At 46.2% G+C, this 243,793-nt stretch overlaps 2 protein-coding genes across 3 annotated transcripts; both read left to right on the forward strand.

Moving 5' to 3' along the window:
* The first annotated feature begins 7,532 nt into the window (after nt 1–7,532).
* LOC119973361 (coiled-coil domain-containing protein 71L-like) lies at nt 7,533–8,618 on the forward strand. Its single transcript, XM_038811335.1, has one exon. The coding sequence runs from the start codon at nt 8,044–8,046 to the stop codon at nt 8,605–8,607; it is 564 nt and encodes a 187-aa protein (XP_038667263.1). The 5' UTR covers nt 7,533–8,043; the 3' UTR covers nt 8,608–8,618.
* Nucleotides 8,619–100,108: 91,490 nt separating this feature from the next.
* LOC119973365 (cAMP-dependent protein kinase type II-beta regulatory subunit-like) lies at nt 100,109–243,567 on the forward strand. 2 transcript variants are annotated; one of them, XM_038811346.1, is made up of 12 exons: nt 100,672–100,790; nt 125,680–125,728; nt 133,488–133,523; nt 186,403–186,455; nt 187,349–187,432; nt 200,801–200,907; nt 211,650–211,803; nt 216,117–216,218; nt 217,557–217,631; nt 235,037–235,102; nt 237,943–238,075; nt 240,813–243,567. In XM_038811346.1, exons 1-12 carry the CDS (start codon nt 100,713–100,715, stop codon nt 240,944–240,946), a joined length of 1,071 nt encoding a protein of 356 aa, XP_038667274.1. In that variant the 5' UTR covers nt 100,672–100,712; the 3' UTR covers nt 240,947–243,567. The 2 variants fall into 2 exon arrangements, with proteins under 2 accessions (XP_038667272.1, XP_038667274.1); XM_038811344.1 differs by lacking the exon at nt 125,680–125,728 and having other exon boundaries at nt 100,109–100,790.
* Nucleotides 243,568–243,793: the final 226 nt, after the last annotated feature.

Consider the following 243,793-nt stretch of genomic DNA (forward strand, 5'->3'; position numbering starts at 1 on the left):
AGTCCCCAGCCAATGGTAAGCAGATGGGTTATAACATCCCTCCCTCCCAAAGTCCAAGGAATCCACCGAAGACCCTGGCGAAGGAGGGCGTCAGACCCGTTTTGCCGCAGGCCGGACACCATTTGCACGAGGCGCTGGATCGGGCGGCGTGTAACAAGATGGAGAATGGCGCTACCATGATGAACAGCGTAACGGTTGTACATCCATGACCCGGGGGCCCGAGGACTCCCCCTCTGAGGCGTCCTGTGTCTCCATCTCAGAGTCGGAGTCCACTGCCTCCGTCATCTTGACGTCCCTATCTCCACGCGGTTATGCAACGACCTGCGCAGGCTTTGAGTACGGCACCAAAGGAAGATTGTGAGGAATACTCTCCACTGTGTCTGGTCTCTGTGGCTGTAGAAGTGAGCTCCGGGGGCGGGGAATCATTGGAAGAAATGGCCTTCTGGACCGAACGTGGTCTACATGCAGGCAGGTAGAGACGACCCTGGGCTTGCACCTGGTAGGAGATAGGGCCCGTTCGGCAAAAGATAATGCCAGGGACCCACTGGGCACCACCAGCAAAATTTCAAACGAACACTGGGTCACCGGGCGCAAACTGCCGAATCAGCTGGTGCCGAGAAAGACCATGTCCCTACCGTTCTTGAGTGCGGCGTACTTTTGCGCCAATGTCCGGGAAAACCATGCTAAGGCGGGTGCAAAGTCTTCGGCCCATTAGGAGTTCCGCGGGAGCTACCCCAGTCACTGCATGTGGAGTGGTCCTGTATGAAAACAAAAAACGAGCCAGTCTCGTGTCCATAGACCCGGAAGACTGTTTATTTTGGCCCCGTTTGAATGTCTGCACTGCGCGCTCCGCTAACCCATTGGAAGCCGGGTGGTGCGGTGTGCATGCTGTTCATCTTCATGAACCTCGTAAACTCCTCACTTGTGAATGGAGTGCCGTTGTCCGTGACCAGCATCTTGGGGGGGCCATGCGTACTGAAAGACAAACGCATCTTCGATTGTTGCGCAGGACGTTGTGCCCACCATCTTATGCACCTCTAACCATTTAGACTGGACATCGATTAATAGAAGGAACATGGATTCTTGAAAAGGACCGACAAAATCCGCATGCAAGCGTGCCCGAGGCCACGCTGGCCATTCCCAGTGATGTAGGGGCTCGGCTGGCAGAAGCTTCTGATGCTCCTGGCAAATCGAGCAGTTTTGGGCCACCTTCTCAATGTCGGTGTCGAGGCCTGGCTACCAGACATAACTTCGGGCCAACATTTTTATTTTGATCAGACCCGGATGCCCATTGTGCAAGTCCCTTAGTATCAGCTCCAGTCCATTTTCCGGGACAATCACACGCGTCCCCCACAAGAGGGTACCGTCTTCCACGCTAAATTCTGACAGCTTGGAGGAAAATGCCCGCAATTCGCCTGGGAGCTGTCTATGCTGCCCACCATACAGGACTATGTGCCGAACCTTTGACAGGACTGGCTCCGTCTGGGTCCACTCACGGATCTGTGATGGCGTGACAGGCAAGGAGTCCATAAAATTTAGGGTTGCAACCTTCCCACAGGTCGTGGAGGTCGACATGGGGTGGTCCCAGCAGAGGCTTATGATCAGTCACGATAGTGCAGTGGCGGCCATACACATACTGTTGGAAGCGTTTCACCGCAAAGACCACCGCAGGCCCTCCTTCTTGATCTGCGCGCACTTCTTTTCCGCTGCAGTCAATGTGCGGGAGGCGAAAGCTATTGACCACTGTGCTCTGTTCTCCATCTTGTGGGACAGGGCAGCCCAAATACCATACGGGGTGCATCACACGTGATGAGCAAAGGCTTTGCAGGATCATAGTAGGTTAGTAACCCAGACGACAATTGTTGTTTCACCCGCCGGAAAGCGGTTTCTTGCGGCTGACCCCAAACCCAGATGTGATTCTTCTGTAGCAGAAGGTGCAACGGGGCCAGCGTAGTTGCCAGATTGGGGAGGAACTTCCCACAATAGGCCGAGAAAAGAACGAAGATATGAAGTGTCAGTCGAGGCGGGGGCCTGTTGAATTGGGCGTACCTTCTCTGCGACTGGGTGCAAACCTTCTTGGTCCACCCGATAACCCAGGTAGACTACTTCCTTCGCCTGAAAGACGCACTTTGTGTGACGTAAACGGACTCCAGCCTCTGAATAGTGTCTAAGGACAGCCTCCAAATTTTCCAAATGTTCCTGCTCCGGCGTCCCTGTAATCAAAACGTCGTCTAAGTAGACAGCGACACGCGGTAAACCTCAGGGAGTGATAGTAGAGGCCCCGGTAGTCTTGGTAAATATATACACCCAAAACTGGGACGACACAGAATTCATCAAATGATGGCTGGAATCCCAGACCTGGACACCCACTGACTTATCATGGGGTGGACTTTAACTGTGTACAGGACCCGACATAGGACAGATCCAATCCCAGAACACATAACATATCAGATATGACACAGGAATTGAAGTGGAGCAGTTGAGGGGGTAAACCCGTGGAGGTTCCATCATCTGAGAGAAAAGAATTCTCCTTCTTCTTCCATGTGCACAAGGCCTACTCATTTAAAAAAAAATCTTTTTAGTCTCCTCATTTTCAACATTTTCATCAATGAACAACCAAAGAAAGAACAAACAAATACAATAACAATCCACACGGACTTCCGATGGCGGCATGTAGGAGCAGGTCGCACGTTGTGTGGCTCCTGCTCAAGGCTTGATTTTTTAGAATTTAATGCCCATTCCCAGGGGAGATTTTTGGTTCAATAAGTGCAGGAAGACATAAGGAAGAAGGATGTCCAAAACCCAAAGGAAAGCTGTCGTCAAGAAGGGGGCGAATGAAGGTTCACCGTTGAGTGGAAGGGTCGACTCGGCAACTGGAAGGATGGCGGAGGCTGGGTCACTGGGTGGGGCCGCACTGTTCGTGGCAGAAAGGATGACTAAGGTGATGGTTGTGGAACTTGAAAAACAGTTTGCAAAGCACATGGAGGTGATGAGAAAGGAAATGATGGCAGTATTGAAGGTGCTGGTGGAGGAGGCGATTGCTCCGGTGAAGGCAGCAGTGTCGAGGGCATCGGCTGAGGTGCGGGAGGAGGGTGGGAAATTGAAGGGAGTGGAAAAGGCCTTGTCGCAACACAGTGATCAACTCACCTCAATGGGTGAGGAGCTGCAGAGGGTGGTGGAGGCCAACATGGGGCTGAGAGACCGACGGAGTATTTTTCTAGGATATTGGCGGAGCTGTTGGGGGAGGGGGGAAATCCTTCTCGGAATGAACTAGATCTCTGGATGCTGAGAAAGCCTTTGATCAAGTAGAATGGAGGTATCTCATGGAGGTTCTTGAACGGTTTGGGTTCGGAGCAGGGGTGACCACGTGAGTGAAGCTCCTGTACAGCACTCCTACGACGAGCGTGCAGACGAGCGCCACCAGCTCCGAATACTTACAGCTGCACAGGGGAACAAGGCAGGGGTTCCTGCTATCCCCGCTCCTGTTTGCACTGGCAATCAAACCGCTGGTTATGACCCTTAGATCGGCATGTTGGAAGATGGGAATTCAGAGAGAAGGCAGAGATCTTAGTGTCTTGCTCAGTGTGGATGACCTGCTCCTCTACATGTTCAACCATGTAGCCAGCATGGGAAAGATAACTGGACTCCTTTGGGAATTTGGCACCTTCTCAGGTTACAAATTCAACCTGTACAAGAGCGAATTCTCCCTGGTGAACCCCAGAGAGGGAGGAGCGGAGCTGGAGGAACTAGCGTTGAAAGTGACCCAAGCTGATTTCAGATACCTGGGGATCCAGCGTCCCACACCTGGAAGAGGCTCCAGAAATGGAACCTCTCCAGCCTGATGGAGAAGATAAAGAGGGACCTGCAAGCGGGAAGAGTACAGAAGGTTAAAATGAACATGCTGCCTAGGTTCCTCTTCGTATTCCGATTACTTGCAATCTTCAACACCAAATCCTTCTTCACCAGGGAAGACAGGTTATTCATGGCCTTCGTCTGGAGGGGAAGAGTTCCTACAATACGTAAGACCAAGGGTGACATGTGGGAGGCCTGGCTCTACCGAACTTCCTATTCTACCACTGAGCAGCAAACATGGAGAGGGTGAGGGGTGACTAAGGGAACCTGAGGCGGGCTGGGTCTGGATGGAGGAGACCTCCTGCACGGGGCATCTCTCCGAATGCTGCCCACCGCACCACTTCCGGTCCCCTCCTATACAACTCCTGGAGTTCAGTAGTAGTAGCCACCCTAAGGACATGGAACTAGTTCAGGCGCCACTTCAAACTTGCTGAGATGTCCATAGAGGCCCCCATCTGCAGCAACCACAGGTTCACACTGGCTAGGATAGGCGCCACATTTGAGATATGGAGGAAGGACAGAGAGTAGAGTACATGTACATGGACAATAGACTGATGACCCCTGGGGGAACTCAGAGAGAAGCTCCAACTCTCAGAAGGGAACAAGCTCAGGTACCTGAAACTATGTGACTTTCTCTGTAATGAGACAAAATAGTTCCCCAGAGACCTGAACTCACATTTCTGCACACAATGGTACTGCTGGACTGGTTAGGGGATGACAAGTGTGGTGACTACACACAACTCATAGAAAAGGTCAGGACCCCATTGGATGAGACCAGATGGAAATGGGGGAAGGAGACTGGCATGGAGATAGGGGGAAGACTCTGGATCGAGGCACTGCACAGGATCAACTCCACCTCCTTCTGAGAGGGCGCTAAGCCTGATGTAACTCATGGTGGTGAACAGAGCACACCTCACCAAGTCACGCATTAGCGGGTTCTTTCTGGAGGTGGAAGTGAAGTGCGAGTGGTGTCAGGGGGCCCGGCCAACCACAATGACATGTTCTGCTCCTGCCCCAAACTCAGGGAGTTCTGGACGGCCTTCTTTGGGACTATGTCCAGGGTGGTGGGGTTTGAGATGGCGGTCTTTGGGGTGTCAGAGCTTCCAGAGTTCTGGACAGGGAAGGGTGCGGATGCCCTGGCTTTCACGTCACTGATCACCAGGTGGAGAATTCTGCTAGGTTGGAGGTCGGCAGCGCCACCCAGGACCTTGTAATGGCTGTCTGATCTGGCCGGGTTCCTGAATCTGGAAAAAATAAAGTTCGTAATAAGGGATCTGAGAAGAGATTGGAAAAAGTTCACAAGCGTCTTCACAGACCTGTTTGCAACCAGCAGCTGGCCTCACGGTAGCATGGTGGTTAGCATCAATGCTTCACAGCTCCAGGGTCCCAGGTTCGATTCCCGGCTGGGTCACTGTCTGTGTGGAGTCTGCACGTCCTCCCCCTGTGTGCGTGGGTTTCCTCCGGGTGCTCCGGTTTCCTCCCACAGTCCAAAGATGTGCAGGTTAGGTGGATTGGCCATGCTAAATTGCCCGTAGTGTAAGGTTAATGGGGGGATTGTTGGGATACGGGTTACGTGGGTTTAAGTAGGGTGATCATTGCTCGGCACAACATCGAGGGCCGAAGGGCCTGTTCTGTGCTGTACTGTTCTATGTTCTAAAAAACTAGGAGGGGGCGGGAAGGGAGGAACAGCTGGGAAGGGGGGTATAGGAAGGGGGCAGAAAGGGGGGGACAGGAAACGCCACCCTGGATGAAAGGGAGCTCGCAAACAGCAATGAAGGAGAGGGGAGGAGGGCCATCCACTGGAGGGAACACAAACCCTTCCCACACAGGCCAAACCAGAAATACGGACCGACCTATCCTCCCTCAAAAACTCAAGGTGGGAACAGGACTTAACCCCACCACCAGCAAAACAAAGACAATCTGCAAACGAGGGGCAGGGTCCCAGCAACAAATATAAATACTGTATATGGATAAAGCTGAGTATAACTCTAGCCGCTAAGCAGTAAGAACCCCAGTAAGAACCCTTAAAAAAAAGTATAATATACACAAACACTTTTATAAATAATGTCTGGGTCTGGGCGGCATGGTGGCTCAGTGGTTAGCACTGCTGCCTCAGGGCGGAGGACCCAGGTTCGATCCCTGCCCCGCGTCACTATCTGTGTGGAGTTTGCACATTCTCCCAGTGTCTGCATGGGATTCACGTCCACAACCCAAAGATGTGCAGGTAAGTGGATTGGCCACGCTAAAATTGTCCCTTAATTGGAAAAAAAGAATTGGGTACTTTGAATTTATTTTGAAAACTATTGCAAATAATGTAAGAGAGAACTGAAACCTCAGTCATGGACACAATGACAGCTTGGGGCTCATGTGTTGTCTTTTCTATTACGTTGACTATTACTAGTGTTGTTCCTGTATCTTTTTTGTCTGCAAAGTTCTGTTTTTTAATGCAAAATGGCCAAAATTGGAGATAATCGTATCATTGGACCCGGAGAAGGCGTTCGATTGGGTTGAGTGGGGCTATTTCTTTGTAGGATCGGAGAAGTTTGGGTTTGGTGCTGGGTTTGTTTTCTCCCCGTGTGTGCGTGGGTTTCCTCCAGTGCTCCGGTTTCCTCCCACAGTCCAAAGACGTGCAGGTTAGGTGGATTGGCCATGCTATATTGTCCTTAGTGTTCAAAATTGTCCTCAGTGTTGGGTGGGGTAACTGGATTATGGGGATAGGGTGGAGGTGTGGGCTTGGGTAGGGTGCTCTTTCCAAGAGCCGGTGCGGACTCGATGGGCTGAATGGCCTCCTTCTGTACTGTAAATTCTATGATTCTATGAAAATAATGTATTTTCTCTCTCCAGTTGCTGCCTGCACCAGTATTTTCTGTTTTTATTTCAGATTTCCAGCATCCAGTTTTTTTGTTGCAGTTGTGTGGGTCTGGATAACAACAGCAGAATCACTATCTCAAAGCAGATATGTTATTAAACCCAAATGAGTGACACAAATTTGTTGCAAATGCGAAATTTGGCATATGTTCTTTCCAAATGGGTGAGCAGTGTTGAGATAGCTGGAGGGTAGAATGTGTCGATGTAAACTGTTGTGCAGGTTGTTAAATTGATAAGTAAATAGACCAAGTTATAAATCTGGTATTCACTGAAATTAAATATTGGATCATTGAATATTTCCAATCTACTCAGCTTCTTTCAGTTGTTGTTGCAGCGTCCCACGATGCCTTGCGAAAACAGGCGCTGCAGTCAATCGCGCAAAACAAAACCCCCATTGGTTAAACGGAAAGGATTTAAAACACGGATCAAATCCCAAGCACCTGTTTATAGAGGATCAACCATTTGGAAGAGATAAACCTGCCAAGTCTCATTCTGGAGCGAGCAGAAAATACACATATACGACTGAGCACACTTCCACATGATTACACGAGGATTCAGTGTTTGATCACAACCTCCACTGTTCCTTCATGCTGCCATCAATCAGAATCACGCTGCGGCTTTTAAAACTAAAATGCCCTTGGGGTTTGATGTACCCGAGCTCCTGGAAAAGCAAAACCCAGCTCCACCATTGGAAATAAAGCAGTTGAAGCTTGAGGAAGGGATTTAGAACTTCTTGAAAACGTCGGCTGGGCTGCTGGGGCTTCAGTTACCCCCCCCCCCCCCCCCCCCTTTACCACCTCCTCCCTCCTCCTCACAGATGTTCCCTGAACAGAGCGTGTCCAGCCCCTTCTCTATATCCTGAAAGCTGGTTCCCACGTGTTTGTCTGCTCCTGGCCATGCCAGTGTTTAGGACATTGGACGCCGGTGAGTGAGTGAGTTGGCCGCTCCTGTTCAGGGCACTCTGTGTGTGTGTGTGTGTGTGCAGAGTGTGTGTGTCTCTCTCTGGATTAGGGGCTGGGTGGAGTCATTGGGCTGACGTATTGGAAGGGCTCCTGGTTTATAAGCGGGCGGCGGATGGGGCTGTTCCTCATTTCCCAAGGAAATCTTGAGAGAAATGTGAGTGGCTTTTGTTGTTGTTGAAGATCTGCCCATGCTCAGGGGGGTATGTGTGTAGGCGGAGTGAGAGAGAACTAACCAACCCCCCCCCCCCCCCCCCCCAAAATCCTCCTCTTTATCCTTTCTCTCACTGGTGGCGAAGTCCCTGTCCTGCCCTCGCCCACACCCTCAGCCGGGAGAGCAATTGGAAAGAGTTGAAGGTTGGCCATGGCGTTTTTCGCTGCCGAGGAGAGGGTGGTCTACTCCAGGTCGCAGATGGTGTTCGCGGGAACAAAGGCGCTGGAGGATGCGCTCAAGATCTTCATGCCCAAGTGCAGCGACTTTCACAACTCGGAGGTGGAGCTGTGGGACTTCCTGTGCAGCATGCGGGAGGAGGGCTTCTCGCCGGTCATCCTCCGCAGCAAGGACGTGTACGGGTACTCTTCGTGCCGCTCCGCGGTGCCTGAGGCCAAGCCCGCGCCTCACATCAAAGCTGCCGCCGGCAGGGCGCCCGGCGCTCAGCGGAGGAGACAAAGGAAGGCGGGGGAGCCGGCGCCCGCGGAGCGCGGAGGCGGCCTCACAAAGCCCTCGCCTTCCCAGCTTGTGAGCAGGGTCTTGCGGGGAACCCTGTCCAGGAAGACCGTGGCCTTCCGGCTCACCACTTTCCCCATCATAAAAGTCGAGGATTCGTCTTCGGATGAAAGCGTTTCCAAAGCACGTCGAAGGGCTCAAAAAATCCTGAAAGTCAACTTGTCCCCCGTGATCAGATTAAGACCCGTGAGAGTGCCGTGATCACGTTTTTTTTTAAATGATGGGACATTTGATAATTCAACAACATGGGACACAGATATGATGGAATTTTTTTTCTTCCACCCCCCCATAAACCTTTTATATCGTCTTAACACGTCAATTGATTTCAACATCTGTAAGCTTCAGGGAACTGTTTTAACTTATTTTTGGACTGCCTGCGTATTCTCGAACCCACTGTGCTTCTAATTTACTTGTTGAACTTGCGTTTTATTGTCTTTTTCTTGTCCCGCCTCACTACCTCCTTTTTCTACCACTGGCATCGTCCACGCAGGCATCCCAAATGGGGAATGCCAATGTTTTAACTGGTGATTCAAAGGTGTATTCGCCAGTTCGCAAGAGTATTGAATGCAGTTAAAGCTGATATGTCAACGATGAGTATGACTGCTGAGCGGTTGCCACACATATTCAAGCAACTGGGGACCTCCAAGCAATTGCGACACCTGTTTCTTTGTTTTGCACCTTCTTGCTGCTTTTTGGAATGTTTGTTAATAAACTCCCTAGTTGCTGCAACTTGGCAGCTTAGAGATCATTACATTTACAGGGTTTGTGATCGCATGAGTTGGGAATATTTTGAGGGTATTCCACCTTTCTCGTGTATTTGTTGATGAAAACATGTGGCTTCAAGGTTTTTTTAAAAAACTGGTGAGACAAGATGAATTACCTGAGAGTCTTGTCTAGCCTACAATATCCAGTCTAACTTCAATAGATCAATTGCTAATTAGATGGTCTGTTTTGAATCACTGGAGAAAGCTGAACTCATTGCTCATCCTTTATCCTCCAGTGTACAAGAAAACTACCAGTTGTGAATAGCTGTATGTATCTTCTGATCTCTGGCTGTCATAGTACAGTCTTTGCAGCACCTAATTGGAATGGAACAATGTCTCCAAGCTTCTGAGCCTTGGGGTTTAATATACTGTTGGAATAAATCTTTTGGCTGAAGAATCTTCACTGAAAGGAAACCAACTTGTAGAAACTGTGCTCCCAACACAACTGCTGATGTTTAACATGGACCAGTGAAGGTGGTACTGCATTTTCCCCAGTGTTACCAAATAGAAATCAGTACCACAAGTGACCCTTTTGGGAGAGTACCACTGAGGACCTGAAAAAGGCTTTTTTGAGCCTGAGTCAACATGAATGATTTGTGGAAAATTCAAATGTCAGCCTTGTTCTGTTTTTAGGCGGTTGGGATGCTGATACAGCTTGAGCTCGAATACAGGAAATTCTGGCTACACCATTATCTAAAATGGGGGTAATAAAGGCCAATCATTTGGAAGGAGTTGAGAGGGAAATGCGCAAGAGTTCTAGTTTAATCATGTGTTGCTTCCCAAAAGAAATCTAGTGTACAAACAAAAATATCTTGCCCCGATCTTGTGAAAGCATTTGCTTTCTTTTCAGCTTGCCATAAATTATTGGTTGCTTAATATGTGGTTTTGTACGCCTGTATTTGAATGATCAAAATGACAAATCAATCTTCGAGCCACAGAAATGAGAGCGATTGCATAACGGTTGTTTATTTTTGACTACATCTCTTCAGCAAATATTTATGAATTGTTTTCAGTCCATAGATTGAGTGCAAAAGCATGAATTGGAATTACTTGGCCAGCACTTAAGTCATAGTGAAGGTGGACATGCACAAGTACATTTTTCAATTCATCACATTACTTGCACTTGCCAAAAAGTGAGTTATTTAAGAGGGGGCGTGGAGGGGGGGTTGCAGGGTTACATTTTAAAGAAACAATTAAAATAAGCTTTCCATAGTTGCCTTTCTTCACGTTTAAAAAATACATTGAAACCTCAATTTTGAGACTTGTATTTTCAACAGATATTACCTTCAAAGTTGTAGAAATGAACAGCAGAAGGGGTCATATACAACTATTGCCTGGCGCTACTGAAAAGGAAACTGGTGCCAAAATTTTCTCATCTCTAAGGAAGACGTGGATCTAGAATGTCTAGATAAAATTCTAATATAAGCTGCCCCCACTGAACGACCTTGTATAGTTTTAAGGATTTGCAAGCAACTTTCACATTCCATTAACGGAGCACAACTCTGGCAGCATTATATGGATTTTGTTTGTGGTCATAGATTTTGGAATATTTTCTATGTACTGAAATGGATAGTATTAGAATGTGCAGTGATTGTTTCAAAGATTAGTATGCTATTATGGTAGATGGGGTGAATGGGGTTTCTATTTATTAATACTTGTTCTTTGAAAGAAAATTTACAAATCTAACATATTTCCTCTTCTATCCTACATTGCCCCCCCAAAAAAAAAATGTCAGGGATATCACTGTCACTATTCAGTGTTACCATGGTAAAAGTTATGGCAAGATATGATGTGAGAAACTAGTCAATTTAAAAACATTTAGTTTATAGTTGTAACCTGTTCACTCACAGTACAATGACAGCATGGTAGCATTGTGGATAGCACAATCGCTTCACAGCTCCAGGGTCCCAGGTTCGATTCCGGCTTGGGTCACTGTCTGTGCGGAGACTGCACATCCTCCCCGTGTGTGCGTGGGTTTCCTCCGGGTGCTCCGGTTTCCTCCCACAGTCCAAAGATGTGCAGGTTAGGTGGATTGGCCGCGATAAATTGCCCTTAGTGTCCAAAATTGCCCTTAGTGTTGGGTGGGGTTACTGGGTTATGGGGATAGGGCGGAGGTGTTAACCTTGGGTAGGGTGCTCTTTCCAGGAGCCGGTGCAGACTCGATGGGCCGAATGGCCTCCTTCTGCACTGTAAATTCTATATGTAATTGTATTACACCTGTAGCATTGGTGTGAAGTCATACTCGTGTTGCAGTTACATTGTGAATACAGTCCAAGTCCAAATCTGGTATCGAGACAAGATCTGACTTGGTACTGGGTGGACCAAAAGTCCCACAATGATTTTGGGTGTGCTCATCTTGGAGGTCAAGTTTAACCTTACATCTGATTCCCATTCCAGAGTTAGTACTAAGTGATTTTTGCTATCGACTGATACTAAACTTTTATGATGTGGCGATGCCGGCGTTGGACTGGGGTGGGCACAGTAATAAGTCTTATAACACCAGGTTAAAGCCCAACAGATTTGTTTGGACTCACCTGAGGAAGGAGCTGCGCTCCAAAAGCTCTTGATTCCAAACAAACCTGTTGGACTTTAACCTGGTGTTGTAAGACATCTTACTAAACTTTAAGAATTTGAACAATTAGCAGTTTAGATGCTATAATAACTAATACTTTGGTTGTGTTAACCATTCTCGCTCTGTATCCAGGATTTTACTTCAATTTATATTCTCCTGTTACATGTTCCTATGCCAATACCTCAATCTAAATAATTTCTTTGTAAATTCTTGTATCATTTTTGTAAATTGTGTAATTTTTAATGTTGAATAAAAAGGACAGTTATTTTAACTGAAACTCTTAACTGTTTTCATGATTTGAGCATCCACATTTTGCTTTTCCGTGAGTAATTAATCTCTTCTTGAAGAACTTGAAGAGTAAGCTAATTGTCAGACCATTGCCTTGATTTTCATATTAATATTCAATAATTAGCATTGTAATACTGAAGCTGATAACTACAGGAACCACCACTATTTGAATACATGAGTTAATTAAGGATATCTGAATTGGGTTCAATTGTAATTCCAATGCAGCGATGATAGATTTGTGATGTCATTTTCATTGATTCATTCATGGAATGTGGGTGTAGCCGATGAGGTAGTATTTACTGTCCGTCCCAACTTATCCCCTCAGAAGGCAGTGAGCTACTGCTGCAAGATCGTGTGGTGAAAGTACTTCCACAGTACAATGCTGACCCAGCAACAGTAAAGATTATGTCCAAGTCAGGATTGTGTGCGAGTTAGAATTGGTGGTGTTCCCATTGCACCTGCTGCACTTGTCCTTCAAGATGGTAGAGTTCATGAGCATGGGGGGCGCATTCGAAGAAGTCCAGGTGAGTTGCTGCAGTGCATTTTGTAGATGGTATACAATGCAGTCATGGTGCATCAGGGGGGAAGAAATGAATGTTTAAGATGATGTTGTCACCTCTACTGGCTTCAACTGATGAAACTGACAAAGCAGTCATACTTTGGATTATACTCAATACAAACTTTATTTAATATAACTTTATGTGACTCAATAAGACTTTAGTTATGCGCTAATTTGAACAGTTACACAAGTCTCAAGACTCTCAACTTAAATTCAAAATACTGGCCAAGCCCATTCAGGAGGGTTTGTTATTCTTCTCTGAGTTACAAACCCCAGTCTCCGCGAATGTTGATCCCCACTGTTGAAATCTCGGAAACTTATTTTTGTAAGATTTTATTTCTTCTAAACAATCCTTTCCCACGCAGGCATCAGTTGTGCTATGAGAGTCTTACTTTTGCTGTTTCAACACAAAGTGTTATCAGTGAAGAGTCCAGATGTACAATTGGTGTTCCTCCTTTTCCCATGAAACTAATTTTGCTGAGCTGCAGCTTTTCACACACAGGTCTGTTAGCCTCATTTACCATCATGCCTCATGGCACAATGTTAGCCATTTCCCTGCCTCAGCAATGAGACATCAGTCAAGTGGACTGTTTTGCCCTGGATCGTGTTGAGCTTCTTCAATGTTTTAGAAGCTGCACTTGTCCCAAGAAAGCAGAGTGTATTCCATCACGATCTTAACTTGTGTTTTTCAGATGGTGGAAGGATGATGAATAGTTTTAGGGTGTTGGGGGTTGAGTTATGCAATGCAGAATGTTTAGCCTCTGGCCTGCGCTTGTAGCCACATAATCGTGTGGCTGATTGAGTTAAGTTTCTAGTTAATGGTGGCCTAATTTCTTCCCCCCCACCCCCCCATCGCCATAAAGGATGTTGATAGTCAAATAATTCAATAATGGTTGGTCATAGATACTAGGAACAGGAGAGGATCATTCGACCCTTCGAGCCTGCTCCACTGTTCAATATGATCATGGCCGATACTCTTATCTCAATCCCATAACCCTTGATGTCATATTTTTAAAAATTCTCTATCCTTCTTGAACAGATTCGGTGACTTGGCCTCCACAGCTTTTAGTGGTAGAGAAATCCACAGGTTCATTACCCTTTGAGTGAAGAAATCATTCCTCATCTCAGCCGTAAATGATCTACCCCATATATTGAAACCATGTCCTCTGGTTCTAGATTCCACAACCAGAGAAAGCATCCTTCTTGTATCTAGTCTGCCTGGCTATGTTGTAATTTTAGATGCTTCATTAACTGTCAAGGAGAGATGGTTTAATGCTTTCTTACTGAAGATGGTCATTACCTGGCTATTAAGTGGCATGTTATCAGCCCAAGGTTGGATATCACCATCGATGCAGACATTGATTTATTTGCTACATGAGAAACATTAAATGGAAAAGAACATTGCAATTATTGAACACTGCTGTTTCTTGACCCTTTTAAGATGAAAGGAAGGTCATTGACTAAGCAGTTGAAAATATTTGTGCTGAGGACACTGCTCTGAGGAACTCCTGCAGTGATGTCCTGGGCCCAATCTGATTTTCCTCCAACAATCACCATCAACTTCCTTTTTTGCTGGGTATGACTCAAAAGTGGAGTTCTGCATCAACTTCTATTTTACTAGAACTCCTTACTGCCACACGCTGTGCTTGACATCAAGGCAGCATGTCTCCTCACATCTCTGGAATGTTTTCTACAAAAGTTAATCACATTGAGGTTAGGGGCAGAGTGGTCCTGACAGAACCCAAACTGAACAAAAAGAGCAGATTATTGGTGAATAAGTGCTGCTTGATGGCATTGATGAAATGCCCTTTCCCACATTGCTGATTGAGAGTAGAGTGAGTAACTTGGAAGATTTGACACCAGAATTAGTTTACAATAATTCACATCTGGCAAATCTGTGTCATGATGCTAACTCCATTTCACTCCCAACAAGAAATATACAATTCTTCATACTTGGAGCAGCATAGAGCTTTATTATTGATCATGTAAGCCAGTTATACATGTGAGGGTGCTGAGTGTCCTGTCAGATTTTCCCTAAAGAAGTTGAAAATGAATATTATTTTGTTCCCCGAAATGTCCTCCGAGGTAATGGTGGTCTCACACTCGTCCCACAAACCAGCGTGATTGCGTAAATTAAGCAAATATCAGAAAAATAATCTATAAGGCCTCAAATCCAGAGTTTAAAAATGTGTGATACATGAAACAAAAATGTGGAATAATTGTTTCCACGGTATTGCTGAGCTCCAATTAAAGCAAATAAATTGTTCATTGATCTCTAATGAAAATTAAATGAAAATGAAAATCGCTTATTGTCACGAGTTGGCTTCAATGAAGTTACTGTGAAAAGCCCCTAGTCGCCACATTTCGGCGCGTGTCCGGGGAGGCTGGTACGGGAATCAAACCGTGCTGCTGGCCTGCTTGGTCTGCTTTAAAAGCCGGCGATTTAGCCCAGTGAGCTAAACCAGCTGCATTTGCCACTATAAGAACAGTGGCTGTGTAATGTTATTCATTCTGTATGATGCATTTTGGGAATAATATTTTGTTTGTCTTAAGAAAAATGCCAATTCGAGGTGCTGGGGTCCTGGAAGCCAACTACAAGTGAAGAAGAATATTCTAGGTGACTGGAGACTTGCTCAAAAGATGTTGCAGAGCATCTGATATATTTGTATTTGGAAGTTGAAGGTAGTCTGTGGAAGGTTTGAAGTTTGTTTGGCAGAATGGTCCTTTCCAATTCCATACTCGTTCCCCATGCATGCAACATTCCTTTAGAAGGAGCCTTTATATCTCACCTGGTGTGCCATTTTACTATCTTTAAGTATTTTTCTTGGACTTAACTGCTCCGTACAATAACAAATTTCTTTCCTCAGCATTATTTCACCTTTATAATAACAGAAAATGTACTATTTTGGTTACTGAATCAAAACCATATAAAATATATTAAGATTAAAGTGACTGTTCATTTTTGTAAATTATAAATTTTCTGGTTTATTATGAATTAGCCAAATCTCTGGTCTTGGTTTTAAAAAAGACAATCAATATAGAGAATCTTAGCTTTCTGCAGTGAAAAAGAGGAAGTGAGAGCACTTAACTGCCTTTGAAATGGTCCAAGAGCTGTCAGGCATAGCTAGATTTATAAACATTGTTGTTAGTTTCACAGCCGGCTATTTAAAATCCATTCATGCTTGAATGGAAATTATATTAAACAATCCAGACAGCTGGGGTTGCAAGCTGTCAATCACAGCCTAGTAAAATCAATTTCACATTGCTGTAAATGAAAGCCTTGCAGATTCAAAGATTTGAGAATTTACAGGTGCTGCTTTCTCTGCCTGAGTTTTAGAGCTGTGATTTTCTTTTTCACAGTCTGCCTGAACTGCTCCCTAGCTTCCAGCAGGGGTCTCTATAACGGGGGGCTTCCAGGTGAAGGGCTCTTTTTTTGGGAAGCTCTCTCATGGGGGCGTCTCTGTAATGGGAGGGGTTTCTAGTGGATGTCTTTGTACTGGGTGGTTTCTGGTTGGCTTCTCTAATGGTTTTCGTTCGGTGGGGGTCTCTGTAATGGAGGGTATCTGGTGGGGCATCTCCTATGGGGGGGATTCTGTGGGGGGTGGGGTGTCTGATGGTGGGCAGGCTTTGCATTGTGGGAGGAAGGGTGGCCCTCCAATAGACTTGGAGGGAAACTTCCTAAAAGTTACCTCCTTGGCCAAACGGGAGGCCGAACGCGCCAGGGCCTCACTGGGAATAACCTGCACCAATTATTGCCCACGTGAATCCCAGCCCAGAGACCAGATATTCACTCAGGCTTGGAGCCCGTTAACAGGATGGGTTAATATTTTTTTTAAAAATGAGATGACCCTATTAAAGGGTAATTTAGCGTGGCCAATCTACTTACTCGGCACATCTTTGGGTTGTGGGGGCGAAACCCACACCAACAATGGGAGAATGTGCAAACTCCACACTGACAGTGGCCCAGAGCTGGGATCGAACCTGGGACCTCGGCGCCGTGAGGCAGCAATGTTAACGACTGTGCCACCGTGCCGCCCCTAGGATGGGTTAATATGATCCATTTGCATCCTCCCACTGGTTGCGGGGTGCAAATCTCGATGCCGCTGCCTCCCGTGGCCCAGAGCATCCCAACCGGCCGTCAATCTCGTTTTTGGCCGTTGGATTCTCTCTTGAATCAGGAACTCTGCCAGCATTTAACCTTGCATCCAAACACCCTCCTCCCTCAAAAAATAACAAAGTTAATACTATATGTCACTATCAAAATATAACCTAAACAACCTAGCAACAAACTCACTACAAACAGTGCAAATAATCTTGCCCTTCTGACATCATTAAACTGAGTGTCTTGGCAACATTATACAGCTTGCCCCATACAACCAACTGTATTTTTTCCTTAAGATATTAAACTTCAGTTTGCATGAATTCCTTGAATTGCAACTTTTGTAAATGAAAGTTTGCTACCAGTAGTACAAGTACAAAAAGTAGTTTACTTTCTTTAGTAGGCCACAAATGAATCCGAATCGAGTTAGTGAAAAGAAAACTTGTTTTTTTTGCAAAGCAATTATTTTTACAGTATACATCAGATGCCAGCCGGGTCTGCTCCATTGGCTCCACATCTGGCTGTCTTTTTATATAGAGTTCAATCATTAATGTCCTTGGATTTCTTGCCCCCTTAGCGGGGCAGCTTGTATTTGGTGAGACTCTGAGGTAGACTGATTGCTCCAACCCAGTAGGTCTCGTGTGGGTTATGGCATCCTCTCCCCGCCCCCAAAGTCTGAAGTCACCTCTGATGACTGCGGAGTAGGAGGGCACCGGACTCTCTTCATCATTAGCTGTGCTTCCTGCACTTGTGGGGTTGGATCAGGTAGTGTTTATCTGTACAGCGAGTGCCACTATGGTTCGGAACTGCGTGGTGGATGCAATGTCTGAGGCTGCTGTATTGCTCGCTCCCTGTCTGAGACGTCTGACGCCTGCGTCTCCACGTTGGAATCCATATCTACTCATCTTGGCGTCTTGGTGCTCTTCGGGTGATGCCCTAGCCTCTACTGGTATTGAATTTGGTTTGACTGATCTTCCTCTCCTGAAGAATGTTTCATAAGACTGGTCTCCTGGACCTTATGTGATCGGCTTGCTTTTTCATGACCCGACCTTGTGCTTGAGCTTGATCCTTAGTTGGAAAAAATGAATTGGGTACTCTAAATTTAAAAAAAGGAAAAAAAAAATACCATCCCTATCTAGTGGACAATTGTTCCTGAGATCCACTGGTCACACCGTCTGCAAAGCTGCGAACATAGACTGTGTTACCTGGTACAAACAGTCAGGGCGGCTTTTGTCTAACAGGGCAGCACCTGGCTATGTTGTGTTTTCCCGCCAATATCTGGGAAAACCAGTCCATTAGCATTTCAGCCAGTGCTATCCCAGTCACAGAATAAGAATCTGGCCAGTCTCATGTCCATTGACCCCGAAGTCTGCTTTTTCAGCCCTCGTTTGAGTGTCTGTACTGCCCTTTCCTCCAGCCCATTGGAAGCCCGGTGATTCGGAGCCGTATCCCATTTGTCTTCAGGAATACCATGAATTCTTCACTTATTAAAGGCCTTCCATTGTCGGTAACCAACACCTCTGGAATATCGTGAGCGCTGAAGAACAGGTGCAATTTCTCAATGGTCACCTTTTGAAGTGACATTCTATGGACTTCCAACAACTTAAAGTGGGATCTATCAGGAGTAAGAACATCAAGTCTTGAAAGGGGCCGGAAAGGTCAGCATGTAACCACACCTACGGTTACGGCGGCGATTCCTATGGGCGAGGGGTGCGGCTGGCAGACACGTCTATTGTTCCTGACAAACACCACATTGCTGGGTGACCCTCTCTATCTCTGCATCCGAGCTTGCCACCAACCATAGCTGCAGGCGAGCATTTCCATTTTGGACACTCCCGGATGGCAGTTGTGGAGATCCGGCAAGATCAGGTCTTTGCCCTTACCCGTGCGATGCATGTATCTCACAAAAGGATGCCGTCTTTCAAACTGAACTGGGGCATTTTCGTCGGGAATACCCATAAATAGTTTGGCAGTCTTCCATGCTGACCCCAATACAGGACTGTGTCGAACTTTCGAAAGGACTGGGTTGAGCTGTGTCCACTCTAGGATTTGGGAAGGTGTAACAGGCAACGGATCTATAAAGTTGAACACAGCCATGACCTCGTCAGTGCTGGGAAGAGAAGGAGGGCGCGTCGGCAAAGACAGCCGACTTAACGTATTCACACTCGCGATCCGGGTACCTGGGCTATGCTCAAATGAGTATTCATAGATGGCCAGCAGCAGGGCCCACTGATGTATCCTGACGTAGGCGATGGGTGGAATCGCTTTGCCTTCTTTGAGAAGATCTAGCAGCGGCTTGTGGTCTGTGATGATCGTGAACTGTTGATTGTACACATACACACATTGATGGAATTTCTTCATGGCGAAGACAACTGCGACAGCCTCTTTCTCAATTTGCATACAATTGTGCTCGGTCATGGCCAGCAAAACTGATCAGCCTATCTGCCACCTTTCACGCGATGTGTTAAATCTGGGCCAATGCCATATGGTGACATGTCACATGTGATTATTAGTTGTTTGGCAGGATCATAATGTGCTAACAAGCCTGAAGAAATCAATTGGGTTTTCACTTGTGTGAATGCTTCTTCCTGTTTCTTTCTCCACGCCCATTGTGGTTATTTTTCAAGAGGAAGTGTAGGGGGCTTATATGGCCACAAGGCTGGGGATGAACTTTTCAAAAGAGTTTACCTAACCCAAAAAAGACCTCAACTCTGTTGTTTTCAGGTGTAGGAGCTTGCTGAATTGCCTATACTTGCTCTCCGACTGGGTGTAACCCCTTACAGTCCATTCGGTAGCCCGGGTACACCACTTCCCTCATGTGGAACATGAATGTTTCTCTCCACAGGTGAATGACCTTCTCTGAGAAATGACAGAGAACCGCGTCCAAATTCAAATGAAATGTTCTTGTTTAATTGCCCCTGTGACTAACACGCCGTCCATCTACACTGCCACTTGCGGCAAACCTCTCAATATGTTTTCCATTACCCTCTGGAAAATGGCAAAGGCTGACGACAGTCCAAAAAATAGTCTGGTGTACTCATATAGCCTCTTTTTGTGACCTATTTATGTGAGACAGGGTCCAGTTCTAACTGCAAGTACGCATGGCTCAGAGTTTCGTAAATGAGTGTCCACCAGCCAGTTTTGTGTATAGGTCCTCAATGCGCAGCAACGGGTAACGATCCAGCCGGGAGGGCCCTGTTGACTGTCATCTAATAGTCCTCCCAGAGTCTGACCATTTTATCTGTTTTGAGCACTGGGTCCACTGGCGCCACCCAGTTGGAAATGCATACTGGTCTGATGATCCCAAGGCTCTCGAGCCAGCTGAGTTTGGCCTCAACTTTTGCTAACAAAGTGTAAGGGACCGAGTGAGTCCTGAAGTACCTTGGTTGTGCCCCCGAGTCTACCTGAATTTTAACCATTGTCCCTTTTATTTTCCCCAGTCCAGGTTGGAAAACCTCAAGGTATTTCCCAAGAACTTCGTATAGGTTCCCGGATTCCATTCGGAAAATTTGATGCTCGTCCAGGTGTAGGTGTTTTATCCAATTGCAGCCTAGCAGGCGGGGGCTGTGTCTCTTTACCAAGATTAACGGGAGTCGCACTGACTGTTGTCTGTAATCTACCGGGGTCATTGTGGTTCCTGCAATGGCGACCGGTTTGTGTATGTCGCTAATCTTGCCCCAGTGTTCTACAGACCAAAATGTTGCACCCAGTTTTTATACTGTTGACAGTCTGCTTTCCAATAACTGAAACCACAGCTCCTGTGACTAGTTCCAAGTCAAGTGGATGTCCATTAACTTGCATGGTTTTCTTGATGGGGGCCACTTGGGCTGCTGCAATGTCATTCAGCTGCATGCACTCCCCCTCAGGCTGGTCCAGGTAGAGAGTGCACCTCCCTCTAATGGGCCGCCAAGGTTGCTGGCTGACTTGTGCCTTGTGCTCCTTGCGTCTCCTGCATCCACAGCCTTGGAGCAGGGGAGCGCTCACCAGGAAGGGCTGCATCCATTCCCTGAATCTCTTGGACTCCTCAGCAGTTTCACTGGAAAGCAAAATTTGCACAGCCTGTTGAAGGTCTTGGGGCAATTTGGCCAGCAACTTCCTTTGAGTAGCCATGTTATATATGCCGCAGATCAAGTGATCATGCAGCATTTCGGAAAGGGAAGTTCCAATTTATGGCAGACAACAGTGAACAAATGGGATGAAATTCCCATTGTATTATGGTGGTCTCCACCATTCAAACTAGACTGGATGAATCTAAAAGCTGTTGAGCAGCAACACAAGATGTTGAAATTAACACACACCACCACCTTTTTTTGGGGGGACTTTGAACTTGTAAAAGTCAAATGACGAGGGAGCCGTGATGTTGCCTGTTTTTAAAGACATCCAGAAGATGTTTGCAGACAATTCCACCAAAGCCATCAAAGTGGCTGCAAGTAATTGAAACATCAGAATAAGTAACAGCAATACCTCGTACGGGTGTTAAACACAATGGAAAGGATTACTTCCCCCTGACCTGTTCCCAACTTCATGTTCACCGGAGAACCAACCTCCTGAAAACCTATTACAGGAAACCTCGCAGCCTGCTGAGCGTTTTTCACTTTACAAGACCCCTGCTTCAACTTTAAAGCATCAAAACCACCCAAGAAACGGCAGGCCTTCCATGTGGAAACCGGAGATCATAACCAGAGAGGTAAACTGTAACAGCACAATATCTTTGCCTGTATCTGATCTTTGTACGTGTGAGAGTGTGTGAGATGTTGCATTTTATTCGGGTTAAGTGTGTGAGAATAAATAACCCTCTTTATTTTAAATATAATTCACAAAGGTTTGTTGCTGGAATTATTTAATTGGGATGCACAGTCTGAGGATTAGAAAACGCAGGCCTCATTTGTTACAAAACATACTGATCACGGACAGGAAAGAAAGATGAACATTTTGTCTGTGGCAATGAGGTTTGTCCAATTCTTTTCTGGCAGGTGCAATAGCTTCATCATTCCAAAGTTTTATTTTAGGTTCAAGAACACGTATCCTTCCTCGCAACTCCATTGTATCATTATTGGTTGTAGCTGAGTCTTTTGGTTTCACATAAATGCTTTTCTTTGTTCCATCACCAGCTGGAATATTGCTGTTATCTACTTTGATACCTCTTGCCCCAGCTTTGCCTGCCTGCACACTTAATTCACAAAGCTTCAATTCCTCTCCAACTGCCACTAAACATTTGTTGTCAGCCTGATGTCTCAATATCCTTTTTTTTTAAACTAAAGTCTGTGCTTCTAATTCATTGGACACATCCTAGTTGAAATAGTAATTTTCATCACATGATTGCAGAAAGTGATGGATGTTTGTACATCACTTGATTTCTTTTGTACATTTGCAGTTTCAACAACTGCACGGCAACACCTCATCACAGCTCGGTCATTTCCTAATAGAAAATCAACAACTTTACTAAAGTTAGGATACTCCACCCTTGAAACAAAACTTTAAAAAATATCCTGGCATTTGATCTATTCCAAGAGTAAATAGATCTGAAGCTATCAATTTTGTTCAAATCTCCACCTACTATTACAGTAGCTTCTGAAAATACACTATGCAATCCCATAAATGTTAACGGTACCTGAGTGTCACAGAAAATAAAGACATGTCAAAGCTTTTTGTCTTGCAATAATCAAGAAATGCGCAATAATCCCAAATGTGAAGGGAAAAACAGTGTGTACCCCGAGAAGAGAGTGCTGATTGATTGATTGGCAAGTGGACTCTACCAATACAAGTGATGTTTGGCACTAACAGAATACTGTCGTCGGAAAGACATTCTGCCGATCATACAAATGAGTGATGTAATATGCTAATTTTAATGCCGGTGTGATGTCAGATATTTAGGCTGTACATCCCAATGACTGGCTGGTCATAACAAACAGCATGTTCCTTTGGTTGTTTGCAATAGGCAAGGTACCAGCTGCTCCCAACAACAGCCTGTGCTTGCAAAATTCAAAAGCAGTGTCCAACATTGGATGTGATTCTGCAATTGGAAAATATTTGATAAACAATCCTGAGTGTTCTTTCTGTCCGCAAAGAACAGGGCTCTGAGTATTAATATGTGTAGCTTCTAGAAAGCATTAAGTGATCACTTAATGCTTGCTAGAAGCTACACATATTAATACTCAGAGTCCTGTTCTTTGCGGACAGAAAGAACATGCAGATACACAGCCCGTTTCAACTGAACAAAATAAGTGACAGCCATTTTCTGATTCATACCCCAGAGCATTGCCTTGACCAATTGGTGCCAACTTGCCTGGTTTGAATTTAAACAAAGCTTGGAGGTTAAGTCTGAGTCATCAGTTAACTTGGGCATTCTCTATGACTGTGCCTCGACCACTTGCCACAGTCCACTTGTCAATCAATCAGCACTCTCTTCTCATGAAGTATAAATTGTTGTTCCCTTTACCCCTTTGGTATTCTTGCGATTGTCTTGATCCATGCAAGACAAAAAGTTTTGACATGCCTCTCTTTGCTGCGATACTCCAGTTCTAGATATGACTAAATACTAGTCTTGCTTTTCAATTTTTAACATTCAGCTTTCACGTGCCCACACGACAAATAACACATTGTTCCCTTTGAATCACACTTATTCTCCATACTCCGAGTAGTAAAAAAGTCAAGTATTTGTCTTTTCAGTTTTTAATCTGCCTCACTGTAACTAGTGTTCTATTCATAACCAAACCACTTATCTTTCCAGTTTCTGTACGGGTTTGCAGATAATGGTCTGCTGCTACTCACACGTTTGTGAAACAGTTCTTAAACATCAGCCACGACTATGATTTTTATAACCAAAGAGAAAATGCTGGAAAATTTCGGCAGGTCTGGCAGCATCTGTAGGGAGAGAAAAGAGCTAATGTTTCGAGTCCAGATGGTCCTTTGTCAAAGCTTTTATCCACACTTTTTTATAATCTTTAGTGTCACAAGTAGGCTTACATTACATTAATACTACAATGAAGTTATTGTGAAAATCCCCTAGTCGTCACATTCCACCGCCTGTTCGGGTACACGGAGGGAGAATTCAGAATGTCCAAATTACCGAACAGCACGTCTTTCGGGACTTGTGGGAGGAAATCTCAGAAGCTTTAGTCGTCCACATGAGACCTTATTCCCAAAATAATGCTTGTGGTGATATGACTAGGAGGTTTACGGTACCTATCTGCCATTGGTGCAGAACACTCACTGCCCATTGGCTCAGGCCGGTCATGAGCCTCTTGGCTGGTTGGTTGAGACTAGTCATGTGACTGCAAGTAGTCCCGCCTATGAGGCGGGGTATAAGAACCCATAGGACCCGGCAATCGGCCTTTCTCTGTAAGTCGACTGCCGGGCACACAACTGGTCGATTAAAGCCTAATGTTTGGATCTTCATCTCGACTCGTGTCCAATTGATGGTACATCAATGCTATTTTAAATTTCTTCCATGAGTATTGCCTCGCCAAAGTTATCAAAATTTTATGTAATCTTTATAGACCTATACCACTTATCAAATACAATTTGCTTTGCTCTTGCAAAATCAACCACAGTCTGATTCTGTTTCTTCCATAATTTTTTTAATTTTTGGCTATAAGATTACGGCACTGATTCCTATCCATTGAGAACAGCAGATTTCACCATCATAATCACTCAACTGTATATCTGAAATAAATGAGCACACTTCTGCGCATTCTTCTAAGCTCTATCAAAGCCCTTCGTGATTTTGAATGCCTCTATCTTCTTTTATCCTCCTCTGTGCTAAGCAGAATAACCCTAGCTCCTCTAGTCTCTCGAATAACTGAAGTCTTGCATCCCTGGTACCATTTTCATAAAATTGCTCAGAATTGAATTTTACAGCTGGAGCCTTAACCAGTGCTTTTAAATGGTTTATCATAACTTGTTTGATTTGTTTAACAGTCGACTGAACTTGTGCTGTCCCCTTTAGGGGTTTGTGTACATATACTCTCTGATATCACTATTCCTTCATCCCTTTTAAAATTGTATCATTTAGTCTATGTTGCTTCTCCTCATTCATCCTGCAAAATGCTTAATTTCACACTTCTTTTCCATTAAATTATATCTTGTCATTTAACACCAGTCTTCTGTGTCCTTCTGAGGTCTATATTATGTTCTTTATGTATTTATGGCATTCATAAAGGCCCACCTTCACAACCTTGACCCTCACCTGAGGTGTGGTGATCCTCAGGTTAAATCACCACCAGTCGCCTCTTCCCCCTCAAAGGGCAAGCAACCTATGGTCATCTGGGACTATGGCAACTTTACCGTACTTTTTATATGTTCCTCACAAATGACTATTTTTGAGGCGGGAGAATAAAACATACCAAAGGAAACATACCCAAGGAAGTATGAACCAGTCAGCTTAACAAGAGTAGTAGTAAAAATTGGAAATCTTTTTGTTTTTTATTTTTCCAATTAAGGGGCAATTTTAGTGTGGCCAATCCACCTACCCTGCACATCTTTGGGTTGTGGGGGTGAGACCCATGCAGACATGGGGAGAATGTGCAAACTCCTCATGGACAGTGACCAGGGCTGGGATTGAACCTGGATCCTAGGCACCGTGAGGCAGCAGTGCTAGCCGCCATGCCACCCCCGGAAATGCTTATTAAAGAAGAGAATAGAAGAACATCTTGAAATGAGAAATATAATAACGAATAGTCAGCATTGTTTTCAAAAGTAAAAGAAAATTTTTCTTGACCAACCTTATTGAATATTTTGAGCATTTGACACCCAAAAGTAGACAATGGTGATGCAATAGATATAATTTATCTGTATTTTCAAAGCGCTTTCGATATGGTGCTTCATATTAGGCTAATGAACCAGGCCAGAGTGCATGGAGTCGGGGAACAATTGGCAGAATGGATTCATAGAATCATAGATTTTACAGTGCAGAAGGAGGCCATTCAGCCCGTCCAGTCTGCACCAGCTCTTGGAAAGAGCACCCTACTTAAGCCCACGCCTCGACCCTATTCCCATAACCCAGTAACCCCACCTAACCTTTTTGGACACAAATGGCAATTTATCACGGTCACTCCGCCTAACCTACACCTCTTTGGACTGTGGGAGGAAACCCACACAGACACGGGGAGAACGTGCAGACTCCACACAGACAGTGACCCAATCCGGAATTCGAACCTGGAACCCTCGAGCTGTGAAGCACGTGTGCTAACCACTGTGCTACTGTGCTGCCCTGAAAGCACGGTAGAACAGTTGCGAGCTGACTGCAAGATTGAAAGCATAGAGTGGGAGTGAAGGGTTGTTATTCAGAGGGGCAGAGAGTATTGGGAGTGATGTTCAACAAAGATATGTGCTGGGACCACTGCTGTTCACAACTTCTAAATATGCAGATGACACCAAATTGGGGCTATAGTCAGCACTGAGCAGCACTCCCATAAATTACAGGAGAACATTAATGAACTTACATAATGGGCAAATAATCGTTCAAAATAGATAAATGTGAGTGCTGCATTTTAGTTGGAAGGATAGGGACGTTGCTTGTTACTTGGAGGTGCAAGTCTCGATGGGGTAGAGGAACAAAAGGATCTCGGAACACCATAACGACCATAAGACATACAAGCAGAATTAGGCAACTCGGCTCATCAAATCTGCTCCGCCATTCAATCATGACTGATATTTTCTCATCCCATTCCCCAGCCTTCTCCCCATTACCCCTGATCCCCTTATTAATCAAGATTTTGTTTTTTGCCCAGCCCTTTCACTCTAGGCCTTCGCCTCTGGTCGGGTCACCCGCTGGCCACTGCTCCCCAAAAACCTGACACCTAGAGCGATTAAGTTTCGGAGCCATGAGGGCATGTTGCAGCTGTACAAAACTCTGGTGCGGCCGCATTGTGTGAAATTCTGGTTGCCACATTATAGGAAGGATGTGGAAGCATTGGAAAGGGTGCAGAGGGATTTACCAGAATGTTGCCTGGTATGGAGGGAAGATCTTATGAAGGAAGGCTGAGGGACTTGAGGCTGTTTTCGTCAGAGAGAAGAAGATTAAGAGGTGACTTAATTGAGGCATACAAGATGATCAGGGGATTAGATAGGGTGGACAGTGAGAGCCTTTTTCCTCGGATGGTGATGTCTAGCACAAAGGGAAATAGCTTTAAATTGAGGGGAGATATATATAGGACAGATGTCAAGGTAGGTTCTTTACTCAGAGAGTAGTAAGGGCGTGGAATGCCCTGCCTGTAACAGTAGTGGACTCTCCAACGCTAAGGGCATTCAAATGGTCATTGGATAGACATATGGATGATAAGGGAATAGTGTAGATGGGCTTTAGAGTGGTTTCACAGGTCAGCGCAACATCGAGGGCTGAAGGGCCTGTACTGCGCTGTAATGTTCTATGTTCACATCTCCAGACAACTCACCTCTCGCTTGGGTGGCCAGGCTCCCCTCAATGACTGTTGACCAGCGCCTCCTCCCCGCCTCGCTCTACACAAGTACAGCAGTCACTAAATGTTGCGCCACAGGCTATCAAGGTCATTAAAAAACCCACTATAAGACGGATAGAAGAGAAGAAAGAAGCTAACGTGAAACCTATATTGAATATTGACTTATGGCGATGGTCACCATATCATAAAAAGTTATGGGACACAAGAGAAGGTATAGAGAAGAGTTATAAGGATGAAGGAGCATAAGTGCATTGAAGCCAAATTTGCAGATCATTCAAAGATAAGTAGGAAAGCAAGTTAGGAGGAGAATGCCAAGAATCTGGGAAAGAATATAGATAGGTTAAGTGAGTGAGAAAAAATTGGCAGATGAAGTATAATGTGGCACAATGTGAGGTTGCCCACTTTGGTAGGAAGAATAGAAAATCAGAATATTATTTACATTGAAAGAGACTGCAGAATATTGTGGCACAGAAGGACCTGCTTGGCCTTGTACGTGAATCACAAAAAGTGAATATGCAGGTACAGCAAGTAATTAGGAAGGCAAATGGCATGTTGAACTTTATTGTAAAGGGATGTGCATCCAAAGATGTGCAGGTTAGGTGGATTGAGCATGATCAATGCGCGGGGTTATGGGGATAGGGAGGCTAAGTGGACCTGGGTAGAGTGCTCTTTCGAAGGGTTGTATAGACTTAATGGGCCGATTGGCCTCCTTCTGCACTGTTGGGATTCTACAGATTGGAGGACAAGAATAAAGAAGTCTTGCTACAATTGTATAGGGCATTGCTAACCCTGGAATACAACACACAGCTAATGGTCTCCACATTTAAGAATGGATATATTTGCATTGGAAGTTTCACTGGAAAGGTTCCCAAATCAGATTTTTGTCCTATGATGAGAGGCTGAGTAAATTGGGCCTCTGTTCTCTGGAGTCTCAAAGAATCAGAGATGATCTCCTTAAAACCAAGAAGAGCCTGAAGGGTAAACGTAAGAAGTTGTTTCTTCTGGCTTGGGGAATCTAGATCATGGGGCACAGTCTCAGAATAAGGGTGTGTGCATTTGGAACTGAGATGAGGGGAAATTCATTTACTCATATGGTTGTGAATCTTTGAAATTTTAACGCCGCTGTGTGAGAATCATTGGTTTGAGCCGGGGGGATGGATAGTGTATACACAAGGTGGAGGGAAGTGGGGCTGGTTAAGGTGAGGGACCTGTATTTGGAGGAAGGGTTCGCTGGTCTGGAGGAGCTAAGGAAGAGGATAGAGCTGCCGAGGGGGAGTGCGTTCAGGTATCTGCAGGTTACGGATTTTGTGCGAAAGGTCACGAGGGGGTTGCCTAGTTTGCCAAGATACACCCTGCTGGAGGGTCTGTTGCTTCCAGATGTGGAAGGGGAGGGAAGAATTGGGGATATATATAAGTGGCTGGGGGAGCAGGGAGGTGAGCGGGTGCTGCAGATCAAGGCGAAATCGGAAGAGGAGTTGGGAGGGGAGATCAATTGGGGAGTATGGAGTGAGGCACTGTGGAGATTAAACCGGATGTCCTCTTGTGCAAGGATGAGCCTGATGCAGTTTAAGGTGGTGCGCAGGGTGCATATGACTCGGACGAGAATGAGTGGGTTCTTTCAGTAGGGAGCAGATGAGTGTGAGAGGTGTGGACTGGGGTCAGCAAATCACGCGCACGTGTTTTGGGGTTGTGAAAAATTGGGAAGATTCTGGGCGATAGTGTTTATGGTCTTAGCCAGGATAGTGAAGGAGGAGGTGGATGCAGACCCTTTGGTGGTGATATTTGGGATTTCAGAGAAGTCGGAGCTCATGGAGAGCACGGCGGCAAATTTTACTGGAGTGGTGGTCGGCATCGCCACCGGGGGTAGTGGCTCGGTTGGGTGACCTGTGCCAATTCCTGCAGTTGGAGAAGATAAAGTACGAGTTAAGGGGCTCTTCAGGGGGGTTTGAGAAAAGGTGGGGGATGTTGTGACCGTGTTTGAGGAGCTGTCCGTTGTAGGGGAGAGGAGGGGGGGGTGTGAAAAGGGGAAAACATCTATACAGACTGTATAGTTGATTGCTGGGAGGTATGTTTCCGGGGTGTTTATTTGCTGTAACCTGTTTTGATACATGTTTGTAATAAAATACGTTGTTTTAAAAAGTTAGTCTTTAGAATTCTCTATCCCAGAGACTTGTGGATATGCCATCAACGATTATATTTAAGGCTGAGAGATGGAGGGTATGGGCAAGTGAAGTTGAAGTTAAGGATGGTCGTGTTGTGTTGAATGGTGGAGAAGGCTCAAGGGACATGTGGTCTACTCATATTTCTTGCGTTCCTATCAACTCACTGCTGTGACCCTACCAGCATACAGGTTTAATGACTTAACCCCTTTAATTCCCAAATGCTGTACAAAATATACAAATTATAATACACAGATATACAACTTAAACAATGGCTTGACTTCAATGGTAGCACCGTGGTTAGTATTGTTGCTTCACAGCGCCAGGAACCTAGGTTCAATTCCCGGCTTGGATCACTGTCTGTGCGGAATCTGCACATACTCTCCGTGTCTGCATGTGATTCCTCCAGGAGCTCCGGTTTCCTCCCACAAATCCCAAAAGACGTGCTTGTTAGGTGAATTGGACATTCTGAATTCTCCTTCCATGTACCCGAACAGGCGCTGGAGTGTGGCGACTAGGGGTTTTCACAGTAACTTCATTACAGTGTTATTGTCAGCCTACTTGTGACACTATGAAAGATTATTATTGTTATTATTATGTGACAACATTTTTTGTTCGAGTGTAGGCACATAGGGTGGAATTTGACATATTTTTGGTTGGTTTTACTGCCGTATTTTCAAACACTGAGCAAATAAATAGAAGGGGCGGATCTCACAAAGTCATGCTGGCCCCGCCCTGCCAGAAACCTTGGCTGCTGAGAGATCAGGACACCCTAAAAATGGAGAAAGGAATTCGCCCCTCCACAGACACGGGACCTCCCACCCCCCCCCCCCCTCCCCCCACGGACCTCCCCAGCAGGACCTAAGCACCCCCCCCCCCCCACCACCATCCCCGGCACAGGCCACTGCCAGAGGCACAGTCAGGGTGTTTCCTGGGCATGACCCTCTTGCCCCCCTGGGGTTTGTACCTACATGTGTGTCCCTGGCTGGTTCTTTTCACCAGGACCCCATTTGTCAAGACCTATTGTAAACCCGGTCATCATGACGTAACTTCGGCCGGTGGAGGGGGAGTGGATTCCGAATGTGGGAGGATGATACAATGGAGAAGCCCGCTAATAATATTTTAATATTTTTAAAAATATTTTTTAAATTCTCCTCCTTTTCACATTTTCTCCCAGAATTTACACCCAACAATAAACAATAATCAGTAACAAACGTAATGTCAATCCCCATATCAATAACAATGATCCCATCTTCCCACCAAACCCCCAAACATTAGCCCGCATGTTCATATAAACAAATGACAAAAAGGAATCAGGAATCACCCATAGTCACCATTAACACATACAGTCCCCCTCCCCTCCAACCCTCCCCGCTCCCCTCCCCGAATGTTCAATGTGATCTCATTCTCAAAAGTGCATAACGAATAACGGCCATGAATCGTAGAACCCCTCCATCATTTCCTTCAGTTCAAATCTGACCTTTTCATGCGTCAAGAATTCCAGCAGGTCCCCCTGCCACGCCAGGGCACAGGGTGGAGAGGTTCATCTCCACCCTAACAGGATCCGCCTTTGGGCGATCAACGATCCCGCTAATAATATTTAAATATATGGGTAATGGGGTTCCCAGCCTTTCATGGTGTGAACCCCATTACATCAAACATCATTGGCGGGGGACGAGGCGATGTAAATGGGAAATTCTGCCTGCATAAAGGCAGTTTGGGGACACGTTGGATTCTCCAATACCCCTCCCCACATGGCTTTCCCACCCACCGAAAACGAGGGCGGAAAACTCCCCCTATAATGGTTGGTGCAATGGGTGATAGTTTGAGACATAATTGATTTGCACACAGACACCAGTGATATTTTGATTTAATTCTAGTGAGTGATCCACCCAGGTAAGTTCTGGCAAACAATATCAAAACCTTCACAGCTTTGTCTGTCAGTTCATCAAGACCCTTTTGCATTTGGACTCAAAAGTTCAGTTAACTGCTTGTGTTGGAACTCGGTCATCAGTTGAGGTGTCCACAAGGTTCTCTTGCTCTTTAATTGTCTGGTTCTGCCACATGGACCCTGCAGAAAAAAATTGTCAAAGGGAAGGGGACTCGGCTGTTTATGTTTCCCGTGAATGGTAAAATATTAAGAGAATTGTCTGGCCAGTTCAGAGAGATGGTACGTGGTTCATTTGTAATCAGGAATTCAACACATTTGTGAAAACATTGGTGTGGAGAATTCAAGCTTTGTTGCCTAGGACTGCTTAAAACATTGAAGGTGTTCCCTCTCAGACCTTGAAGTCCCAGATATGGCCCATTCGAGTGAGAGAATATACCTGACAAGTAGCCCAGCCATGATCACCAGGCCATGTCATGCACACAATGAGAGAGGGGAGGGGTCGGCTAGCGGCTGGCTGGCTGGCTGGTTCGTGATGCGGAGTGACGCCAACAGCGCCGGTTCAATTCCTGCACTGGCTGCAGTTACTCATGAGGTTGCCTTGTCAACCTTGCTCCCTCTCCTGAAGTGTGATGGCCCTTGGCTTAAATCACCACTGGCCAGCTCTCAAAGCAGAGTAGCCTATTGTCCTCTGGGACTGTGGCGACATTTACAGTGAGGGTGGGGATAGGTAGTCGTCAGCACATATGCAACTGTTCCTGACACATTTCCAGCTGGTGGGCTGCAGGGGTTACATTGATTTTGAAATATTTAAGAGAGATCACCTTTCCTGCTTTATTAAAGGCTCTGTATTCGAACAAGTTGGACAAATGCATGGATTACCTACTCAGTTTGGCAAACCCAGATAATGGTAGATTATGGGTTTCTTAATCCCAGGGTCATGCTGTTGCGCTCACACTGGGCGATGATTATTTTCTTAATTATTTGAAGAAGATTCTTTTTTTTTTCTTTGCTTTTCAGCAAGTTGCTGTGGAAAACTATCTCCCTTTCACTCCGAGGCATCTTGTATTGAAATAACTATTTGAAAATCAGTATTGCTTTATTTAATAATTTGCAAGTCTTTACCTTAAAAAGCCTCTCCATTATAAATAAAGCACAACATATACTGTAAAGGAGACAGTTTTAAGACACTGAATTAATCTAATTCAGTGACAGAAAGCAGTGCTGCATTTAAAAGCATCTCTCATTTTAAACAGTCAGGCTGCCATGTATGTATGTAGGAAGTCCTCCCCCTAGTGTTGTGGTACAGAAACGCAGCCAAAGAATAACTTGATGTCAGAGTAAAATTCAAAGAAACATGTCAAAATCATGCCACCTGAGAGCCACTGAATCTCCACCTGGAGGAATAAATTAATTTGTTTATTTCCTATCTCATATATGGAGCAGAATACAGCCTGGAGTTCAAGAATCTAGCTTTTATGAAGTTTACCACCTTCATAGCATTTCCTTTCAAGCTGGTAAACATACTGATGGCAGCGAGTCCTTCCCTAATGTAGGATGTGCTTTTTAAAAAAAAAACTTTCTAATTCTTCTTTTTCTGTCTGGATTTTAAAAACCAACGAACTATAATCCTATTAAGACAGTGGGGAACTAACTGCCAGGCACCTACAATATACAACTTACATTCTCCAACAGTGGATGAAAAGGGAACAGACATCCAAAATCCCCTGATGAGCAGGAAATACGCCATCTATTACTGACTTGCAAACTATCCTGGAAGTCTTTAAAGGTTTCTGAGATAAGACATCAAAATGCAATTACCCATTCCAGAAATAAACAATGACTACAGAGAACATGGTAACCAAATCCCTCTAGAATACAGAGCCAGCTGGACTTTACCAAGCGAGAGATCTGGTGGGAGATCTGAACGCTGTATTGAAATGCTACAAAGAAGCTGTATCTCTCTCTTTCTCTCTTTCTAAAGTATAATGCCAGAGTTTGCAAAGTAACCACCCTGAGAAGAGAAATATACTACAAACCAAGATCTATTGGGAATAAAGTGTGGAAACGTGCTCCAGACAACTACACTCAGAAAGACAACTGAACAAAATGGTTGCAATGTGGAATCACTGCACTGAGACCCACCAAAGAACAGTTAACCCTATATTCCTCTGTTTACCTTTACAAACTGGGAAAGAAAATTAAGCCTGGCCTCTTACTCTATCCTCTGTACTCATATGTGTGTGGGCCCAGAGGATGTTGAGTGGCCTATAGATGGTGATTGCAATTTATCTAGCTTTTTAAAAAATTTGTGTAAGTTAAAGAGTAGGTTACACAGGCTATGCAAAGACTTTGGCAAGTGATGCCAGTATTACAATAATGTACACCCAATTAACCATACTGGCACGATGGAGAAGTGCAGAGGCAGCAACCATCAGAATTCGTAACATCAAAGCTGTACGTTACAAGGATAAATTCAACCCATCGTTCTAGAAGCTCCAAACATGTCCCCTTATGATTGTGCTCCTTTAAGACAAGCAGTCCCAACTCCTGGGAATTTATCCTTGTAACTTACAGCTTTGATGTTACGAATTCTGATGGTTGTTGCCTCTGCACTTCTCCATCGTGCCAGTATGGTTAATTGGGTGTACATTATTGTAATACTGACATCACTTGCCAAAGTCTTTGCATAGCCTGTGTAACCTACTCTTTAACTTATACTCTAGTTCCAGCTATCAAATGTGGCAGGGTGAGACAGTGTTTAGCACTGCTGCCTCACAGAGCCAGGGGCCCGGGTTCAATTCCGGCCTTGTGTGATTCTGCATGGCATTTGCCTCTTCTCCCTGTGTCTGCGTGAGTTTCCTCCGGGTGCTCCAGTTTCCTCCCACAGTCCAAAGATGTGCAGGTTAGGTGGATTGGCCATTCTAAATTGCCCCTTAGTGTCCAAAAGGTTAGGTAGGTTACAGGTATACGGTGTGGGCCTAATAGGGTGCTCCTTTGGTGCAGACTTAATGGGCCGAATGGCCTCCTTCTGCACTGTAGGGATTCGATGATAAAACCTTGCGATCATTTAGAGGTTGCAACACTCCACTCAACTGTTCACTTTAATAAGTCCACTTTAATCTCTAAAGAAGCAAAGAAAGCCTCTTTTTAAAACATATCTTGAATAGATTTTTATAATTTCCTCTACTTCCCATACAGGACAGCTTATATGACAGGAAGAATTCCTCTTCACAAAAAAACACATACCAGGCAGCCCCAAAAAATAACCGCAGTGGAAGTGATCTGCTTTGAAACCTTTTGTTAATGTTTCCATCTTGTCAATCTGATCGGAGATGTGAAAAGCTGCTTCTGATACGGTTTAAGTGCTAAGCTATTGCCATTGGCCCCTGATTCTTGAGTCTTGCACAACCAGTGGTAACCCTTGCTGGTATAACCAACCCAAGTGGTACACTTGCTGGATTCACTAAGGCCAGCAGTTGACAAGGCCGTTTTTTTGTTCCAACAAGTTCTTCGCAACAACTGATGCGAGCAACTCTGGTAATTTTACCTTTGGGGCTGCCGTCCGCGATGTGAAACCTGCACATTGTGGCCTGGCAGGTTTACTATGGCACTGCACTCATTTGAATACAGCTGATCGCACGCACACTGTGAGCTGGAAAAGTGCTGAAGAATGTGTCATAATATACACAAAAGTATATAATGGTGCACAGACAGGCAGTGATTGACACACAGGATGACCAATGAACACACAAAACACAGCAGCCAATCACCAGACAGGACACGGCCACTATAAAGCTAGAGGGCACTAGTTTTCCCGCTTTCTTGGGATCCAGCCTCTGAGACAATCAGAGCCCGTGAGCAACAACTAGAACATACACCATGTGGTAGTAAGACAGTCTGGTCAGGTTAGCCTCAGGTCTCCAGTCAACTCAGCATAGTGTCAACCCACAGTTAAAGTATGTATGATAGTTAAGAGTTCAATAAAATAGAGTTTCCCCAGGGAACATTGATGGCGGGTTCCTGGGGTGGCACAGGGCGGGCATAAGGAAGTTGTGAGACCTGTTCATTGACGGGAGGTTTGCGAGCCTGGGTGAGCTGGAGGAGAAGTTTGAGCTCCCCCGGGGAATATGTTCAGGTACCTTCAGGTCAAGGCGTTTGCTAGGCGGCAGGTGGAGGGGTTCCCTTTGCTGCCCCCACGGGGGGTAAGGGATAGGGTGCTTTCGGGGGTGTGGGTCGGGGATGGGAAGGTGTCTGACATCTACCAGGTGATGCAGGAGGTGGAGGAGGCATCGGTAGAGGAGCTGAAGGCTAAGTGGGAAGTGGAGCTGGGGGAGCAGATTGAGGAGGGGACATGGGCGAACGCCTTGGAGAGGGTGAACTCTTCCTCTTCATGTGCGAGGCTTAGCCTAATCCAGTTCAAAATACTGCACAGGGCTCATATGTCCGGGACGAGGATGAGCAGGTTTTTTGGGGGTGAGGACAGGTGCATTAGGTGTTCGGGGAGCCCAGCGAACCATGCCCATATGTTCTGGGCATGCCCGGCACTGGGGGAATTCTGGAAGGGGGTAGCAAGTATGGTGTCGAGGGTGGTAGGATCCAGGGTCAAACCAGGCTGGGGACTCGCGATTTTTGGGGTTGGGGTGGAGCCGGGAGTGCAGGAGGCGAAAGAGGCCGGTGTTCTGGCCTTTGCGTCCCTAGTAGCCCGGCGGAGGATTTTGTTGCAATGGAAAGATGCGAGACCCCCAAGCGTGGAGACCTGGATCAATGACATGGCGGGATTCATTAAGCTGGAGAAGGTCAAATTCGCATTGAGGGGGTCGGTACAAGGGTTCTTTAGGCGGTGGCAGCCTTTCCTTGACTTTCTGGCTCAACGATAGGGAACTAGGTCAGCAGCAGCGGCAACCCCGGGGGGGAGGGGGGGAAAGGGGGGGGGGGATTTCAGGGGGGCATTGTTTATGTTAATTTAATTTATTGTTAATTTATTTTGTTTTTTATTGGGTTGGGGGGGGGTGGGGGGGTTCGTTATATGCGTTGTTATGGGAGCCGGGGGGTGTTTATTATTATTATTATTGTTCTGTTGTTATACATTTTTCAAAAATTTCAATAAAAATTATTTTAAAAAAATAAAAAATAAAATAGAGTTGCATTTCTTCAAGTGTTGGAAGCCTGTCTCTCTCACTGCTACAGTAAACGCAGTCCTCGCAGACCCAGCTTACCCAACACATCATGGTACCAGTGAGTCATGTTAGAGTTTGACGGACCTACCTTGAGATAATCTGCCTTTGACCAGCAATCAGCCATCCGGTAACATGGACAGCGTCCGCCCTCCCCCGCCGCTCTGCATCGCCGGCAACCTCGATGCAAACTGGAAGATTTTCAAGCAAACGTTTCAGCTGTATCTTGAAGCCACTGACCTCGAAGCCTCATCGGATGCCAGGAAGATTGCTCTCTTCCTCTCTACAGCCGGGGACCACGCTATCCACATTTTTAACTCCCTCACCTTTTCTGAAGGTGAGGACAAGACCAAGTTCAAAACAGTCCTGCTGAAGTTCGACAGCCACTGTGACATCAAAGTCAACGAGAGCTTTGAACGCTTTGTGTTCCAGGAGAGGCTTCAGGGTAAGGATGAACCTTTTCAGTCCTTCTTAACCCATCTCCGTATCCTCGCGCAATCTTGCAACTACGGCTCCACTTCCGACTCCATGATCCGCAACCAGATCGTTTTCGGGATCCAATCCAATCCCCTTCGCCAGCAGCTCCTTAAAGTAAAGCAGCTCACCCTCACCATCGCCATCGAGACCTGCGTCCGACATGAGCACGCTAATAACCGGTACTCCCATATCAAGGCAGCAGAGACGACGCGGCAAGGCCCCCACGATACGGAGCAGGCGCAGGCCGTAAAACAGCTCCAGGGCCTGAGTCTGGATGAGGGCGGCCATTTTGCGCGCTTTTCCCGGGCTCCTGCACATGCGCGCAACGACCAAGGGGACGGCGAGGCCAACGACCGAACTGTGCAGGTGCGCACATCGTTCGACCACACCGCGCATGCGCGGTGGCGCAAAGAGCGTCTTGACGTAGGTACCATGACATGCAACAACTGTGGCCCCGCCCACTTAAAGTGGCAATGTGGCAACTCTGACAAATTCTCGACGCTGTCTCCAGTATGGCAAGCTTGGCCACTACGCAGCCCTGTGCAGATCTGCTCAACTGCCCACCACACATCGATCCCAGCAGCAGCACAGAAATGTCCGGTCAGTACAGCAACACGTTGCAGACTCCGACTCCGACATGGTTCCAGATCCCGACACCGAGGATCTCACATTCCCATTCTGGGTGGGCATCATCACCAAGCATACGATGCTTTCCGCAAAAAAGGTTAAACAACTCCCAGTGATGAGCATTGATCCGGACGACGAGTGGTGTGCCACCCTTACGGTCAACAAATCTCGCATAAGCTTCAGGCTGGACACCGGCGCTTCAGCTAACCTCATTTCAAAGTCTGACCTGGATACCATCTGTGTCAAGCCGAACATTCTTCCACCGGCCTGCCAGCTTCTCGACTACAATGGCAATGCCATTGCTGCCAGTGGCTCATGCCAGCTTGCGGTATCCCATCGTTCTTCATAAGCCACCCTACGTTTTGAAATTGCAGGGTCCAACAGAGCTTCCTTGCTCGGTGCTCAGGCCTGCAAAATGTTTAATCTTGTGCAGCGGGTTCACACCATGTCACCCGCTGAGGCAACGGCTTCGCCAGATGCCAACTTCCAAACCCAATTAGATGACATCATAGCACAATACCACAGCGTCTTCGAAGGTATGGGCACACTCCCCTACAGATACAAGATACTTCTGAAACCAAATGCCACACCTGTGTTCATGCACTGCGTCGGGTGCTGGCACCCCTTAAGGTCCTTAAGGCAAGGTCCTTGAGGCGGTCCGCCTCAAGAAGCAACTGCAAGACCTCCAGGACCAGGGCATGATTTCTAAGGGGGGGGAGATGTAATAATATACACACAAGTATATGATGGTGCACAGACAGGCACCAGACAGACACAGAACACAGCAGCCAATCACCAGACAGGACACGACCACTATAAAGCCAGCGGGCACTAGTTTTCCCGCTCTCTGGGGATGCAGCCTCTGAGACAGTCAGAGTCAGTGAGCAACAACTAGAACATCCACCATGTGGTAGTAAGATAGTCTGGTAAGGTTAGCCTCAGGTCTCCAGTCAACTCAGCATAGTGTCAACCCACAGTTAAAGTATGTTTAATAGATAAGAGTTCAATAAAATAGAGTTGCATTTCTTCAAGTGTTGGAAGCCTGTCTCTCTCACTGCTACAGTAAACGCAGTCCTCGCAGACCCAGCTTACCCAACACATCAGAATGGGGATCATCATCCCGCCCCCCCCCCCCCCCCCCAGCCGCGCCCACCCCCCTCCTCTCCAACACCACAACACTGATTTTTCCTCCACTATGAGGAGCAGAAACCAAGTACCACATTCTCCCAAGTGTTAGTTCATTACTACATGCTTTCTGTAAGATTCAAAAGTGACCTGTGTGGTGTTTATTTTAAGGGCAATTGAATAACCTTGCCTGCTATTTTCTGAGCAAAATGAAAGCCATTTGAACAAATGAACAATGTAAAAGAAAAAGCAACATTAAGCATACAATTAGAACATAGAACAGTACAGCACAGAACAGGCCCTTCGGCCCTCAATGTTGTGCCGAGCCATGATCACCCTACTCAAACCCACATATCCACCCTATACCCGTAACCCAACAACCCCCCCCCCCCCCCTTAACCTTACTTTTATTAGGACACTACGGGCAATTTAGCATGGCCAATCCACCTAACCCGCACATCTTTGGACTGTGGGAGGAAACCGGAGCACCCAGAGGAAACCCACGCACACAGGGGGAGGACGTGCAGACTCCACACAGACAGTGACCCAGCCGGGAATCGAACCTGGGACCTGGAGCTGTGAAGCATTTATGCTAACCACCATGCTACCCTGCTGCCCAATACATGTTGACTCTGAATGCAACTTGGTGATTTTAGTAGGGACTTGGGATCCAAACCTAAAGCGGTACACTGTCATCAGTTGTGGCACTGTGATCGAGAAATCATCCAATTGTAGCCGAAGGGGGAAAGTGACCATTTGTGCCGGGTGCTGAACAGTGCTGGTCCACACAAACGTGGACCAGGTAGAACGGCATCTGTGGGGGGCTCCCGGCCATCGGAGACCCCAGGGTGGTCAGGGTAAGTGCAGGGTGGCTCCCTGGCCCTCCCCTGGAATGTGGGCACCTTGGCACTACCAACCTGGCACTACCAAGGTGCTTGGATAGCACTACCAAGCTAGCAGGACACTACCTGAAGTGCAAGGGTGACTGCCAAGGACCAGGGGGTGAAAGGGGCCATGTCCACAATAGGGTGGAGGGTGGTTTGAGGGATGGCGGAATGCAGGGCAGGTAAGTAGGGGTCTCTGGGAGCTTGGAGGGGTGATGGGTGGCGATCCTATAAGTGAGGGGATGCTATAAGGGGGTTTGCGGGGGCTGAAGAGGGGGGGGGTCCCCCAGGGGGTGTGGGTTAGTGTCCATGTGTGTGCGGGGTGACATTGCTCATGGGTGGGTGGGGGGGGGGGGGGGGGGGTGTGACCCACAAACTCGGCTTCCCTATCCCTATCTCCCAGGACACCCTTTCAAAATGATGGCTTGATCTCTGAGTTCAGTTCCCCAGTGCTAAAAATAATTCTAAGTGTGGGCTAAACCAGAGAGAAACTCCCCATGGCCCGCAAAAGTGACTACCTACCATTGAATGGTGGGGAACTCCCTGAAAAACCCGCCACAAATTAACTGAGAATTGTTTTGGGAGAATCGTGCCCATTGTAATTAGGCACCTGTGAGTTACTGAACTGAGACAACTCCACATCACCTATTGCAATCCCCATCCACTGGGGATATCACAGCTTCACTAAGCTTTTTCCGATGGAGGAGTGGACCAGGATGTCATGGAGGGAGAGATTCATAGAAGATACAACGCCTGCCCCTTTACCTCCTCCCTCCTCACCATTCAAGGCCCCAAACATTCCTTTTAGGTTAAGCAGTGTTTCACTTGCACCTCCTTCAATTTGGTTTATTGTATTTGCTACTCCCAAAGCGGCCTCCTCCACATAGGGGAAACTAAATGCAGACTGGGTCACTGCTTTGCGGAACACTATCGCACAGTCTGAAAATATAACCCCAACCTTCCTATTGCTTGTCATTTTAACAGTAATTTGCTCTCATGCCCAAATGTCTGTTCTTGACCTGCTGCAATGCTCCAGGGAAGCCTGGTGCAAACTTGCATCTTCCATTTAGTCATGTTACTGTCCTCAAGACTCAACATTGAATTCAACAACTTTAGATTGTGACCTTTCTCCTACATCCTAACCGTTTAAAAAAATAACCATACAATTTTGTCTCAATGCAACCAACCAACCCCCCCCCCCCCCCCCCCCCACCCGCATTGCTCATCTATCTCTTGTTCTGAAGTTTGCTACAAATTTTTATTGCTATCTCTTGCAGGTGCAGTAGAGTATAAGAGATTTTGCAGCTCTCAGTTCTGATGAAGAGCAAAATGGACTCTAAATGTTAACTGTTCTTTCTCCCTGCAGATGCTGCCAGATCTGCTGAGTTTTTCCAACATACTGTTTGCCTTTGGTTTGTTCGCTACAGTAAAAGTTTTAACCTGTCATGTGGTCCTTTCCGTCAGCTACTGGAAATTAAAATATCTTTTTAAAAATCTAGTAATCATTACGGGGATCATAAATTTCAAATCTAGCTGCAGAGGATTAGTTAGGACAATAATCTGCTCTTTTACCCCAACTTAATTGTTATCTATCCCTATCTCCCAGGAGGACCACACAAAAGATAAGTCTGCTGCTAATTTAAGAAGTCTCTTGGAAATTTTTCTCTGATTCCCTAAAACTATTAGCAAGCACCAGGAGTCTGTGATAGTTGACACACCCACTGTGTAATAATATATTATCACTTGTGCACATGAGAAACGCTGGGGGCAGAATTCTCCGGCTGTGCATACCTGCCAACAATTCCTCCCGAGGTCAATGGGCCTTTACATGGTACTCGTCCTGCCCATGGCTATCGTGCCTACTTTTCACTGATATACATAAATAAAAACAAGTTATGCATGTTTAAATACATGCTGAGAAGAAAGAATTTGAAGGTAACCATCTCAGAATGTCCCAAAGCACTTTCTAGCTAATGGAAGGTAGTCATCAGTATCATTCAGGAAACAAAACAGCCAATTTGTGCTCAGAAAGCCCCCCATAAAAAAAATACATGAGCCCATTGTGGCAAAAAAAGAATCAATTTGTTTTTAATTAAGGGTAGGCAATAGGAACAGAAGGGGGCAAGCCAGTGCCGGAAAATTTAGTGAGTTGTCCACTTGATATTTGATAGTGCAAGTCATTATTAACATAATATCTCGCAGTCATTTTTACTGCTACTAGCAATGCTGTGCCAGCTAAAGACTGTGATTAAAACTCCTTGTGAAACTAATTACAGATATCTGTGCTGTCCGATTGTACCAAAAACAGCTGAGGCATACTTAACCAAGAGAGCAGTCAGATAATTAAAGCAATTCAAACAAATATCACGGTTGTTATTTTGATAGTTTTAACTGTTTAAAAAATAATTTCAACCAATTGCATATAAATTGGCCCATGAGATCCACATATGCACGGGGGTCTGCCAGTTTGTCGTGGAAAGATCGAATGGGCACAATGGAGCATTTCTCCGGTTGGAGGAAGGAGCTGTATTCATTCCTTTTTTGTACGCTTTTCAATAAACCAGAAAAATTTAACCAATCCAGGTACTAAATTTAACACAGAACAAAATCTAGAATGGCTCGAGTTTAAAAACCCAAGATTTTGTTATGATCTTCAGTTTTCCCCTTAGTGGGTAAAATATGATTCTAATAATACTGAATTTTGTAACAACATGAAAATGTTGCTTAGAATCACTAACCTGTGAAACTAAATAAAAAATTATGAACTGTGCACATTTATTCTTTCAAATGGCTTTCCCATCTGTCTTGGAACAATGAATTATGTTCGAATTACAGCTGGCTCTGCCTTTTGCTGCCAACAGCTTTTGTCTGTGTTCCTGCTTCTATCGCCTTTGTTGCAGAGCCTTCATAGTTAAAAGCAGGTGGAATCAAACCAGAAAGCACCATTAGAATCATGCATTTATCATATTACTAAAGTATCCAGACATTCCTTTGACACGTGCAATGTGGAAGTGTTTTTGGGTGCCGTCAGCATCAAAGAAATGGAAAGATATGATTGTCATTAACATTGTTTTTTAGGGAAGACAGCACGGTGGCGCAGTGGTCACCCAGATCCCAGGTTCGATCCCGGCTCTGGATCACTGTCCATGTGGAGTTTTCACATTCTTCTGTGTTTGCGTGGGTTTCGCCCCCACAACCCAAAGATGTGCAGAGTAGGTGGATTGGGCATGCTAAATTGCCCCTTAATTGGAAAAAATGAATTGGGTACTCTTAAATTTATTTTTTTAAAACATTATTTTTTAGGAGTATGTACAACCAATGGGAAGAAAAATGGTAAATGGTATGCTACTGTCTTTTACTTCTGATGTACTGGCATAATTTTTATAATAATCCTTATTTTTATCACAAGAAGGCTTACATTAACATTGCAATGTTATCAATAGATCTGCTTAAGACTATACAAAACCGCAGGCTTACATTTTAGTCACTTTGCAAATATACTTCCTAAAATGTTTCTGAACTTTATCTTGAATTGTGTTGATGCAAGTCAGACTGCTGTGGATCTTTATACAATAACCTGGAAATTTATGTGAGCAATTTTTTTCACGCACGCATTTTCGTGTTTTTTTAATCAAATTCTTCCATCTGATTTTATAAAGCTATAAGCGGTTTAAGATAAGCCCGAGAGTAGTAGAGAGAGTAATGTGATATGACGATGGTAAGATTAATAACGTTACATAGCTAACAGTAATCTCAAAGTCGGCTGGGTTAAAATTAGTTCCTTATGTAAACCCACTGTGTGCAATTATTTGTTTGGCTGCACCTTAACTAGAGCAGATTAATCTTACTTTCTCGCCCCTTCCCTCCTCACTTTCATTAGAATTTAGGGCAGAACTTGCAGAGGCAACATATCCTCCTTCCATACTTTCCAAATTCTGATCCCATGGCCCATTTAGATCTGCTGGGTTTACACTCTACCACACTTTAGCCTTTAAAAACAAAAGCTTACTTTCAATGCTGTCAAACATATATTGCAGCTTCAAACTGACCCAGATTTGCCATATGGCTTCTCTATTCGCTAACAGCTAATGTAATGAGCAGAACATCCAACAGTAAACTGCCCACTCACATAAAATCAGACCCAATATATCATTGCATATATTGAAATATAACATATTCCAAAACAAAAGGAAATGAATGACTGTACCCTTCATAACCTCTAATTATCAGTTATAGTTGATCACCAAATGCTTCCAATTAAGTATGGGAAAAATGTTGTCACCCCCCACCCCCATCCCCCCCATCCCCCCACCCCCATCCCACCCCACCTCACCCCCCATACCCCCCACCTCTATACCCCCCACCCCCCATAACCCCCAACTGTCTCACCAAAAGCTGTTCTTCCAATCCAAGTCCTAACCATATCCCTTTTGCGCACCATCCGCATCTTTATCCACTTTGAGTCATCAAAGTGCCTCATTTTTGTTCTTTAAAGCATTTGTTATGTTACTTTCACATTTATTGTACTATAACTGGGGTGCAGCAGCTGGTTGAGGGGCAAGTGGTGAAGCAATGGGGGGGGGCGGGGGAAGGAGAATTTGGAGTGAGGGCAGAGGGGCATGTGAGGTAAGGAATGAGGGGTATGGTATTTCGGGTCATCTTATTTTAGTATAGCTCACAGGTTGGCGAAGGAAATAGGTTAAGTGGGGGTGGGAAATCCTGGATGAATGTAGAGGACATGAGAAAAGGGAGATGTTAGAACGCGTGGGTGGGTGATGGAGCAAATAGGAAAGCAAAGCTCGGAGCTGGTTTTTTAAAAAAAATGAAAGGGGTATGTGCAGTATTGGAAGAGGATGGTGAAATTGGTTAGAGGTGGTGAAGATAAATGCATTGATCTAGTATGTTGGAAGTAAGAAAGACAGCAACAGGGGTAAATGAATACCGGGGATCAGACAGCAATGGAGAGTGGGTGAAGGAAAAGAAAGTGACGGATGTGTTTGAAAAGCTGAATGAGTGTGCAGCTGCTGCCATACAAATGCTGGGAGGTGCCAGAACGAGGCCATTGGATAGTATCTGCATGTCCTATAATGTCACTACCGATCCTGTAATGTCACTTATGCATCACCCTATTAGAATCAAAATCCCTACATGCAGAAGGAGGTCATTCAGCCCATTGGGTCTGCACCGACCCTCTGACCCTACCTCTGCCCTATCCCCATAACCTGCACATCATTTTGACATGGAGGCAAATTAGCATGGCCAATTCACCTAACCTGCGTATCTTTGGACAGTGGGAGGAAACCAGAGCATCTGGAGGAAACTCATGCAGACACCGGGACAACGTGCAAACTCCACAGTCACACAAGGTCAGAAATTAACCTGGGTCGCTGGTGCTTATATGAGCCGCCACCACCATCATACAACCCACCTTTTAGCGGAAAACTACCCCTCCCCAGAATCTTTCCCTGTGACTCCCTGTATTCCCCATTAACCAGTGTTGTACCTCGCAACAGAAAAAAAAACAACGGTTAAAGAGAACAAAACGGGCAGCACGGTGGCGCAGTGGGTTAGCCCTGCAGCCTCAAGGCGCTGAGGTCCCAGGTTCGATCCCGGCTCTGGGTCACTGTCCGTGTGGAGTTTGCACATTCTCCCCGTGTTTGCGTGGGTTTCGCCCCCACAACCCAAAGATGTGCAGGCTAGGTGAATTGGCCACGCTAAATTGCCCCTTAAGTGGAAAAAATGAATTGGGTACTCTAAATTTATTTTAAAAAAGAGAACAAAACAACGAAAGGAAGAACAGGACACCCATTGCAAAGAAAGAGTGGGGCGCAGGTGGGCATATCCAAGCAGGAAGAGGAAGACAGAACCACATGGAAACAAACATTCTAACTTGCTGTTAGCAGTATTAAAGCAGAGCACCTGTATTTGGGGAAACACCTGTTCCATTATGTCTAACAATTAGTCTTAAAGCAGCCCCCCCCCCCCCCCCCCCCCCCAACATTTTAATTTTATTTTTCCTCAGCTGAAACCTGGAATCCTTCCCCTACCCACATCTTTAAACATTTCTATCTCCCCCCGCCCTTCCCCACCCCCAGTCTGTCTCCCAATTTACCCTGAGTAACACAATAGTAGATCCACCAGTGTACATTGATTCAGAAACTGCTTTGTCCCTGCATTTGGGCATGAATGCAGCAGCAAATAGGAACCTGATGGCATTGGAGCAACAGGCCCAGGAACAGAACAGATTTGGGAGGAAAGACATCCTTATCACTATGACATGAAATGCACATCTGGTATAGAATAAACATGCCTATAACATGCCATATTGGGTCCTTCGGGTGGAAGAGAGAGAGAGTTGGTGCCGTAGTGGTCACTGCACTAACAATCCAGATGCCCAGGCCAATGTTCTGGGTGCTAGCGTTTAAATCCTGTTGCTACTTCTGTGTGAGTGTGCTGAACACTCAATTTGGCTCTGTTTCTTGTCTAAGCTCTGGAGTCGCCAGGTGTCGTTAAGACACCACCAGAAGCTTCAAGGTGAAGTTCAAAGCAATAAAACCATACACCAATTAGTAAGTCCAAACAACTAGAGTTTATTATAATACAATTATAATAACTACCCATGCACACGCTAAAAGGATTAAACTTATTCCTACCGCTAAACAACTAATACTTATCTCGAAGGAACTGCTGGGTCAGAGAACAAGGCCTCTTGCTCTGCTCTGGTCTGCAGACTTCAGGTTGGTATCAATTAAAAAGAGAATCAGGAGTGCCTATAGAACATAGAACATAGAACGATACAGTGCAGTACAGGCCCTTCGGCCCTCGATGTTGCACCGACATGGAAAAAAACTAAAGGCCATCTAACCTACATTATGCCCTTATCATCCATATGCTTATCCAATAAACTTTTAAATGCCCTCAATGTTGGCGAGTTCACTACTGTTGCAGGTAGGGCATTCCACGGCCTCACCACTCTTTGCGTAAAAAACCTACCTCTGACCTCTGTCCTATATCTATTACCCCTCAATTTAAGGCTATGTCCCCTCGTGCTAGCCACCTCCATCCGCAGGAGAAGGCTCTCGCTGTCCACCCTATCTAACCCTCTGATCATTTTGTATGCCTCTATTAAGTCACCTCTTAACCTTCTTCTCTCTAACGAAAACAACCTCAAGCCCATCAGCCTTTCCTCATAAGATTTTCCCTCCATACCAGGCAACATCCTGGTAAATCTCCTCTGCACCGGTTCCAAAGCTTCCACGTCCTTCCTATAATGAGGTGACCAGAACTGTACGCAATACTCCAAATGCGGCCGTACTAGAGTTTTGTACAACTGCAAAATGACCTCATGGCTCCGGAACTCAATCCCTCTACCAATAAAGGCCAACACGCCATAGGCCTTCTTCACAACCCTATCAACCTGGGTGGCAACTTTCAGGGATCTATGTACATGGACACCGAGATCCCTCTGCTCATCCACACTACCAAAAATGTTACCATTAGCCAAATATTCCGCATTCCTGTTATTCTTTCCAAAGTGAATCACCTCACACTTCTCCACATTAAACTCCATTTGCCACCGCTCAGCCCAGCTCTGCAGCTTATCTATGTCCCTCTGTAACCTGCAACATCCTTCCGCACTGTCTACAACTCCACCGACTTTAGTGTCGTCTGCAAATTTACTCACCCATCCTTCTGCGCCCTCCTCTAGGTCATTTATAAAAATGACAAACAGCAACGGCCCCAGAACAGATCCTTGTGGTACGCCACTCGTAACTGAACTCCATTCTGAACATTTCCCATCAACTACCACTCTCTGTCTTCTTTCAACTAGCCAATTTCTGATCCACATCTCTAAATCACCCTCAATCCCCAGCCTCCGTATTTTCTGCAATAGCCGACTGTGGGGAACCTTATCAAACGCTTTACTGAAATCCATATACACCACATCAACTGCTCTACCCTCGTCTATCTGTTCAGTCACCTTCTCAAAGAACTCGATAAGGTTTGTGAGGCATGATCTACCCTTCACAAAACCATGCTGACTATCCCTAATCATATTATTCCTATCTAGATGATTATAAATCGTATCTTTTATAATCCTCTCCAAGACTTTACCCACCACAGACGTTAGGCTCACCGGCCTATAGTTACCGGGGTTATCTCTACTCCCCTTCTTGAACAAAGGGACCACATTTGCTATCCTCCAGTCCTCTGGCACAATTCCTGTAGCCAATGATGACCTAAAAATCAAAGCCAAAGGCTCAGCAATCTCTTCCCTGGCTTCCCAGAGAATCCTAGGATAAATCCCATCAGGCCCCGGGGACTTATCTATTTTCACCTTGTCCAGAATTGCCGACACTTCCTCCCTACGCACCTCAATGCCATCTATTCTAATAGCCTGGGTCTCAGCATTCTCCTCCACAATATTATCTTTTTCCTGAGTGAATACTGACAAAACGTATTCATTTAGTATCTCGCTTATCTCCTCAGCCTCCACACACAACTTCCCACCACTGTCCTTGACTGGCCCTACTCTTACCCTAGTCATTCTTTTATTCCTGACATACCTATAGAAAGCTTTTGGGTTTTCCTTGATCCTACATGCCAAAGACTTCTCATGTCCCCTCCTTGCTCGTCTCAGCTCTCTCTTTAGATCCTTCCTCGCTTCCTTGTAACTATCAAGCGCCCCAACTGAAACTTCACGCCTCATCTTCACATAGGCCTCCTTCTTCCTCTTAACAAGAGATTCCACTTCTTTGGTAAACCACGGTTCCCTCGCTCGACCCTTTCCTCCCTGCCTGACTGGTACGTACTTATCAAGAACATGCAATAGCTGTTCCTTGAACAAGCTCCACATATCCAGTGTGCCCAACCCTTGCAGCCTACTTCTCCAACCTACACATCCTAAGTCATGTCTAATGGCATCATAATTGCCCTTCCCCCAGCTATAACTCTTGCCCTGCGGGGTATACTTATCCCTTTCCATCACTAACGTAAAGGTCACCGAATTGTGGTCACTGTTTCCAAAGTGCTCACCTACCTCCAGATCTAACACCTGGCCTGGTTCATTACCCAAAACCAAATCCAATGTGGCCTCGCCTCTTGTTGGCCTGTCAACATATTGTGTCAGGAAACCCTCCTGCACACATTGTACAAAGAACGACCCATCTAATGTACTCGAACTATATCTTTTCCAGTCAATATTTGGAAAGTTAAAGTCTCCCATAACAACTAACCTGTTACTTTCGCTCTTTTCCAGAATCATCTTCACCATCCTTTCCTCTACATCCCTAGAACTATTAGGTAGCCTATAGAAAACTCCCAACAGGGTGACCTCTCCTTTCCTGTTTCTAACCTCAGCCCATACTACCTCGGAAGAAGAGTCCCCATCAAGCATCCTTTCTGCCACCGTAATACTGTCCTTGACTAGCAGCGCCACACCTCCCCCTCTTTTGCCCCCTTTTCTGAGCTTACTAAAACACCTAAACCCCGGAACCTGCAACAACCATTCCTGTCCCTGCTCTATCCATGTCTCTGAAATGGCCACAACATCGAAGTCCCAGGTACCAACCCATGCTGCCAGTTCCCCTACCTTATTTCGTATACTCCTGGCATTGAAGTAGACACACTTCAAACCACCTACCTGAACACTGGCACCCTCCTGCAAAGTCAAATCTGTGCTCCTGACCTCTATACTCTCAATCTCCCGTACCCCAAAACTACAATCCAGGTTCCCATGCCCCTGCTGAATTAGTTTAAACCCCCCCAAAGAGCACTAACAAATCTCCCCCCCAGGATATTGGTACCCCTCAGTTTCAGATGTAGACCATCCTGTCTATAGAGGTCCCACCTTCCCCAGAAAGAGCCCCAGTTATCCAGAAATCTGAATCCCTCCCGCCTGCACCATCCCTGTAGCCACGTGTTTAATTGCTCTCTCTCCCTATTCCTCATCCCACTATCACGTGGCACGGGCAACAACCCAGAGATAACAACTCTGTTTGTTCTCGCTCTGAGCTTCCATCCTAGCTCCCTAAAGGCCTGCCTGACATCCTTGTCCCCTTTCCTACCTATGTCGTTAGTGCCAATGTGGACTACGACTTGGGCTGCTCCCCCTCCCCCTTAAGGACCCGGAAAACACGATCCGAGACATCACGTACCCTTGCACCTGGGAGGCAACATACCAAACGTGAGTCTCTCTCGCTCCCACAAAATCTCCTATCTGTGCCCCTGACTATTGAGTCCCCAATTACTAATGTTCTACTCCTTTCCCCCCTTCCCTTCTGAGCAACAGGGACAGACTCCGTGCCAGAGGCCCGTACCCCATGGCTTATCTCTGGTAGCGGTCGTTGGGAGGCACTTACTTGTTGGTGGCTGCTGTCCGAAGGCTGGAACTGGAGACAGGAGCCAGGAGACAGGAGACTGAACCATGTGTGGGACCTTTCTTTTATAGGTCCCAGGGGATCTGCGCCCCTTTGGGCAGACTCCTTTACCTGCTTGAAATCGATTGGGTCTCTTCCCAATCGATATGTTTGAACCCCCCAATAATGGGGCAGTTCCTTGGTCACTGGGGCGGTTCTTGGGACTTATTGTTTTGGGCTTCTCTGGCGCCGAAAGTCTGGCCTTCCATTGAATGTATCGATCTGTGTTTAACTTGTTTCCATTGTATCTGGGGATCGCCCGGTATCGCCTCATTAGTATGTTAACTGGTTTCTTTTCACAGTGCTGTCTGGTTTCTGCAACAGTCAAAACTGGTTTCTGCAATCGTCCCAATATACAATCGCTTTGCAAGCTCCTTGCTTTACAACATGTCCATTTTCCCTGCATTCCTTGCAATCTTCCATTTTGTGTTGGGCAGTGGCCACCCCAGGTGGCTACAATCCTATCACGGCAGCTGATGCTATTTGAATACAATTAATAATCTAGAATTGCAAAGCTAGTCTCGCTAATGGTGACCATGAAACCCAAAAAGAAAAACCCAACGGGTTCACTAAAGCCCTGCAGGGAAGAAAATCTTCCAACCATGAAATAATAAAGAAATAAAATCTTATTTAAAAACCATTTCTTTCAGTTGCCACTGTTCAATGGTTTTCAATATTCACTTATCCAGGCGCACATTCTTTATAACTGCATTTAAATGCCAACCAGCTCCTAGATGCAAATTGTATTCTTAAAGTTTAGTATCATCAACAAGTTTTGCAGTTCCGTGTCCAATTCAGATTATTAATAAAGTTAACTGAAGGATGTGGGATTGCTTTTGTTACTGCAACCAAATTTGTATAATTATTACATAACCAGCCTCTTTTCTATTATCATGCCAATTTTGTGTTCAACTTTTAGCTTCGTCCTTGACCTCTTCAACTTTCAATCAAGCTGAAAGTCTTTTGAAAATAATCTTGTCAAATTCTTCTTCCAAAGCTACAATACTTACTTAACATGCACATTTTCATCTGGAGCTTTGAATTATTTTTTTATTTAAAATTTTTTTTTCATTTAGAGTACCCAATTATTATTATTTTTTACAATTCAGGGGCAATTTAGCATGACCAATTCACCTAACATGCACATCTTTGGGCTGTGGGGGTGAAACCCACGCAGATATGGGGAGAATGTGCAAACTCCACACAGACAATGACCCAGGGCTGGGATTCGAACCCGGGTCTTCAGCGCCGTAGTCCCAGTGCTAACCACTGCGCCACGTGCCACCCTTGGAGCTATGAATTGTGATGGTAAAGGCACCAATGTTCTTTCTACCACATAGCTCACCAGGAATCTTGTGCTCTTTTGTCCTACCCTTGGCATATGCTGGAAATGTTTTAATGTTGATAACCAGTTTGGTCACATTCTGAATGCACCTTCCTTGGCCATCAAGTTCTGCTATGGGATGTGAAAACAGAGCTTCTGGCTCAGAGGCAAGGACGCTATCCACTGTGCCAGAAGACCTCCATCAATTCCTGTAAGCAAACTGCATGAGTCATTCACCTGTGTCACGACCATACCTGCATCCCTTGGGATATGCTTCGTTAATTGAATAAATATGCCCTATTCAACCCAACAATATTCTCAGCTGAGAGCTGATATGAGTTCTGTTCAGGGTATCATAAAGGCCCCAAAAGGTTCTGCAGGAAAAGGGAATCAGTTCAGAATCCATTAGCTTTGCAAACCATTGTGTCTGTGACCCCTTAATATCATTTGACCAACTTCACAGTCTTTTGCTTTTGGCCTGGCTTGACTGGGCTTCTGGCAGATGATGGACCAACAAGAGAGAAACGCATACTTGACTTCATTCTCACCAACGTGCCTGCCACTGATGCATTTGTCCATGGCAGTATCGGTAGGAGTGACCACACAGTTCTTACAGAGACAATGTCCCATCTGCACTTTGAGAACACCTACCATCATGTCCTAATTAGGATAGATTTTGAACAGATTTAGCAACTCTAAGACTGGACAACCATGAGGGAGTGTGGGCCATCAGCAGCAGCAGAAATGTATTCAACCACAATCTGTAACTTTATGGCTTGGCTTATCCCCCACTCGATCGTTACTACTAAGCCAGGGGATTAACCCAGGTTCAATGAAGAGAATAGAAGGGCATGTCAGGAGCAGCACCAAGCATACCTTAAAATGAGGTATCAACCTGATGAAGCTACGCACAGGACTATCTGCGTAGCAAACAACATAAGCAGCAAGTGATAGAGCTAAGCAATTCCACAGCCAATGGATCAGATCTGCAGTCCTGCCATTTTCAGTCATAAATCATGGTGAACAATTAAACAACTCACTGGAGGAGGAGGCTCCACAAATATGCCCATCCTCAATGATGGAGGAGCCCAGCACAACAGTGCCAAAGATAAGACTGAAACATTTCCTACAATCTTTAGCCAGAAGTGCCAAGTGGATGATCCGTTTTGGCCTCCTCCAGAATCCCCAGCATCACGGATGCCAGTCTTCAGGCAATAAAATTAATTCCATGTGATATCAAGAAATCACTGAAGGCACTGGACACAGCAAAGGCCATGGGCCCTGGCAATATTCCACGAATAGTATTGAAAACTTATGCTCTAGAACTGGCCATGCCCCCCTAGACAAGCTATTCCAGTAAAGCTACAACATTGGAATCTACCCAGCAATGTGGAAAATTGCCCAGGTATGCCCTGTACACAAGATCCAGGCTTGGGCTGATAAATGGCAAGTGACATTTGTGCCACAGAAGTCAGGCAATGACCATCTCCAACAAGAGAGAATGCCCCTTAACATTCAATGGCATTTCTACTGCTGAATCCCCCACTATTAACATTCTTACCTTTCACTAGAAATCTTAACTGGACTCATCATAAAAACACTAAGACTGCAAGAGCAGGTCAGAAGTTAGGAATCCTGTAGCAAGTAACTCACCTCCTGACTCCCAAAGCTTGTCCACAATCTACAAGGCACAAGTCAGGAGAGTGACAGAATATTCTCTTCTTGCCTGGTTGAATGCAACTCCAACACTCAAAGCTTGACAACATCCAAGACAAAGCAGCCTGCTTGAATGGCACCCAATCCCACAAACTTTCACTCCCGCCACCACCAACGCACAGTGTTACAATCCTAGTTGATGTTATAGCTGGACGGGAAGATCCCTGAATGGAACCCTGGCTCAAAAAACTGTGAGTACGATCTAACCAAATTATAACAGAGTCTCGTGACAAGCGTGTTCAGCTGGGTGTTTCCTCTGCTTGCAGCGCTGAGAAACACCACGCTATAGGGTCTTTGTTGCAATTCGGGACCTTGGCGGGGAATGCCCAGCCGAGGCCGCACTTCATCCCATTTCTTGCACTGAGGAGCTCCGCTTGCTGCAGGAGTTTAGTGTCCCGATCTGGCGACCCCCCACACAACCCACAACTCAGCTATAAAGGGGTCCTCGGGGATGGAGGGGCAACCCAGACGTAATTCCCAGTGTGGGCAAAATGCCAGTCTGGCACCCTGGCAGTGCTACTTGCAACCTTGGCAGTGCCAGGCTGAAGGTGCCCAGGTGACATCAGCAGTGTCAGGGTGCCACCCTCCCCTTATAGCAACTACTTGGGGCTGGTTTAGCTCACTGAGCTAAATCGCTGGCTTTTAAAGCAGACCAAGCAGGCCAGCAGCACGGTTCGATTCCCTTACCAGCCTCCCGGACAGGCGCCGGAATGTGGCGACTAGGGGCTTTTCACAGTAACTTCATTGAAGCCTACTCGTGACAATAAGCGATTTTCATTTTCATTTCATACTTCCGGGACTCCGAACACCGTTTGTGGAGACCAGCACTCACCTGAGGTCTCTGAGGGGCAAAGGTAGATAAGGCAAGTGCATATAAGAGTGAGACTAGCAGAATAATCGATGCAGAACCTGTTGAAAATTTCAGGATCCTTAACATAAATAGTATGATGACCCAAACCTAGAAGATAATTCTGATGAAAATGCCCCTTTCTGCTCCTCAACAGCCAACAGTAATAAAAGTTTGATGTTTTTTTAAATTCATTCAAGGGATGTGGACCTTTCTGGCTAGACCAGCATTTATTACTCATTCTTAATTGTCCTTGAGAAGGTGCTGGTGAGGTGTAGATACACCCACATTGCTGTTTGGGAAGAGATTCCAGGATTTTGGCCCAAAGACAATGAAGGAATGGTGATATATTTCCAAGTTGGATGATGCGTGGCTTGGAGGGGAACATCCAGATGGTGATGTTCCCATGTGTCTGCTGCCCTTGTCTTTCTAGATGATAGTGGCTGTGGTTTAGACGTTGCTGCCTAAGGAGCCTTGGTGAGTTCCTGCAGTGCATCTTGTAGATGGTACACACGGCTGCCACCCTGTGTCGTGTGTGAAGGGAGTGTATATTTAAGGCAATGGATTGGGTGCTGATCAAGTGGCCTGCTTTGTTCTGTAATAAAAATAAATATCCTCCTTCCGTAAAAAAAGCTGCGCACAAATTAATATTTACGTGTCGCAAAGAAGGATACATCTTCAATCTTCAACCAAATGAGTACAGCAGCTCAATTTTTAGGATTGGTGAAACACACATGCCAATCATGAACAATATTCACAGCACATTTGTTAAAATGGAAACAGCACTTTGTAATTGTTTATTCTGCTTGATGGAACCATCAATTCACCAGACACGTGTTTCCGATATGAATATAGGCTTTAATCTACTTACTACAGAGCCAGCCTGTTACCCGTTGATGAACTCTCAGTGAACTGCAGGCTGACTCTGGACAAGGGTATTTATACAGCAGCACTGGGGGGGGAGGAGTCATGGGCAGAGCCAAGGGTGGAGCCCTGTACAAGCTCCTGAGCATTCCCAGAGCTACTCCCCCTAGTGGTCGGATAACGCTACTGCGCTTACAAAGATATAGTGTGAATTATCATGTTACATTCATCACACTGCTAATATGTCAATTTGGAGGGTCTAGATGAACTAGACTTCAAAGCAATTATTGATGAGCAGTCGTGTGTCTCTGTCCAGGGAAAGAACCATCTGAACAGGGTTATTACTTTCAGCAATTTCTTATGCTGGAATTTTACCCTCCAAACAGTGATGTCACTGCAACACCTCCACTGGCAGAAAAATAAGAGGCCATTTGTAATATTCAACCCAAGTTAATAAAAAAAAGAAGTTACAGGCCCAGATCTCCACTCCAGAGTTAAATGTGCAGTTGTGAGAATTATTCAGTGAGTGAACTAACTTTTAAAAATGGCTGCCAAATTTCCTCAGCTGGATTCTCCATTGGCGGCATCCTCTGTTTTGCCGGTCGCACATTCACGCCCATGTGGGTGTACCCACGATGGGAAACTCCACTGGCCGGATGCCGGGACGGAGAATCCCGCTGCCGGTGGGAGCACGCCACACCAGAAAAGGGGTGCAGCGGGACAGAGAATCCTGCTCCCTATTTTTGGTTTGAGGGGGCCAGCTTTATGAAAATTCAGGCAGGTGATGCTTGAAGAAATGAGGAGTCCACCAGGTATGGAGGTGGGCTGGGTAGAAGGCTTCTTTGGGAATCCGGTATTGTGTCCAAAAATAAAAAGAAGAAAACGCACCTCCAGCCCTTACCCCTCACAATCTGTTAACTCCCCACATGATATCAATGCCACCCCATGCCTCAGCGTATCCTCATGGCCCTTTATAGACCCTATGCCAACTTACTGCCAATTTATGCAAACTCATGCTCATCACCCTTTGCCTTTATATTTACAATGGCAACTCACCCATTATCCACCATGGACCTCAGGACACAGCCAGAGATTAAATAAAATAAGGTCCTATCTATTTCAGATGTCTCTTTCTTGATAAAACACTAATTCATAAAAACAAATTAATATTCCTTCAATTACTTAAAAAAAATTAGAACAACAAGTATTCAATTCAAGTGCACAATCCCTTATATCAAACAAGCATTGGATTTCATGGTCTCATTACCACTTGTAGCTGCCAATCAAACTGTAGAATGGCATGAACCCTACTGTGATAATCGATGGTTGTGAAATCAGTAATTCAGGCTTATCAGTGGTTAGCACTGTTGCTTCACAGCGCTAGGCCCCGGTTTCGATTCCTGGCTTGGGTCACTGTCTGTGCGGAGTCTGCACGTTCTCCCCGGGGGACGTCCTCTGTCCCCTCATAATCACCTGCCACTCTGCCGAGCCCCTGAGAGCCATTGGCTATGACTCTATGGCCAGCTCATACCCCTGTGTAAGTCAAAGCTCCACAAACTCATATTATTTGTCCTGGTACTCACAGGTCGACATCAGTGTCAACACTAGAAGACAGCAAGGCTTCTCGAGCTCACTCCAGCTGCCCCTCCATCCCAAGGAAAAGGCCAATGGGGAGGAGGCAGAGGTGGATTTACAGTTTGTTCGGCCCTGTGTTCAGCTTCATTTTCAGGCCACCGGCCCTGCGATGTGAAGTCTGAAGCCCACTCCTTGCAAACACTCCCTCTTCCTCCCAACCCCTTGCACACATTCTTTGTCTCCACCCTTCTCACACACCCTCTCTTCCTCCCCACAACTTACACACACTCTCTCTACCCCCTACTTCTCACGCACACTCTCTTTACCCCCACCCCTTGCATACCCTCTTTTTAACCCCCCCCCCCCCGCGAACACCATCCGTGCTGCAGCAGGAAATGTGAGGTAGAGGAGCTCTAAGAAAATGTGTTGCCAATATAATTTTCAATCTTCATTGATGTAGTTTTCCAATGTATAAATCATTTGAATACTGAAAAATCAGAAAAGACCTTAAGACATAGAAGCTGAATTCGGCCATTCGGCCCATCGGGTCTGCTCCATCGTTCAATCATGGCTGATACGTTTCTCATCCAAATTCCTCTGCCTTCTTCCCATAACCCTTGATCCCTCCATCAATCAAGAACCTATCTATCTCTCTCTTAAAGACACTCAGCGATTTGGCCTCCATAGCCTTCTGCGGCAAAAAGTTCACAGATTCACCACCTTCTGGCTCAAGAAATTCCTCCTCATCTCGCTTTTAAAGGATCGCCCTTCAGCCTGAGGCTGTGCCCTCAGGTTCTATTATTTCCTGCAAGTGGAAACATCCTCTCCATGTCCACTCTATCCAGGCCTCTCAGTGTCCTGTAAGTTTCAATAAGATCCCCACTCATCCTTCTAAACTCCAATGAGTACAGACCAGAGTCCTCAACCGCTCCTCATATGACAAGTTCTTCATTCCAGGGATCACTCTTGTGAACCTCCTCTGGACCCTCTCCAAGGCCAGCACATCCTTCCTTAGATATGGAGCACAAAACTGCTCACAATACTCCAAATGGGTTCTGACCAGAGCCATATACAGCCTCAGATATACATTCTTGTCTTGTATTCTAGCTCTCTCGACACGAATGGTGCAAGAGGGAGGGATTCAAATTCCTGGGGCATTGGGACCGGTTCTGGGGGAGGTGGGACCAGTACAAACCGGACGGTCTGCACCTGGGCAGGACTGGAACCGATGTCCTAGGGGGGGTGTTTTCTAGAGCTGTTGGGGAGGGTTTAAACTAATGTGGCAGGGGGATGGGAACCGATGCAGGAAGTTGGAAGGTAGTAAAACAGGGACAGAAGCAAAAGGAAGTAAGGGGAAAAGTGCAAGGCAGAGAAGACATAGTCAAAAATCTAAAAGGGCGACAGTACAAGGTACAGTGACTGAGGGGAGCTCAGTGAATAGGCCCAGTAATAACAAAAAGAATAAAACTGGAGATGTTAAGATTCAAAACAGAGGTAAAAAAACCAACATAAGTGTACTTTACCTGAATGCTCGTAGTATTCGGAATAAAGTAAATGAGTTGATGGCACAAATCATCGTAAAATGACTATGATTTAGTGGCCATTACTGAAACATGGTTAAAGGATGGTCACGACTGGGAGTTAAATATCCGAGGGTATCAAACTATTCGGAAGGACAGAGTGGATGGTAAGGGAGGTGGTGTTGCTCTGTTATTTAAGGATGACATCCGGGCAATAGTAAGGGATGACATCGGTGCTATGGAGGATAAGGTTGAATCCATTTGGGTGGAAATCAGGAATAGTAAGGCGAAAAAGTCACTGATAGGAGTAGTCTATCGGCCACCAAATAGTAACGTTATGGTGGGGCAGGCAATAAACAAAGAAATAACTGATGCATGTAGAAATGCTACAGCAGTTATCATGGGGGATTTTAATCTACATGTCGATTGGTTTAACCAGGTCGGTCAAGGCAACCTTGAGGAGGAGTTTATAGAATGTATCCGCGATAGTTTCCTAGAACAGTATGTAATGGAACCTACGAGGGAACAAGCGGTCCTTGATCTTGTCCTGTGTAATGAGACAGGATTGATTCATGATCTCATAGTTAGGGATCCTCTCGGAAGGAGCGATCACAATATGGTGGAATTTAAAATACAGATGGAGGGTGAGAAAGTAAAATCAAATACTAGTGTTTTGTGTTTAAACAAAGGAGATTACAAGGGGATGAGAGAAGAACTAGCTAAGGTAGACTGGGAGCTAAGACTTTATGGTGGAACAGTTGAGGAACAGTGGAGAACCTTCCAAGCGATTTTTCACAGTGCTCAGCAAAGGTTTATACCAACAAAAAGGAAGGACGGTAGAAAGAGGGAAAATCGACCGTGGATATCTAAGGAAATAAGGGAGAGTATCAAATTGAAGGAAAAAGCATATAAAGTGGCAAAGATTGCTGGGAGATTAGAGGACTGGGAAATCTTTAGGGGGCAACAGAAAGCTACTAAAAAAGCTATAAAGAAGAGTAAGATAGAGTATGAGAGTAAACTTGCTCAGAATATAAAAACAGACAGTAAAAGTTTTTACAAATATATAAAACAAAAAAGAGTGGCTAAGGTAAATATTGGTCCTTTAGAGGATGAGAAGGGAGTTTTAATAATGGGAAATGAGGAAATGGCTGAGGAACTGAACAGGTTTTTTGGGTCGGTCTTCACAGTGGAAGACACAAATAACATGCCGGCGACTGATAGAAATGAGGCTATGACAGGTGAGGACCTTGAGAGGATTGTTATCACTAAGGAGGTAGTGATGGGCAAGCTAATGGGGCTAAAGGTAGACAAGTCTCCTGGCCCTGATGGAATGCATCCCAGAGTGCTAAAAGAGATGGCTAGGGAAATTGCAGATGCACTAGTGATAATTTACCGAAATTCACTAGACTCTGGGGTGGTCCCGGTGGATTGGAAATTAGCAAACGTGACGCCACTGTTTAAAAAAGGAGGTAGGCAGAAAGCAGGAAATTATAGGCCAGTGAGCTTAACTTCGGTAGTAGGGAAGATGCTGGAATCTATCATCAAGGAAGAAATAGCAAGGCATCTGGATAGAAATTGTCCCATTGGGCAGACGCAGCATGGGTTCATAAAGGGCAGGTCTTGCCTAACTAATTTAGTGGAATTTTTTGAGGACATTACCAGTGCAGTAGATAACGGGGAGCCGATGGATGTGGTATATCTGGATTTCCAGAAAGCCTTTGACAAGGTGCCACACAAAAGGTTGCTGCATAAGATAAAGATGCATGGCATTAAGGGTAAAGTAGTAGCATTGATAGAGGATTGGTTAATTAATAGAAAGCAAAGAGTGGGGATTAATGGGTGTTTCTCTGGTTGGCAATCAGTAGCTAGTGGTGTCCCTCAGGGATCTGTGTTGGGCCCACAATTGTTCACAATTTACATAGATGATTTGGAGTTGGGGACCAAGGGCAATGTGTCCAAGTTTGCAGATGACACTAAGATGAGTGGTAAAGCGAAAAGTGCAGAGGATACTGGAAGTCTGCAGAGGGATTTGGATAGGCTAAGTGAATGGGCTAGGGTCTGGCAGATGGAATACAATGTTGACAAATGTGAGGTTATCCATTTTGGTAGGAATAACAGCAAACGGGATTATTATTTAAACGATAAAATATTAAAGCATGCCGCTGTGCAGAGAAACTTGGGTGTGCTAGTGCATGAGTCACAGAAGGTTGGTTTACAGGTGATTAAGAAGGCAAATAGAATTTTGTCCTTCATTGCTAGAGGGATGGAGTTTAAGACTAGGGAGGTTATCTTGCAATTGTATAAGGTGTTAGTGAGGCCACACCTGGAGTATTGTGTTCAGTTTTGGTCTCCTTACTTGAGAAAGGACGTACTAGCACTGGAGGGTGTGCAGAGGAGATTCACTAGGTTAATCCCAGAGCTGAAGGGGTTGGATTATGAGGAGAGGTTGAGTAGACTGGGACTGTACTCATTGGAATTTAGAAGGATGAGGGGGATCTTATAGAAACATTTAAAATTATGAAGGGAATAGATAGGATAGATGCGGGCAGGTTGTTTCCACTGGCGGATGAAAGCAGAACTAGGGGACATAGCCTCAAAATAAGGGGAAGTAGATTTAGGACTGAGTTTAGGAGGAACTTCTTCACCCAAAGGGTTATGAATCTATGGAATTCCTTGCCCAGTGAAGCAGTTGAGGCTCCTTCATTACATGTTTTTAAGGTAAAGATAGATAGTTTTTTGAAGAATAAAGGGATTAAGGGTTATGGTGTTCGGGCCGGAAAGTGGAGCTGAGTCCACAAAAGATCAGCCATGATCTCATTGAATGGCGGAGCAGGCTCGAGGGGCCAGATGGCCTACTCCTGCTCCTAGTTCTTATGTTCTTATGTTCTTATGTTCTTATGAATGCTAACATTACATTTGCCTTCCTAACTGCCGACTGAACCTGCACGTTAACCTTAAGAGAATCTTGAACTCCGGACTTCTAAGTCCCTTTGTGCTTCTGATTTCCTGAGCTTTTTCCCATTTAGAAAAAGTCTGTGCCTCCATTCTTCCTTCCAAAGTGCAAAACCTCACACTTTTCCACATTGTATTCCTTCTGCTACTTCCTTGCCAACTCTCCTAGTCTGTCCAATTCCTTCTACAGCCCCCCTGCTTTCTCAATACTACCTGACCCTCTGCATATCTTTGTATCATCTGCAAACTTAGCAACAGTGTCCTCAGTTCCTTCTTCCAGATCGTTAATGTATATTGTGAAAAGTTGTGGTCCCAACACCGACCCCTGAGGCACACCACTAGTCACCAGCTGCCATTCTGAAAAGACCCCTTTATCCCCATTCTCTGCCTTCTGCCAGTCAGCCAATCCTCTATCCATGCCAGTATCTTACCCTTAACACCATGGGCTCTGAATAGCCTCCTACACAGCACCTTGCCAAAGGCTTTCTGGAAATCTAAATAGATCACATCCACTGGTTCTCCTTTGTCTAACTTCCTTGTTAGCTCCTCAAAGAATTGATTTGTCAGACTTGACCTCCCCCTGACAAAGCCATGCTGACTCAATCCTATTTTATCATGCACTTTGAAATACTCTGCAATTTCATCATTAATGATAGCTCTAAAATCTAACCAATGGCTTATAATATCCTGTTTTCTGCCTCCCTTCCTTCTTAAACAGTGGTGTTACATTAGCCACTTGCCAGTCCTCTGGGACCCTGCCTGCCTCCAGTAATTCCTGAAAGATCACCTCCAATGCCTCCACAATCTCCTCAGCTATCTCCTTTAGAACCCTGGGGTGTAGTCCATCTGGTCCAGGTGATTTGTCCACCTTTAGACCTTTCAGTTTCCCCGAAACCTTCTCCTTAGTCATGGCCACTACACTCGCCTCTGTCTCTTGATTCTTCTGAAGTTCTGGTATCCCACTGGTGTCTTCCACCGTTAAGACTGATGCAAAGTAACTATTTAGTTCTTCGGCCGTTTCTTTGTTTCCTATTACTACTTCTCTAGTCTCATTTTCCAGTGGTCCAATATCTATTCTTGCCTCTCTCTTACCTTAGAATCATAGAATGTAGAAGGAGGCCATGCATCCCATCGAGTCTGCAGCGACCCTTCGAATGAGCACGCTACCCATTTACACTTCCCCGTCCACCCCACCCTAACCCCGCAACCCCGAACCTGGACATTAAGGGGCTATTTTGCACAGCCAATCCACCTAACCTGCATATCTTTTGACTGTGGAAGGAAACCGGTGCCCCGGAGGAAATCCACGCAGACACAAGGAGAACGTACAAGCTCCACACAGAGACCGGGTTTGAACCTGGGACCCTGACGATGTGAGGCAGCAGTGCTAACCACTATCCACTGTGCCACCCATAACTTTTATATATTGAAAAAAACTTGCTATCTTCTTTTATATTACTAGCTAGCTTACACTTATATTTCATCTTCTCTTCCTGTTTTTAGTTGTCCTCTGCGTGCTTTTAAAGGCTTCCCAATCCTCTGGCTTCTCACTAATCCTCACCACTTTGAATGCTTTTTCTTTTGCTTTTATGCTGTCTTTGACATCTCTCATCAGCCATGGATTCCTCCCTTAGCATGTTTCCTCCTCCTTGGGATTCCAAATAACCCCCAAAAACTCCTGCCATTGCTATTCCACTGTCATCCCTACTGGGCTTCCCTTCCAATCAATTCTGGCCATCTCCTCCATCATGTCTTTGTAGTTACCTTTATTCAGTTGTAATATTGTTACATTTGATTCCAGCTTCTCCCTCTCAAACATCAGGGTAAACGCTATCATATTATTGTCACTGCCCCCTAAGGGTTCCTTCACCTTAAGTTCCCTAATCAAGTCTGCCTCATTACAGATCACCAAATCCAGAATTGCCTGTTCCCTAGTGAGCTCTGTTACTTTTTCTGAGTTACAAAGTCAGGGCTCAGAGTGTGGACAGGGGCAAACCCCTAATTTAGCTCCTTGCCTGCTCTTTTTTAAAAAATTTAGATTACCCAATTATTTTTTCTATTAAGGGGCAATTTAGCCAATCCACCTACCCCGCACATTTTTGGGTTGTGGGGGTGAAACCCACGCAGACACGGGGAGAATGTGCAAACTCCACACGGACAGTGACCCAGAGCAGGGATCGAACCTGGGACCTCAGCGCCGTGAGGCGGTTGTGCTAACCACTAGGCCACCGTGCTGCCCTCTTGCCTGCTCTAAAAACCAATTCAAATTGAATTCAATTTATGGTCCCCACAAGAGAGACATACCAGATCTGAACCAAAAGGCAGAGCAGATACTGCACTTGATCTTAGCCAAAGCTGTTCCAAAAAAACATCTCTTAGACATTCCACAAATTCACTTTCTTGGGATCCACTACCAACCTTTCATGGGAACCGCAACTCAGCAGGGTCTGATTTTCCACTATCAAACTGATTTTCACAGTCCACCTGCACATTGAAGTCCCCCATGATTATTGCAATATTGCCTTTCTTATCTGCCTTTTCTATCTCCTGATTTATTTTCTGCCTCACATCCTGACTACTGCTAGGGGGCCTGTATATAACTCCCATCAGGGTCTTTTTTCCTTTGTGATTCCTCAACTCTACACACACAGATTCTATGCCCTCTGATCCTATATCGTTCATTGCTATTGATTTAATTTCATTCCTCACTAACAATGCAACCCCGTCCCCTCTGCCCATCTGCCTGTCTTTTCGATAGGATAAAGATCCTTGGATATTTGGATCCCAGTCCTGATCCCCTTGCAGCCAGGTCTCTGTGTTGCCGACAACCTCGTACCGGCCAATTTCAATGTGTGCAGCCAGCTCATTTACCTTGTTCCGTAATCTATGCGTATTTAGGTACAACACCCTCAGTCCTGCATTGACCACCTCTCCTCATATTTTTTGCATTTTTTGATCTACATGAAGTTTCTGCCACCTTCTATACTCTCTGTTCTTTTTTTTAAAGTAATTTATTAAGGTTTTGCAGAATTTTTCATAATAAAACAGTAGTAACAATAATAACAAAACAAACTAGAGTGAACATTAACATAGTGCAAAAAGAGAATATACAATAACAATTAAATAGACATTACCCCACGTGACCCAGTTGTCCCACACCATCCCAATGAAGCACTCACCACCCCCACCCCCTCACCACTCCACTCCCCCCCCCCGCCACGGATTGCTGCTGCTGCTGACATTTTACTAGGGAGGCAAAGGCCAAGACGTCGGCCTCTTTCGCCCCCTGAACTCCCGGGTCTTCTGACACTCCAAAGATCGCTATCTCTGGACTCGGCACCACCCGTGTGTTAAGCACCTTGGACATTGCCCTCGCGAACACTTGCCAGAACTCTCTACGCTCCGGGCATGTCCAAAACATGTGGACATGGTTTGCAGGTCTGCCCTTGCACCTTGTACAACTGTCTTCCACCCCAAAAAACTTGCTCATTCTCGCTGCTGTCATGTGTGCCCGGTGGACCACCTTAAATTGAATTAGACTGAGCCTGGCACACGATGAGGAGGAATTAACCCTGCCCAGGATCACTGCCCACAGACCCGCTTCCAACTCCTCACCTAGTTCCTCCTCCCACTTGTCCTTGAGCTCCTCCACCTGGTTTTCCTCCACCTCCTGTAGTTCCTGGTAGATATCTGACACCTTCACCTCCACCACCCAGGTGCTGGAGACCACCCTGTTCTGTATCCTCAGTGGCGGCAGCATCGGAAAGGCCACTACCTGTTTTTTCAGGAAGGCTCGTACGTACAGATATTTAAAGGCGTTTCCTGGCGGCAGATTAAGTTTGTCCTCTAGCGCGTTCAAACTGGGAAAGATTCCGCCTATGAACAGATCTCCCATCCTTCTGATGCCTACCCTCTGTAGCCACCTGGGTTGGCCACTTCCCAATTCCAAAATGGAGGTCCGCTAAGAATGCAGGGAAATTCAGCCAGATACAGGGAAACAAGCAGGTACAAAGTTTCCTGTGTATTAGGACTTGCAGAAACCCAGACAGAACTGAAACCAGCAACTATCTGCATATTAATGGGTGATCCCCGGGAACAATTGGAAACATTAAGAGTAATCGAGATCAAACCAGACTCCCCGGTGCCAACGGGAGCCAGGACAAAGGAAGGCCAATGGACACCGAGGAACCACCCAGCGATCAGGGAACAGCTCCAGTATTGGAGAAATCGATTCAAATGATTGGAACTTAGTCCAATCAATTAGAACCAAGTCCGGGGTCCACCCAAAAGGGCGCAAAACCCCTGGGGACTATAAATAGAGTCCCCAAGTTCAATTCGTGCTTCTTGGCAGGTCTTCTTGGCAGGGTCTCTCAGCAGCTCAAAACAACTCTTGACCGTGACCCTCAACAACGAGAGATCTGCCTAGCAGCTGCACCAACCAAGTAAGTCTCTAGTCAACGCACACTACGAGATAGACGCTTCTAGCTACTAGTCCATACCAGCTTGAAGCCTGCAGACTCAGAATCGAACAAAAGGCCATTGTTCCCTGACCTGGTGGGCCATTTCCAAAGCTAAGTATAGGCCTTTTAGTGTTAGAGATAGTCTAGTAAGTAGAGTTTTATGCATGAGTAGTGATTGACTGTGTATATAATAAATGTGTTTTGATTTGAAACTTACTAACTGGTGTATTGAGTTATTGATCAGCACTTGGCTTTGAACCTCATGGTGGTATCATAAAGATACCTGGCGACTCTAGAGCAAGGTGATTAAACAGAGCAAATTAAGTAAAACACAATTAGCAACACCTCTGCCAGCTCTGAAACCCACCATCCATCCTACCCGGGACAAACCTGTGGTTGTTTCATATCGGGGTCCAGACCGACGCTCCCTCCACCTTCTTGTACCTCCTCCACTGTCCCCAGATTTGCAATGTTGCCACCACCACCGGACTTGTGGAGTAACAGGTCGGCGAGAACGGCAAAGGAGCTGTTTCCTCTCTGTTCTGTTACGTGTTGTGGAAACCTTACTAACCTCTCCTGAGCCCTCGGCCCCTTTAACTAATTTAAAGTCCTCCTCATTAATCTACACTTCAACTTTCTCCTTTAACTTTGATTTTACACTTCTTCATACAAATGAACCCTACCCCCCACGATTTAGTTTAAAACTCTAAAACTATGCTTTTAAGTGAAAAATATTAGTTCTATTTTAAACCATGAATCATTCAATTATTGGTCTTTAGCAGAGCTAGAAATTAATTTTGCCACAGTTTAATTATGTAACTCAAACCTTTAAAAAAACATGAATTACCGCTTTTACTTACTAGATATGGAATAAAATTGAGTAAACAGAGTTAAGATAAAGATCAGTCATAATGGCAGAACAAGTTCAAGGGGTTACTGTGTTCCCACATAGATTTTTAAAAAAATTTAGAGTACCCAATTATTTTTTTCCAATTAAGGGGCAATTTAGCGTGGCCAATCCACCTAACCTGCACATCTTTGGGTTGTGAGGGTGAAACCCACACAAACACGGGGACAATGTGCAAACTCCACACAGACAGTCACCCAGGACCGGGATCGAACCTGGCACCTCAGCGCCGTGAGGCAGCAGGGCTAACCCACTGTGCCACCATGCTGCCCATTCCCACATAGATATTAATGAATGGGGCTTGGCACATGTTTGCAAGCAATCATGAATCAAGTTTTTTCCCCCAATCAATTCAAACCAGTCCTGATCTCAGAACTATTAATCAGCTAAATTAATGACTTGTAAACTACCTCTGCGACTTTCTACAGCAATGGAGACTAAAAGTTATCAGGTCCAGCAAGCTGATAAATCTTCAGTGTCCCAAACCAAGCTAAGGCCATCAATTAATTTAAATTGAAGGTGTCAATATCTAGAGCATTTGTACCTATTGCTGTATTATCTTTGATAATGAAAACGAATACAAAACATGTATATTTACACTTCAGCCACATCCAACTCCTCAACCCTAACCACCATGCTAATTTTTCCAAAGGACCTATGTAGCTTTTCTGACCACTAACAGAACTTCTAAAGTTTTACCATGGGAATGCCACCTGATCAGTTTTATTTTCAATGCATTTTTGGCATTCAATTTTGGCTTTCGTTCCCTTCCGTTGTATCTGATGCCTATACATGCAATCTTGCCAATGCTTTATGCTTTGAAAAATATTTGTTTTCAAGGCTACTTTCTGATGATTTATGTCAATAACTTTATTTTTCTTTTCTGTAACTTATTTCCAGCAACTAGCATACCCATTTTTGAAGCCTTTCTTTAGACCTGAAAATTGAACCCGTTCTTACAGCCTGTACAGCATGATTTTGCTTTAATAGTTTTATCAGCCAAATGAACTATGATACAATGATTATTGATATGAATTGAGGGGTTCATATGTTCATGAAATGTTCCGACCAGAAACCAGGGCAGACAGCCCAGGTGCTGTGATTCTATCATAGAGGCCATAGCCTTGGTTCGTTCCTGCTTGCGATAACACAAAGTCAAGCCTGGTACCCTCCCCAGACAGACCCTGGTAAGATTTTGGTACCCCCTCCCCGAGCCAGAGCCCCATACCACCGAGTCAAACCTCAGTCACCCGCACCAGGCCAGAAACCGTTGTGTCAAACCCCTGAATACGCAGATCCACTCAGCAAGCATTATGCTCACCAAGCTCCCCTCAGAGGTCTGTTTGCCAGGTGTATGTCCTTTGAATCCAGTCATAATTTGCGCAATTATGATAACATGCCATCATGGATGGATTTTTCTGATGCGGTATGATTCCAGCGTATGGACTTGATAATGAGGTGCAAATGTATTCAAATGTGGGGCTGGATTCTCCCCTACACAGCGGGGCGGGGGGGGGGGGGGGGGGGGGGGGGGGGGGTCCCGGGGGATGGAGTGGCGTGACCCACTCCGGCGTCAGGCCGCCCCAAAAGTGCGGAATCCTCCACACCTTTAGGGGCCAAGCCCTCACCTTTAGGGGCTAGGCCCACGCCTGAGTGGTTGGCGCACCGCCGGCCAGCGGGAAAGGCCTTTGGCGCCGCACCAGCCGGGGCCGAAGGGATTCCCCCGGCCGGCGGATGTCCGCGCATGCGCGGGAGCGTCAACGCTGCTGACATCATCCCGCTGCATCCGCAGGGGGTGGTCACCTCCACGTCGGCCATCGCGGAGGCTGATGCCCGACGCGGAAGGAAAAAAGTGCCCCCACGGCACAGGCCCGCCCGCGGATTGGTGGGCCCCAATCGTGGGCCAGGCCACCATGGGGGCACCCCCCCCGGGGCCAGATCGCCCCACACCCCCCCCCCCCCCCCCAGGACCCCGGAGCCCACCCTGCCGCCTGGTCCTGCCAGTAAATAGCTTGTTTAATTCCCGCCTGCGGGACCGGCATAACAGCAGCGGGACTTTGGCCCATCGCGGGCCGGAGAATCGCCGGGCAGGGGCCCACCGACAGACGCGGCGCGATTCCTGCCCCTGCCAAATATCCGGTGCCGGAGAATTCGGCGGCCGGCGGGAGCGGGATTCATGCCGCCCCCCGGCGATTCTCTGACCGGTGGGGGGGTCGGAGAATCCAGCCCATGGTTCCCGACACTGAATGGCACTAAACGCAGCAGGAGATGATTGCGGCAAGCTTTCATGCCGGTGTAAAATGCGACTTTGGGCTTGTCGCACGATGTTGTCCACTCACTGTCCATCGTAAACAGGAACAGAAAATCCAGGCCTGTGTTGTGCTCATTCACGATTATGAAGCTTTACTTTTGTGGAATCTACGACAGCAAATGATCTTACTTTGTACTCAAAAATTCTCCTCAGTAAATCAGGAGTCAAAATTGAAAAAGATTATCTTTTCACTTATCCCTTAAAACCTCTTTCGTTTTCCAAAAATGTAGCTCAAATCAAAGTAGGTAAGATTGTTTAAAAGACCAACAATCTGTTGGTATAAATTGTGATACAGCAGTAGAGAAAAAAAATAATTAAACTGAGAGCTGATTCATGAAATATTTGGTGATACAAGAATGAAACTACCCAACTACATGGAGATTGTGTTGAACAATGGTTAATATCTAACACACATTATAAGCAAATATCCACAATGATTCTATGACAGGACTTGGGGACTGTTACCACTAGATGACACTATAAGATTCAATATAACATAATGCATAACTTCAGGATGAGAAAAGATAATTTAGTTTAAAATGAGACTTTAAAACCCACGGTAATTGGGGAAAATATATTGAAGCATTTGTTAAAGTTTAAATGTCAACCTTTAGCCTTAAAAAAATAATCCTAAGGAATCCTTAAAAAAACATTTTCTGCATCTTAATTTTGAAATACCATGCACAGTATTTTTGTCAATGGTGAAACATTTCCCCTTTCCTCAAACAAATGTTCCCCTCAGATAAAATCCTCAAAGCGTATGGTTCAGATTGTCTTCAAATCAGAATGAAGAATTCAAAGATCGTTTGACTGTGAAATTTACCTGATTTATCTTCATCTTCCGTTTGGTTGTAAATAATTCAGAAAAGCAAAAGGAACTCAAAAATCCTTGTACAGCACGAGAAGAAAGTGTTCAGGTCAGACATATGGATAGATTCTGTGCTCCGCACTATTCAGACTGCAGCATCCAGGGTACCACAGTGTCCCTTGTGGGAAAATATCATCTGCAAGGTTCGACTATTGCAAGAGGTTGGACCTAAACGTAAAAAAATCTTGAAGCCAGAAAAGGTAGGTGTAGTCATGTTCTTGTGAAACAGAAAACATTTTAACGTACATTCCAAAGTTGGTGGAGTATGGGAAGAGGAGGGGAAATGGCTATGGAAATTAATCTCAAATAATACCCTGTATAGTTTGCAAATCAGCCATACAGGTGCAAGAACTTTGAATTGAGACAGAATTAATTTGGTAAATCTAGCACAGAAAATTGCATTGTACGGTTATGATGGCAGCATGAAGTCACTGAAGATACATATATGCACACCTTTTTGCTTTAGTGTGTGCCAGGTACAGTGCTTTTAAATTGTTATAGTTACAGAAATTTAAAGCTGAAAGATTTGTATGAAAAGTTACTGCAAGTGACTGATTCAAAACCATTCTTAAAAATGTTCATAACTACCAAGACTAGGATAACTCAAGATTAGGATGCAGGAATTAAGACTCGAATTTATCGGAGAAATCAAAATTTCTAATCGACAGTTCCACTTACATTGGTATTTATAATGGAATAACCTTGTAAAAAAGTAGTCAATCTCTGGAGCAGCCGCGAGCCTCAATTTGCAGTTACTTCCACTCCTTCCATAATACTCCAGGTTCAGCATTCTGCCATTCAATTTAAATTCAAATTCGCTATTAAAGCTGGGTTACAACAACAACTTGCATTTCTACAGCACCTTTAAAACAGTGAAATGTTTTGACAGGAGCATAATCAAGCAAAAATTGACACTGAATCAAAGAAGAAGACACTGTAATCCAAAATCCCCTGAGCTTTGGGCATGTCCAAAACATGTGGACATGGTTCGCTGGGCCCCCCGCACACCTGTCTTCTACACCAAAGAACCTGCTCATCCGGGCCACTGTCATGAGAGCCCGGTGAACGACCTTGAACTGTATCAGGCTGTGTCTTGCGCATGTTGTGGATGCGTTGACTTTACTCAACGCATCCGCCCAGAGACAATCCTCTATCTCTCCTAACTCCTCTTCCCACTTGCGTTTCAGCTCCTCAGTCTGCGGGTCTTCTGATCCCATTATAGATGTCAGAGACCTTCCCTTCTCCCACCAACAATCTGGAAACTACGCTATCCTGAATCCCCCTTAGTGGTAGGTGCGGGAAGATTGAGACCTGTCTACGTAGGAAGTCCCGCACCTGCAGGTCCCTAAATTTGTTTCCCTTCGCCAATCCAAATTTCTCCTCCAGCTCCCTCAAACTAGGAAGCTCCTTTCTATAAACATATCCCCCATCCTCTCAATTCCTACCCTCTGCTATCTCCGAAACCCCCCGTCCAGCCTCCCCGGGGCAAACTGATGATTATTGCAGATTGGAGCCAGACCAATGCTCCCTCCAATCCCACGAGACTCTCAGGGCTGCCACCACCACGGGGCTGGTGGAGTACCGTGCCGGCGGGAACGGCAGAGGCGCCGTTATCAATGCCCCCAGACTGGTGCCCTGACATGAGGCCGCCTCATACGCTCCCATGCCGACCCTCCCCCCACCACCCACTTCCTGATCATGTCTATATTCGCCGCCCAATAATAGTTACTGAAGTTTGGCAGCGCCAGCCCTCCCTCTCCCCGGCTCCGCTCAATCATCCCCTTTTTTACTCGCGGGGTCTTGCCCGCCCATACAAAGCCTGTGATAACTTTGTTAATCCATTTAAAAAAGGTCCACGGAATAAAGATGGGGAGACAGTGGAAAACAAACAGGAATCTCAGAAGGATCGTCATCTTCACCGTCTGGGCCCTCCCAGCTGGTGACAACGGGAGCGCGTCCCTCCTCCGAAAATCGACTTTCATTTGGTCCAGCAGACAGGCCAGATTAAATTTGTGCAGCTGGTCACATTCCCTCGCAACCTGCATGCCTATTTACCTAAAACCTCCCCCTACCACTCTAAACGGCAGTTCCCCCAGTCGCCTCTCCTGTCCCCTTGCCCGGATCGTAAACATCTCACTTTTCCCCATATTTAGTTTGTCCCCCAAAAACCGGCCAAATACTCCCAGAATCCTCATGATTTCTTCCATCCCCTCCACTAGGTCCGATACATATCGGAGCAGGTCGCCTGCGTAAATCAAGATTCTGTGTTCCGCTCCCCCCCGGATCAACCCCTCCCAGCCCCTCGAGGCTCTCAGCGCAATTGCCAGCGGCTCTATAGCTAGCGCGAAAACAGCGGGGAGAGGGGGCACCCCTGTCTCATCCCCCGATGTAGCGTAAAATAGTTCGATGTCATCCTATTCGTCCGTACGCTCGCCACAGGAGCCTGATATAGCAACCTGACCCAGTCAATAAAGCCCCGCCCAAATCTGAACCGTCCCAGTACCTCGCACAGATTTTCCCATTCTACTCGAACAAAAGCCTTCTCTGCGTCCATTGCAACCACTACCTCCACCTCCCTACCTTCTGGGGGCACCATGATCACATTTAGCAACCTTCTTACATTGGACACCAACTTCCTTCCGTTAACAAACCCCATCTGGTCCTCCCCGATCATGTCCGGAATACAGTCTTCAATCCTAGAGGACAACATTTTGGCCAGCAGTTTGGCGTCCATATTCAATAGGGATATTGGCCTGTAGGACCCACACAGCCCCGGATCCTTATCCCGCTTCAGAATCAGCGAGATTGTGGCCTGTGACATCGTCGGGGGAAGCCCCCCTCTCTCCCTTGCCTCATTAAATGTCCTCATCAACAGCAGCCCCAATATCCAGCAAACATTTTATAGAACTCCGCTGGGTACCCATCCGGCCCCGGGGCTTTACCCGACTGCATGGCCTTCAGCCCCTCCATTATCTCTTCAATCCCGATCGGAACCCCCAGCCCTTCTACCAGCTCCCCGTCCACCTTCGGGAAATTCAGCCCCCCTAGGAAGTGCCTCATCCCCTCTGGCCCCAGTCGGGGTTCCGACCCATACAGCCTACTATAAAACTCCTTAAACACCTTTTTTACCCTTGCTGAGTCTGCAGCCAGGCTCCCGTCCCCATCCTTTACTTTCCCTATCTTCCTGGCTGCCTCCCTCTTTCTAAGCTGCTGTGCAAGCATTTTGCTGGCCTTCTCTCCATGCTCATAAATCGCCCTCCTCGCCTTTCTCAGCTGCTCCACCCCCCTCCCTGTGGTTAACAAGCCGAACTCCGCCTGTAGCCTCCGCCGTTCCCTTAAAAGCCCTGCCTCAGGGGTCTCCGCATACCTCCTGTAGTCTCTCCTTTACCAGTCGGTCCGTCTCTGTCCTGACTACCTTCTCCCTGTGGGCCCGTATCGAGATCAGCTCCCCTCTATCCACCACCTTCAATGCCTCCCAGACCACCGCTGCCAAAATTTCCCCCGTGTCATTGACCTCCAGATAATTCTGAATAAATTTCCTCAACCGCCTGCACACCTCCACGTCCGCTAAAAGCCCCACGTCTAACCTCCAGTGCGGGCGCTGGTTACTGTCTTTACTAACCTGTAGGTCAACCCAGTGCGGGGCATGGTCTGAGATTGTGATCGCCAAGAACCCCGTGTCCACCATCTCCGTCAGTAAAGCCCTGCTCAGAATAAAGAAATCAATCCGGGAGTATACTTTATGCACGTGTGAGTAGAAGGAGAACTTCACCCTTGGCTGCCCAAATCTCCATGGATCCACTCCGCCCCCCCCCCCCCCCCCCCCCCCCCCCCCCCACTCCCCCCCCCAACTGCTCCATGAACCCTCTTAGCTCCTTAGCCATTGCTGGCACCCTGCCCGTTTTTGAGCTTGACCGGTCTAAATAACTGTATTGAAATCCTCTCCCATGACCAGCTTATGCGAATCCAGGTCCAGTATCTTCCCCAGCATCCTCTTTACGAACTCCGCATCGTCCCAGTTTGGCGCGTATACATTTACTAGTAACACCTGCACCCCCTCTAATTTCCCATTGACCATAATGTACCGGCCTCCCCCATCCGAAACTATTATTCCCGCCTCAAACACCACTCGCTTGTTGATCAGGATCGCGACCCCTCTGGTCTTCGAGTACAGTCCCGAGTGAAAAACCTGTCTGACCCAACCTTTCCTTAACCTAATCTGATCAGCTACTCTAAGGTGCATCTCCTGCAGCATTACCACGTCCGCGTTCAGTCCTCTCAAATGCGCGAACACACGTGCCCTCTTGACCGGTGCACTGAGTCCTCTTACATTCCAGGTGATCAGTCTAGTTGGGGGGTTCATCGTCCCCCCCCCTTCGCCGATCAGCCATCCCCTCTCTTGAGCCAGTCGCCAGCCCGTGCCCCACGCCTCCACCGGCCCGCCCCCAGGCAGCCTCGGCCCCTGACCTCCTCTCTGTCCCTCAGCAAAAGTCCCTCCCTCGTCAGCAAAACAATTTCCCCCCCTCTCTCCCCCCAGTAACAGCACAAAATAAATCAAGTCCTTTGATAAGCCTAACATCTGCTCACCCCCCACTACGCTTCCGTAAGCTAACCCACTCAGCTAGCTTGGTGGCCCTCGCCCCTCGCGCCAGACATTCTCCTATCTATTGTTCCCTCCCCACCCTCCTCCCCGCTCATTCATAGATATTCAAATGAAAAACAATCCCAACACACTTGTTTGACAGTGATTAAAAAAAACAAGTTGAACACAAAAAAGAAAAGATCAAGCAAAAGATCCAGGGCGGGATTCTCCGCTGGCTCCAAAAATCGCTGAGGCCGTCGTGAACGTGGCCGAGGTTCACGACGACCTCGGGGCCCGCTCCCCGCACCCCCGCAGGAACCCGCGCATGCGCGGATGACATCAGCGCGCAGACGACGCGAAACCGCGCATGCGCGGTGCCGTCTTTCTCCACCACCGCCCGGCAAGACGTGGCGGCTTGATCTTGCCGGGTGGCGGAGGGGAAAGAGTGCGTCCGTTTTGGACGTAGGCCCGACGATCGTTGGGCACCGATCGCGGGCCTGTCCCCTCCGGAGCACAGTCGCGGTGCTCCCGTCCCAAACGGGCCCCTGGATGCCCCAAACGGGCATCTGGCGCCCGTTTCACGAATGCAGCGACCAGGTGTGGTTGTTGCCGTGGTGAAACGGACGTGAAGGGCCGGCCGCTCGGCCCATCGGGCTCGGAGAACGGCCATTTTTCCGAGAGGGGGGTAGAATCGCGGGGGCGCCAGGGGGGGCGTAAAAAATGTCGGGAGGCCCTCCCACGATTCTCCCATGCTGTGTGGGGAGCGGAGAATTCCGCCCCCAGCATCTGAACAAACACACCTCCATCCCCCAACAGTGCAAATGCAAACTTTACCTCATTCAGCTCTGCAGCTGGCCTCAGATCCATACAGCAGGCATTATAAATAATGTCCGAAAAAACAAGAAACAAGAAACTTTTTTTGAAAAACATAACCGCTACAGCAAAATTCAAAGTTCTCAGTCCGACACCAGTCCTTTCCTTTTTGCGAAGTCCAGCGCTTCCTCAGGCAACTCGAAATAGAATTGTTGCTCCTCGTATGTGACCCAGAGGCGGGACAGATACAACAGTCCGAACTTCACCTTTTTCTTGAAAAGGGCCGACCTGATCTGGTTAAACCCCGCACTTCTCCTGGCCACCTCCGCACTCAGGTCTTGATAGATCCGCAGGATACTGTTGTCCCATTTGCAGCTCCGTGTCTGCTTAGCCCACTGTAAAACGCGCTCCTTATTCAGATATCTGTGGAATCTCACCACCATTGCCCTCGGGGGGGTCTCCCATTCGCGGCTTCCTCGCAAGCGCTCTGTGAGCCCTGTCCACCTCCAAGGGTCGGGAGAATGCCCCATTTTCCAGCAGCTTCTCGAACATGGCCTCTATATATGCCCCAGCATCCGCTCCTTCGGATCCCTCCGGGAGCCCAACGATCCTCAAGCTCTGCCGACGGGACCTGTTCTCTAGGTCCTTCACCTTCTCCAGGAGTCTTTTCTGCTGGTCTCTTAGCATCCCCACCTCCAACTCCACCTCCGTTTGATGCTCCTCCTGGTCAGCCAGCGCCTTCTCTACTTTCTGGATCACCCGACCTTGGGCAGCCAATCTAAGTTCCAGCCGCGAAATTGCCCCTTTAATCGGGTCCAAGAAGTCCTGCTTCTGCTTGGCAAAGCCCTCCTGGATAACTTGCATCAACTGCTCCGTTGACCGCTGGGTCGACAAGCCAGAGGTCCGGTCCTCCGCCATGCTTCCTCCCGTGGCAGCTTCAGCCCACACCTTCTCCGGTCTTCTGTTTCTGCCTTTGTGAGTACTCCTAGTCCTCCTCTCCATGCACCGATGTGGGAATTCAGTTCACAATTGCCTCTGTCATCAATTTTTCAAATTAAGCTCGGTAAAAAATCGGGGGAAAAGGTCCAAAAGTCCGACCCGAGTGGGAGCCACCAAATGTGTGACTTACTCCTTCATAGCCGCCATCGGAAGTCCCGTCAATTGTTGTCTTGATGTGACTCTCATTTATCTCTGAAATTCATCACTTTGTCCACGTTTGGACCAAAACTGTAATAAGATATGTGCCGAGTGGAATTGCCGGAATTTATGTTGTTACATTTTGATATGAAAGCAAGCGCACCTATTGGTGAAAGGTTATTGACTCAAAACTTTAATTCTGTTTCGCTTTCCACAGGTGAGAGTGACTGCGCTTGACATCAAGGCAGCATTTGACAGATTGTGACATCAAGGAGCCCTCACAAAACTGGAGTCAATGAGAATCATGAGGTCAGAAGTGGGGATGCTCGAGGAGGGGCTGGGAGGGGAGGTGGGGTCGAGGCGTGGGCAGAAGATTAAAGCATCCTCGTCATGTGCGAGGTGAAGGCTCATCCAGTTTAAAGTGGTACATAGGGCTCATATGACGGTGGAGAGTATATGTATGTTCTTTGAGGGGGTAGAGAATAGGTGTGGGTGGTGTGTGGGGGGGGGGGGCTCGTGAATCATGTAAACATGCTCTGGGTATGTCCAAGATTGAGGGGGTTCTGTCAGGGATTCTCGGACATGGTGACTGAGGTGCTGGGTGTGGAGGTGTTTCCGAGCCCAGGGGTGGCGGGATTTGGGGTGTCGGAAGACCCGAGGGTCCAGGGGATGAGAGAGGCTGATGTTTTGGCCTTTGCTTCCCTAATAGCCCGAAGACAGTTTTGCTCGGGTGGCAGTACTCGGAGCCGCTGAATGCGGGAGTGTGGGTGAGCGACCTGGCAGAATTCCTGGGGCTTGAAAAGGTCAAGTTCATCTTGAGGGGATCAGCAGAGGGGTTCATCTGGAGGTGGAAGCCATTTACTGATTTCTTTAAGGAGGATTTAAGGGTCAGCAAAGAGGGGGGGAGTTAGAGGGAGGTAAAGGGGTTAAAAAGCAGAAGGTGGAAAGTGAGGTGGGGTGGCGTCAGGGGAGCAGGGAGGGTGTGGTTGGTTTACTGTTCACTGAATTGTCTTGTTGTTCTTCTGATTATTTTCGTGTGTATATGTGAAAATGCTATGAATAGAATATTTTCTAAAAAAAGAGAAGTGGGGATGCTCACTGATGGTTTCTAAATGTTCAGTACCATTTGTGTCTCCTTGGATACTGAAAGAGTCAATGTCCAAATGGAGCAAGACTTGGACAATATCCAGGCTTTGGCTAACAAATAGCAAGTATCATTCGTTCCACACAGATGCCAGGTAATGGCCATCTCCAACAAGAGAGAATCTACCCATCGCCCCATGACATATAATGGCATTACCATGGCTGCGTCTCCCAATATCATCATCCTGGAGGTTACCATTGACCAGAAACTGAATTGGACAAGCGATATAAATACCGTGGCTAAGAGGCTAGGAATCCTGCAGCGCGTAACTCACCTCCTGACTCCCTAAAGTCTAGCCACAATCTTCAAGGCACAAGTCAAGAGTGTGATGGAATATTCTCCACTTGCCTGGATGAGTGTGTCTCCAACAACTTTCACAAAGCTTGACATCCACCAGGACAAAGCAGCCTGCTTGAATGGCACCCCATCCACAAACATTCACTCTCCACCACTGCTAAACAGTGGCAGAATCCACCAGGACTCCTTAAACAGCACCTTCCAAACCCTACTACCAACTACCGCTACCAACTAGAAGGATAAGGTGTGAATGAATGTAAGGAATTGAGATATATATAGTAACTTAAATCTGTTACAGTAAGGCTTCTTATAAAAGCCTGGGTTAAGGTATATATTTGTTGCAGTAATATGATTAACAAACTCAGGTGTTTCGGCTAAATCTGTAATTAACAGGTCATAAAAGGTGAGTTAATTATTAATTCTAACCATTTACTTGTTTACGCAAATATGCCTAATGGAGCCTTATGATTGTTGGAGATTCCCTGGAGAGTAGATCATTTCTAATAAATTGACAGCTAGTGCAAAAGGTATTGTAGCAGGGATTGTATGTAGTCCTAGCTAAACAGGTGATGGAGAATGACACTGAAATACAGATGATGTAATTAATGGGAGGAGCCATGCCTGTCTGTAGTTTTGCAGTCTGATAGTAGTTTTAAGTTGAACAGCAGTTGTGACAAATGTTGCCAGGTTGAGCAGAAGAGTCTGGCAAGACATAAGCATTTTCAGGTTGCTCCTGAAAGGGTCTCTCTCTCCAAACGTCGGCACAGATAAGCACTTCTGTTAACTTTATTTATAAATGACATTTGAACTATATGAATGAAATGAAAAGAAAATCGCTTATTGTCACGAGTAGGCTTCAAATGAAGTTACTGTGAAAAGCCCCTAGTCACCACATTCCGGCATCTGTTCGGGGAGGCTGTTACAGGAATTGAACCGTGCTGCTGGCTTGCCTTGGTCTGCTTTCAAAGCCAGCGATTTAGCTCAGTGAGCTAAATTGCTTAACTGGAGTTAGTAGGAGTTATAGACTGTAAGTAAATTTTCCCTTGTGTTTAAGAACGGTTTAACTGATAATTGTAAAGATATTTTCTTTTATGTTAATGTGGTTAATTCTGTGTTTAATTTAAAGTTTGTTTTCAGATAAAAGATACCTATTGATCAGAGTCATCAGGGTGAGGTATCCTTTCCTCACAGCTTTATGAATTTTAAAAAAGTGTTTGGGGTCCTTGTCTGGTATGCTAATAAACGTTGAGGTCATGACTGGAATCTTAACAAAGGGCAGCAGATACATGGGAACACCACCACTGGAAGTTTCCTTCCAAGCCACACATCACCGTGACTTGGAAACATATTGCCATTCTTTCACTGTCACTGGGGTCAAAATTCTGGAACTCATGCGGCACAGTTCCGGAGTGGTTTGCATTGCTGTCGCACGGCGCTGAGGACCTGGGTTCGATCCTGGCCCCGGGTCACTATCCATGTGGAGGTTGCACATTCTCCCTGTATCTGCGTGGGTCTCACCCCCACAACCCAAAGATGTGCAGGGCACTTTAATTTTCTTTTTTGAATTCTGGGACTCACTCCCTAACAGCACTATGGGTGTAACTACACCACAGGACTGTAGCGGTTAAACAAGGCAGGTCACCAACACCTTCTCAAGGGAAATTAGTGATGGTCAAAAAATGCTCGCTCAGCCAACAATGCCCATATCTCATAACTGAATTTAAAAAAAAGATTCTGCCTGATCTGCTGTGTACTTGCAACATTTTCTGTTTTTAGTTCAGATTTGCAGAATCTGCAGTATTTTGCTTTTGCGCTTGCTGTGGAGCCGAGGGTTTAGTGCTTGTTTTCTACTGGTTATCAATTGCAGAACTGTTAGCAACTGGAAGTTCCATTATTGATTTACAAAAACCATATTTTAACATCCTGCACCCCATCCTCTTAACCAATCTCAATGGAGCAGTCATGTGCTGCTCAGAATAAACTAATTTGTGGTGCAAAAGAGAGTTTGCTGAAATTTTTGGATTCTAGCTCCACTGGTGTGGGGCAAGATTGGTGTCAGCTAACAGTTTGCCCCATCCTTGATCCCATCTTAAACCCATTTTAAATCCCAGGAATGGAATCATTCCATTAAGGGGACATTGTTTTTTCTTTTTCTGTTATACTGAAGATAGTTGTAAGTTGGGGATGCTGAAGAGTGAATAGATAGCCCAGTGGGTAGGGGTAGCATTGTTGCTTCACAGCTCCAGGGTCCCAGGTTCAATTCCCGGCTTGGGAACATGAGTCTGCACATTCTCCCTGTGTCTGTGTGGGTTTCCTGCAGGTGCTCTGGTTTCCTCCCACAAGTCCTGAAAGACATGTTGTTAGGTGAATTGGACATTCTGAATTCTCCCTCTGTGTACCTGAACAGGTGCCAGAGCGTGGTGACTAGGGGCTTTTCACAGTAACTTCATTGCAGTGTTAATGTAAGCTGACTTGTGATAATAATAATAATGTGTGAAGAGGGAGTAGTAAGGAGAAGATTGTCTTGATTTTCTCACAAGGCGGAAGTTGGTTTCAGGCTAATAAGACGCCCAACAACAATATTGTACATCAGCAGATTTAAGGGTGATAAGAGGGTGGAACTGAATGAACAGAGCATTACCATCTCAGCGAGAGATAGATGAGAGAAACCAAGATGCATGATGTGTTTTTTGAGCCTTTTTTGAGAAATTTTCCAATTAGCACAACTGAATTACCATCACCATGGTGCAATATTAGAATCAAGAGGGTCATTTCCGTTGCAGCATGGTGGCACGGTGGCACAGTGGGTTAGCCCTGCTGCCTCACAGCGCCGAGGTCCCAGGTTCAATCCCAACTCTGGGTCACAGTCTGTGTGGAGTTTGCACATTCTCCCTGTGTTTGCATGGGTTTTGCCCCCATGACCCAAAGATTTGGGCAGCACGGTAGCATAGTGGTTAGCACAATTGCTTCACAGCTCCAGGGTCCCAGGTTCGATTCCCGGCTTGGGTCACTGTCTGTGCGGAGTCTGCACGTTCTCCCCTGTGTGTGCGTGGGTTTCCTCCGGGTGCTCCGGTTTCCTCCCACAGTCCAAAGATGTGCAGGTTAGGTGGATTGGCGTTTCCTCCCACAGTCCAAAGATGTGCAGGTTAGGTGGATTGGCCATGCTAAATTGCCCTTAGTGTCCAAAATTGCCCTTAGTGTTGGGTGGGGTTACTGGGTTATGGGGATAGGGTGGGGGTGTGGGCTTGGGTAGGGTGCTCTTTCCAAGAGCCGGTGCAGACTCGATGGGCCGAATGGCCTCCTTCTGCACTGTAACTTCTATGTGCAGGCTGGATGGATTGGCCACGCTAAATTGGCCCTTAATTGGAAAAAATTAATTGGGTACACTAAATTTAGCAAAAAAAAAGAGGGTAATTTCCTGCTTACTAAAATGCCAAGTTGTGGTTCTCGCTGTTGAATCTTGATTGGATACCTTAACTTTGCAGCAAGCCTAAATCGTGCTGCCACTGATTGGAGCATGTGATACATTCCAAGCGGGGGAGGGGCTGTCCAGCTGTTCATATGCCAACTAACTGCATGAAGGATTCTCATGCCTGAATTTGGAAAATCGTCCTGTGTACTCTGTTATCATCCCAACAAGCACCAGAATGGCAATCATCCTAAAAGGTTAATTATGGCAGTGAAAATCGTACCACTGTCATGGTGCTTGTATGACAGAAGAATTCATGAATGATTTTTGAAGAACTCTGTTGTGCCAGGTTTACCTTATTTTTAACCTTTATTCGGTCCTTTGGTGGAAAATCAAAGTAAACTTTCAGGACACCACATCTTGGTGCTAAAATAAATCTGGTGCCATTAGAATGTTTGTGAATGGGTTGAATAGGTTCTGTGTTTGTTCTAGTGACGTGTGCATGGAAACCATCTTAAATGCTATCGATTTTTCTAGTGAACCAAGTAGTGGAATGTGTGGGGCCTCAAAAGGGGATCTCTCAGGGGGTTGGGAGTTAGGGACTTGATACCGTGGAAACCACTTAACAAATTAGATGCTGATGTATATGTTCTTGTGTAACAGGGGCTGTTTAGCACAGGGCTAAATCGCTGGCTTTGAAAGCAGACCAAGCAGGCCAGCAGTACGGTTCGATTCCCGTAACAGCCTCCCCAAACAGGCGTCGGAATGTGGCGACTAGGGGCTTTTCACAGTAACTTCATTTGAAGCCTACTCGTGACAATAAGCGATTTTCATTTCATTTCAGGCAGTTACTTAATGAGTACTACCTGGGGAGAGGGGTGGTGGAAGTAAGTATGTGGAGTGAGCTTATTAGGAAGAAAAATCTTATTTGGCATAAATGCTCAAAATTATTTCTTAAATACTGAGAGTTATAATTATTATAGCATTTGGATGGATTTAAAATGCTAAGATCCTGATTAAAAAGCTACATAAATTTCCCCTGGACTGTTTAATGTCATTTTGTGACAGTGTTGTCTTTCAGAATTTTATTTGAGTATTCTAACATTAGCACAGCATACATTTTTGACTGTATTTGGTAACTAAATGTTGTGTGGCTTAATTCAAGGGGATATAGGGAAGAAATCTTAAATTGGTAAAACAGAATATACAGTGACAAATCCCAAAAACTTTATGTCAGCACCAAATGTTTGAATAAAATGTCTGAGAGGCAGGAAAATGATGCATCTCTGATTTTAAGTTTTGGGGCATGAATGTTGGATGTCACTGCCAGGTCAAGTAGGAAACTTGCATGATGCTGTCACACCAGGCCAAATTAGCAATGGGATGAACAAGTGTGGACATCAGCCGCCCCACTGCAAAACTGGTGTATAATTGTCCCAAAAAGGCAAATACAAACCTCACGATTTTCTAGCCAGTGGAGTGGGGAATTGACACTATTTGACATGATCCCCCTACAGCTCAAATACAGCAACATTTTTGTTACCACTATACGTAGCATAAGCATATATATTGGAGCAACATAGCACAGGACAGTGTCAAGGTAAGGCTATTATTTATCTTGTAGCCATCTGGGATGGCCACTTTCAGAACACAAAATAGATGCTCACAGAGCATCTAGGGAAATGTGGACAATACAAAACAACAAGCAGGCACAGAGCCCGAATGTATATTTGGGAAGCAGTTACCAGACGGAATCGAAACCCTGGATCGATTAGCATATTGATGGCTCATCTCCGAGGAACAAAGGACTAACACTCAGGTAGCCGATACTGTTGCAAACATCCCGGCGCCAGTACCCCAACCGAAAGACACAAACAAAGCAAGACCAATGGCCACCTAAGACACGCCCAGCCATCAGGGCACCCACCCCTTTATTGGTTTAGATCGATGACAATGATCGAGAAGCTGCCCAATTAATTGGGACCAAGTTTAAGGCCCCCCTAAAAGCGCGCGAAGCCCCTCCAAGTATAAGAAGGAACCCGCTCTCTTGGATCTGGCTCTCATTCGGAGAGACCTATCCACCAGCATCACCAGAAGCAAGTAAGTTCAAGGTCAACGCTCGCTACCAGATGGACAGCCTTAGCAGTTTTCCTGTATCTCTTCGAATCCTGCAGCCTCAGATCTTCCCAGAAGTTAAGTGTAGGATTTAGCGTTAGGGATAGTTTAGTTTGTAGTACTGTTGTGCATAAGTAGATCTTACTGTGTGTGTAAATAAATAGTATTGACTTTGAACTAACTAACTGGTGTATTGGCTCTTTGATCAGTATTCGGTTTGAACCTTGTGGCGGTATCGAGAGATACCTGGCGACTCTGAAAGTATACACATAATTAGGATTAAGAAAGGCGACCATATTGACTGCTAGATTTATAGCAGGTAAACAGAGCAACAATCTTACAGACATCAAACTTTATAAATTTCCATACCACTTTGTAAATTTAGGTAAGACTTTGTTTACTCCTCCTAAAAGTTATTTTAAAAATTCTACATCCCAGTCAATGGGCGGCATGGTGGCACAGTGGTTGGCACTGCTGCTGCACAGCGTGAGGGTTCCGGGTTCAATTCTGACCTTGCCTGTGTTGAGTTTGCACATTCTCCCCATGTCTGCGTGGGTTTCCTCCGGGTGCCCTGGTTTCCTCCCACAGTCCAAAGATGTGCAGGTTAGGTGGATTGGCCATGAAAAATTGCCCTTTAGTGTCCAGGGATGTGTAGGTTAGATTTTTTTTTTTTAAATAATTTTTATTGAAAGAGTTTTTCCATACAGACATTTACCCCTACTAATTTTTAAATTATTTACAACACAATCCCTCTAGGCAAATGTCCCTCCCTCGCCCGCCCACTCGCGCGCACCAGTCCTCTCCCCCCCCCCCCCCCCCCCCCCCCCCAGGCAACCTTAACAACCAAGGCAGCCTACAGTTTCAGACATGAGCAGTGAGCAGGCTTGCCCGCGTTACAGTCGTGCGTGTCCCCCCACGACCCTTGCTGCCCCCCCCCCCTCCCTCCCCCCCCCGGGTTGCTGCTGCCACGACCCCGAACGTCTATCTCTGATCTAAAAAGTCAAGGAAAGGTTGCCACCGCCTGGCGAATCCCTGTACCGACCCTCTCAGGGCAAATTTGATCCTTTCTAGCTGAATATAGCTAGCCATATCGTTAATCCAAGTTTCAACGCTTGGAGGCCTCGCGTCCCTCCATTGAATTAATATCCTTCGTCGAGCCACTAGGGACGCAAAGGCCAGTATTCCGGCCTCCCTAGCCTCCTGTACCCCCGGTTCTACCCCGACCCCAAAGATCGCAAGCCCCCATCCTGGTTTGACCCTGGACCCCACCACCTTCGACACCGTCCTTGCCACCCCCTTCCAGAACCCTTCCAGCACCGGACATGCCCAGAACATATGCACATGGTTCGCTGGGCTTCCCAGACATCTGACACACCTGTCCTCACCCCCAAAGAACCGGCTCATCCTTGTCCCCGTCATGTGAGCTCTATGCAGCACCTTAAATTGAATGAGGCTCAGTCTCGCACACGAGGAGGAAGAGTTGACCTTCTCCAGTGCATCCGCCCACGTCCCGTCTTCTATCTGCTCTCCCAGCTCCCCTTCCCACTTGGCTTTCAGCTCCTCCCCCGATGCTGCTTCCGCCTCCTGCATTATCTTGTAGATGTCTGATATCTTCCCCCCTCCGACCCAGACCCCCGAGAGCACCCTATCACTCGCCCCCTTACTGGGGAGCAGGGGAAACCCCTCCACCTGCCGCCTAGCAAATGCCTTCACTTGTAAATATCTGAACATGTTTCCCGGGGGGAGCTCAAACTTCTCCTCCAGCCCTCCCAGGCTCGCAAACCTCCCCTCTATAAACAGGTCCTTCAGCTGCCGTATGCCCACCCTGTACCAGCTCTGAAATCCCCCGTCGATGTTCCCCGGGATGAATCTATGGTTCCCTCTTATTGGCGCCGCCAACAGACCTCCCATTTCACCCCTATGTCGCCTCCACTGCCCCCATATCTTGAGGGTGGCCGCCACCACCGGGCTCGTGGTGTACCTCGTGGGGGGGAGCGGCCATGGTGCCGTTACTAGGGCCCCCAGGCTTGTGTTGCCACAGGACGCCCTCTCCATTCGTTTCCAAGCTGCCCCCTCCCCTTCCATCATCCACTTGCGCACCATTGACACATTTGCCGCCCAGTAGTACCCCGAGAGATTGGGCAGTGCCAGCCCTCCACTGTCCCTACTCCGCTCCAAAAAGACCCTCCTCACCCTTGGGGTGCCATGCGCCCACACGTAGCTCATGATGCTACTCGTCACCTTTTTGAAGAAGGCCCTAGGGAGGAAGATGGGCAAGCACTGAAATAAAAACAAGAACCTTGGGAGGACCGTCATTTTGATTGACTGCACCCTCCCCGCCAGCGACAACGGTACCATGTCCCACCTCTTAAACTCCTCCTCCATCTGTTCCACCAGCCTGGAAAAGTTCAACTTGTGGAGGGTCCCCCAGTTCCTTGCCACCTGCACCCCTAAGTACCTAAAGCTCTTTCCTGCTCGCTTGAAGGGGAGTCTCCCAATACCCTCTCCCTGGTCCCCCGGGTGTATCACAAAAACCTCGCTTTTGCCCAAATTTAATTTGTACCCCGAAAAGTCCCCAAACTCTGCTAATAGTTCCATTATCTCCGGCATTCCCCCTTCTGGGTCTGCCACGTACAGCAGTAGATCATCCGCATACAGCGATACTCGATGTTCCTCCCCTCCCCTAGTCAGTCCTCTCCACCCCCCTGAACCCCTCAGTGCCATCGCCAACGGTTCAATCGCCAGTGCGAAAAGTAGGGGGGATAGGGGACATCCCTGCCTGGTCCCTCGGTGGAGCCCGAAATACTCCGACCTCCTCCCGTTTGTCACTACACTCGCCGTCGGGGCCGAGTAGAGCAACTTCACCCACTTAATAAACCCTTCCCCAAACCCAAACCGTTTCAACGTCTCCCACAGGTACTCCCACTCCACCCTATCGAATGCCTTCTCCGCGTCCAGCGCTACCACTATCTCAGCCTCCCCCTCCACTGCCGGCATCATAATTACATTCAGCAATCTCCGCACGTTCGTGTTGAGCTGCCGCCCCTTCACGAACCCCGTCTGGTCCTCATGGATTACCCCTGGCACACAATCCTCTATTCTAGCTGCCAGGATCTTTGCCAGCAACTTGGCATCCACGTTCAGAAGCGAGATAGGCCTGTAGGACCCGCACTGCACGGGGTCTTTATCCCGCTTCAATATCAGGGAGATCAGAGCCTGCGACATTGTCGGGGGCAGAACCCCCCCCTCTCGCGCCTCATTAAAGGCTCGTACCAGTACCGGTCCCACCAAGTCCACATTTTTCTTATAGAATTCCACCGGGAACCCATCTGGCCCCGGCGCCTTCCCCGCTTGCATCTGACCTATTCCCTTGACTAGCTCCTCTAGCCCTATTGGCGCCCCCAGCCCTTCTACCAGCCCCTCCTGGACCCTTGGGAACCTCAATTTGTTTAGGAAGTCCTCCATTCCCCCTCTCCTTGTCGGCGGCTCAGACCGATACAACTCCTTGTAAAAATCCCTGAAGACCCCGTTCACTTCTTGCCCCTTCTGCACTACCTTCCCGCCCCTCTCCTTCACTCCCCCAATCTCCCTAGCCGCATCTCGTTTGCGAAGCTGGTGTGCCAGCATCCTGCTCGCCTTTTCCCCATACTCATAGACCGCGCCCTGTGCCCTTCTCCACTGCGTCTCTGCCTTCCTGGTGGTCAGCAGGTCAAACTTGACCTGCAGGCTGCGCCGTTCTTCCAGCAGCCCCTCCTCTGGTGCCTCCGCATATCTCCTATCCACTTCCAATAGCTCCCCCACCAGCCTCTCCCTCTCCTGCCTCTCCTTTCTTTCTCTATGCGCCCTTATGGAGATCAGCTCTCCCCTGATCACTGCCTTCAGGGCCTCCCAGACCATCCCCACCTGCACCTCACCCGTGTCATTCAAGTCCAGATAGCTCTCAATGCTCTTCCGGACCCTTTTACACACCTCGTCGTCCGCTAACAGCCCCACATCCAGCCGCCACAGCGGGCGCTGGTCCCGCGCCTCCCCCATTTCCACATCCACCCAATGCGGTGCATGATCAGAGATCGCAATGGCCGAGTACTCAGCTTCCCGTACCCTCGGGATCAGCCCCCTGCTCAACACGAAGAAATCGATTCTGGAGTACACTCTATGGACGTGGGAGAAAAAGGAATACTCCCTCGCCCTCGGCCTACCAAACCTCCATGGGTCTACTCCTCCCATCTGCTCCATGTACCCCCTCAGCACTTCTGCCGCTGCCGGCCTCCTATTGGTCCTTGCGCTCGATCTGTCTAGCCCGGGGTCCAGCACTGTGTTAAAGTCCCCCCCCATGATCAAGCCCCCTGCCTCCAGTCCCGGAATGAGGCCCAATAGGCGCCTCATAAAACCCGCGTCATCCCAGTTCGGGGCATATACGTTGACCATCACCACTTTCTCCCCCTGCAGCTTACCCTTCACCATCACATACCTACCCTCCTTATCCGCCACCACCTCCTCCGCCACGAACGACACCCTCTTTCCCACCAGAATCGCCACCCCCCGGTTCTTTGCGTCCAATCCAGAGTGGAACACCTGTCCCACCCACCCCCTTCTCAGGCGAACCTGGTCCACTACCTTCAAATGGGTCTCCTGTAACATTGCTACATCAGCCTTCAGTCCCTTCAGGTGTGAGAATACCCTTGATCTCTTGACCGGCCCATTCAACCCCCTCACGTTCCAAGTGATCAGCCGGGTCGCGGGACGACCCGCCCCCTTCCCCTGCCGATTAGCCATGTCCTGTTCCCTGCTCGCCCCGGGTCGACCCTCCCCTTCTGACCCGCTCCCCATGGCGATGTCCCCCTCCCCCCACCTCTCCAGTCCTCCACTTCCCGTTTCTGGTCTTTTCAGCAGCAACCCGGTGTCCCTCCCTAACCCCCCTCCCCCCCCCCCCAGGCTAGGACCCCTCCTAGCCGCGATGTACCCTCCATCGTACTCCCGTAAGTCAGCTGGTTCACGCTGACCCGGCTGCTCCTGCCCCACTCCGCCTCCCCCCGGCTCGGGGGGGGGCCTCCCCCCCCCTTGCCACTCCTCCCTGGCCCCGCTCCAGCGCGGGAAAGGTCGCCATTGCTAGCCACGCCCCGCACTCCTCCCCTCCCCCCTCCTCTGTTTTCCCGCGCGCGGGGCAGAGGAAAGCCCGCGCTTTCGCCCTGCCACACCCCACCCCGCCATCTTCAGTTCCACCCCCGTCCCCGTCCATGCCTGTAAAAGAACCCCCCCTAGGAGCCCATATCCCCGATCTGCTCTCCCCCCCGTCCCACCTCCCCAACTTAACATTATAAATAACAGATAAATAACAAATAACAATGTACTTAACAGTCGCCCTCTACCAAACAGCATAAATAACCATAAATAACCATGAATAACCACAATAACAATAACTAAGGGAAGTTGGCAAAGGGGGAAAAAACATCAGAAGAAAAACCACAGCAAGAGTTCAAAATCCAAACAAAGAATTCAGCTGAAAGTACCCGAGCGGCTACGGCCGCCAAGTATCCCCTGGGTCTAATTCGAGTCCAGTTTCTCTTCCTGTACAAAGGCCCACGCCTCCTCTGGGGACTCAAAATAGTGGTGTTGGTTCCTGTAGGTGACCCACAAGCGCGCTGGCTGCAGCATTCCGAACCTGATCCGTTTTGCATGTAGCACCGCCTTCGTCCGGTTGTACCGGGCCCGCCGCTTTGCCACCTCCGCACTCCAGTCCTGGTAGACCCTCACCGTCGAATTCTCCCACTTGCTGCTCCTTTCCCTCTTGGCCCACTCCAGCACTCTCTCACGGTCGCTGAGTCGCTGGAACCGCACCAGCACCGCCCTCGGGGGCTCATTTGCTCTTGGCCTCCTAGCCATGACCCTGTAGGCCTCTTCCAGCTCCAGGGGCGAAGGGACGGCCCCTGCCCCCATCAGGGAGCTCAGCATTTCTGCTACATATCCCGGGAGGTCTGACCCCTCCAGGCCTTCTGCCAGGCCCAAGATCCTCAGGTTCTTCCGCCTCATTCGGGTATCCAGCTCCTCAAAACGGCTCTGCCATTTCAGGTGGAGTGCCTCGTGCACCTCTACCTTTCCCACGAGGACCGTGGCCTCCTCCTCCCTCACAGTCATCTCCTGTTGCAGCTCCCGAATCGACGCCTCTTGGGTCGCCTGGGCTCCCATCAGCCTGGTGGTCGTCGCATTCATTGACTCCAAGAGCTCCATTTTCAGCTCCGTAAAGAAGCGCAGGAGAGCGGCCTGCTGCTCCTCCGCCCATTTCCTCCATTCCTCGGGTGCTCCACCGGCCGCCATTTTGGTCTTCTTCCCCCGCTTTTTTTTTGGGAGCTGCTGTTGCTTTCTTTACCACCCCACTCCGGGTACCGACCATAAAGTTGGTCTGGTTCTCTTCAGGGAGCCTTCCCCCACCGGGATTTGTCCTTACAGCGCCGTTGGGGCCCTCCAATCGGCCCGAAAACACCTTTGTAGCAGGAGCAGCCAAACGTGCGACTTAGCTGGTCATAGCCGCAACCGGAAGTCCCGTGTAGGTTAGATTAAGGGGTTATTGGGCTAGGGTATGGAAGTGGGCTTCGGTGGAATGCTCTTTCAGAGTGTCAGTACAAACTTGATAGGCCGAATGGCTTCCTTCTGCACAGTAGGGATTCAATGATTAGTGTCGCGAGACCCTAGGCTAGTGGGCAGTCACTTCCAGCTCGACTTGACCCAGTGCTGGTGTGAGCTCCAGGATCTCTGGTGAACACAAGTGAAATTAGATGCTATTTAAAAATGCATGAGGACCTTGGCTGAGCCTAATACACTGCTAACCTGTGGGTTAGCCAGGGACAGTGTTCTGGCTGATAACAGTCAGTGTTTGATTCCTGTGAGATGGTTCTGAGAGAGCTGGTCAGAAGTGATTAGACCTTGAAAGGTGTAGAAGTTCTCTCTCTCTCTACTGAAGTAAAGGACTGCTTTATTGTTTTTATATATATATGGGGTGAGTTGGGCAAAGGATACTAGGTAGTCAGTTATATTGTCAGTTTAATTATATTACTTGAAATAAAAAGGTTATTTGTGTTAAAATTTACCAACCTGGCGCTTGCAGTGGATTGGGCTCAGCCCAATGTATTGGTCCTCATGCATTTTAAAATAGCATCGAATTTCACTTGTGTTCACCAGAGACCCTGGAGCTTTTAAAAGCCACGACCGGTTTTTAAAAATGACGGCCATGACTGGCTTTCAGAATGCCGGTCGACCCGTGTACGTGTACCCCCTCAGCAGTGCGCAGGCCCGGAGGCCAGCGAGGCAGGCCACCACCTCCTGATGTCAACACGTTGATCCAGGAGCAGATTCTTTTTTTAAAAATCAATGGAGTCTACTTGCGGCGGCAGATCACACACCCCGTTCACTGGTGTCACGTGCTCCGGGCACGAGAGATTCCTCCATTTTGTAGCTGCCAGCAGTGCTGGTGTGAGCTCCAGGGTCTCTGGTGAACAACCCATGCAGAAGCTGAAAACAGGAACAAAGCACAATAAGGGTAATTTCTTGAGGCATGGGTTTTTAATTATGCTACTGTAGATCAGGATGCAACGTTTGAGGGCGGCAAGGTGGCACAGTGATTACCACTGGTTCCTCACGGCGCTGAGGACCGGGTACGATCCCGGCCCGGGGTTACTGTCGTGTGAAATTTGCACATTCTCCCCGTGTCTGCATAGGTCTTACCCTCACAACCTAAAGATGTGCAGGGTAGGGGAATTGGCCACACTAAATTGCCCCTTAATTGGAAAAAAGAATTGGATACTGTAATTTTATTTTAAAAAATAAATGAAATGAAAATCGCTTATTGTCACAAGCAGGCTTCAAATGAAATTACTGTGAAAAGCCCCTAGTCGCCACATTCTGGCGCCTGTTCGGGAAGGCTGGTACGGGAATTGAACCGTGCTGCTGGCCTGCCTTGGTCTGCTTTAAAAGCCAGCAATTTAGCCCTGTGCTAAACCAGCCCCTAAAGGATGCAAAGTTTGTGTATTTTATATGCAGGGAAGTACTGGAAAATGAAAGATTAAAACTCTCAAAACTTTAAAGGCATCTCAAGATTAAGTGGTGGTTAAGATTATGGTGGGTTCGAGGACAAACCTCGATTTTTTTCAACAGATGCAATGCGATCCTAAATTATCAGCTGAACTCCTTAGCAGAATTGTAAGCAAGTAAGATCGTGAGGACTGGGAGAACTTTAAAGTTCAACAAAAGGCTACTAAAATCAAATCGAATTGAGATGAACTATGAAAGGAAATTAGCAGAAAACATAAACACTGATACCAAAAGCTTCCTATAAGTATTTAAAGAGGGAAAAAATAAAGTTGGCCCTTTAAAGGATGATACTGGTGAGGTAATAATGGGGAACACAGATGGCAGAGGCACTGAACCAATATTTTGCCTCTCTCTTCACGGTAGAAGATAGTAAAAATTTTCCAAAAACTACAGTTAATGCAGAGGAACTTGGTGCAATAACCATCACTAGGGAGACGGTATTGAATAAACTCATGGGATTAAGGGAAAATAAGTTTCTGGGACCTGATAGCCCACACCTCAGGGTATTAAGGGAGGTGGCAGCGGAGATAGTGGATGCATTGGTTTTGATATTTCAGAATTCCCTAGATTCTGGAAGGATCCCGGTGGATTGTAAACATATTCATGTGACTCCCCCTAGTCAAAAAGGGAGAGAGGCAAAAAGTAGGAAACTATAGACTGGTTAGCTTGACCTCTGTGGTGGGGAAGTTGCTGGAATCAATCATTAAGGAGGAGGTGACTGAACATTTGGAAAGACAAAGCTCAATCCACCATTGTCAGCATGGTTTTATGAAGGGATACTTTATGCTTGACAAACTTGCTTGAGTTCTTTGAGGACATAACCAGCAAGGTGGATAATGGGGAACCTGTGGATGTGGTATATCTAGCCTTTCAAAAACATTTGATAAGGTGCCGCATGAAAGACTGATACAGAAGGTGAGATCGCAGGGGACTGGTTTGAGGATTGGCTGACTGACAGAAAGCAAAGGGCCAGGACAAATGGATTCTTCTCTGGCTGGCAAACTGTAACTAGCAGGGTGCCGCAGGGATCAGTTCTCGGACCTCAACTGTTTATAATTTATATAAATGACCTGCAAGCAGGGACAGAGTGTAACATAGCTAAATTTGCAGATGATACTAAAATAGGTTGGAGAGCAGATAGTGAGAGGAGATAAAGATTTTACAGATGGATATAGATAGGCTCGGAGAATGGGCCAAGATTTGGCAGATGGAGTTTCATGTTGATAAATGTGAGGGTATCCATTTTGGCCGAAAAAATAAAAAGGCAAATTAATATTGAAATGGAAAGCAGATTCAAGTTGTGTTAGGGCAGAGGGTTCTCAGTGTCTTTGTTCATGAATCGCAAAATGTTAGTGTGCTGGTACAGTCTTGTCCAATGTGTGCAGGAGGGTTTCCTGACACAGTATGTAGATAGGCCAATGAGAGGCAAGGCCATATTGGAGTTGGTACTGGGTAATGAACCAGGAGAGGTGTTAGATTTGGAGGTAGGTGAGCACTTTGGTGACAGTGACCACAATTCGATTACGTTTACTTTAGTGATGGAAAGGGATAGGTATATACCGCAGGGCAAGAGTTATATCTGGGGGAAAGGCAATTATGATGCGATGAAGCAAGACTTAGGATGCATTGGATGGGGAGGGAAATTGCAGGGGATGGGCACAATGGAAATGTGGAGCTTGTTCAAGGAACAGCTACTGCGTGTCCTTGATAAGTATGTACCTGTCAGGCAGGGAAGAAGTGGTCGAGCGAGGGAACCGTGGTTTACTAAAGTAGTTGAAACACTTGTCAAGAGGAAGAAGGAGGCTTATGTAAAGATGAGACGTGAAGGCTCAGTTAGGGCGCTCGAGAGTTACAAGTTAGATAGGAAGGGCCTAAAGAGAGAGCTAAGAAGAGCCAGGAGGGGACATGAGAAGTCTTTGGCAGGTAGGATCAAGGAAACCCTAAAGCTTCTATGTCAGGAATAAAAGAATGACTAGGGTAAGAGTCGGGCCAGTCAAGGACAGTAGTGGGAAGTTGTACGTGGAGTCCGAGGAGATAGGAGAGGTGCTAAATGAATATTTTTCGTCAGTATTCACACAGGAAAAAGACAATGTTGTCGAGGAGAATACTGAGATACAGGCTACTCGACAAGAAAGGCTTAAGGTTCATAAGGAGGAGGTGTCAGCAATTCTGGAAAGAGTGAAAATAGATAAGTCCCCTGGGCCGGATGGAATTTATCCTAGGATTCTCTGGGAAGCTAGGGAGGAGATTGCTGAGCCTTTGGCTTTGATCTTTAAGTCATCTTTGTCTACAGGAATAGTGCCAGAAGACTGGAGGATAGCAAATGTTGTCCCGTTGTTCAAGAAGGGAAGTAGAGACAACCCCGGTCTCTATAGACCAGTGAGCCTTACTTCTGTTGTGGGAAAAGTCTTGGAAAGGTTTATAAGAGATAGGATGTATAATCATCTGGAAAGGAATAATTTGATTAGAGATAGTCAACACGGTTTTGTGAAGTGTAGGTCGTGCCTCACAAATCTTATTGAGTTCTTTGAGAAGGTGACCAAACAGGTGGATGAGGGTAAAGCAGTTGATGTGGTGTATATGGATTTCAATAATGCGTTTAATAAGGTTCCCCGCGGTAGGCTATTGCAGAAAATACGGAGGCATGGGATTCAGGGTGATTTAGCAGTTTGGATCAGAAATTGGCTAGCTGGAAGAAGACAAAGGGTGGTGGTTGATGGGAAATGTTCAGACTGGAGTCCAGTTACTAGTGGTGTACCACAAGGATCTGTTTTGGGGCCACTGCTGTTTGTCATTTTTATAAATGACCTGGAGGAGGGCGTAGAAGGATGGGTGAGTAAATTATCAGATGACACTAAAGTCGGTGGAGTTGTGGACAATGCGGAAGGATGTTACAAGTTACAGAGGGACATAGATAAGAGGTGGTAAATGGAGTTTAATGCAGAAAAGTGTGAGGTGATTCATTTTGGAAGGAATATCAGGAATACAGAGTACTGGGCTAATGGTAAGATTCTTGGTAGTGTGGATGAGCAGAGAGATCTCGGTGTCCATGTACATAGATCCCTGAAAGTTGCCACCCAGGTTGAGAGGGCTGTTAAGAAGGCGTACAGTGTGTTAGCTTTTATTGGCAGAGGGATTGAGTTTCAGAGCCATGAGGTCATGTTGCAGCTGTACAAAACTCTGGTGCGGCCGCATTTGGAGTATTGCGTGCAATTCTGGTCGCCGCATTATAGGAAGGATGTGGAAGTATTGGAAAGGGTGCAGAGGAGATTTACCAGAATGTTGCCTGGTATGGAGGGAAGATCTTATGAGGTAAGGCTGAGGGACTTGAGGCGGTTTTCATTAGAGAGAAGAAGGTTAAGAGGTGATTTAATTGAGGCATACAAGATGATCAGAGGATTAGATAGGGTGGACAGTGAGAGCCTTTTTCCTCGGTTGGTGATGGCTAGCATGAGGGGACATAGCTTTAAATTGAGGGGAGATAGATACAGGACAGATGTCAGAGGTATGTTCTTTACTCAGAGAGTAGTAAGGGCATGGAATGCCCTGCCTGCAACAGTAGTGGACTCGCCAACACTAAGGGCATTCAAATGGTCATTGGATAGACATATGGATGATAATGGAATAGTGTAGATGGGCTTTAGAGTGGTTTCACAGGTCGGCGCAACATCGAGGGCCGAAGGGCCTATACTACGCTGTAATGTTCTATGTTCTACAGCATGTAATTAAAATGGCAAATAAAATGTTAGCATTTATTGCAAAAGGACTGGAGTGTAAATGTAGAGAAGTGTTGTTGCAGTTGTATAGGGTGTTGGTGAGACCACAGCGGGAGTCTTGGGTCCAGTTTTGGTCTCCTTATTGAAGAAGGATATGGTGGCATTGGAGGCCGTTCAGAGGGGGTTCACCAGATTGATTGTGGGGATGAAAGGTTTGACATATGAGGAGAGATTGAACAGTTTGGGCTTATACTCACTGGAGTTTAGAAGGATGAGAGAAGATCGAGGTGTATAAAATACTAAATGGGATTGATAAAATAAACGTAGCCCAAATGTTCCCCCTTGTGGATAAATCTAGAACGAGACGTCAAGGATATAAGTTGAGAGGCAGTGGATTTAGAACTGAAATGTGGAGGAACAACTTCTTGCAGAGGGTGGTGAATTTGTGGAACTTGATGCCCCATATAGTGTGGTGGAATCTGAGTCATTAAATGTTTTCAAGAAAGATATAGATATATTTTTGATTTAAAAAAACAGGTTAAAAGGATATGAGCAACAGGTGGGGTGGTGGATTTGAGACCAGGACGAGATCAGCCATGATCTGTTTAAATGGCGGGGCAGGCTCGATGGGCTGAATTGCATACTTCTGCTCCTAATTGCTATGGTCCTAGGACCAAACAGGCTCACCTGTTACTTTAAAGGTAAACAAAAATGGTGGGTTGCGAAGGTCGGCCACAGTGGGACATGAAGGTCGGCTGGCGTAGGTCCTGAAGGATGGCTGGTTGGTAAAAATGGGTCCCGGGCAAAAAAGTTTGAAAAACATAGCTACAGTTTATTCAAAGACCTGGCACAGACATGATGGGCTGAATGGCCTTGTTGTGTCTCATATCATTCCATGTTTTGAATGATGATGCCAACTGGGAACAATTTAACTGCGGGTGGTAGGAAGTCAGGACCAGATGTAGTGCGAAGTGATTTCAGCACTTAATGATAAAATGTAATGTCACAAAACAATTTACCCCTTCATGTTTTCCTTGTATCTTTGCAGTTGTTTTTTTTTAATGCCAATGTGCAAAAACAACTGTTTACACAGGAGCAATATTGATCGAAAAATATACAAATAGACTTTAAGACTGCAGCATCTCATTTTTCTTCCTCCCAGGAATTATCACTGGTTCACATAGCTTCAGCAATCTGGCTGAGGTCAGTATTAATTCAACACCCTGCAGCAAGGTTACCCAGAACTGGAGCATATCTGAGACATTGAAGCAGGGAAAAGGGAAAATTATGCAAGTTAATTATTGGTGATGGTCACCAACATTAAAACGTTATTTGATTTATTTTGAAAATGTCAGTGCATTTGCTTACTTATAACCCCCAATTTACTAGAACTTCTCTATAGCATGAGCAGTGGAAGAGTAGAATTATGGAGTTCAGTCTCCCTCCAGTTCCCCACAGACCAGACAAGACTCAATTTCTCTTTCACCGGTTTATTTGAGCATATGCAAGGGAGACCTCACTTCAGGCAAGCTGGTGTTTCTGCCCTGTGGATATTTGCATTGCTTTTTCTTCCAGCTAAGAGGCATCAATTCCTATATTTATTGCGGGCATTTATTGTTTCTAGATATTATGATGCATTAACATTAAGATGGTTACTTCAAACCTGCCTTTATTTGGCACTCAATTGGATGCTGTGCAGAGAGCGCCTGTGCCAACCGAGAGACTCAAAGCCAACCAGACCTTGAGTGCCAGCCCTCTAACTCTGGGAAACGTCCATGGTGCCTGTCACAACTCCACATGCACCTCACCAATTATACAAGATGAATATCGGCCCACCTGCTTTACTGGCAGCAGTCCAAAAGCAAGTTCCAAATGGGGTACAAGAGTGCCTGATCAGGAGTACTCTCTGAGCTCTGTAAGGCACGACTTTGTAAAAACATTGGAAGAAAAAATAAAAATTGTCTTTTTGTCGGTGACTGCTGTTTATTCCTCAGTGGCAACTGGAGAATTTGGAGCGGCTGGCCCAGCTCATTGGTGTTCAATAACCCAGAAAAACTAAAAAATGTGTTGCACGTTGCCAAAAATGGCCCTTGGAAAACAGGTGCAATGAAGTCCAATGAGCGTAGGATGCGATTGAAGTAAGTAAATTAAAATTCAAAATAAGAACTTTGCTCTTCTACCTGTTGCATCTCATTGGGATTTATTGTTTCGAAAAAAAACTCAGAAAAGGTTTCACTGAAATACATCACAGGACAATCATAACTGAGGAGACTATAAGGACCCCTTTCATTTCTTCATCGTAGAAGACCCTCAAGATCCTCTATTTTATCATCCAATTTTGTTTGAATGGCTACCAAGTCTATTTGCTACTCCATGTGGAATTCCCTTATGTGCTTCGATCACTCGATGTTTTAAGAAAAACTTGCAGACATCAGACCTACATTGTCCCTCTACTAGTGGGAAACCGAAGACTCTTATTCTAACCTTGCATTTTAATTTAATCGATTTACCATTTCTAAGGCACTTGCAAACTTACAATTCGGAAAAGATCAACCATCGGACAATTCTTTCTAAAGCTAAAAAATCTATGTTTTTCTCATCTTTTCTGAAAACACAGACTTCAAAGATTAGGGGTCGCCCTTGTGGGTCATCTCCACACTGCCTGCAACAGCTGGATGTTTTTTATTGTGACTCAGTGCCCAGATGTTGAACACCAAACTGAAGGAGTAGTCTGACCAAGCAACATTCAGTTTTACAATAAAATTTTCTTACTGTCTTGACTATGTAGTTCAACATTTTATTGTCTTTGTTAGTTGCAGCTCTGCATTGGTTGAACATATTAAGAACAAAGTCCACTAATGCATCAAATAATTAATTGCTTCATCCTTGGCTATTTCATGAGCATTAAAAAAGTATATGTTTTACTATTTTCCCTTCTGTGCATTACTTTAATTTTGTTCATATTGAACTTCATCTTCTGCTGCTTTTCTTAATTGAATATTTTGCCCATTTTATTCTGTAATTTAATGAGTTGCCTCTTCCAATTCTGTTGCTAGGACCTAATCTGGGTAGCAAATGCAGATTGGGCCATCGCATATTGGGTATCTGAGTCCAAGTCATTCATTAGAAATTCTCATCCTTGCTTTCCATAGCCCTCTTCTTCCTATCTCTGTAATATTTTCTTAGTTTGCAACCAACAACAACAACTTGTATTTACATAAAACCTGAAACATAAAAAATGTCCCAAGTTGCTTTACAGGAAGGAGGTTTATGGAACAATATTTGACATTAAACCACATGAAGAGACATTAGGTCAAATAACCCAATGCCTGGTCAGAGAGGTAAGTTTTAAAGAAGATCTTAAAGGAGGAAAGAGAGGGAGAGAGACCAAGAAGGTTAGTGAGGGAATTCCAGATGTTTAGTGCCTTGATTGCTGAAAGTCTGGCCCCCAGTGGTGGACCAATTAAAATGCGGAATTCTCGAGAATTAGATGAGTGCAGATATTTTAAAAGGATTATATGGCTGAAGAACGACACAGGAATAGGAAGGGCTAAACTCATGGAAGGATTTGAAATAAAGTTGGAAATTTTAAAATCAAGGCATTGCTTAACTGGAGCCAGTGCATGTCAGTAGTCACAGGGCTGATAGGCTCACAGGTATTGGTGTGAGTAAATACATGGCCAGCAGGGTTTTAGATTATCTCAAGTTTATGGAGGGAAGGACATAATATAATAATCTTTATTGTCACAAGTAGTATTGAGAGGCCAGTTAGGAATGTGTCGGAATAGTGAAGTCTAGAGTTCATAAATGAATGGGTTTCATCAGCAAATGAGCTGAGGTGGCATTGAGTTGGGTAATATTATTTATATGATCTTGGTGATGGGGCGATATGTGGTTGGAAGGCCATCTTGGGGTTACATATGATATTAAGGCTGCGAACAGACTGGTTTAGCCTCAGGAAGAGGAATGGTGTTGCTGGCTAGGGAAGAGAGTTTATGGTGGGGATCAAAGACAATGGCTTTGTCTTCCCAATATTTAATTGGAAGAAATTTCTACTCGTCCAAAATGGGATATCAGACAAATATATCTGTGCTGTTCAAATTCATGCCTCTTGCGTTACCCTTATTTTATTTGCTGCACCGTTGATGGCTGTGTCATTACCTGCCAAAGTCCTAATCTCTGTCATTTGCTCCAAGAATCTTTAAGATGCTCCTTAAAACCTAGCTCTTGGTCCAAGCCCTTCATTATATGCCCTATTGCTTTGGGGGCATTTTAGAATGTGAAAGAGGCCACTTAAATAAAAACTGTTGTAAATATATCAGCGCTCATGAATTCGTCAAAAGTGATTTCTCAGTAAAATGATGCCCCATGGGCTCTGAAATCTTGGGATTTTGTGGCATGCATGCCTTTGCCAAGTTGGTGTCTCTCTTGGCCTGAAGTAGTGAGATATTAGCAAATGTTTTAGCTGTCCAGGACAGGACAGCACTGGACTCAGCTCCAGCACTGGACTCAGCTCCAGCACCTATGCTTATTTTTCCATGCCTAACAATGTAAGGAGTCCCTGTTCTGAGCATTGGAAAGGAAAAGTCAGGCAGAGTTTCTGCTCCTGAATGGCTGTCTAGTGATCTCCTCCATGAAGTGCATACAGGTTTAGTTTTTTGTGTGCTTGCATATCTATATACAATGTGCGGATGGTGGGTGAAAACAAGATTTTACTCATCTCTGATGCCCTTCTTGACCAATAGCTGACTGAAGATCTACTTCAATAGGATACCAGTTGAATTGTTAGCCAACAAGAGGTGGTGCCGAAAATTGGAAGATGTGGGTGTTTTGTTACCCATATGGCAGGTAACATGTGCTACTCAATTCAGTTACAACAAAGGCTTTCGGAAGAAGGCTCGAAGTTGTCCAGAAGTTTTACATAAAGTTTATTGAGTAACACAACTTAAATAACTGCGTGAGCTCTTACTTGAAGAACTGTACTAGTAGAAAGGTTACAACTTTTTTTTATACACTACAACTAGGCCTGACCACAATAGCAGCCCTGAGCTAAAACTCTGCCTTTATTCTCCTCAGTCTAAACAACCAAAGAGCTTTGAGGGCTGCTTGCTTCCCCCTTTATACTCGCCAGTGCTGCCCCCTAATGGTTTTTCCATTTTCCATTAGCCCCTTCTGTACAAACCCATGTAAAGATCACTACAGTGGGGGCAAAAGGAATTGGATAAATACATTAGAAACTTCAAGGACTCTTGAGGACAGATGAATTCAATATCTCTGGCTTTGGCAAAATGGGCTGAATTATCTTCTACAATCCTTTTTCTGGTTATACAGGTAGAATTTTAAAAAATGTAAAGCACTTCCAAATGCAATCGTATAGTTTTTGTAAAGAGCTCTGACACGCTTGGGATTAAATATGCCGCTAGTGAAGTTCAAGCCATATGAATTATATTGAGGGGAGGGGGAATAGCAACTCATGATTTTTTATACCAAGTCTCTTGAGTTTCGGAGACGTTGCGGTTGGCATCATTGCTGCTGTTGCAGCTTGTTTCTTTTTCTTGCAAACCACTCAAACACGACCCAGGGCTGCCCTCCGGTGCATTGACCAGCACTGCAGGACTCTGCAGCAGGCAGCACCGCACCTTTAACCAGAAACCGTCCTCTCTGCGCTGTCCATTTTTGTTCTACCGACGTAAATTCCCGACCCTGGCAGTTTCCATGGTTTCTGGGATCACGTGTAAACTGGGAGTCGGTGAGTGGGGAGGCTCTGGGTGAAAGATGCTGCGAATTGCACTGTGCCGTTGAAAACTGGCAAGGGATGGGGTGGGAAGTACTTGTGACACTTCGACTCAGCAAAGCGGCATCCCCCCGCGCAAATGTGTGCGGGTCGGCTCAGTTTTCGCGTGCAGTGCCCGATTTGAGACTGTTCAGCAGTTAAGTGGCTTTCCTGTCACCGTTACCGTGATAACCCCCATTCTGCGTGCGGCAATTCCCTGTGCATCGCAGCATAGGAATGAGCATTAAAATCCCAGCTGGACTGACAGACTTGCTGCAGAGCTTCACTGTGGAGGTGCTGAGGAAGCAGCCGGCCGATCTGGTCGAGTTCGCCGTGCAGTACTTCAGCAAACTGCAGGCGAGCCAGAAGCTGCCATTCGGCCATGAGAAGAGCGGCAGCGGCGCGTTGCGGGCCGGCAAGGCGGTCAACTTCGCCGATGAGCCCATGCAAACCGACTCGGAGAACGGCGAGGAGGAGGAGGAGGAGGAGGACGACGACCTTGAAGAGTTTGAAGGTACCGTCGCCTCAGATTTTCCTTTTTTAAAAAAAAACTTTTGTGCATGTTGGGTTTTGAATAGGTGGGGTTCCTCACATTGGATTTATTTTTTTAACTCTGGGGAGTGAAGAGGTTTTGTTATCAAGGTAATGGGAAGCTTGATAAATACACAAGGGAGTAAGGACGAGACAGATAGAATTATATAGCACTGCAGGAGGCCATTCGGCCCAGCTGGTCGATGCCAGCTCCCCGCAAGCCTCCTCCCACTCCTAACCCCCTCAAAGTTACAAGATGACCTGAATGGCCTCCTGTGGATGCCAGATAGGGTGAGGAGTGGGGGGAGGCTCGTGTGCCATCGAGTCATTCATTCAGCACAGTGAGAGGGTCTCCGGTTCATCCTGTCTCAGCCTCCCATCAAGCACCTATTTATTGTGGGGCTGCAATTGACTCGCTGGGCCGAATGGTCTGTTTCTGTGTTGTATGTAATTGTTTTTTTTTTGTGCGGTCGGCCTCGTTAATTAGAGTCCCACAGGACAAACCGTCCCATGTACGCATCTTAAAACAAATGTCCTGCAGCTTTTGTTTTAAGTTGGGCTAAAGACACGACAGACGTGACAGGCGATGATTCTTGCCTTATCATTTTGAAATTGCTTTCCGTTAGTTGGGTGTAGCATTATTTGATGCACAACTCACTGACAGTACACAACGATCCTGGGAGCAGGAAAACTGCCAGATCGACATGTTGTTTTTCTAGATATTTAACATTTTTCAGAAGGGCATCTCTTTAATTTGGTCGCAGTGTGATTTAAAAAAAACTAAACAGGAAGGCTGAAAAGCAATTGATTGACATGCTGCAAATAACAGTGCAGAGATCAGAGTTAAGCTGATCATTATACAAAGGTTTTTCTGCTTTTACATGAAGCATTACTGCAATTTGTAATGCTGCAATTTGTAATCCTATATATTGTAAGCAGTATCTCAGAACCTTGCTTGACACCATTAAAATTTATCGCTCCCTTTTCTGCCCTCCCTGCTGAACCCATCTCAAGTAACTCCGCTCCCAAGTCTTGAGGAGGGACCAGATTGTGTCACTGCTTTCCTTCACTTATCGTGTAGAACTATTTGTTACTCTGCATGAGTATTGGTAGGTATTGTGAAATTTGTATTGCGACCTGTGATCAAACAACATCTTGAGCATAAAGCCATCTTTAATGCTATGCCCAAAGTTTCTGATTTGTGGATTGGAGAAATTGCAGAAGCAACACAATCTTTATTTGGGGAGAATTTTCAAGAATTAAATGTCCACTCTTCACAATAATGCTACATTTCTGGAGGGAAATCCAATTCTTACAACTAAAGTATTGTGCCCAGGAACTTTAATCAGTAACCATGATAACTCTTTTGTAGAAAAGAAAATTACTGCAGATGCTGGAATCTGAAACGAAAGGGAAAATGCTGGAAAATCTCAGCAAGTCTGGCAGCATCTGTAGGGAGAGAAGAGAGCTAAAGTTTTGAGTCCGATGACTCTTTGTCAAAACTCTTTTGTTAGTGACTGATCTGCAGTTAGGGATTTAGCAAGAAATCGCAAACTATTTTGACCTCAAACAATGTTACATCCAAGTTAGCATTCCAATCAATTGTGTGCAGTAGGAAACAAACACTTGCTATGATAAAACTGATGAGCCGATCTAGAACAGCATTGCACAAGAAGAGTTGAGACTGTTGCCTTTAGATAGCAGGATGTAGTTTCTAAAGACATAAATTCTGGATTTTTAAAATATCTCTCTTAAATTCCTTTTATTATGACACTTCTTACTAAATTTTGTCTCAACTTTATTAGTCTTCTGCCACTGCAGTGCTTCTAATAGCAGAGGATGTAATGACAAGTTTACATTGTATGTTTGCTTCTTTTAATGTGGATATAAGAATTTCTAAAAGAAAGTTGACAGGAAGTGTCACTTATGTACATGTATGCTTAGATAATGTGTTAATGTGCAAACGTTCCATGAAACATCACAAAAATATATGGGGGTGGTGTGTCGAATTGAGTCAAAGAAGGAGTTGGCAGGAGAGATGATCAAAAAGTTCTGTAAAGACTAGGGTTTTACGGAGGATAATAAAGAGGAGGTGGAGAGGCATTATCAGTGTTGTAAGATCATACCTTGGATAATGAAGCACTGCATGCACATTGTTGGTGTCATTTTAATGCTTTTTTTGGATATGTGGTTGAGCTTGATTAAAAGTGACAAGACAGATGTCCTCAAAGTTCTCTGTAGCTGGTCGGATCAATCTTTGCCACACGTTGCACTCTTGTAATTCCAAATGTCATTTTGCAATCTGCATCTTAGTGCGTAATTTTTGGGCATGTCAGTCCAGCACTTGGTTTCAGTATATTACAGCTGATGTTAACCCATTATTCTGCTACTAAAATAGCAACATGATGAGCTTATGTGCCTTCTCATTCTGGTTTTGGAATCCAAATGAGACCATAGCTGATAAACACAATGCAAAATATTTCAATAATCTTGAAAAACTAAAAGTCAAATTTTCAGTACAGAACCAGTCGTGAATGTGTGGTAGATCTTTGTAAATCACTTGTTATAACATTGTCTCATTCTTGTAATCACTCCCCAACGTTATGTCACCATTTATTTTGTCCTTCAGCACGTCTTTCCATGCGCCTCAAAACCCTTGAACTGATCTTTACTTTTCCTAGAATCTAATCCATATTTTTGTTTTATCACCGCTACGTGTTTTTCCAACCTTGATTGTGTCTTGATCTAAAGGCTTCTGACATTTGCCTGGATTTCTCCCTTTTGTTTAAAAAAAAGGCATCGGTATGTTAGTTGAACTGACAGAATGAAGAGTGTACTAGAGCATGCCAGGAGCAGGACCAAACATAGCTACAAATGAGGTGTCAACCTGGTGAAGTTCCAACACAGGACTACTTGCTGCTTATGATAGAGTTAAGCCATTCCACAGATCAGGTCAGATCTGCTGTCCTGACACATCCAGCCATGAATGGGCAATTACATAACTCACTGGAGGAGGAGGCTCCACAAATATCTCCAACCTCAGTGATGGAAGTACCCAGCACATCAGTGCAAAAGATATGGCTGAAGCATTTGCAACAATCTTCAGCCGAAAGTGCAGAGTGGATGATCCGTCTCTGCCTCCTTTGGAGGTCCCCAGCATCACATGCCAGACTTCAGCCAATTCGATTCACTCCATGTGAAATCAAGAAAGGGTAGAAGACACTGCGTACTACAAAGACTGAGTCCTGACAATATTCTGCCAATTGTATTGAAGACTTGTGCTCCAGAACTTGTCATGGTCCTAGACAAGCTGAACCAATACAGTTATAATGCTGGCATCTACCCAGCAATGTGGAAAATTGTGCAGGTATGTCCTATACATGGAAAGCAGGCCAACTACAACTGAGCAAATTATTGCCCCATTAGTCTATTCTCGATCATCAGTAAAGTGATGGAAGTGGTCATCAATAATGCTTCCAAGTGGCACTTGCTTAGAAATAACTTGCTCACTGAAGCTCAGTTTTGGTTCTGCCAGGGCCACTTGGCTCCCGACCTCATTACAGCCTTGGTTCAATTATGGACAAAAGAGCTGAACTCCAGTGGTGAGAGTGACTGCCCTTGACATCAAGGCAGTATCTGATTGAGTGTAATATCATGGAGTCCTGGAAAAACTGAGTCAGTGAAATTAAGGGGAAACTCACCACTGGTTGGAGTCATACCTAGCACAAAGGAAGATGGTTGTGATTATTGGAGGTCAATTATCTCAGTTCCAGAATATTACCCTGAGGAATTCCAGCAGGCCCAACCATCTTCAGCTGCTTCATCAGTAACCTTCCAGAGTAAGGTCAGAAGTGGAGATATTTGGGTGGCATGGTGGAGCAGTGGTTAGCACAGCTGCCTCACGGCACCGAGGGCCCGGGTTCAATCCTGGGCCCGGGTCACTGTCTGTGTGGAGTTTGCACATTCTCCCCGTGTCTGCATGGGTCTCACCCCTGCAACCCAAAAGTATGCAGGCTAGGTGGATTGGCCCCACTAAATATACCTCTTAATTGGAAAATAAAAATGGGGATGTTCATTGAGAAATGTTCAGCACCATTCGTGACTCCTAAGATACTGAAGCAGTCCATGTCCAAATGCAGCAGTACCCAGGCTTGGGCTGACGTGTGACAAGTATTATTAGTGGCAGGCAATGACCATCTCCAACAGTAGAGGTGGCAGAAGAGGATTCCAGGCGAAGTCAACTCCGTCACCTCACCTGTACTTTAGGTAGCCGAAAAATCCCTCCAGTGACAAACAGGAGGAAGATCATCATCCAGTAGAGGCGGCAGAAGAGGATTCTGGGTGAAGTCAGCTCAGTTGTCTCGACTGTACTGTGGGTAGCCGAAGAACTGATGTCAAGGAGTAGTTGAGCCTGAAACACTGGACAGCACGGTAGCACAAGTGGATAGCACTGTGGCTTCACAGCACCAGGGTCCCAGGTTCGATTCTCTGCGGAGTCAGTGCAGAGTCTGCACGTTCTCCCCGTGTCTGCGTGGGTTGGCTCCGGGTGGTCTGGTCCACCGTCCAACGACATGCTGGTTAGGTGGATTGGCCATGATAAATTGCCCTTAGTGACCAAAAAAGGTTACGAGGGGTTATTGGATTATGGGGATGGGGTGGAAGTGAGGGTTTAAGTGGGTAGGTACAGGCCCGAAGGGTTGAATCGCCTCCTTCTGCACTGTATGCTCTACTACATTAGAGTTTCCCTCCCTCCTCCACGAACCAAAAATAAGGCACTGTGAGGCGGACAAGCATGGGTAAGATTCTTATTCTTGTATCATTCTAAGTGTACAAGGGCAGAGATGGCATTTAGGGCAGTGGTATGCCCATCCTGCCAGATGTAGGAGATCTGGGAACTTTCTAGCACCCCTGATGACTGTCTGCAGGAGGTGTGACCAGCTGCATCATCTCAAGACAACGTAGTTTGGTTGGAGCAGCAGCTAGACTCATTGCGGAGCATACACGGGGCATAGAGTGCGATGGAAATCAGGTTCAGGGAGCTGGTCACACCACAGGCTCAGACAAGTAGATGGGTGACCGCCAGGAGAGGCAGGCAGGTAAGGCAGGAGCCTCCAGTGGCCATTCCCCTCTCAAACAAGTATATCACTTTGGATACTGTTGTGGGGGGGAAAGCCTCTCGGGGGAAGATAGTAGTAGCAGCCAGACCTTTAGCACCACAACTGGTTCTGCTGAAGAGCTGGGTCGGGCTAAGTCCAGGCGAGTGATAGTGGTAGGTAACTCGATAGTCAGGGGCACAGACAGACATTCCTATGGCCACAAATGGGACTCTCGGATGGTGTGTTGCCTCGCTGGTGCCAGGGTCCTGTATGTCTCTGAACGGCTGCAGGGCATCCCGGAACAGGGGGGGTAAACATGCAGATGTCATTGTCCACATTGGTACTAATGACATGAGCAAGAAGAGGGAAGAGATCCTGTTAAGACAATTTAGGGAGTTGGGTCGGAAGCTAAAAAGCAGAACCTCTCGGGTAGTAATCTCAGGATTACTCTCTGTGCCTCATGCTAGTGAGGCTTGGAACAGGGAGATAGTAGAGTTGTGCGCGTGGCTAATGAGCTGGTGTATAGATACATGGATCACAGGATGTCTTCTGGGGAAGGTGGGACCTGTACAGGAATGACAGTTTGCACCTGAATTGGAGGGGCACCAACATCCTGGGCGGGAGGCTTGCTAGTGCTGTTCGGAAGGGTTTAAACTAGTGCGGGGGGGGGGGAGAGAGACTGGAGGAGGCCAGTAAGTGTAGAGACTAGGGAAAAAAGTGAGACTGAGATAAACATAGCACAGAGCAATAGCAGGCAGAGGGAAGCCACAGGGCTTAGCGGGACTGTAAGTCTGGCGTGCGTTTGCTTCAATGCAAGCAGTATAACACGTAAGGCAGATGAACCATGAGCCTGGAATACTGCATGGAACTATGATGTAGTTGCAATTATGGAGACATGGTTAAAGGAGGGACAGGATTGGCAGCTTAAGGGGCAGCATGGTAGCGCAGTGGTTAGCACTGCTGCCTCACAGCACAGAGGACCTGGATTTGATCCTGGCCCCGCGTCACTGTCCGTGTGGAATTTGCACATTCTCCCCGTACCTACCTGGGTCTCACTCCCACAACCCAAAGATGTGCAGTGTGGGCGATTGACCATGCTAAATTGCCCCTTAATTGTGAAAAAAAAAGAATTGGGTACTCTAACTTTGTTAGAAAAAAGGGATTGGCAGCTTAAAATTCTGAAATATTGTTGTTTTAGATGGGACACAAGGGGAAACAAGAGGTGGGGGAATTGCATTGCTGATGAGGGAGCTGTGTTGAGGGAGGATACGTTGGAGGGATCTTGTAGTGACGCATTATGGGTGGAGCTCAGGAATATGAACGGCGAAATCACAATGTTGGGATTGTACTATAGACCTCCCAACAGCCCCCAGGAGACAGAGGAGCAGTTGTGTAGTCAGATACTGAAAAGGTGTGAAAAAAGCAGGGTAGTTTTGATGAGTGACTTAACTTTCCCCATATTGATTGGGATTCCCTTACAGCCAGGAGCGGATAGAGAGCAATTTGTTAGATGTGTCCAGGAGGGCATTTTGATGCAGCATGTTAGGAATCCAACCATGGAGGGGGCCATACTAGACTTGGTATTGAGGAATGTGCCAGGCAGGTGATTGATGTTTCAGCGGGGGAGCATTTTGGGCTTAGCTACCATAATTCCATAAGATTTTGAATAGTCGTGGATAAGGACAAGAGTGGCCCATGGGTGAGGGTACTTAATTGGGTGAGGGCCAATTATATCCAAATTAGACAGGAACTGGGGAATGTGGATTGGGAGCGGCTATTTGAAGGCAAATCCACTTCTGACATGTGAAATGCTTTTAAAGGCCAGTTGATTGAAGTGCAGGACAGGCACGTCCCCACAAAAATGAAGGACAGAACTGACAGGATTCGGGAACCATGGATGACGAGGAAAATTGTAAATTTAGTCAAAAAGTAAAAGGAAGCATACAATAGGTCTAGGCATCTAAAAACTGACAAAAGCCCTTGAGGAGAACAGTGAAAGTAGGAAGGAACTTAAATGTGGAATTAGGAGGGCTAAGAGGGACCATGAAATATCTTTAGCAAACATGGTCAAGGAGAATCCCCAGGCTTTTTATGCATATATTAGGAGTAGGAGAAAGAGTAGGCCCATTCAAGGACAATGGAGGGAAGTTATGCCTAGAACCACAAGAGGTGAGTACTTTGTATCAGTATTCAGCAAGGAGAAGGACATGACGGATGTTGAGGTCAGGGATATGTGTGTGAACATCAGTATATCAAAGGAGGAAGTGTTGAGTATCCTAAATTGCATTAAGGTAGACCAAGTTCCCAGGGCCAGATGGGATCTATCCCAGGTTATTGCGGGAGGCAAGGGGAGAAATAGCTGGGGCCTTAACAGATATCTTCACATCCTCTTTGACCACAGCCAAGATTGCAGAGGACTGGAACAATCGGATGTAATTTGCCCTCTCCCAATTAAGCACCCTTGTTTAAGAAAGGAAGCAGGGATAATCCAGCAAATTATAAAACGGTGAGCCTGACATCAGTGGTGGGGAAGCTTTTGGAAAAGATGCTGAGGGACAGGATATATGCACATTTGGAGAAAAATGGACTAGTTAGCGACAGGCAGCACGGTTTTGTACGGGGAAGGTCATGTCTGACCAACTGGATTGAGTTTTTTGAAGAGGTGATAAAGAAAATTCACGAGGGAAGGGCTGTGGATGTAGTTTATATGGACACATGGCAAACTGGTACAAAAACTACAATCACATGGCATTCGGGATGGGCTGGCTGGATGGATACAGAACTGACTTAGTTATAAAAGACAGAGTAGCAGTGGAACTGTGTTTTCAGAATGGTGATTTATAGCTAGTGGTGTTCCACAGGGATCAGTGCTGGGACCTCTGTTGTTTGTAGTATATATAAATGATCTGGAGGAAAATGTGGGTGGTTTGATTAGTAAGTTTGCAGATGACAAGAAGATTGGCGGAGTTGCTAATAGTACTGAGGATTGTCAGAGGATACAACAGGATATAGATAGTTTGGAGACTTGGGCACAGAAATGGCAGATGGAGTTTAATACGCCCAAATGCAAAGTGATGCATTTTGGAGGATCAAATCTAGGTATGCTGCAAATGGCAGAAGCCTTAGGAACATCAACATACAGAGGGATCTGGACGTGCAGGTCCACAGTTCCCTAAAAGTGGCAACACAGGTGGCCAAGGTGATTAAGAAGGCATATGGAATGCTTGCCTTCATCAGCTGGGGCAATGAGTATAAGTAAGAAGTCTTAGAACACCAAGTTAAAGTCCAGCAGTTTTGTTTCGAATCACTAGCTTTCGGAGCGCAGCTGTGAAAACAAACCTGATGGACTTAAACCTGGTGTTGTAAGACTTCTTACTGTGCCCACGCCAGTCCAACGTCGGCATCTCCACATCATTGAGTACAAGAGTTGGGAAATCATGTTGCAGCTGTATAAAACCTTGGTTAGGTCGCATTTGGTGTATTGCATGCAGTTCTGGTCACCACATTATCATAAGGACGGGGTAGCTTTGGAGAGCGTGCAAAGTAGGTTCACAAGGATGTTGCCTGGTCTCGAGGGTGTTGGCTATGAGGAGAGGTTGAATAAACTAAGATTGTTTTCACTGGAAAGACAAAGGCTAAGGGGAAACCTGATAGAAGTCTACAAAATTATGAGAGGCATAGACAGGGTGGATAGTCAGAGGCTTTTTCCAAGGGTGGAAGTGTCAATTACAAGGGGGGCACAGGTTCAAGGTGAGAGGGGGAAAGTTTAAGGGAGATGTGCGGGGTAGGTTTTTCGCACGGAGAGTAGTGGGTGCCTGGAACACGTTGCCAGAGGGTGTGGAGTAGGCACATTAGCAACATCTGGATTGGTACATGAATAGGGAGGAAATAAAGGGGTACAGACTGAGTACGGGCAGAAGGTTTTGTTTTTAGTTAGGGCGTCATGATCGGCATAGGCTTGGAGGGCCGAAGGGCCTGTTCCTGTGCTGTACTTTTCTTTGTTCTTTAACAAGATCGAATCTAACCATCTCTATTTGACATTCCATGGCACTACCATCACTGAATCCCCCACTATCAACATCCTGAGGGAGTTACCATTGATCGGAAAATAAACTGGACTAGCCAAATAAATATGTGGCCACAAGAGCAGGTCAGAGGCTAGAAATCCTGGGGCGAAGTCCGCCTGCCATCTACAAAGCATAATGAATGTGATGGAATGCTTTCCCCTTGCCTGGATGAGTGTAATTCTAACAGAACTCAGGAAGCTCGACACCTTCCAGGACAAAGCCACCCACTTGATTGGCACCCCATCCACAAGCATTCACTCCTCCTCCCACCAATGCACAGTGGCAGCAATATGAACCATCTACAAGATGCACTGCAGCAACTCATCCTTAGTTGAGGCTCCTTAGACATTATCTTTCAAACCCACGACCATCTACCATCTCGAAGGTCATGGGCAACAGACCCATGGGAACACCCATTGCCTCTTCTTTTCACTCTCCCCGAAGCTTCCACGTCCTTCTGATAATGTGGTGACCAGCAATACCCTAAATACAGCCTAACCAAGGTTTTATACAGCTGCAACATGATTTCTCAACCCTTGTACTCAATGCCCCGGTTGATGAAGGCAAGCATGCCATATATCTTCTTAATCTGTGTTGCCACTTTTAGGGAACTGGAGGTTCCCTTCTAAACTGCTCGCCCATCACTATTCCTTGAACTCCCGAACAGCACTGGGTGTACCTACACCACAGGGACTGCAGTGATTCAAGAAGGCAGCTCACCACTATCTTCTCGAGGGCAATTGGGGGTGAGCAATAAATGCTGGCCTAGCCAGCGATGCCCAGGTTCCCATGAATCACTTTTAAAATCTGGACTAATGCCACTGAGGCTTATCACCACTGAGGCTTATCACCACTGCTCACTTTACCTGGAAATGATGAAGACTTTCATCAGGGAAGTACCCTGTACTCTTAATATAATTTGTGGGATATGGTGACGTAGTGGTAATGAAAGCTCTGGGGTTATATTTGGATTCCACCACGGCAGCTTAAGTATTTTTTTTCACATTGGCAGAACATACATAAATTACTTTCTGTAAATCCATTGGACAGCAAGTTGGTACAACTACAAAGTATTATAAAACTGAATAAAATAAAGAGCCAAACAAGAACACTTCTTTACAATTGGTTTACACCTGGTCGCTGGAACCTCAGCATGCCAAGGGCAACATGACATGAATGACAATGACTATTACACTGACCTAATGCTTGATGTGCCACTGCAATTTACACTTAGTGCAGCAAGTCAGTACTGGATCTATAAATTACTTTGAAAGCATTTAAAAATGTTCAACCCCATAATAGAAACTTCTATATGATACAGAGAAGTTGATAATGTTGTAAACTACTACACTCAATAGGAAAGGAAATGTGTCACTCTCGTTATGTAGCCTCCATTCGTTGAATCATATTTAATTTGTCGTTTTTTTTTTCTGCGATATATTTTATTATTGATCAGACAAGCTTAGTAGAAAGCAGAAGAGACTCCATTGGAACTTCCTAGTTTCTGTAACTTGTGAATACTTGTTCAGTTTCTGCTGATTTCCACTCATTGTTTCAGCACAATCTGGACAGAATTGATTGAACCAACGAAGAGGGGAATTTTAAATGCAAATGAGTTCTGCCCAAAACCAATTGTGCATGTGTTTTCTGTGAACTTTTATGCTAGTTTATTTGACTGAATCGGGCTCCTCCCAGAGAACTGGCCATTCCCGTAGATAAAATTTGCCGGATTTTGCGCTGGTTCAGGAAGTGTTCTCAAATTGTTTTCACTTTCTTAGGCATTCGGGCACTAGTGGCGCGGGTCCCAGCCGCAGGCAGAAAGATATCATATAAGCTTTGATACTTGGTAAACACCATGTGTGGACAGCTGTGCAAAAGAATTTAAAGGGTACTGTGCCCTGACAACTGGCTGCACAAAGCATCTAAGTTTAAAGGGTACCTTGACTTGTAAGCATGTTTTATCATATCAAAATTATTTAATTCACTAAGAAGTTGACAGTGTACACCAGTGAAATGTTTTGAATAGTTAAGTATAGATTTACAAGTCATTTTCAGTGATGTTATTTACAAAATAACCCAGCTTACTCTGGGAACTAATCATCCTGATTTAAAAATGCTTATTTTTGATGGTAAACCCATTTTAATAAAATTACACAAAGTTACCATTCTCAAATACATCAAGGAATAGTTTATAATAGGAAAAACCCTGAAAATGTTTCATGGTGATATGCTTTCCGTTGCACTGGTTAGTGGAGCATTTTGGCTTTTGGTTATACAAATTGATATTCACAAAAATTTGAGGTGTAACCTAACAAGTGTATTTTCGGCGCAAATTCTTGCTTGTGGCCAAGGCAGAAAATCTATTCCAGTGTCTTTGATATAGCAAAATGTCTTTGAGTGAATCAGTGGGTGGGAATTGTAGCAAGGGTCACCAAACAAGGTGTGAGAGAATTGGGGATGGTAGCCACAAACTTGACTGAATAGATGGGAGTAAAGTGGAAAGTATTAGAAAATTCAAACTGCATGATGGAATGGATGTTAATTTTTATTTTCCAAATGTTAACACAAAAGCTGTTTCTACATTCTTCCCCTCTTAAGTATGTTTTATTTTCAGGCCATTCCTTCCTCTAACACTAGAACTGTGCACGCCTTTCATTTTGGGTGGCCTGGGTGCACGGGACAGAGGGAACAAAATGCAAATTACTTTGCATACAGCATATTAGCAATTCAGTCTCTGTGTAGTTCAGTGCGTCAAGTTATTCATGGTTATGATTCAGAAAGTGATGTTAATTAGTGGTTTCTGTGAAGTTGTTGGGGAAATATGTCTTTGATGTTTGTATCCATAGTGAAAAAGGCAGCAAATGCAGATTCATTAACGGAGGTACTAAAACCACAAATGTGGCTTGATTGGGTTTCATGCTGTTAAATCGTATGCTGTGTTTTCATAAACATACCTGAGTGATAAATTATTTAGGCTTTGCAGAAGTTGAATGCTTACAACAGTAATTTAAATATTTGCGCCATGAAAGAAAATGTATTGGTAATAAATTGCAAATAAAGCTTTTCATCTTTTTCTTCATGTCAGCTGATGCTATCTGATTGGGGTTAATGACCTGACTATCAATGTTCAGCACAGTAGTAAAAGAAACCAGCCCCTACAACGACATGGAAAGTTGCAGATTAAATAAAGACCTGATTTGAGTAGTTTATTTTGTACAGTTAATCCCATGGACTAGACCATATGTCAAAGCAAAAACTCAATGAAAGACTGAGATGATAGATTGCATCACAAGAGTAAAGTTCAACCAGATTCTGTCCTCCCAGTCTTTAGCAATGTTAATCAGAAACGTGTGATGTGTGTAATAGGTAGAAATAATTATTTATTGCAGTTGATTTTGCTTGTGGGCAATGGACTGGGGTTTTTGTGAAGCGGTGACACACACACACACAATGAGTTGTTCAAATGTACCACGTTATTTCATATGAATAGGGACAGATAGTTTGTACCTGCATGGACTTTAATAACGTGTACTTTTTAAAATTGGGGTTACTGTTATTCTTTATAAACCATCCATACTTTGTTGGCTGAGCCACTCAATTAATCTTGTAGTTTTGCATTATATTATCCAAACCAGCTGTCTGTGGATACCATTTAATCCATTTAGAGTTGATGCTCAATATCGAGGCATTATGCTTATATAATTCTTCCATAGAAAATGGGTTGCGAGATTAGTTGAGTGGCTGTACGCTGATCAAGGGAATGGAAGATTGAAAAGATGTCAGAAATTTTAAATGGCCTTGATGTTGCTGCATCTATCTACTTTGCTGCAAGTTAAAATAGTGTAAGGACTGAAGGCTTGGTCCACTATTTGTATTTAACAGCATCCTCACTGATGTAAGGCCCTTTTTGTATTTTGGTTGAGGGAGAAAACATTAGTTATGCAAAGAATTGTTTTCAACATGCCTTGACGTTTTTATATCTGCCTTGGAATTTGTACAAATACAATTGCTGAATTATAGAAGCCAACAAGAGTTTAAAGATTGCCATAAAAGGATGGTAAATCCAAAGCCTTTTTATAAAAAAAAAATGGGCGTAATCTCTTTTGATATTCCTTCGTGGGACTCGGCCAGTACTAAAATCAGCATTCCAGAATTCCCAAATATATTGTTTTTGCTCCACAGTACGCTGAAATAATGTAATTGTAACTGACTCAGTAGGCTCAGATATTTACGACTTTATGAATGTATATATTTTTGGGAGAAGTTTACATGGCAAGAAAATGGACATTAATCTTTCACCTTGTGACCTGAATATGCAGACGATTAATGCTTCAAGCTTACCTGCAGAGCTCCCAAAGGTTAATGCAGTGTGAACTCCTCCTGTGCTGATTAAGTTGGCATTTAGACAGCACAGCAGATGCTGAAAATAATATGTTACGGTTAATTCCCTTTTGCAAGTTATAAATTGCAATTATTAATTGAAAGATGTTTAATGAATTAAGAATTAATGATAATATAGATACAACTCTCTGACATTCCATCCAGTGGCTTGTTAAAATTTCACAATTATTTCCTCATATTTCATATGTCTTATGCATATTTTAAGAAAATACTTGACTTTTTAAAAAAAAACTATTATTCTTCATTCTGTACTCCCACTTTACAATATCATTAATTTTTCACTGCTTCTACCTTCTGGGCATTTAAGCTCTGCAAGGTATTCCTGACCACCCGTGTTATTTTAACATTGAGGTCGAAAGCAAGTTTGTTTTATTTTCTACATGCCCATATGGAGATTATCAATGCATTCCTCATATTTAGTTATTGTATGGCCAATTCCCAATGATCCCAAACCACATGTAACATCATAACAGTTTGTTGTACACTTCCTCTTGGCTGCCCATTCTGTGCAGATAATGGGTGTGCAGTTTATTTGCTAATTGGTCTTGGCGTCAAATGCTTCACCCAGATTTTGTGGCGTAGGTGTGTCCCCATCAATTAGAAACTCCTTTGAGTCATGGATAACAATTTTGCAGTTACTGTTGTGGGATTTGATAGTCAGAATATTTGTATACCATTTCTTTTTTAAAAACAATCTTTTTATTGGCATTTCTCATTTATAAACAGTTGTGTATATCTACATTACATTTTTCTTGCCCGCGCTAATTTACTTTATTGTACAGAGAGGTTTATTTTGGCCTTCATTTAACTGACCCTATGTACATTTTGCTGCCCCCTGAATCGGTCTATAGTTCCCCGTCCCCTTTTGGCTTCAGCTGAGTTTTAGCCCCCGCCCCCCCTTCTCTTGTGGTTTCCCCACCTTCCTTACATCTCCCCCGAGGTTGCGTAGTCCTTTGGCTTGGATACCATTTCTACTACGATGTTGCCTTCATGATTCTATTGGGCTGGATTTTGATCTTAGTGGCAAATGAGCGACACTAACCTTTCATTACACATGCACTCATTCACAGATTCTCTCTGGGATTTTGCATTTGACCTTGCCATGTTTACATTTTAGTGCAGCATTCTCTTAAGCGAACCTGGCACCTATGCAAACAGCACCAATAAGATTGAAGAATCATTTATGAGGAGACCAGAGCCTGAACCAGAAAGCGTCAGTTAGAATATGGTTACAAGCACCGAAGGAGACCGTTTAGCCTGTCGTAACTTTGCCTGGTCCTCTGAAGGAGCAATTCACTTAATGCCGCTCCCCTACCTTTTTCCATGGCCCTGGCATTTTTTTCTCTTTCAGATAATTGTGCATTCCCTTTTGAAAGCCTCCATTGATCCTCCATCCACCATCCTTCTGAGCAGCATATTCCAGACACTAAACACTTGCTGCATGAAAGGGTTTTCCTCCTGTTGCCATTGCTTTTTTGCCAACTACCTCAATCTGTGCCCTCTGGTTCTAAATCCTTCCACAGTTTCTCCCCCTTGACTCTGTCTAGACCCCTCATGATTTCGAACATCTCTATCAAATCTCATCTGAACCTTCTTTTCTCCAAAGAAACCAGTGCCAACTATTCTCCAATCTGTATACGTACTGATGTTCTTTTTCCCTGGCACCATTCTTGTGAATTGTTTCTGCACCCTCTCTAAAGCCTTCACATCATTCCTAAAATCTGGTGCCCAAAAATGAATGTAGTACTTAAGTTGAGGTTGAACCAGTGTTTTATTTAAATAAAAAATAATTTTTATTTTCTTCCTTTTTCACACTTTCTCCCAAATTTACACCCAACAATAATCAGTAACGAAGGTAATGTCAATCTCCATATCAATAACAATGATCCCATCCTCCCACCAAACCCCAGACATTAGCCTGCATGTTTACATAAAAAGATGACAAAAAGGAATCGGGAATCATCCATAGCCACCATTAACACATCCAGTCCCCTCACCCCCCCCCCCCCCCCCCCCCCCCACCTAATGTTTGATGTGATCCAATTCTAGAAAGTGCATAATCAACAACGCCCATGAATTGTAGAACCCCTCTATCCTTCCCCTCAGTTCAAATTTGACCTTTTCCAGCGTCAAGAATTTCAGCAAATTTCAAACAAATCTTTCAGTGTCCTATTCCTTTCTCCTCCCATCTCCGAAAATTTCCATCCCAGTTCCCTGGCTCAAATCTATGGTTCCCCCGAATTGGCATTTCCCTTGACCCTGCCCCCAACCCAAAGTGCTGTCGAAACTGCCTCCAAATTCTCAACAAAGCTATTACTACCGGACTCACTGAGTATCTCCCCGGGGCCGTCGGGAGCGGCGTTGTCGCTAGTAACTTCAATCCTGACCCCCCTACCCAAACTCTCCTCCATTCTGACCCATTGGGAGTCAACCCCTCTGACCCAGCTCTGAACTAGTGTTTTATGCAGGTTTAACGTAGCTTCATTGCTTTTGTACTCTGTGCCCTATTTATAAAGCAAAGGATGCCCAATGCTTTATTTGTGCACATGTGCACTGATCCCTCTGCCCCTGCATCGACTTTTGAATTGTACCCTTTGTTTTGTCTCCATGTTCTTCCCACATGTCTCTGCACTATATTTCATCTGCCACATGTTTGCCCATTCCACCAACCTATGTCCTTTTGAAGTTCTACATGATCCTCCACATGGTTCAGTGCTTCCATCGTTTCTTGGCCTTTTGGCTAAGATCAAGCCCAAGATGAGGGGCAATGCTTTTTCTTGTCAGCTTGGATCTTGTCTCTCTTATAGATGTTGGCTTCAATTTGAATTTGAATTGGTGTTTGGAGCAAACAATGAGATGGATTAAGGGTTTGCCCTATCCACTCTGCGCATGGCTTTGTAAATTTCAGGATGGGATAAAAGAAAACTGGTTCAGTGTTTCCATAGTTTGTGTCATTCCCAAATTTTTAAATTATGCTCTACACATCTAGGTATAAGTCATTAATACATATAAGAGAAATGTTAAATCGTATGCAGCAGGCAAAATGGAGAGACATAATGGTGACATTGAAAGGCCGAGAGTGAGAAAGCCAAAAAATTCAAAGAAAAAGCACACTTTTCAATCTGCCACAGTAGTTAAACATCTGAAGAAATGAGCCTCGCCACTTTCGGAGCCAGTGAGCTTGTTTGGCAGGAGTGAAGACATACCACTGGACAAACCCTCATGTTTTCTGATGATTTTAGTGGGTATCTATCGTGCAAATCCGGCTTTATGCTGGGTATCAAAGGCTGCAGTCAAGGAGCTGTGAGATTAACAAGAATAACAAATACACCAAAAAGTGCAGGTCTGCCTGCATCTTTGGAGAGAGAAAGAAATAATGTTTCGAGTCCATTTGACTCTTCAGAGCAGTGGGATTAATGTTGTGGTTGGAAGGAAGAGCACGGTCAGAGGGGGTTCACGAAGGGAGGGGATTCACTGGCCTGCTCCATATCCATCAGGTTTCACAGTTTTCTGGGCTGCTTTGCGAAACATTGATTCTAAAAGTATACAGACATAAAATTCTAATTTATTTCGCATTATATATTGAAGCTGAAACAATGGACTGTTAGGGCCACGTTCAGTTACATTATCATAGAACAATATTCCTTTCACGGTTAATATTATGTTAAATGCCCCCAGTTTAGTATTTACATCTCCAAATTTAATGCAAGAAATATATCCACACTGGCAACCCAAAGATGGTTGAAGAAGTCTGCACTTCTTGATTTCTGCACTATAACCCAAACCCATGCTCCTAAACCCCGCCCAGAGTAAAACATGAGACCTGCGCATGGAGGCAACAAAACCCACCTGAGCTATCAATTATAGCACAGCTTCTAAAGGAGCAGGGCACTTTCTGACCTCCACATTGAACTGTGCATCTGGACCTGATGCAATTTGCTGTTCGTCTGGCAAATTATTTCTATAGCAGGATTCCCAGGCCAATTACTTGTATCTCTGCTGTGGAGTGGATTCAGAAAATTCCTTCACATCTGGTTATACTTTCAGATTTACCGAGCCAGTTCTTATCTTTCAGCTCTTGCGTGGGCAATGCCCCCTTTTCAGTCTATACGTCTGCCCAGTAAACTCAATATTCCCATTCCGCATGTCAATCTTTATCTATGGACGGCATGGTAGCACAGTGGTTCGCACTGTTGCTTTACAGCGCCAGAGACCCAGGTTCGATTCCTGACTTGGATCACTGTCTGTGCGGAGTCTGCACGTACTCCCTGTGTCTGCGTGGGTTTCCTCCGGCAGCTCCGGTTTCCTCCCACACGTCCCGAAAGACGTGCTTGTTGGCTGAATTGGACATTCTGAATTCTCCCTCAGTGTACCCGAACAGGTGACATAGTGTGGCGACTAGGGAATTTTTCACAGTAACTCCATTGCAGTGTTAATATAAGCCTCCTTGTGACACTAATAAAGATAATTATTATAATTATAATTAAGAGTGGCATTTTGGCCCTGTTCTTTACACAGCCCTACCGGTTTATTTTTTCCGTTTTTTGATTGATTGATATTTATTGTCACATGTACCGAAGTACATTGAATAGTATTTTACTGCGGCTAACGGAACGTACACAGTACATACATAGTAGACAAAAGAATAATCGACAGAGTAGATTGATAAATGGTACATCAAGAAATAGTGATTGGAGAGCAGCATAGGGTGTCGTGAATAGTGATCTTACAGGGAACAGATCAGTCCAAGGGAGAGACGTTGAGTCTAGTAGCTGTGGGGAAGAAGCTGTTCCTATTCCTGGATGTGAGGGTCTTCAAATTTCTGTATCTTCTGCCTGACGGAAGGGTCTGGAAGAGGGCAAAGCCAGGGTGGGAGGGGTCTCTGACACTGCTGTCTGCCTTCCCGAGGCAGCGGGAGGTGTAGATGCAATCAATGGAAGGGTGGCAAGCTTGTGTGATGCGTTGGGCTGAGTTCACCACACTCTGCAGTTTCTTGTGATCTTGGGCCGAGCAGTTGTCGTACCAAGCTGTGATGCAGCCGAATAGGATGCTCTCTATGGAACATCTGTAGATATTTGTGAGAATCGATGCAGACATGCCGCATTTCTTTAGCTTCCATAGGAAGTTGAGACGTTGTTGGACTTTCTTGACTGTTGCATCAACGTGAGTGGACCAGGACACACTGCTGGTGATGGTGACCCCCAGGAACTTAAAGCTATTGACCATCTCCACTTCGGCGCCATTGATGTAGACAGGGGTGTGTGTCGTGCTACGCTGCCTGAAGTTGATGATCAGTTCCTTGGACTTTCCAACATTTAGAAAGAGGTTTAATAATTATTTTGCCTTAAACTGGATCACTCAAACATTGCAGTGGAACCTTATGAGTAATCATTTTTAGTGCTCTTATCAGGTTTCACATCAAACCTACTGTAGGATTTTGATAGTTCTAGTGCAAGCGGTGGGGAGTGCACTGTGTGTGGAAAGCTGAGCATCCAACTTGTATTAAACGTTCAAACTTGGTTCAGTCCTCCTAACTTAATTTTTTCAATAAATGCATACTGGAGTTTGGATATTTTATCATATGGTTTTAAGCATTGCAAAGCTGAACGGCTAATGTGTACAAGTAACAATCACAAATGTTTCTTGATAAATTTTGGGGAAAAAGTGATTTGAATATCATTGAAGTACATTTAACCAAAGAGCTGGCACATCCAGTCTTTATTTGAAGAGGCTTTAATGCAACGTCAAGAGAAAGGGATTTGGAAAAGAAAACATCTGTCAATATTGAGTGAGCCAAAAATACGTGTGCAACAGACCTGATGGTTTATAGTTTTAAATCCTGGCTTCCCGACAGACTCCAAGGTCTTTCTATTCTCTTAATGCTGTCATGCAGATGGAGCAAAACATGTCTATTTTTAACATAATTTTAAAAAGAATTATGGTGGTAATAGGAGTTGGCTTTAATTTCTAAGTGACTTTGTGAATGTTTCTCTAATATTTTCCATAGTTAGATCTCCATAAACTCCAACAATCATCATGACTGCACTAGGGAAAATACAGATTTATAAAAATTAGAAGAAATCTTCCAAAATGTGTCAAATCTGCAGTACCTAGGGGCAAAGAGAATTGCACAGAATGTTGCTTTATGAAATACCATTTTCTATTGTTCCTTTTTTTATTTGCAAGAATGGCCTGTTAATTGCTGCAGTAACTGAGACTAATTTTCCATCAAAGAGCCAGTCTACCTTCTTAAAGTCAGAGCTTTACGGCACAGAAAGAGGCCTTTTCGTCCATCATGATTATACCAGCCATCAAGCACCTATCTTTAATCCCATTTTGCAGCACTTGGTCTGTAGCCTTGCATCCTACGGCATTTAAGTGCTCATCTAATGCGTCTTAAATGTTGTGAGGGTTCTCGCTTCTACCACCATTTCCTGCAGTGAGTTCCAGATTACCACCATCCTCCTGGGTGAAAAAAGTTTTCCTCAAACCCCTTCTAAATCTCCTGCCCTGTACCTTAAATCTATGCCCCCTGGTCATTGACCCCTGTACCGAGGGGGAAAAAGTTTCTTCCTATCTACCCTATCTATGTCCCACATTAAGGAAAATAGCCTCAGTTTAGCCACCCTCTCGTCATAGCTGAAACTCTCCAGCCCAGACTATATGTTTTGTGTTGTGGCTGTGGTAAAGATGCACACTAAACATCTAGTAAGATGAACACGTGGAAAGATAACTAATGAGCTGTAATACAAACAGTAACAAATAGGTGAATTCTTCTAATTCGACTGTCCTCTGGTACGACTTGCTACTGACTGCCGATCTGTGAATTCACATGGTGGATCATCACCCCCACCTGCTGGTAGGAAGTCGTACATCCAACAATATATATTGCTATGCATATGCACATCACCACACTGACAACGGCCTGGTGAATCTCCTCTGCGCCCTTTCTAGTGCTGTCACATCCTTCTTGTAGTGTGGCGAGCAGAACTGCACACCGCATGCCAGCTGTAGTTTAACCTTCATCATAATCTCCCTGCTTCTTATGTTCTAGGCCTCTGCCAAAAACGGTAAGTATCCCATAGACTGTATCTACCTGTCCTGCTGCCTTCAGGGACCTTTGGGCAGGTACCCCTAGGTCCCTCTGATCCTCTGTACTTCGTAGCATCCTGCTATTCAGTGTGTAATCCTCTGCCTTGTTGGTTGTCCCAAAATGCACCCTCCCACTTTCAGGGTTAAATTCCATTTGCCACTGTTCAGCCCAAACATAATAAGGGATAAAATGAAGAGTCTCTAAATGTTAACTCTGTTCCTCTGTCCACTGATACTGTCAGACCTGCTGCTAAATTTATCCAGCATTTTCTATTTTCAACCCATTTCAAAATTAGTGGATAATCCCAGGTGGAAATAAAAGTTAACAACTGTAGGGCTTGGAGTTGGTGAGTGAAGGAATATGTTTACGCAGTCTGGGCAAGGAATGTGGAACTGGTGAGTGGGAAGCTGCAGTGAATTAAAACTTTGAAGGATCTAGGCTAAATTTCAGGGATTAGGCGGATTCCAAGAATTGGGGCCAGCGACAGGGTTTGGCTGGGGTTAGGAAACTGCTGGTTGGATAGGCTGCAAAACGTTGAAGAGTCACAGCCACAGGATTGGTTGAGAAGGTTGGAGCATGTTGCAGACAGTTTCAAGAAGGGGTCAAAGAGGAGGAAGCGCTGAGTGTTTCAAGAGTCGAGGTTCAATACAGAGAGGGATAACATTTTTAATTTGGGGTGGGAAATCTGTGTGGGACAGAGTTAAAATCAGTGGAGTGTGGGACTGGATTGAGCTCAAGAGAGCAGGAACGACAATGGGGAGGCAGAATTTTTTTCTGGAGCCTGAGGGGAAATAGCAGAGAAACTGGCGAGCACAGACGTAGCTAGGAATGCAAGTGGGGCTGGGCCTCTGTGTTGTGAAGACATCCAGATTGCAGGCAGCCAGAAATAAAATATAAAAAAAACAAAACTTAGGCAGGCAGCCAGAAGGTGCTGAATGGTTTGGTGGGAAGCATGTAACTCCAACATGATGGGTAAATGTTTACATCGGACATCGTTATTATAAATATTTACATAGGTAGTTACGTTGAGAGTTACTCAAATTTATGATTCAAGGAGTGTCTCTGTACAAGGCTTTCCATAGTATGCATGTGCGCATTGTTGATAAGAATATCATGTCAGAAAGCGGAGCAGGAAAGTTCACATGTCCTGTCGAGCCTGCTCATCAATATGATCATGGCTATCTTGTGCTTCTGCTGTACTTTTCTGTCCGCTCCACTTCCCACACCCATTGATTCCCTGAAAAATCAAAACCTCTACCTTGGCCTGAAATATGTTGAAGGTTGGCATACCGACAACCTACTGAGGAAGAGGATTTGAAAGATTCACAACCCTTTGAGATGAAGAAATGTTTCCTCATCTCGGTCCCTCATGATCTCTCCCTTTATCTTGAAAATGTGCACCTTTGTTCTAGATTCCCCAGCCTAGGCTGAGGGGAAGCACTCTGTCAAGCCCCTTCGTAATCTTGAATCTTTCAATGAGATCACCTCTCATTCTTATAAACTCCAGAGAATATAAGATCTAACTTACTCAGTCTTTCATCCCAAATGTCAGTTTAGTGAACCTTTACTGTTCTGCCTCCAATGCAAGTGCATCTTTCCTTAAATATGGACACCAAATTTTCTCACAGTATTCCAGGACTGGCCTCATCAAAGCCCAAAGCAGACACGGGGAGAAAGTGCAAACTCCACACAGACAGGCATCCGAGGCTGGAATTGAACCCGGGTGCCTCGAGCTGTGAGGCAGCAGTGCTAACTACTGTGCCACTGTGCTGCCGCCACTTATCTTGTGTGGCACCTTCTTGAATGTTTTTTGGAATTCGATAGTATATTATGGGGTGACATGTTAGCACAGTGTTTAGCACTGTTGTGACAGTGCCAGGGTCCCAGGTTCAATTCCCAGCTTGGGTCACTGTCTGTGCGGAATCTGTACCTTCTCCCTGTGTCTGCGTGGGTTTCCTCATACAAGTCCTGAAAGACCTGCTTGTTAGGTGAATTGGACATTCTGAATTCTCCCTCTGTGTACCCGAACAGGCGCCGGAATGTGGCAACTAGAGGCTTTTCACAGTAACTTTATTGCAGTTTTTTTTGTTTTTTAAAAAATAAATTTGAAATGAAATGAAAATCGCTTATTGTCACGAGTAGGCTTCAATGAAGTTACTGTGAAAAGCCCCTAGTCGCCACATTCCGGCGCCTGTCCGGGGAGGCTGGTACGGGAATCGAACCGTGCTGCTGGCCTGCTTGGTCTGCTTTAAAAGCCAGCGATTTAGCTGAGTGAGCTAAACCATTTAGAGTCCCCAATTATTTTTTCCAATTAAGGGGCAATTTAGCGTGGCCAATCTACCTACCCTGCACACCTTTGGGTTGTGGGGGTGAAACCCACGCAGACACTGGGAGTATGTGCAAACTCCACACGGACAGTGACCCAAGGCCGGGATTCGAACACGGGTCGTCAGCGCCGTAGGCAGCAATGCTAACCACTGCACCACCGTGCTGCCCATTTCATTGCAGTGTTAATGTAAGTCTACTTGTGACAATAATAAAGACTATTATTACACCTACTGGTTTCAGAGGTCCAAGTTTATGTTTGAGGATGCGTAACCATTTTGCTGCAGAAGAGCTGGTTATGATCTTATTTTAAACTGAGTTCACAAAGGTTGAAATCTGTTTTAAACAGAGCTTTTGCGGCGGGGGTGTAGAAGAGGTGTGAAAAATCAAAAGTGTATTTTTGAACCAAATAGGGCAGTGGGGTGATCTGTTGAAATGCCACTGCTCTCCAGGTCAAACACTTGAAGTCCAATCAGACCCTTTGTATCGAAATAATCCTCTATTTTGGAAGTGGCAATAGAAAGTTGGCAAAGGCCTCCACGGATTGACTGACTGGGGGTTCCGGGGTGTAAAGCTTGCTATAGAAGTCCCTGCTTGTTCAGCCCTGCCGGATCCCCAATCAGCTCCCCTCTTCACCACCGCCTTCAGCGCTTCCCAGAGCACCACCGCTGAGACTTCCTCTGTGTCATTGACCTGCAGGTAGTTTTGCATACGTTTCCTCACCCTCTCACATACCGCCTCGTCCACCAACAAAACAACCTCCAGCCTCCATTGAGGGCGCTGAAAACTTTCCTTGCAGACCTGCAGATCAACCCAGTGCGGAGCATGGTCCGAGATAGCGATCGCCGTATATTCTATGTCTGTCACCCCCACTAACAAATCCCTGCTCATGATGAAAAAAATCAATTCGGGAATACACCTTATGGACGTGTGAATAGAACTAATTCTATCAGCCCCCCCCACCCCCCAAATTTGCTCCAGGAACCCCCTCAGTTCTTTTGCCATTGCCTGCATCCTACCCGTTCTTGAACATGACCGGTCTAGGCCGGGGTCAAGAACTGTGTTAAAGTCCCCTCTCATAATCAGCCTGTGCGAGTCCAGGTCAGGTATCTTCCCCAGCAGTCTCTTGATAAACTCCACATCTTCCCAATTTGGGGCATATACATTGACCAAGACTAGCTACCCTTATCCCCTCAAGCTTGCCACTCACCATGACAAATCTGCCTCCTCCATCCGAGATTGTGCTTTCCACCTCAAACTGCACCTGTTTGTTGACCAAAATCGCAACCCCTCTGATTTTAGTGTCCAGCCCTGAATGGAAGATCTGGCTAAGCCAGCCCTTCCTTAATCTGACCTGGTCAGCTACCTTCAGGTGAGTCTCCTGAAGCATTGTCACGTCCGCTTTCAGCGTCCTCTTTCCCGGCCCTTTTAACCCTCTAATGTTCCAGGTGATCAGCCTGGTTGAGGGGCACTGTGACCTCCCCTGGAAGTCAGTTTATTAGACAGGGAAGTGTGTGCATGTGCAAAAAATAAGAGTATACTGGTAGATTTTAGTAGAATTGCAAAACTTTCCTCTTGTATTCACCATTCTAGCTTCACCGAAGAATGGACAATTATTGACAATTCTGTGTAGCCTGCATTATAATGGCCTATAACGTCCTGCATTATTAGTGACTTAAGTCACTGTCTGCCGCACTTGCATGGCGTGACGACCCAGAAGTACGGGTGGTCAGGCATGTGCACTGGAAGTGTGTGGTGTTTAAACTCTCGACAGTTTTTATTTTGCCTGTTTGAAGCCCTGCGCTGCTGTATGAAAAATCCAGCTGCTGAGCTAACTTAGGCCACTTACCTGGATATTTGGTGAGTTTTTATACCTTTTTATTTACACAGAAATATTTCAGTCTAGCAGAGGCAGGAGACATCAGGAGACATTATTTTGGTAGGTTAAAGTTTTATATTATTAGTGTTAGTGTTTATTAATATGTTTAAAATGCAAACAAAATGACAGGAAGATATATATTTTTTTAAACTTTGGTTTGTCATGGGGCTGTTAATTCCATTAAAAGGGGTACTTTATTGTATAAAGTGAATTTGAAGTAACAGAAAGTGAAAGAATTATTTTTTTAAAGAACTTTGGTTTGTCACGAGAATGTTCATTCCGTTAAAGGAACTATAATGGGTAGAATGTGGTGATCACTTGCTAAACGTTATGATTATCCACCTAAGATACTCGGTGTTACTGGTCACGGGTTCTGTGGGTCCTTGCGTGGGTAGATGAATCAAATCCGAGAGGTGCATCTTTTTTTTTTTTTAAATAATTTTTATTCAAATTTTCAACAGATTTTAACCAACAAAACAGAAGAAAAGAGCAAAAACAAAAGAGTAATCCCGCGCCCCAAATACTAAAGCAATAAATTAACAAAAATAATTAACATGAGAACAATACACACCTCTGCCCATCTCCCCCACCCCCGGGTTGCTGCTGAAGTTGACCACCCCCTAATGCTCCATCAGGAAGAACCCCTGCACCGACCCCCTTAGGGCAAACTTGACCCTCTCCAGTTTGATAAACATAGCCGAGAGGTGCATCTTTAATCATTCACTTGGCTGGAGTTTCCAAAAGGTGGCATTGGTCCTTGGACGCTAAGTCATGGGTATTCCTTTCTCAGGCTCCTTTTCTGGGCTTCCCCTTGCCGTCGGGTGTTCTCGAAGAATTGTGACCCTTCAGTCAGGAGGTTCCTCCAAGCAGGTCTCTTCTGAGCAAAGGTCTCCCGGCATTGACATCTGTGTTCCGTTTCTTGAGATAAGCCGACAAGGTGTATTTGAAGAGCTTCCTTTGTCCTCCTCTTGTTCGGGATCCTTCCTTGAGCTGGGTGAAGAAGATTTGCTTTGGCAGTCGGGACTCTGCCATTCTAAGCACATGGGTAGCCCAGCAGAGTTGGTTGCAGATGATCATGGCCTCAGCAATGGTGCTATTGACTCCTTCAAGGACAATAGCACTTCTGTCTTTCCAGCTGTTTTGGAGCTAAAGTACATATGCATTTTGCAATGTATTTTAAGCTGAGTTGTTTACGAGTCTCCTGAAGTAATGTTCATCCTTAGAAGCCTCAGTGATTACTTCAAAAGGCTTCGCAAAGTTTAATGCCTTAGTTGATATAGGCAAGCCTCCTAGGGGTGAAATGGTAGAACAGTGGTTAGCACTGCTGCTTCACACTGCCAGGGTCCCGGGTTCGATTCCCATTTGGGTCACTGTCAGTGCAGGGTTTGCATGTTCTCCTCATGTCTGCGTGGGTTTCCTCCAAGTGCTCCGGTTTCCTCCCACAATCCCGAAATACATGCTTGTTAGGTGAATTGGACATTCTGAATCCTTCCTCCGTGTACCCGAACAGGCGCCGGAGTGTGGCGACTACGGGATTTTCACAGTAACTTCATTGCAGTGTTAATGTAAGCCCACTTGTGACACCAATAAAGATTATTATTAAGCTAACGTGATCTATCTGTCTGATAATAGCAAATCCATCACCCACCCCTAAGTACTGCCAAAGGACATCCGCACATTATGTCTGAGGAAATGGGTGCTAGGACACTGCGCTTCAGCAGCTGCTGCTTTCGGATGTTGAGCTTGTCAATGAGCAACTGTCAAAAACCTTCACTGGTTTAGCTCAGTGGGCTAGACAGCTGGTTTGTGATGCAGAACAAGGCCAGCAGCGCGTGTTCAATTCCAGTACCAGCTGTGAATTCTGAATCCTCTCTCCGTACCCGAGCAGGTGCTGGAATGTGACGACCAGGGGCTTTTCACAATAACTTCATTGTTCATCTAACCTGTACATCCTTGGACACTAAAGGACAACTTAGCATGGCCAGTCCACTTAACCTGCACATTTTTGGACTGTGGGAAGAAACCAGAGCACCCGGAGGAAACCCACAGATATATGGGGAGAATGTACAAAGTCCACACAGACAGTCGCCCAAGGCTAGAATTGAACCCGGGTCCCTGGCGCCGTGAGGCAGCAGTGCTAACCACCGTGCCACCGTCATTTCCTCCGGGTGCTTCGGTTTTCTCCCACAGCCCAAAGATGTGCAGGTTAGGTGGATTGGCCATGCTAAATTTCCCCTTAGTGTCCAAAGGCTAGGTGGGGTTATGGGAACAGGGCTTAGGTATGGGCCTGGGTAGGGTGCTCTTTTGGAGGGTCAGTGCAGAATTGATGGGCTGAATGGCTTTCTTCTGAACTGCAATGATTCTATAAACACTAATTTTAAAAAATCTGATGTTACAAGGACAGTGATAGCAAAAAGTCCTGGGGCGCTTTTAAAATCTTATGACCATAATCTAAATTAAAACATACAAACATTTTTAAGCATGCCACATGTAAAATTATATAATATATTGCAGATTTCTGTTCACTTATAAATAATCACCTTTAATCATAAAACTAATAATTAACAACAATAAATGCCAACTTAAAAGAAGAGCAAAGAAAGAGTTTAAAAAAAAAAAGTCTACATACCTTTAAAACACTTGTTTAAAATGTTACCTATTGTTTTCACTCAAAATCTGCTGTTTAAATGCCAGCCCTCAATGAGTGTTCCCAAGCTGGCCCTGTCATAAGGGGACAGACCCAACACCCATCGTGGCAGAGAAACTGTTCTATTTCAGGGGTAGTTTCTCCAGCGCCATGGATGTTGGATTAAACTGTACTCTACAACATTACATCTCACTCATTTTCCTCAAATTAGGAGTTCCTATCCTGAGACGAATCTCCATCTGGGGATGGGGGTGAAATTTGCTGTCTAGTGCACCCATATGAAGAACAGATGCGTTTCTGAGGTACTGTACCGTAAGCAATGGCGGACGTGTTAACATGGGGCTGGGAATCAGACCAAGGTTAAACTGCATTATTTTTGAACAAAATCCCTTCCTGCTTTTTCCATGGAGCTCATCACTGGCTACCTTTCTGTCGTCACCTATTGAGTCTAGGTTGGGCGGGCATGTGGTCGATAGAGTAATAGTCCCATTGTGCCAATGATTGCTCTACATGCAGCTATCCAGCCAGTCTTGCACTCCCATTCTTCCTTAACGTGCCATCCAATTTCATTTCAAAATCACTGCCTCTGCTTCCATCACTCTTGTGGTCAGCAAGTTCCAAGTCCTTACGACTCGCTGTGTACAAAAATGTTGTTCTCCACTGGAGGTAGCGGCTTGGTTGGGTGATCTGTACGACTTCCTGAGATTAGAGAAGATAAAGTATGAGTTAAGGGGCTCTTCAGGGGGCTTGAGGAAAGGTGGGGCATGTTTGTGACATTGTTTGAGGGGCTGTTCTTCGTGGGGGAGGGGGGTGAAAAATCTGTACAGACTGTATAGTTGATTGTTGTGAAGTATGTTTCCCGGGGTGTTTATTCACTGTAACCTGTTTTGATATATGTTTGTAATAAAATACATTAAAAAAAATGTTCTTCTGCATGTTTCGCTTAATCTTAAATCTGTATTCCTTCTTCCATATACAGCTGAGCATTGTAGTATTGAAAATTCCTGCCTGTTGGTACTAAGGGCGCGATCGTCCGGTCACGCTGTGCCGGAAAAGCAGCTTGCCGTTGTGCAGCGTTGCCGATGAAAGCCGGGACACGCTGCTCCCAGGATCCACCTGGCTCTCAATGGCTCGCGGGATTCAACGCAATCTCGTGAGATGTTGCAAGGAGAATCCCCCCCCCTACCCACACACTTTTTGGCAAATCTGCATATTGGAGCAAGGCAGCTAGCTTTACTCTAATGTGCAGATTCCAAGGTATTTAGGTTTTGGGACTCAATCCCTTCGGTGAACGACGTTTGGTACTGGTCCCCACAAACGGGGGACCAGGTGGCACGGCACTCATGGGGGTCTCCAAGGGTTTTGCAGGCCCAAGCTGCATGCCCTCTGGACAGGGTGCTGCCCTGGCACTGCTGGTGCCACCTGGGTGCCATCCTGACACTGCCAAGGTCCCTAGGTGGCACTGCCAGCTGGCAGGGCACTGCCAGGATGGCATTTTCTGTGAACGCACGATTGGGCCGGCGTTGCCACCATGGGTGTTGGGGGTGGGTGGGGACCGGGGGGGGGGGGGGGGGGGGAAGACACACACACTCCCATGTTGCTTTTGGGCTGGGGGAGGTAAGGGTTTTTTTTTTTTTGTGGCCTCGGAGATCAGGACGCCATTTAAAAATAGCATCCCGACCTCTCGCTACAACGGGCAGTTCCGGCGAGCAGAGCTACCCGGTGTAAAAAAAAAAAGGGCAAAAAACAGGGCTGAGGGGCAAAGAAATGGGGCTATGTGCTGCCTTGGCAGCGCGTTTCCCATTTAGGCCCCTTATTCAACATGAGTAGCGTTGAATAACCATGGGTTTCTCGCCACTGCGAGTGCCAGGAAACACACCGCTAAACGCATTTGCTAGGGGTTCCCTTTTGGGAAGATTGCGCCCTAAAAGTGCAACACAATTGTGATGTTCACTAACTATCTACTTTCCAAATGTCCAGTGGCTATATTAAATTATTTCAAGAAAGCAAAAAATGAAAGAATGATTAAAATTGATAAGTGAAACTGATTTTATTAGTGAGTGGCCATGGAGAGGAGTCTGAGATTGTATGTAACATTGATATATGGGAGTTGTGCTTTAAAATTGCATGGTGTTTTGTGGGGGAAGGGTGGGCGGTGTTGGCTTAGGGGTGGGGGGTGGTGGTTGGTGAGAGCTTGGGAGGAATGGGGACTAGCTGCAGGAGAAAAGTAGCACCTGGAGCTTGAGGAGCAAATGAGGTGATTGGCGGGAGGGAGATGGAGAGAATGGTTTCTTCTTTTCCTCACTTTCTGCTTCACTTTACCTGCTGTTTCTTGGTACACCTCACACAAAGCACAAATTAGCTGTTTTGGGCTTATGCCACTGGCCCAGAGTAATTCTCTGGGGATGTAGCTTCAAGACCTACCTTCCTGGCTGGTGCAATTTAAATTCAATGAATAAAATTTGCAATTTGAAGCTAATCTCAGTAATAGTGACCATGAAACCATTTTTGATTGCTGTAAAAACCTATCGGGTTCAGTGATGTCCTTTTCGGGAAAGAAAGCTGCCACGGTTATCTGGTCTGACCTACATATGACTCCAGACTCACAGTAATGTGGTTGACTCTTAACTGGTCTAGCAAGCCACTCAGTTCAAGGGCAAAAGGATGGGCAACATCCCACATCTCATGAAAAAATAATGTCACCTCCCCACTTCCCAGCACATAGCAGCTGCAGCACATGGAGGAAGGGGTTTCCTTGATGGGGGTGTGCAGGACATCAATTCTCCATTTGGCTGGGAGCTCTTGGGTATTGGAGCCACTTCCCCTGTGCGGGCTGCCATGGAGCTGATTCTGGGATCTGAACATCCATCCCTCAAAACAAAAAAGGCTCTGCAATGGCAGTGAACCTCGTGAATTGAAGATTGAGAGGGTAATAAGACATACATGTGAACGGTCAGTGCTAGGTGCAAGTTCCAGAGGAATAATTAGCAGACTCCATGATAATATGCTCTGTATCTGATTGCTATTTTTCCACATGAGACTCGACAAAAGATTCTGGTTTAGACAAGTCAAAGTGTTTGGTGGATTCCTTCGTAAAGTAAAAAGGACCTAACACAACACAGTACATTGATACCTTCCTACAATCTGCTGATTTCTTGCTCACTATTAAACATATAGCCATTTTTGCATCATCTATAAACTTCTTAATCATGTCTCCTGCACTTTTATGTCAAAATCAACGATATATCATGAAAAGCAAAGGAACCAGTATTGCGCCTTGCAGAACCCAGTTGGAAGCAGCTTCCCAGTAACACAAATGCCTGTTAATGATTATTCTTCACTTCCTGGCACTTTTGCTTTAATCCCATGGGCTTTTCTGACCAAGCTTCCACTTGGGACTTGTCGAAAACCTTGCTGAAATTCATGTAGGGCAGGATTTTCTAACCTTTCCCATTGGTGGATCATCTGGTCCCACCGATGGTGACTCCCACACGCTGCAGGCTCCCTAGTGGCGAACCACGCAAAGCTTTTAGACATGATTGGTGGAGACTGGAAGGTCCCACTGGCAGCCAATGGTGAGCTGCCTCTGTCGCTGGAAATCAAGCCCTGAGGGGGGGTGGGGGGGGGGGGGGGGGATGGGGGGGGGGGGGGGGGGGGGGGAGAACGTTGGAGAGAGAAATCTGGCCAGCTGGCAAGAGAGAATCCCGCCCGTAGATTTTCTTGCTTATATAATCTATGGTAATGCACATTGGTCACTAGAAACTGAGAACTCCCTTTGCAGCACTTGTTATGCTTATCTGATTAGGTTTTGTTTTAGAAGAAAAAGCACCCAGTGTGTGATTTGAATTTGGTGCTTGATTTGGCCTGTGGTGCTGATACTCCATTTTAAAATTTAGCATTGAAATAAATTTATTTGGCAATATCCAGCTGGCCACAAATTTTCCGGTCCAATGATAAATGAGCACTTTAATCGATTGGCAGGATATAAGTAGTAATCCACTCAGCGATTTCATGTTCCGACAGCTTATTTCCATTTGTATTACTTGGACCTTCAGATAAGGAGCAGAGTAATTATGATTTAGCTGACTGATACCAAATTAGGGCATGGCAGGCTCTGAGGAAGAATTGATGAAGACATGGTGGATGAACAAGAATGTAAATATGTGGCAGATGCAATTCAGCGCAAATAATATAAAGTGGGTATATGTGGAAAATTCATGAAAGGAAGTCTACAGTGTGGACAAAAGATGGGCTTTGTATATATGCAGCATTGAATGCAAAAGGGAAGACTCCAAGTAAGTACAGGGCATTTGTTATTTCATTGCTGGAAAGGGTTGACTGATGATTCACTGGAATTAAGAATCATAGTATCAAGGAATGCTCAAAGTTGGGGCTCACAGGAATCGAGAAAGTGAGGGGGAAGTTGGACGGTTTAAAAATTTGAATGGTTTCTGAGAGGATTGTGTCTCCTGATTGACAAACTTTAGGGTGAATGAAGGGGGAGGCTGCAACAATATTTTCAACATCAGGTTATTTGAACACGGAACACTTCTATCTCTAAGTTATTGAGGTAGATGCTCACAATATTCAGATGGGAATTGAATAAATGTTTCAAAAATGTAATGTGACAATGATACAAGGGAATAAGATTAGAATAATGGCAATTTAAATCTAGTATCAGCATAATGGACAGGATAGCCTCCCGTGCTGTGACATGATCCCGTACTTTCATGAAGATTATGCTGTTAGTACGATTATTTTTTTTCTTTTCATTACACGTTTTAAATTGAATCAATTTTACACGTCTGCTTACAAGTCAACATCGCCTTGATCTTGCAGTGGTGATAGTTCTTTGCTTTCAATCTTGTTAATTTATTATCAAGGTGACTTCTTACTATATCTTTAGCGCAAGAATTCAAAGATTTTTTATTGAAGTGTGGCAAACTTGTCATCGGGTTAATGTACCAATTGCATATTGATTTACGGTGCATGGTAACACAAACATATTTTTGCTGTTTACAACTTTCAGAAAAAATGTTTGCGAAATATATGTAAAACTTTGCTACGTTGATATTTACATTGAACTTTCTATATAATTGTATTATCAATGGTCTCAGTGAAATTTCCTTAAATATTGCCTAAAATGTTGCATTCTTCCATTTTGTTTTCCAGCTCCCGTGATAAACAGATTTACTCGACGTGTGTCTGGTAGGAACATATTTTGTACTTACAATCTTCCTTGGTGATTTGGATACTGGAAGTAAGAATGAAAGTGATGCTGTAGAATTTAACTCTAGCTTTGGCATTTAACAGTCTGATTACAGCACAATATGCTCGAAAGGTGATTGAATTCTGTGCTTCATTGAATCAGTGGATGATAATTATACTGAATTCTGGAATAATGTAATGCAAAACACAAGCTAAAAATACCAGTATTTAATAGCTTCCACCACAGCACAATTCATTGAAATACAGTATGGGCAGATTCTGACAGAGGAAGACCTTATTGCCAAGCAAATGACTTTTCGACCTCTTTCATTTATCCAGATGACCCATATATATTTGCACCTGTCAATTAGCACTTCCAGACCATTACCAGTGAGCTCTTCTGTAAAATGTCTTGTCCCCATTATGCACACACTCGGAACTGTAAAATACTAGATTAGTGTACACTAGATTAGGATTGCTTTTAATATAATGATTCAAGTTATGGTTTCTTTTTACATACAGATGGGTATAGTACAAATCTACAAGCTAGACACAATGAAATGCTTAAAGTTGTCCATTCCTAAGATGGTTCTGGGCTTAATGTGTCAAGGTGCAATTCAGCTGACTGTTTAACTTCTGCTGGAAGTGCAGGATGTGCTATTCATGTCTGTTGTCCTATTTTTGTGACTGCATTGTGAAATGCGATAGCCAAGATAGTCTAGAGATAGGAAGTGGGACAAGAGTTCAGCATAATTAGTTACACCTTAAATACTAAACAAGTTGGCATGTGCTGTTTTTGAAGGAAAGACCCAAATAATGACACCCTCGCCGAAGCCCCTCCCGAACAAAGAAAATAGCATGTGTTCCGTGCCATCGGGAACTCGGCCCATTGGGGATGAAGCATCAGAGGAGGGGTTTCCGATGACGCTCCAACGCCTTTCCAACGGCGTGTGGCACGTAATGCGATGACGCCATTTTGGAGGGGGCTGTGTCTCATTTGGACGTGTAAGGGATTCTTCACTCGATCGCCGATTACAATATCGGCGTCGGGCAACGGAGAATCCTGTCCTATGTATTTCTTTGTGTCCGCTGCTCAAAGATTTATACTTGGTCTAATATTTTTTAAAAAGGTTATAAATAATATTTGGTCTCATTTTCCCTACTCTCCCTACTGCCCTCTGTCAATCCCCAATATTAGTCCCACTCTCCCAACAGCCCTGTGTGAATCGCCAAACTAATCTCAACTTTCTTGAGATCTGTTGCAGGTATTCTGAATATGTTTCAACTTAAAATGTATTTTTCTTGTATGGCCAGATAGACATTGATCCTTTGGAAAAACGGAAATGTAAACTTTGCGAATATTCTCTTTGGTATTAACATGTCTAATATATTTTAGTGGGTTGGTTCGGCTATTTTATTAAAATTCAGTGAGTTGTGAAACCAGTCATGGTAAATACAAATCGGTTTGCTTTTGAAGAATTCTTTTTTTTTCTTCTTTTTTTTAATAAATTTAGATTACCCAATTATTTTTTCCGATTAAGGGGCAATTTAGTGCGGTCAATCTACCTACTCTGCACATCTTTGGGTTGTGGGGGTGAAACCCACGCAGACACAGGGAGAATGTGCAAACTCCACACGGACAGTGACCCAGAGCCGGGATCGAACCTGGGACCTCAGCGCCGTGAGGCAGCTGTGCTAACCACTAGGCCACCGTGCTGCCGCTTTTGAAGAATTCTATAGAGAAAAGTCAAATAGATGTATCTGCTGAATTGCAATCAGAGCAACTTCTTAAAGAGACTACAGTACTTTTTTTTATATATAAAAGCCTGTTAAACATCAGCTTATCTCCCATCATAGAAAGCAAACTAACTGCAATGCCCATGTGTAATAATAGTTGCAGTTGAGCAGCAATAAGAACAGCCTGCTATGGTAAACAAAGCTGACAGCTTCCTGTAACTTCATTGGCACTATATTAAGTCATTCTTATTGCAGCATTAAATTTGAAGCCTATCAAATCTATTGTCGGATCGCAGCTAAAATGTCTCATGCACAATCTTTTCAGCAGTTATTTGTTGTGAACCGTTGTCCATGTTTGCCATATTTGATTCAGATGTTCGGGCCCGCTCTGGTGCTACGAATAAAAGCAGGCTCTCAAAGCTGCAAGTATAACTATTGTAACTAATTTCCAGCAAATGTAAGAGATTTCTGGGTACGATATTCCTCTTTAAAAAAACAAAAAACAAATTCTCCTCCAAAGGCCCATGCTGCGATCTTGACTTTGCACCTCCCCATTCATTAAAAACTGCAGTGGTGCTACTCTGTTACAATCAGCTTGCGACCTTTTGTTCATCAAACTTACTTCCTTTAATATTTGCCGCCACATGCTGCCTCATGCTGAGATACAATGTCACAGAGCCAGGCTGCTCTCCGGTCGACCTACCCAAGTGGCCTTTGTTCGTTCATGCATCAATCTATATGGTGGTTATTTGCAAGCTGTTAGAGATGGAAGTCATCAATCCAACGTCATCAATTCCAGCACTTGGGAAGTTCTTGTATGCTATCTATGATGACTTTGGCAGAAGTCAGTGAAGTTGGCACAAAGCAGAGAGATGGAATCTGGGACCATCTTTAAATGAAAATGAAAAAAAATAGCCTCAGTCATCAGGGGAACTCTGCCATTTTAGTTTATTGAGGAGAATAATCCCAACATTTAAGCACTCACCTTAAAAAGAGACATTTTGGGCAGCAATGTGGTGCAGTGGTTAGCACTGCTGCCTCACTGCACCGAGGACCCGGTCATTGTCCGTGTGGAGTTTCCACATTCTCCCAGTGCCTGCGTGGGTCTCACCCCCACAATCCAATTGAATTGGGTACTCTAAAATTTTTTAAAAATAGAAAAAGAAAGAGACATTTTTCTCCCCTTTGCATTCAGCCTACGAATCATTCATTCTGAAGCTTCTTAACATGGGCAGAGTAGGGCCTGTCCTTGCTAGAGGTAGATGCGGGATAATTTCCAGCCCTCCATCACACTTTCCCTCTACATTTGTCATTGGATACCTAAACTACCATGTCCTGATGTAGTAATGGTACTTTCCCTGAGACCCACTTTCCCTGAGACCCACCTCAGACTGGAGAGTTTATGGGAATCCAAAAAGCTGTCAGAGGACTGTAATAAGGTGGATCGATGAGGGTAGTGCATTGGATTTTAGGGAGGCATTTGACAAGGTCCCAAATGGCAGACTGGTCAGAAAAGTAAACGCCCATGGGATACAGAGTAACGTGGTGAGTTGGAGCCAAAATTGGCTCAACATCAGAAAATAAAGGGTAATGGTCGATGGGAGTTTTGTGGGTGGAAAGGTGGGAGGCATGATTGGGAAACTTGTAGATGATTGTGAAGATGATTGTGAAGAGGATAGCTTTCGACTCGAGTTATATCGATGGTTTGATTGAGTGGGTTGGAAAATGTCAAATAGAATTCAATCCGGAGAAGTGTGACATAATGCATTTGGGGAGGACAGACAAAGCAAGGGAATACTCCACAAACAGGAGGATTTTGAGAGAGGTAAAGGAAGTGAGACACCTTGGATGTCCACAGGTCCCTTAAGGTGACATTACAGGTAAATAAGGTGGCAATGAAGGCAGACGCAATGCTTTTCTTGGGTGAGGTATTGAATATAAAAGCAGGGATGTAATGGAATTCTGTAAGACGCTGGTTAGGTCATTGCTAGAACTTTATGTGTAGTTCTAGTCTCCACATTGCAGGAAGGGCATTATTGCTCTGGAGAGAGTACAGAGAAAATTTACAAGAATGTTGTCAGGGCTTGAAAATTGCAGTATGTGGAAACAATGGATAGGCTTCGGCTGTTTTTCTTGAAACAGAGGAGTCGGAAGAGTGATTTAATGGAGGTGTACACAGTTATGAGGGGCCTGGATAGAATTTCCCCAGCAAAGTGGTCAAATACAAGGGGGCACAGACTAAAGGTGATTAGTAGAAGAATTAGAGGGGACATGAGGGAAAAATCTCTTCACCCAGAGGATGGTGAGTGTCTGGAATTCCGTGGCTAGTTGGTAATGGAGGCAGAAACCCTCAACTCATTTAAAAGATACCTGGATCAGTGCCTGAAGTGCTGTAACCTGCAAGGCTACAGACCAGGTTCTTGAAAGTGGGATTGGAATAGACCACTAGTTTATTTTCTTTTTTGGCTGATGCAGACGTGGATGGGCTGAAGGGTCTCTTTCTGTGTGTTTATTCCATTCCCTGCCTGGCCTCCTCTCCTGCCCATAACTCCCGTCAACAATGCAAGGTGTTCTTTGGTGATAAAGGCATATGGTCCATCATGCAGCAGTTCTAACTTGGACTCTGCTATCCACATACTATCCTACCCCTAGTCTCCGTTCACTTCCCCAATGCATCCACACAGAATCACGTTCAATTTCTACAAAATTCCTCCAGGACGTTAATGTTGCAAATGCTGTGTCAGTTAAGTCAATACCCTATCATAATAATATGAAGTAAAAACGAAAAACAGAAATGCTGGATAAACTCAGCAGCTCTGGCAGCATCTGTGGAGAGCAAAACAGCTAATGTTTCTGTTAACTGTGTTTCTCAACAGATGCTGCTGGGTCTCCAGCATTTTGTTTTTATTTCAGATTTCCAGCATCTGCAGTGTTTTTCTTTTATTTAAGTGCATGCTCTCGTTATAATTTTAAAGCAACTGGTACTAATTAAGGAAAGGTACAATAACCAGTTTCCACCTGTGGAGAGTGGGGGCTCTGTGGAAAGAAAAATAGTTTGCACTGATGTTATACCAGGTTTTGTGAATAAACTGATTAAAGATAGACTGGCTCCAGCTTCTTCCTTTGCTGGCTGGATGTTCAGTGAATTAACAAGACTCAGTCCTTGCCACCTCTCAAACCTTTCCACCTCTTAGTACTAAGGAACATCCTTTCTTGCATGCACCATTATGGAAGCTGCTCCATCAGTGCAGATGCTACTGCACTTTGCCCCGCTAAGATTATTTCCCTCTAGCTCAGTAGTTGCGACACGGTAGGTTTCTTCTCTGATTGCATGACCGGGCCATTCTTTTCAACAGAAGAAATTCTCTTTGGTAGAATCCCCTGACATTGGCTAAGAGCTGGCAGTCCACTAACATCTTTAGAGTCCTCAATCTACCAGACACATTTTCCACACATTTCTGTTCAAGCACCTGTTCAATATCACTTGACAATTCCCCTCACGCTGTTTGATTTTACAGAAAAAGGAACTTTAATTTCTTTGGCAGCATCGTCTCCCAACATAACCGTCACAATACTTTTGCATGTCCGCGGAATTAGGGTTTCAGCAATGGTGTGCAGCCTGTTTGATTTTGTTATGAGCTCAACCATCATATAAGTTTCCTCCTGCGCGTTATCTGAAACTCGCACACATCAGCATAGGTTGATTTTGCTTTACATTTTATGTTCTCAGGTGCTTGAGGTACAGTATGTCCTTGCTGGAGAGCGAACAGTGCTTTGTATTAAAATGGCACCTCAACTTACTTGGTACCATTGCAGCATTTGAGAGGTCCACCTTTCAAATTAGGCATCCTGGATTAGGGCAAGACAGTAAACAAAAATCAAAAGGCCAAGTAGCTGTCTCTGTCTGTGTACAAACCTTGCTTTTTGCTTCTGATGTTCTGTTCTTTCGGCTACATCTGCATCAGAGTGGGATTCTTCACTTCTCTTCAAAAACTTATTCATGGCAAACCGCGGTCAAACATGCCACACTCTACAAGAAATTCCCTCCAGTGTCAATTTACAAGCACAGTTTTAACTGTTCTGCCATGCCATGCCAAAAACCAATCCTCCAAAGGTGCTTCCAAATTTTTTTAATGTTCGGAATCAAAACCGCGCATGCATCTGGCTAATGTAAAAACAAAATCCAAGCTGCCCAATGTTCGTTGGGACTTGGAAATGCCAACCATGGAGCTGATGATGAAGGCTAGTTTTAGTTTATTTGCATTTGCTTTTAATCATTTTGCATCTTATTTTGTGACACGTCCGTGGCACAGCGGTTGGGAATCCCTGTGCTCGAGTTAAGGATGGATTTATTTTTTATGCCTCTTAAGACCTTTCTGAAGGCAGAAAGTTTTGTATTAGGATATTTCGGGCTTTTTAGATTGCTCTTTCCTTGTCTTAAATGATGGGGGAATGGCCTTCATTCCGAACCATGAGATTTGCTGGGGACCAGGCCGTGATCACTCTGGTCTAAGTTGTCCAAAGGAATTGCATAAAATGTGGAAAATTTGAGTTCCTTCCCGCTCTTCTCATTGCAAGACCTGAAAATCCATTCAGCTTTCCAGTTCCCACTTTCAGGAACTGACTCCCCACTCCTAAGAGGATTGTCAAAGAAGAAGTGGATGGCGAGGTGCAAGGATCTGAAGTATAGAAAAATTCGAGTAAAATACCATTGGAAAGGGAAAGCTTTTACATTTTGAATGCTCTCCACCTTTACTGGAGCTCATTCGTTGAGTTAGGGTGTTGGCAGTAGTTGATTGCACCTGTTACTGAAAAATTGAATAATATGTCTTAGTTTATGAATTCTGTTCATCTTGGGAGCATTGGCGAACTTTAAGACGGTTCCAGAGAATGTTCAACTAGCCAAGAATAGAAGCATAGATGTAGATTGGGCTGTAGTCTATTTGAAAACTATTGATAAAAGGAGGGGAGTAAATTGACTTATATTTTATTAATGAGTACTGTAGTGTAAAAAAATAACAGCAATCATTAAAATGTTAAACTGTATTTTCTGTTGCTGGGAATTCAGTAGTTTCTCACAGTGGAACTCTGAAAATATAAATCACAATGCTCCTTAGCGTGAGTAATTAAAATATGCATGTTGTGTTGGAATTCACTTGAAGCATCTGAACACAGAGGCACTCTGAGCCACAATGGAAGGGTTGAGACATTCTGGTTTCAACACGCCAAAGCAATTTCAAAGAAATTAATGATTTGTTAATGCCATGTAAAAAGGGAGGTAGAGAGAAAATGGGAATCTGTAGAACAGTGAGCCTAACGTCAGGAGTAGGAAAGTTGCTGGAGTTCATTATCAAGGACTTCATAGCTTTTGGAAGCAGTGGTATAATCGGATAAAGTCAGCATGGATTTCCAATTTGGACCTGCTTGACCAATCTACTGGAATTCTTTGAAGATGTAACTGGTCGGGTTGACCAGGGAGACCCGGTGGAGTTGGTTTATTAAGACTTTCAGAAGGCTTTCGGCAAGGTCTCATATAACAGAATACTGTGTAAAGTTAAAGCACATGAGATTTCGGGCAGTGTCTTGAGATGAATAGAAAGCTGGTTAGCAGACATGAAGCAAAATGTTGGAATAAATGGGTATTTTTCCGATTGGCAGGCAGTGACTAGTGAGGTACCGCAGGGTTCTGTGCTAGGACCTCAATTGTTCACATTATATATTAATGATTTGGACGAGGAAACTAAATATATTATCTCCAAATTTGCAGATGATACAAAGTTGGGTGAGCTGTGAGGCGGATGCAGAGGTACTTCAGCGCGATTTGGACAGGTTGAATGTGTGTGGGCATGTGCATGGCAAATGCAGTATAATGTGCATAAATGTGAAATTATTCACTTTGGTAGCAAAAATAGGAAAGCAGATAATTATTTGAATGGGTGTAAATGGAGAGAGGTGGATACTCAGCGAGACCTTGGTGTCCTCGTGCATCAGTGCTGAAAGTGAGCACGCAGGTACAGCAGGCAGTAAAGAAGGCAAATGGTATTTTGACCTTCATTGCGAGATGATTTGAGTACAGGAACAGGGATGTTTTGCTGCAATTGTACAGGACGTTGGTGAGGCCACAGCTGGAGTATTGTGTGCAGTTTTGGCGTCCTTATCTGAGGAAGAATGTTCTTGCTATGGAGGGAGTGCAGTGAAGGTTTACCAGACAGAATGTTCTTGCTATGGAGGGAGTGCAAGTGAAGGTTTACCAGACAGAATGTTCTTGCTATGGAGGGAGTGCAGTGAAGGTTTACCAGACAGAATGTTCTTGCTATGGAGGGAGTGCAGTGAAGGTTTACCAGACAAAATGTTCTTGCTATGGAGGTAGTGCAGTGAAGGTTTACCAGACAAAATGTTCTTGCTATGGAGGGAGTGCAGTGAAGGTTTACCAGACAGATTCCTGGGATGGCCATAGAAACTTAAAAAATTGTAACAGGATTAGACAGGGTAGATTCAGAAAAAAATGTTCCTGATGCTGGGGGAGTCCAGAACTCGGGACCATAGTTTGAGGATAAGGGGGAAATCTTTTGGGACTGAGGTGAGGAGAAATTGCTTCACCCAGAAAGTGGTGAATCTGTGGAATTCACTACCACAAAACATAATTTCAAGAAGGAATTAGATGGAGCTTTTTGGGCTAAAGGGATCAAGGAATAGGGGGAGAAAGCGGAATCAGGGTATTGAACATGATGATCAGCCATGTGGGAGTCTTTCAAATCACAGTTGATTAGGATTCAGAAAAGTCACGTTCCTGAGAGAATGAAGGATAAGTATGGGAAGTTTAGGGAGCCTTGGATAATGAGGGATATTGTGAACCTCGTCAAAAAGAAAAAGGAGACTTTTGAATGGTCTAGAAGGGTGGTGACAGTCAAAACCCTTGAGGAGTATAAAGAAAGTGGGAAGGTACTGAAGCGAGAAATTAGGAGGGCTAGGAGGGGTCATGAAAAGTCCTTGGCAAGTAGAATTAAGGGGAATCCATAGACCATAGAACAGTACAGCACAGAACAGGCCCTTCGGTCCTCGATGTTGTGCTGAGCATTGTCCGAAACCAAGATCAAGCTATCCCACTCCCTGTCATTCTGGTGTGCTCCATGCGCCTATCCAATAACTGCTTGAAAGTTCCTAAAGTGTTTCCCAAAGCTTTTTAATTCGTATGTAAAAAGCAAGAGGGTGGCCAGGGAAAGGATTGGACCACTTAAATGATAGTGGGGGGGGGGGGGAATCTTATGTGTTGAGCCAGAGGAAATGGGTGAGGTACTAAATGAGTGCTTGGCATCAGCATTCACCAAATAGAGGGACTTTGTGGAAGATGATTCTTGGGTAGGGTGTGTGGATAGTCTGTATCATGTTAACATCAAAAAGGAGGAGGTATTGGGTCTTTTAAAATATATTAAGGTAGATCAGTCTCCTGGGCCGGATGGGATTTACCCCAGAATACTGAAGGAAGCAAGGGAGGAAATTGCTGGGGCCTTGCCTGACATCTTTGTATCCTTATTGACTACAGGTGAGATCCCAGAGGACTGGGGAACAGCTAATGTGGTCCTGCTGTTTAAGAAAGGTAGCAGGGATAATCCTGGAAACTATAGGCCGGTGAGCCGCACATCAGTAGTAGGTAAATTATTGGAGAGAATTCTCAGGGACAGGATTTATACCCATTTAGAAACAAATTGATGTTATGGGCCAGAGTTTAGAAAACCCCAAAGTATATCATGGAGTTCACCTGACCTACAACTGTTTATTAATTTTGGTTACAAGGTGCACAAAGGCCTACCTTTCAGGTGATATTCAGCAGATGCCTTAAGCACTTTTGATCAAAAACAAAGTTTGTTTTACGAATTCAATTATCATTTCTATAAATACACACATAGTAAGCATTTTATCAACTACAAAAATAAATACCCCACACAGCTACAGTACTCATATATGTGTGAAACCCTTAATAACTTCCCTTTCAACTGTTTCAATTTGATAACAACATCCAGTAAACCAAGAAAACCCTTTTACCAAAAATGTAGGTTTGAATTCTTTCCAGAAAACAGTTATCGCTTCTAAATTATACAGTGATCTGGACATCTTTTAACATGCAGAGAGAGAGAAACCAAAGAAACCTTCTGAATCCAGCTTCCAACATTGTGAACCAAAAGTAAAAACAGGAGCCAGAGCCCAGCTCCACCCACACAATGTCATCACTGCAGCCATTTGAGAAAACAAAACATTTCTTAAAGGGACACTCCCATGACATGGACTCTTAAGCGATAGACGGCATGGTTTTTTGAAGGGGACGTCATACCTCACTAACTTGATCAAGGTTTTTGAGGAGGTGACAAAGATGATTGAGATGGGGAGGGTGTTGGACATTATTTACATGGACTTCAGTAAAGCTTTTGACAAGGTGCCTCATGGCAGACTGGTGCAAAAGGTGAAGTCACACGGAATCAGAGGCGAGGTGGTAAGATGGAGACAGAACTGGCTCAGTCACAGAAGGCAAAGGGTAGCAGTAGAAGGGTGTTTTTCTGAATGGAAGGTTGTGACTAGTGGTGTTCCACAGGGATCTGTGCTTGGGTCTCTGTTGTTTGTAGTATACATAAATGATTTGGAAGAAAATGTAGCCGGTCTGATTAGTAAGTTCGTGGATGACACCAAGGTTGGTGGAGTGGCAGATAGTGTTGAGGATTGTCAGAAGATGCAGCAGGATGTAGGTAGGTTGGAAACTTGGGCAGAGAAATGGCAAATGGAGTTTAATCCGGACAAATGTGAGGTGATGCATTTTGGTAGGTCTAACATAGAGGTGAAATATACTGTAAATAGCAAAGCTCTTACGAATATAGAAAGTCAGAGAGATCTGGGCGTGCATGTCCACAGATCTTTGAAGGTGGCAACACAAGTGGACAAGATAGTCAAGAAAGCATACTGAATGCTTTCCTTCATTGGACGTGGCATTGAGTATAAAAACAGGCAAGTCATGCTACAGTTGTACAGAACCTTGGTAAGGCCCCACTTGGAACATTGTGCACAATTCTGGTCGCTACACTACCAGAAGAATGTGGAGGCTTTGGAGAGGTTGCAGAGGAGGTTTACCAGGATGTTGCCTGGTCTGGAGCATGTCAGCTATGGGGAGAGGCTGAATAGACTCGGATTGTTATCATTAGAAAGACCGAGGTTGAGGGGTGACCTGATGGAGATCTAAAAGATTGAGGGGCATGGATAGAGTGTATGGGCAGGCACTCTTTCCCAGGTGGAGGGGTCAGTAACCAGGGGGCAAAGGTTTAAGGTCCGTGGGGCAAAGTTTAGAGGAGATGAGCGAGGCAAGTTTTTTGAGCAGAGGGTGGTGAGTGTGTGGATCGCATTACCAGGGGAGGTTGTGGAAACAGATACATTAACGGCGTTCAAAAGGCATCTTGACAAACACATGGATAGGATGGGTATAGAGGGATACGGCACAAGGAAGTGCTGAGGGTTTTGGCAAAGGTTGGTATCCTGACCGGACCCGCCTGGAGGGCCGAAGGGCCTGTTCCTGTACTGTTTTGTTCTTTGATACTGCAGGCTCAAAGGGTCACCTTCTATTTTCTTTTTTTAAATAAATTTAGCGTACCCAATTAATTTTTTCTAATTAGGGGGCAATTTAGCATGGTCAATCAACCTAGCCTGCACATCTTTGGGTTGTGGGGACGAAACCTACACAAACACATGGAGAGTGTGCAAACTCCACATGGACAATGACCCAGAGCTGGGATCGAACCTGGGACCTCGGCGTCATGAGGCAACAGTGCTAACCACTGCCCCACCATGCTGCCCTGTCTCCTATTTTCTATTTATGTTTCTATATAAGTGGTCAACTAAAAAATAATGTTTTCATCAAGATCTGAAGAAATTTGGTCACATTTGCCGCTTAGTTGTGAATTTGTTATAAATTAATTAATGTTCCTCACTTTCTTTTTGATCAGATAAAATGCTGGGTGACTAGGTTTTTTCCCACCAGAACATTAAATCTACTGCTTTACAGCTTCATAAAATTTGCAGGACGTACCTTTACATACGGACATAATTTTAAGGCAAAAATCCTCTTTTTCAATCAAGTGTTATCTGCTACGTTTGCTTCATTGTTCATCCAAGTTGTCATGTGCTTCGAACAAAGAAAAGTACAGCACAGGAACAGGCCCTTCGGCCCTCCAAGCATGTGCCGACCATGCTGCCCATCTAAACTAAAATCTTCTACACTTCCTGGGTCCGTATCCCTCTATTCCTATCCTATTCATGTACTTGTCAAGATGCCCCTTAAATGTTACTGTCGTCCCTGCTTCCACCACCTCCTCCGGCAGCGAGCTCCAGGCACCCACTACCCTCTGTGTAAAAAAAAAAAACCTCCTCCAAATCTTGCCCCTCGCACCTTAAACCTATGCCCAATAGTAATTGACCTCTCTACCCTGGGAAAAAGACTCTGACTATCCACTCTGTCTATGCCCCTCGTCGTTCCAGTGAGAACAAACTGAGTTTATTCAACCTCTCCTCATAGCTAATGCCCTCCATACCAGGCAACATCCTGGTAAATCTCTTCTACACCCTCTCTAAAGCCTCCACATCCTTCTGGTAGTGTGGTGACCAGAATTGAACACTATACTCCGTGTGGCCTAACTAAGGTCCTATACTGGTTTAGCTCACAAGGCTAAATCGCTGGCTTTTAAAGCAGACCAAGCAGGCCAGCAGCACGGTTCGATTCCCGTACCAGCCTCCCCGGACAGGCGCCGGAATGTGGCGACTAGGGGCTTTTCACAGTAACTTCATTGAAGCCTACTCGTGACAATAAGCGATTTTCATTTCATTTCATTTCATACAGCTGCAACATGACTTGGGTGTGACCACCTTTATATAACTGCTATCTATGCGCTTTCTGCCACCTGCATGCTCCTAAGTGCATCCAACTGCTGCTCCGACCGAACCATGCGGTCTGTGAGGAGCTCCAGTGGGGTGCACTTTCTGCAGGTGAATCCATCCAGGACGCTGGAAGCCTCCCGGACCTGCCACATCTCACAGTCAGAGCACTGCACCCGTCTAATTGAAATTGTGTCAATCAATTAGTAAATTAAATTTAAAAAAAAAAAACAATTTTTAAAAAAGTTACTGTTAACTATATGTTTCCTAGCACTAGATTTCTACTATAAATGTGAAAGCTAAATACAGTACTCTGATCTCTGGCTTAGATACCCCACTAAATTATAATTAAGTAATTATGTTTAATTAGTTTAACAATGTTTAATTTTTAAATTTAGTGTAGATTCCCAACCAGCCAATCAGGTCATAGCTTTACTGTGATGTCACTTCAGTTTCCCCCCCACACACAATGTGGTTCGAAGATTAGTGGCATGATGAAAAGTTGGACATCTTATACGGTCTTTCGCACTGGATTTGGTCATCATACAAAATTAGGTTAGGACACCGTCTACTTGAGAACTGCTTAGCAATGGTTTGGATTGTTGAAACCAAATGTCAACATGCTTCGTGACAAGTATATAAATGAAGCACCTTCTTTCCATTCCATTACTTCACATTAATGAAACTAGAAATTAATTACATTCAAGCTATTGATCTTTCATTTTCTGATCAACAAGTGGTTACAATTGCATAATCTCTTACGTCAACTACAACTTGGATTAAAATGCAAGATTTTTTTTTAAAGTATCTTGATTACAAAGAAAGCTTTGATGTACTCTAACCGAGCAACATTCCTTTAACTCATGACCTTTTACCGAAACAGCTGAGGACCTCTTACCCGCTGTGAAAGTGGGAATTAAACTGCTGATTGAAGTCAAACAAAGGATAAATAGCATGATTAGTTGAATACTCCACCGGTTTAGATGGCACCCTGAGGGCACAGCATAGTGGGGAAGATGGAACCAGCAGGGAGGTTGCCAGTTATGGCAGAATCTTCACATGCAAGTATTTATGAAGTATGGTCATTTCACAATAGCAAAGCAGTTATTTTGCTTTCAATAATGAACTGGATTTTAAAGTGAATTTTATCGCACCTTAAATTCATTTTTAATTCCCCCCCCCTCCCCCCCAAAAAAAACTTTAATTTTAATTGCTTTTTGAACTAAGGGCTGAAAATACCAGGAATGCAGAGTGATATCAGGAATGCCGAGTGAGCTGAGTTGAAAGAATCTGCCAAGGTGAGATAAGTAAGAAGTCTTACGACACCAGTTTAAAGTCCAACAGGTTTGTTTCAAACACTAGCTTTCGGAGCGCATCATTCACCTGAGGAAGGAGCAGTGCTCCGAAAGCTAGTGTTTGAAACAAACCTGTTGGACTTTAAACTGGTGTCGTAAGACTTCTTACTGTGCTCGCCCCAGTCCAACACCGGCATCTCCACATCAAGATGAGATAAAGCATACATTTTTAGTCCATAATTAAAGGATCGTGTTCAGTTTTGGTTGCTCTGTTATGGAGGAGACATGAAAGACATACAGAGTGTATATTTTTCTTATTCGTTCATGGGGTGCAGGTGTTGTGGGCAAAGCTAGGATTTATTGCCCATCCCTAATTACCCTTGAGAAATTAGTAGTGAGCCACTGCCTTGAATCATTGCAGCTCATTGGGTGTACCTACACTGACTGTTTTTGGGAGGTAGTTACATGATTTTGATCCAACAACAGGGAAGGAATGGTGATATAGTTCCAAGTCAGGCTGCTGTGAGACTTGGAGGGATATTTACAGGTGATCGTGTTCCCAAATATCTGCCCTTGTTCTTTTAGGTGGTAGAGATTGTAGTTTGGGAAGGTGCTGTCAATGAACCTTCATGAGTTGCTACAAGACTGATGGATGGAGTGAATGTAAAAATTGGTGGATGTAGTGCCACTCCAGCAGGATGCTTTGTCTTGGATGGGCGTCTAGCTTGAGTGTTGTTTGATTTGCACTCATCCAGCTAGTGGAATGTAGATGGATGGTTGACAGGATTTGGGGAGGGGGGTGAGTTATTCGCTCCAGAATTTCAATCCTATGACTACTCTTGTAGCCACGTTTTTGTATAGCTAATCTAGTTATGTTTCTGATCAATACTGACCCCCAGGATGTTGATGGTAATGCGGTTGAACATCAAAGGGAGATGGTCAGATTCTGCCACTTGTGTGGTGTGGATGTTATTTGTCACTTATTAGCCTAAGGCTGAACATTGTCCAGATCTTTCTGTGCGTGGCCTTGGATTACTTTCATTTTTTTTTTTTAAATAATTTTTATTGAGAAATTTTGATTTTATACAACAATAACGCACCTTAGTAAAATACCGAAAATAACAATAATATTAACAATCATATACATTCGCCCCATCCCCATGAACAACCCAGCATTTTAACAACAACGCAAATTAACATACTATAAAGTTACAGAATAAACACTACAATAATGCACCCCCCGCCCCCCGGGTTGCTGCTGCTATTGACCCAGTTACCTATCTCTGAGCCAGGAAGTCCAGAAAAGGCTGCCATCGTTTATAGAACCCTTGTATTGATCCTCTCAGGGCAAATTTGACCTTTTCCAATTTTATAAATTCCGCCATGTCACTGATCCAGGTCTCCACGCTTGGGGGCCTTGCATCCTTCCATTGTAACAGAATCCTTCGACGAGCTACTAGGGACGCAAAGGCCAGGACACCGGCCTCTTTCACCTCCTGCACTCCCGGCTCCACCCCAACCCCAAAAATCGCGAGTCCCCACCCTGGTTTGACCCTGGATCCAACCACCCTCGACACCATCTCCGCCACCCCCTTCCAGAATTCTTCCGGTGCCGGGCATGCCCAGAACATATGGGCGTGGTTCGCAGGACTCCCCGAACATCTGGTGCACCTGTCCTCACCCCTGAAGAACCTACTCATCCTAGTCCCGGACATATGGGCCCGGTGCAGCACCTTAAATTGGATGAGACTAAGCCTCGCACATGAGGAGGAGGAGTTGACTCTCTCCAAGGCCTCCGCCCAAGTCCCATCCTCTATCTGCTCCCCGAGTTCCTCCTCCCATTTAGCCTTCAGCTCCTCCACTGACGACTCCTCCACCTCCTGCATTACCTTATAGATGTCAGACACCTTCCCCTCTCCTACCCACACCCCTGAAAGCACTCTGTCCATCGTCCCCTGCGAGGGCAGCAAAGGGAATCCCTCTACCTGTCGCCTAGCAAACGCCTTTACCTGCAGGTATCTGAACATGTTCCCCTGGGGAAGGCCAAATTTATCTTCCAGTTCCCCCAGGCCCGCAAACCTCCCGCCAATAAACAGGTCCCTCAATTTGCTGATGCCCGCCCTTTGCCATCCCCTGAATCCCCCTTCCGTGTTCCCCGGGATGAACCGATGGTTGCCACCCAGTGGAGCCTCCATCGAGCCCCCTGTTTCCCCCCGATGCCGTCTCCACTGTCCCCAGATTCTTAGGGTCGCCGCCACCACCGGGCTCGTGGTAACCCTCTTGGGGGAGAGCGGCAACGGTGCCATTACCATGGCACCCAGGCTTGTACCTCTACATGACGCCATCACCATTCTTTTCCACGCCGCCCCTCCCCCCTCCATCACCCATTTACGCACCATTGACACATTGGCTGCCCAATAGTACCCCAGAAGGTTGGGCAGCGCCAGCCCGCCTCTATCCCTTCCTCTCTCCAGGAATACCCTCCTCACTCTCGGAGTCCCATGTGCCCACACAAAGCTCAGAATACTGCCGGTCACTCTCCTAAAGAAGGCCCTGGGGATAAATATGGGCAGGCACTGAAAAAGGAACAAGAACCTCGGAAGCACTGTCATTTTGACGGACTGCACCCTCCCCACCAACGACAATGGCAGCATGTCCCACCTCCTGAACTCCTCCTCCATCTGATCTACCAGTCTGGTAAAGTTATGCTTGTGGAGAGTCCCCCAGTCCCTGGCCACTTGCACCCCCAGGTACCTAAAGCTCTCCCCTGCCCGCCTAAGCGGGAGCCTACCAATTCCTTCCTCCTGGTCTCCAGGGTGCACCACAAACACCTCGCTCTTGCCTAAGTTTAATTTATAACCTGAGAAGGTCCCAAACTCGGCTAGTAACTCCATCACTCCCGGCATCCCTCCCACCGGGTCCGCCACATACAGTAACAGTTCGTCGGCATACAACGACACCCTATGTTCCTCTCCACCTCGCACCAAGCCTCTCCACCTCTCTGAATCTCTCAATGCCATCGCCAGCGGCTCGATTGCCAGTGCAAACAACAAGGGGGACAAGGGGCAACCCTGCCTGGTCCCTCGGTAAAGCCGGAAGTACTCCGACCTCCTCCTATTCGTGGCCACGCACGCCATCGGGGCCTCATATAGCAGCCTTACCCATCTAATGAACCCTTCACCAAATCCAAACCTCCCCAACACCTCCCATAGGTACCCCCACTCCACTCTATCGAAGGCCTTCTCCGCATCCAGCGCCACCACTATCTCTGCCTCCCCCTCAATCGCCGGCATCATAATGACATTCAGCAATCTCCGCACATTCGTGTTCAGCTGCCTTCCCTTCACAAAACCTGTCTGGTCCTCATGCACAACCCCTGGCACACAGTCCTCTATCCTGGTGGCCAGGATTTTTGCCAGCACCTTAGCATCCACGTTGAGGAGAGATATGGGCCTGTATGAACCACACTGCTGGGGGTCCTTGTCCTTCTTTAAAATTAACGAGATCAGCACCCGTGACATCGTCGGGGGCAAAGTCCCCCCTTCCCACGCTTCGTTGAGTGTCCGCACCAGCAAGGGGCCCACTAGGTCCACGAACTTTTTATAAAATTCCACCGGGAACCCATCCGGCCCCGGTGCCTTCCCTGACTGCATCTGCCCGATCCCCTTAACTAGCTCCTCCAGCTCAATCGGCGCACCCAGCCCCTCCACCTTCTCCTCCTGCACCTTCGGGAAAGAAAGCCTGTCAAGGAACCTCTCCATTCCCCTCCTCTCCCCCGTTGGCTCCGACTGGTACAGTTCCCCGTAAAAGTCCTTGAAGACCTCATTCACCTCTACCCCCTTCCGCACCACATTCCCACTCTTGTCTCTCACTCCAGCAATCTCCTTAGCCGCATCCCGCTTCCGGAGCTGATGAGCCAGCATCCTACTCGCCTTTTCACCATGTTCGTACACTGCCCCTTGTGCCTTCCTCCACTGTGCCTCAGCCTTTCTAGTGGTCAGCAAATCAAATTTAGCCTGCAGGCTGCGCCTCTCCCCCAACAGTCCCTCCTCTGGTGCCTCTGCATACCTCCTGTCCACCTCCAGCATCTTTCCCACCAGTCTATCCCTCTCACTCCTCTCGCTCCTCTCCCTGTGTGCCCGGATAGATATCAGCTCCCCACGAATTACTGCCTTCAGGGCTTCCCAGACCATCCCCACCTGAACCTCCCCCGTATCATTCACCTCAAGGTACCCCTCAATACTTGCCCGGACCCTCCTACACACCTCCTCCTCCGCCAACAACCCCACATCCAACCGCCACAACGGACGTTGGTCTCGCACCTCCCCATTTCCAACTCTATCCAATGCGGAGCGTGGTCAGAGATTGCAATGGCCGAATACTCGGCCTCCTCCACTCTCGGAATCAGTCCCCTACTCACCACGAAGAAATCTATCCGAGAGTAGACCCTATGTACGTGGGAGAAGAAAGAGTACTCACGTGCCCTCGGCCTCACAAACCTCCATGGATCCACTCCACCCATCTGATCCATAAACCCTCTCAGTACCTTGGCCGCCGCCGGCCTCCTACCCGTCCTAGAGCTGGACCGATCCAGTTAAGGATCCAACACCGTATTAAAGTCCCCCCCTATGATCAGACCTCCTGCCTCCAGATCCGGGATCCGTCCCAACATACGCCTCATAAAGCCCGCATCTTCCCAATTTGGGGCATACACACTAGCCAGTACCACCTTCTCTCCTTGTAGCCTGCCCCTAACCATCACATACCTACCCCCCTTATCCGCCACCACCTCCGATGCCTCAAACAACACATTTTTCCCCACCAGAATCGCCACTCCCCGGTTCCTCACATCCAACCCCGAGTGGAAAACCTGCCCCACCCATCCCTTCCTCAGGCGGACCTGGTCCGCCACCCTCAGGTGGGTCTCCTGAAGCATTGCCACATCCGCCTTTAGCCCCTTCAGGTGAGCCAGTACCCTTGACCGCTTCACCGGCCCATTCAACCCTCTCACATTCCAGGTGACCAACCGGATCAGAGGGCGTCCCGCCCCCCTCCCCCGTCGGCTAGCCATAGCCCGTCGACTGCCCGCCCCAGGCCAGCGTCCCCTGCTCGACCCCGTCCCCATAGCGACAACCCCTCACCTCTGTCCCCCCAGCCCCCACCAGCTCCTTCTTGACCCTACCAGCAGCAACCCGGTATTCCCCTTTCCCCCCCTCCCTTCCCCCCCAGGCTAGGAACCCTCCCAGCCGCGAACCGTCCTCCATTGTACTTCCGTGGGTCAGCTAACTTCTGCTGACCCCGGAAACTCCCGCCAATAGCCCGACCCCTCCCGAAGTGGGATCATCCCCCAATCTATCCCTCCTCCTGGCACCGCTCCAGCGCGGGGAAGAACCAGTTAAGGCCCCACCTCCCCCGTCACCATCTCCGCCCCCCCAGCCCCGCAGCGCGGGAAACCAGAGGAAAGCCCGCGCTTTCGCCCTGCCCCACCACACCCTTCTGACGCAGCTCCCAAATATCAGCCCCCCTCCATACCCCCACTCCGACATAGAATACAACATACCCCCCCGACCCTCCCCGCAAGATACACAGCCCAAACAATGCCCCAAGCACAAAAACAAAAACATAGCAGAACAACCCCCCCGTAAATAACCATATCAAAATTGCAAAAGTACTAAAACAAGAAGAAAACAACAGAAGAAAAAGAGAACACAGCAACAGCCGAATCCAGCACTAATATCTTACAGCCGACCTCGCAACCCCAACCCCTAGTTCAAGTCCAGTTTCTCCGTCCGCACGAAGGCCCACGCCTCCTCCGGGGAATCGAAATAATGGTCCCGGTCCGAATAAGTTACCCACAGGCGCGCGGGCGGCAACATTCCGAACTTTATCTTTTTTCTATAAAGCACCTCTTTCGTCCGATTAAATCCGGACCGCCGCTTAGCCACCTCCGCACTCCAGTCCTGGTAGATCCGCACTACCCCATTCTCCCAATTGCTGCTCTTCACCTTCTTGGCCCAGCGCAGCACGCAGTCCCGATCACTGAACCGGTGGAACCTCACCAGCACCGCACGCGGGGGTTCATTCTCCTTAGGCCTCCTGGCCAGTACTCTGTGTGCTCCCTCCAGCTCCAGGGGCAGATGGAGAGACCCGGCCCCCACTAGCGAACCCAGCATTACAGCCACATAGGCTGTCAGGTCCGATCCCTCCAGCCCCTCCGCAAGGCCCAAGATCCGCAGGTTTTTCCGCCTCATGCGGTGATCCAGCTCCTCGAAGCGTTCCTGCCACTTCTTGTGGAGTGCTTCGTGCCCCTCCACCTTACTCACGAGGACCACGGCCTCCTCCTCTCGTTCAATGGCCTGCGTCTGCAACTTCTTGATGGCAGCACCCTGGGTGGACTGAATCTCTGACAGCCTTCTGTTTGTTTCCTGCAGAGAGCTCAGTACTTCATCCTTGAATTCTTTAAAGCAGCGCAGGAGATCAGTTTGTTGTTTCTGGGCCCAGAGTCTCCACTCCCCTGGAGCTTTGTCGGTGGCCATTTTGGATCCCTTCCCCCGTTTTTTCTGAGGAGCTGCTGCTGTTTTTTCCACCTTTCCACTCCGAGTTCGAGTCATGGACTGCAGGGAAAGTCGTTCAGCACACCTTCCCCCACCGGGAGACGTCGAAAAATTTCCGTTTTGGGCTCTCAAAAGAGCCGAAAAATCTCTTTAAAACGGGAGCTCCCACATGTGTGGCTTATTGCTGCATAACTGCCACCGGAAGTCGGATTACTTTCATTTTTGAGGTGATGCGGCTCAAGGGACTTCCGGTGGCGGCATGTAGGTGGAAGTCGCACGTTGGGTGGCTCCTGCTCAAGGCTGGGTTTTTTTGGAATTTAATGCCCAGTTCCAGAGCCAGAGTTTGAATGAACTGGTACAGGAAGACATGAGGAAGGAGGGGGATGTCGAAGAACCAGAAAAAAGCAGTCTGGAAGAAGGGGGCCAGTGTGGGTTCACCGAAGGAACTGGTCAGCCCAGTGGTAGGCAAGATGGCAGAGGCTGGGACGCTGGGTGGGGCTGCGCCCTTCACAGTAGAGAAGGTGACCAAGGTGATGGCTGGGGAGTTCGAAAAGCAGTTTTTCCAAGCATATAGAGGTGATGCAGAAAGAAATTATGCCAACGATGTAAGGACTGGAGGAGGTGATAGCCCCAGTTAAGATGGCGGTGTTGAGGTATGGGAGCAAGGGGAGACGTTGAAGGAGGTGAAGGAGGCTCTATCGTAGCAAAGCGACCAGTTCACCTCTATGGGTTAGGAGATGCAGAGGGAGGTGGAGGCCAACAAAGGACTGAGAGTTAAGGTGGAGGACCTGGAGAAAGAACTTAATAATTGTGGGCCTATCCGAGAGGAGGGGGGGCCCTCAACCCTGACTGAGCACTTGGCGAAGATGTTGGCGGAATTGATGGGGGAGGGAGGAAGAACTCTCCCGGTATGAACTGGATAAAGCTCATTGATCGCTCAGGCCCAAGCCGAAGTTGAATGAGCCGCCAAGCGCAGTAATAATCTGTTTTCACAAGTACCATGTTAAGGAGAAGGTCCTGATTTGGGTGAAACAGAGGCGTGAGATGAAGTGGGAAGAAGTTGTTATACGTATATATCAGGACTTAACAGTGGAGCTGTCAAGAAGGCGGGCGGCCTTCGGTCGGGTGAAGGCAGCACTCTACAGCAAAGGTGGGAGGTTTGGCGTGGTTTACCCGGCAAAGTTGAGGGTGACCTACAACTCAAAGGTCTTCTACTTTGAATCGGTGAAGGTGGTGGAGGTGTTCGTGAAGGCTGAAGGACTGGAGTTAAAATGGAAAATGGGCCTGGGGTTTGGATTTTGTATATAGCCTCATTTCCTGTTTTCCTGTCAGGCCCCATAGGCAGGGCCCAGAGTTATGATGATTGCGGATAGGAGGGGCAGTGGGCAGGTGCTGAGAGACCCCTGGGCAGAATAGTAATGTGGAAGGTGAGTGGTTTGGGGAACTGGTGAAGAGCTTGAGGGTTTTTGTGCACTTAAAGAGCCGAAAGGCCAATGTGGCAATGCTGCAGGAGATCCACCTGAGGGTGAAGGAACAGGGGAGCTGAGGAAGGGTTGTGTAAGTCAGGTGTTTGGGGGTAATGGTATTGGTGGGCGAGAGGGTGAAATTTCAGATGAAGAAGGTGGTAGTGACCAGGGTGAAATTTCAGATGAAGAAGGTGGTAGTGACCAGGGGGATAGGGCAGCACGGTAGCATTGTGGATAGCATATTTGCTTCACAGCTCCAGGATCCCAGGCTCGATTCCAGCTTGGGTCACTGTCTGTGCGGAGTCTGCACATCCTCCCCGTGTGTGTGTGGGTTTCCTCCGGGTGCTCCTGTTTCCTCCCACAGTCCAAAGATGTGCAGGTTAGGTGAATTGGCCAAGATAAATTGCCCTTCGTGTTGGGTGGGGTCACTGGGTTATGGGGATAGGGTAGAGGTGTTGACCTTGGGTCGGGTGCTCTTTCCAAGAGCCGGTGCAGACTCGATGGGCCGAATGGCCTCCTTCTGCACTGTAAATTCTATGAAACTGTAAATTCTATGAATTGAAATGAAAATCGCTTATTGTCACGAGTAGGCTTCAAATGAAGTTACTGTGAAAAACCCCTAGTCGCTACATTCCAGCGCCTGTTCGGGGAGGCTGTTACGGGAATCGGACCATGCTGCTGGCCTGCTTGGTCTGCTTTCAAAGCCAGCGATGGTTGTGACGGGGGAATTAGAGGGGATGTTGGTGGCATTGGTGAGTGTATACATCCCCAACTGGGACGATGCAGGGTTTACGATGCAGGTGCTGGGTGTCATTCTGGACTTGGCCACACATGAGCTAATAGTTGGAGGGGATTGGAATATGGTGCAAGAGCCGAGGAGGGACAGATCGCAGCCGCGCTCACTTGACCGGGCGGGGAGGGCAAAGGCACTGAGTTATCAGATGAGAGAGATGGGAGGAGTGGACCTGTGGAGGTTTCCGCAACCGGGGGAGCGGGCGTATTTGTTTGTTCCCCAATGCACAAAGTGTATTCGAGGATAGACTGTTTTGTCGTAGGGAAGGCGTTCCTGGCTGGAGTCAAGGGATCGGATTACTCTGCGATTGCGATCTCCAATCATGCGTCACATTGGGTGTATGTGGCCTGGAAGAGAGGGGTGGGCCAGAGGCCAGGGTGGTGAATGGATGTGGGGCTGTTGGGGGACCGAAGTTTCTGTGATACGATTGGGAAGGTGATTGAGGAGTATATGGGATTTAATTGTGCTGGGCAAGTGTCGCAGGTGATGATGCGGGAGGCCCTGAAGGGGAGAGGTGATCTCATTTAAGGCTAAATTGGGCAAGGAGGAGTGGGAGGAGCCCCATAGGTTGATAGAGGAGATGTTGGAGGTGGACAGGAGGTACGCGGAAGATGAAGATCTGACCCTTCTGGACAAGAGGAAGGAGCTACAGGCAAAGTTTGACCGGTTGTCTACGGGGAAGGCAGTGCGCCAACTGAGACGGGTGAGGGGAGCAGTTTATGAATATGGGGAGAAGGCAGGGCATTTGTTGACTGGCCAGCTCTGGAGGAAGGCGGTGGCGAGGGAAATAGTCCAGGTGTAGGATAGGACAGGGAAATTGGTAGTGGTTCTGGAGCAGATTAATTAAGTTTTTGACAAGAAGTTATATAGGTCAGAGCCGCCAGGAGAGGAGCGAGAGATGAGGGAGTTTCTGGACGGGTTGAAGTATCCAGGGCTGGGGAAGGAAGACAGGGCTGGACTGGAGGGGCAGTGGGGGAACAGGAGGTAAAGGAGGCAATTGGGAAAAGCGGCTGGACCGGATGGGTCCCTAGTGGAGTGTTACAAGAAGTTTAAGGACAAGTTGGCGCCGCTGATGGTGGGGATGTTTGAGGAGGTGATGGGTCGGGGTATATTACCACAAACATTGGGACAGGCTTTGGTATCACTGCTATTTACAGAAAAAAGGACAAGGACGCGACCGAGTGTGGGTCATATCGAGCCATATCCTTATTAAATGTGGATGCCAAGATATTGGCGAAGGTGCTGGTGGGAAGGTGCTGGTGGCAAGGTTGGCGAGATACCTCCCAAGGTGATGAGAGAGGATCAGCCAGGGTTTGTAAAGGGCAGGCAGCTGTGATCGAATGTTGGAAGGTTGTTACATGTGATCATGACGTTGACCGAGGGAAAGGAGCCGGAGGTGGTGGTGGTGGCACTAGATGCAGATAAGGCATTTGACTGGATAGAGTTGGGGTACTTGATAGCAGTCTGAGAGAGATTTGAGATTGGGCCGAGGTTCACAGCGTGGGTACGGCTTCTCTGTAGGGAACTGATGGTGACTGTTCGCACAAACATCACGAGTTTGGGGTGCTTTGCAGGGGTGTTCTATCCCCCCAGCCTGCTGTTTACATTAGCGATAGAGCCACTGGCCATCACTCCAAGGAGTTCGGGGTTGTGAAAGGGGATAGTGGGAGGGGGGATGGAATATAGGGTATCCTTGCACGCGGATGATTTACTGCTGTATATTCAGAACTGAGTACTTCGGTAGGGAATATAATGGGGCTGCTCCAAAGATTCGGGTCATTCTCAGGATATATTTATGGTGTCCCAGTCAGGAGCAAGGGCAGGAGTGGGGACGGGGGGAGGCTGTTTGGTGGGGAGGGTGAAGGCCGACTTGGCAAGGTGGGACAAACCTCCCTCTGTCATTGGTGGGCCGGGTACAGGCAGTTAAAATTTATGTGCTACCGCGATTTCTGTTTTTGTTGCAGTACCTGCTGGTCTTTCGACCCAAGTATTCTTTTAAGGATGTGGTCAAGGTAGTCCCCTCGTTTATTTGGGAAGGGAAATAGCCAGGGTTAGGAAGGTGGTCCTGCAAGAGGGCGATGGGCCACGGGGCTGGGTCTCCCAAATTTATATTATTACTGGGTGACGAACGTGGAGAAGGTGCGGGGTTGGGGCGTGGGTAGGGGAGACCCCTTGGATCAAGATGGAAGAGGACTCGTGCAGAGGGTCGGAGTTGAAGGTGCTGGCAACGGCACCGATCCTGATGGCCCCCAGCAAGTATTCGGGGAGTCTGATGGTGGTGGCAATATTGAAGATCCGGGGGCAGTTTAAACAGCACTTTAAGCTGGGGGCTGATTTGGGGGAATCATAGGTTTGAGCTGGGGAAGCTGGATGTGAGCTTTTGCAGAGGGAGATTAAGGTATCTGTTCACGGGGGGACGATTTGCGAAGCTGGAGGAGTTGGAGGAAAAGTTTGGGTTGGAGCAGGAAGACTGGTTCAGGTACCTCCAAGTCCGAGACTTTGCGAGGAAGGAGTTTCCGACCTTCCTGATAGCGCCGGCTTCCTTGCTGATGGAGGCGGTACTGTCGGCAGGGGAGTTGGAGAGGGGATAGTAACGGCAATCTGTGGGAAGGTTTTGGAGGAAGATGAGATGTCCATTGAGGGGATTAAGGTCAAGTGGGGGAAGAGCTGGGGGAGGTAATGGAAGAGGGTTTGTGGTGCAAGGTGCTGTGAAGGGGAAATGCCTCAACCTAATTCGCGAGGTTGGGGCTGATACAATTGAAGGTCGTGTATAGGGCGCACCTCACAAAAGCGAGGATGAGCTGTCCCTTTGAGGTTGTGGAGGATGTCTGCGAACGATGTGTGAGTGGCCCTGCAAAGCATGCACAAATAATTTGGTCCTGCCCAAAGCTGGAAAGGTATTGGTGGGAGGTTTTTAATATCATGTCGGGGATGTTGCATGTGGACGTGGAGCTGGGTACTCTGGAGGCCATTTTTGGGGCGTTGGACCTGCCCGATTTGCAGGCGAGTGCAGGGGCAGGCGTTCTGGCCGCCTTCTCGCTGATTGCTTGTAGGCGGGTCCTCCTGGGGTGGTCAGCTTCTCTGCCCTGTGCCTCGGTGTGGCGGGGGGACCTACTGGAATTCTTGATCCTGACGAAGGTGAAATTTGAGCAAAGGAGGGGTTCTACAATTCATGGGATTTGTTTATCATGCAGTTTCGGGAACTTGAGGGGGTTAGTTTGTTTTTCTGTTTTTAAAAAAACTTATTTTTTAAATTTGCGAGTCAGTGTTTCAGGCTGTTGTTTCTTGGTTTTTCTTTTGTTGTTTGTATGATGAAAATGATTAAAATGTGGCGACTAAGAAGATTTTTTTTTAAATCCTGAGGAGATGGGAATGGTACTGCTCTGTGCAATCACCAACCAAACATCCCACTACGGCCGTTATCTTGGAGGGAAGGACATTGAAGCCTTAGTGGATGCCCAAAACTGAGCTGTTGGATCTGTTCTGAACGTTACCATCGAGCAGAGTGGTAGTGCCGCATAACACGATGGAGGTGTGCTGCATGTGGAGATAAGATTTTGTCTCCACTTGAGTGTTTGGTGGTCACGCCAACCAGTACATGGACAGGTGGCATCTGCAACAAGTAGGTTGGCAAGGATAAGGTCAAGTTGGTTTTCCTCCTTACTGGTTCGCTCATTACCTGCTGCAGACACAGCCTGGCATATTTGTCTTTCAAGACGTGGCCAGCTCAGTCATTGCTGGTGCTCCCAAGCACACTTGGTGATGGACATGAAGTTCCCCCCTTCCCCCATCTAAAATCTGTTCTGTGCCTTTACTACCCTCAATGCTTCTTCCAAGTGGTTTTGAACATGGAGGAGCACTGATTCATAAGTTGAAGGAGGGTGGTGGATGGTGAACAGCGGAAGGTTCCCGTGTCCACATTTGACGCCATAAGAATTCCTGAGGCCTGTGTCAATTTTGAGGGATCCCAGGGTCAATCCTTCTTGACTGTAAATACTGTGCCACTGAGGAGCAAGGTCATATGCACAAAAATATTACTATCAATGGAAACATTATCACCATTTTGTCACTGAGTTTTTGTTTACTATTGCCTGTGATTGAATTTTTCAAATAAATATGCGCGATTAGTTTTAAATATATATGTGATATTATTGTGGGTTCTTTACTCAGAGTGATTTGTCCCATTTTAAATAGGTTTCAGTAGCAAGTGGTTGTGAATTTAAAAATAAAGATGATTTATTATCACACGCTTGCCCTGGAGGTTTTTAATGCGATGTCTCACACAAACTCGAGGGAATAGAAACAGATTAGGAAAATGTACAGAATCAATTGAAATTATTTCAGTCACTTTTGTAACACGCCTGTAGTTTCTTAGCTCAATTTGTGATGGCGCTGGAGTGGAGGCTGGGTAAAAGCAGAGGATCTTCAGCAAGCTGCGAAGTTTCTTGTAGTTCGGTTTCCAGGAGGTCAGCACTCAGGTGAACTTGAAAGTGAAGCAGGTCTCTTGGGGGTTGCCGGGGGGGGGGGGGGGGGGGGGGGGGGGGGGGGGTGATCCTTGTCCCTCTTCTCAGGCCCTGCTGTTTACCTTGGCCATGTTATCGCAACATCACCTCAGCACAGTGGGTAGCACTGATGCTTCACAGCGCCAGGGTCCCAGGTTCGATTCCAGCTTGGGTCACTTGTGGCGTCTATATGTTCTCCCTGTGCCTGCGTGGGTTTCCTCCGGGTGCTCCGGTTTCCTCCCACAAGTCCCGAAAGACATGCTGTTAGGTGAACTGGACATTCTGTATTCTCCCTCAGTGTACCCGAACAGGCGCCAGAGTGTGGCGACTAGAGGCTTTTCACAGTAACCTCATTGCAGTGTTAATGTAAGGCTACTTGTGACAAAGATTATTTTATCTTGCATCTGGCTCAATGGCTTTTCAGATGGAATCTCTGATGTTTTTTCTCTGATCCAAACAACTTCTGCTGTTAAAAGCAGTTGCAAATATGGCCTCCTTATTTGTGTGACCTATAAAAGGCCAAATACCTTCTTTCCCCAAGTAAGATTGGGAGTTGAGCTGATGCACACCCTGTGTTGTGGCCTGTTATACTTTGTTTTTAGAGATGAGGACCATCACAATTCAAAGGTCAATGAGACTCATTTCATATTCCTCTAACACCCATTGGGTTTTCACATCTCTATTGTCTATGGTGAGCCAGGAAGACAAATCGGCTGATATTATAGTCCTTGTTGTTTACAGTTCATCATTAACAAAAGGGCTTGTGAGTTTTGTGAATGGCTGGGATTGCTGATATTTTACTGAGGCTTATGCTTGAGTTTCAGGTCTTGTCTTGAGCCCTTACTGCCACAATCACTTGATGCATTGTCAGCCATCTTAAAAACTGTTGTATCCATTTTTAAAAATGCAGCATTAAAATTTCTAAAGTCTCCATGCCTGCACAGGACATGACAGCTTGCTTTTTCTCAAAGCCATCTGGCAGGTTACCCAAAGGTGGCTTTGACAAAGGGTCATCTGGACTCTTTTCTCGCCCTACAGATGCTGCCAGACCTGAGATTTTCCAGCATTTTCTCTTTGGTTTCAGATTCCAGTATCGGCAGTCATTTGCTTTTAGGGCAGATTATCCTTGCCACTAGCGAGGAAAGCCATAACTCCGACTGAGGAACCAGTGGTTTAATGAATCATAGAAGTGTTAACAGCACAGAAGGAGGCAATTTGGCCAGTCATATTGGAGCCTGTTTCCTGCAAGAACAGTTCATTTTGTGCCATTCCCGGAAATGTTGCTTTTTCCTGGCTAAAGAGTCTTCAATAATTTACTTCAAGATCAAAGATCGGCCATTTTAGGATTAAGGTGAGGAGAGATTTCTTCAGAGGCGTGTGAATCGTTGGAATTTTGTATCTCAGAAGGTGGTGGCTCCTCAGTTATTGAGCATATTTAAGCCTGAGAGCAGTTAGGAGTTTGGGTACCTGGGGAAATGAGGGATATGGGGAAAAAAGGTGGAAAAGTGGAGCTGAGGTAGAAAATCAGCACTGATATTAAACGGGCTCAATGGACCATATTACCTTCTCCTATATTGTTGGTTCTTTATCTTCTACCGGTAACATGCTATATGTTGTGCCTCCTTGATTACTTTTATATAATGATGTGGCTACAACAGCAGTCATTAGTCCAGCTGCAGCCTGGTTAAGGTTTTCAATGCTAACAGACAGAAAAAAGATTCTCTTTCTAAAGCAAAATGCTGCAGCTGCTGAAAACCTGAAAGAAAAAAGTGCTCAAAATATTCTTCAGGTTAGATGGCATCTATGAGTGGAGAGAGAGCCAGGTAACGTTTCGGATCAATGACCTTGCAGCATATGCAGGGCATGTTTGCTGCATTTCCTATATCATGTCCCAATATTTCTTAAGAATTCTGTGAGATTGTTCAAGTATTAAAACGGGGACATTTTGTGCTTTATTCCCGTTTCATATTGAAAAGGGGTTACATTTGTCACCGGGCAGTCCTTTGACAATTTTCCCTTCTGCAATGTTTTGATACATTATTGGCTCAGCCATTCTTTTCTAGGATTCTTAGATATCCTTGGATGTGAAAATTCTGGTCTGCAAATTTATTTACCTTAATTTGAAAGCTTGAGTCCCTTTTCTTCTTGGAGAATGGCTTTCATTGTTATGGATTTTCTAGTAATAGCAGTAACACAAATCTAATAAGACATAATAGGATGCAATCTGCCAGAAACGGGTAGAAATCTGCCTAGCGACAACAATAGCCAGCAGTCAAAAGGCAGGATGAGATGTGTCTTGCTCAGTAATGAGATTAAGAGGCATCTAAATAGAATCAGATGTGAATCACCTATTAGTAGAAACAACTTACCTGGACGATTGGGAGATCCATGCGGTATACACGTTAATTTCTAGAATCAAGGAATTTGATGAGAGACAAGGCAGAGTCAAAGGGGATAAATAGTATAATTGCCAGCAGGGAGAACAGTGTTACACCTAACAGCCTCTAGGTTTTGGAGCCAAAACAGTGCAGAAACCTTTGTAAAGAGAGTTTAAGTATCTTCACTGGGCCAAAACAAGACATTTCCCAGACTATCATTCGTGTGTTGTGTGGTATCTGTAGGCTGGTTTGAACTTCTAGATCTGTTTGATGTGGATGTTATTTGTGGGAAAAGGGACGTTCAGGGATCCTAGATCTATTTTGGAACAAGGTGTACGTTCTACATAAACTGTGTGTTTAGTCATTTATATACTTAATTGTCTTAGTGTCGTTTAGGCCTGTTTGTGTGTGTTTTTTTAAATACATATCTTTAATAATTGCTAGACAATGACTGGGCTGCTTATTCTCACTCTGGTTTCACTTGACTCCTCATGCCATTCCAAAACTGAACCATACACCCCATGGACCAGTGCTCCAAGTTGGGATAGCCTCGCAGATGACACCAATTTGGTTCATGGCAACATTAATTGTTCTGCACCCATTTCTGTCGATTTGTACCATTGCAGTATCTACCACTTTCCATTGCAGGCTTTCCTCTTTGACCTAACTGTCTTATTATTTTCTGGAATATTTTCTAAGAGGATGCCTATAGGAACCCCCTCCGAACTCGCTCATTCTTTCGAATGACCTTTTCTGTACCTTTCCTTTATTTATTAAGCATTTGTCTCCTGGGAAGTGCCTTTGTAAGAGTACCCGTTGACGCGCGTGCAAAATCGCAGTAAGAAAGTCATGAAAAACAGATGGAAGTCAGATAGTCTTGCTTGAACTCTAAATCCAAAGTTATAGTGCATATGCCTAATTATTCTGTAAAAAGTGGGTTGATCCTAGCTTAGTTCTTTCACATGGATTTTCATTCTGTTTCGCCTAATGTTGCTTTCCTTAACCAATAACCGTCTGCAACAAGGGCCCTGAGTTCAGTTCCGACCTTGGGTGACTGTCTGTGTGGAGTTCTTACGTTCTCCAGGTGTCTGTGTGGGTTTCCTCCGGGTGCTCTGGTTTCCTCCCAAAGATGTGCAGTTGGATTGGCCATGCTAAATTTCCCCTTAGTGTCCGCAAAAAAAGGGTAGGCAGGGTTACAGGGATAGGGCGTGGGCCTGGGTGGGCTGCTCCTTTGGAGGGTCGGTGTATACTTGATGGGCTGAAAGGCCTCCTTCTGCACAAAAAAAGAAAAAAATACTTTCAGCAGCAATTATGAGGTAAAACATAATATTTAAATGTAAATCAGATTTTAAACATCAAACTTGGTGATCACCTTTAATGGTAAATTAGGAGACCCACTTCCATCCTGTTAAGTTTTTTTTGTGCTTGGCAGGCAGAATGTCTTTGAGATCAGCGTTTTGTTATCTTTGTGTCGGTTATAAAGCAATAGTTGCATTGCCATTCTATCCTTGACTGTTAGAACAGATAGAAATAAAGACAGGAGTTTTTAAATTAGTGCATGGATGGATCGGAAGCAGGCAGGTATGCCTCTATACTAGTTTGCTGCCACATTCCTCATGTTATGGGCCAGGGTTTAGAGACCCCCAAAGTGTATCATGGAGTTCACCTGACCCACAACTTTTAATAGATTGTGGTATGGGGTGCACACGCCCACTCGACATGTGTAGTACAGCAGAAATCGAAAAGTATTTTTTAAAGCAACACAATGTTATTCAAGTTAACCTTTTTAAAATATACAGTGAACATCTTGGCAACCATCAATTGAAATACAACCCCCAACGATTACAACACTAAGTAATCCTTAATAAATTCCCAAACAACATCCAGAAGACAAAAGACCCTTTTAACACAGAGATCAGGTTTAAATTCTCTAATGAGAGTAGTTATCCCTTTGAAATCGCCCAAATGAACACTCTTTAGCTTGTAGAGAGATCCATGCACATCTGCTGGCATTCGCTGAGCTCTTCTCTCTGAAAACGAAACTAAAACCTTACTCTACAGCAGCCTGCTCAAAAACGAAAGTAAAGCAGGCAGACAGCCCAGCTCCACCCACTTTCTGACATCACTGCAGTATTAAACACCCATTTCTTAAAGGTACACCCACTACAGTTATTTGATTAAAAAACACCCATTTCTTAAAGGTACTCTCACATTACACTGACTCCGAGCCATTTCGGTCGCCATGTCCCAGTGGGCAGCCAATTGCAACCAAAACTGTTGATCATTATGGAGCCTATTCAATCCTGTTCGTGGGACGACTTGGAGTTTCGTCTGGCAATACAGGCAGCCCATATCCAGGCCAATGCAGTGGACTCAGGGCAGGAGGTAAGCAGGGCTGGGCATGATGGACTAAGTGGGAAAAGCACCCCCAACTCATAATGGCTATGGGGCTACAGGTGTGGCTGTCCTCTGGAGGTGTTGCCCCTCCTGGATCATGGTCAGGCAACTGTGATGTTTTAAAAAAAAGAAAGATTACTTGGCCTCCTCCATCTCCCACCTCGCTTGGTGGGGCTGCCAATAAATAAGCCCTGAAGGGCCTTCCAACTGCTCTACAGAATGCGGGGGAGCCAACATTGATTAAACAGTGAGCCCACTCCTGACCTTTAGTTTTTAAAAATAAATTTAGCGTTCCCAATTCATTTATTTTCCAATTGAGGGGCAATTTTGCATGGTGAAACCCAGGCAGACACGGGGATAATGTGCAAACTCCACACGGATAGTTGACCTGGGGCCGTGATCAGATCCTGGTCCTCGGCACCATGAGGCAGCGGTGCTAACGACTGTGCCACCGGGCCACCCATCTCATCCTTCATCTTAATGTCAAATATTAGTGCGCCTTTTACTTTACCCACGGATGCAATTTAATGAATAATATATTTTTGAAAACATCAGTTTTCAATCTACGCATAGAAATTGTTTCATACCTTGATAAAAGTTGAATCTGGACGATTTACTTAAATTTGCCAGCAATCTGGATGATAATTTTCGAACAAAGTATTATTTCAGGTTAATTGCCGCTTTTGGGCATAGTACTGTGTGCTCATCTAATGGAAGTAAAATTAAAATTCTTTAGGAGCTATGGTGACATTGAGTTAAAAAAAAACCGACATTGCATAAAAATACAAATTGGCATATTTCATAATAGATCCTGAAGATCAGAGTCGGATTTCGTATTTGCATCTCAAAATAGACATCAAGCTGATGTGGTCGAAATTGGACGCACAGTTTTTTGTCACAGGGAAATGTCCGATGGAAGTCTTGTACAGAATTTCATATAGTATCTTGGATCTTTTGCGTTATTAACTAATAGGAACATCTTTCTTATTTCATGAATTAACTGTTTAAAAATATTTATTTTTGCGAGACTCAGTTTATATTCAAGTGAAGAGATTTGCTAAATTATCTTTCACAATGCTTACACTATTTTCTGATCTTTGAGGGAAAGTGTGCAGTTAACGGTGATACTCTGCTTAATCAGTTTCAATAAAAAATTATTTTTGGTAACGTAAGTAAAGTTTTGTCAGCTTAAGTTTATTTTGTAGTACTGTGTTGAAAAATGTCTTGAGGTTTTTCTGAGTAAAGTAAGGGTTGTGAGTATTGAGGAGTTAAATACTTTTCATGTTTTGTAACCATCACCCAATATAAATGTCAAATTTGGGGGATGCAGAAGGTAGCTTCTGGGATTTTAGACTTTCCTATAAACAGATTCCATGTCACACTCTGATCAGTTGGCCTTCAATTCCAATAGCCAGACAGTTTGGCCCAAGGGATTGCAACAATTAAAAACCTTACGTTGGATGAACTAGAATCTGTAATATCACATGCACCTCAGCATGCAACTCTCCTATCTTTCGAAGGACCAATTGATTCAACATATTTTAGTGAAACAAGGCCATCATAATTTTTCAACTTATTTTGTAACGATGTATGAGACTAAAATTAATTACATGCACCGCTTTCCTCCCTTTTGGGTTGGAAGATTTCCAGCTTATTGTTGACCTTTCCGTTGGTTCCAATTGGTTACATGTTGAGTTGACACAGCATCTACTTGCTTGGTCTGGAACCCCTCTCAGATTCTACCGTGCTTCCCCATTCTTTGTCAGTAAACCTGCTAGTGTCCATTTGTCAACCGTGTTCTTCTGTTTCCTGGCATGTTAAGAAGCCAACACCTTAACTTTTAGCTGAATTTATTCATTCACAGGATGTTGGCGTCACTGGCTGGGCCATCCCTCATTTCCCTTGAACCTGAGTGGATTGCCAGACCATTTCAGAGGGCATTTAAGAGTCAACCACGTTGATGTGGATCTGGAGTCACATGTCGGCCAGATCAGCTAAGGATGATAGATTTCCTTTCCGAAAGGACATTACGGAACCAGAGGGTTCTGACGACAATCGACAATGGTTTCGTGGTCATCTTTAGACTTTGTTTTCCCTGTCTGGGAATTAGCTAGTAAAGCTGCCAATTAAATCAGTTACTGCCTCCCTGGGTTGCCGTACAAAGAAGTTTCTTCTCTGTTGTCAACTGAACAGTACAGGACTTCTATCCTGTTCTAATGAGTCTGTATGATTCTCTGCAAGGTCTAAATGCTTTCCATTATCTTCAGCTGGCAACACCGACTTGACTGGCTCAAATTGGGGTAGAACATACACTGGGGTGGCAGGCAAATTCATCCTCAAACCATCAAAACATCTTTGAAGATTCAGTCACAGAGCCAGCCAAGTAAAGAAAATGTGCCCCTGTGCAAGGAAGAGATAGAACCTATGAGGAGCAGCTCCTCCAATCATACATTCTGTCTCTACCATGCTACTGCACCAGGTCCTCCAATTGCAAGTTCCCTTTCTCCTGACCCCAGAGACCGAATCAGTGAATGGAGGAGCAGAAAGGGCATGGACAGGCTAGAGAGAAGCAATCGAGAGAGGTTACTGAAAACACAAGTGTGTAGATTAGAAACTGGTGAAATTCACTGTTACAATAACTATCTCTGACTCCCTCCGAAGCGCCATTTCATAAATGGCTCTGAAAAGTGTTTTGGGATTATCAGATTTATATTTTGCTCATTCTGTGCTGTAATGCAGTGTTTTTGAAACTTTTGAACTCCGGGGACCCATTTTTACCAACCAGCCGACCTTTGCGACCCGCGCCAGCTGACCTTTGCGACCTGAGCCGGCCGACATTCATGACCCACCATTTTCTCTTGCCTTTAACGCGAGAGGTGAATCTGCTTGGTCCTCATGATCTCACTCCAACCAGGTTCACAGGAGGAGATGGCTATGCACATATTAGGTGCAGGATTCAGCCGGTTCCTTTGTGCCGTCTTCATTTTTGTGAGGATGGGAAATCCAACCTCACACATATAGGTCGTTGTGAAGGTCAAAAGCAACTCAGTTCCGGATACTCCTCGGAGATGCTACTCCAGAAGGCTCACAGTTTCACTGGCGTGTGCCATGTTTTTAATGTGCTGTCAAAGCTGAGGCGCAGAAGTTCAGTCAGCTTCATTTGGAGTCAGGCTTGCCAGTCCATTTAGAGTTTCCTTACTAATGCTTTTTTCTTCGATGTGTTGTAGCAGTGTGGGGAACATGTAGTAATTTTGGCTTTGCACTCACAATTGCCAAACTTTCAATGTGTTTTGGAAAGCTGTAATTTCTTCACAGTGCCGAAAGCAATCATCATCCTTCTCTTGGAATTTGAGGTTCAGTTCATTTAGAATTGAAAATATGTCTGCAAGGTAAGACATGATTAGATCCAAGTTTCATCAGGAAACGAATCAGCCAGACAGGACAATTTCTCGAGGAGGTAAGCATGGATTTCATACCTCAGTTCATAAACTCTGAGTAGCTCCCCTGTTGACTGATCATTCCAGTAACTCTTCAAGCGGATGACAACCACCGTCATAGGGATTGACTGGTCACTGTTTTGATTCAATGCTTTAATGTAGTTTAACAGGTTAGCAAAAAACTTAGCAAAAAAAAGTACACAAATGTGATGATTTCCCATGGCTTTCATTATATCCCTTGCCAAACGTTCAGTTCTGTCCATGATTAAACCACGAGGAATATATACCCTCTCCAGATCATTTGAGTAATGTTGACGGATCCAAAACAGATCAAAGTCATAGCCTTATTCATCATCGGTGATCACCATGCAGTCAGCCGCCAACATGCCGTGATCACACTTTGACCCCGGGTTCAGGTCTTAACACAGAAAATGGGGCCCGCATGCGCATTGATGAGTGGGCACGCATGCATAGTGCGCCCGCATTTTTTTAGCTGGTCGCAGCCGCCATTTTTAAAGCCACTCGCATAGTTGCGCGTGAATTCCCGCAATCGGGAACACCACGATGGACAGCTCCAGGACCCTCCCAACACCCACCTGCGACCCACCCGTGGGTCACGACCTCCACTTTGAAAATGTCTGCTGTAATGTATACTGTTGACTGCTGCCCCCTCTCCCTTCCCCGGAAGAAATATCAGACAACGGGTTGTGAGGGGGTCTAGAACACAGTCTCGGAATCAGGTCACACCATTTAGGATGAGATTAGGAGCAATTTCTTCATTCGGAGGGTACTGATCCTGTAGTATTCTCTCCCCGAGGGCTATAGAAGCTCAGTCAATCAATATGTTTAAGACCAAAATCAATAGATATTTAGTTACTAATGCCATCAAAGGACATGGGGATAGGATGCGAAAATGACGTTGAGGTAGATAGTCAACCATGATCTATTTGCAGAGGGTGGGTGGAAGAAGGAAGGGTCTCTGACATTTACAAGGAACTTATGGGGTCAGAGGAGACCCCATAGAGCAGACTGGGGAGCTGAAGCGCAAGTGGGAAGAGGAGTTGGGAGGAGAGATAGAGGATGGTCTATGGGCGGACACATTGAGTAGAGTCAAAGCGTCCACAACATGTGCCAGGCTCAGCCTGATACAATTCAAGGTCGTTCACTGGGCTCACATGACAGTAGCCCAGATGAGCAGGTTCTTTGGGGTAGAAGATAGGTGTGCAAAGTGTGCGGGGGGGCCAGTGAACATGTTCTGGACATGTCCAAAGCTTAGGGGTTTGCAAATGTCATGTCCACGATGTTAACAACAAGGGTGGCATCGAGTCCAGAGGTGGTGATTTTCGGGGTGTCGGAAGATCCGGGAATCCAGGAGGAGAAAGAGGCAGACGTTCTGGCCTTTGTTTCCCTGGTAACCCGGAGACGGATATTATTAGCTTGGAGGGACTCAAAAGTCCGAAGTCGGAGACCTGGCTATCGGACATGGCTAGCTTTCTCTGTTTGGAGAAAATCAAGTTTGCCTTGAGAGGGAGAGGGTCAATGTTAGAGTCTGCCCAGAGGTGGCAAGCGTTCATCGAGTTTTTTGCGGAAAATTAATGGCCAGCAGAAGAGGGGGGGGGGGGGGGGGGGGGGGGGGGGTTCGTTTAGCTTAGAGTGGGGGGGTCAATAAAGGTGGGACCTGTAAGGGAGGAAGACAGCTTTTGCACTATGTTTATAGATTCATGTATATTTATTTTGTTGTCGCTGTAAAACCAAAAAATACCTCAATATAATGTTTTTTTTTAAAAACCATGATCTATTTGAATTGGAGGGGCTGAATGACCAATTTCTGCTCTAACTTTCCTTTGACTGATGTTAAACAAGGCTACCCCGCAGTTGTATGCACTCTGGATGGCCTTAAGGTGGGGGTGGAACCTTTGCCCTTCATTGTGCTGATAGCAGTCCCAGCAGCACAGGCTCACTAATGGGTGCTGCTGGGACTGCCAGTAGGCCTCAGGATGGAGGAGCGATGAGCCGACGATATTGCAAGGGGAAGGATTTAGGGAGCCAAGGAAGGGGTAGTGAGTTGGTTTTGGGCGTCGGGTTTGGGGGCACACAGGAAGTGAAAAGAGTTATCCCTGATGAGCAAAGAGGATTCCCTGAAGGACATACCCTCCTTCTTTTCTGCCTTTTAACCAGATGGGCTAAATATTCCTGCCCACCTGTCCATTTCAACCATAGATAAATACATAGATACATAGAAGATAGGAGCAGGAAGAGGCATTTTGGCCCTTCGAGGCTGCTCTGCCATTCATCACAATCGTGGCTGATCATCCAACTCAATAGCGTAATCCTGCTTTCTCCCCATAGCCTTTGATCCCACTCTCCCCAAGTGCTATATCTAGCCGCCTCTTGAATATATTCAATGTTTTAGCATCAACTACTTCCTAGGTTAGGAAGTCCTAATGAATTCCACAGGCTCACCACTCTTTGGGTGAAGAAATGTCGTCTTATCTCTGTCCGAAATGGTTTACCCTGAATCCTCCGACTGTGACTTCTGGTTCTGGACACACCCATCATTGATAACATCTTCCCTGCATCTACCCTGACTAATCCAGTTAGAATTTTATACGTCTCTATGAGATACACCCTCATTCTTCTGAACTCCAGTGAGAACAATCCTAACCTAGTCAATCTCTCCTCATATGACAGTCCCGCCATCCCTGTAATCAGTCTGGTAAACCTTCGCTGCACTCCCTTGAGAGCAAGAATATCCTTCCTCCGAGAAGGAGACCAAAACTGCACACAATACTCCAGGTGTGGCCTCACCAAGGCTCTGTATAATTACAGCAACACATTCCTGCTTCTATATTCGAAACGTCTTGCAATGATCCAACAGCGTTCTCGGAGGCATGAGGCAGTAGTGCTAACCACTGCACCACCATACCGCCGGCCTTGGTTTTGTTGAACACAGCCCACTTCTTCGCCAGCTTCGCTCCCCATGCCTTGGTAAAACCTGATGGTGTGATCTTCCCATTTCAAATCATCTTGCATCCATCGCCCATCTTGGAACCCGCTCCTTCTCTTTGAAGCTATGGAACCTGACTATTATCGCATGCAGTGGATTCTTGGGACAAGGCCTCTGCCACAGTGTACAGTGGGCTTTGTCCAACACGGGAGGGGATGTGAATCCACCTTCCCCCACCATCTTCCCAAACTTCTCTGCAAAGTACTCCGTGGGCGTTGGGCCTCCCATCTCCTTAGGCAACCCCACAATTTGAATGTTTTGGTTCCTGGACTGATTCTCTAGTCTGGATCGTTTACCTTGGCCTTCAACGATTTATTCACTTTGTCATGAAAGACATCTCTGCTTCCAGTGAGGCAAGCTGATTACTGTGTCATGAAAGGCCATAATTTTTAGCGTGGCTCCATAGGCTTTCACGGTTTCATTGGACTTCTCTGGAGCCACTGGGTTGGGGGCCAAGGCATCTTCCATTGATTTTCGGAGGTCTTCTGACACAACCTGCCAGTGCTTATCAAATTCCTTCATCAAGGACCTAGCAAGCACCTTGGCCGTTATTGAAATGGCCGGAGCCCCAGAGGATGCCTCCACCATTTTATCTGCAAGGCTTCCGATTCTTTCAACGAACGTCTGCTGTCCACCTTCTTTCCCCTGACTTCTCTGGGTATTTTACTCATGTAGGATCCTTATCCAATTAATTATGTGGGTTTTCAAAAGAAAATACCCCCTGAAACTGAGAGAGAAGGGCACAAAGTACTTAGCAACCTCATGCACAGCAACCTCATGCACATCTTTCACCTACATTACGCGACCAGAAACCTTCATATCGTTTTTAAAAGTTTGGACCAACGGTTCGGCCAGGCCATTGTATGATGGGTGGTAAGGCGCCGTTTGGATGTATTTCATCCCATAAGCCTTCGTGATCGCCTGGAGATGAGGACCTCCGGTACCCCGTGAGTTGAAAATGATTGCCTGAGTGTCTAAATAGTGGCATTAGAAACCGTCCAGATGTATGCCCATCCATTTAGAATGGGTGTCTTAGAAGATTAAATCATTGGCCCCATAAACGGGATGGTGAAGTCTGTTTGTACCTGTACCCAAGGTCTCCCTGGTCATTTCCATGGGTGTTGGGTGTTGTGAGGACAATGGCAGGAGCTTCTGATTTGTCTGACGTGACAGGCACTGTTTCACCAAATTTTCAACGTCAGAATCAAGCCTGGACCACCAGACATGGCCCCTCCTGAAGATCTTAATTTTAGAAACTCCTGGTTGACCACTGTGTAGCTCCTTCAAGATTGGGCACTGGCCTGGGCAAGAGACAACCACGTGGGCTGCTCACAGGCTGTGCCTTCTTGGTGTTTGATAGGAAGGACTTCAGGGCCTCCATAGAGTGTCCTTGGTTCCGGGGGGGGCGGGTGGCATTTGCTATGTGCAATTCCAGGCGGTGCTGAAAGCAAGACTCATAAACCATCAGCAATAGTGCCCAGTGCTGAATTCGCACTGGGCATTGGGTGGGATTGTTTTGTCCTCAAAAAGGCCGTAGACTTATGGATGGAAGTTCTTCACTCTGAATATCATGGCCAGACCTTTTTTGCTTTGTGCACAGTATCCTTCCACATCTGCCAGGGTTCACAACGCATATGCAATCGAACATAAATGCCATCGTCCCGTTGATGGGAGAGGACTACCCCTATTCCATAGGGAGAGGCATCGCATGTTAGTCAGCTGCATTATGGGATCATATGATATTGGACAACAGCAGCTGTTGCTTCACTTTTGTGAATGCTTCATCCTGTGGCACCTGCCACAGCCACTTCTATTTTTTCTTTAGCAATGCATGCAGGGATGCCAGTAAGGTGGTCAGCTTGGGGATAAATTTCCCATAATAATTGATGAGGTCATGGGAACTCGTACTTCATGAGTCCCATGGGGAGATCGATGAGTAATTCCTCATGAGGGTTATCACAGCAGTGTAATATTTGAGTCACTTGGCTTGTTAACGAGCTCAATTCCCTGTTAATTATTGTTTTTAAAATGGTTGGCAGGCTGCCGATATTGTGTGCCTACCTGGCTACCATTTTGTTTTTGGAATGGGTCGTGCGTGGTTGGGAAGGCAGCGTGCTGGCTACCCGTGTGTATTTTACATGGGGACGGGGTTGCAAATCCAGTCAATTGAGTGCAGTGTCCCAGAAATTTATTCAAGAGCCTCCTGATCTACCTGGACTGAGTGTAAGTGCTAGTTGTAAGTTCCTTCCTGTTTGTTCCCTGTTTATTCCCTTGTTTCCATTTTCTTTTATTTTTGCCCTCACATTTTTGATCCACGGGTGATTAATGGACATGTGTCTTTAAGGCAGCCTGGACCTTTAATTCAAACAGAAGGATCCAGAAGGTTGTGCTGATTTAAATTGGCCATTGCAGATGGACTGGCACCAATGTCAGAGATTAGCCAGCATCAGTGATGACTTGGTTTGATTGATTTGGCTGCTGGCAAATGAATTGGCCCAAAAGGCTATGCTCTGTCCGATAACAGGTAGTGATTGGACCTGAACCTGCTGGAATTTCTCAGAGCTTCAAGGGTTGAGTTATGACTCCTGGAAGAACTGCTTTCCTCTCCCCTCCCCATTTTCTTCAGAAAGGCTTTGTATCTGAGCTGACAGGGAACCTGGATGAATCAATGCACAGGAGAACCATTACAGGTTGTGACAGCGGAGTCCGCAACCAATCAACTCTCACTGCAAAAAAGGCTGCTGTAAACCGACCAACACTCTCTCAAGGAAAGGCAAAGAGGCCTTGAAATAAATCATGAATTGAAAGCAGAGTTTGATGTGAAGCAAAGGGACTTCACCAGGAAAATCTGTGAGTAATACATTTCTAAACTACAGAGAAGATCATTATAGGCTGCAAACCAAGGACTTAAATCAATCAGCATGCTGCGAGAAAAGTGTACTTAAGAATCACCATTTTAAGCAAAGACTTGCCTTTTTGACCTTCATCCTTATTGTTTTCAACGCCCCCCCCCATCTTTGTTTGTCTTGTGTGTGGGGGGAGAGGGTGGGACAGTTAAAGATGGAGCAATGTGAAAACATAGATGAGAATTTCAAAGTCAAGATGTTGCTGGGAGCCAATGTAGGTTAGCGAGCATAAGGGCGCTAGGGGAATGGAACTTGCTGCCAGTTAAGACCTGACAGCAGCGTTTTAAATGATGATTGAGGAGGGTAGGATGTTGGAGACCCAACAAAAATTGAACAAAAAGATCAGGAGGTAATGATGATATATGACTGCATTACCTAACAAAGGACTTAATGAGAATGGAAAAGGAGACCCAGAAAGCCAAAATGTCGGCCCTGAAAAACAAAATGTAGCCCTTGCAAAAATTTCAACAGCCTCTTTTCCGCCCCCCCCCCCAAAAAAGCTGACCCTCTGACTCAAATACACATTTCTTAGATCTCCTGCCCAGACAATTAAATTTGTATAACAAACTTGTATAGCGCAGCCTAACAATGCAGTAAGACGGGCAGCACGGTGGCGCAGTGATAGCACTGCTGCCTCACGCCGCCGAAGTCCCAGGTTCGATCCTGGCTCTGGGTCACTGCCCGTGTGGAGTTTGCACATTCTCCCCGTGTCTGCGTGGGTTTCGCCTCCACAACACAAAGATGTGCAGGGTAGGTGGATTGGACACGTTAAATTGCCCCTTGATTGGAAAAAATGAATTGGGTACTCTAAATTTATTTTTAAAAAGCAATGCAGTAAGACAAAAGCAAAATAACTGAAGGTGTTGGAAATCAGTTAATGCTGAATACACAATCAGCAGATCAGGTAGCATAGGTAGAGGGAGAAGCCAGGGTTAATTTTTCAGGTCGCTGACCTTTCATCAGGGTCAGGATCTGTTTGTGTACTGAACTGGATGTAGACTGTCCTTGGAAAAATTCCCTCTCATGAATATTTCCCTTTAAGGTGGAGAAACTTTCTTTGTGAGATGAGGCCAGATGTGAATTGTGACGTGCAGCTAGTGTAAAAGTCGAAACAAATTCCTCTTGATTCAGCCCATCGTCCTTTGTGTTCAGAAAATATAGGTTGGAGGTGCGCGAAGAGAATCGGCCAGGTGCTAATCCCCTGAATGCTTTTGGAATTGCATTTCCATCTCTGCATCTTTTTAAATGCAAAGGCTACTTTTTGACCTCCAGTGTGGAGTCGATGATTGTTCGTCACAGTCCTTTGTTCAAAAGCACACATCCCTGCCACATCACCACCTGACCGTGGGCATTTCCTGTTTTTGTTAACTATGACCGTGGGAAGCTGAGGTGTAATGTCCCCACACCTTGATAATTCAGTGACACAGTAAGTCCCGACAACCAAAGTGACGGCTGCCTGCCACAAAAGTATATTCTCAGCAGGCAGTACAGATGCTGGAGGAGAGAAATGGCCGAAGCTGTATCTGTTACCAAGATAGTCTGTAGAAAATAAGAATTTAATTCCGGAATTATGAAAATTGCAGTCTACTTCAGAGAAATACTGTTGAGATGGGAATACATTCAGCCCCTCGAGACATCCTAGTTGTGTTTGTTTATGATCTTGGTGCTCATTACTGCCTTTATAAGGGAAGCTTGATTTTTGGAAACAGATTGTATTAATGATTGATTGAAGTTTTTAAGAAAGGCCAGGAAACTTCATTTTGGGAATAATGCCAAGTCTTCAGATTATTTTTCTTCCTCCTTTTATCTTTCATGCATGTGAGTACAATTTCATGGGGACCAGTACCAGTTCTGTTTGTAAACCCATGTAACTACACGCATTCATTCATGGTACGTCGGTGTTGCGGGCAAGGTCATTTTTACTGTCCGCCCCTAATTGCTTTCAGAAGGTGGGTAGTCAGCCTCTTTCTTGAACCACTGCCATCCATGAGGTAAGGGAGCTCTCACAGTGTTGTTCAGCGAGGAGCTCTGCAACTTTATGCTAAAGCAACAGCCACATATTTTGAGATCAGCATGATGTGCAACTTGGAAGGGAACTTGGATGTGGTTGTGCTCTCCGGTGACAGCTGCCTTTCTCTTGTTGGTCGTAGAGGCCACAGCTTGGAAAGCGCTGCTGAAAGAGTCTTGGATCATAGATCCTAGAATTTACAGTGCAGAAGGAGACCATTCGGCCCATCGAGTCTGCACCGGCCCTTGGAAAGAGCACCCTACCTAAGCCCATGCCTCCACCCTATCCCCGTAACCCAGTAACCCCACCTAATGTTTTTTTTGTTCGTTTTTGTACACTAAGGGCAATTTAGCATGGCCAATCCACCTACCGTTGGACTGTGGGAGGAAACCGGAGCACCCGGAGGAAACCCACACAGACACTGGGAGAATGCAGATTCCGCACAGACAGTGACCCAAGCTGGGAATTGAACCTGGTGCTGTGAAGCAACTGTGCTAACCACTGTGCTACCGTACAGCAAACCGCAGTCTTGGCAGGTTGCTGCAGTGCATCTTATAGATTTTGCAGTCGTCAGCATCTGACCTGCTCTTGCAGCCGCTGTACAGGTCCACATGTTGGACGTCATAACTCTGAACCGATTTTCCCCACAATGTTATAAATGGTGGATTGGTTCCTGAACCGAAGCGCAATACTCTATTTTTGAACAAAATTACCCAAAATTTTGTACTCCCTCATTTTTAGATGATTTATATCTTAACATTATGAATTTTTATGTCAATAAATATACTAGAAATGTACATGTATATACTGTACAGAACTGTACAATATAGTCTGCTGTCCATTACATACAAATGATCTAAAAAGAATAGACAACATTTAAAGCCACATGGTAATGCGTCGTCTTCATTCCTGGGCACACATGTGGGTCCAACTAGGTGCGGTTTTCTGGGGAAGGACTTCTTTGAGCTGACTCTGTTAGAGCTTTTGAAGGGTCATTGGATGGAGTCTTCAGGTTTTTCTGGAGTCTCCTCTGCTTTCTTAAAGAAAGTGTCCAAGGAAGTTTGGACAGATGTTCTCTTCTTATAAATTTCCCTGTAGCAGCTGTGCGTGTTGCATAAGCCCCTAGTCACTGACGACTTACTGTGTTAAATGTTGGCATCACGTCCCTCAGAGACATTGCCCCTTCCAAATGCTGAAATGCTTCAGCCAGCTTTTGTTTTTGATAAAAATAATTTTTATTAAGATTTTCACAAAATATAAACAACAAAACAATACTAACAAAACATCCATGGTAAAAACCCAAGATTGCTGCTGCTGCCAGCCTATTTCCCTACCGTTCCGCCAGGAAGTCCAGGAAAGGCTGCCACCGCCTAAAGAACCCCTGTACTGATCCCCTCAGGGCAAATTTCACCTTCTCCAATTTGATGAACCCCGCCATATCATTGATCCAGGACTCCACGCTTGGGGGCCTCGCATCCTTCCATTGAAGCAAGATCCTCCGCCGGGCTACTAGGGACGCAAAGGCCAGAACACTGGCCTCTTTCGCCTCCTGCACTCCTGGCTCCACTGCAACCCCAGTAATTGCAAGTCCCCAGCCTGGCTTGACCCTGGATCCTACCATCCTCGACACCGTCCTTGCTACCCCCTTCCAAAGCTCCCCCAGCGCTGGGCATGCCCAAAACATATGGGCGTGGTTCACTGGGCTCCCCGAGCACTCAGCACACCGAAAAACATACTCATCCTCGTCCCAGTCATGTGGGCCCTGTGCAGCACCTTGAACTGTATGAGGCTAAGCCTCGCACAGGAAGAGGAGAAATTCACCCTTTCCAGGGCATCCGCCCACGTCCCCTCCTCAATCTCCTCACCCAGCTCCTCTTCCCATTTACCCTTCAGCTCCTCCACCGAGGCCTCGTCTACCTCCTGCATTACGCGGTATACGTCCGAAATCCTCCCTCCTCCAACCCACACCCCCGAGAGCACCCTGTCCCATACCCCACGTGGGGGCAACAGAGGGAACCGCTCCACCTGCCGCCTGGCAAACGCCCTAACCTGCATGTACCTGAACATGTTCCCCGGGGGGAGCCCAAACTTCCCCTCTAACTCACCCAGGCTCGCGAACCTCCCATCCACAAACAGGTCCCTCAACCTCCTAATACCTACGAAATGGAAAATGCTGGAAAATCTCAGCAAGTCTGGCAGCATCTGTAGGGAGAGAAAAGAGCTAACGTTTCAAGTCCGATGACTCTTTGTCAAAGCTAGCAGACAGAGAAAGTGGGACATATTTATACCGTGGAGTGAGAATGAAAGCAGGGTAGCATGGTGGTTAGCATAAATGCTTCACAGCTCCAGGGTCCCATGTTCGATTCCCGGCTGGGTCACTGTCTGTGTGGAGTCTACACGTCCTCCCCCTGTGTGCGTGGGTTTCCTCCGGGTGCTCCGGTTTCCTCCCACAGTCCAACGATGTGTGGGTTAGGTGGATTGGCCATGCTAAATTGCCCGTAGTGTCCTAATAAATGTAAGGTTAGGGGGGGGGGGTTGTTGGGTTACGGGTATAGGGTGGATATGTGGGTTTGAGTAGGGTGATCATGGCTCGGCACAACGTTGAGGGCCGAAGGGCCTGTTCTGTGCTGTACTGTTCTATGTTCTATGAGTCATAGCCACAGAAACCCAGGGAAACCAGGTGCTAATGGCCACAGAAACCAAGCGGAAAGAGTGCTAATGGCAGTCCCCAGAGAGGACAAAAGATGTGAAAGGTCAAACAGCAGGGAAACTAACATCAGAGGATGAACTGTAGGTGTGGGGGAGGGGAAGGGGGAAGCAAAGAGGAGAAAGGTGCAGGAAAGAAAGAAATGGTAAAAGACAGTTAAAATGAAATGAAAACAAATGGGTCGAGGTGGGGCTGATCATCTGAAGTTGTTGAATTCGATGTTCAGGCCGGAAGGCTGTAGTGTGCCTAACCGGAAGATGAGATGTTGTTGCTCCAGTTTGCGTTGCGCTTCACTGGAACATTGCAGCAGGCCAAGAACAGACATGTGGGCATGGGAGCAGGGTCTTTTATTAAAATGGCAAGCAACAGGAAGGTCAGGATCCTGAATGCGAACAGACCGAAGATGCTCAGCAAAGCGATCGCCCAGTCTGCGTTTGGTCTCTCCGATATAGAGGAGACCACATTGGGATCAGCGAATGCAGTAGACCAGATTGAAAGAGGTGCAAGTGAAACGCTGCTTAACCTGGAATGAGTGTTTTGGGCCTGGAATGTTAAGCATGGAAGAGGTAAAGGGGCAGGTGTTACACCTTCTGCGATTGCATGGGAAGGTGCCATGGGTGATGGGAGAGGTACTGGGTACCTCTCGTCGCATTTGTTCCGACGATGTAACTTTCCAAAATGGTGCTTCGAAAATGTGTTCCTTCTTCCTCGACCGTGCCTGTAATGCCTCGGAAATCATGCACACGCCCAGGACACATTTATCCAAACACCATGCAAATTTGATCGTGTGACTTAATTCTACGCCTCACCTTTGTTCTTAACTGAATGGCAAATGTTGAGGCCCTTCCCGAATCCTTTTGAGAGTTGGTTCACCTTTCTCAATTGCTCTGATGGCCTGGGGAAATGTGTGTCTAAGGTAGTTGGCTATAAGGGTGCCCTGGTCCATGGGCTGCAAAAGTGAGACGGTGTTGGGGGGCAGAAACACTACTTTGATGTCAGGATGCACGTCAAGGATGGTTGGATGAACAGGAGCATTGCCCAGGAGCAAGGCTGTTTCTGCTGCAATAATCCCTGACACTTGAAACAAAATGATGGTTTAAACCAATCCTCAAGAATGTTTGTATTGACCCATGCCTCAGAATTGGATTTCCATATCACTGGGAAAAATGATTTGGAATATCCCTTGAAAGCCCTGGAGTTTTCCAAATGGTACAGAGGCAAAGGTTAAGTTTAAAGTCACCCACAGCATGGCATAGGGCAGAAAAGTGAGCCTATCTTTAGCAACTTTGTAACCTGATATGGATTTCACCTCTTTGGCAATGTAGGTTCTCAGCATCTTTTATGTTTTTTACAAAAGAGCCCAGTTTCGTCAACATTTTAAAAACTTGCCGAGCACAATATCTACTTAACTTCAGCAATTTGAGCTAGTGTCTCAGGAAAAGCATGAACTGCCTCACCATCTGCATTAGCAGCTTCAACCGAGACCTTGATGTTATGCAAATTGGTCCTGACTTTAAAGTATATAAACCTCCCCCTGCTCTCATTAAAAGGCTCAGCATTCAAACTCTCCCCCTGTTGCTTCTTTAGATCATCATAAAGACTCCTAGACTTTTCCTGAATTATGCCTAAACTCACAGGAGCACAGAGCTGACATTGGTTATCCAGTGAAACTATTAACAGTTTCTCAACCGGAGCAATAAGCCCAACACATTGCGTGGTTGTCATAGTTGATTGCCGAACCCTCAACATGTACCTGAATTCTTAGCTTGTCTTTCAGAATGGTCACAATAGCTTTTAGGGAATATCCAAAGCTCTACCAATTTCTGTGGCGTCCTGCCTTTTCCAGACCCCTTAATTATTTCCATTTCTATTTCCATAGTAATTGCTATCCGTTTCTTAGAAGAAGAAACGTCACTTGCACTAGATTTATGCTTTTCTGCCATTATTACGGGCAAAGAAACTCAAAATTTTGAGAAAGGGTTTGGATAAGCGAAGGCAGCAAGTACTGTGAAAGTGCATCGAATGGCAACTGAGAATGGATGCCTATACATGAACGCCACTGACATGGCGTTGGTCGAAACCGACGTGGAAATCCGAAACAGGCAGTCAATTTATAAATGTCGTAAACGCGGTTTGTCATAGCTTGAATGTTGGACATTCGAGACTGCCTATATTTTTATTGCTGGATCAGTTATGTTTCTGGTCAATGCTGACTTCCAGGATGTTGGTGGTGATAATGACATAGAGGGCATGATTCTCTGGTCTCGTTGCACTTGAACAAGAGCCTCTGGGAGGTTGGGGGTGATGAGGGGTTCTGGAAGGGGAGGGATGCTGTAGGGGGGGGGGGGGTTCTGAAGAGGGCGGCAGCCCAGGGACCTCATAGGGTGTCATCTCTTGGGGGGGGGGGTAGGTAGTCTGTGGTGGGGCGACATTCCCATGGGTGGGGTGTGTGGGGGACCCACAAGCTCACTTAGAGATCGGGACAGCATTTCAAAATGGCGGCCTGATCTCTACAGCTCCCCAGTGATGAAAAATTTCCAAGTGTGGTGGGCTAAACCGGTGAGAAACCTCCCAGGGCCCAAAAAAGTGACTACGTGTCATTTGATAGCGGTGGGGAACTTACTAGCAAAGCCGGCGGGAAACTCACTGGAAAAACCCGCCACACGTGAATTAGAAATGTTTCCTATGATTTGCCCTCAGAATGTCAAGGGGAGATGGTTTGACCCTTTCTTGTTAGGAGGGGTCATAGCCGAGTTCTCAAGTGGAACGAATGTTACTTGCCACTAGTAATTGTTCTCCTCGATGTGACCTTTCGGCAGCATTCTTCATCTTTTTTTCCCCCTTTGATTTAAAATTTCCAGCATCTTCAATTATTGCCTTTTGAGATGCATTAGATTGATATGAAAAACATTTATCTTCAGTTAGAAATGAACCCTCAAAACAAGACTGGATTTGTGGATCAATTAAGCAATCCAGTTCTCAGCTGTAGCTCTTGCTGTGTACAGTTTGCAGTATAGATTCTTTCAGGACCTGCCAGAGAGATCAGGTCTTGGGCAAAATAACAATAAGTCTTTAGCATTTCGTGATGTATTTGTGGCATTCAGAAAATCTTGACTTTTAAAGGCATCTTGTTGCCAAGTGGAAAGCGATTTGTTTGTGTTATGGTTATAAGACGATCATCTCACACCCATACACTGACATTTTTTTAAATTTTCAATAGTTCTACTGAAGCATCAGAGATTTCTCTGTTTAGAATCCTTTTAGTAGCCAATCCTTTCTTTTACAAATGGAAATCTAAATATTTGCAACCTCTGTTGTTAAGATTCATCATAAGGACCTGAAAGATCCTTATTTTGTTTTAACCGATTTACAAAGGATTTGAAAAGTTATCAGAGAAGAACATTTGGAAATTGTATGAAGATGTCTCCTCATGTAGATTAATAGATTCATAGGTGTTTACAACACAGAAGGAGGCCATTCGGCCCATCATGTCCATGCCGGTCAACAAAGATCTCGCATTTTCCAGCTCTTGGCCCATAGCCCTGGAGATTATGACCGCGAAAGTGACTATCTAAATACTTCTTAAATGTTACAGAGTTTCTGACTTAATCACCCTTTCAGGCAGTGAGTTCCAGAAAAAAACACCGATTACGATCCCGAACCGGACCCCAACATCGGACAGAAATCCCAATATTTTAATTTAATTTGTAAGACTGTGAGGAAAGGATACTTTGCTCCAGGAATGTCACCACGTGCAAATAGGGATACTTTATGTCAAAACAAACTTTATTACTAACACCGTATTAAACTCACTTTAACATCATGCAAGAAAATAGCTTACAATTCTGTTAAACAAAGCTTAACAATAACATAAAACACTAACTCTTAACTGTTAACAAAATTCCATTTGCCTTACCTTGGCAAACAATATCCACGGTTGGAATGATTTCTGATCTCTTAAAGTATTTTAATTGCACTTCTGTAGCCCCAAAGTCTAGGTGCCTTTCAAACCAGGATTTTTATAAACATGACTGCAGCAGTCAGATACACTCCCTAGCTTTTATCAATTACTGCACAAATTACATATATTACAATACAGGGACAACACGGTAGCACAAGGGGTAGCACGGTTTCACAGTGGTTAGCATCGTTGCTTCACAGTCCCTGGGTCCAGGGACCCAGGTTTGATTCCCGGCTTGGGTCACCTGTCTGTGCGGAATCTGCATGCTCTCCCCGTGCCTGCGTGTGTTTCCTCTGGGTGCTCCGGTTTCCTCCCACAGTCCCATAGTGCGCAGGTTAGGTGGATTGGCTGTGCTAAATTGCCCTTAGCTGGGTGTTATGGGGACAGGGTGGTGTGGGTCTAGCGTGGAGGTGTGGGTATAGCGTGGAGGCATGGGCTTGGGTAGGGTTCTCTTTCCAAGGGCCGGTGCAGAGTTGTTGGGCTTAATGGCCTCCTTCTGCTCTGTAAATTCTATGATTCTGTGAATATATGTCTGAAAATCTTACAAGCATCACACATCTTGAACTTTTTAAAGTAATACTGCTGTCCTTGATTAGTAACTCATCAAACCAATGTGATTTAGACTGCCACAGCAGATTCACTAACTCTGTGTTTGAACTATATCTGAGACTAGGTACAATGTCCATGTAGTTGGTAACAGTACCTGCATTCCTTCTGCCCTTGCATCCCTTAGAAATAGATTGTGAAATTTGCTGCACTGACAACTTTTGAACCGTGGCATATTGTCACAATGAGATAAGGCGATCCACCTAATTTTGCGACTGACTTGGATCACTGGGCAAATGATGCTTTGGGCCCCCAGAACCAATTGATATTTCCATAATGGAAAATGTCTTGTTTGCCATGAAGTGACAATGATTAGGCCAAATGAACACAATGCGCTTCCCAGTCATGTGGTTATATTTGGACCAATGTCAAAGCTGTGGGTTTGATTTGTTAAATGGCTACTAATCTTCATTTCCCGGCTGAATATTAATTCCTGAACTTCTAAAAATTCTCCTTAAGACAAATCTCAGCATTACGGTTTAGTTTTTTTTAAAATTTAGATTACCCAATTATTTTTTCCAATTAAGGGGCAATTTAGCGTGTCCAATCCACCTACTCTGCACATTTTTGGATTGTGGGGGCGAAACCCACGCAGACACGGGGAGAATGTGCAAACTCCTCACAGACAGTGACCCAGAGCCGGGATCGAACCTGGGACCTCAGCGCCGTGAGGCGGTTGTGCTAACCACTAGGCCACCGTGCTGCCCCGCATTACGGTTTAGTTAGCCCACTGTGGTCCATTGCCTCAACTTGGTGCGCAAATAGGAGTGTCGGGATGGGCATTTCGAGAGGTTCTCTGAATGCATTATTCACCCTTGTTCCTAATTGTTATGATCTCCAGTTTGGGATGTGTGCGCTTGATTTTAGAAAACAAATGAAAATCATGTTATTGTGGCTTCAATTTATGTCACTGAGTTGGAAATGACCACAGCAGGGTGGAATTGGGGGTGGATTCTTTATTTTGTAGCAATGAATTGGGGGAGAGTGCAGGGTGGAATCCTATTTACTTTAAATGTCGGTTTGAGGATAATTTTGGTAGGTGGGTATTTGGTTGACTATTGACATTATTCCCATATACTTCGAATATGAATGACGTGCTTAAATGAAGGAATCCTACACCAAGGTCATATTATTTTTCCCAATTGATTTAACCCTGTTAGCGAGTATGTGACACGAAGTGAGAGATGTGAAGCCAAATAATGTTGAGCATGATCCATTGCAGCACAACACCTAATATTACTGCGGAGAATATTGACGTGTCATGTCACTGAGATACTGTAAAATTTATTTTTTTCTCTGCTCACAACAGAGCTTGAGGCCTATAGAAATTGGATGGTTACCTTTTCTGCGCAAGCCTCTTGTTTTCATCTTCAGTTGTGAGATAAAAGCACAAAAGGGGTGCTTCGTAGCCATTATGTTTATTGGAAGCAACGAAGTAACTACTACTTTTTTAAAAAAATCTGTGGGATGCGGGCATCACTGGCAAGGCCAACATTTGTTGTCCACCACGTGTTGTCCACATAGGCCAGGCCAGGTAACGATGGTAGATTTCCTTTAAAAGACTTCAGTGAACCAGATGGGCCTTTTATGACAATTGATGCTAGTTTCATCACTGAGAATAGCTTTCAATTTGAGATTTATTAATTGAATTTAAATTCCACCAACTGCCATAGAACATAGAACAGTACAGCACAGAACAGGCCCTTCGGCACTTGATGTTGTGCCAAGCCTTGTTCGAAACCAAGATCATGCTATCCCACTCCCTTTCATGGTGGGATTTGAATACGTCTCCCCCGTGCATTAGTCTGGACCTCTGGATTACTCATTCAGCTTCATTACCACCAACGCTCTACTATCCTTGTCTACAGTGAAACCTACTGTTTCTGAATAATGATCCGCTCAAATGAACTTAATTGTTCGTGTGAATGTCTGTCATGTTATAGTTTGAGTTTGTGATTATTTATTTGTCAAGCCATTATATCTCAAGCTATCAGAACACTAATTTTAAAAAAAATGTCTGATTATATGTAATGTAACCTAGAATTCCCATTTTATGAAAGATGGGCTTTCTGATTAAATATATATATATATATATATTAAATATTAATTATTTTAAAATCAATAATGAAGCGTCATTTATATTTTAGAATTGTATCTTTTGGTATGAATTAGTCAGCCACGTAATCCTTTTATACTGTTAATGTTCGTGTCTTTCAGTATGCGCGGAAGCTTTCAACCCTGATGAGGAAGAGGAGGAAACAGAGCCCCGGGTAAGCAACATTATTTACGAGATGGAATGAAGCAGAAGGTGGATGAAAGCGAAGAAAACCTGTTATTTTCAGAGGGTGAATAGTAGCTTCTTCCCACTCAGTATCACTTCCCCATTGGTGGTCATACCCACAGACATTTGCTGCACACTCTCCTAATATCTTTATTCTTGATTTTTAAAAGATGAGAATATTTGGTTTGGGAGGGAGTTGTGCGCTGTTGGCGAGCAGCAGTCTTGGAACATAGAACATACACTGCAGAAGGAGGCCATTCTGCCCATCGAGTCTGCACCGACCCACTTAAGCACCCACTTCCACCCTATCCTTGTAACCGAATAACCCCTCCTAACCTTTTTGGTCACTAAGGGCAACTTATCATAGTCAATCCACCTAACCCGCACGTCTATGGACTGTGGGAGGAAACTAGAGCACCCGGAGGAAACCCACGCAGACACGGGAAGATTGTGAAAACTGCACACAGTCACCCGAGGTTGAAATTGAACCCGGCTATCATGCCGCCCCGAATGAAGTTAGCTAATGTAATGAAGTTAGCTTAGCCTAATTTTCTAATGCAGGTAACTACTTTAAAAATTTATTTTTTTCCATGCCTGAAGCTCTTAATTTTTTTTCATCACTTCCACTGTTGAGAGAACAGTTGGAACATATCTGATTCAAGACTCTGCTCGTACTAATCATGGGAGGTGGGAATTCTGAATTATCTTTCCTTGCTCATGCAGTTGCTTGGTAGTTCCCTATGATGACAGTGGTGAGACCCATATTAATGTATTAATGTCTTGGTTAAAACCTGTAGCCTATGCACTTGTCTTTTGGACTGTGACTGTTAAATGGTGTGAATTTGTAGACATATATAAAGTGATATCCTCTCTGCATTTTAGGTTGTTCATCCCAAAACAGATGAGCAAAGAAGAAGATTGCAAGATGCCTGTAAAGATATTCTTCTGTTTAAGAATTTAGACCAGGTATGACTTTAGACTAACAGAAATAAGTAAGAGTTACTAAATAATGGTGAAAAAAATCTAAACTGTTCCAGCTATTTGAAAGATTCTAGCCTCTCGTTAAATTGCAAAATAAAATATTATTGATGTATATGGTTAGAATTTTATCCTTTCACTCTGGGGGAACCAAGATCTAAAACGGACCCTGACTGACTTTTGGAACCAGAAAACGATTATACTGCTGACCACCAAGTGTCACTTTCATATCTTCATTCTCGTGGATGTTGTATGCGGTCCTCTCGCCCTAAAGGTACCGTGTTGCTTCCTTCCAAAACAGTCATCACCTGAGTTATGGGCCAAGGTTTAGAAAACTTCAAAGTATATCATGGAGTTCGCCTGACCTACAACTGGTTATTGATTTTGGTTACGGTGAGCACAAAGGCCTGCCTTTCAGGTGACATTCAACAGAGACCTTAAGCACTTTTAATCAGAAACAAAGTTTATTCTACGAATTTAGTTAACATTTTTATAAACACCCACAGACAGCATTTTTACCAACAGAAATACCCCACACCACTACAGTACTCTATGTATATCCTTTAATACATTTCCCCCTTTAACTGTTCCAATTTAATAACAAGATCCCATAAACCAGAAAACCCTTTTCAAAGGTGTGGCCCAGCACACCGCACTTCTTACTATCTTTAAGACTTGGTATAGATACTTCTTGTTTCCTTCCCAAAACAGCAGGTTTGAATTCCTTCCAGAAAACAGTTATTTCTTTTCAAGTTATCACGTAATATGGAAACAGCTTTTAAACGTAAAGTAGAGAGACACTCCCAAGGTACTTGTCTATCTGAATACAGCAGCCAAATGTGAAAACGAAAGTAAAAAACTGAGAGCCACCAAAACGAGCCCAAACCAAAACGGAAATAAACCTCAGAGCCACAGCCCAGCTCCATCCACACAATGACATCACTGAAGCCATGTGATAAGACAAAACATTTCTTAAAGGGACACTCCCATGACACCTGCCTCCTCCCAAAAGAATCCTTGACCCCATTCACCACCGGTCCACTTGTCCTTGCCAATTCTTACTCTGTCTCAAATCTCCCTTCCTTTTCAAGTTCTTGAATTTACTCACCTTATTTAAGACCCTTCTTAAAACCCAAATTTTTCACCCCCTCCAGATAATTTCTCATTTGGCCAGGAGTCCATCCTATTTGTTCACAGGTTTGTGAAGCGCCCTGGAATGACTGCTATGTAATGATGCTGTGTAAATGCAAGTTGTAGTTGTGTGATCCCATATTACGCAGCTGTATAGAATTTTGAATGACCTTGTCTTGGGGGATACAAGTTTTTTTTGAAGAATGATGTGCTCAAATGGTTCGGCAGCTTACTGCTTATGTACTTTGGGTCAAGTTGTGTTAATAAGTAAAAATAGAAGTAACTTTACACTATTTTGTTCTGGAGACTGACTTGGGAGTGCTTGCGGAGTGCTCCAAGTGAAATTATTGGATTTCCCAGCAAAAAACCCGTGTCTTTAAAGACCAAAATGATACCCATATGAATGTGTTTTTCTCAATAGACTAAGATTTTAAATGTAACAATTCATACATTTGTACAACTTTGGACTCTGACTTGTTTGCTTTAAAAAATATTTAGCACATATTTTCTGAATACTTGCTCGGGTTATGCCTTTAATAAAGCCTCTCATGTAAACTGAAAGGTAAATTCCCAAGACTTTTTCATTTCTTCCCTTTCCTTTGTTACACTTGCATCATGGATCAACTGCAGTTAGTGATTCCCGTGTTGCCAAACTGTTTCTTGCGTTTCAATCATGTTTGTAGCCTCGATTTAGGATTTTAACAGCTGTGGGATCAAGAATGCGGTAATTTACTACTTTGAGGGATTTCTCGGTGCCTGATACTTCCTCACATGGTGGGTTTATGGTATAACCAAAGCAGCCAAGTAATTTTTGTTGAATAGCGGGCGGTGTTGCTACATTAGGGCTGGGAGAAATGGAGACATCCAGGGCGCAATTCTCTGGAAAAAGTTCGAAGTGTGGTAACGAACGGGAATTGCCATGATCTTCCCGGTGCTCGGCCCAGCGAGGCCGGCAATGCAAATTCAACGTTAATTGGTCCACTTAATTAGGCCTCATGGCCTTTTCGCCGCAAATGAAGGCTTGGCAGATGATTTGCCAGGACCGCGCTTGCTAGCCCCCTGCTAACAAGGTCAAGCAATACTTAAGTTACACTTGCTCGGCCAAACCCAGCCAGTTCACAATAATGGCGCCGAGGATACCCCCCCCCCCCCCCCTCCCTCCACCAAAGATTCAGGACGCTGATCTGGGGAGGTTCCTAGATTCAGTGGAGGCCAGGGGGGATGTCCTGTCCCCCTGAGGGTCCTGGAGCATGAGCCATAGGGCAGCCAGTGCTGCCTGGCACGAGGTGGTGGCAGCTGTGAGCTTGGAGAGTGTGACCAGCAGGCTGGCCTTCGGTGCAGGAAAAAGGTCAACGGCCTACACCGGGCAGTGCGGGTGAGTAGACAACCCCACCCCCCCCACCCCACCAAAGGGAGCGATCCAGCCCCCAAGGGAGCATACATCCCCTTCCCACCACTGTGAACCATATGTGGCTAATGATGCCCTCTCTGTATCTCCTCAGGAAAAGCTCTCATAATCGTCAGGAGACGGTCCAGACTGGCGGAGAGGTGCCGGACTTAAGAATCCTCACCTCATTTGAGGAGCATGCCTTGGAGGTGACTGGTTGTGGCTGAGGACAACGTGGAGGCTGGCGGATGCCACAGAGGTGAGGAACCACTGGGCTCCACCCGGAGGTCCTGTCAAACGTGAGTTGTTATTGTCTCACTGACTGACCCATCCCTCCCACTGACCACATCCATTCTCCCACAAATCTTCCTGCTGATGGCGCCGGCCCATGCCCGGCAGCCCGCTCCTCTGCCTCCCAGGAGAACATCTCGGAGGAGAACTCCGAGGATGCCACCATTATAGTCGCGGCACAGCTGTCATCCACACACTTCACCAGCGCAAATGCACGCACCTCAGTGGGACATGTTAGTGGACAGGCCTCAGGGGCACAATCGGATCAGCATCACACTGCTACCGATGCACATCAGGTGGAGGCAGAGAACCCCCAGTTGGGGGGCCTCCTGGATTCCAACGCAGAGCTGGGTCACAGCCTGATGCTGAGCCTGTGGAACAGAGTTACCCGGAGTTGATGGAGATAGTAGGGAGCAGCCGGGACATTCAGAGGGGGATGTCAGCATCGCTCCAGCAGATCCATAGCCGCTTGGAGGAGTTCCAGAGGCTACGGGCGCAGGAGATGTCACCAGCACTGCGTGGCACTGAGGCCAACACTGCTAGGGTGGCGATCGCAGTGGAGAGTCTGGTACACAACATTGGCACCATTAGTGAAGGTGTCCGAGGCGTCGTGCAATCGTGATGGTCACGGCTGAGGGTCTCGGCAGAATGTCCAACTCGCTGGGGGATGTTGTCAAGTACCAGGCTGACCTTGATGAGGTTCTGCGGAACATGTACCGGTCTCAGATGGGCATGGCCGAGGCGCTGCGGAACTTGTCCCAGTCGCAGGTGGGCATTGCCGAGACGCTGCAGAGCATGTCCCAGTCACTGAGGAGCATCGCTGAGTGCGTTGAAATGATGGTGCGGACTATGGGGAACAGCCAGGGCTGGCAGAGCCAGATGATGCAGGGGCAGCCGGGGCTCGAACCAGCTGCCCCTCCATCCCAAGGTGAACCTAAGAGCCCTATGGGCACCGACTGAGAGGAGGGGGCACTGGGTGCCAACTGGACCCATCCCATGGAGTGGCGATGGTGGCACCAGCTACCTAGAGTTCCACCCCTCTGATGAGGCTGCGCCTCAAAGTCACCATACGAGATAGAGCGACACGGCTATGCATGTGCCGCTGACAAATGAGCCGGGGCCATCCGGCCTCAGAGCCTCCAGAGGACGCCTGCCAGGGCCATCTCTCCAGGCCTCCTCCCCCCCCCCCCCCCCCTCCCCCGCCGCGGTCTCCAGGCACACTGTGCGCAGGTGATGAGTATGAGCGAGGACTCAGCAGGCATGCACGGGTCACTATGGCATAGATTAAGGAGCTCTGCAGGTTATTATGATCCACCTGCCTTTGATAGTGGCCTGCTTGGGGTGCCGATTCAATGCCAGCACCAAGGGTGATGTGACACTTACCCTGGGAATAGCAGTGGGGGGGGCCCTAGGTGAATCGGGCGAGTATGAAAGCCTCCCTGGCCCTTAGAGCATGCCGGACCTTCGCTGCTGCCGCCTGTCCTTCCGCCTCCGGTTCCGCCCTAGCCTCATCCTCCAACCCCTGCTCGTCCGGCGCCACCTCATCATCCTCGCTCTTCTTCTCCTCTTCGGAGGTGGGCACATGTTCATCATCAACCTCCAGCTCGTTACCCTGCTGCTGTGAAAGGTTGTGTTGGGCACAGCAGGCCGCCACAAAGTGAGCAACCCTCCGGGCGGTGCACTGCAATGCACTACCAGAGCGGTAGAGGCATCGGAACCTCATCTTGAGGAGTCTGATTGTACCGGGTCTCCACTTTGGTCACCGCACTCTGTACTGGGTACATTAGCCAGGTCCTCAGCGGATACCCTTTATTCCCCCAAGTGGCAGCCGCACATCCTAGGGCGCTCCTTGAAGAGGCCGTGGATGACCGACTGCCCCAGGATGTAGCTATTGTGCATGCTCCAGGGAAGATGCACACAAATGCATGATCTTCATGTGGTGGTCACACCAGAACTGTGAGGGAGTGGAACCCCTTTCTGTTGACATAGGGCACCCTCAGAATGGCCCGGTGAACGCAGGGCAACATGCATGGCATCTATGACCCCGTAGTCCTGGGGCATCCCGGCGATGGCAGAGAAATCTGCTGCCTAGGCACCTTGTTGGGCGTGGCTATGTCAAAGATGATATAGTTTTCTGCCCGGTCATACCGGGCATCCGTGACCTGTCAGATGCATCTGTGGGCTGTGGCCTGTGAGATACCACACAGAGCCTGCGATCTTGAGGCATAAACGTTCAGGGCTGCGGTGACCTCAATGGCACTGGGAGCACGTGTCCTACATCTCCATGTGGTGCCAATTCCACGTGGACATGGCACAGGTGTCACATCATCTCTTTCTTGTGGGGGAGCCTCCTGTGACACGTGCTGTCTGTCAACTGTTCACACGAACAGCGACGCCTGTACACCCTGGGCCATCGTGGGACTCGCCCTCTGGGTCCCTCCCTGGCCTGATGGGCGGCCGGGTCCTCGGTGTGGGGCGGGGTTCGGCAAATGGGGTGCCGTCTTGAGCACCTGCAGCTGCTGCTGCTGCTGCCGCTGTCTCCAGTGTCTGGCCACCCGGCTTAGCAGCAACACCAGTAGGGCAACTTCTGTGTCCAATATCCCTGCCATAGCATTCAATATTTGTAAGGAATTGAGAGAGGGTGTTCGACTGATAAACAGCGGTGGCTCCCACCCTGGGACCCTCCATTCTCCCATTGATCCCCCACCCTCAACGCCCTGCCCATGCACACCCGGCTGCAGCGGGCCCCCCTCACCGGACCCTGTACTCCAGGCACCCGCTCATAACGTCACCTGGACCGCGCGCTGGACCCCTCCCTGTGGCACTCGCCCACCGTCTGGCTGTGGACATGTCCCCTGGGTGTTCGGCTGTTCATTGCTGCATGTGTGGTGTTGCCTCCTGCAGTGTTCCAGCACACTGTCCAGGCATAACGGTTTGATTGGGGTGCAAGGCAATGACTCCCACATGCTAACGGGGGCTATGGGTGATCGTTGGGGCAGACGGTCATGGACGAGTGGTGCCCCGGAATGGGTACAATGATCCAGGGGTTGGCATGGTGGTGCTGTGAGTGGTTGCTCCCCCCAATGCTTCCCCCCCACCCTCCTATGGCGGCCTACCTCTGCGGAGGGTCTCCCATCCCCCGCTGTGCACAGGGGCAGCAAGCCTAGCACCCCCAGGCTCTTTGCCTGCGAGCAAAGGTGGATACTCAGCTCTTTGGCTCCCCACAAAAACCTTTCCGCCAGGTTCACGTTTTTTAAAAGGGATACTAATTGGCGCTAGCGTAACCACTTGCTGGGGAGGCTGCTAAATGACAGGAGGCCGTTGGATAAGGGGTGCCTCTCATTAATTGTATGGAAATTGGGTGTAGGTGACAATAATTGGTTTCATGTGTCATGTGCGAGTACCTTTCTTGGGGGTACATATCATGTGAGAGTACCTTTAAGAAATGGGTGTTTACTACTGCAGCGATGTCAGAGAGTGGATGGAGCTGGGCTGTCTGTCAGCTTTTTACATTTGTTTTCGGCTGTTTGCTGCAGGGTGTGTTTTAGTTTCATTTTCAGAGCTGGAAGCTGCAGTCACAGCCAGAAGGGGTATTAGTCTCTTCTCTCTCTAATCTAAAAACTGTAAATTGATCCTTTAGTGATTTGAAACTAATAACTGCTCTCAGTAGTGACTTTAACCTGATGTGCTTCTGTTAAAAGGTGTTTCTTTTGTCTTATGGATGTTATTTAGGAAGTCATTAAGGATTACTTAGTGTTGTATTCTTTGGGGGTTGTATTTGAATTAATGGTTGCTAAGATGTTCACTCTGTTTTAAAAATGTTAATTTGAGTTCATAGAATAAACATTGTTTGCTTTAAAAAATACTTTTCCATTTCTGCTGTACCACACGTGTAGAGTGGGCTGTGTGCTCCCCTTACCACAATCTATTAAAAGTTGGGTAGACAACTTTATACAATCTATTAAAAGTTGAGGTGAGGAGCTTGGAGGAGAAATTTGGGTTGGTAGGGGGAAATGATTTTAGATACCTACAGCTGCGGGACTTTGTTCGTAGACAGGTCCCATCTTTCCCGCGCCTCCCGCCAATGGGGATCCTAGACAGAATAGTCTCTGGGAGGGACGAAGGGGAGGGTAGAGTCTCGGGTATTTATAAGGTGCTCATGAGGGAGGAAGGGTCCCAGACAGAGGAACTGAAACTTAAATGGGAGGAGGAGCTAGGCGGGGAAATGGAGGATGGGCTGTGGGCAGAGGCCCTGAGTAGGGTAAACTCGACCGCGACATGTGCAAGGCTCGGGCTGATCCAATTTAAGGTCGTTCACCGGGCCCATATGACGGTGGCTCGGATGAGCAAATTTTTCGGGATAGAGGACAAATGCGCTAGGTGCGCGGGAGGACCAGCGAACCATGTGCACATGTTTTGGGCATGCCCTGAGCTGAGGGGGTACTGGGAGGGATTTGCGGGGGTCATGTCCCAGGTGCTAAAAACAAGGGTGGTGATGAGTCCAGGGGTGGCAATTTTTGGGGTTTCGGAAGACCCGGGCGTCCAGGGGGAGAAAGCGGCCGATGTGCTGGCCTTTGCTTCCCTGATAGCCCGGCGACGAATATTATTGGCGTGGAGGGACTCAAAGCCCCCGAAGACTGAGTGGTGGCTTGCGGACATGTCAAGTTTCCTGGGGATGGAAAAAATTAAGTTCGTCTTGAGGGGATCTGTGCAGGGGTTCACCCGGAGGTGGCAACCATTTATTGACTTCTTTGCGGGAGAGTGAGCGTCAGCAGGGGGGTGGGGGGAGGGGGGGGGGGGGGTAGAGTAGAGTAGGAGGGAAAATATGGCGGGTAGTACGGGTGGGAGGGGAGCGGGCTTGTGCAATATGTTACGATGGAAGTATTGAAAGTACGTGGATGTTTGCACATTTTTGCCTTTTTTGCTTCCTTTCTGAAGATGTCTGTAACTGTTTATAAAGCCAAAAACTACCTCAATAAAATTGTTTATTAAAAAAAAAAAAAAAGTTGAGGTGAACTCCATGATACACTTTAGTGTTCTCTAAATCCCGGCCCATAACAAACTGGGGGCTCGTCTGGGATAAAAGTCTATCTATTGGTTTGGCTTAGTGAATTTAAAAACAGTGAGGAGTGAGAATATTGTGGGTGCTTTTCAGGTGTGGTATTTTAGTTTAAGTAGGGAGTGTGTTGTGGACAATGGCTCTTTCAGAGGCTCTGAAGTTTAGGGATGGAGACGGTCACACGCAGTACCTTACGGCCAGAGACTAAAAGCAGACTCTTAGATTTGGCAAACATTGCAGTTAACATTACCTGACAAAATGATAAAAGATGAGGTAATTATGGCGGTGGCTAAGCATTTAAAGTTGCCTGAGATAGAGTTTGACTCATTGGAAATGGCAAAAATTCAGTTGCAAATTAAACAAATGGAACATGAGAAAGAATTAAAGCAGCTTGAATACAAAAGAGGGAGAGAGGAAAAAGAGATAGGGAAATACAGATCAGGGAAAAAGATAAAGAGAGAGAGTTTGAACTTTAGAAAATGGCCATGAAACATGACAGTCAGTTAAAATTGGCAGGCGTAAAGGGAAACGTACGGTTGAATGATAGTGATGAGGATAGTGAGAAAGAGCGTCATAGTCAAAGGCTTGGTGGGGATCTATTTAAATATGTCCAAGCATTGCCAAGGTTTGATGAGAAGGAGGTAGAAGCCTTTATCATTTCATTTGAGAAGGTAGCTAAACAAATGAAATGGCCACGGAACATGTGGGTATTGCTAATTCGAACAAAGCTGGTAGGTAGGGCTTGTGAAGTGTTTGCATCACTACCGGAGCAGGTATCTGGGAAGTATGAGGAGGTGAAAAAGTCCATCTTGGGTGTATATGAACTAGTGCCTGAAGCCTACAGACAAAGGTTTAGAAATTTAAAGAAAGAATTTGCTCAAACATACATGGGGCGCGATTCTCCGCAAATGCGGAGAGTCGTGAAGGCTGCCGTGAAACTGGCCGTGTTTCATGGCAGCCTCCGTGCCCCCTCCCGGGACCCGATTCTGCTCCCCTGTCGAGGCTAGCAGCGGGGACCCGTGAACCTCGGTATCGCAGGCTTAGCGAACTTCGCTAAGCCCACGCGCCAAGGGTAACGGCGGCTGACGCAAACGATGATGTCAGCCGCGCATGCGTGGATTGGACGGCTCCAATCCGCGCATGCGCGGATGACGTCATCACGCATATGCGTGAAACCCGCGCATGCGCGGGCCGTTATGCCCCTCAGCCGCCCCGCGGACTGATCCAGCGGGGCGGCGGAGGAACAAAGAGTGCGCGGGGTTCGGACCCGCTGCCCGCGATCGGTGGGCACCGATCGCGGGCTCATGCCACCCTTGGCACGGCCGTGCCAATCGGTGGCATGGTTCTCCGGAACGGCACTTTGCGGCCGTTTTCACGAACGGTGAGAGCAGGTGTGTTGGAGTTCGTGAAAACGGCCGTAAAGGCCTGGGAAATCGGCCCATCGGATAGGGGAGAATCGCTGCTCGCCGTAAAAATCAGCGAGCAGCGATTCGTGTCGTGGGGGGGGAGAATAGCGGGAGGTCGGGAAAAATGTCGGGAAGGCCCTCCCGCTATTCTCCGACCCGTCGTGGGGGGCGGAGAAACGCGCCCATGGAGTTTGAAAGACTCAAACAGAGTATTTTGATCGGTGGATAAGGGCTTTGAAAATAGACCAAACGTCTAATGCTCTCAGAGAAATTATGCTTTTGGAGGAGTTTAAAAATTCAATTCCTGATGTAGTGAGAACTCGTGTGGAAGAGCAGAGGGTTAAAACTGCGAGATAAGCAGCAGAAATGGCAGATGATTATGAATTAGTTCATAAATCAAAGTTTGGTTTCCGACATCAGTTTCAGCCTGTGAGGGACAGAAACTGGGGACATGAGAAATATTCAAGTGGTAAAGGTAAAGCTGATCTGATGGGGGATAATAAGGAGAGTGTACCTCAGATTAAAAAAGAAATCCAGGAGGGTGGAAAAGAAATGAAAAGTTTCAAATGTTTTCACTGTAATAAACTAGGCCGTGTAAAGTCACAATGTTGGTGGTTGAAGAAAAGCACTGGGAAGGCTGATGTGGTAAAACAGGATAAGACGGTGGGGTTTGTTAAAGTTGTAAAGGAAAGCCCAAGTGAAGCGAAGGAAGTGCAAAAGATTGTACAGCCTGATCAAGAGGTGATTGATAAGAAGGTGCCGAATCTCTTTAAAGAATTTACTTGTGTGGGTAAAGTGGCTATAAAAGGACAGCACGGTAGCATGGTGGTTAGCGTAAATGCTTCACAGCTCCAGGGTCCCAGGTTCGGTTCCTGGCTGGGTCACTGTCTGGGCGGAGTCTGCACGTCCCCCCGTGTGTGCGTGGGTTTCCTCCGGGTGCTCCGGTTTCCTCCCACAGTCCAAAGATGTGCGGGTTAGGTGGATTGGCCATGCTAAATTGCCCGTAGTGTCCTAAAAAGTAAGGTTAAGGGTGGGGTTGTTGGGTTACGGGTATAGGGTGGATACATGGGTTTGAGTAGGATGATCATTGCTCGGCACAACATCGAGGGCCGAAGGGCATGTTCTGTGCTGTACTGTTCTATGTTCTATGATGTCGATGTGGGAAATGCTGTTGCAATCAAACAACATCAAGACAGACTTAACCCTTTAAAATTGGCACAGGTTAACAAAGAGATTGAGAGTATGTTTAAAAATGGCATCATTGAAGTGGGTTGCAGCCAATGAAGCTCACCCATAGTGATGGTGCCTAAACGTGTGTGGACTATAGAAAGGTTAATACAGTTACAAGAACGGACTCTTATCCTATCCCACATTTGGAGGATTGCATTGAGAAAGTGGGACAATCAGCTTTTATTTCCAAACTGGATTTACTTAAAAGTTACTGGCAGGTACCTTTATCCGAAAGGGCGAAGCTTTTGTGACTCCAGATGGTATATACCAATTCAAAGTTATGCCATTTTGCATGATAAACGCCCCAGCCACATTTCAATGGTTAACTAACAAAGTCGTTTCAGGATTACCCAATTGTGCGGTATACATCGATGATCTGGTAATTTTCAGCCAGACATGGAAAGAACATTTAAAACATCAGATGGAGTTATTCGATCGACTTCAGGAGGCAGGATTGGTGATAAACCTAGCCAAAAACAGGGTCGAATGGTCACATGCGGTGTGAAACCAACAGTTATTGAGAAGTTTTCAATGCCCTCAAGACGAAGGGAAATAATGCGATTTCTTGGCATGAGTGGATCTGATCGGACATTTGTGCAAAGGTTTTGTAGCGTGATTGCTCCACTGATGGACCTGCTGAAGAAACGTCAAAAACTTCAGTGGACAGCGGACTTTCAACAGGCATTTAACTGCCTGAAAGCTGTGATAACCAATGCTCCTGCGTTGGAGAATTACGAGGGACTCTGTGATCAGATTGAACTGAAGTATCTGACTTTAAAGAGAAATGCCGAGACGTAGAGAAATGGATGGATTGTGCTGAGACCTTCTTGTTCAAAGAGACTGTCAATCGGGAAGGTTTCCAATTGGAGGAAGAAGAACAAAAATGGACTATTATTCCTGTCTGCATGTGTTGTTTTTTGAAACAAAAAGGGATATTTACTGTATTCATTTCTTAAAGGATAGTGAAAAGGTGAAAAATTAAACCACCTTGAAGTTGATGGGCTTTTTTTTTCTTGGGGGGGGGGGGGGGGGAGATGTCATGTGAGTGTACCTTTAAAAAATGGGTGTTTACAAATGGGTATGTATATTAATATCAGTAGTGAGAGCACCTTTAAGAAATGGGTGTTTTCTACTGCAGTGATGTCAGAGCGTGGGTAGCGCTGGGCTGCCTGCCAGCTTTTTACTTTCGTTTTAGGCTGTTTGCTGCCAGGTGTGTTTTAGTTTTGTTTTCAGAGCTTGATAGCTGCAGTCACAGCCAGAAGCAGTATTCGTCTCTCTGTAATCTTAAAAATTGTAAATTGATCCTTTAGTGAATTAAAACTAATAACTGCTCTCAGTAGTGACTTTAACGTGATGTGCTTCTGTTAAAATTTCTTTTTTAAGTCTTATGGATGTTAAAAGGACAGCTTAAGGAGTATGTAGTGTTGTATTCTTTAGGGGTTGTATTTGAACTGATGGTTGCAAAGATGCTCATTGTATGTTTCAAAAAGGTTAACTTGAGGTCATAGAATAAACATTGTTTTGCTTTAAAAAATACTTTTCCATTTCTGCTGTACCGCTCCTGTACCACAATCTATTAAAAGTTGTGGGTCAGGTGAACTCCCATGATACAATTTGGGGTTCTCTAAACCCTGGTCCATAACACACGCCACGCTAAGAGATCCCGATATCGCCTACGCAAGTGGGCCGGTTGCATCGGAAACCATTTGGCGTCTGCCGCGGTTCCATTTTGGCCCCTCCCGCTATTCACCGGCCTCGTTTCGTTTGAGTGAGAGCGTAACTAGGCTGGAGAATCGTGCCCAAACACTTACCCAGTCTCAATGTTAGCTCCCTTCTCTCTCCACAGATACTGTCAGACCTGCTGTAATTGAATTAATGGTTGCTAAGATGTTCACTGTATGTTTTAAAAAGATTAACTTGAGGTCGTAGAATAAACATTGTTGAGATTGTCCAGTATTTTCTGTTTTTGTTTCAGAATCCAGCATCCGTGTAATTTGCTTTCATATTATTATGGTTCCATGGGTGTGAATTACCCGTTATTCCTGTATGAAGATTTTAAAAAAATTTACCTGATTAGTTTTTTTTCCAATTAAGGAGCAATTTAGCGTGGCCAATCCACCTACGCTGCACATCTTTGGGTTGTGGGGGTGAGACCGACGCAGACACTTGGAGAATGCGCAAACTCCACACGGGCCCGGGATCAAGACTCGGGTCTCAGTGCCATGAGGTAGCAGTGAGGTTTTTTTGTTCGTTTTTTAAAAGAAATTTAGAGTACCCACTCATTTGTTTTCCAATTAAGGGGCAATTTAGCGAGTCCAATCCACCAACCTGCACATCTTTGGGTTGTGGAGACGAAACACATGCAAACACAGGGAGAATGTGCAAACTCCACACCGACAGTGACCCAGAGCCGGGATTGAACCCAGGTCCTCGGCGTGGAGAGACATCAAGGCTAACCTACTACGCCATCGTGAGTCAGCAGTGTTAGCCACTGTGCCGCCCCTTTTCCTGTACGTAAGTTGATAGTGGGCAACTGGAGGCTGTTTTACTGAGGAACCTACTACTTCAGCAGACGTTGGGGATAGCGATAAGGATGAGGAACCCAGAGTGATTATTCCTCAAACTCAGGGGCACAAAGGCCAATTGAAATGCCACTACCTAGGATCAAATCTACAACCTTTATATCCTGTAGTCATGAAGCTTTCGGTGTGGATCTCACACGAGTGTTCAAGTTTACAGAAAGTGTTCCAAAATTTGAGGTGTGTGTAGCTGTTGCCTTGCAGGCAACCAAGGTACAAAAGTAGAATTAAAAAAAAAAAAATTGATTATCTGATAGCCTCTGCCTTTTACAGGAACAAATGTTTCAGCTGTTAGATGCCATGTTTGAAATGCACGTCAAAGTTGGTGAACATGTCATTGATCAAGGGGACGATGGGGATAACTTCTATGTTATTGAAAGGTAAGAATTTTTCCAAATTCAGTTTCATATTCCGTTCAGTTTCATATTCCGACCAGTTTATGTATTGAATAAGGTATAATGTTTTCGGATTATTAACTGAGGAGGCAAAGGAAGAAGCAGGCACGACAAATTTTCTCAGCTACAATTTTGTCTGCTCAATATCTAACTGAATTCAGCTTGGATAGACGATGATAAGTGACCTGTTTTGTGTACTGGATACTCTGATCTCTCACATGCTGTCACATGCCAGCCTCTGTCTTGCTGAAGGCTCTGAAGAGTCACAAAAGTTGAAGTAATCTGATTAAGTCACGAGGCATGGTTGCATCATGATTTATTTTACTTGAAATATTTGAATGAACAGAAAACGCATTTTTCCTGTGAGATGCATCGAGTTCGTTTCACTCCTGGTAGCATAAAAATAATAAAGATGTGATTTTGTGATGAGGCAGACATTATTTGTAAGCTCACTGGGCCCTAACTAGAATTACCTTTGAGCTCCAAGGTCACTCTCATTCTTTAGCCTGCGTTTGTTTCTGGCTGACTTTCCCTATGGCTCTATTTCTATATCCACAGAGGATAGAAATACACATAGAGGTGTACATATAATAAATATACATTATTCTAACATTAAAATGCAAACTACAATGCAGAATACAAAAAAAGTCCAAAGATGTGCAGGTTCGCTGGATTGACCATGCTAAAAATTACCCTTTTGGTGTCGGAAGACATATAGGTTAGGTTAAGGGTTATTAGGATAGGACGGGGGAGTGGGCTTGGGTGGAGTGCTCTTTCAATAATAAGAAAATAAAAATCTTTATTATTGTCACAAGTAGGCTTATATTAACACTGCAATGAAGTTACTGTGAAAATCCCCTAGTCGCCACACTCGGGCGCCTGTTCGGGTACACTGAGGGAGAATTCAAAATGTCCAATTCACCTAACAAGCACGTCTTTCAGGACTTGTGGGAGGAAACCGGAGCACCCGGAGGAAACCCACGCAGACACGGGAGAACATGCAGACATTGTACGGACAGTGACCCGAATCAAACCGGGGACCCTGGCGCTGCGAAGCAACAGTGCTAACCACTGTGCTATCGTGCCTTCTTTCAGAGGGTTGTGCAGATTCGATGGGCCAAATGGCCCCCTGCACTGCAGGCATTTTATGATTCTACTTAGGAAAGCATTCAATATCACATCCTATTGTCTCATCGAGAGTACTTAATGAAAGTGCAGTTTCATGGCTGTTCCTGCCTGGGTTCCATGGAGAAAATGTCTTATCAACATTCCAAATCACTTGTATATTTGAGAGTTGAAATTGGATAGGACCTTAGACCAATAACCTAATTTAAAAAGTGCCCAGACCGTAAGTAAAAGTCCCAAATGTTATCATTCTCCTGTTAATGCTAATATTTCTGCTTCAGTAGCAGCCCCTCCAGGTTATTCATGAAGGCCCCACCTTCTCAACCGTACCTCTTGCCTGAGGTGTGGTGATCGATCTTCAGGTTAAACCACCACCTGTCAACTCTTCCCCTCAAAGGGGAAAGCAGCCTATTGTCATCTGGGACTATGGTGGTGACTCTTAGTAGCGACAGCTGTTATAAAAAGATCCAGACGCGTAACAAACTCCCATTTGAGATCGGAAACTTGTCTATTTGACATGCACCAGTTTTGTGGCAATGGTCTAACCTTGGGCTACCAGTGACTAGCGAATGGGGAACTTGGAACATGAGCGTAAGCATTTTTCTGATGCTATCTTCTTGTATTACCTTCCTGTTGTCTGTCATTATATAAATCAGTTGACTCATAATTCTGTCACCATCTTAAATTTCAGGGAACTGATTCATGTTCTGGTGGCTGCTAAAGCTGTTACAAGATATTGGCCATGAAGCTCCCTTGTGGGTCAATATATAAGTATCCTAATATCTTGAGTATTATTGCAAGTCTAAACCAAGTTTTTAATTGGTAACTGCTATTAATGATTATTTGAGGGCAGCACCGCGGCGCAGTGGGTTAGCCCTGCAGTCTCACGGCGCCGAGGTCCCAGGTTTGATTCCGGCTCTGGGTCACTGTCCGTGTGGAGTTTGCACATTCTCCTCGTGTTTGCGTGGGTTTCGCACCCACAACCCAAAGATGTGCAGGGTAGGCGGATTGGCCACGCTAAATTACCCCTTAATTGGAAAAAGTGAATTGGGTACTCTAAATTAAAAAAAAAGAATAAAAATATCAATGATTATTTGTTTAAATGGTGCTGTCATTACCTAATGTATTTTTACTCTTACATTTCATAGTTTGGAGTGAATTATTGTATTTTTACTTCCAAACATATCCGTCTCTTCACTCTTCATTTTTAAGGAATTGTGAGAGAAATTAAATATGTTCCCTTCTAATAATCTTTCCTTTTTGTGGGAGTTCATTAAAATTAGGGAAGATGTAACTGACTTCACATTCTTAGATGTTTGGCTAGGTTCTTGCGCTTTAAAATAAACCCAGCAATGTGGAAATTTATTCAGGTATGTCCTTTCTGCAAACGGTGGATCAGACCTTAACCAGCCAGTGATCACCCCATCAGTCTACTGATCATCAGCAGAGTAATGGAAAGTCATCGACCGTGTTCTCGAGCGGCACTTACTCATCAATAACCAGCTCAATGATCGTTTTGGGTCCTCCAGAGACCACTTAGCCCCTGATTCCATTACAGCCTTCGTCCAAACATGGATAACATAGCTGAATTCAAGCGATGAGGTGAGAGTGACTGCTCTTGACATCAAGACCAGCCATATAAATACAATGGCTACAAGAGAAGGTCAGGAAGGCGATGAAACCTGCAGCGAGTATTCCCCCCCCACCCAGAGGAAACCCACGCAGGCACGGGGAGAGCATGCAGACTCCACACAGACAGTGACCCAAGCCGGGAATTGAACCTGGGACCCTGAAGCTGTGAAGCAATTGTACTAACCACTTTTCTACTATGCTGCCCTTAAAACCTGTGCTTAAAACCTGTCTGTTTAAGATTTCAGTGGAAACAGGAATCAGATAAATTATCAAGTTTTTAAGCATAAAAATACAGTGTGAGGGGACTAAGACCTCGCCCTGTGGAAGTTTTTTTCATAATATATATAGATAGATAGTCTGTCTGCAGCATCAAACAGAAGGAGCTACCTGGCATTCTTGGAGCAACTTGCACCTCACTATCCCTGAAGAGACACTAATGACCCTTCTAAGCGGTGCACAGAGCAAATTCAAATAGAATTATACAATGACCATCCTCGTTTCCTAGCCCAGGCTGGCCAACTGGTGTCTAAATATCTGTCATGACAAAGGGCTCTGCATTTTTCCTTTCAATTCTTAACTGCTGAGACATTTAACAATCTCAAGGACCCAGTCAATGGATGCACATTCCTTGTCAAGCCAGAGTGGAGAGGTGGGAATCCTGTGACATGAACCTCTAATTTGTAACCATGATGTGGCGATGCCGGCATTGGACTGCGGTGAGCACAGTAAGAAGTCTTACAACACCAGGTTAAAGTCCAACAGGTTGACTTTAACCTGCAGTCCAACCTGGTGGACTTTAACCTGCAGTCCAACCTGGTGGACTTTAACCTGGTGTTGTAAGACGTCTTACTGTGCTCACCCCAGTCCAATGCCGGCATCTCCACATCATGGCTACCATCGACACCGCAAACTGCCGGCTCAAAGTGGAAAGGATCTCCAAGAAGATCGCGCATATGGATGCTGACATTAAGTTTCTACAAAGAACAAACCTTTTGGACTTTAACTTGCTGTTGTAAGACTTCTTACTCTAATTTGTAAAACCAGTAATATTGCAAACTCTCAGTCTATCGCTTTACCATCTAACTAGTAACAACACAAGCAAGGAGCTCTAGAGATTCTACAAGACTGATTCATCTCTGTGTGTCCTTATCATTGTGCGAAGTCAACACCACCAGAAAAGTGAATTATCTAGCATTGGATAAGGGGTGGCTCTCTGCTCACAGCGCCAGGGACCCGGGTTTAACTGTGTTATGGGATGTACAGGAGATGGCGGGAGGAAGGGTTAGTGCAAGTCAGGGATTTATTTGTGGAGGGCACGTTTGCTGGGCTAGAGGAACCGTGGCAGAAGCTCGAGCTATCATGGGGGAGTGAACTCGGATACTGGCAGGTGTGGGACATAATGCACAAGGAGTTGCCCTCATTCTCTCAGGTACCGGAATATACACTTTTGGAGAAAATGTTGCTCCCAGATGATGAAGGGGATTGGGGACAGAAATGGGTGGTTGGGAGAGAAGGATCAAGTGGAAGTGGGAGGAGGAGTTGGGAAGGGAGATAGGTTGGGGACTTTGGTGTGAAGTAATGTTCCGAGTGAACTCAACCTCCTCCTACACAAGGAATGAGTCTTATACAACTTAAGGTGGTCACAAGATCCACATGATTCGGGCCCGGATGTGGGTTTTTCCTGGAGGTAGTGGACGGATGGGAGGAGGCCAGTGAACCATGCCCTTGTGTTCTGGGGATGTGTGGAATTGGAGGACTTTAGGGAGACGGTGTTTAGGAACTCATCGAGGATTGTAGGCTTTGAGATATAACCACACCCACTGGTGGCGGTCTTTGGGCTGTCTGAGGGGCCGGAGCTGCTGGAGGGGAAAGGGGCCAATGCTATGGTCTTCGCCTCTCCGATTGCCCGGCGGCGGATGCCTCTGAATCGAAAGTCGGTTATTCTGCCTGGGGTCACGGCATGGTTGGGAGACTTGTACAAGTTTTTCAGGTTGGAATAAATTAAATTTTCCTTGAGGGAGTCAGAGGAGGGTTTTGAGGTAAGGTGGAGGCTGTTTATGACTATATTTGAGGAGCTATTTGTCGTTGGAGGGGGAGTAAATGGAGAAAAATGGACAAACTATATACTCTGTTGGAGGTTAAGATTGTGTTACTATATTGAACATGTTTGGAATACTTTTAAAATATGTTTGGAATGTTTTTAAAAGCAACACTTTTTTTGCTGAACTTTGGTCTATAGCAAATCCACACACGAGGTGTGAATCTCTGGTCTCTCGGTGGTGTACTTCTCGGTGGCAGGAGGTGACCAGGTGTTGTCCAGTGACGGGATCTTCTGGGCTCGCCGCTGAGGATGGGAATTCCCATTAAATCCACCCTGCACCACAAGGAAACCTGCGGCTTGGGTGCACCATTGGCTGGACCGAAAATCCTGCCAGCGTGCACAGCCAGAAGACTTTGCCCATATGCTGGCATTTTCTGTCAGCCTTCGCTGTGGGTGAAAATGGCGATGCTGAATAAGTATAGGCCCGGAAGCCAGTGGGACATGCCTGAGAAGTGCCACCCAGTGCCAGGGTGGCAGTGCCAGAGGCAGGCCCTCTGGAGAGCTCCGGAGGCCGAGGGGGGGGGGGGGGGGGGGGGGGGGGCACGTGGCGGTGTGCTGCCCCAATGCTTATTTGGGGGGTGGAGGGAGAGCGGAACGAATGCCCCGATGCTTTGGGGATGGGTGAGTTAGTTCCCCCGATATGTGTTTGGGGGGTATGTGGTTTCCCCTGATTGGGGGGGGGTGGTCCTGCAGATGCAGGGTTTTTTCCTGATATGTTGGCACGGTGAGGGTTGTCCTGATATTGGTGGTGGGGCTTGCCTGATATTAGGGGGTGGAGTCCCCCTGGATGCTGGTGAGGGGGGTCCCCCTGGATGCTGGTGATGGGATCCCCCTGGATGCTGGTGATGGGATCCCCCTGGATTCTGGTGGTGGAGTCCCCCTGGATGAAGGTGGTGGGGTCCCCCTGGATGCTGGTGGTGGAGTCCCCCTGGATGCTGGTGGTGGGGTCCCCCTGGATGCTGAGGGTGGGGTCCCCCTGGATGCTGGTGGTGGGGTCCCCCTGGATGCTGGTGGTGGGGTCCCCCTGGATGCTGGTGGTGGGGTCCCCCTGGATGCTGGTGGTGGGGTCCCCCTGGATGCTGGTGGTGGAGTCCCCCTGGATGCTGGTGGTGGAGTCCCCCTGGATGCTGGTGGTGGGGTCCCCCTGGATGCTGGTGGTGGAGTCGCCCTGGATGCTGAGGGTGGTGGAGTCGCCCTGGATGCTGAGGGTGGGGTCCCCCTGGATGCTGAGGGTGGGGTCCCCCTGGATGCTGAGGGTGGGGTCCCCCTGGATGCTGAGGGTGGGGTCCCCCTGGATGCTGAGGGTGGGGTCCCCCTGGATGCTGAGGGTGGGGTCCCCCTGGATGCTGAGGGTGGGGTCCCCCTGGATGCTGAGGGTGGGGTCCCCCTGGATGCTGAGGGTGGGGTCCCCCTGGATGCTGAGGGTGGGGTCCCCCTGGATGCTGAGGGTGGGGTCCCCTGGATGCTGAGGGTGGGGTCCCCCTGGATGCTGAGGGTGGGGTCCCCCTGGATGCTGAGGGTGGGGTCCCCCTGGATGCTGAGGGTGGGGTCCCCCTGGATGCTGAGGGTGGGGTCCCCCTGGATGCTGAGGGTGGGGTCCCCCTGGATGCTGAGGGTGGGGTCCCCCTGGATGCTGAGGGTGGGGTCCCCCTGGATACTGAGGGTGGGGTCCCCCTGGATACTGAGGGTGGGGTCCCCCTGGATACTGAGGGTGGGGTCCCCCTGGATACTGAGGGTGGGGTCCCCCTGGATACTGAGGGTGGGGTCCCCCTGGATACTGAGGGTGGGGTCCCCCTGGATACTGAGGGTGGGGTCCCCCTGGATACTGAGGGTGGGGTCCCCCTGGATACTGAGGGTGGGGTCCCCCTGGATACTGAGGGTGGGGTCCCCCTACATGCTGAGGGTGGGGTTCACCCTGATTTGGGCATGGTGGGAAGGGGGGGCGTGGCTTGCATTGAATGTGGTGAGGTGCAGTGGGACTTTGTCCCATTTTAAGAAGATATTGCGGCTCTCCTGATCTCACCTCTCACACTCCTCATACGCCTCACACTCCAAACCCTCACCCTCCAAACACTACCCTTCTATGCCACTTCTTGTGCCCTACTCATCCCTTCTGGCCCCTCATGCTCCTTATACCAAACTTTACCCTTTCACTCACTCCCTATGACCCGCTTAGGGCACAGGTGCGTTATCAAGCTTAATGGATGTCTTGTTTACATAATAGGACTTGGGTGGGAATCCAGGAATCTATCACATTTTGAAACAGCTGCACCCCAGAGAAAACATTCTTTGATTGACAGCTTTGGCTCTATGATCTTCGCTGTCAATTTTGCAAAGTTTATTTAGACAAGTTGAGTGGCTTCAAGGATTTGTGGCTTTTATTATTAATAGTTTAAAGAGACTGGATGACTAAAGTTTTTACTGGCTTTCAGTGAAATTACTATTCAACTATTGAGAAAGTTATGAATTAATTTATTTTATTACAAAGCTTTTTGCGCAACCTACTGTCATTGCAGGGTTCATTGGTTCCAGACAGTGTATAGTGGGTAAATGAGCATGGAGGTGCCATAGCTTGGCATATAGAATCCTAGCGGGTGCTTAAAAGGCCTCTAAATCTTATAGCTAAGGCAGTGCAGAAACCTTTGTAAAGGCAGTTTAAATATGTTCACTGGACCAGGGCAAGACATTTTCCAAACTTAATCATCCCTGTATTGTTTGGTAACTAGAAGCTGGCTTTGACTTATGGATCTATTTGATTTGGATGTTGTTTGGGGGAATAGGAAGTCTTAAAGAGTTCAGGGATCGTAGATACATTTTGGAACAAGGGATATGTTCCATGTGTGTGTTTAGTAATTCATATACTTAATTGTCTGAGCATAATATAGTCCTGGATATTTAATAAATAGTCTTTACTAATTGTTACATGATGACTGGGCTGTTTATTTTCACAGGAATTCCACTCGACTCCTCACACCATTCCAAAAACAAAATTATGTACCCACACAAACTGGTGTTCCAAATTGGGCTACCCTCACCAATAATATCTTGAGTGGTTCATGACATTTTCCCTTTAGATTTCTCAGACCTGTTGAATGTAATCTGTTGCAGAAACCGATGAGACAAATGTCATGGGAGTGTCCCTTTAAGAAATGTTTTGCCTTATCACAAGGCTTCACTGATGTCATTGTGTGGGTGGAGCTGGGCTGTGGCTCTGAGTGTTTTGCTTTCATTTTCACATTTGGCTGCTGTATTCAGACAGACCAATATCTTGGAGTCTCTCTGTGCATTTTAAAAGCTGTTTCCAGATTACGTGATAACTTGAAAAGAAATAACTATTTTGTGGAAGGAATTCAAACCTGATGTTTTGAAAAGGAAACAAGAGTGTATACCTTGAGGTCTTGTGTGCTGGGCTACACTTTTGAAAAGGGGTTTCTGGTTTATGGGATCTTGTTACTAAATTAGAACAGTTTAAAGGGGGAATTTATTATACACAGAGTACTGAAGTTGTGTGGGGCATTTATGTTTGTAGTTGATAAAAATGCTGACTGTGGGTGTTTATAAAATGTTAACTAAATTCGTAGAATAAACTGTGTTTTTGATTAAAAGTGCTGAAGGCCTCTGTTGAATAACACCTAAAAGGCAGGCCTTTGTGCTCCCCATTACCAAAATTAATAAACAGTTGTAGGTCAGGTGAACTCCATGATATACTTTGGAGTTTTCTAAACCCTGGCCCATAACACAAGACTGTGCATTCAGTGCTCAAGCTAGACTAGTCATTGCTCCAGCTCCTCCAATTCCAGGTTCCCTCTCTCCCAAGTTTGTCACTCCTCCAGAAACAGAATCTATGATCGGCGCAGCAGAATTGGCAGGAGAGAGGAGTCCTGTGAATGGAGCAGTTGGAGCCGTTATAATGACTGGTCCTGCTGTTCATCATGCAGAAGTCTTTCAGCTGCACTGAACAATTTGCGACGCGTCTAGAGGCTAAGGACAAGTAGCAGAAAATGAAAGGACCAGAAGGAGCCTCCACCAGTAATGATGTTGGAGCAGGCCCAGGGGAGTTAATACTCAGCCTCACGCCAGGCCCCACCTGGCTGTCATCCACATCCGCAGCACCAGCCACTCCCAGAGAACAGGAACATCACCTCTAATGGCACTGAGTTATCTTGAGGGAAGTGCTACGCCAGTGTGTCTAGGGACGGAGGTGGGAGCTGAGGCAGCAGCAAATGAATGGCACGGTCCCCTCCCCTCAGTCCCTCCCTCTTTCCCTCCAACAAATCTCCAACAATGAAACAATATGAACTGTAGCATGGAGATGGTCTCTGTTCTATACAGAACAGGTAGTCGGAATATATAAAACAAAAGCTGAAAGGTTTCTTTGCAATCTGGGTTGCCAATATTGAATCCTTCCCCCAAAGGTGAATTTACTGTCAATGAGTACGTAAGGTGCAACATGCATAACAAGGGCTCAGGCAGTCACCAAAATCAGAGTTAACGTCTGCAGTGGTGTCATAAATAATGGGGATATTTTCCTGTCAAATTAGCACTATTGCATGATGCTGTTAAAACAAAATTTGTACTCTAACTTGTTTAATAGTTGCAGTGGGATCCCATACAGGATGCACACTAATGCTGCACTATATCATTGCTGCTCTTAACATTAATGACCCATGCTGCACATATATAAATATATATATATTTCTATATATATATTAGACAATATTTGTAACCAGATGCCAACAATGAGAGTTATCAATTCACGAGGATTTTTCTGAGATTGTATTCACACTCATGTATGATTGAGAGTGAAGGTTAAAGCAGAGGAGGGTATTGGGGCCCAGAAACAGGAAGAACCATAGAATTCCTACAGTGCAGAAGGAGGCCATTCAGCCCATTGAGTCTGTATCGACGATCTGAAAAAGCATCCTATCTAGGCCCACTGCCCCCGCTCTATCCCTGTAGCGCCACCTAACCTGCACATCTTTGGACACTAAGGAGCAATTTAGCATGGCCAATCCACCTAACCTACACATCTTTAGTCCGTGATTTCTCTTCCCTGGCTCTGCTCACTACCTAACAGCAAGGTGGGTGTACCTACATCACAGGGACGGTAGTGGTTTAAAAAGGTGGCTCACCACCACCTTCTTGAGGAAAATTAGGATTGGGGAATTAATGCTGGCCCAGCTAGCGATGCCCACATCCCGTGAAAAGATAAATTTAAAATTGAGGATTGGGAACATTTCCAGACTCCAGCCCATGATTGCTGGCAGTGCGGCCTCTGGTGTGATCCTGTGGGAGAAGGCCGCCTGGGTGAGTTCTTGAGGCTGTCAGTCCAATCAGAGGGCCTGACGCTTGGAAAGCAGTTCGACTCTTGAGATCCGAGTGCTGCTGAAAGTTTGGGATTGTGGCGCTAACAATTGCACTCAAAGACGAGAGACAAGTTCAATCGAGGCTTTATTGCTGTGTGATGCTATTCCTCCGGCTGCAACTGAAGACTAGGGTCTGAGTGACTCACACGCATATTTATACACAAGCTCCCTGTGGGCGGAGCTAGCTGGCAGGGGCTTACCGGAGGAACCTGTATTACAGGTACAGCCATACATCCCCCTACTGCAAGTATGCATATCTACAGTGGTTATCACCACAGGGATATCCTCTGAAGAATCTTTATCTTCATTTTAAAAAATAAACTGTGTCACAGCTTCCAGGCCCAACTTGATGCACTCCTCAGAAATTTGGAGTCGACTTTAATCCTAAATTATTCTTCTTTCCAAATGTTGATAGGATTTAAAACACTGATGGCTTAGAAGGTTATTTGCTCATAAAATATGAGAATATTTTTCTTCAACTAATTAATGTTTATGTTTTGCAGAGGAACATGTGATATATTTGTCAATGTGGATGGATCGCAAAGGTGTGTTGGGGTCTATGATAACCGCGGGAGCTTTGGTGAGCTAGCTTTGATGTATAATACACCCCGAGCAGCTACCATTATTGCTACATCAAATGGAGCACTATGGGGTCTGGTAAGTGTTGAGGAACTTGGATTTTATAAATGAAGACAGTATATGTTGTCCAGTCAGCTGTTGCAATGGGAAACTAATGTATGTATGTTTTCAAAACTGAAAATACCTAATTATTTCGCATGGTCACCTTTCTGAAAGCTAATTTTTTTATTTGCTAAATTGAAATTTAGGCCCAGCCATTTTCAGCTGCTTGAATAATGACCTTCCCTCCACCATAAGGTCAGATGAGGGGATGTACACTGATGACTACAAATATTCACAACTCGCCAGATACTAAAGCAGTCCACATGCAGCAAGACCTGGACAACATTTAGACTTGGGCTGAGAAGTGGCCAGTAACATTTGTGCCACATAAGTGCCAGGAAATGACCATCTCCCACAAGGGCGAATCTAACCATCAACCATTCAATGGTATTAGTCCCCCACTATCAACATCCTGGGGGTTTTCATTGACCAGGCAACATAATGGTTAGCACTGCTGCCTCACAGCTCCAGGAATCAAGGTTCAATTCCAGCCTTGGGTGACTGTCTGTGTGGAGTTTGCGCTTTCTCCTGTGTCTGTGTGGGTTTCCTCCGGGTGCTCCAGTTTCCTCCCAAAGTCCAAAGGTGTGCAGGTTAGGTGGATTGGCCATGCTAAATTACCCCTTAGTGTCCAAAAGGTTAGGTGGGGTTAGGGTGGGGGCATGGAGTTAAGTTGGGTGCCCTTTCCAAGGGCTGGTGCAGACTCGAGCCTCCTTCTGCAGTGTAAATTATAAAAAACTGAACTGGATGAGCCATTATGAATACTGTGGCTACAGGAGCAGGTCAGAGGCTGGAATTCCGCAGCGAGAAACTCGTCTCCTGACTCCCCAAAGCCTGTCCACCGTCTATAATAATAATCTTTATTATTGTCACAAGTCAGCTTACATTAATGCTGCAATGAAGATACTGTGAAAATCCCCTAGTAGCCTGTTTGGGTACACTGAGGGAGAATTCAGAATGTCCAATTCACCTAACAGCACGTGTTTTTGGGACTTGTGGGAGGAAACGGAGCACCCGGAAGAAACCCATGCAGACATGGGGAGAACATGAAGACTCCACACAGACAGTGACCCAAGCTGGGAATTGAACCTGGGACCCCGGCGCTGTGAAGCAACAGTGCTAACCACTGTGCTACCATGCCACCCTTGCACAAGTCAGGAATGTGATGAAATACTCTCCACTTGCCTGGATGACTGTAGCTCTTTTTTAAAAAAATCAAATGAACTTTATTTAACAACAACAATATTTACCCTAAAATTAACCCAATGCCTTCTATCGTTCTGCCAGGAAATCCAGAAATGGTTGCCATCTCCTGAAAAACCCCTGCACTGACCCCCTTAGGGCAAATTTCACCACCTCTAATTTAATAAACCCTACCATACCAGGCCTCCATGCTTGGGGGCCTTGTATCCTTCCACTGAAGAAGAATCCTCCGCCGGGCTACTAGGGACGCAAAGGCCAGAACACCGGCCTCTTTCGCCTCCTGCACTCCCGGCTCCACCGCCACCCCAAATATTGCGAGCCCCCAGCCCGGATCGACCCTGGATCCTACCACCCTCGACAGCGTCCTTGCTACAGCCTTCCAAAATTCCCCCAGCGCTGGGCATGCCCAGGACATATGGGCATGATTTGCTGGGCTCCCTGAGCACCTAGTACACCTGTCCTCGCTCCCAAAGAACCGGCTCATCCTTATCCCGGTGATATGAGCCCTATGCAGCACCTTAATCTGTATGAGGCCAAGCCTCGCACAAGAAGAGGAGGAGTTCACCCTTCCCGTCTATAAACAGGTCCCCCAACCTCCTGACACGTGCCCTGTACCAACTCAGGAATCCGCCATCAATTCTCCCCGGAACAAACCGGTGGTTCCCCCGTATCGGGGACCGCATCGAGGCCCCCACCTCCCCCCGTGCCGCCTCCACTGCCCCCAAATCTTGAGGGTAGCCGCCACCACTGGGCTCGTGGTATACCTCGTTGGAGGGAGCGACAGCGGTGCCGTTACCAGAGTCTCCAGGCTCGTGCCCACACAGGACGCCTTCTCCATCCTCTTCCATGCTGCCCCCTCCCCCTCCATCACCCACTTACGCACCATTGCTGCGTTGGCAGCCCAATAGTACCCACAGAGGCTGGCAGCGCCAGCCCCCCCCCCCCCATGCCCCGCTCCAAGAACACCTTTCTCACCCTTGGGGTCCCGTGTGCCCACACAAACCCCGTAATGCTCCTGTTAACCCACCTGAAAAAGGCCTTCGGGATAAGGATGGGGAGGCACTGGAACAGGAACAGAAACCTCGGGAGCACCGTCATCTTGACTGACTGCACCCTACCCGTCAGAGACAGTGGCAGCGTGTCCCACCTCTTAAACTCCTCCTCCATTTGCTCCACCAGCCTTGTGAGGTTAAGCTTATGCAAGGCCCCCCAGCTCCTGGCCACCTGAACCCCCAAGTACCTGAAGCTCCTCTCCGCCATTTTCAGTGGGAGCCTACCAATCCCCCCTCCTGGTCCCCCGGGTGTACCACAAACAGCTCGCTCTTCCCAAAGTTGAGCTTATACCCTGAAAAATCCCCACGTGACTGGAGCTCTAACAACACTCGAGAAGCTTGACAGCATCCTGGAGAAAGCAGCCTGCTTGATTGGCACTCCTTCCACAAAAATTCAATCCTTCCACCACTGAGGCACAGTGGTAACATCTACAAGATGCATTGCAGCAACTCACCAAAGCTCCTTCGGTAGCACTTTGCAAACCCAAGACCCCAACCACCTAGAAGGACAAGGGCAGCAGATGCATGGGAACACCAGCCCCTGCAAGTTCTCCTCCAAACCACACCGTCCTGACTTAGAAATGTGTTGGTTGTTCCTTCACTGTCACTGGGTCAAAGTCCTGGAACTCTCTCCCTACCAGCACTGAGCATGTACCTGCACTACATGGACTGCAGCAGTTCAAGTAGACGGCTGACCTTGAGGGAAATTAGGATGGACAATAAATGCCAGCACTCCCCACATCCCGCGAATGAGTATAAAATAAGCCCAGTGGTATAGAATGAGTATTTGAAGATTCAGGAAAAATATTTTCAGAGATCTTACTGGCCTTAAAATGCTCAATATATTTGACAACTCTCTCCCATACATTCTACATCTTGAACACTGAAAATTCTTGCTTAACTGTAACTTGGTGTGGGGTGGGTAATCTGACAGTACAAATGTGGCTATGGAATAGTGTTACTTTTCTCCCGCAAATATAGTTAACCTGGGCAAAGTCATGTTTTTTTGACTGTCCCTGTTGGGCTTTCTCCTGGAACCATTTAACTATTCAGTCTGACAATGCTTCCAGAATAATGCTAGGTAGGAAAGTGAGGATTTTGAGCCAGTGACAATGACTATGAGAGTATGTCCAAGTCAAGGTGACGTGTGACTTTGAGGTGAAGTTGGAAGTGATAATGATAGCCAAACATGAAATAGATTGTGTGTATTGATAATATCTCTCAGAGCAATGTGTTTAAATGAACCCAAAATCAGGGCCAACGGTGAAACCTTAGTGAAAATGAAAAATGAAAATCGCTTATTGTCACGAGTAGGCTTCAATGCCCCTAGTCGCCCCTAGTCGCCACATTCTGGCGCCTGTCCGGGGAGGCTGGTACGGGAATTGAACCGTGCTGCCGGCCTGCTTGGTCTGCTTTAAAAGCCAGCGATTTAGCCCAGTGAGCTAAAGTGAATGTAACTGAGAAATGTTACCGATACCGATTGGACTTCAACCAAACTTCGCCCGCCCTCTGGAGAGTACCAGAGGTGAGATATGAGGGAATGGCAACCGTGACAACAAAAAGCTGACAAATTAAGGCCAAGTATAACAGCTATAGTTATAGTTAAGTTACATAGACACTTTGACTGATGTCACCTTGATGCTACGAGCACATTGGTAATCATGTTACAGGGATTGAAAGATAGTATTTTGGGCAAGGTGACTATGTTTGTGGTAATGATATAAACTCAGTACTGTATTTAATTTCAGCCCCAGGGACTTCAGACTCTTTTCGACCTGGAAGGGAGATGATCAGTGGGCTATTGTTGTGCACCATCTTGTGGCTAACATGGGCATTGCTGACAGATGTTTCCCAGGAAAGGGGATTGAATAGAATAAAGGCATGAACACATATTTAAAACGCTGACTGGTGTGTTAGTACATTCCGCTCAACAATATAATCTCTGGTGAATTTGATCAGATCATAATAAAACTGAAAAAAATATTTTTGCAATTTAACTTGATTGTATAAATTAATAACTAGCCACCATTTTTCTAGGACAGGGCAACTTTTCGTAGAATTATCGTCAAAAACAATGCCAGGAAGAGAAGATTGTATGAAGAATTTGTCAAGTCACTACCACTTCTGAAGTCACTAGAAGTAAGTATCGCCTATGCAGAGTCCAAGTTGCCAGGGCTTGAACATTGCAGCTATGAGGAGAGACTGGGTAGGCTGGGGGTGGTGTGTGTGTTCCCCCCCCCCCCCCCCCCCCCCCTGAAACAGAGCAGCCTGTGGAGTCACCTAATTGAGGTGTACAAAATTATGAGGAGCCTTGTTGGGTAGACAGGAAAGATCTGTTTCCCTCCGCTGGGAGGTCAGTAACCAAAGGGGCATGGATTTAAGCTGATGGTAGAAGGATTAGAGGGGACATGAGGAAAAATCTTTTTCATCCAGAGGGTGGTGGCATTTGGAATTCACTTCCAGCATTGGTGTTTGAGGCTGAAACGCTCAACTCATTCAAAAGGTACCTGGATCTAAAATGCTGTAACCTGCAAGGTTACGGACCAGGTGCTGGAAAGTGGGATTGAAATCAGCGGCTAGTTTCTCTTTATTTTTTGGCCAGCACAGACACACTGGGCTGAACGGCCTCTTTCTGTGCTATAACTTTCCCATGGTTCAATGGTTACTCCGACTCGATATAGCGATAAATTGTGTTTGGCTACTACATTGAACCTACTATTCTGTTCTTGTAAGCTTGAAATTGTATAACGGTGTAAATATATCATTATGATGTGTAAAAATTGCTACGGCTAAGAAATTTGGCATTCCCAGAATTAATTTTTGTTTCCCATTATGCATTTCTTGACTTGGATAAATACTTAGAGCTGACACATTCTTCCACAAACTCCCAGGATATAAGTTGCAAATCTATTGAGAGTATGTTCGAAAGGCCAAAACTTGTTCATAAATGAAAAGAGAAAATGCTGGTAACGCTCATCAGGTTATGGGAGCATCTGTGGAGAGGAACAGATTTTGTTTTTTCATTTTAAGTACCCAATTCATGCTTTTTGCCAATTAAGCGGCAATTTAGCATGGCCAATCCACCTACCCTGCACATCTTTGGGTTGCGGGGGTGAGACCCACCCAGACACGGGGAGACTGTGCAAACTCCACACGGACAGTGACCCGGGGCCAGGATCGAACCGGGATCCTTGGTGCAGTGAGGCAGCAGTGCTAACCACTGCACGGCCACCGTGCCACCTGGAGCGGAACAGAGTTAATGTTTCAAACCCATAGCTGTTTCCCAGTTCTGATGAAAGGTCACAGGCTGGAAACGTTAGCTGCGTTCATTGATGCTGCCGTAACCTGCTGAATGTCTTCAGCATTTGCCCATCACATTTAAGATTGCCAGCATCTGCAGTGATCGGTTTTTCAAACGTTGTGCGTGCTTGTTTGAAGTGTTGCAGCCAATAACAGAAAATTATTTCAAATCTCAAGTTAGGAGAACGAATGAAGGTAGTTGATGTGTTTGGAACCAAAACGTACAAGGATGAAGAACGAATAATTGCTCAGGTGCTGCATCTTTTTTTTCTTCTCCTCCTCCTGTTGCATTGAGTATGATTCTGAAAGCTGTTCACAGTGGGCTAAAAATATAGAACAATTCAAACCAATGGCACGATGAAGTAAAAAAAATGGCAAGCAATCTTACTGGAAAAAATGTATTTGCTTAATTAATTATGGTTAAATAATTAATTATAGGTGATTGAAGCACTTTGACAGAGGATTAAGAATTTTAAATGGTATAGATCATAGAATTTAGAGTGCAGAAGGAGGCCATTCCGCCCATCGAGTCTGCACCGGCTCCTGGAAAGAGCACCCTTCCCAAGGTTAACACCCCGACCCTATCCCCATAACCCAGTAACCCCACCCAACACTAAGGGCAATTTTGGACACTAAGGGCAATTTATCATGTCCAATCCACCTAACTAGTATAACATGGCAAATTAATTTTATTGTAGTGAAGTGGTGAATATTGCTAAGAATAAGAGTGGCTCAATGAACTAAACAGTAAAATACTCCTTTAAAGGGGGTATGTCCATAGAATCCCTGCAGTGCAGAAGGAGACCATTTGACCAATCGAGTCTACACCGCCCCTCTGGAAGAGCACCTTACCCAGACCCACTACCCCAACCTATCCCTACTTAACCTCCACATCTTTGGACTGTGGGAGGAAACCGGAGCACCCTGAGGAGCCCCACGCAGACACAGGGAGAACGTGCAAACTCCATACACACACAGTCATCCAAGGCCGGAATCAAACCTGGGGCCCTGGCGCTGTGAGGCAGTAGTGCTAACCACTGTGCCACCATGCCACCCAAGTCATGTCCCCAAATCATTGAAAATGGCAGGATAAATCAAGAAGTCTGAGGAAAGAATCAAACGATGGGATCCTTGGCTTTATTAAAAGAGGAATAGAGTACAAAAGGAGAATGCCATACAAACCTTTATAAAAGACAAGTTGGGCCTCTGCTGGAGTATTGTATTTCCGGCAAGATGCTTTCGGGAGGATGTCAAGGCTTTAAAGAGGGTACAGAAGACATTTACTAGATTGGTGCCAGGACTGAGGTACATTTTAATTCCTTCATGGGATGTGGGCATCACTGGCTCGGCCAGCATTTAATGCCCATACGTTATTGCCCTTGAGAAGGGCAGTCAGTTATGTAGATAAACTCTAGAGGCTAGGGGTTGTTCTCTGTGGAGCTAAGAAGGTTAAATGCAGATTTGATCAAGTTGTGCAAAGTCATAAATGGTTCTGGTAAAATAAATAATGAGAAACTGTTTGCAGTGGCAGATGAAACAGGAAGCAAAGGGCACAGAGTTAAGGTGATTGGCAACAAATAAAAACAGAGGTGACATTAGTAAAACATGCAAATGAGAAACATTTAGTACACAGCAAGTCATTGCAATCTAAAATGCACAGTCTGAATGGGTGCTGGAAGCAGATTGAATAGTCAAAAAGTGAATTGGTAAACCAACCAATTAAAAGGGGAAAAAAAAAATCACAAGACTGTGGAGAACGAGCAGGAGAGTGGGATTAATTGGACGACTCTGCCAAAGTGCAGGCAGAGGCATGATTTAAACACAAAGTAAATGCAGTAAATTCATGTCCCATTATTAAAACTACGAGTCAAGCTTTGCAGGCTCAACTTCAGGTAAATTTAGTTTATTCGTGTTGGGTCCTGTCTGATTAAAGCTATCAGTACACATGACTGCAATTCAGTTCTAGTACGTAGTTGCATTGCGCTCTCACTCTGCCACATCAGAATTCTCTCCTTCCATCCCTGTTTTTTTTTCCCCTCTGATGCACGATCAATCACTACTGAAGCGAGATTGTAGTCCAATTGAAGGCTTTAATGAACAAGTAGTTACCCCAGCAGCTCCGGTACAGAATGACTGCTGTGGGTGAAACACAGAGTCTTATGCTCCACCTGCTGGGCGGAACCAGCAGGCAGGTTCTACCACTCATACTACAGTATAAGGTACATCCCACCAAGGTACCGCGATGCCCCTAATATAGCCGACCACACCCTTCTCCTTGTCATTGTTCTGTGTTGCTTTTCTCTTATGTTTGACTCGAACTGGGGGCAGGAAGAGACCGGACAATTGGAACTCGGGCATGTGGCGGAGCGACAGTCTGTAGCTTCAAGGCCCGGGTGGCAATCTGAAGTTAGCATCTGGGCTTGGGTAAATGGGTAGGTTAGAAGCAGCCGCAACATGGGGAGCCAGCTCGGTAAGTGGTGTTGTGACTCAGCTGATTTACCAGATTAGAAGAAACAACATTGGAACACACAATGTTGGTATGGTGGTATTGGAGGCTAACGACACTAATCCAGGTTAGGAGAAGAGGCAGAATCTCCTGGCTAAGTAGCCTTCTGAGAGTCTGTTTAGAGGATGAGGACTGGCACGCTCAGCCTTTTCTGATTTTAGGTCAGCCTATTGTTCCAGTCTGAGGTATTTCCCTTTCCTGTCCCAGGACAGAACAGCAGACTGGAGAAGTGTGCTGTTGATGACAATCCAGTTCTGCAAAAAACCTTGCCACTGGGGCAGAACTGTACACAAAAATCAGTGCGGCTGAACTTCTCAACAGTGTTGACACCAGATTGGCGTGCATCTTATGCATGGCTTCTAGCTGTGTTGGTCCTCCCAACTCGGGCCTTCTCTTGGGGATCCACAATACTGCAAGCCCCAACTGATGGAGGAGAGTGGTTTTGTTGGGATGGAATGGGAAGGGATGCATTAGACTGATGCATTTAATACTGAGAAACCAACCAGCACTATTGCGTTAGCCTTTGAGGATCGCGAGAGTGAAAGGTCAGTTGCTCCTCTCAACAGATCAAAAGGCTGATCTTTATTCGGGCAGTATTGCCAGATGAGTGGGAAGCTGGACACGCTGTGTTTCACCTGTGACACAATAGAGCATTGGATTTCATTCATTCTTTCTGCTGCCTCCTTCTGTGGCTCCACTTGTATCTTTTTCAATGAACATCCAAAGTTTTATCATCACAGGGAGCCAGTTCTTGTCATGAATCCTTGATCTTCTATTCCAGCTGTTTACGCACCCACATCAAAAACTATTTAAAATAGAGAAGCAGCCATTTAAGAGCTGTTAATCTCCTGATTCCTCAGCCCCTTCCATTCCTATTATGCTTGCTTCTGAAAAAGTGAAGTGAGCACATGATTACTCTTTAAACAAGCTGACCTTGTAGAATCCAGTGGAGTTAGATTCTGATTTCCCATGCACAAGTCAGACTGTTGCAATCTAACCTGGTCTATTTTTTTTCCACAATGGTGTAATCAGCCCTGTAGGGCCGTATCACCATGAAACCTCACACAGTCTGACACCACAAATCAACCTTTGAAGTTGACTACGGTAGCAGAACTATACAGTGACAGCAATAACAATGAATCTCTATGGGGAGGCAGTGGGGTACTGGTATTGTTGTTGGACGAGTAACCCAGAGACCCAGTTTGAATCCCGCATTGGCAGTTGGTGGAATGTGAATTCGATTTATTAAAAAAAAAAAAAAATCTGGAATTGCAAGTCTAATGATGACCACGAAACCATTGTAAAAATCCATCTGGTTCACTCATGTCCTTTAGGGAAGGGAATCTGCCGTCCGTATCTACATGTTACTCCAGACCCACAGCAATGTGGTTGACTCTGAAGTGCCCTCAGGGATGGGCCTAGCCAGTGACGCCTACAACCCATGAAGTAATAAACAAAAATAAGGTGCCTTTAATGTAATGGAAAGTGCCAAGCTGCTTCTTTTTAAAAAAAAAAATTTTATTAAGATTTTCACAAAATATAAACAACAAAACAATATTAACCAAACAACCATAATAAAAACCAAAGAACAAAAACCAACCCCCCCCCCCCCCAACCCCCCAGCAACTACAAAAACAAAAAAAAGGAAGAAAACAACAAAAAGGAAAGAGATAACACCCGCCACACCCAACAAACCCAAGTACACAGGGCGAAATTCTCCGACCCCCACGACAGGTCGGAGAATAGCGGGAGGGCCTGCCCGACATTTTTCCCGCCCTCCCGCTATTCTCCCCCCCCCCCCCCCCCCCCCCCCCCCCCCGCCCAACTCCTGACACGAATCGCTGCCGCCGTTTTTTTACGGCCGGCAGCGATTCACAGCTGTTCGATGGGCCGAAGTACCAGCCCTTTACGCTGTTTTTACGAACGGCAAACAGACGTGGTCTGGGCGTTCGTAAAAACGGCGGGAACAACTCGCTTTTTATAACCATGGCACTGATTGGCACGGCAGTACCACGGCCGTGCCAAGGGTGCCATGGGCCCGCGATCGGTGCCCACCGATCGCGGGCAGTGGGCCCGATGCCCGCGCACTATTTGTCCTTCCGCCGCCCCGCAGTATCCATTCGCGGGGCGGCTGAGGGGCATCCCGGCCCGCGCATGCACGGGTTTCATGCAAATACACGATGACGTCATCCACGCATGCGCGGGTTGGAGTCTTCCAATCCGCGCATGCGCGGCTGACGTCATATGACGCGTCAGCCGGCGCTAACTCCGGCAAGCGGGCTTAACGAAATTCGTTAAGCCCGTGATGCCGGAGCTTGCGGCGTCGGGCTGCTAGCCCCGACCGGGGACCAGAATCGGTTCCCGGTCGGGAAGGGGCGCGCTGGCGTCAAACCCGCCCGGGTTTGGAAGAATCGCGCCCACAATTCTCCCTCCCACTGAACCAAACCCCCCTCCCCGAGCACCTAGAACACTTGTCCTCGCCCCCAAAGAACCTGCTCATCCTCGTCCCGGTCATGTGAGCCCTATGCAGCACTTTGAACTGTATGAGGCTAAGCCTCGCACAGGAAGAGGAGGAATTCACCCTTTCCAGGGCATCCGCCCATGTCCCCTCCTCAATCTCCTCACCCAGCTCCTTTTCCCATTTACCCTTCAGTTCCTCCACCGAGGCCTCATCCACTTCCTGCATCACCCGGTATATGTCCAAAATCTTCCCTCCTCCAACCCACACCCCCGAGAGCACCCTGTCCCGAACCCCCCGCGGGGGCAACATAGGGAACCCCGCCACTTGCCGCCTGGCAAACGCCCTAAGCTGCATGTACCTGAACATGTTCCCCGGGGGGAGCCCAAACTTCCCCTCCAACTCACCCAGGCTCGCAAACCTCCCATCTACAAACAGGTCCCTCAACCTCCTAATACCTGCCCTGTGCCAGCCCAGAAACCCCCCATCGACGCTCCCCGGGACAAACCGGTGGTTCCCCCGTATTGGGAACTCCATCGAGCCCCCCACCTCCCCCCTATGCCGTCTCCATTGCCCCCAAATTTTCAGGGTAGCCACCACCGCCGGGCTCATAGTACACCTCGTTGGAGGGAGCGGCAACGGTGCCGTTACCAGCGCCTCCAGGCTCGTATTCACACAGGACGCCATTTCCATCCTCTTCCATGCTGCCCCCTCCCCGTCCATTACCCACTTACGCACCATTGCTGCGTTGGCAGCCCAGTAATACCCACATAGGTTGGGCAGCGCCAGCCCCCCCTATCTCTGCCCTGCTCCAAAAACACCCTTCTCACCCTCGGGGTCCCGTGTGCCCATACAAACCCTGTAATGCTCCTGTTGACCCTCCTAAAAAAGGCCTTCGGGATAAGGATGGGGAGGCATTGGAACAGGAACAAAAACCTCGGGAGCACCGTCATCTTGACGGACTGCACCCTACCCGCCAGCGACAGTGGTAACATATCCCACCTTTTAAACTCCTCCTCCATTTGCTCCACCAGCCTTGTGAGGTTAAGCTTGTGCAGGGCCCCCCCAGCTCCTAGCCACCTGGACTCCCAGGTACCTAAAGCTCCTCCCTCCCTGCCTGCTTCAGTGGAGGCCTACCAATCCCCTCCTCCTGATCCCCCGGGTGCACAACGAACACCTCGCTCTTACCCAGGTTGAGCTTATACCCAGAAAAGCCCCCAAATTCACCGAGAATCCTCATCACCTCCGGCATTTCCCCCCACCGGGTCCGCCACATAAGCAACAGGTCGTCCGCATAAAGCGACACTCAATGCTCCTCCCCACCCCGCACCAGGCCCCTCCAGTTCCCCGACTCCCTCAGCGCCATGGCCAGGGGCTCAATTGCCAATGCAAAGAGCAAGGGGGACAGGGGACACCCCTGTCTCGTCCCCCGGTGCAGCCGAAAGTACTCCGACCTCCTCCTATTTGTGGCTACACTCACCATCGGGGCCTCATAGAGCAGCCTCACCCAACGGAGAAACCCCTCCCAAAACCCAAACCTTTCCAACACCTCCCACAGATAACCCCACTCAACCCTATCAAAGGCCTTCTCCGCGTTTAATGCCACCACTATCTCCGCCTCTCCTTCCACAGCCGGCATCATAATGACATTCAGAAGCCTTCATATGTTGGTATTCAACTGCCTTCCCTTTACAAACCCTGTCAGGTCCTCGTGAATGACCCCCGGCACACAATCCTCTATCCTTGTAGCTAAGATCTTCGCCAACAGCTTGGCGTCTATATAGAGCAGCGGGATCGGCCTATATGACCCACACTGCAGGGGGTCCTTGTCCCGCTTAAGGATCAAGGAAATCAGTGCCCGTGACATAGTTGGGGGCAAAGCCCCCCCCTCCCTTGCCTCGTTAAAGGTCCGAACCAACAGGGGGCCCAACAGGTCTGCATACATTTTATAAAATTCGGCCGGTAACCCATCCGGCCCCGGCGCCTTCCCCGACTGCATGCTGCCAATCCCAGTGACCAGCTCAATCGGCGCCCCCAGACCCTCCACCTGCCCCGCCTCCACCTTCGGAAATCGCAGCTTGTCCAAGAAGCGCCCCATTCCCCCCGCCCCCTCCACCGGGGGTTCAGACCGGTACAGTTCCCCATAAAAGTCCCTAAAGACCGCATTAACGTCTACCCCCCCTCCGCACCACCTTCCCATCTCTATCCTTCACTCCCCCAATCTCCTTGGCCGCGTCTCGCTTTCGGAGCTGGTGTGCCAGCATCCTACTCGCCTTCTCCCCGTATTCATACACCGCTCCCTGTGCTTTCTTCCACTGAGCTTCCGCCTTTCTGGTGGTCAGTAGATCGAATCTGGCCTGAAGGCTACGCCGCTTCCCCAGCAATCCCTCCTCCGGAGCCTCCACATATCTCCTATCCACCCTCACCATCTCCCCCACCAATCTCTCCCTCTCCCTCTGCTCCCCCCTCTCCCTATGGGTTCGGATGGAAATCAACTCCCCTCTAATCACCGCCTTCAATGCCTCCCAGACTGTCCCTACTCGGACCTCCCCGTTATCGTTGGCCTCAAGGTACCTCTCGATACACCCCCGAACCCTCCCGCCCACCTCCTCGTCTGCCAGCAGCCCCACCTCCAAGCGCCAGAGCGGGCGCTGGTCCCTCTCCTCCCCCAGCTCGAGGTCCACCCAGTGCGGGGCATGATCCGAAATGGCTATGGCAGAGTATTCGGCATCCTCCACCCTCGAAACCAGCCCCCTGCTGAGGACAAAAAAAATCGATCCTGGAATAGGCCTTATGCACGTGGGAGAAAAACGAGTACTCCCTGGCCCTCGGCCTCGCGAACCTCCAGGGATCCACCCCTCCCATCTGATCCATAAACCCCCTCAACACCTTAGCCGCCGCCGGCCTCCTACCCGTCCGGGACCTGGATCGATCCAATGGGGGATCCAGCACCGTGTTGAAGTCCCCCCCCCCAATGATCAGGCACCCCCGCCTCCAGATCCGGAATGCGGCCCAACATGTGCCGCATAAACCCCGCATCGTCCCAGTTCGGGGCGTAGACATTGACCAGTACCACCCGCTCCCCCTGCAGCTTACCACTCACCATCACATACCTCCCGCCACTGTCAGCCACCACATTTGACGCCTCAAACGACACCCTCTTTCCCACCAGGATCGTCACCCCCCGATTCTTCGCATCCAGCCCTGAATGAAATACTTGGCCCACCCATCCCTTCCTCAGTCGAACCTGGTCCGCCACCTTCAGGTGTGTCTCCTGGAGCATGGCCACATCAGCCTTCAGCCCCTTCAAGTGCGTAAACACCCAGGCCCGCTTCACCGGCCTGTTCAGCCCCCTCACATTCCAAGTTATCAGCCGGATCAGAGGGCTCCCTTCCCCCCCTCCCCTGCCGACTAGCCATAACTCATCCCCTGCCCGCCACTGGCCAGCGCCCCCCGCTCGGCCTTTTCCCCACGGCGGCAACTCCCCCCCCCAGCATACTCCAGCTCCTTCCTGGCCATTTCAGTAGCAACCTGGTATCACTACCCCCCCCCCCCCCCCCCCCCCCCCCCCGGCTAGGACCCCTCCTAGCTGTGCCCCCCCCTCCATAGCACTCCCGTGAGCCAGCTAACTTCTGCTGACCCCGGCGACTCCCGCCACACCTCCGACCCCTCCCGCCACACCTCCGACCCCTCCCCACGTGGGGCTACTCCTCCTCCTCCATGCCCATCAGCAGGCCCTCCTCTCCCCATCACCCCGCAGCGCGGGAAACAAGAGGAAAGCCCGTGCTTTCGCCCTTCCCAACCCCGCCTGCTCTAGGGCAGCTCCCATTGCCGGTCACCACCAGCTCCCCGCACTCCCAATTTACCTCCCTGCCCGAACCCGTCCACCAGACCCATACAAAAAGACATCGCCCCACCCACCCTGAAGCCAACACACATCCTGCATGAAACAGAGAACCCCCCCTCCAAAAAATAGACAGTTACATTTACATACAAAACCCCCATCCCTGACCCTCCGTTTGAGTCCAATTTCTCGGCCTGCACAAAGGCCCACGCCTCCTCCGGGGACTCGAAATAATGGTGACGGTCCTTGTAAGTGACCCACAGGCTGCAACATGCCAAACTTCACACTCTGTGGAGCACCGCCTTCGTCCGGTTGTACCCAGCCTTTCGCTTAGCCACCTCCGCACTCCAGTCCTGGTAGATCCGCACCACCGTGTTCTCCCACTTGCTGCTCCGCTCCCTCTTGGCCCACCGAAGCACGCACTCCCGGTCAACGAACCGGTGGAACTGCACCAGCACCGCCTGCGGCGGCTCATTCGGTTTGGGCCTCCTGGCCAGTATTCTGTGGGCCCCCTCCAGCTCCAGGGGCCCCTGGAAGGACCCAGCTCCCATCAGCGAGTTCAACAAAACGACCACATAGGCCGCCAGGTCTGACCCCTCCAGCCCCTCCGTGAGGCCCAGGATCCGTACATTTTTCCGCCTCGACCGGTTTTCCATCTCCTCGAACCGCTCCTGCCACTTTTTATGGAGCGCCTCGTGCATCTCCACCTTTCCCGTGAGGGCCGCGGCCTCATCCTCTCTTTTGGAGGCTTGCTGCTGCAGCTCCCGGATTGCGGCCCCTGGGCTGTCTGAGTCTCCAGCAGCTTACCGGTGGTGGCCTTCAGCGACTCCAGAAGCTCCACCTTAAGCTCCTGGAAGCAGCGCTGAAGAGTCTCCTGCTGCTCCTGCGCCCACTGCCTCTACTCCTCGAGGGCTCTGCCGGCCGCCATTTTGTTTTCCTTCCCCTGCTTTTCCAGAGGCGCTGCCACTGCTTTTCTGCTCGTCCCACTCCTGGTCCGGACCATAGAACCCTGGGGATCTACTGCAGACCCCTTCCCACGTCGGGAATCGTCGATCATGCACTGTTGGGGGCCCTAAAAAGAGCCCAAAAGTCCGTTTCTAGCGGGAGCTGCCGAACGTGCGGGAGTCCCAAGCTGCTTCTTAGGAGCATTATAAAATGAAGTTTGACATCGATGTAAAAGATATATAGAATTGTTACAGTGCAGAAGGCCGATCGAGTCTGCACTGACCCTCTGAAAGAACACCGGCAGGCTCACTCCCTGCCCTATCCCCATAATCCCATTACCCACCTAAATTGCACATCTTTCGACGATGGGAGGAAACCGGAGCACCTGCAGGAAACCCACGCAAACAAAGTGCAAATTCCACTAAGTTACCCAAGGCAGATGACCAAAACATTTGGTCAAACAGGAAGGCTTTAAGAAATGTCTTAAAAGATTGATGAGAGAAAAGTAAGAGAAAACTCTAGCTGGAAATATAAAGATAGATAGAAGCGGAGAATCGGCGGCAGTGGCACCGGCGTGTTTGGCGTGGTGTCGGTCGCGGGCCGCTGTATGCGGCTGGGTCGCCAATTCTCCGGCCCGGATGGGCTGAGCGGCTACTCTAAACAGGCAGAGTCCCGCCAGCGCCATCCACACCTGGTCGCAGCCGGCGGACTCTGCACCCAAGGTCGGGGGGGGGGGGGGGCTGGCTGGCTCCCTGGACCTATTTTCTTACCCGCTGGCCCCTGACCTCCCGCGCCATGTTGCATCGGGGCCGGCACGTTGAGGGAGGCCACCGCACATGCGCGGGTTGGCGCCACCGCGCGCGGATCCCGCGGAGCACAGTTCGCGACGGGTTGGGAGGCTGGAGCGGCATGAACCGCTCCAGGGCCGTGCTGGCCCCCTGTAGGGATCAGAATCGGTACTCCCAGCGGCCCGTTCCGACGGCGTGGACACTCTGCCGCCGAATGGGAGAATCCCACCCTAAATGTTTTTTTTTAAAGTATTTTTATTGAAGAGTTTCATTTGTAACAAACAAATAAAATATAATCAAAATACACAACAGTAACATGAGAAACGGATATTTACTACGTACAGCATTAGAGATGGAATGAAAAAAAAGGACGGAAATTCATCAGTTCTCAAGGGAAGGATACCGTAATACTGCTTCTGAACACCTATGCCATGGGTATAGTGCAAAGACTTTGTTTGCTGGTCAGCCCAGGGCAAGAGCAGAACATGTGGGAGCAGTTGGCCAGACCCTGTGACAACTCTAACATGTGTCTTCCACCTCTGGGAAGAACCTGGTCAAGTGTCCCCTGTGTACCACCTTCAGCTGCGCCAGGCTCAGCCGAGCGCACGGGGAGGTTGAGTTCACCCTGTGTAGTATTTCGCACTGGAGTCCTCCCCCTATCTTGATGTCTAGTTCTCCCACCCCCCCCCCACACACCTTTCTCTCTTACTTCGTCCAGTGGGCCCTTATTTTCTCCAGCAGTCATCCGTATATGTCCACACACTTGCCCTCCTGACATCGTCCTGTGCTAACAGTCTGTCCAGCAGGGTGTGTCTGGGTAGCTGGGGGAATGATGGGGTTTCAGAGCAGAGGAGCCTGTATTTGGAGATATGGGATCTCGTTCCCTTTTGGGAGCTCGAGTTTCTCCGTTAGTTCCCCGAGTTTCTCCGTTAGTTCCCCTAGGGTTGCTACTCTGTCATTCACATATAGATCTCTGACTCGCAGCACCCCTTCCTCCCTTCTCCGGGTTTTGTATATGGTGCCCATTTTCGCCAGGATGAATCTATGGTTTTTGCAGATGGACATGTCTTTGAGTTGGAAGTGGTGTCTGAGCTGGTTCCAGGTTCTTAGTGTGGCTCCCACCATTGGGCTCATTGAGTACTTGGCTGGGAGAAATGGGAGCAGAGCGGTGGCCAGTGCCCGCAGGGACATCCCGATACAGGTTGTGTCTTCCAGTTGTACCTATTCCGCCCCTGGTTCCCCCAGCCAACCCCTCACCCTTTCAATATTTGCTGCCCAGTGGTAGAACAGGTTCGGCAGTCAAAACCCCCTGAGCAGCGCCCTCTTCTGAAGGATGGATTTGCGGATCCTAGGGTTTTTCCCAGCCCACATGAAGGCTGTGAGATTAGTTGCCCACCTTAGTGAAGAAGGATTAGGGGATGAAATTTGAGAATGATCAAAATATGAAGAGGAACCATGGCAGTCCAATCATTTTTATTGTCTGCTCTCTCCCCTCCAGGGAGAGCATGAGTAAGTCACACATCTGCAGGTCCCTTTTCACCTCCCCCACCAGGTTGGACAGGTTCCACTTGTGGGCTGCCTGGATCCTCAGGTATCTGAACTTGGTTTGAGCCAGTTTGAATGGCAGCATTTCCAGATCTGTTCCACCCCCCTGGGGGTTCCCCGGGAAGATTTCACTCTCAATTGCCAGAGCAAACAGCAGCAGGGACAGCCAGCATCCCTGCTTTGTACCTCTGTGCAGCTGCAAGTAACCGGAGCTGGTGGTGTTCATCCCTACGCTCGTCGTGGGAGAACGGTGCAGAATTTTCCCTAAACCCAAACCGCTCCAGCACCTCCATGAGGTATTTCCACTCCACCCGGTTGAAGGCCTTCTCTGCTTCCAGGGACATGATCACTTTTGGTGTCTCCTCCCTGGGTAGGGTCATTACTACGTTCAGCAGGCTTCTAATGTTCGCCGTCAGCTGTCTGCCCTTGACGAACCTGGTCTGATCTTCCGTGATTACTTCTGGCAAGCAACTCTCCAGTCGTCTCGGCTGAGGACGTTGATGTCAATGTTCAGGAGTGAGATGGGTCTATAGGATCAATGAGATCTAGGCCGGTGCTAGCGTGGGCTGGGAGTATGAGGTCAAAAATTTCTGGCATGGTCTTTTTGACAAATACGTGGTGATGGAACCATCAATTCACCAGACACATGTTTCCGATATGAATCTAGGCTTTAATCGACTTCAGAGCCAGCCTGTTACCCGTTGATGAACTCTTAGTGAACTCAGGCTGGACAAGGGTATTTATACAGCTGCACTAGGGGGAGGAGTCGTGGGCGGAGCCAAGGGCGGAGCCCAGTACAAGTTCCTGAGTACTCCCAGAGCTACTCCCCCCTAGTGGTAGGATAGCGCTACTGCGCTTACAAAGACAGTGTGAATTATCATATATACATATATATATTACATTCACCACATTCATCCCTGCAAAAAAAAAAAAAATCACCGGTGGCCTACAACATCAGTCTGTCTGGTGGTTGAATTGTCTGTTGTGATCTGCGGAGCACCGGGTTTGCAGCCTCTTGCGGTGGCTGGATGGGTGTTGTGTGCTGGGGTACGATGGCGGATTCCAGGGAGGGTTGTATTCGAGCTTCATACTCTCCAGGTTCGACTGGGGGCTGGCCGGCGCGGGGGCGCGGAACTGGTGGAGCGAGCTCGTGGGCTCGGGAGCGCAAGGGGGCGGCAGCATGGGGTGTAGGGTGAGAGGTCCTTCTGTGGGGGTAGAGGGGGTGCTGGATTGGGCGGGTGCCAGATCCCTGAGGGATACCGTGTCCTGACGGCCGTCAGGGAACTCGACGAATGCGTACTGGGGGTTGGAGTGGAGCAGACGCACCTTTTCAACAAAGGGGGTCGGTTTTGTGCGCCCTGATGTGTTTCCTCAGAAGTACGGGGCCCGGCATCCTCAGCCATGCCAGAAGTGAGACCCCCGTGGTAGTGCCCCTGGAAAAAATAAAGAGCCTCTCGTGAGGGGTCTGGTTGGTCGCCGTGCACAAAAGGGACCTAATAGCGTGGAGCGCGTCTGGGAGGACTTCCTGCCACTGGGAGACTTGGAGCTTTCTAGACCAGAGGGTCAGTAGGACGGTCTTCCAGACCGTCGCGTTCTCCCTTTCCACCTGCTCGTTCCCCCTGGGGTTGTAGCTAGTAGTCCTGCTCGAGGCAATGCCCTTGTCGAGCAGGTACTGACGCAACTCGTCGCTCATGAAGGACGAACCCCGGTCGCTGTGTACGCAGCTGGGGAAACCAAACCGGGTGAAGATGCTATGCAGGGCCCTAATGACTGTGGGAGGTCATGTCGGGGCACGGGATAGCGAATGGGAAACGGGAAAACTCGTCTACGACGTTTAAAAAGTAAACGTTCTTGTTAGTTGAGGGGAGTGGCCTTTTGAAATCAATCACGAGGCGTTCAAAGGGCCTAGAAGCCTTGACCAGGTGGGCCCTGTCTGGTCTATAGAAGTGCGGTTTGCACTCCGCACAGATTGGGCAGTCCCTGGTGACCGCTTTTACCTCCTCGTTGGAGAAAGGCAGGTTTCGGGCCCAGATGTAGTGAGCGAGCCGGGTGACCCCCGGGTGGCAGAGGTCATTGTGGATGACTTTTAATCGGACGATCTGCGCGCTGGCACATGTCCCGCGGGATAGGGCATCCGGAGGCTCGTTGAGCTTCCCGGGTCGATATTTGATATCGTAATTGTAGGTGGAGAGTTCGATCCTCCACCTCAGAATTTTGTCGTTTTAATTTTGCCCCTTTGCGGGTTGTCGAACATGAAGGCAACCGATCTTTGGTCAGTGATGAGGGTGAACCTCCTACCTGCGAGGTAGTGCCTCCAGTGACGGATAGCCTCCAGAATGGCTTGTGCTTCCTTCTCGACTGAAGAGTGTCGGAGTTCTGAAGCGGAGAGGGTACGGGAGAAAAATGCAACTGGTCTCCCTGCCTGATTTAACGTGGCTGCAAGAGCTACCTCTGAGGCGTCGCTCTCTACCTGAAATGGGGTGGATTCATCCACCGCCCGCATGACCGCTTTGGCGATGTCCTCCTTGATGCCGTCGAAGGCCTGGCGTGCCTCGGCTGACAGGGGAAATCGTGTGGCCCTAAAGAGTGGGCGAGCTTTGTCCGCATATTGAGGGACCCACTGGCGTAGTAGGAAAAGAAGCCCAAGCACCGTTTGAGGGCCTTGGAGCAATGGGGGATGGGGAGTTCTAAGAGGGGCCGCATACGGTCCGGGTCTGGGCCCAGGACTCTGTTTTCCACGACATCTGGAGTACTGTGTACAGTATTGGTCTCTTTGTTTATGGAAGGATGTAAATGCATTGGAAGCAGTTCTGAGAAGGTTTATTAGAAATATACCCGGAGGGTGGGTTGTCTTATGAGAAACGTTAGACAGGCTAGGCTTGTATCCGATGAAGTTTAGAAGAGTAAGGGGTGATTTGATTGCAACATATAAGATCCTGAGGGGCCTTAACAGGGTGGATGTGGAGAGGGTATTTCCTCTTGTGGGAGAACCTAGAATTAGATGTCACTATTTAAAAATAAGGGATTATCCATTTAAGATAGGGATGAGGAAAATCTTTCTCTTTGAGGGTCGTGAGTCTTTGGAATTTGTTTCCTCAAAAGGTGGTTGAAGAGAGTCTTTGACCATTTTTAAGGCAGAGGTAGATAGGTTCTTGATTAACAAGGGGGTGAAAGGTTATTGGGGATGAATAGGAATGTGGAGTTGAAGTTGCAATCAGACCAGCCATGATCTTATTGAACGATGGAACAGGCTCGAGGGGCCGAGTGGTCTACACCTCCTAATTTGTTTGCATGTACATGTGGAAAGTGTGGCAGAGATGCCCCAATGCATCAGGAAGAAGTTTATATTGTGCAATGCTGCTGTTAGTAAATGATAAATGGTGCATTGCACGATCTAAACTTCCTCCTGAAAAGGAGGCTGAATTTTCAGGCTGTTGTGTTACATGGACCTTTGTAACTGCAGCAGTGCCTGCTGAAGAGTAAAGCATGCTCTTAGATACTGTGGCAATATTCATGTACAGCAGCCCATCTGTTCTTGGTTTGCCGTTGGAATCTGAATTTTGGAATTGCCGTGAAGAAATAGCCCAGTGCAAACTAAATTTAGTAATCCATTCTCACGTGAGTATGTTTCTTTGAAAAGGAGACAAGAGAGGCCTTATTTATGCCTTTGAATGAGCAGCAAACATAGTAATTGAAAGCTGCAGCTGCTTATTTGCAGGTAGAGTGTCTGGAACCCTGACGTTGTTTGGCAGCATTTTGGCTACCTAATTAGTCCATGTGGAGAAGTGGACTAAAAATAACAGAACTTCACGGGGGCCTCATGCATCAACAGTGCTCTTCCTGCTGCTGAAGGAGAGGTGCTCCCACTGCAGGGGAACCATTTCACATAGACATGGATAAAGTCATAGCAACTCCATTATCAGGCAAATCAATTGTTATGAGGGAGTTTAGTGTGCAGTCTGGCTGGGATTGTATCATTGGGCCCAGTGACATTCAGGAACCACCGTGATACTTCATGACCTGATGACGATTAGCTCCTATCAAAACAATCCGCTGTCTATAAACCAGGCTCTTGCTGGCCGTTTGTTTTTAAAAACAAATTTTAATTAATTGAGAAATTAAGTGTGACCAATCCACCCACCCTGCACGTCTTTGGGTTGTGGGGGTCAGACCTGCGCAGACACGGGAAAAATGTGCAAACTCCAGATGGGTGGTGATCCTGGGCCGGGATCGAACCTGGGTCCTCAGCGCCATGAGGCAGCAGCGCTAACCACTGATTGCTGGCCTTTTTGAGGGAAATGAGATATATGTCACCTGGAGAAGTGGGCAGTATTAGAGTTGTGCTTTCGTCCATGCTGTGTAGCCCAGTAACAATATTTGAAATTCAAGAGCCTTGTCCATTTTGTGGAATTAGTTAGAACGGTTAGTGGCAAATTCATGGTCACCTCTCTGCTTTCGGACCCACTTGAGGTCTTTGATTCGCTTCTTTCATTCACTCTTCATCCTTTTCTCTCAGTCTACCCAAACTCATCATGCCACCTCATCTAACATGCTCAAGAATGGAGCAGTCAGTTTAAGATCAGATTATGTAAAGCTACCAGAATGTTAGAACAGAGTGGGAGGGGTCCCTTCCTGCTAGTTTTATTCTTTGTTATGAGAAAGATGGAAGACTGACTGATTTTCATCCTATGGAAGAGAGCAAACATGGGCCAGAATTATCTGACGGTTCACACCAGCAGGATTCTCTGGTCCCGCCGGCGGCGTGCCCCCTGTTGCAGGTTTCCCGGCAGCGCGGGATGGCTTCAATAGGAATTCCCATTGACAGCGGCAGGAGCAGAGAATCCCGCCACCAGCAAACAGTACATCGCCTCCCACCACTGGGAGGCTCTTTTTCGTGAATACTCCAAAGAGCAAAGGAATTTGAGAGGAGAACTGATTAAAGTGTGCAGGACTGTCAGGTTTAAGTAAAGTAGACAAAGTAGCGATGGTACAAGATTTAGGGGCACAGATTCAAAGCTTTGGATAAGCCCACGGGCAGCACGGTGGCGCAGTGAGTAGCACTGCTGCCTCACGGCGCCGAGGTCCCAGGTTCGATCCCGGCTCTGGGTCACTGTCCGTGTGGAGTTTGCACATTCTCCCCGTGTTTGCGTGGGTTTCGCCCCCACAACCCAAAAAGGTGCAAGCTAGGTGGATTGGCCACTCTAAATTGCCCCTTAATTGGAAAAATGATTGGGTACACTAAAATTTAAAAAAAAAAAAGCTTTGGATAAGCGACAAAAGAGGCATGTGAGGAAGAGCATTTTAATGCAGCAAGTGGTAATGATCCGGAACTCGCTGCCCCATGAGGCGATCAATGGTTTATAAAACAAAATTGGATCGGCACCTGAGAGAAATTAACTTGCAGGACTAAGGGGGTAGAGTTTAAGAATGGATTTGATGGATCAAGTGGCCACCTTCTGTGCTGTCAGGATTCTCTGCAGTAATGATTCTATGACTCTAATTTAAAAAATTTTTAAACATAAAACTTATCTTCACTGTTCCTAAATTTAACTAGTTTGTTTTGTCCTTCAGGGAGAGAAAGCTGATTGTTTTTATATTGTAGAATCTGGAGAAGTTCGGATAACAATGAAGCACAAGGTAAGCGCAATCACTCAGTCTTTTAGAAAGCTGAGTCCAATTACATAAATGTCTCTGTATATTACACAGATTGTGCAATGGCTCATTGAAAAATCATTGCACCTCCACACTGAATTTTCCAATGTTAGCCCTATCCAGGTAAAAAAAAAAGAGAAACTGGATGGAAAGGCGAGTTAGACAGAGGAGCGCTTTCTCCATCCACAATTTTGCCTTTCCATTTTTACACTTAATCAGTCAATGACGCCTGTCTGATCATGAGCTGGTCGACATTCCCACCTGAAAGTCTGCGTTTCTTCACCTTCTCCCTTTTCCCGGCAGCCTTCCCACCCTCAAAATAGGAAAGGCTACTTCACAAAACAAAATATTGTGTTTTTACAGATTTGACTGATGAAAATACCCAAGTTAATATTTGTGAATATAAATTAACAGATGAACGAGGCACATTGAGTGGAAATAAGACTTTGCTTGAAGCATGCTGGCTATAAAACAGTTGCAGATTTGTAATTCACCCCAACTATTCAACATTCTGTATGGAGCTAATTTCATTACCCCATTGAAAAATACTCTCTTTTATCTCTGAGTGGTGCAGTGAAGATGTTCATTCTGGATGCTTGTAAAGCAACTGATTAAGTCACTCTTTAGTTCGCCAGTTTGGGCTCCATCCGTTTTTGGAATTTAATTGAATTGGTGACAAGACGTTCATTTTAAAGTTTCTATATTGAGCCCCACATTTACAGAAGATAATCTAAAATAGGACACGTGGTCGGGGAAGATTTCTTTCTCTTTGCCTAGTGTACCTGGGGATTCTGGAAAAATTACATGATCATTAAATAAGTTTCCCATCTGCAAATTCTTCCCTCCTAATAACCTCTAAAAGGAATCTCGAAAGTCAGCACTTGTCAATACGGGATAGAAATTCGGGACACACCCAAGAAAACAGAGGGGATATGACGGCCTCAAAATACTTTCCAAACTTGACCGAGGTGAAACGTTGAACAGCAACCTGTTGACTTTAAAATTAGATTTTTAATTATCGACAAAACTATGCTGGATTTTTTAAAGTTCCACAATGACTACTTAACAAATGGTGCATTTAAAACCCATGAAAATTTAGATGGTAGTAACTGTCCTATCTGCTACTCAGTCAACAGGTGATGTAAAACAAGAACTGGATCAATTAGACTTGACAATGATGCAATGCAAATACACTCTAGGATTACTATCATAGAACATAGAAAAATACAGCACAGAACAGGCCCTTCGGCCCACGATGTTGTGCCGAACTTTTGTCCTATCCTAGTATAAGCACCACATTTCAATTCAACATACTTGAGAACTTCAGGATTAGCGTTTAAAACAGATTACTTACAACAAAAAGGAAAGATTTTATGACTTCCTAATATTAGTGAACAAATATTTAATGCATGGCTATGACAGTTTTTTGGCTACTCTTTTAATCGAGGTAGCTATAATAAACTAGTTTAATGCCTGTGTTATAATACCATGAGTCAGGTATTTAGGCTCTGATACAGCAAGTCTCTTTTTAACCTGCACTATTTGGTGTTGAACATGATTCGTTGCTCTTTGAAAGCAGAAAATACAGATGTTGAATTGTACAATGTCTTTCGTGTAATAAAGTGTCCCACGGTGTTTTCCAGGAGCATTATAAAACAAAATATGACAACATGCCACATAGGACATTGGGTCAGATAACCAAAATCTTGATAAAAGGTAGATTTTAAGGTCTGTCTTAACGAGGGAAAACAACGTGGAGAGATGTAGGATGGAAATTCCAGAGCTTTGGATCCATCAGCTGAAGACACAGTCATCCACGGTGACACAATCAAAATCTGGGATTCTGAAGAGGCCAGAATTAGACGAGCGCAGATATCTCAGACGGTTTTGGGGTTGGAGGAGTTTACAGAGGTGCGGAATGACACGGCTATGGAGGGATTTGAAAATGAGGATGAGACTATTCATAGGATCATAGAATTTACAGTGCAGAAGGAGGCCATTTGGCCCATCGATTTGCACCGGCCCTTGGAAAGAGCACCCCACTTAAACCCACACCTCCAATTTATCCTAGTAACCCCACCCAACCTTTTTATTTTGGACATGAAGGGCAATTTAGCATGACCAGTCCACCTAACGCAGACATGGGGAGAATGTGCAGACTTCGCCCAGACAGTGACCCAAGCCGGGTATCGAACCTGGGACCCTGGAGCTGTGAAGCAACTGTGCTAACTACTGTGCTGCCGTGCTGCTATTAAAATCACGATGTTCCTTGACTAGTAGCCAATGTAGGTCATCGAGCACAGGGGTGAAAGATGAACAGGACTTATGTGAGTTAAAACACGGGCAGCAGAGTTTTGGATGACCTTCAGTTTACAGAGGATAGAATGTGAGACACCAGCCAGGAGTGGTGGTGGAATAGTAGAGGGAGGCATGAGCGAGGGTTTCACAGCAGTAGAGCTGCAACAGGGTGACGTCGGGCAATGTTCTGGAGATGGTGGAATAGGTAGCCTTAGTAATTGTGTGAGCATGTGATTGGAAGCTCATCGAGGAAATAAAAAATGTTGGTAGGACTGAAAAAGTCGGGTACTATATGTGGCGAGAGAATGGAGGCATGTAGGTTTGGGCATGAACACTTTGTCAGAGTTCAACTCTTATTGTGTTAAAGGTTCCACAATCTAAATGTTAACTCCTCTGTTCCCTCCACAGATGCTTCCTGACCTGCTGAGTGTTGCCATTGTTTTCTATTTCTGTTTATTCAAACTTTATTTACACATGAAACTAATATGTTGAAAGATCATTTTCCTTTTTGGTTTCTTTTAATATAGACCAAATCAGATGCAGATGGTGGAGTGGAAATAGCTCGCTGTTCAAGAGGGCAGTATTTTGGAGAACTTGCTTTGGTCGCAAATCAGCCTCGCGCAGCTTCTGCATATGCTGTAGGAAATGTGAAATGTTTAGGTAAATCTTTCACAGTTCTAAGGGGCATTTTCAAAATAGGTGGTGGGGGGTGGCAACGTTGGAAGGGGACAGGACACTTATTAATGGTTTCCTGGTAATTCCTTTGATACTTTTTATATTGAATTGCTTGAAAGGAAATTAATGTTGTTCACAAAATTTTCACACAGGCTAGAAAGTTCACGGACTAAATGCAACCTGATGGTTATGTTCCAGAAGAATAGAACTGAAAAGCAAAGACAAGGGGTGGATTCCCCCCTCTCGCGGCGACCAGTTTTGCGGCGGTGTGGGTGACGTGTCATTGGCCAGCGACGGGATCTTCTGGTCCTGCCGCTTTCAACGTGGTTTCCCGTTGTTCGCACCCTCTGCTGCTGGGGAACCCGTGGTGGGGTCGCTGTCAGCAGGGCCAGAAGATCCCGCTAGCGGGAACGGCTGGAAAATCCTGCCCATGGTTAAACATATATTGGTTAGACCAGACTTGGAATAATATGTGTACTTCTGGTCTCCATATAACAAAAGGGATATAGAGGTACTGAAGAAAATGGAAAAAAGATTCACAAAGAAGGCAAATGGGATGTTGGTGTTTATGCAAGTGGAGGTTAAAGGCAGACGTAGCAATGCTTCAGGAGACACATTTAAAGCTCGTAGATCACACGAGATTGAGAAAGGGATGGGTAGGTCAGGTGTTCCATTCACGGCTGGATTCGAAGACCAGGGGGGTTGCAATTTATTCTACTTATTCCTCAGGCATTCTGATTCTCACAGCCTAACCAGTGAGGTGCAGGCTGTCTCATTGGTTACTGCATGATGAGAATGAACTTCCATGAGTGTTATGAATAAGTTGAAGAATGTTTAAATTATGGAACGTAATTTGGTGCTACATCAACCCAGTAATAGAAACAATGGTCTAAATCCTACATTATGGGATATTCAGTGTGTATTGTGAAACTATCTCATTTACAATTTTACTTTAGTTTCACAGAAACCTCTTGTGTGAGAGTCTTATTCGGAGAGAAGGTAGATTGCAATGGGCATATATTCTCTTTGAATTTAGAATGGAGATGATCTGATTGAAATAGATAAAATTCTGAGAAGAATTAACAACGTGGATGCTGAGAGACTATATTCCCAGGCTGGAGAACCTGGAATGCGTGTCTGGAACGAGCTTCTGGATAAGGGTGTAGCTACTTCTGACTGAGATGGGAAAGTTAATCATTGAATGTTTGGAATTCCCCACTCTAGAGAGCTGTGGATATTCCATCGTTGAATATGTTCAAAGGTTGGAGACTGATTGATAGATTTTTGGACATTGAAGCAATTGAGAGAGATATGTGGGGTTCAGGCAGGAAAGTGAAGTGAAGGTAGAAAGTCAGCTCCTCGTGAATGGCAGACAATGATCAAGGAGCCATATGGCCTACTCCTATTTTTCTGTTCATGTTACATGAGGGAAATGATCAGAAATCTTAAGCAGGTAAAAAATTCACAAGCCACTGCAACATGTATTTGTTATAACCCGACCGGAGGTCACATGGTCTGCTACATCAAAGTCCTCACCTGAACGTGACCTCCCCAGATGAGGGGACGGAGCAACACCCTTAAGCAAGGGTTCACTGGGACATAAATACCCCGGCCCAAGTATGGACCAGGCGCGGGTGTCCCTTCGGGAAGTAGTTGTATTCTAGTAGGTAAAGTCATCATTGTTCCAGATGACCATAGGGTCCTTTCCCCTTTGAGGGGGAGAGCTGACTGGTGGTGATTTAACTGGGAGATCACCACACCTCAGGCGAGGGGCAAGGTTGAGAAAGTGGACTTTCATGACTAACCTCAAGTAAGTGGTCATTTGGGATAGCAGGACTATATTGGGGAAATGGTTTTACCTGCTACTATTTGGACCACAGGCCCATATCGGTATTTATGTATTTATAAAATTAGTTATATCTAGTTTGCATGGGGAGCAACTTAAACAATTTATTTTACAACTGAAATTGGCAAACAATGCTAATTCTGTTTACTAATTTAATACAAAATGGATGCATCATTTGGTGTCGCTTATGGTCTCTGGTCATAACTAATCAGATCAATTAGGAGTTTATGAAAGCCTCCATTCGAAAGAAAATCATTTCCCCTGTCCTCCCCATGAGCAGTGGACACAGATTGAAATGCGGAAGGTCAAAATAGAAGCTTATTTTTGGCACCTGTGCAATCAATTTGCCAATTCTGGTTAAATGGGAAAATAACAAGCAAGGGTTTCTATTGCAGTAATCATGCTGGAAAGTGCATGGATATGTGGGCTTCAGATGAGGACAGGATGGGGTTCAATTGAGATGTCTGCTATTGCCAAACAGCCTGCCAACACACAACTGTCTGGGCTCACTTGGGGAATGAACATTCAGCAGGACATTGGAGACCCACCAGAACCTATGGAACCATATAGAGTGAGACTTTGTACATTGAGAAGGAGGAAACAATAAATGCATTCCTTCCTTTATCCATGCAAGGTTTCTTGCCTACTAAAAGGACATGTGTTAGGTGATGTGGGACGGGGAGTGGGAGAGCTAAGAGGAGGTGCTTCTGGCTCTCATTTAGCCAGCCACTAATTGACTCAAAAAATGGTTTCCTCAGACCTCAGTTTGAGAACCACTGGGTTATAAGACCAGGTAGATAGTGAATGTCAGCAGTGAAACCTTTTCACTTTGGAATAATTTCTTGTTTCTGTGTCTGGCTCTTTCTTTTTTCACAGTTATGGATGTGCAAGCTTTTGAGCGACTGCTTGGCCCTTGTATGGATATTATGAAGAGAAACATTGCAAACTATGAGGAGCAACTAGTGGACCTTTTTGGAACAAATATGGATCTCACTGATCCAGCTGTATGAACAAGAAATTCAAAGACACCATCATGATACATCACTGTGGAAAAAAAGTGGATTCCCCACTGAAAAGTGCATTTGAATTGTATAGAAGGGAAGCATTTTTTTTAGCTATTCTGTTTACTTATTTTCTAACCAAAAACAGAATTAACACCATTACAGTATAGTGATAACCTAGAATCTAGCTTTTATGTACTGATTTTCTGATACAAATAGATAACTAAATAATAGATAAATATTTGACTAAAAATATTATATGTGAGTCGGTATCTGAAATTGTTCCTTTTTTGTTCAGCAAAGGATCTGCAGGAAAGGATTTGACTTTGAAGATTGTTGATCCTGTGCACAGTGCAGTTAGTTAACAAACTTTAATTGACAGCTTGTGATCTGGTTACATTGACCGATCCCAGTCAATATACAGGAAATGTATAGCTGATTTAAGAGAATTTAAATGTTTGACACTGAATTCTGCATATTTTTCATCCTGCGAGTTTAATTTTCATGCTGAAGTATTTGAATATTTTGTGAATAAGATTTATTTATAAATTTTGTTTTAACTTTATCATGGATCACCACAGAATGAAAATCCAGAAATGAAAGCTATTGGGAGGTATTTCACCAAAGAAAAATGTGTATGGTGAGGGGCAATTAAAAGCAGTATTTATTTCTAAACTTAATTTACTTTTTCCCTGCTTTGTAAAGTCTCCTGCCTTTGTATGCAGGACTTGCTGGAGCAATAACTAAATAGAGCCAGGTGATGTGCTTTGAATGTGATGGAAAGTGCATCGAGGTAAGAGGTGATAATTGAATACTTAATTCCTTTCTGGTGTTGCACATGTTTACCATTACAACTGACCCAGTGGCCTGTTAACCCATTTGATCTGTGGCCTCAAGTTATAACACCAGCCTTTGCCACTGCAAGGGAATGGAATTTCTAGATTCAAACATTTTCCTCCATCATGTTGTGCACACTGTGACCCTCCCCCTCTCTGGTCCAAAGTAGAAACCAAATTCAGTCCAATTAATACAAGTAATGTTTTCAAGTGGATCTCTGTACATTGGCCTTTACCTTTAGGTAAGTTAATTGAATCTAGCCATTTCTCTAGAATATATTTTGTCAGATTTAACACTGATCACAGAATCACACATTTTAAAGTAGCTAGATGCTCAAGACTATTTACTGGGTCTAGTTATTTGATTGAACTATATGTAACAGTGTTGTACTCTGCTGGATTATAGTCTGATTTTTTTTTAAACCCTTTGGCACTCTGGTTATGTTGGGTACAAATAGGCACTTTTAGAAGACATTTATGCATCTAATAAAATATGGACTTATTTAAGAAACACTTGCACATTTTTATTGAATAATATTGGATAGTGTCAAAATTCAGTATCTGTTTTTATCTGTTGCAAGGATTTACCATTCTAAAGATATAACAATCTTCTATTTGTGAACTTTAAATTGTTCTCTTCAATAATGTCATTATTCATTATGAATCTTATGAGAGATAGAGACTTCAGTAAAATCAATGTCTGGTTAGTGAAATAAGTCAATTTCCTTATTGACAGTTGCAATGAGGGAAATAAAGTTTAGTTAACTACAGATTTTTGTTGTGCTGACATGTAGATTTGGGTTAGGAATAACAATATAAACAGAGATACCACTCTTGAATAAACTACTCCAATATGAGATTCAGTTCTTTAACTTCACTGACTACTAGTGTAGGGTGCTAGGACCCCAGAATTGCTAGGCCATTCTGGCACGCTTCTGTTATAACTCCAGTGGCAGATTTATGGAACTGATGCAATTTCAGCCAGAGCCTTGAAATATCCGCTCCCAGAGCATTGTATGGGTGTAAAATCTTCACCCAGCCCAGAAAGGCCACTTCTGTAGAGGGAAATTGGCTTAACGTACGGATGTTCTATTTTGAACTCTCTCTTCCCTGGAACCTGGTGTAGGTTTGAAGGTACATCAGCCTCCTGCTTGGGATAGAAAAGGCATCCCAAGTTGAGATCATGACCTGGTCCCTGCAAGATTGGCAGAAGTGAGGGGACTTTTTTTAAAAAGTATATATTGTTAAGGGTGCTTTGATACAGGGCCATGAGGCAACTGCGTTTTTGGGTGGGATTTCTGCAGATACTTCCTCCAGGATGCTGAAAGCTCACTGCTGGAAATTTCTCTCCTGGCCTAGTGATCTTCAGCAGAGTGAGAAGCATTCACAATCCCAGGCTTGTGTCCCTTATATTTCATGAGTTGGGATTTAATAGCAGTAACTAGACAATATGACATTTTTACAAAATACCAATTAAGTTGCATCTTTGGGTATGCTCCCATGGTAATGCTGGCAATGTTGCAATGTGAAATATGTATTGTAAATGGGGATGAGCATTGTGAGATTCCTTGCAGAAAAATCTTCCACTGCCTCAGTTTGTCCCATGCTTGGTGCAGCATTATCCAAACCTGCAACTCCTGAGAGAGAAATTTAGCACTTTACGTAAACTCATATAAATAAGAGAATTGTACTTTCAGTGTGAATGATGTGATGCCTGGTAGATGATTGCACTCCGATTGGTAGCTGCAATCTATATGTACCCTATCCTCGTTCAATAAATATCTCTGGAACGGTGCTTGGCGTCACACAAAGATTTAATATATTTAAAACAAGGCTTTTATCATCATCTCCCTCCAAATCTGGATAATGGTATTTCTTCCAGAATTTGTCAATATTTTATCTTTTTCTTGGTTATTGAAGGCTGAGGAAAACATAAATGGTGTAACCAATAGCTTACGGTACAAAACATAAATACCGGCTCTGAATCCTTCCAATTTTCCTGCTCAGTGACTTTTCTCCT

The sequence above is a fragment of the Scyliorhinus canicula genome, chromosome 11, assembly GCF_902713615.1.
Source record: "Scyliorhinus canicula chromosome 11, sScyCan1.1, whole genome shotgun sequence".
NCBI classification, from domain to species: domain Eukaryota; kingdom Metazoa; phylum Chordata; class Chondrichthyes; order Carcharhiniformes; family Scyliorhinidae; genus Scyliorhinus; species Scyliorhinus canicula.

Excerpts from the sequence above, each read along its gene's own strand:
- LOC119973361 (XM_038811335.1), top strand. The coding sequence starts at position 8,044 with ATGGCGTTTTTCGCTGCCGAGGAGAGGGTGGTCTACTCCAGGTCGCAG.
- LOC119973365 (XM_038811344.1), top strand. The coding sequence starts at position 100,514 with ATGAGCATTAAAATCCCAGCTGGACTGACAGACTTGCTGCAGAGCTTC. Across the intron at positions 187,433-200,800 it reads TGTTTAAGAATTTAGACCAG|GAACAAATGTTTCAGCTGTT; the intron begins GTATGACTTTAG and ends TGCCTTTTACAG. Across the intron at positions 211,804-216,116 it reads ATGGAGCACTATGGGGTCTG|GACAGGGCAACTTTTCGTAG; the intron begins GTAAGTGTTGAG and ends CCATTTTTCTAG.